We start from the raw sequence: 288,358 nt of genomic DNA, 5'->3' as shown, positions 1-288,358 counted from the left end.
TGAAAGTAAAGTTTGCCGGTTGACAGTTTTGATGTTGCCAGTACAGTGCAGGAGTCCCCCGACGTCCTCCCTCTTGTCCCCATGACTGAGGCCCAGGAACAGTGAGACCTGCAGAGCCACACGGGAACAGAAGTCATCAGCTGCATCTTTTCTTCTTTACTAAATTGCTGTAAAACAAGTCTAAGGGAACTTACCTCTTACTGTAGAAGTGCTTGTAACTTCCACAACTCACAAGTCTAATCAGCTTGTGGCCCTACATTTGATTCTTCTTTTTGTCAAAGACTCCAAAGAACTTGTGCAAAGACTTTTCCACTACTTACCAGAAATGCTTTCTCCTATCCAAGACTTTTGCCCATTGACTTTGGCTTAGCCTATTGAATTGAATGACTCTTCTAGTGAACTCTAAAAGTATCTGCACTGCTTAAGAATGTTTGTGATCGCTTGTGTTCTAATAACCTTTGCCATTTACCAACTTTTAAAGAGTATTCTGAATGCTAAAAGTAAGGTGTTAATGTCCCCAGCAGCTTTGTTACTGAAGTCACCTGTGGGTGCAGGCTGCGTCTGTGGGCCATCCTAAAAGGGCCTTGTCTGATTCAGAAACTCAAAATGTGCAGTATTGAAGTATATTTGTGTGTTACTATTCTATTGCTCCCTTCTGAAGAAGGCTTTATAAATTGATGATGAATACATTATTAATTGTTTATGCAAGAAACCTTGAGTTTAAGAGTTTATTTGGATACCTGTGACTGTGAATATTTGTGTAACTCCACTGCAGCTCACCTTTCCCCCTCTTGAGATACGCCTGGCTGTTTAACATGCTACCAAACCAGTGTAATACAAGCTTATTCCAAAGGTTGGGTTGCCTATACCTATAGTCTTAGTTGTTTGTACTGTTCCCAGAGGTTACTGCATTCAAACTTTGCCTAACATCCATTAAAGACATAATTAGGTACAGTGGCTCAACTGGTGGATTTGGTGACAGATATGTGGACTTGAAAATCTCAACACAGTAGTCCATCCCAATAAACAGCATAGTATCTAGTCATCTTTTGCAAGGATAATCAGATTTACGATCATAAGCCTTTTGAAACCTGAGACAATCACAGAGGCAATGCTATGTCATACGGGTCTGCAGTGGAGGCTTTAATGGTGGCCTAGTGATAGAGGATGTTCTCAGGAGCTCCAAGGTAACACATTGCATCTTTGCATCATTATATCACACCAAATAATGTTAACAAGCTCTAAATAATAGCCTCTAATTTAGTTAAGAAAATGTGCTGCTGTTAAGTGCATACAGTGTTGACCAGCAGAGGCAGATACTGGCAGCATCATGGTGTTACCTTCCACTCCCATGTGGTGGGATGTTCCAGTATCTACAAAGAGTTTTATTTATTTTCCTTAAATTGTGTTTGGTATGTTCTGTGCTCTGGTGGGCAATGCTAGGAGCAATGCAATGATCAGAATGTTTGGGTTCACAAGTTGTCTTTGTGGCATTATGCAGGAACTGAAGAGACCCCTGTCTTGAGGACAGTTGGAGAGATACCTGAGGGTGCTTTATAGTGTTGGCAGGACTTACAAGTGGCATGGTGCGGGGCTGGGATTTGGTGACTATAAAACTCTGCAGCTGAGAAGTCATAAATAGAGGCTGAGATGCCACTGGTTGAGTGTTCATAGAGGCAGGGCTAGGACTGATGCTTTGATATTGAGGGTGTTTGGGTAATTCTGCTTTTCAATGGTCGGCCTGTCAGCAGTAGCTGCTATTTTGGGGGGTGGTCTTGGAGGGATTGAGAAATGGATTAGTGTTTATTTTGACTTGGCTTGTACTCGCTATCACCATTAAGTCAATTGGACTGTTGAGGGCTTTGTTCATGATAGTAAAGTCCTGTAATCTGCAGGGCATCTTGTGATGTAGTGGTGGTATCTTCCATTTTCTGATGCTGAATGGCCATGAGTGATATGATTCTTTTGGAAGGAGACTCTCTAAAAAACACCTGCTTAGGAGTCATAGAGACTCTGATACTGGAATGACTAATACATGCCTCTTCGACATGGTCCAAGAAAGTCTGCATGGGCTCATACCTTCCTTCAGTAAATGCCCTAATGTATCTCAGTCAGTAGGTTGGGGTACAAGCGCTTTCACCACTTGTGAAATGTTGCTTTTATTAATTACTAGCAGAAGTACCCGATCTCCGAACAGGTTCTGTCGACAAACATGATAACACTGGTCCTCCAGGTCAATGTTCCGATTCACTTATCACTTGATGTGCTTTGCACCCTGAAGTAAACTGCACTGAGAATGGGCACATGTGGCTGGCTGACATACACTGCAGCAGACATTGGGGGGGATGTGAGAGTTGGTGTGCTGCTGCATACTGGGACCTTCTGTACTCTCTCCCCACCTGTCGCCTCACCCTGGCATGGTGCAGTTCATTGAGGTGAATTGCATCGCAAATATTTTGGAAACTGTGCATCCTAGGACCTGGACCTCGAGTTGTGTTCCTCGTGTCGGGACTGGTCCCTTCTACAACCAAATTGATGTTTCGCCGATTTCAGGCAACCATCTCATTTGGGAAGGTGCTGAAATCCAGGGGAAGTGGGTGGGGTGTCCGAATGTCATTTAGCTCATATTTCTAGTAGGATCCTAACAGGTAACTTTGCTAAATGTGGAACAGATTGGTTTAACAGAGTAGAATTCTATAAGGAACAATGCTTTGCCAAGACACAAACCCACAAACAAATTTTGACTTGTGCTGAAATCCAGGAAACGGGGTGGGCTATCATAACGTCATGTAGCCAATAATGTCTGGAGCGTACTTAACTATGGAAAATGTGTGGCAGATTGATGAAACAGTGTGGAACTGTACAAGGTACAACCCTTTGCCAACCCACAAACAAATGTTTACTTGTGCTGAAATATGGGAAACAGGGTGGGGTGTGATAATGTCATGTAGTCAGTAATGTCTGGAGAGTCCTAACAGGTAACTATTTAAAATGTTGGGCAGATTGGTGAAACGGTGTGGAATTGTATAAGGAACAACGCTTTGCCACAAACCGACATACAAATATTGACTTGTGCTGAAATCCAGTGAACAGGGTGGGGTGTCCAAATGCCATGTGGCTTGTAAATCCGGGGGTTCCTAAGAGGTCTCTATGCAAAATGTGGTGCATATTGGTGAAACAGTGTGGAATTGTATAAGGCACAACCATTTGCCAAGCCACAAACACAAACAAATGTTGACTTGTGCTGAAATCCAGGGAATGGTGTGGGATGACCAAATGGCATGGAGACAGTAATGTTTGGTGGACCCTAACAGGTAAATATGCACATTTTGGTGCAGATTGGTGAAACGGTGTGGCATTATTTAAGAAACAACGCTTCACCACAAACTCACAAACAAATTCTTACATTTGCTGAAATCCAGGGAAAGGAGTTTTTGGTGTCCAAATGTCATGTAGCCAGTAATGTGCAGAGGGTTCTAACAGGCAAATATCCAACATTTGGTGCAGATTGGTGAAATGGTGTGGAATTGTATAAGGAACAATGCTTCGCCAAGACACAAACCCACAGACAAATTTTGACCTGTGCTGAAATCCATGGAAAGGGGTGGGGTATCCAAATGTCATGTATCCAGTAATATCCGGAGGGTCCTAACAGGTTACTATGCGAAATGTGGTTCCGATTGGTGAAACAGTATGGAATTCAAAAGGAACAATGCTTTGCCACAAACCCAAAAACAAATTCTGACTTTTGCTAAAATCCAGGGAAAGGGGTGCAGTATCCAAATGTCATGTAGCCAGTAATGTCTGGAGGGTCCTAACAGGAAACTCCTCTGCAACATTTGGTGCAGATTGGTGAAATGGTGTAGAATTGTACAAGGAACAACGCTTATCCACACATACTGCAACAAACAAACAACCAACAAACAGTATTTTTTTTTAAATTTATATAGATGGTCACAATGTCGACAGGGCAGCTGCCACCTGGCAGGCCTTTTGCATGGGTGCAGAGAGTGTGGGTTCAGCAAATAATGTCAGGGCGCAGGACATAGCGCAAGCTTTAATACAGGTGGTGTGAACATTACTATGCTTAAAATTGCCTGGGGCAGGAAGCTGCCTCGAAGGGGCAATGATATTCAGGTGCAGAGAAGGGTGCGCAGGGTCACCCTTCCTCATTGCCAATGGCACAGTAGCCTGAATCAGTTAGCCTGACTACCTCTGGGGGAGGCTGTACTTGGCGTGAGCCATGCGAGGACTTCACCTTCCTTCACATACCTGGATTTCGGGTAAAATCTCCACCCTGAATGGAGACAGGCCAATGCGAGAGACTCCAGTTGCAAAGTTGGTGAGGTGAGTGGCCTGGGAACACAAGTGACAAGCTACCTGGACCTGACCTTCCACTTGATTGGTTGGCAGGGCTTCAGGACAGGCAGGTGAAGCACATGGCGGCGGACCACATGACAAGAATATCCTTGAACTGCGGTGCTGTTGCAGCAGCGGTGCTAATAATAGGACACAGTCTAGTTTCATTGCCATGCTGTTTCATGTCGTGCAATCTATTCTTGCTATTCCCTCATTGCTGACACACGTTATTCTCGCTGCACACTTCACAACTCCACTCTGCAATGGAGGCTTTATCATGTTCACTTGATAACGACTGTCATGATGCCTGCACACATTCTGAACCATGTGACCTCTGTGTGTGTGTGTGCGCATGTGCCACCTCAACACATGCATCACTGCAATCATACCAATACCCCAGCATTACACTCCTGTCCCACTTGTCTACGTAATGTACTCTTGATGTACATACGAAGTCACAAGCTTCTGTTTAAGACAGAACATACAAATAGCCAAAGAAGGGTTTGGAGCACACTTATTTCATCCAGTTATATGAAATGGGTGGTGGGGGGCAGTAACACACATGAACCACAGGTCCCATGACTTAATATATATAAGTTTACACACCCCACCCTCTGTTACTTCTATTCTTCATTATAAACTAATATCCAGAGCAGAACCGAAGCAGAACCAAATGTCCATTGACATGCATCCAGACCAGTAAACAAAAGAAATACATACAGCAATCCAGAGACCTAAGGCAATGCACGTTAGTTGTAACCTGAATCAGAAGCTTCACTACCTCACACTCAAATGAAAATGGCCCTCCTTTAAAACGGTGCACTCCTTTCACAAAGCCAGTCTTTCCTGATACCACAGACCCATGCCCTGAGCCGGACGGTACTAAAGAGAACACTTCATAATTCCCTCGTTCAATCACTCAGGCAAACAAAAGACCGAATGAGTCAGTGGCTTACCTGAGCGATGGCAGAGGTCCCAGGATGCCTGCTAAATAAATCCATGGTAGGTCTCGGGCGCCATCTATCGGAGACAAACCTCTTCCATGACCCAGGATCACATCTAGGCCGTCCAGTTCTGTGGGTCAGAAATAAACAGGAGAGGGGCACACACATAGGGGCCTACTGTACACGTGAGAATGCACTGCTCTGTGCTGCTGAACTTTCTTCCAGTACCTCTCCATGTATTCTGAATTCGTAACAATCTCAGAACAAGTGCAAGCAGCGACCTCCAGTCAAGGCCAAGTGTGTCTATCAGGTGAGCGCAGGATGCTTTTCCATAGAGAGGGGTGGGCCATGACTATGCGATGAAACCTTCGGGATAACAAATACAAGGTCCCTTCTGATCAGACAGAGGGAGGCTCACAAGGGAGGAGGGGAACAATATGCAAGGCAAAGGGAAAACACGCTGGTAAGCAGAAAGACAGATGGAACGGCAAAAGATGGAAAACCTTGAATAGAAGATATCAGCTGAACGTTACTTTAAAAGTATGCACTACTACACGAATGGCGCATTGTAAACAAACCCTTCCCACCCCCTACAAAAGGCTGAAGTCCTGCGGTTACCCCAGCATGCATTTCGAACACTGCTGTGCCAGGCCAGATTCTTGTAAATCAATTGGGATGAGAAGATAGCCTGAGAGCAGGCGCAGAAGCTTGTGCAGTTTTACTGTCCTGTGGGGTCTGAATCAGGCATTTGGACTGTTGGGACTGAAACAGACCGTAGGTTGCAGGGTGAAGCGTGCATCCAGCTATTAAAGGGACACAAACAGGAGCCACTCACATGTTCTGCAAGGAGATGTCATATACACCAGACTTGCAATTTGGGGGAGAGGGCATATTTCTTACAAACATGGACTTCATTGTTTAAGCAAAGATGGACGTTTGCATGTGCATAGACTGCTGGAATCATTACCAAATGGATAATCGTCTATCAAGCCACTTCCTAGGTGTTACCTTTGCCCACCAAGTTGCTATTTCTCAGTGATGGAGGTCTAACTTTGTGGCTAGCACAAGTTGACTGATCAACACCACACCTACCCCATTTCATGTTTGTTTTTTGTTAGTGTTTCCTTTTTTACATTTTTAAATATAACCTATACTTTGACACTTGGCAGACAACCAGGCAACACATTTTACAAAACATGCAAGTGTGGTGACAAAATACAACATAGTGGGCATGCACAGCAATAGTACAATATCCCTATCCGCCATCATGCCATCGTTCACGTCCCCACATATCCTTCCCCTTCTAGGGTCTAGGTAACAAATGCCCAACCGGCTACTCCGGCTGTGCCAGATACTTTGGCAGTAGTTCCAAAAAGTCCCTAGCCCTGCTTGCCGCACTTACAATGACAACGTACGCCTGTTCCCTATCATTGATGTAGGTTAAATCTTTCAGCCACTCAAAGCACGTTGGAGTATATTGTGACTTCCAGTGTCCAAGAATGAACTTTTTGGCAACCATGCAGGGCACATTAAACAGTCTGCGGGTGACTATTAAGACCTTCCCTATGTCTCCCAGAAGGTATTTAAGAGGAGCCTTGATAGGAGGGATTCCAGTGATATCCTGCAGAGTAATTGCAGCTTACTGCCCGAACTGTGCCACTGGATGGCATACGCAAGACATATGCATTTATTTTAATTTTATTTTATTTAGCATTTGTTAGGCGCCTATGCAACTGAATTGTGTTTCAAAGTGCCACACGGCTAAATGGGAAGGGAACAGGGGAAAAATAACAATGGCAAAAACAGCAAAATACATTCATGGTTCTACTAGTCCTTGTGGCATTCGGACGTGCAAGTGCAGCGAGGAGAAGTGCAGGAGACAGGGAGGGAGGGGAGAAGCAGAGGCGTGGGCAAATGCTGGAGGAGGGTCCAAGAGAGAAGTGCTAAGGGGAGTTTAGGAGGAGAACCTCAGACAAATGCTAGTGCAGACGACTCCCAAGGGTGGGATACAGCGCCGCACAGCAGGACCCGCAAAAGAGCACTGCAGTGGGGGGGGGGGGGTGTCAACTGGGAAGATGGGCTTGGAATCCTGTGAGTTACATGAGGATCAGGCCACCAGTTACAGCAGCAGTGGGATGATTAGCAGGGAAGGGAAAGAGGGAAAGAGGTACAGAAGAGCAGAGTATTGAGCAGTTTCCAGAACTTGAGGAGATCCGGCAAATGTCTGAGAGGGGTATGGAGTTGCATAAAGCTGGCAGGTGCACACCCACATTTTAGACAAACATTGCTAGTTCCTGGAGAAAATATGGAGATCTTAGCGTGTGTTTAATGTAAGCAATTCAGTGTCTTGACTTGGATCAACCTATAACAAACATTTATAGACACTTCTTTCATTACAAGACAACATCTCTTCCATTGTACATCCGACATGTTGAACCCAACTCTCGCTCCCACTTCGAGCATGCCCCAATTTGAAGTCCTTGATTGGTTTGGATGAGACTTTACAGCCTGGAGACCATATGCCTTGGTTCCCCCTTCTAATATTGCCTCTATGCATGGATGAGTTTCTGGTTCTTGCAGGAAAGATGGCCATAGGCGCCTGACTGCAGCCCTCATGCAGTAATATCTTTGTAGGGTTGCTCCCCAGTTTATTTGTGAAATCCTCTAGGAAAACGAACCGCCCATCCGGGAATTAGTCCCCCCCAACACTAGTTGCTCCCTTGTGCCCTAGGATATCTGCAAATTTCCATCACAAGACAGGAAATACCCAGGAAGTTCCACAATGAGACGCCCCTGTTGCTAAGACTGCTAAGCATAATCTATGAAAAATGTTGGACCAGGCATTCACTGTGGTCTGCACAGGGTCGAAGTTGCAGGATTGTTCATTATTATTGCTGAATATGACTTCTTGCAGACTGGTAGGTGCCGCCCCATAACGCTATAGTGGCAAATGCCCAAAGTGGATGAAGCAGAATACCAATATCCAGCATATTGTGCTTGGGCTGTAACATAATCTAATTCTAAATCTGGTGCAGCTAGCAACGCACAATCATATGGTTCCACCATTTTATCCCAGCCCATCCTGGCCACTCCTGTCCCCCAGATCAAATTAATTGCTAAGGATCACAATGTTGTAAAGAAATGCGCCCTACCTGGCCAGAGCGGCATGTTGCAGAAGAGATACAACAACTTGGGAATTACTATCATTTTTAATAGAGAGAGGCAGCCATACATTGAAAGAGGGAGGCCTGCCCATACTTTCAATTTCACAATGAGGTGCAGAAAATATTCAGCATAATTATCCATCTACGGGGATTGCAGCATTCTAGACACCCTGAAACCCAGATATTTAAACTGCAAGGCAAACCACCCGAACCCCATCAAATCAGGGGGAGGATTTGTAGCATCTGTCACAGGAAATAGTTCTGATGTAGATCTATTAACTCTGTATTCCGAGAATCTTTTGAGCTCACGCACCTCCTCCGTAATGGGTCTAAAGGATGTCTCAGGATCACTGACATATAGCAAGGTTGTCATCATCATATAACGAGATCACCCGTGGTGGCCCTGCTATGCCAATCCCCCTTTACCCAAGCTTCGACCTTACCACTGCAGCCAATGGTTCGATTGTGAGTGTGAAGCGCTAGGGTGACAGACAGCACACATGCCACGTTCCACTCCCTAATTGCATCGCCTGAGACAGCATGTTTTTGTTCAAACACTTGTCATGAGACAGGTATACAGGAGCAGAACACATCCAATAAAGTATTGCCCAAAACTAAATCTCCTGAGGACTCTGTATAGATACTGCCATGACACAGAGTCAAACGCCTTTTCAGCATCTAATGAGGCCACCACTGCCCTAGTTTATGGGTTAATTTGTGACATTGTACAACAAAGGCGCCGCAAGTTAAGTGCTGTGGACCAAGTCGGGATGAAGGCCAACTGATCAGGATGTATTACTAGTGTCATGTAAGGCAAGAGCCGGGTAACCAGTATCTTGGGGACATTTTTGAATCAACATTAATCAATGACAGCAGCTGATAGGAGGCTACCTCGTTAGTCAGCTTATTTGGCTTTCATAATACTGTAATTATGGCTTCCCCCATCTCCATTGATTCTTCCCAAGTGTGGCGCCAATGTGAACTTACATCTTTTAATAGAACTCTACCCCCAATCCGTCAGACCCTGGCACCTTGCCAGACTCTAAGGCTGTGATAGCTGCTACAACTTTGTCTACACTTACAGGTAGGTTGAGATCCAGTTGTTTATCCTCAGGGAGTTCTGGAAGGTCAATGCCTCAGATATGTCCCCACACCTACTTCTGAGACCATGTGAGAACTTGCAGAGTGTCTTATAATAATGACTGAATTCCAAATGAATATCCCCTTCTGCATTGATAATATGCCCTGCTGACTCTGTGACCACACTCTTGCATGTGAGGAACTCTCCGTCTTAACAGTTCTAGCCAGGTACCTCCCAGGTCTATCTGCTTCACCACATTTACATGCGAGAACCGGTCACAAAATGTAATAGTCCTCCTTCTCTGCCAGTTCCTGAAACTTCAACAAGTCATCTTTAATCATACCCAACAAGGCCTTATTCCTAGTCACCCCATATTTCTTCTCAAGTCGCTGTATCTTATTTTCCGTATCCTCCAACTCCACTCTTAAAGTTGTAAGTATCCCCACCGACCATGCCACAAGTATCCCACCCACACATATAGAATTTTATTGCTCCCAAAGTGTGGACTGAAGCTCCACTGTACATATATTTTTTCTCAAAAAATTAGTCTATCTTGTCATGTAGTGAGGCCACCACCTCAGTGTCTATTAGCATAGAGGGAGACATCCTCCACATAGGGTGTGGTTTGGCTGGAAGCCAAATGCAATAGACAACCATACCGCTAAGTGGTCGAAAAGTGTACGTAGGAAGATTTTGCATTGTGGCACATCTGACATTAAACTGGAGTAGAGGAGCCAATAGTCTATCCTGGACATGGCATTGTGGACTGGAGTAATAAGAATACTCCCTCTCTAATGGCTGAGGTCTCTCAAGACATTGCTCAGTTGTAAATGGGCTACTATTTGCAGTAGCGTTTGAGCAGCTGTAGAAAGGGAGCGGGAGTATTAGTTGATCAGTCCTTGCACATATCTAGGATAGTGTTAAAGACCCCAGATGATGGGAATGTCTGTCGACCTTGCCAGAATGCCCGATAAATGACCATATAAGCTCGGGTAATACATGTTGTGTCCATATGTATTCACCAGACCAATCAGTTTGCCCTTTAGAATTCCCAACACAATAATGTAACACCCCAGAGGATCAACACATGTCTCTGTAGTCTGGAATGAGACTGAAGGATTAATAAGGGTCATTGCCCCCCTGAACTATGAACGTGTAACCCTTATCTGATTTAAACTGGAAGAAGTGAAGCTGACACAAGTTCTGTGCAAGATCGGTAAAGAGAAGAACTGAAAAAGTTGATCATATCTGAATGAAGGGAATAGGCTTTGGAGACTCCAGGGAGAAAAGGCCTACACTACGAAGACAATGCAAACAGCAGAAACGAGGGCCTGATTGTGAGCTCCTGCTAAATATAGCGAGGAAAGCCAACATTCTCCCCTCCAGTTTCAAGCACCACCATTCTGTGAAAGGTAGAAATATTGGAGCAGAAATGTCATGCTTTGCAGCAGGAAAAGCTGCTAAAATCACATATTGTGGGGGAAACCTGCTCCAGTGCCATTTTCCAAAAGACTGCAACTTTTCTAATTAAAGAAAGTTTTCTTAAACTTTCATTAAACTAGAAAAGTGGTTCTGCAGTCTGAGTGAGAAATGCCATGTTCACAATGGGGGAGTTTAACGGCACCTCCCAGGGTTCTGTTAATGAACGCCTCATTCGGCTGGTGCAGGAAGGGTGCTCTGGCCTCTGAATACAGTCCTTGCCAGCCCCCTTGCATGTGCAGTGGTTGGGAGGGAGGTTGCCATGCCGTAAATCACATCTTTGCAGTAGTGGCAGACTTTGCCGCCACTCCCATATTACATCAGAATACATGTCTTCATGGAAAAGTGTCTTTGAAGCCAGACACGCCACTTTTCCATTATAACAAGCACCTCAGAATCAGGCCCGAGTGGTCTGTCTCCATCGGAAAAAAATCTACATAAAGCTGATGGTGGAGATGGCTAGCCCACCAGCTGATAGATTCACCTGCAAATAGATTCAGAAAATCAGGGTGTAGGCACAGTAGATCCCAGCAACAGGGCACAAAGAAAGGCACCTCTTTTTTGTCATACATTTTTTTTTTACACACATTTCGTATCAATACAGCAAACACTCAAAGGGCCTCGTTACAGGTTTGCCGGTAAGGGAACTACGGTACCAGTAAGCTTGCTGGTACCATAGTTCCTGGACAGGCAAACTACGAGTTGTGCTTGCAAGTGTCTTTTTGCCCGCTAGGTCTAACCTGGAAGGCAGAGAGGCACCCGCGAGCACAGCATGTCGGATGCACCGGCTCAGTTTATAACGGTGCCGGTTCATCCGCTTGCCCATTCTCATTGAGCCCTATGGAGCTCAAATGGGAATGGGGAATAATATATTCCGGCGCCCAGGAATGGGCAAATACCGGGTCCGGCAAGGCTGTAAAGACCCAGTAATTACCCATTCTTGAGCGACAGAAAAAAAAATACCGGCGGCAGCCGTGCCTGCATTACAGGCACAGCTACTGCCTGCCTCATAATGAAGCCCAAAATGTAGGAAATACCCACAATATTAAGGAAACAAACTGTCAGCAACCAGAACATGAAAGCTGCTACACAGCCACAAAGACTGACGGCACGGTGTAACTAACTAGGAAGATAGGTACTCTAGGGGTAAGGCAAGATTTCTTGTCAGGTGATAGGGATGGGTACCAATAAGGGCACTTCAACACTGAAATTCAAAGCAATTGTCTTATGCATATTTTTCATTTCTATTTACCATCAGAAGGACCATCTTTTAATATTAATTGATGAATGTAAAGTTATGGCAACATATAGCCCATGCGAAGTGGCCTTGGAAGTGGCCTGTTGAGTCTGTTGCTCCTGCTCCTGTTGCTCCCGCTGATGGAGTTGTGTAAAGCCTTAAAAAGCCCAAAGAAACTTGCAGTGTTATTACGTACGGACCCTTTGGCCACGTCCCCAACATCGTGTTTTTTCATAAAAACGGAAGCGCCGCGAAGTGGCCTTGGAAGTGGCCTGTTGAGTCTGTTGCTCCTGCTCCTGTTGCTCCTGCTGGTCGAGTTGTGTAAAGCCTTACGAAGCCCAAAGAAACTTCCAGTGTTTATTTGATACGATACGGACCCTTTGGTGACTACACTATGCAAGGACTTTAAATAACATTGAACAATATTATCTAAAGACACTAAATCAATGTTATATCCTTTATTTACTCAGGCCACGCCCCCAACATCGTGATTTTTCATAAAAACAGCTGCGCACGTGCCCATGCGCGCGCGCCCATGCAAAGTGGCCTTGGAAGTGGCCTGTTGAGTCTGTTGAATCTGTTGAGTCTGTTGAGTCTGTTTGGTCTGTTGGGGCTAAGGGGTGATACTAGACCCTATCTGCATTTTGGCAAGTATTTTACTCGCGTCGTTTGTAAATGATCCATCACTTCTGTATTTCCTGACAAGCACTATTTAGAACCCAAGACTGTTTGTACAGAAGCGTTTGTGCAAGCCATGAGCACTAAAAAAAGTGACAAGGGTAAACATCATTGCGGGGCTGCATACGTGACACATATGGCAACAAGAATGAGTGTTACGCGTGCAGCTGCAGTGTCTCTTTCGGATGTTCCCAGTCTAGAGGACGAGATGTTGGATTGTGCTCTGCAGTGCTCACTGGAGCAGAAAATGATTAACGACTTTGAGGTCGAGGCTAATTATGTCCAGCTGTCTGAAAGCTCCCAATCACTGTTTGCCAAAGGAGGTAACAGGATGTTGAGTTGGTTTGTAATTACAAACAGGTGAATGGGAGGTTCCTTTATGCAGCTACTCCCCCGATATTTTGCACAGGAGAGATTTCTTTGCTGGCTCTGTCACAGCACTTGGAACAAAGCGAAATCTGCAATGCCGCCAAAGTTCCAAAGAATGCTAGTGTAAACCCGTTTTGTGCCGATGTGCCATGTTGTCAAGAGTTTCATTCCCTGATGCTGTCTGAATTGAAAACACCCACAAGGTTGCTCAACGAATTGGTGCTGGCCTTTACAGCCTTACCTGAGCTGCTAATAGAAACAAATGTCAAAAGCTGGGCCGAGGCAAAACATGCGCAGAAACAATTGAAAGTCAGTGGCGAAGTAACTATAAATGAGCTTGCCTCGGACGCCAGTTTGGCGAAGGTTTCTAATTGTGTAACGCCTGCTACTGTTGTGATAAACACATCAGAAAAAGTCTCGAGTGGCCCTAGTGCAAGTGTTGTCAAATCTGATGGTGTAACCCTAATCAGTTGCAATTTTGTTGAAAAAATATCCAAAAAAAACCAAAACAAATAAAAACAAGCTAAACAAGCAAAGGATAGTCTGACATCGTCACGTCAATTCATGAGAACCCTTGATATACGTGATGCCTGCTCAGATAGACAGGATAATGTCAGTGGATTTAAAGACGGTGTATTTGGTAGTAAAAAAATGCTTAGTTCCTACTGTTTCACCTAATAAAACAGAAGTATGTACCACAGCTGAAACATGTAGCGTTTTACATCCTGAATACACTGAAGTTACATCTATGTTGTCAGAAGTGCTGAAAAATAAAGAAACTTCTGATAGGATAGACAGTAACCTGTGTGCCTTGGAAAGAGGGGTCCAGGATATTTTCGATATTTTCAAGAATCCGGATGCTCCATCCAGACCCAATACGCCTCTTGCCCCGCATGGTGTTCTTTCCATGTGTCCTGTGGTCATGAATGAGCACATTCTAGATCACAGCTCGCATCATACAAATGGAAATAAATGTGGTAAGGTAACGTTGTGTGGGCCCGTCTTTGCGGATACTCAGCAGTCTGCGAAGTCTGGAATAAAGCCTATGGACTCACGGACTGCGCAATCTGGAAAAAAGCATGATGAAGTTATACTCCCAACTAGGGATACTATTGAGGCGCAGGTTAAAGATGGGGTCAAGGATACACAGCTGACAAGGGAAGTAGTCATCTCACTCATTGAGGATATTCTGAATCAAAAACTGAATGATGCTAAGCAACTTTTACCTAGCTTACCTGGTTTTTCTCAAGGCAAAACAGTTAGTGTGAATAACACAAGTGGTCAGAGTTCTAACAGTAGTTTGCTTGATGTAGTTACCAGCAATATGTCCCAAAACAAGGGTTTAACAGGTGAACCAGCAAAGCAAATTGGAGGGCAGGACTATAATATACCATCTGATTATAATATCTGGCAAAATGGTGATAAGAGGACTGCTGTACACAATCTTAGACATCCAGTATATCCAAAAGAACCAAGCCTCATTATTTATTATGTTTTTGATGATGAAGGTCCGAAAGTCTTTAAGTAGGCAATATAAATTAAACCTATTTAGTGACATTGCGGAATTGAGTTTGATAACCTCTGCAGACATTCAACTTGTTGATTTCATTCACAATGAAAGATACGACTATGTTAGGCTAATAAAAGCTTCCCCATTGGTGAGGGCACTGATATTGAAAGAGGCTGGAGCTCTGCAGAAAAGAGGTTATGATGTAATGGAATTTCAAGAAGTCATCAATAACACAGCTGCTCCCAGTAAGAACGAAGGTAATTCTAAGTATACTGTAAACCAGATTATGAAAACAAGAGGGTCACAGGCCTCTGATGGTATAGAGAGTGGCATGGTGTCAATGGTTAAAGTTAGGGCACAAATGTCTGATATGCAGGAATGGAGATGGCTGGCTCTGTCCCTGAGAGAATATATAGAGAAATTAAAATTGGTGAAGGACTCACTTTACCAAGAAAACTTCATACAGCTTTTTATCTTGGAATACGTGGGGTTGCTCACATCTGATCGCTAATACCAAAATTGTAAAACTGTTGGAAGAGCATGATTTTGTGTTATTACAAGAGACCTGGGCGACCGGCAATCTATTGTGGGACGATTATGGAGTAATAAATCTGAAGGCGAACAAGGGATCACTTGGTTGTCCTAGTGGCAGACTCACAATGGCTCACCGATCAGAAACCAACATTATAATGATCACTGAGCAGTTGATTCCGGATTGTGCAATAATTGGTACTTTTAAATTATCAACAGAAAGGGGGAAAATTGATATAATGTTGAAGAATATCTACTGGAACGCTTCCAGACACGCAAATGTTCAGCTTATAAACTTGTTAGGCTTGCTTAACGAAAAGATAAGTGATTGGCTTGACATATTTCCGAGTGGTGCACTGTTGCTTTCAGGAGATTTGAATGCGGATTGCAATCTGGGTGATAGCGACAGATCATTGATTCTGGCATCAACAGGACTCGACAGTTCGGGAGCATCCAATAAAGCATGCAGAGGGAGCTTATGGGTGGAATTCATGCTTAGCTGGGGGATGCAGCCAATGCATAATATTACTCCTACCTGGCAAGCAAGAGGTCTAAATTGAATTCTGGATTATATTTCTGTGAGTAATCACTTCTAAGTAGCTGTGTGCAATATGCAAAATAATAGTCTTGATGTAAGTGATCACGCAATGATTTCTACAAAATTCCTGTGGTTAAAAGAAAAGATTGGTGAGGTCTTTTGTGTGGAGAGTGTTGAAGTGAATGTTGCCGGCACAAGGGTAAAATGGACTCCACGCAACCTAGATAAGATTAATACTTGGTTGTTTCACAATTACTCATCACATTCATTAGAGTGGAAAATGGAAGCATATTCGGGGGAAGTTTTCAAGACTTATGTCTCTCAACTGTTAAAAAAGGCTAATGTTATGAAATCAACTCAGCAAATTTCTACAAAAATATGTTCCCATGTCTTTGACATAGAAATAAAAAAGAGGAAGGCACAATTAAGTAAAGAAGTGCGTAACTTAAAGAAGCTAAATCACAACCCAGTTGATACACGATGCAAAATTAAGCACTGTAAACAAATCTTTAAAAATTGGCTTCTGGTGTGTCGTTCTATTATGGCTCAAAAAGTAGGAGAAGCAATGCTTTCCGCTATGGAGAGTGGTAACACCCGGGATATATGATCTATTATTAACGGCACCGAAGTAACTCAGCTGCAGATGACTATGAATCCAATAGCTGAAAACGTATTGATTGAGTGTTTTGAGAATCTATATAAGTCTCCTGATGTTCACATACCAGACCTATATAACAGCAATCAGGAGTGGTCATTGAACATTTCAGTTATGAATATCTCTAGACATTTAAGGAAGGTCAAGGCTTCAATCACCCTAGGTCCTAACAATCTATCATACGGCACAATGAAATATAATGTATTAATGTTGGCCGGCTTACTGAATTGTTTGTTGAGTGTAATCATGAGAGAGAAGAAGATCCCAAAATCCTGGAAAATGTCACAAGTATACTAATATTTAAAAAAGGCAATCGTCTAAGCCCATTGAACTATCAACCTATTATGTTGACGGATGTAGAATCTAAAATATTTGCAGCGTTTGTCCTAGAGGAATTGAATAAATGGATAGAAGCCAACAATATTTTGGACATTAGACAAATTGGTTTTAGACAAACTATGGGTACAGATGTGGGTGCACTAACTGTAGCTAACTTATAGAGCATGGCTAGAGTGAAAGGCAAGCAATCCCTATACTTAGCCTCAGTGGACTTGACCATGGCATTTGACATGGTGGCCAGGAATACCTTATGGAAGATGTTATATGAATTCGGCATTGAAAAAGGCTTACTAGAGTTGATAATATTGCTATACTCAAACACAGTAATGAGGGTGCGTCTTAACACCAGAGGTTTACTATCCGAACAAATTCAGACTCATAATGGTTTAAGGCAGGGTTTCAGATTGGCTGCCACTCTTTTTAACCTTTATGTATCTCAATCAGGGACGTTCCTGGATTCAAGTAGTTTAGCCTCCCCAAAGCTAGGTAGGATTAAAATAAAATGGATCACGTACGCGGATGATTTTCGCTTGTTTGACGGAACAAAGGTTGGCTTGCAAAGAATGATAGTTGCCTTTGAAGACTTCATTAAAGAAAGAAAATTGTTGATAAATCCAAAAAAACCAGTGATATTACATACGGGCACAAAATCATTAAAACAAGGATCCTTCTCGTTGTCTTGTGGTGGCGTAAAGATAAAAAATCAATCTGTGATGAAATATTTGGGTCACACTTACAAAAGTGCTCATACACTTGGTTTTATGAGAAATAATCTCAAGTTAAAGGCTTCCGTTATAGCAAATCAAATGAAAATAGTGGAGGGACGATACGGGAGATTTACCTTAACCCCATGTATATTATTCTATCGAACAAAAGCTATTCCACATCTGTTTTACGGTCTTGACTTTTGTCCAGAGGAATTGGTACCATTTCTGAAAATAATTGAAGCACAAGTGTGGCGTAAGATTTTAAGCCATATCCCCAAATGCATTCCAATCGAAATGTTACGTTATGAGTTGGGTTTGCCATCTTTAAAGAGTATCATGTATTGGAAGAAGTTATCACTACTACGGAAATGCCTTGTGTCCGATACAAACACGTTGTATTACTTTCTGGGGAAAGATCTGGAAGGTGTACTTATGTCTAACCTGAAAAGAGTGTGTCTCAAAATTCTATGTGACACAGGGTTATCAATGGAGATTCTGATAAAGAATCCAGGTAAGGTCAAAGAGTTGTTAAAAGCATCGGACTGGCTCGAAAATAATGTGGTGGTCTTAAATTCTCACCTGTATTCTCAAGTAATTTTTCTGGAAGTGGAAACCGGCTCCAGAGAAATACATAGAAAAATATCCATCCAGAGTTTTTCAGAATTTGACTATGAGATTTCGTTTTAATGTTTTAAACACTTTAGAAATTCAGAATATAAGATATAAAAATGTTGTGGAAACCAAATTCTGTAGGCTTTGTAAGGAAAATGGGGTTACTCAATCACTAATGCATTTGCTATTGATTTGTCAGAAACTTTTAAATCATAGAATTGAATACTTTTCAGCGTTTGTAAATAACATCTCTCGAGTGAATAGAGCTAATCTTTGGTATGAGATGCTTCATGGTAACTCCACAGTTTTAAAAATACATATCAATGAATATTTGAGAGTCATAATTGATTTAGTTTGAATATGTCTATGTTTTGTTTAAGTGTTGTTATGTAATGTCCAGAAAACCTTTACATATTTTGGTATGTGTTGCTCTGTCTCGATAATATTTTTAAAAATGTACCTTTAATGTGTCTTATTTGCCATTGGTAATTTAAGCCTTATTTGTTTTTGGTAACTCAAGTATTTTTATGTGAAATGTGTGTACGAATGTCTGTTATTGCTTTTATATAATGGAATTTGTATTCTTGTAACTTTTAATGTATTCTGGAGTAAAGTTTTGTAAAGGTTTAAACAAACCAAAAACAATAAAGATAATAATAATAGCAACATATAGTGACAGAGCAAATACCCCTTTGTCAAAGTCCTTCCTGCTTTTTGTTGCAGATGATCTGTTTTCTTTTTTTTCAGCCTTGCTACAGAAGTCTGCATCTGAGTTTCACATTCTCTGCAAAGGAAGCAAGCAAGTACAAGTTCCACAATAGAAGTATTATTAGTGTTCATTGTGGGTGCAATTAATAAAAAGATGCGCATGCCGCAACGGCACTTTGTGCCCAAAAAAAGTGCACTTTGCAGCATGCAAAACCCATGTAGCTGATTCATGGGATCAAACTTTGCGTGGGTCTGCACTCACTTTGCGTGGGTCATTACCTACTTTACACAGTGCTGAGTGCTTTGCGCAACACACAGCACAAAGGGTGGGAAGGCACTGTGCAAAGAAACAACTAGAGGGCTGGATATGCATATTCCCCATTCTTTTAGCAAAATGAGGAAGAACAAGGAATAACGTGGGTGTGTTGAGGGACGCGCCACTTAGAAAACTAACATGCCCAGTCACACGCAAACATAACCCAATTTATGTATTCCTAACTACAACTTGCCATAGTGAAAAGGCACACGCAAACCTCCTGATCCCACTGCCACATGATATGCGAAACAAGTACAAAGTGCAAAGGTCATTAACAAAAGTGTGCAATGCACACCATTACAAAATTGTGCATCCAGGATGAATCCTGCTGTAGTGGCAGCAATTGTGCATGTTCATGAAAGAAGGAGGAGGAGGAGGTTGGTGAAAGACAGGATTTTCCATCCTCGCACAGCACTTTTTGGCATGCCAGGCGAGGAGGTGTATGCAAGGTGCAGATTCCCTCCCTGTGTTATTCTAGACCTGGTCAGGGAGTGGGAGGAAGACCTTGCATCACCCACCGTCTGCTCCCATGCACTCACACCCCTGGAGAAGGTGCTACTGGCTCATTCCGGCATACCTCTGCCATTGTTGGGAGCCTAGCGCAGGCCACACAATCCCGGGGCCTACACCAGTATTCCATGATTTTACCGGAAATGTTTTTCGATGGATTTATTAACCAAAACAAATCCATCGAAAAAACACTGTTTTATATATTGGGGGTAAGGGATTAAAGCAGGTGGGGATGGTATTGGGTGGGGTTAAAAAAATATAGGGAAATGGCAGGGGTTGGGGGCACATATGCATAACATTTACCCCGTAGGCAAGGCAGAGAGTGTGCCAGCAGTTTTATGCCATAGCACACTTCCCACAGGTACTGGGAGCCATTGATTGCACACATGTTGTGCTATAGCGCCACCACCTGAGCGAGCAAGCATATGTACTGCAGCCAGAAGCATTGGCATCAATCAATTCCCACTTCATCTGTGATGCAAATGAGGTTATCATGCATGTGAATGTAAATTTCCCCGGAAGCACACATGGTAGCTTCATCTATCGCCGTTCACCACTAGATCAGGCCCTGGCATCAGGAACCTTTGGCAACACCTGGCTCATCAGTATCAACTATCACGCACATGCAAGCAATCACATGACACAACATATAACAGATCAATGCTAACAAGCGCCATTCCCACATTTGCAGGGGACAGTGCCTACCCGCTCTCACCATTCCTGCTCACGCCATTCAAGAATCCCTCCACCCCAGCTGAGGTAAGGTAACATGCAGCGCACATAGCCACTAGGGGTATAGTGGAGCGCACATTTGGGGTGTTCAAGTCACGCTTCTGCTTCCTTGACCACTATTTCTGCCTGCACCACCAGTAGTATGCAAGATCATTGTGGCATCTGCACAATGTTGCCACATGGTGTGGCATACCAGTAGAGTTGCAGGGGGATGTCGCCCTAAGACACAGCCACTGCCCATCCCCTTGGCAGGCCAAAGTACACAGTTACAGGATGCATGCAATCAGGTCATGCAAACCCATTTCACCTGAATAGCAGCCCCTGTGGAGCACACACACTGAATCCACACCTCTGTTGTCCTTCAATCCACCTTGCCCATAACAGCACCCTGAGAATGTGTGCCTGGGAGAGTCAAACTGTGTGTCCATAGCCATAAAGTGCACAAACCTCTGACACAGTCATAGCAAGTAGAAACAACAGTATCCGTGTAACTCACACAAAAGCATACAACATAATCAATGACATCTATAACCACTTTCACATGATCAGCAACAAAATGTATGCACTCAGACTCCCAACAACGCCCATGAGAACAGAAGTAGAAACACACAGCATATAATGAAAGCAGGAACAAACACTTATGAGGACTGCTCTGGCACCCGAGGTGTGTCTCAGCCTATTATACAGTTGGACTGGCTACTCCATTCCCTTCCAACAATACAGCTCATAAAATACATATATATGGAAGCCCACCAAAACAGCGAACAAAGGATCCCCGACCTGGGTTAAGAATATGGAGTAAGACTAGAGAAAGAAGTTATATCAAAGTTCTGGCAAATAAAATCTACCGGAGTAAAGTTAATAATAAAATAAACCGGCGGTATGTTAGAGGCTGTCAGTAAAAGCCTCGAACAATGGGAAAATCACATAGGGAAATATTTGCGGTCAAATATAAAAAGGTAGCAACCACTGACACAGCCAGAAACTTTGTAGAGAGGGACTTTAAGGTACCCTCTCGAAAATGAACATAGGGGAAAAACTATTAACCCCTTCCAGTACTTCCATATTAAGATGAGTTGTAATGGTTTAGTTCACAGAGATTGACTAGTAAAGTCAATGGGGACTTTACATGCCCTGAGAGACAGTAGTCAGCCCCATGGTATGGAGTCTATGTTTGGGGGTCGCTACGACACCCCTGTGTCACTGCACGGAGGGTGCTGTGTAACACATGTGCATAAAGATGGTTCCTATGGGTGAGAGAAAAGATCCCATAGGCATTAAACACAAAAATAGCCTAGAACACACATAGCAAAGATGCCTAAGAGTGGGAAAAAGAGTCTCACTCTTAGCAGGTAAAAATAAATAAACCCTTCAGATCCAGCAAAGCTGCTGGGGGACTCTATATGTAAGGGAAATTAGCCATAATTGAGAATTCTCCCTAATACATCCACACTTGGGAGCCCAACAAGACCATTGTGGAACACAACAAATGTGATCCCGGTGCATGCCCGCTAAGTCTGCTTGCTGTCCTCTGTGGCAGCATGATGACCCTTCACATGGTGGGGCCAAGGCTGGGACAAGTAGGGCCAATTAATTGTGCAGCAACTGTAACATACGCATGTGGATCTAGACTCACCATCGCTGCTGCCACCAGACTTGCTCCCCAATGAATCCCCATTAAAGGATGAGAACTGAACACATACATTCACTGAAGTGGACATGATATGCCATATTGTTCTAATTCTGTTTGATGCATGCATCCCAGGAGGTCAGGATCTGCAAACATGTATTAGCGGTACATCCACCACTGAAATCAATGTAAGAGAGCCAACCATCAAAGGGGACATCACTGACTCAATTAGTCATTTGCACTATCACCGTACTAGCCATGTGTACAAACACATGTATGACTCATAAATTGAGAGAAGCATATGCCACTGACTTGATCCTCACAGTAGCTGCACCTGCCTGAACATTACAATGGGGTTGCTTTTCACCCACCTCGGGCTGATCTTCATGACCTCAGGGACTTCTGTGGGACAGAAGCAACAGAGCATGCAAAGCCCCAGCACTTGGGGGGATGGACAGGTCAACCACATGTGCACTGGCAGCACTGGCGTAACAGGGGCCCCCGCAACCCGTGCGCTGCGGGGGCCCGCTAGCACATGTCCTGGGAGGGGGCCCCACTTGAAAAAAATGACATTTTTTTTTTTTCAAAATCTTTTTTTTTTATTTCTTTTTTAAATCACTTTGCCTTCATAAAGAAATTATTTCTGTAACAGAAATAATGTCTTTATGAAGTCAGAGTGACTTGAAAAAGAAACAATCAGCCTCATTACAAGTTTGGCTGTAGCCTTGTCGGTAAAACCGCCAGGCTGCCGCCAAACTTGCGCTTTTTTCCAGCATCCGCGAATGGGCAATTACCGGGTCATTACGGCCCGCCGGACCTGGTAATTGCCCATTTGTGGGTGGCAGAAAAAAATGCTCCCCATTCCCATTTGATCCCCATAGGGTTCAATGGGAATGAGGAGATCGGATGCACCGGCACCATTTATAATGGTGCTGGTGCACCCAACATGCTCTGCTCACTGGTGCCGTAATGCCCGCCAGGTCAGACCTGGCGGGCGGGAAGGCACCCTCGAGCAGAACTCATAGTTTGCCAGTCTGGTAACAACAGTACCGGCAAGCTTACCGGTACCGTTGTTACCGGACCGGCAAACTTATACTGAGGCCCAATTTCTTTTTGAAGTAATAGGGCTCCCCTCAACCCCATGACGTGTGTCTGTGAGTGTATGGTGAAAGGGTGCACACAAATGTATGGGTGACTGGGTGTGCGTGTGTGCGTGTACGGTGAAAGGGTGCACACTTAAATGTATGGGTGGCTGCCTGGGTGTGCGTGCATGGTGAAAGAGTGCACACTTAAATTTAAGGATGGCTGGTGTGCATGCGTGTATATGGTGAATGGTGTTTGTGCTTGTGCTAAGGGGCGCAACAAAACCTACATTTCAGGGGGCTGATGCTTCAAATGTTCGGGGAGGCGCTAACTTCACGGGTGGTGAGGGAGGCAAACTTTTTTGTGTGGGGGCATATAACTTCTTTACGCATTTTAATGAGACTATTCTAGTGCAGCTTCAATGTTACAAGCAGTTAACTCTCTTCTTTAAGTGTGAAAGCACCCACTTATGAACTGTTGTGAGAATGAAAGGTCTCCTGTTCCTTTCTACACTTCCAATCACTTCCCTGCTATGAAAGTGCCAAACACACATCACAATTTCAATTGCCTAAATAATTTGGCATTTGAATGCAGGTACTAACAGTGAAATGCTTTACGTTAGTAACTGCTTGGCCCTTGTTAACCCAGGTGCCGTTTAACATCAGTGTCCTGTTCTGTCCGGCAACTGCTCTGAAGGTCAGCCAGGTTGAGTCAACATAGGCCAAAATTAATGGGGGCGAGTGCTGCAGCCCAGTCAACTGAATATTGTTAAGACCCTACTTGTGTTTAATGCCTTAATTACTTATTGGTAATCATCATTACTCCTAGTCCTATTCTTCCTTGTCCCTGTAATTGTGTATGAGGCAGTACTTGCCTCATACACAAGCACTGGGATGAGGTAGAGGTACATGGAGGCAATGCCTGACTTAGCTACCTGTATCTTCATTACTCCTAATCCCACTCTTTCTCATCCCAGTACTTACCTATGAGGCCAGGAGCCTCAAAGGTAAGCTCTAGGACAAGGAGGAGGGACGTTAAGGTAATTCTGGGCCAAGGAGCTGATTTTGGAGGTTGGGGTAGGGCATGGGGGGCAGAGGGCATGTGTGGGAGGTGGGATTGTGCGATAAATCATAATGGTTGTCCATGTCCAGGCTAAGCAGGCATGATATGTCGTATTAGTGGCCAGAGGGGCATTTTGGTGCAGCCAGTCTAGTTATTCCTCAAATTGGTATGACTTTTTTTTAACTGCGCATTTCTGATAAAGCTGTCCTGCTAAGTGTAATTACCTGGCTAGATTGGCATTTGGGTGCTGCCAGTCTAGCCATTTCTTACTGCAGCATTGTATATTTTTTTGAGCATCTGTGATAAAATGATATGATAGAAGTCTATTATAACACGCCTGTACACAGGTGATTCTTGGCGCAACAAGCAATGGAGTGAAGATAGAGGGAGTGACAAGACAAATGATCTTACTAGGCCTTGTGTCATTCAAATCGTGCAAGTGCGAGAATGAGAAATGCAAGGGGAAAGGGAGGAGGGAGTGCAAGGAAGAAGGGCGGGGAAAACAGGGCTGTAATGCTCTGAGTAAGTGTAGCCAGGACAGTGCAGCTCTGAGTAGTGCAAGGAGAACAAGGGACTGTAGGGTTACAGTTACAGTCCCTATGTGCATGGTAGGCCATCGGCAGTGCAAGGGTGACTGATCAAGAAAGAGCCTGGACTCAGTGAGACTCTGAGGGTAGCCAAGCAACCAGTCAGTACAGCAGACAGATAGGTCAGGTAGGTCAGCAGGGGAGGGATATAGCAAAAGCAGAGGAGAAGAGGAAAGTTTTGAGCTTCTTCCGGACATCAGGTGGTCCGCTAAAGTTTGAGAGGGGCAGGGAGGCCATTCTAGAGGGAGGCCTCTGCATAGGAGAGAGATCTACCACCCCCACTCTCTGCCTGAAGAAGCATCTAGCCCTTAGAGAGTTGGAGGTAGCCGGTGGAAGGGCTAGAGAAAAAAGGTATTTTGGAAGAGAGCGTTGGTTGTAGTGTGGGCCCGACCCGAGAAAGCCTTGTGGACAATGCAAAGGGCCTTCAACTTTATTCTTGCAACCACCGAGAGCCAGTGGAGAGATTTCAGGGGTGTAGAGCTATTATCCCTGGGCTTGTGGCCAAGGACAAGTCTCGCTGTCCTGTTCTGGATAAGTTGCAGAGGGCGGAGAGTAGAGGAAGGCAGCTTGAGAAAGAGGCTGTTGCAGTAGTCCAGCCTAGAGGGAAACAGGGCTCTGGAGACAGTGATCTTCTGGGGGAAAGTGAGAAAGGGAGAGTCCCTTTGAGGAGAAGCAGCTTGTAGGTAGTGGGACCTCTTGGCGACGTCCGAGATGCGAGGAGAGAAAGAGAGAGTGGAGTCGCAGATGACACAAATTTTTTTTGCCTCGCAGGAAGGCGAAGGAAGAGGGCCCAAGGTGGGTGGCCAGAGTGAGAGAGGGAAAGCAGGGGCAGGGGTACCAATGAGAAGGATCTCCATCTTAATGGCACTAATGTCGATATCTTTGGAGGTCCACCATTCCTGAATCACGGATAGACAGTCATGAGCAAGAGATGAGAGGAGCCTGAAGGAAAGCTGAGTGCCATTCGCATAACACTGAAAGTTAGAGGAGAAGGTAGAGATCAGGTGGGCCAAAGGGGCCAACTAGAGGCTGAAAAACCAGGGTGAGAGGAAAGAGCCCTGGGGAATGCCACAGGAAGAGAGAGAGAGGTGATGGAAAAAAAAGGGACCAAGTTGGACCTGGGAGGGGCAGTCCAAGAGGAAGGAGGTCAGCCACTCCAGACCCTGATCCGTGATGCCAAGGTTCTCACGTAGTCGATTGATCAGCATGGCGTGGTTGACTGTGTCAAAAATCGAGGAAAGATCATGGAGGATTAGGACAGAAGGAATGCTGGAATCAAGGTTAGAGAGCAGATCATCACAGGTATTCAGGAGGGATGTTTCCGTGCCTCTGGCATCTCTGGAGCTAGACTTATGGTCATGGAGACAACCAACAGATTCAACGTGGAGAGTAAGCTGGGAGATGGCCAGCTTTTTTCCAAGAGTTTTCCCAGGAAAGGTGTGATGGAGATTGGGCGATAGTTTGCCGGACAGGTAGGATCGGCAGACTGCTTCTTGAGGAGTGGGTGCACAAGGGAGTGCTTAAGGGGAGAGGGGAACGTTACAGTGGTGAAAGAGTGATTACAGAAATTGGCCAAGGTGCAGCGTGGGTGTCAATATGGCCCTTGATGGTTCTGGAGGAGCGGGGGAGCACCTGTTTGGATGACACTTTCATGGATCGGACTTGTCTAGAAACCTTGTCAGGTGTTGTCAAAATGAAAGAGGAGAAAGGAGGAGGAGATGTAGAGATGGCCAAAGGGGTGCCGAGAGAGGAAGAGGGAGAGGAAGAGGAGATAGTGGACAGGATGTCCTGAGTTTTAGCTGAGAAGTGAGAGGCCAGAGCCATACAGAGGGCCTGGGAGGGAACTGGAGAGGTGGAGACCACAACAGGATTGACCAGTTCCATGAAGATTTTAAAGAGTTTGGCCATGTTGTTCGAGGCAGCAGAGACCCGGGCTTCAATGTGTGCTCTCTTCTTGATGAGTGTTATTGCTTTGACTGGAATTTTTGTGCATCCAGTCTAGGTCTGTATAAATGTGGTCTGGCATGCTTTACTGTAATTTCGCGTCTACACTGGTCTACATTGTGCAGCCAGTGGGACATGTTTTCAATGTGGCATGGCATTTTTAATAGCAAAGCATTAATGTTCCTGTGCACCGTTGGTGACTTGCATATATTGGATTGGTGTTACCCTACAAAACAATTGCAAACACTCTGGCTTTTTGGCCAATTATTCTCAGAAAGTGTGCTGTATATTGCATTAAAACACATATTTATATCTTTCTCCTAGTACAGTGTGCGGCATACCCTTCAGCAGCAGGTTCATGCGTATTGTGCAAGCGTGATAATCTAGGCCGGCCCAGAGTGTGGCACGACCGTGATTTGTTGCCGAGATGGGGGGGCCCCCTCAGCATGGCTCGCAGGGGGGCCCCCACATTTTGTGTAACGCCACTGACTGGCAGGCCAGCCTGCACCTGGTTAGGTGGTGGAACTGTTGTTCTGAACTGTTGCACATATGTGCTCAGTGGCTAATGCTGAACAGCATGACTGAGAGGGTGTGCACTGGTACTGAGAGGGCGTGCACTGAGGCAAACAACACCCAACCCCATCCACTCTAAACTGTTCACCAGTGAGCTTCTAGGATGCTCACCATCTGCTCTGCCTGTGGGGGGAAGACACCCATATAAGTGGGCCCAGCCATGGGGGCAAACTCTTGACACAGTCCCAAGATGGGTAGAATCCATTTCCTAAAACTGCAGCCATGAATGTGGGAGGCACACCAGAATGGGGAAAGCTGTGTGGGTGCCCTCAGGCAGAACCACAGGGCAGGACCAGGAATCAACCAACACAATGTGGGTACGTTGCATGCACAGATAAACTGGACCCCCCCTCTGGCAACAACAGGAAGGTCACATCAAAGGTGTGAGCACCAATAAATACACAGAAATCAGAACTCAGGAACAGAATAATTACTGGTAGTGAAGTAAACACATTGGCACCACAGTACGCTTGGCACTCTGGACATTGGAGTTGGTCTGCCCTGGGCTGCAGGCACAAGACGAGTGTGAGGAATTTGACCATCTGCATGTTGGACGCATGCTGGCCTGGGCTTTTTTGACCTTTTTTATTAAATGGAATGATGGTAGACCAACCTCAAGAACATGTGTGGGGCTAATCCAAACACATGTTCCTATTCTCACAACCCAACAAAGCATAGACCCATGTACTCCAGGATGGACCATGTCTACATGCATAGTCTGCCCTGTCATATTTAGGTGGAACATGACAGCCGAGGACCGCAAAATATGAATCACAGGAAGGCGGAGGACCAACCTTTCCCCACCATCGTCAGTCTGATTAAATGGTAAAGGCTCCATGGAACTGCCCTGATCTTTTTTTAGGTCCTGCAGCTGGTGGCAGTGATTATCATACCAACAGGGGGTATTTCAAACAGGCTCACAAGGGGCCTGGCTGCAGAGGATGACAAAGGAGACAGGAGACCCAACAACCTTTCATGTGTAACTGTGTCAACTCAAAGCCAGCTCCCCCCTCTCAGGATCGATGGCAGTTAACCGTCATGTCTGGGTCTTTTGTTCCAGTATGCCATTCCAGCCAGGGAGACCCCATTCATAAGGTACGAAAATGTGGATTGCAGGAGCCAGAGAGTCTGATCTCTGAGCAGCTTCAAGGGAGATCTGCTGCTTTAACAGGAAACACACAGGGAAGTCCATTAACCAGAGAGACTGTTTGAACACAACAGACAGGAAGATGGTGAGACTTAGTGGCACAAGGTAGTGAGCCCAGAGCTCTTTCTGGTGAGAGAAGGGTTCCACCATATTAGTTCTGGGGCATACTGTCATGATCTCTGCTTCCAAAAGGTCAGGGTTTTCCCAACTCCCTTGGAAGCAGATCCATAACCCAGGTTCCGAGTGCCAACCAGTCCCAATTGGGACCTTTTGGACCCAGTCCTGGCGCCAGTGGCACCAGGCTCATAAATATGCCCAGTCCCAGCGCTGGAAGCGCCGGGCTCATAATGCTTGGGTGGACTTACCTGCAGCAGACCATGCTGCTTACTTGCCTGCCAGTTGAGCCTCTGATCCTCTTCTGTTTGGAACTACTTTTCCTGTTGGGTGGGGCAGGAGCCACTCCCTAGATTCAGAACACTGGAACTCTTCTGGAAAGCAGGAACTCTTTTCTTACCTAGGTGTGGCTGTGGAAGGAGACACCTAAGCACTACAGGAGGCTATTTAAACCACACCCGATGGATGAATCTTGCTTTGCGTTATTCTGCATCCTCTGCAGCAGAACGCTCATCGTGTCTTCTGCATCTGATCCTGGGCCTAAGGAAAAAGGCTTACCATCCTGAATCCAGTCTTCAGCAACACCTATAAAGACAAGAAAGAACAGGTTAGCATTACGGTCTTCAGTGACAGCTCTTCACTTACCTGGTCCATCGGCTGTCACCAACGCCTCGCGCTGCATTCCGGCATCTGAAAGACAAAGGCTTACCTACTCTTCGTGCGCTCCGGAGGTCTTCACACTGCATTCCGGCATTTGAAAGACAAAAGCTTACCAACTCTTCGCACGCTCCGGAGGCCTGCGGCGCTGCATCCCGCATCTGATAGACAAAACAAGGTGCGTTTAAAGACATTGGGGAACTTTAATACTCATGTGCCATTACTCCTTTCCACATCTAACCCAGTGGGTATTCCGGCACCCTGCAGCCGCTCCGAACTTGTACCTGCAAAATAAAAAGACAGTTAGAGCGCATCGTGAAGCAGGCAACAAGCGCTTACTTACGTGCTTCCAGGCGCTTCTATTCATCACACGGGCTCCATCTTCAACTCACTTCAGCCCGTCATCCGCCATCGCCGGAACCCTGCAAAACAAGAAACATCATTACTAAAGACTTTAAAGACATTAGAATTACTCGAAACTTACCGTTCGTGCAGTAAACGACGGACAGCAGTCCTCTGAAGTCAAGAGGCCTGCTCCCCTTATCCAGTGAAGAAACTGGTTACAGCACCCTGCCCCGAGGCAGATGGAGAGCACGGCGTTCACTTACCTAAGGTGAGAGCGTTAACCTTTGGGGTTCTACAGGAGAAGAGAAAGGGAAGAAGAGAGAGACATTCAATAACCCAGTTCCTTAATCCCATATTTTCTATCTGCAGACATCTTACCCTTCGAGTCAGACATACAGTGCACAGAGGTCCAGCCCAAAGAGCCAGCCGTGTGTTACACATCACCTTTGAAGATACGGTATACGCCCAGTCAAGACCGGCGCCTCTACGGGAATCAGGTGAGCGTTACACATACCTTGTTCCTGTTTTCACCCCTTGACCTTTCCTGTTGCAAAGCACTGTGGTATAACCTCACGCTTACATAATATTGTTGACAGGGACCCCAGAATTGGTTCACTAAGGTACACCAATCACTGTGGCCCACTTAGCTTTAATAGAGGTCAGAGCCTCTTTTTTGGAATAAGATCTGAAGGGTTCAGAAGAAGTAAGAAAAGAATAACTCAACCTTGAACCTTGGCTGAAGGTACAGTCTGCCTTTCATCTTCCAAGGCCAGGATATCTAAATAGGGAAGCAATATCCCTCCCCTAAAGTTTTCCCATGGAACAGAGCAAGAAACAGAACTCAGAGGACCCTCCAGCCGGTCCGGAACCAGTACCCAGCCAGCACACAGAGTGCCCTGCTAGGCTCTGCAGCAAGCCTCCTTGATAGGGAGTGCCAGCAGATCTCTGAACCTACAACCAAGGACAAGGCATCTGCCTGCAACACACTCCATAGCTGAGGGCCGTCTATCTTAAAGGACGAGACATAACCATTGAAGAAGCTTGGAGAAGTGCCTTGACGAGCATCTGCCACAGTCCACCTTAAGGGACACCATAAAGGAGGAAGTTTCCAAGATGTTGGCCCTGGGAATGATAGATCCCTCCACCGCTCCTTGGCTAGCCCAGTGGTACTGGTCCCTAAGAATACCAGTGGTGGGAAGACTGAAGTCCACTTTTATGTGGACTTCATGGGGCTACATTCTCTCACAAAGACAGATGCTCAGCCCATCCCTCAAGCAGATGATCTCATTGACAAGCTCAGCTATGCCCAGTACATGAGTACCTTTGATCTGACGTTAGGGTACTTGCACGTCGGCTTCACAATGGTAGCTGGCCACCATGTCATGTGTAGAGTGAGCTGAGTCATTATATCCCCAGGTGTGCTGTGTGAGCTCCCACACTACCAGGGAACTGGATCCCTGGAAGCCAAAGTGATATATGAGAAATGAGCTGGGGTGAAAATCTCTGATGCCACTGTGAGAGTAGTAAAGCAAGAGTGCACTTAGCCGTGGCTTGCATAGCGATCTGGACACTATATCCCTGGAAACACAGTCTGAGGGACTGTGTGAGAATCTACATAGAGAGCTGGGGACTATGTCTCTGAAAGCATGGTGAGGCGTGCTGGCAGGCTAGCTGCTTATTTGCCAGGTCATTTGTTTTACATTGGAGGAGGGGGGCAGGAGGGTTCAAAAAGTGAAGTACACTAATATTTAAAAATCATTAGTAAGTGTAAAACAATGATTGCAAAACTGAAGGTTAATAGTTGGAAGGCTATGTATTAATCTTAACCACTGCCCATCACTCTGTACTAACATCCAAACTGTTGGATTTTCAGCCTACCATGCCATTGCGGAAAGGGAAAGACCATACGTATGCAAATCAGGCTTGGTCCAACACCAAAATTGACAGTCCAGCTCAAACTGATACATCATCCCTCTTCTGCAAGAGACTGCGAGCAGTCCCATGTGTGTCTTTTGGACCATCATCGAGGTGTAGCTATAGCCCTAGGCACAGCAGACACAGGATTTACCCATCCCACGGACGGTTATGAGTTGATCTTAACCACTGGGAATTGCTCTGGTTAACCCTTCCAAATAGCACCCTTCCGTCTTTCTCTAGTCACTCTAAATTGAGATGGGATGCCCAGATGTAGTTCCTGAGCTTGCCCTGACTGGAGACTCATGCTACACCTTACTGACAGGGTGCAAATGAGCCTGACAAATGGTTGGGCTTGCTCATGGCCTCATGCAGAAAGCACATGGCCTAGCAGTTTGAGCTTGACTGCTCTTTTTTGGGTGTGATCAAACCTGATTTTCATTTGATCTTGCTCTTTCTGCAAAGGCATGGCAAGCTGAAATGATACTAGTTTTAATTAAGCACGTTACTAAATGTGTATAAAATGCATGTAACGTTTTACAAAATGGAATGCTTATTTTGTAATTTGATTGTCAATTAAATTAAAAAATACCAATATTGTGGTCTTCATTTACTATTATTTATTTTGCATTGGTTTACTTTTTCAAATAATTGTGCATATTGTTGCTTTTATTTTGAATTACCAATATTACATTTTTTGTTTATCAGAATGTTTTGAATATGATTATTATTATCTCTGAACAATATCTTTTTGTCAGAGAGGTATTTTTCATGCATTGCTAAAATTTCATCACTCACCTTGATTATTGTTTTTCTGATCAATATACTCTTTTTTTTGTCTATGCAATATTTTGCATGAATTACTACTTTATTTAATCCACTCGGATTATCATTATTTTTAATCAATATATTGTTTTGTCACTGGTATTTTTCATTATTACTTTTTACATTCAATTAGTGCATTTGTGGAATGAAAGGCACAGTAAAAAATCACGAGTCATTATAATGCGGGCATGGTAAAATGGCAAACAATGAAATTATGAGACCTACATCAAAACTGAGAAAAATTAAAAATAAATCAGAGCACTCTACCCATTTATGTAAAATTGAATATAGTGGACGGTGAACACACTTTCACGAAAATGATGCAATCAGTAGTTGTTATGTTTTAAAAAAAAAATAGCTTTCACACAACCATTCCTCCAGTCAGGTTCAGCAACTCAGTCCGATTTGTAGAAGCGAATACAACACGCTATTTAATTACAGTATGAATTGCATATGTTCCATAGTGTTTGATATCCTTCTACCAAATCTTGAATACTGCAAATTTGATCAAGTTCATTTGTTGCATGCATGCATGATGTGCTTAAACATGCACACATTATTTAGTCTTCCATGCAGGTAGAATATTCAATCAATGAAGATATTCCATTTCCTTAGAGACCACACCATATGGAAAATGTCTCTAATGAAGTAAGATTGAACAGGCAAGAAAGTGCCCAGCTTCCTCAGGAAAACCAGCACCGTGGCTTAGTCTGGGTTCAAACCATCCCAATTCTTCAGAAACATCCAGTGTCTACTGCATGGTAGCTGGTGCCTAGCTCAACTAGTACCAGAATTAGCAGGGAACAAAGAGATGCTGCTGACTTAGAGTCCAATGCATCATCCAATTAGAATAGTGGAAAAATAATGGGACTGGTGCTGTGGTGCTGGAGACTGTCTTTGCTGGGGAGGTACAGTTACAGGAGGAGGGCATGCATTGGAAAATAAGCAAGAGCTTCAGAAGAAGGTGGGAATGGTGGTGAAAGTGAACAGTAGGCCAATGGAAGCCATCCCTTACCATCACCTATTCAGGCAATGAGATGATTAGGACAGTGGGCCTTATTACGCAGTAGGAGGTAGCCATGGCGCTATTAGCGCCATGGCTACCCCTTACCGCATTCCGGGTCCGTGTTCCCGGAATAGGGACTTACCGGGTCATTCCGACCTTGGAGAACCCGGTAAATCCCCATTCCGGGAACCATTCCCCATTCCCATTCGAGCCCCCATAGGGCTCAATGGGAATGGGGATGGAGCTAATAACGCTCTGAAGTCCCTCAACAGGTCCCTTCCTTAATGCCTAGTAAACCCAGGCGTTGAGGAAGGAACCCGCTAAGGGACCTCGGAATAGGGTGGTAAGGGATTACCGGCACCGGTGCCCTTACCAGTGCCGGTAATCCCTTACCACCTACCGCGTAATGAGGCCCAGTGACTTGCTCTAGACCCCTGCAGGCCCTGATGAAAGGAAGCCTGATAAAAGTAAGATGAAAGTATCGCTGACATCTCTAGTGATAATGATAAAGGTACTGCTCTTAACCAGGTCTCATGAAAGGGCACTTCCAGTCTCTAGCACAATTTGAAGATGCTGCGCAGCCTGTCAGAAATTAAACCACCTCCATCACTGACATGGTCCTTTTGTTCATCTGCTTAAAAACCAGATTAAGAGCATGTGGCAGGAAATATGGGAATAAAAGGATGTAGGAGCCCTGAGTCTGACCAGCGGCATATACCAGTAGTCAGAAAGTAATCCCAGAATCAATATAGACATAGTTGAGTCGCAGGAGTTCATCTGTGCCACAAATGTAAACCCAAGCTACATATTTCAATTGTCCGCTTTGTTTTCTGAGGATGATATGGCAAAATACAAGGCATGGATCTTGGACCAAATTGTAGCACATGTGAGGGAGAAGTGCAACTTTCCAGGACAGGAACTGGATACATGCCGTGTTCTTCCTCAACCACCGGAAAGAGCTGTCCCAGTGGTTAATCGACCACCCACACCACTTCCAGCACAGTGGAAATCCCCAGCATCTATAGTCAGCGCAGCGTCACAAAGTCAAGTCTGTCTTCTTGTGTTTCTACAGCAGCTTTCTAAGTTCAGATCAAAGAGAACCTTGTTTAGGAAGACTTAGCCAACAATGGATTCAATCCACAGCCACCGGTTTGTATCAAAGAAAACACAGGACATGCTTGAGCAGTTTTTCACACATAATGAGCTCTTGACCATACATGTCTGGCCTCTGCTTTATTGGCTAGCATTTGTATTTGCTAAACCTATACATAATGACAAACACATAGCTAGTGTGCCTCTCAGCCAGCATAAACTCTGAACGTGTTGTAGTGCTGCAGGCACCATCATCAGAGACATAAGGACCAGGCTGCCAACCAACCATTTGGAATCGCATCGATGCAGAAGATTAACCAGCACTTCCTCCTTTGAACGTATACTGTTACAGCAGATGAGGATGTTGAGCAAGCACATGATGGAGCCTGTAGACGTGGCCCTGCTGCTGCTGTCTTAGATGATGGCGATGCATAGGACAGCTGCATTACCCAGTGCCACTGCTGGCTACTCCTCCAGCAATCTGCACCATGGAGATTGGGAGATTGGACTATGGCAACCAGTCAATGCCTTTGACATCTTTTTTTTATTTCACGAGTTAGTCCTTCCTCAAAAAGTAGAGTTGTTACATGTAGATCATTTACATTGTGAGTAATGCTTGATACATTCACAGGCATACAGGGCTTACCTCTGACTACACGCATCACACAGCACAGAAACAACAGACGCCCACCTTCCTGAAGTTGAGTGTATGTCATTCTTCAGCAGGAGGCTTGCCTATCACGAGGACTCACGCACGTCTTGTACTTTTACAGGGATTTTTTATTTTATTTTTAAACATTTGTCTCTGTACTCTTTTGCATAATGTATTTTTGGAAATAACGCACAGTGCACTTTACTCCAAGGAAAGTATTTCACCTAATGTATTCAGTGGCACTGTGCAGAAATCCAAATATAATGTAAGTACTCACCTCACATTTAGGACACATCAGCCTACTAAAGCCCATTGGTCCTTGTGGGTTAGGTCCCCCATCACGCATATATCTAGCCACTGTTTACCCTGGTCAAGGGGCTCAAGTGATCCAACCAACATAACATGGCAAATGGCTCAAGGGAGTTTATTAAAAAAAATCACAAAAAAAACAGTTAATACAAAAAGTGAAAGGGTGTTACACTGTCTAGTTACAAATAAACGTAAGCACCAAAAATACATTTGGCACCAGTTACTCGAAGCCCATTATGCAGGCCCCAAACCTAACTAGAATCACCCACCCACCTCAGACCCTTTTGACCCATTTCCCTCAGGCTCTGCCTTTTAAATATGTTGAAAGTCCTCCTCTACTTGTGAGGTTAAAGGAGAGCATAATATCAAGGATGCACTTTCGATTAGTGTTAATGGAAAAGTATTAGTATTTAGTATGAGCAATGCACACTCAAGAATGCTGGAGCAGGAACATGTCGCACTGCACATTTCCCAGCCCTCTCCTCACAATCATTTACACTGTGTAGTGTTGGAAAATATAAAGAAGAGCCTTGGAACACTTCAGAATCACTGCCATTGCCCACTCCTATTGCACGGGTTGGCAAACAGACTCAAGACGGCGCCTTTGCTTTAATTAGGCTCAAACTGCTGATCTACAGGATGGGGAGTCCGGCAGAAAAAGCTTCAGAAAGGCTGCAAAATGACACTGGACACCCAATCTCTGTTTCAATACAATTATTAACCACACCTAAATATGCCTGGCCAAGTAGCTAACTAAGCCCAGACTGGGGAAGGAAACGTGTGGGCTATAAGAGAAGATGCCTGAACATTGAGATGAGTTGTTGGAGGGTGCAGACACAGAAGGAAGTAGGGGAGCGAGGTACAGGCTTGAGAGAGGTGGATGAGACAAGGGGAGAAGGAGGTAGATGGAGAATAATTAGGAGGTGGAAATAAGAACAGCATAAGAATGGAGGTGGACGATAAGGGGCAGGTGGTTCATATGAACCACAGAAAGAGGGTGGTGGCAAGAGCAAGAATCTCATGAGAAGATCGGGAAGAGTGCATTCTGGGGGGAAAAGGAGACGGTTTGAGGTCTCATCTGGTGGAAGGACAAAAAAAGCACTAAGGAGGAAGATGTTCTGAAGGGATGTGTTAAGGATTCGAGTAAGTAAGGGGGAAGCTGGATGAGGAAAGAAGCAGAGCCAATGGTAATTTATAATGAAGAGAAGAGTGGCTGCATGAAGGTTCCCCTTTAGTATGAGAAGATTGGAACCCAGAGTGAAGGAAGATATGTACAGGGTGCTGCGGTCTATAGCCAGGAGCCTAGATCGGGGAATGAGAGAGAGCAACCAGACTCCAGAGGTGTTTATCTGGCCATCCAATCGCTGGAAGATGTGTGACCGGGCACAGTACACCCTGATCCTGATCTTGCTGACTGGGAAGCAGCACAGTTGGCAGACTGCTGGAGGAAGTTCTGTGGTGCAGTCTGGTAGAATCCAGTCAGCACCATTTCTGTGATCGTGGAAAGAAGATTGGTTTCCCTTACAAGGTAATCTTCTTGTTGGTGATCCTTCTTGTTTCGTGCCAGCTCCCAACCACTAAAAATCTCTTTAGTGTTTTGCAGTCTGACACTAACAATCAAATCCATGGGGAAGCTAACACTGCAGGGTTTTATGACCATCACCAATGAAATAAAGCACAGGGCAAGGTGCAATGCTCATTTGAGTGTTTTGGGGATTGCTCTGATATACGTTACATTTAAGATGGAAGGATGCATTCCAAACACACTGTGGATATTCTAATTTGGATTGGTTTAGTGCAATCAGTATGCAAGCTGGAATTAGAATCGGATGTGATCTGGGACAGAGCAGGAGGCTCTTGTTGAAGGATAGGTAACTGCACTTCCTGTTCCTCTTCTGAGCTGAATTTGTTTTTGCATCCGCAATCCTGTCTAGAGTTATGGGGACCTCCTTCATTCCTACAAGATTGGTTGCAGTCTTTAATATTTCACTATACACACGTACCGTTATTTGACTCTAACAGTGTTTGGATCATTTCACTGTGTCTGGCATTAAATGTACCTTGATGTTGTGGGGTATGTTGTTGTGAACGCGCCAATAGGAAAACCATGTCAGTGATAAAATGTCTATTGATCAAATTTTCACTGTATCTACTTTTGCAAAATATTACTTACCTGTGCATGATCTGCTTCTTCTGGTCTCGACGCCGGGCAGGTCCATTTCTTGCAAGGTTCTGTAATTCTCTGACCACGTCCTTCCATTTAGTCCACAACTGTTTGTCTTTCTAGAAAGACCATAAGCGATTCCTCCACCATGAATCAATCCCAAAATGCTCTTTTATCACTAGGTAGGATTGGGACACCTGCCTGATTGCATGTATAGAATCAGGCAATCCCATAGGGTGACAGGGTGCTCTACCAAACAAAAATCAGAACTTCTCATGGTAATCTTGGCCAATGTGTACATTGTGGTGATACAATACTCTGCGGTTTGGTGAGCCACACCCCACTCATGATTTATTTTCTGATTGTCAATATCCCTAAATGAAAACAAAATGTACATCTCTGCTATCTCCATGGTATGGTGCTACATACAAAATGCACTACATGCAAGGGTTAAAAATACCTGCACTGTTGCATTACCTACTGTTCTGCATTTCTGCCTCTGAATGCCCATCCCTGGTGCATAGCATAGTGAAATAGCATGCTTTGTTTAGGCATCTATAGACATTGGGCCTCATTATGCAGTACGAGGTAGCCATGGTGCTGTTAGCACCATGGCTACCCCCTTACCGCATTCCCGGTCCGGGTTCCCGAAATAGGGACTTACCGTGTCATTCCAACCTTGGAGGACCTGGTAAGTCCCCATTCCGGGAACATTCCCCATTACCATTCGAGCACCCATAGGGCTCAATGGGAATGGGGATGTAGCTAATATTAGCTCTGTAATCCCTTAACGGGTCCCTAGTAAAACCAGGCGTTAAGGAAGGGACCCGCTTAGAGACCTCAGAATAGGATGGTAAGTGATTACCGGCACCAGTGACTTTACCGGTAATCCCTTACCACCTACGTCGTAATGAGGCCCATTGACATGTCTTCTCACCAGCACGTTGGTTGTCTAGAGAATCAGACACTAGGCTTAGAGAACAGGGATTTCAACTTTACCATCCTTTCTTTTTTTCTGTTTTTGGACTTCACTCTATAGGCTGGTTTGTGCATTTGAAAACATGTAAACATGCATTGCCATCCCTATTTGAGGGAGAAGATCACACATTGGTAAGCAGAGGTTGACACTGCTGGTTACTCATTGAATTGAGAATGCACAGCCATCTGTGCATTGTGCATCAAGGCGTGGAGAATGTGAGTATCTAATCTGCCCACGTTCTCACTTTTTTGGGGGTTCCCCTGCATCTAAACTTATTTTACTGGACACTGGGTTTTAATAATTATAATTGCTTAATACCAGCGAGTGGTTTCTAAGCGTGGGATCCGGATTCTAACCTGTGTTGCGCTGCGTTGTCTTGCTTCCAAGACAAGCGCGTTGGGGCGTCAGCTATCCTACCTCACCGAATAAGGGACAAGTGTAGGCCTAGGATGACACAAACATATTTGTACTGAACACTTAGGGGGACATTTTGAGGTATATTTAGTTGGTTTTCTTCCTCTTATTTACTGCACATGTTGCACCACATTAGACATCTACTTCATCACTTGAAAGGAGTGTGGTAGGTAAACGCAGGAGGAATTTGATAATGCTTCCTCTTTTTTACTGTAACTAGTATGACCCCCTTAAGAGAGTTTTTAGGCTGTTATTGAACCACTTCTGATGGGAGGTTGTTGGGTGCAAAGTGAAGCACACCATCACTTTTAAATGGTACTCGCTCTGTATCAACCAGCCAGTATGATGATTTTCTGGCTTTGGAAATATTGGCCATTGTACGCAAGGTGCTGACCATGCATACAAATAGATTCTAGGCCCATGGTAGCATGTGGAACAGACAATCCATAAGATCTGCATACAAGGAATTCACGTAGTCCACCCTTGTGATAATGTGGAGAACACTATGTTCTGATCTGGCACTTGTAAAGCATGTGGCATCACAGATCTGTAGATCTATCTACTGTATGGAAGAGTGTATGGATAGAATGTGTTCTGGTAGATGGGAAAATATTTGCAGAAATGTATCTTTAACCTCATTAAATCTGTGAGAAAGGTGGAGACAAATTAAAATCCTGAAGAGGGTGTTTTGGATCCCTCAGAAATTATATATGAGAGGACTGTTAATGTCTGAGGAATGTTGGAGATGCAAGCTAGAGAGAGGAACATTTGAACATATGATATGGGAGTGTGGATCTGTGAGAAACGTTTGGAGGGAGCTAACAATGACAATGAATAGAATCTTAATGTTGGATAAAGATTATGCTATGCGAGTATCATTCTAGGTGAAGACAACCTGGTAGAGGATTTATCATATCCACAAAGGTTTTTAGAGCATCATTATCAGCTAAGAAAATTATTCTAAGGTACTGGAAGAGTGAACAAAGTCCCTCTGATCTGATTGGCTGAAGGATCTAGAACAAATGTCAAAAATGGAGAGACGAATCTTATGTAAACACAGAAAAAGAAACATATCTGAAGATATATAGGGGAAATTCCTGGAAATGTAATTGTTTAGCTTCATTTGTCCTTTGAAATTGTACTACTGTTCAGAGTTAATTTGACCACACATGTGATTTGATGTATCTGTAAATTATAAATATGTTGTAATAATTGACACTGTTAATGTTCTGTGCAAAATTCTAATATATATATATTTTTTAAATGTGTTCTGTGTGGGTTTTGTAGGATGTTATGTGCTATGAGTAAGGCTGTGCTCCATGCAAGGCGCTGCATACTTGTTAGTGCTGCATATGTGACAGTGTGTTTGTATGTGATGGAAACAAGTGCAAGGTTGTCAATGACAAGGGAGCAGTGCCTCCCATCCACATGATGCTGCGATCCAGACTTTCCTTTGATTGAGTTTAGGTTGACGTGTCCTGGTTGAGTACTTGCGAATTCTCAGCCAAAGGTTGTGACTAAGATAGTGATCCATGCGAGCAACAAAGGGGGGCAATTTAGAACGTTCTGGAAAATACATGGCCTTGATGTATTGCAAATTCCAGATATTGGCAGTTAGATAATAGAAGGAGGCACTTTAGAGGCAGAGTTTGTAGATTTTGGGAATTTGGATTCAGACCTGTGATTCAGAGTGAGGATTCCAGCTAGGTTGATATTGTTGCTGTCGTGAATGCCCTGCATCAGCATGACATTTCAATTCTCCTGGTTCACAATGTTATTTCTCATAATCATATTCTAAATGTTAGTACTCCGTTTATACACGAAAAGAGAATATTCTAATCTACATCCTTCTTTACCATACTCTTAATTTTGAAAGAGAAATTTGTGAAAGTTTCCATGCAGACTAATCTATTATTAACTTTACCTTCATATTTATTTTCCAATAAAGCTTCTCTGTTAGTATTGAAAGCTCCTTGTTCTGCTTGTTTCATCAATTTGTCAGACTAAGCCCTTCCTTGTAATTTGGATATGAGGTTACAAACTCTTTCACCATATTCTTAGTTGGTGCTACCATGTTTCTGCAAATGACAGAATTGGACAAGAGCTGCATTATTGATATATTTAGCATGCTTGCTTTGACAATTCAATAAAGCATTTTTGTCCGTTTCCTCCTCGTAAGGTTTAAATTTTATCATCCATCTATAATGACAAATTGTGATAGCTAGGAAACTTCTGGATAGGTCAAGGTGTTAGTGCATTTTAAGTATCTGTTTTTAGTATTTATCCTATTAATAAAAATGTAGCTTCTGTGTCATTTCCATCCCAATCAGCTATGATGTAATTTATATAATGTAAACACATTGTATGTGTTTTTTTACTAGTTGTCTCTAACACATATCACTGTGTTCTCATACATCTCTACATACACATTTTCCAGGCTAAGTGCCATGAATGCACCCAGGAAGGGCCTTCTGTTTTCCGGAAAAGGTCATATGAACTGAATGTAATACCTCTTCAATGCCAATTATTTGCACAACAGTGGGATGGAAATAGGCAAATGCTACTGTTCCTTCCTTTACCATAAGTGTTCCTCCACTTCTACTCATGTAGTATTCTGTGATATACGAGTATAGATGGACTCTATATCCCGGCAAATGACAATATTAGGTTGAGAATCAAAATACTGTACTTCTGATTTTATTAACACACCAGTAGTATCCCAAAGACATCATTTCATTTTGTTAACCAGAGGCCTTAAGTAATAATGTATTTTATATGTATGTATTTATATTTATATGTAAAGCGCATAAGCACAGGCCTGCAGGCATACCAGTGCTGACATGACAGACAAAACGCCAAATAAAATTCGTAAGCAACTAAATAGACGAGGGTCAAGAGGAGTCAGAAGTCAAATCATACAAATAAAAGTGTTTTCAGAGTTATTTCGAACTTGCGGAGCGAATGGCATAGGCTCAGATCTGGTGGGGGGCATTCCAGTTTTTTGGACCCATATAACAATAAGACCCCTGCGCCACCATTTCTAGCTTAGCTCTAGGAATCTGCAGGAGACCCACATTGTTGGATCTTCGTGGTCTGCGTGCTGGTAGTCAAGTCAGACGATTACATAGGTATCCTGGACCGGTGCCATATAGGCATTTATCCGTGATACATAGCATGCGGATGGAGATCCTGCTTGCTATTGAGAGCCAATGTAATGCTCACCTAGCCACTGACATATGATCTCCCTTTGGCAGGCCTTCCACCACTCTAATGGCATTGTTTTGAACAATCTGCAGTTGTCATATTTCTCCCTTGTTAGCTCCCTGCAGCAAGCTAGCCCCACTGCCCTGGCGATTGTTGCACAGTTCTCTCGTAACAGCAATTGTCTCAGCTGCACCAGGAGCTTCAAATAGTAAGAAGTGGTTTTCATCAGACTGCTCACATGTCCCCTCATGCTTAGCGCATGGTCAAACACTACTCCCAGTGTCTTAACTTTCTGAAGGGGAGCGATAACGCAACCTGCTATCTGGAATTCCTGGTAGTCCGGGCTGAGTTTCTTCAAGCGTGCTGCTGTGCCAATGATCAATAGCTCTGTTTTAGCATCATTAAGTGCCAAATCATTCCCCACCATACACATTTGTAAGATGGAGTAAACGGAGTTGATCGCCTCAGTGTCCCTGATGTAATCTCCTATAAGTGGGATGAGTATCATCAGCATAGTTTGTGCATAGACTCCCTTATTCTCCAATAATTCAAAAAGTGACATGAAGAAAATGTTGAACAAGATCGGGGACAGACAGGAGCCTTGTGGCAATCCGCACAGACCCTGGCTGTCTGGTCTGTCAGAAGCAATTTCACCCAGGAGGCAGCTGAAGTTGAAAAATGAGTGGATTGAATGAGCCTTGTGATCAATTTGGCATGATCCACCAGGTCGAAGGACGATGAGAGGTCCATAAGCATCAGGAGGGCTGTGCCTCTCCAATACGTCTCTAATACGTCTATTTTATTCATTTTAAGGTCCAATAGGACTGACTGCGTACTATGATCTTTACAGAAGCTAGATTGCTTCTGCCCCAATATTTGATGACTGTACAAAAAACGTTGTACCTGTAAATATGCTGCTAGATCCAGCATTTCAAACAAATAAGGTGCATTAGAAATGGGTCTATAATTGGATGGTAAATTGGGGTCCAGTGAAGGCTTCTTTATTAGTGGAGAAATACACATTTTCTGGATGCTGGTTGGTAACACACATTCCTGAAATGATGCGTTTATTAGTTTTGTGATCATTGGGGCTACTTGCCAAGCACACTTTTGAGGGGCACACATCAGCTTTCCAAAAAGTTGGTTTGAGCCTGTCTATTAAGCTGAATACTTCACATTCTGTAACTGGTGAGAACTCAAAAGGCAAGAAGCCAGCTATGGGGTGCTCTTCTTGACATTGGACAGAGCTTTGGAATTTATAGTCCTTCCTAGCATTACCCTTTTTCTTTAAATATCTTCCTGTATCTTTTTCACTTTATTATTCATGGGGTCCTGAGTGGCGGTACACCACTTTTTGTCTTTAAGGATATCAGGCTTGGAGGGACCTGAGCCCTCCAATTCTCTTAGGACTTTAAAAAAGTCCAAAGTGTCAGATTCAGCACTTTTGATTTGTTGATCATGTGCAGATTTTTTTTCCTTTAGGATAGCTTCTTTATGTTCTTTGGCTGCCAGTGTATACTTTGATTTATTTATTTCAGAGCTATCCCTCTTTCAGCACTCAAATGTTTTTCACTTAACCATTTAAACATTTAGAATTTTGGCAGAGGACCAGCTTTTAGATTCCGTCTTCACTGTGTGCCATGTTTTTTCAGGTGCTATCGAGTCTACTGCATTCTTAAACATAGTGTGGTATTCATCAGCTAACATATTTGCAGTGAGCAAGTTTGGCAACTCAGTCAGAGAGGCTTCCAAATAAGGGGCTAACACCACTGGTGTAAGTAATCGAATGTTCCTAAAAGTACTAGTTATTCTATCTGGTTTTAGTTTCTTATATTGTGAATCATAGCCCATATTAAAATTAATCAGCATATGGTCTGACCATGGGCAGGGAGTTACGCTTGTGTTCTCTACAAGGACATTGAGACCAGCCAGCCAGTCTACTGTTCTACCTTTAGCATGATTTGCAGTCAGAATGTGTTTCTGAAACACAAGCTAGTGAGAGTTGTTTCCGCACTGGTTGCCATTATGTCAGATTCATCATGATTCACCATAATCAAAACATTTAGAAACAGGCTACAATACCGATGAAATCATAAATATTATGGCATCCCAGGAGGATTGTTCACCTTTGTAGGTATTTTGGCGACTGTAAAGAATGCAGGTACTCCAGGTTCTTCATTTATAAGATATCTTTGAGGATTAATCCTAGTCCCAGTTCATTTTCGCACACTAAACCTTCTCCCTCAGCAAATCAATTTCCTCATTTGGCTTTAACTATAAACTCTTTGCCTTCCTATCCTTTAGCCCTTCAATCTCTGAATGCATAACAAACACCCTGACCACCACCCACCAGAGGCTGATTACACAGTGCCCCATGCTCAAACTCTGAAAGACAAAAGTAATATTTCTCTTCAAAGCAAACCCCAGTCTCCCCTTCTTCATCTCTTCCCTCCTGATCTCCTTACATCCTCATTCATGGTTCACAACCTTCGGGTTCTCTTTGACAGCAACCTGAATCTCTTCCAGTTTATTACAGTGACTGCCACCAAAGACAGATTCAACCTCATAAACATTAGAAATATCTGCCAGGATCTGATGAATCACTCAACTAAAACAATTATCAATAACCTTGTGTTCTACAAACTGGACTACTTGACTACTGCACAAGCCAACCTCTTGTTCTACCCCTCTACTCTTGTGCTCCCCTCAACAATGTTCTCAACTTTGCAACATGCACAATTTTTAACATAGATATCAACTACTGCTGCCTACTATCATCATGCTGGATTATGCACCACGATCCTCCATACAAAATTGCTCTCGCTTTAAATTCCTGCTACTCATCTGTAAATCCATGCATATTCTAATCCCCCACTATCTTGCTGACTCCATATCTCAAACCTCTCCAAGAAAAACTCTCTGCTCCTGGTCTCTTCACAACCAATCTCTCACCCTGGGTCTTCCCCCAGCTTCTTGTATCTACATCCCTTAAATCTTGAATCTCTGCAGTAGCTCACTCTGGATCTCCTTGAAAATTCTGTGCATCATCCATCGAATATTCATGGATGCAGGGCCTGGTTACATGCAACGTAATCTCACCAATCTCCTCCCTCACAGTATTAGAATTCGTAGAAAGAAGAAATTCTGAGGCAGAGTATTGAATAATGCAGCCACGTCCTCACCTGACAAATTCACAACCCCCACAAGATTGCTGGGCAATCATTTACAGTTGAGAAACATGCTGAAGCAGTGTCTTTTCAAGCTCACATTCAACAGTTCATTGGCCCCCTTGATGTTGATTTGAGAATGGAAGTGAAGTGCTCATAAGAACTTGCTGGTACGTGCAGACTTTTTCAGTTGGCTACCTTTGCACTGCATGAGATTGGTTTGTTGCACACTACTTGCACCTTGCTTGTTGGTTACTCCAGATGTTTTGCACTTCTACCTGTGTCCCCTCATTTGCATTGAACTGGCCCAGAATTTCTAAGGAAGCAGAGGTTTGGACCCCCTACTTGCTTCCCTCTTGTTCTATCTTTCGGCCCTCCTTCCTTCAGTAGAGCTGTCAAGGGACTATGTTTGTGGTTGATGCATTACAAAACAACAATATATATGTAAATACACAAAAACAGAAATGAATAAATACATAGATTACTTGTCCTCGTCATCTCTGTGCAGGACACTCAAATCCAGCAAAACAGATGCAGGTTAACACCCACTCATAAATCATGTTTTGATGATCACACTGAACCTCCAACTGAAGTACCAGCATCAATGAAAATATAACTTACAAATCACAGGTGATTCACCAGCTGCCTTCTACCTCAGGAACATCACCTTTTATTCGGTTTTACAACTCATTCATCTGCAAACTCTCTCAGCATTTTACTCTCAGGATAGGACTTTTCATTCTACCCTGTACTACATTGGATCGCTCCTGTCTGTAACTATGGATTTTTTTGCTTTTACCTGACTTGTCCTCATTACCCTGCCTGCCCGTTCCTCACTTCGCCTAGCCCCGTCCCCTCCTTTTTCATGTTAGAGCACTTAAACGATCTGAATTGCTGCAAGGCCTAGTACGATCAATCTGTCTTTTTTTATTGATATAGTTGAACGATATCAACATTTCAATAGTTAAGATGAACAGAAAAGATTCATGCAAAAAAAAGAACTTTCTAAATATGGAAAAGTATGGCTTAGTATCTTAAAATAAATGAGAAAAGGGAGAAATAATTATAAAATTCGTAGTGCAAATAAAATAGGACAAACTTAAGAGATTTAAAAAAAATCACAACAGCAATTCTTACAGACATTTGTCTGTTGACAAATGAATAATCTGTTCCACAAGGAATCATATGTTAGAATAAAATGATCACAGAAAAAATGCTGAAAGCACATCTTACATTTTGAAAGTAAAACAGGACAGGTAGTTAATAAATGCTTGAGAGTCTCAGGTTCTGCACTTATTACTATCCTTGGGTATGGTCTTGCATTTTGCTAAAATGTCCTTTATTTTCCACAAGTGAAATCTCAAGAATAGATTTCTATATTGTGAAGATGAGAATTTGAGCAAGTAGGTTTCCACCATATGGAGTTGCTCGATATAGAATTGGTTTTCTTGGAAATACTGATATGTCAGACATCGCTCTCTCGAACAAATCCAGTTGTATCTCCACAATTTTCTTTTGCGTTGACCGGATTTGTTTTGAGGAGATCACCAGATATGTCTGCAGACGTCATAGACATTAGGAGTTTTTGTTTCCAAGAAGTCGTCATTACATGGTTAGAGGTTTGAACATATGTGGATAAGAAATGCATCAGGGAACTTATATTAGAACATTTTCCATATATAGAGACTATTCAAGAATGAAAGGCCCAATTTGTGTCTTACAATGCACATTGGTTGACTTTGCGGCAAAGATAAGACTTGCTTCCAGAAATACCCTTCAATTCGTAACCAAATGTTTTATAGACGCCAAGTTCTAGACTGCACCATATATGATAGTTGGAACAATCTTTTGGTTATAAAATGTCAGAAGAGGCAGAATTGAGAATTTACCATATTTTGCATGCAAAATGCAAGTTTGAGCTGCAGCTGTGCGAATCTTTCTACTTATTTCCAATAAATAAGTGCAATCTGATACGTGATTATTAGCATTAAGCCCTATTCATTGTCGGGAGGATAGATCAGGGGCAACATGCTCTCCTTGGAAGCAAGACAACATGGAGCACAACAGGTTCGATCCCCGGGTCCGTGCTTAGAAATCTCTGGGTATTAAGCATCTTATAAATAACATATCATATCATAAATTGTGACACTCATCAACTATTTGCAGGGGTTTTCCCTGTAAATACCAGATGAAAGAGGACTTGGTGACGTGGTGTCTAGATGCACATATCATTCTCTTGGATTTATCGAGATTCACCAAGAGTAGGTTTAATTCAGCATAGTGGTCCAAGTGAGTCAATAGGAGCTATAAGCTCCTGGGAGTTTTAGCTAACAAGACCAAATTATTGCCAGCATACAACAACCAGGGGATTGCTTTGGAACCAACTTGGGCAGGTCTGGGACAATCTTAGCAAAAATTGAATCTCATTTCTGAAATGAAAAAACAGAATATAGCAGAGGCTAAAATGCAGCCTTGTTTTAGGCCTTGAAATGTGGGAATAGGGTTTGACATCTTCCCATCATCATATTTGTAGTGTAGTATTGGAGTGAAATTGTAGAATCCAGAAATGGATATGAGCCGGACACATGGCATTTCTCAATATGCTCATTAATAGCTCTCGGGAGATCGAGTCAAATGCTTTTTGAAAAAAATCTATAAATGCCATGTAGAGTGGTTGGTTCATCTGAAAGCCATGCAATATAATTGTATGCAGAGTTTGCTAATTAATTGCCATGCCTAGACCATGGAAAAAGCCAGTCTGGAAGGGATCATGGAGTTTCATAGTTTGCATCCAGGAGTTAAGGAAATGTTTGATTCCAGCTCTCTCTTGTTCCAGCAGGCAAGATTGCACATGGAAGATATCTTATTCTTGAGTTGTTAATTCTGTTAACAAGTTTTAGGTTGCATAAGCACCAATTCTACTTTGTGCAGGGTCTGAAATGCACCTTGTCTATAGGTTATTTTCAAAGGAGTTGGAAAGTGTTCATATACACCTTCTCGTCAGCATTTTTGTAAAATAACAAATGTCGTTATTTTACAAAAATGATGCTGAGATTTCAAGATTGCGCCCTTTATAACTAAAACAGGTGCAATCCTGAAGGTGCACTGTCGTGCATTATGAGGACGCCCAGGCCCTCTTGAGAATACTGTTGTAGTTTGGGCGTCCTCATTTGGCACATTGAATTGAGCTCTTTAGCACTTTCACTGTGCCAAGTTATGAATCGGGCCCTAAGTATCTCTACCAGCTGGTTGAACTCCAGTGTGAAGGTTTCAGACAATTTTGATGCCCAGCAGCTCCAAATTTCTTGAATCTTTTTAGCAGAGTCGAACCCCCTGTGTGTCGATAGGCTTGTATCTTGTTTGATCAGTTTGCCAATCCCTAATTTGAATATAGTTCTATATGTCTTTTCTTGTTTTACAGAAGCGGACCATAATCGTTATTGTTTTCCTGAAGTGCAATTAGATTGTAAACTATTTGATAGAAATAATTAAACGTGAAATCATTGCAAATGCATTTATTGCTGGAGTAAGTCGGCTTCTCTACTAAGAATTTGCAAGTTTAGGAATAGAAATTCGGAGAAAATACTGACAGTAGGGATATTGATTATAGCATTTGCACAATAGATGGTTACATACGTTGATATACATTGGCTTTACAGAAACTTTAGGTTTTGAGAATATTAGCAAGCATTTAGGTTTTACAATTTGCTTATTGCATTTGTAAGCTTTTGGTCACTAATCAATGCATTTCTTCTCATTTGATTGGTAAATTAGCAGCTATGAGTTGGTTATTGTCTATGATTTTGATCAATAACATCATGGTTATACGTAGGTTTTGCAGATACAGGAATAGAAAATATGCAGCAACTTCTAAGCAGAAGCCCGCAGCTTTTTTCATTTACACATTGATATTACTGGATTGCCTTTGCAAAAAGCAAATGATAGCAAGCAGATGCAGCGTTTAACCAGCTCAGGCAGATGCGACTAAGCCTGTGCTACAACAACATCCTGGAAGCCCTTCATGTTGGTAAAGCGGTCGCACACCAGGTTGGCCAACAGCTCCCGCGCACCCAATGTGTACGGGGTGATGTCTACCTCAATCTTCCTCTTCTCCTGGGGCTTCAGGTCTTCCACACTGAAATGAAGAAACATGCCATAAGTTAAGTATTGGATTGGTTCCATGTTGGGATGTCAATGCCGCAAGTGGAAAGGCGACTATACCATTAGTGTAGCATTCACAACCTCATCACGTCCGTCCAGAAAAACTCTCTAACCAAGTTACCCACAGTCAAGGTAAAATGCAGCTTTCTGTACCCTGACCACTCCCTTCTCCCTTTCAGGAATCCCAAGTTATCCAGCTTGATGCAGTCTGCCTGGCAATGTGTATAGCCGTAAGAAACATGTCCCACACTCCCTCTGTGTGCAGTCTGTCCATTACAAAAAGAACAAGGCATACGGATAGATGGCACCACATCTGGATGCAAAGGCCATTGTCTAGGGTTTGAAGACAATAAACACCAACCTTTTTAATTTTCTGTGTGTGTATTTTCAATGTAAACGTACAGTGACCTCCAAAAGATACAGGCTCACTTCAAATGCTGTGTGGTGTAGACAGTCTGCTCTGAAGGGAGAGGAATCGGGCCCAATATAACTCAGCAGCCATCTTCGGAGGTATCCTGTGGCTGCCGTTTAACACTGGCAAATCGAAATGTGTTTGGGGTTGCTTCAGTTCCCATCAGAGGCGTTGCTGGGGGGGGCAGAGGGACACTAGCCCCTGTTCTTTTGGTTGTAGCCCCAGATAGAAGCTCAGGGGCTACAACCAAAAGGCTAGCTACCCCTGAGTCCCGGAAGTCCTGACATTAGCATAGCTCCAGATCATTTCCATACCTAGCAACACCCCTGGTTCCCGTGAAGGGGGTATGGGCTAGACGTTCTATATTGACTGATTCCATTAGTGGTTGATCTAAGATTAATTTGCATATGGATTGCCTGCTTTGCAATGGCACAGAAGGATTATAAAATGATGGAATCGAACGTTGCCCATGGGGAGGCTTCTGAATATGATTAATTGAAACCTTCCATTCATTGTGTTTTTGGTTTCAATATGCCTCTATAAGTGAGATAGTAGACTGCTCGACTACCTGAGGGGTAGAAACTGTACCTCACCGATGTGGGCAAAACAGCCATTACATGGTTGCTCGTGTTCCATTGAAGATGGGGCATTGCCTAGTAGTTTGAGCTGGACTATTCCCATTGGTAGCAGGTCCAAGGCTAATTTGCAGATGGCAACTTCTGTAAATGGGATACAAATCAATGTTTTCAAAGATGTTCAGAGAGATGCTGGTTGTTGTGATTAACTCAGACCTTCCATCCAGCACGTTTCGTTGTAAGAGGCTTGCACAACGATTCGCCCCAAGGTGAATGTCTGTAGTTGTGCTGCCTGGGAGAATTGTACATTGACGTAGACGAGACAGACACAGAACATTTCTCCAATGTTATAGACTCCCACGCTGGAGATGGAATTGTACACTGAACTTCTAGTTCATTAAATCACTGAGAGCAGGTGTGAAAATGCACTTCTATGAGAATGAGAAGGCTTTGTCTTGGGATCAGATAGGTGTGTGGGTTTTACACTCCTTAGAAAGGCTTCACCATCATATCCTTTACTCCTCATTTCTGATTCTGTACCCCATAATTTGGTTTAAGCGTCTGAAAGGACCTATATGCATGTGTTTGGTGTACAATCGACTATTTAGACGGATAGGCCACTTATCTTTGTAATCCTTAGCAAGTCCACCTCAATTCATTCTTTACAGCTTGCCCAAGTGGGAACCCCTACAGCTATTTTCTATGCATAAAGACACTTATAAGGCCCTCATTTTGCCCATCCTCAAGCATCAAGGGCTTTGCCAACTTGCTCAATTTTTTTGAAAGTTTGTCCGGTTCTGTCTCAGCAATATGTGCAACAATGTCATGTGTACATGTAGCTTGTATTGTAGGAAATGTAATTGGAGGAAGTGGGCTTTTATCATTTAGCCCCTGTGCTGTTCTTGTTATTGTGTTAACTGATGATGTGTTTGCTGCATACATATTATTTTAATTGTTATACACGTTAATGGGATTTTATTTTGAAGTAAAGACTTTAAAGCAAGAATGAATGATAAACTGGCGTGCCAAAAAATAAATATTATCTCTTAATTCACCAGAATCATATGACCTGATGGTTTACTCAGCTTTACTCAGTATGCATACAGAATGGCGAGCTGTAGACAACTTGGGAATGACAAGCTTTGATCACCTTTGATAACTTCTTGTGCTCAAGAGAACACAGCTGGCGGCTATTCCTTCTTACCTGATTTTAAGCTGCTGTTTCAAGAGGCCGCTGCCTTCCAGCAGCAGCGTACAGTTCCTCACCACCTCTGAGAGCGGGTTGTGAATGAGGACCTCCGCCTTGAAGGTTTGCTTCATCACAACCTTCTCAGGAACCTGGCAGGAGACAGTGAGAGCAACATGACACAATGGCACACAACCATGGAAAACACAGATGAAATGGTGAACAGAAGGATTATTGTGACTCTCCAGAATGTATTCCATCTCGCTTGCTACAAGTCCTGGAAGACTACCCCTTTCGGCATGACAGGTTCCTTATGTTACACTACACCACAACTACTCAGCAGAACTTTGCTCGCCAGCGTCTCCACATCCTCTCACAGCACTTGCACAGCCCAGTAAACTGCCTTTAGGTGGAGTGGTTATCCAGAGACAACTGCTCCCAATTCAAACATCTTCTTCTGTGCTTAAAGCATTCCTCGGCTATCACCACCTCCAAACTGGCTTCATCTACCTCTCAGGACTTTCCCTTCTTATGGCACCCTATCACTGGAAGAACTCACTATACTCTCAAATTCAGGGCTTAACAATCACTCTTAAGATCTACCTCCTCTCTCAGAACTGTGCTCCAGAACCTTGGAGCGTTATCACCCCCCCTGAGCACAGTGATGTCCAACCACCGCCATCCCTGAATTGAACATGAGCATACAACAGTAAATGCTGGGATTACTGGAGGTGTATTGACTTGTGCCTTCCCTGTTGTTTTTTCCAGCTCCTTACCCACCGCCAGCCAGTGTCATGCATTAACTGCAATGTAAAGGTTTGTAAAGTGCCTAGAAATTGACTCTTCCAGCCATCAGTATGTCCTTTGCCCAGTTCTATTTGGAGAAGCACTTTTCATTTTCAATGAACAGAAAACAAATAAACTGTGTGCGAGCATATAGATCCACATCTTATTTGATTTAAACATGAAGATACTCACTGCTGTATGCATATTGGTATATAGTATAGCGTGGAAAGGTAGCTCAGTGGCCTAATGCGTCTAATGCACATTCTTGGGTGTAACTAGAGGGTTGTAATAGCACCTTTTATCAGTAGTTTAAGATGCTTCATTTCATGGAGCATACTATGAATGTGGGGTCATAGCTATTTAAACAATATGCCCTGAGCAGTGGGGGCATTACCGAGTCAGGTAATGCCCTGGGGGCCATTTTACCTGACTTGGGAATGCCCCCGCCGGGAAGTGCATATTGCTATTAGTACCCCCGCCCGCAAGATCTGCGTGACCGGGTACTAAAAGCAGTTCTTTTTGTACTGAAAAGAAAAAATAAATAAATAATAAGACCAAGAAAATGGCCGCCGGGATAGGGAAAACAGAGTATGTTTTCCCTTTCCATGGTGGCCATAGGGAGCGGACACACTGGGAACAGAAGTGTTTGTTGCGAGCGCAATCGCTCCCGAAAGACGACAGAGAAGACGGTAGTGGGGTTGGGAGGGTGAGGAGGTGGCGGAGAGGGAGAAAAAAACAAATAGACGTACCTGAATCCCGGGCAGGCGACGAAGGCAGCCTCCACCCTTGTCTGGGGGACTAAAAGCATTTTTTAGAAACAAAAGAAAATGGCCAGAAGTGTTCCCAGCGCGTCTGCTCCGGAAAGACGACAGAAAAGAAGGTAAGTGGGGTTGGGAGGGGGAGGTGGATGTGGGGCTGGGGGAGGGGAGGGAAGGGAAAAGAAAAAAAGCACCAGAATCCCTGGCGGGGGACGATGGTGGCCTCCAGTCGTGTGTAGGCGTGGAGCAGGGATGGCCCCGCTTCGAGCCTCCAAGCGGCTGGAGGCTGCCACGCCGCCCGCCGTGTACCTAGGAGGCAGAAGGTAAGTGGGGTGGGGAGGGCAGGGAGGTGGGAGGAAAGGGGAAGGAATAAAAAAAAACGTACCTGAGTCCCCGGTGGGGGACGAAGGCAGCTTCTCAGCCGTGGGGAAGCTTGGATCGGGGATGGCCCCGCTTCGAGCCTCTTCATTGGCTGAGGGGCTACCACGCCCCCCGCGAGGGACTAGGTGGATGGAATGTTGCATTCTGCTTGACTCTCGCCGGGTACTAATTTGAATTATCAGAAAACTTTATTGCATGGCATCTCTAGCTTTGAAAGTGTTGCTGTAGTTTAAACTGCTTTCCTAATGCCCTGCTGCTCTGTTCTGTGTGTCAATTGTTGACAGGCAAGTCCAAGTGTACTGATCATGTCCCAGGCATGCACTATGTAACTTACTGCACTCACAGATGCATACTTCTGCACTCAGGAAAGACCCCATGGAGGTCTTTGGGGTATTGAGGAAGGCCAACATTTCTGAAAGGCCTCACTCTGATTAGCAGTACACAGGCCTGGAACGCTTACTGTGCATTGTGGTTTTTATGACAGCACCTCATGCAAACATGATCAGATCTTACACAAGAATATTCATAACAGTAAAGCTTGATCACATCATGTTAAGAAGTTACAACTCCCTCGTTTTGCTTAAAGGGAAAGCTTGAATGCAGTCAGCTCTGCCACATATAGAATTTCATAGATATGTGAGGTTTGGGAACTTTACACCCCTTGTTGCTAAATGAAGTTATTATTACTGCCCATGAAATAAGCACAGTCTGCACAATATTAAGGAATTACTGCATATGGATTAGGCACCTGTAGCGCTGCTTGAAATTACAGCTAAAACAGCACCTGGTAAACGGTGATGGAAGGAACGGGTGCAGTTGTAATAGTTTGTGAGAAGTTAATTTGGGAAATAACTAGTAATCTACTTTTGTACGACCTTAAAATGCCAGTGTTGCAGCGTGTGTTACCTTGTGTTATAGTGAACATGCTATGTCCGTTTTGTTAGTAGGCTATTGTGTAAAGTGTGGAGAAGCAGAGACATGGCAACTGCAGCAATCCGTCGAAATGCAGTACGTGTGATATATTTACCGAAACATCATAAACGATGTTGACACTACGTGGATTAACTAGGGTCCAGTGAGGGTGAGATTACAAAACATCACTTTGTGTTTTTGTGTTGCATAGATGAGAAGGAGAGACATTGAACACTTGTTGTGAAAGGGCTTAATCGCAAAGAACGTCATTGGATCCCAAAAATAGTTATGAGAACATACGCACAGGTGTGTCTGTGTATTCCAATAGAAAGAGTAGAACGTGCTACGGCCTCTAGTTCAATAATAAGCCAATCTGTATGCACACATGGCAATGTGAACATATCACTAAGTCTCAGCAACTGCCCTGAATAAGGCTTGGCCACATACATCAAGGTTCTGGTGGCCGAAACCTAAGTTTCCATTGGAGATTACATATGTTGTTTCAAAATGTTTTTTTTAAACATTTTAAATGGGTGAAATCGCCATGCCACACGTTTTACAACCTATCCAATAGGATTGAATCTGCCCTATTGACTTGGGGCTGGACTCAACCCTTCCCTTAGATCAAATATATGTGTTGTGAGGTTTTTAGTGTTTAGGTGTAGGGGTTCTGAGTATGTGGTTTAGTGTTTGTCATTATGGGTATGTGATATGTTTGGGCATGGATCTGTTTCTACAATTTGCACTTTTAATTGCACATGTTAAAATGATTTATTGTATTTAATATATATGCAAACTATTTCCATTCATTCCTGACCAAATTTAGATTCTAATACACTTTTTCTATTCTGTCCCTATGGTGGTGTTCTTAGAAGGAGAACAAATTTACCTACACTAAGTTATATGTTGCCGTGCTATTGCATATTTATAGCAAGTGAGCTGTTCTAGCTCGACATGGATTTTTTAAACATATTTGAAAGTTGCTTTTGTTCTCAAGATGAGCAGGAATTAGCTTTGATTGGCATTGTGCACTGAATTTAGGTGTTCTCTAAATATCTCTTAATTTCGTTTAAGCTTGTTAAACGTTCTATACACTATTGGGCAAATTCTCCCCTAAAAGATGTTTGGGTACAAGTGAGGAGATGCGCCAGTGCATCTCCATCTCCACACTTTCATCACAAAAAGGCACTCCCCAATCCACAAAGGGCATCTGAATAAGCACATCTCAGATGCCCTCATGCCGATGCCCCTTTTTACCCCTTGGGCAAGATAGGGGACATTTCTGAGCATTTAAAAGCATATTGCGAATTAACAAATGAGATGTGCTTTTAAATGTGGAAACCTAGTTCACATTATCCTGTGGCTCTGCTCCCAACACAAATGTATGCAGGATTGCTGGACAGTGCATCTTTATTTATTTATTTATTTATTGGGAATTTATAATCCACATATGCAGCAAAAGGTGTTTCAAGGTGCTACTGACCAGCCCCTCCTAAAATGTACAGGTTGCCTTTGAGAATAAGCTGTTCTGTGCATTTCAGCAGTGATAAAATCACATCTGCTGTGTTTTTTCCTTTGCGCTTATTTTGGAGAATCTGCCCCTATGTATTTATCAACTTATTAACATGTTGGTTGTTTTGCATTTATCTGCTTTTATAAGAATGTATCCCGAAAAAAAGACATTTTGTTTGATTGATACAAAGGGATGCCACCTTAATTACAAATAAACCATGTAAGAGGGATTTAAGGCAACACGTGCTGCAATAGTGTAGGGACCCTTTCAGTATAGAGGCGACAGAGCCTCGACGGCCAATCTAAATGCATGGATGTTGGTGATGGTTTGAATTTCAGAGTACAACCCTCTGTTCTCTCAATGGCACCTTCCACCATTTCTGCCATATTAAGCAAGTAGTATGCACATGGCTTGAGACTAGGGTCCTAAAGAACTAGCAATTAAAAATATCCCTGATTTTTGTGCTGTTCATTCAACCAGAAAAGTATTCCTGCTAAAAAACACCTGGGAAAACCCTGAGGCTGAGATTTCCTTTGATGTTTAAAATAGTATGTAATATGTTCAGAAAAAAGTTTGATGACAGTTTTCACACATTCCAGAAACACACTATGGGCCTCATTACGGCTTTGGCGGTATCCATGCCCCTAATAAGGGCATGGTTGCCACCAAAACCGGGTCCGGGTTACCCGAATGGGGAATTAGCGGGCCATTCCGAGTCTGGAGGGCCCGGTAATTCCCCCTACAGGGAACCCAGGCCCAGACCTTCCCCATTCCCATTTGAGCCCCCATAGGGCTCAATGGGAATGGGTGCAGAGAGCTAACAACGGTCCGATTACGACCGGCCCGTTGTTAGCTCCCTGGTCCCCTTGCGGGACCCGGTAAGGACGTCTGGTAAAACCAGACATCCACAACGGGTCCCGCAAGGGGACCTCGTAATGAGGCGGAATGGGTTTAACGGGTCCGCATCCATTAGCGGTACCCAGTTAACCTATTCCGCCAAAGCCGTAATGAGGCCCTATATATCTTTGAAAGCATCACTAAGAATATGGAGGCAAATAAACATTGTTGTCATTCCATCCTGAAATATTCTGGTGCTGTACATGGTTATTCATTTAAGTCAAAATAATGAGTGCCCCGCCAGGGCCTGATCCATTGCATTGCCAAATATAGGTCGTGCTTCTCTGTCGTAGTCCACAGATGGCTTTCATTGAACTATCTTATTACAGTGTTGTCTGGGCCCCTTATGGACAGTGACTGGGCGAAACCCCGCCCTGATCAAAGTACCAGGTACAGACCCTCCTTATTATGATGCAATTGAGACCTTTCTTTCCATAATAAAAAAAAAAAACAGACTGGCTGTGCCCCTCCTGTTTCACTTAGAATGGCGAAGTTCATTACCTTAAAAGAAATCTTTGGCGCCTTGACAATGATGCACCGCTCCAACAGTAGCTTCTGACCCCGATCATCTTCGCATAGAGCGGACACCTCGATCATATTGTCCTCGGTCAATGAGTTGCCGTACTGTGAATAAGTGATCGTCACAGGGATCTTTTTCTCTGAGAAGAGAGAAGGAAGCTCGTGGTGAACGATGTGTGGTAGGTACATTCCGTGCCCCAATTCCTTCTTTCTGCAGCGTTTTGTACTGGATAGCCAAGGGGCATAGATAGAATCAGAATGACTTGGCTTGCCAGCATGGAGCCCTCAAACATATATTCAAGCCTCATTGATTGAGGGAGGGGGCCATTACGGCAAATAATACCAGCCCTCACAGTGTTACCCAGGGATAAGCTATACATTGGAGAAGAGCATTTTCCAGAGTGATAATGAACCCACCATGGGGTAGGAAGATTGTTAGTGTGTGGTGGCACCCTAAAATAATGTGTCAATGCTTGCCCATAATGCTGACATGCATCTTTGAAGTGCTCTCTTTGCCCTGCCCAAGGAAAAGAGGGATGGGAAGCAGTGGTCTCCTCCCGGTAGACCCTGGGCTGGGGAGGGCATCATGGGTATGTCCCCCTTCTCGTCCTGTCCTCCGAGAATCAGGGAGGCTGTCGTGGACCCCCAGCATTTCCCATGCTTGGCAGCCTTGGCACTAAAAACTATACATACACACTGTCCACAAATATGCCCAGGGATTTGCACCCTCCTCGTCCCTATCCTGTCACCCTGCCACCTCCAGGGTCGTGGGTGCTTAGCATCTTCCCTGCTGCTGCCGCGCTGCTCTAGTTTGGGGCCGTGTGATGACAGTTTCCACCTGCCATAATGTGTTATGCATTTAGATTGCACACGGTGCATCCTATATCGCAAGTTTGGGATCACATTCTGGCCATTCCGATTGATGGAAATAGTTCCATACTGACCTCCATCAGCCTATTAAAGAAAAAGCGTGGCACATTCAACATTTCAATTCTTACAAGTTGAACCTCTTGTCTTCTCATGCACCATCGTTCATCCAGTTTTTATTTTATTTCACTACTGCCTACCCCTTGACCCCCATTCCCTAAATAAGCATAGCATAGGCATCGCATAAGAATTTATTTTAATTTTAATTGCTGTTTTATAACACACTTAATACCGGAGCTTGGCTTCTAAGCACTGATACGGGATTCGAATCTCTGCTGGTCTGTGCCATTTAATTCCAAGACCAGCAGGTTGCCCTTGTGCTATCCTCCGTTCACACGTTGCTCCTGTGCTATCCTCCGTTCACATAGAACGGAATGTGACAAGCTCCACCATTCACCAGCTAGTACCTTCAGATAGCTCAAGGTTACCATGCGCTCCTTGTGCACAGGACAATACCAGGCGCCAAGTGAGAACACAGATTGTCACAGCATTTGAAAGATGTCAGAATCGGACGTGAAGCAATATATATACATCATCCTATTATCATTATGTTTATGCTCGGCATTGGCCAGGCTTTCAGAAAATAGGATGAGATATCAACAACAACAAAATGGCCACACGCATATGGCTGGAGAGATTAAGAGGCAGGGCTTAGCTACATCTTAAAACTGTAACGTTATTTATTTATCGTTGATGTTTTGTACAGCTCCACGTGCATCATGGAAATGCTTCAGTGCGCTAGACTATTTGGTCAGTAAGGAGGGTGCGAGTACATTTTAAGCCACGTCAGCCAGCATTGGCTCTCTGGATCCTGAGTTGACTGCAATTGCTGTATATAAAATGTTTACAAGAACACAAGCATGAGAGCCTTGCATGAATAAACTGCATATTTAGATAATTGCAGCAGGTAACACTGATTCAGCACAGGAAAGAATAGTATTTTGATTACTTGAGAACTCGGTTATAGGAATATGGCGAATGGTCAGCCCAGATAGACACAACTAAAATTAACCTGTGAAAATACAGTAGTGCAACTCAATTGTTGTTTGTAAGGCATGGTAGCGGGTCTTTGAGCCCCAAAATGTAGTTATATAAGAGGCAGTCCCATCCCAGCATCCACATATGGAGCTGGAATCTGGGGTTATGACAAGGTCAAACGTCTACTAACTAGAACATTAATTTCTCAAGCAACTATTATTCCTTCCGCAGAGTGTACCATCAGCTCTAGTACATATATATCTCAGGGTTCAAGAGCTGGGGGGCTTGCTGGCTTTTAAACCCTTCTTTTACTGGCTAAGACTGTGGTCCTGCAAGGGACTCAAAAAACACTGGGAAGCTTTAAAGCATAACCTGTCCCTCGAGGGTGGCAAAAGTCTGCCATGGGCTGGACACGTGAGGAAACTGGTGTTAGAACTTAATGAACCCAGAGCTTGGGAACATCCTGACACTATTGTGAAAGCTGACACCCGCAGGCTAAAAAAAATGAGTATGCAACAGGTGTATGGAATCAATACTAGATCAGGCTATCCACTTAAAGTTAGGCCCAGTGTATTTAGCACCTAAGATTCTCCAAGGCTTTGAAGAATACCTTGAAGTATGGCACAACATCGTTTCATCGACAGCCGTTTTTTCAGCAGTTGTATTTACGAAAACACTTTGCTGAAATAAATCATCTCAATTTGGGGGGAGGGCAGATAAGGGCTAGGGTGGGTCAGAAACAGTTAAAAATAGTGGGGGTGTTGATGGGGGAACCCCCCAAAAGAAAAATGTGATTACTTTTTTTGGTAAAATGTATTCTTGAAAACACGTCGTAAAATGCCTGTCGATAATATGACATAGAACCGATGAAATCACCCCACCTTTTGAATGTTCTTCAGGTTGGGTCTTTACCACTGGCTGCTTTCACGAAATTATGGAGTCCGGAGGGCACATGAGTTTGTCCGGTATGCGGGTTCTTATAATGAGGATGTACCTCACTTCTTGTTTATATGCAAAGTTGCACCTCTTAAAATGCGTCTACTACAGACCAGTATTAAGGGCTGCAGAGATTTTTACTATGAGAATGGCCATGGCTATGGTAGAAGCACTAAAAGTGTTCCCGTGGTTTATGCAACATCCCCCTTCATCCATAGGGCATGGCCTTGTAGAATGAAGCTTTTGAAGCAGGTAAATAACAACTAAATCTGTGTTAGATTATCATGCGACCAGCTGCTATGAAAACAGTATTTTATGTGTTTAGCAAAGAGTCTGTGAATTTATTAATACGTGATCGCCTGTGATGCCCCTTTGTCTATGGCCATTTTTCCAAGCTTGATTGTATCTCTTTTAAAGTTCTTATCAACTTATTTTAATGTAACCTATTCACTCTCTTTGACTTTAGTGTAGTCTTTTTTACATCACAGAAGTCATTTAGACTAGCCTAATCCATGTTAACAGCAACAGAATGTTCCGGTAACAGTATATAGGAGAACAAAAGAACAAACCTACCCAAATGGTTACGACATCGGCTCAGTGAGCTACCTCCCAAACACAGATTGTAACTAGCCCAAACCAGCCCAACGTACCAGCGCTAACATGTCGACAACGCAAATAAGTGGGCGGCAGCTAGGCCTGCTGGTCAAGGTGGTTCTCCTGACTGAGATCACTGAGCAAGTATATTTAAGTCTACTCCACAATTAAAGCAACAAGATTTAAGGAAGTATATACTTTAAAGATCCCAGTGCTAACTAGACCATAGCGAAATGATGTACTTTTAAAATCACAATCCTAACTCACACAAAATTACTTGCCCAATTCTCACCACACAATATTCCACTTTCAAAGTGGACATATTTAACTTTCAATTCTTAGAAGATAAAGTCCAAGCTTTTCTCCAAAGTGGAAGCTTCTCTTCGCAAACTCTACACCCTTTCAGTCCTTTCCAGTCCACTATGTTCTTCTGTATTCCAACATGTTTCTATGCAAAATAGAATAGCATAAAAGTCGTTCTATTGCCTGCATGTTCTCCCATTTAGCAACCATTAAGTTGTGGTAACAGCAAAACTCAAAAGTTATGAGAAGTTGGGATACCTGAGATATCCAACTTATTTTCAAATCAAAGCTTATCTGACACCTGTGTGCTTGGACAGGTATGGGGCATGCTAGGATGTCCTATGAAGTCCAAGTTTTCAACAGAAAGCTTGGAAAATATTCCATATCTGTAGACATACCGAAATTACCACCCATTATTTTTCATATGCTCACATTATAAGATAGTGAGGAATACACTGTTGGGACTCAGTTTAAAAATTAGGCACCTGACATTGATGTATCATTTCTGCAGACGAACAAATAATTTGCATGCAATGCATGGTGTCGCACAATACTTGTGGAGGGCATGGTTACGTAGGCAGATAATAGTTAAGAATGCTGTTTTGTAATTCAATATCTAAACACTCTTTTTCTGCCTTATGATAATGTACAAGGGCTCAATTGAAACAGCAAGGTTTGAACATTTTACAAAGAACAGACATTAAATGCAAAATGTTTTCTGTACAAGTTGACATCTAATGCACAGTGGGAAACCAGGCGTACCAGTTTTAAACTAACCTTTCAACAATACATGATTTATGTATTTGGTTAACATTCTGTACACTAACCATTTTATTTGTCTATCCAGCTCACATGAACAAACCCTGGCAGAGCCTCTCTTGTTGATGCCATTAGTGTTTGGCTGTCAAGCTAATATGAGATATAGGGTCTCATTACACGGATGGCGGTAAGGATTTACCGGTACCGGTAAAATACCAGTACCGGTAAATCCTTACCGCCTTACTACGAGGTCCGTTTGCGGGTTGGGGGATTTAACGCCTGCTTTTGGCAGGCATTAAAAACCAACCCGCAAAGGGACCCAGGGAGCTAATTACGGTACTGCAATTTGCGCTACCGTAATTAGCGCCTTCCCCATTCCCATTGAGCCCTATGGGACAAAAATGGGAAAGGGGAAGGGCAATGGTGGAAGGGGGAATTACCGCCCCGCCAACCTTGGAATGGGGCGGTAATTCTCCTTTCCGCCAAGGCGGTGCCGGTATTTTACCAGCATGAACCATGGTGCTAATAGCGCCATGGTTCTCCGCCATCCGTGTAATGAGGCCCATAATCTATTCGATTTGTGATTCGCATATGTCAACTATGAAGAACCAACTTTAGCCTTCACAGTGCAGTTTGAGACTGTACCTTCATTAGGAGAAAGTTGAGCTGTTACTGAATTCTTCAGGACCGTCTGCCCGGGTGTGCGGGTGTACGTTAGGGAGTATGCCCTGATCTTTATTTGCATACGCCTGTTCTCTGAGGTCTGGTTCTTGATGATCATGTTGACTACGACATCTTGGCCAATCTTTGCAGAACCGTCAAGCTGGAGCTGGCCGGTGAGCAGAGGCCCAGCTTCTTCTTCATCAGACTCATCACTAAATTCAATTATGGCTGCATCGTTCAGCCAATCCAGTGTGCCGCTGTCCTCCTGAGCAAATCCATGCCGCTTAAACAGCTTATTGTGTGCCTTTCGAAACACTTCTCGTTCCTTGGCAGACCCTGGCAAGAAGATTCAAGAGAAAAGAGGTAAGGTTTGTTTTCTGTTAAGTCATAAGTACATTGTTAGATTTGTAATCCCGAGTCAAGACTCCAAACCAATTCACTGTGTAGTATAGAGGACTTGCCTCGGGCTACCTTTGGTGCTTCATTTTAGAGACTTAATACAAGAAATGTAAATGATTAGATAATTGCATAAAATTCTGTTAAAAGTGATGAAAAAGGGTATAAAGTCAGTGTTTGAGAAATGTACTGTCCTAGTCACAATATGAGGAGCCATAGTAAAAATGGCAAACACAACTGAAATTGATCGGAAGACCAGCCATTATTGCAGGGCAGTCCATATTCAAAATTGAGGGCCAAACATTGAACAGGGAATCTTTCCTAAGCACCAATGAATGCTTCTAAGTTTTAGTCCATTATTAGCAAATGATCAAGACGTTTATAGCCAGAGGATAAAAGGACGAGAAGCATGTGTCCCTGTGCCCAGATTAACAATGCTTACAATTGTGACCCCGTAGACTTTCAACATCAATTGGAAGTTTCCAACCTCCAAACGTGAAATAGACAGCAACGTTTCCTAGTAACTGCTCCACCCTTGCAGAAGTTGCAATATTTCAATACATATTGTTAAGCACATACTCAATCAAGCATATGTTATATGCTGGTTACTAGAGCTATTTCTAAAATACTGTCCTTCACACTTGAACCATTAGTTAAAAGATTACGCACTCATGCCACTTGAGCACATGTGCTCTGTTAACTGCAACACAGATTTTGCAAAACATTCCAGCTGAAGAGCAATAGGTCAAGAAGTAATTTGTGAAGTGACACATGCAGCAACACTACTAATCCAATGGCTATTGGATGTAGCAAATATGTTTGTGTACAACCCTTACTGTCCCTTTCAAAGAAAAGAAACTTTGAACTGCTGTATCTTCAAGACACCTCATGCTTCCTACTGTATTCTGAAACATTACTAAATATCACAGCAAAACTAATAGTAACTTGGTTATCATATTTTGCTCTGTGTGTTTTAAATGTTGCTCAATAAACCATCTGTCTTGGCCACTTGTTCATACATCTCAAAGACAGATTTGACATTTCATGAATCACTCTCAGGCCCAATGACACAACTGATCTGCTTATTGCACATAAGAAGACAATCAGTCATTATTCCTTACTGTCAATGTAACCGTCAGAGAGCCTTTCAAGACACCAAAAAAAGTAATTCAGTCCAATCTTAAGTTTTTTAAATGGCGCTCTTTAAAACCTTAAGAACAGAGCAAACCCTCATTTTAGCGAATGCTTGATGTCAGAATTACATTGACTACCCAAACTCATGAAATAATTACCTGAATGACCATCTGATCAAAAAAACTATAAATTGTCAACTGCCAATAAATAGAATGTTAAAATTGTTTAGTTACTTTGAAAAAGAACAGTGATTAACCACGGTTGTTGCCTCCAAATAGCTCTATGATCTGCTCTCCTCCTCTGATGGTTTAAAATAAGTACAATTAATCTTACAGAAACTCTAAAATAGAAAAACAATTTCCAATGTGTAAAATGACATCTGTTTCCTCATCAGTAGGTCCCCTCACTATAAATCTGTTTAACCCCACACCCTTTATTGGCCGACCAGGCACTGACATTATTTGAATCAGTAGGAAGATATGGCTAAGCATAAGATCACTTACCAAGTAAATTATGCAGAAGATAATACTGAATCTAAAAATGAATGAACATGCTAACGTTTGTTTATAAATCACTCAATGCTTTTGGAGTAATTTCTAAATGAATAATAATGTCTAAATTAATTTCAAAGTGACATAGTTATTTGCCATTGAACATAGCTACTGTCTAATTTCACGTTTCTGTTAACATGTTGCACTCTTAAAAAGGGTGAGTGTAAGAAAGCTAGTCAAAGGTGCACTGCATAAAAAAAAATATCCTGGATCCCGTGAAACTAGGACTTCACCCAGTGCATGGTCTGCAGTCTGTGTTGATGACTCCTGTAGGCATTTTGTGACATGTGTGCATCACAACATTGTGCAAGCTTTCCTCATACTCTTAATTACCTTCAACACGGTGAACCTCAAATTTCTCCAAAACAGATTTTAAAATAGTTTTTCGATGATACGTTTTAAATTGTATTAATGGTATTCTCTCTGTACTAAGACATATGACAGAGATAACAGAGATGTCTCTTAGGGCGTCACCATTTCACCAGCTCTTAAGCCTCTTTAGGCTTTGGTCACCTTTTTATAATTTGACTTTTCCTTTTTAGTCTATATCGCGATAAAAATATACTGTTGTCATGAACGTAAAATCATCACTATTGCAAACCCTTAATATGTCACAGACTCATTGATTAGCAACAAATGGATATGACAACTTTTAAAGAAAATAAATCCAAAAAGAACATTCATCCTCATAACTGGACATTGATAATTCAGCCTATAACGTCTAAGGCCCCATTCACAGGTCCCTGTCCTACACCTAGTAATATGTTGAAAAAGGAGGATTCTGTGAACACACCAGGCTTTCCTTGGCACGTTGGTTGGCTAAAATATTTTTTTACATTAAATTAATAAAACACACTTTCCAGATTTTGTTTATCAGAGAAAGAAAGATGGTGGAGATTGCCATGTAATGTGAAAGCCAAAAATAACATTTGTTTCACAACACTTGTGTTATAGCTAACTGATATAGGTTGAAAAATGCAATTTTAATATAATAGCGTTACCAATACCTTTAGTATCTAAAAGGAACACGTTTGGATTGTTCCCAAATTCGAAGTGGCAGTTTTACTGGCTAATAGGTTTCAAGTCATTTATGACAATACAGCCCACGACTAGGGTGTGTCAAAAAGCATTGCAGTCCATCCTGTAAACTCAGTATCTCCAGGCAAACCTTTTCACTTTGTTACCTGACTTTGGTACCTGACTAATGTATGTCTCTGATCACAACAAACAAAAGCAAAGGCTCTGGCTCCACTCCTGCCACTTCCCTGTCTGACTTCTTTAAAACTCTTAGCAGTAAACTTGACTAACACCACCCTGTTCTATGCCTTAGCACCTTTATTAAGGTGTGGTACCCATAATCCTAAAAATACCTTAGACACTTTTCTCCTGAAGCAGCTAGTGGTCCATTTTCCAAACATTTGCTGAATTTTTCTAGAAATGGTAGTTGTCTCAGTTCTATAAATGAGTGAAGTTAAAACACATTCTTCGGCACCAGGAAATACGATTTAATCTGTCATGTGGAACTGAGATGGTGTTCCTTCCAGTTCTGCACAATCCTATATACCAGATACACAATGGTACACCATGCACCTCTTTTTGAAAATCTAAAAGACATCAGAATAACTGGCGTGGCAGTGAATATGAAAGTTGATCTCTTCAGCCATTTCTTTATCACCACACCTCCACACACTCTTTGCAAAGCCCACAGACATATATTCAACAAAAACCATAACTTTTCCTGTGTTTGTCCCAATGCTACAACCACAACACTGTTAGACTATACGTATTGAAGATCCCTAATAAGGGTGAACCAAGGTATACCATTGTCTGCAGATTTGAGACGTGTCTATCTTGGGTAGATTAAGCTAAACTGTGTATGAAATAGCAATTTGCTTGTTAGACAAAGGCAATTGTCTGGAGCAAAAGGCTTGCATTTTGGCTAATGTGCATACCCACAATGCTTTGCTCATGTGGCTCTGAATTGAAGGTGAACTTCCAGCGATGGCTAATGGGTGTTGACGTGGCATGTGTGACCTGACTCAAACTACTTAATCTTCTTTCAAAATTCAGGTGGAAGGGTTTTTTCCAAGCCTTTTTAATCCCTCCATAACATTGATGGGGTTTTGCCCCAATACTCCAAACAACAAAGCAGTCAGACAATACTGTACTGATGATTCCTAAAGAGGGTGAAACCAGGTATACAGTTGTCTACAGCTTTGATAACTGTCTGTCTTGTCTGGTTGTTTAAACTATATATAGATTAGCACCTGCCTCTAAAACAAATGCAGTTTTCTGGAACAAATGGCTTGTGTTTGCAAGCCTAATGGAAAAATGATTAAGCCAATAGAAAACAGCATTATTCCAGATTAATTAGACTAACAACGCCATTTATTTGATATATGTCATGATCTTGTGATCACTTCCTCAGGCAGAGATGAAGGGAAGCATTCACAAATATAATAACTTAATACCTTCTGGAATGCCTTATTTATATCTGCCTTTCTGTGTAGGTTCTTCAAAGAGGCATGTATTTTAATTGTTAAATTCCCCATTCATTGCCACCTACAAGATTTTAATGGCACAATGTGCTGAGTTTGGCATAGGTGAGTGTTTACAACTATTCTAAGGAAACCAAGCTCATGATTATTACATCCATGTCTAAACTAGCAGATCCTTAGACTGCAGCCACCACTCCTGCAGCTGCCTTCAAGCAATTAACAATATATGTATCTAGACTTGCACAATGAAAGCTTTTAATGTCCCATGAAACCATTATCTGTCCCTTAAAGCTTGGTGATTGCACTATAGCTATTCAGGAAGGATGCCATGTGTGGGTCCTGTTTGATAGAAAACTCCATCTTGGTCCCCACATTGTGTCAGTAATTCATACAATATGTTTTACAATCTACCCTGAAACCAAGCCTTACCATTTTTCTTCATTAACACAACATTCATACTGTATTTTGTTCCAGTTAAATCAAGAACTACTACCCAAACAGTGTCTTTCTGAGGCTTTGAGCATGTCACTGGGCAGACTTCAATGACTGAAGAATGTACTAAGAATACAAATATGAAACAGAAATGCTGCCACCACATGACAATGTTACTGTGCTCTGCACTTGCTCCTGTGTCATCCAGAGTTCATGTGTAGGTTGTGTATAGGTCATTGAGCCTTGTTTGTTAAAAAAAAAACTTCCTTTATACTAGATACAGTCAATTATCATGCCCCATTTAGGTCTCTTAGAAGAGATGAATGACTCCCATCTCAAATTCCATGATGCAGGATTTGTGGCAAGTCGGTTGGCCGTATTGTCCCAATGCTCAAAACTCAACCATTTGTGGGTTTGTTGCATCTTGTTCTTCTGTCTAACCGTTAAATCAGGTCAACAACCTATATCTTCTGCACAATTGATCGGTGCATCGTTGACAAAAGGCCTCAGAACAGAGTATGTGGACTTATACAGTCCAAACAGAAGGGTTTCTCCCCCTTTTAAAGACTATTGAAATACTTGGGGTTGCACACTAACTCAGTAACTGTAACAATTTATAAACATCGACATTTGTTACTATGTATGAAAAGTAAAACAATGTTGTCTTTGGATTCCCTTTTAACTGAACTTTGCGTTAGAGGCTTTGTCTGGATCAGTTTTTTGCAATACTTTGTACAGGGTGTCTTACATCATAGTCTCATGGCTTCAGTCAGATGTCACCCATTCACCAATATCCTTTATTATTGGTACTTAGCCAGCCATAGAGCTCCCTGAGTCCAGGGGCATACTGGCTTATATGAATAATGTGCCTGGACTGCAACCGATAGTATACAGTCTAAATAAACATTCTTTAATTGTGCACCTTGAGTTAAATGGTAAAGATATAGTTTCTCAACGTTCAATCAATATCAATCAATAACGTATATTTGAAAGCTTACACTGTCATAAAACAAATGTACTATAATCAAAACAATGAATGTGTATGATTATCAAATATCAAATAATAAAACCAATATGTGTAATCAGTAAATAATTAGTGCACACATCCTCCACCTGAGAACATCTACCTACAAGTGTGGGCACAGAAAAACCTTTCTTATAGAGAGTGCCTCCTTAATAAATTAGTCTACGGCTCAAGCAATGGATTAAGGGTGGATTAATTTGGTAAAACCCTCTACTTATTAAAAGTGACTTTAATGTTCTATATTGAACTAAAGTGTAGACTTGTCAAAAAATCAAAACATGACCAGTTGTTTCAAAAGCACACCGCCAAAATAGGTAGATGCGTGAGTCAGGCTCCATTTCAGATCAAGTACCCTTCAATGGAAGAAAATTGCACCTGAGGTGCATAAGATAAAAGCACTGGCCAACAGTGGAAGACCATTGCAATTAAGGCTGCAATGAGGCTGAAAAACAAATTGACAAGTTCACGTTCCTGAAGCCCACACAGATTATGATCTTGCCTTTATTCTTCATGGGAAAAACTATTGGGCTGACTCACTCGGGTGATTCAACTTGCTCAATTATTTCTCCTCCCACAAGCCTTTCCAATTGTTTTCCTACCTCCCCTCTTATCAATTCAGAATTTTCTGCAGCATGTTATGTGCAGGTTCAGCTTTGACTCTCAGTACACTCTTGTGGGCATACCCTGCCCCACATCCAATTGTACCATTGAACACTTCCGGAAAGATCTCCTCCCCTCATTTCCCGTTCCTCCTCAGTAGTGTTCCCTTTAAAAAACAAAACTCGTTGCTTCGCTCTTGGGATCCAACTAAATACCTAAGGCTGCCTGGTCACGCCATCAAAAAATGTCCACCCCCTTACTTGCAACATACAAGCTCACCACTGCCATCCTACCACTGCTTATAACATCCCTATAATGTCGTTCTTTGAACCTTACAACCCTACTGGGTTCTTAACGTTTGATTTACTGGGCTACCCCACCAGACCAGCTTCTCATAGCTTTCTCCTCCTATTCACTACCAAAATAGGGTAGGGTGTACAACTACCATCCCTTTGACTTGAATCCCATCTACCCTTAACTTGAAACTAGGGCACTTCATCTTGGAAAATTCCTCCACAGCTCTTCGTACCACCAGCACTCTTCCTCCTCTTCTTGCACACATGATACTTCTTTTTACTGTGACAAGTCTCAGCAAAATGCCCTTTAATCCACAATTTGAGCACTTCTGGTAAATTGAAGGGCAAAATATTGTACTTTCAAAATGTCTTTCTTTGCCACATATATAACAGCTGACCTTTTCATAGTCCGGCTGAAAGAGTCTTTTTTTTTCACCTTAGCCACTCCTACTTTCTTGTATTCAGCTACCTTTTTCATTGCACCCACTTTCTTGCTCTTCTTGATCACAGTGACTTGCTCCACTTCTACTCCTTCAACTCCCTCAGACTTTTTCTTCTCCTTGATAGATTTGGAGTGCAACTGAGTATTGCTCCAATTTTTTGCCAATAGTTATTGCCTCCTTCAGGGTAGCATTCCCACACACCCACAACTGTTCCTGTGTCACTTGTCATTGTTAATGCGGATAATAATCTGATCTTTGTGGAGTTCATCTGTGCCCATCCTGGCAGTGAAATCACAAAAAACAGCTAATGTCCTTGATGTGCTCACATACTCTTACATACTCACATTGCTCTCCTGCTTGCAAATATAGAAATTATACTGATTAATGGCTGTGTTAGTCTTGGGAGTATAGTAGTTATATAATTGTGTAGCTTTAGCCGTTGGTACACTCCCAACAGTAGCAAAGAACTGGCACAACCATGATTCGATCTTGGTGCTAAAAGTAGGCACTTCCTCTACCTCATCTTCTTGGTCCGCTTCATTGTCTTTGAAAGTACAGTGCTTTTTTTGTTGTGAAGGTCCTCCAGCTGGTGGTGGTGGTGGCTCTTGTTGAGGAGGGATGGCAATAACTAATCCCATTTTAAAGATAAATTGCAGTTTTGATAAAATTCTTCCAAGTATGTACTGTGTACTAGATTGGTAATGGATAATGGGCCTCATTACGAGGTGGGCGGTAAGGGTTAACGGGCATCGGAAAGGAGACTGGTGCCGGTAAACCCTTACCGCCCTACTACGAGTTCCCTTTGCGAGTCCCGCTATGGGCGCCTGGTTTTAGCAGGTTTTAACGGGTCCCGCTAAGAACGGCTGGTCAGACCAGCCATTCCTGGTGGGACCCGCTAAGGGACCTCGGAATAGGGCAGTAAGGGTTTAACAGAACCGGTCTCCTTACCCGTGACCGTTAACCCTTACTGCTCACCTCGTAATGAGGCCCTTTGACTCCTCTTTCAAAATGTAAAACTAAACAGATGGTTATTAAAAAGACTATAGCTACTGTAAAACCATATTTCGCATAATACCGCCTGATAATGAACACTGGCCTAAGCACATTCGCATTGCACTGAAAATCACATTCAAATGAACCTGAAACTAACTGATTACTCTGCCATTTTAGAATCATCTGCCATTTTGATTAACTTGTGCTTCCTGTCTCATGTTAAACTCTGTTTTCGACTCCAGACGGGAAAAAAGAACTGTGTAAACATATTGAGGCTGCCAAAAGAAGAATGTTTGTCTTGCACTAAGAAACCGTAAAGCTGAAAAGAACCTCAATTTAGATGTTGTCTGTACCAACAGATTCATCCTCGTTCAAACAGTGGAACAGAATGCCGAATAGCTGAAATCTTTTGTGTTTGTTTCTTGAAACTGGACTTACTTTAAGCTTGAAAAGAAATGTTACCATTGTATTTTGTTTGCAGGAAAACATGTCTAGTGTTTAAGGAAAACATTGAACAATGTATACATTATTTGATTCTGTATTAGCAATGTGAACTGTGCATGAACCCTAGTGAATTGTTAACTTGAAGAGGGGCTGGACTATGTAACCAGGGTTGGGGAAAAGAGTATATACGTTGATGTCTTTTTAATGTTCAACACTCTCTCCCCTCACAGTGTCTTCTGGTACACACTGCAAGGTGTTGGGAGCCAGATAGCTATCTACCTATTGAAATCGTACATGTACCTCTGAACTCATGAATGATGTATTTCATTGTTGGTGGCACTAAGCCTCAATATTTCGTTTTGTCTTTCACTACCACTAGTGCTAACACTGCACCTATAAATCTTGATGTAGCCAGAAGTAAGCATACCAAAAAATGTTCCGCCACAGTCCTTCAGAACCTCATAAAAACAGGAGAGAAATCATGCTCAACCCTTAAAACCTACCACAGAAAATTAATTAATCCTGGAAGTTCTCATAGACAGTGGAATCCTTTCACATATTTATGCCAGTTCCTCAATCAGTATGTAAAAGGTAAAGACAAATTGAAAATTAAACTATCACAAACTGTGGACTCCTGTCCAGTGCAAAAATACACAGGACTACAAGGACATTCATTAGCCTGCATTTTTGGACCTATTTGCAAAAGCACCTTCCACCATATCAAAATAGATAGATACATAGAAACACACCATTCAACGGATAGAAATCTTGTTCATAAACTATACTATGCCAAAAGTCCTGCTTTAGCACTAGCCAATTTCAATAACAATCTTCTACATGGTACACCCAAAGAACTACTCAAAGAAATAGAGCACATCCTGTGAAAATATTTTGTAAGTGAAAGCCATTTACAAAATTCAACATCTTTAGTATATAGTAGTAACAACCTTACAGATGGCAACCTTCTACTACACACATATAAAAAAGAAATACTAAAGTTTAAAAGCACATCTGCTGAAGTACCAAACCATGTGTGTGTGTGTTTTCGCAGGACTTTTTTTTTTAAAATAGCACAAAAACTGTAAATATAATGTACAAAATAGAAGACAATGAAGATTCCAAGTGGTTCCAATTAGCTTTCTATCTTATAGCAGAAAACAAATACGAAATTACTAACCCCTCACTACTTTGCAGATACTGAACTGCAAAACTTGACAATAACCAAATACCTTCACGTGCTATCACTAATAACTTGGAATTATTCCCACTACCAAAACCACTGCAACAACTTAACTTGTATGAGCAAACAGTGCACCCATTTCAAGCAATAAAACGCCTTCAACCAAAAACAGCAAAACTACCCCCCTCTGAATTTCTGAAAGGTATTTGTGGCAAAGTAATTTATTTGCCATTAGATCTCAAAGAAATTGTACACACTCTGGGAGTGCAACAACCAATACATCAATCTTTGATTATCCTTTTGAATGGCGTACCTACAAAAGACAAAGCAACTAGTGGACTTACATAAAGTAAGAGAAGCCCTGTAATATCTAAAAGACAACAATGAATACTAGAAAGAAATAGACATTGAAGAAAACCTCAGGCAAACCACCAAAATAATTCAAGACTCATCAGGAACTGGCCAATTTCAACTTCTAGATCCTACGACAGAATCCAATATTTTAGTAATTATACAATTCACCCATTAACTCTAAAGACACCATAGATGATGCACTGGAAACCTACCAAATGTGGCAAGAAAAAAAGAATCTCCAATAAGCACATGGGAAAGAAGTGTAGAAGCACAAGCCTTTCCTCTACTCTTTCCTACTGGAAAAGGAGGAAGGTACGCTGAACGACCCACACAAATAACAGCATCAGAATACTGCTCTTTACGAATGTATACTGAAGACCCCAGATTTAGACAAAAGGTGGAATACATATTCGACCTTCTCTTTGAAAGTGAACTAGCAACTCTATGCTACGGAGTTGCACACACATTGAAATCAGGTACTGATTTTCAAAATATGTTTGCTTACTACAAAAAGTGCAAGAAAAAGATTTACAGTCAAGCATAACATATCTTTTAACAAACATGTGCGGTAAAAAAGAATACTGGTTCCGACGACACGCAGAAATGTGCTGTATGATAAGAACCCTTTGCCCACCTACATGGTTTGGGACAATACGTTGTGCAGAATATGCATGGAAAGATTTGCACAATTTCCTACGCATAGCAAACAACACCAAAACAAATATAGATATAATAACACCAGGAGAACTCTGCTCTCTAGATCCTGTAAATGTATCAAGATATTTCCATCATAACTTTATTGCCATGCTACACTTCATTTGTAATAAAACTATTCCTCCCCTCGGAGAAGTGCAACACTTCTTTTGGAGAAAAGAATATCAAGCCAGAGGAGCACCACACATCCACATGCTTTTGTGGATTGAAGATGCTCCAAAATCTGGTTAGGACAGTGATGCCACTGTTTTGCATTTTTTTCAGAAATATGTCACTTGTGAAATCCCTTCACAAATTACACATAGTGATCTACATGCACACATTTTACAATTTCAAATACACAAGTGTTGGAAGTATTGCTGGTGCAAATATCAAAACAAAGACAAATATTACACCAAATGCCACTTTAGTTTCCTTAGACCAGTTTCAACAACAGGTCAAGTGAACAAATTCACATCTTCAGTTAGACATAGGGCCTCATTAAGAGTTTGGAGGCAGCCATGGCAGCCATGGTGCTATTAGCACCATCGCTGCCTCCAAACCGGGCTCCATTACCAGGTTCCTGCAGTGGGGATATACCGGGTCATTCCGACATAGGAGGACCCGGTAATTCCTCCTTGCAGGAACCATTCCCCATTCCCATTTGAGCCCCCAGAGGGCTCTAAGGGAATGGGAGGGAGGTGATAATGGGCAGATTTCAACTGGCCCATTATTACCTCCCTCTTCCCCTCGCGGGACCCGGAAAGGACGTCTGGTTTTACGAGGCATCTGATCTGGGTCCCGCAAAGGGAAGCTCGCAATCAGCTCTCCCTTAATGAAGGGGGCCAGTCCTGTACCAGCCCCCTTCATTACCGGCGCGCCAGGGTCGTAATGAGGCCCATAGTGTCAAAGGTAAATCACCTAAGAAAACATACTGCATAAGAAGAACAGAAGGATCAAAGTACATCAATGATTGTAATTCAACCATTGCCCTCCTATGGAATGCAAATATAGATGTGCAATATATTGCAGACAATTCCACTGCAGTTGCACGATATGTCACAGCCTACTTAACCAAAGCAAAAAAGCAAAGCTCAAAGAGCTATGGGATGACATATCATCTGACAAAACACTATCACAGAAATTGTACAGTTTAGGCATAAAAATGCTCTCCCATAGAGAATGTGGCGTTTAACCGGTACTGCCTGGTATGGAAAATCTGAAAACACAGTATGGCTAAGCTTTGGTCCTGCTAAATCCAGAAAAAGAGTTCTCAAATCATATGAAGACATAGAAACAATAGCCAAAAATGATCCCAACAGCCAAGACATTTTGAAAAACAACTTACTAGACACATATTACCCAAACAGTACCGCTTTGGAAACCATGTGTCTACATCACGTAGCCCAAAACTTCACATACAAAAAACATATTAAACCAGTTGAAGAAAAAGGTAGATACAGAGTCAAAAATTGTGAAGACAGCCTAGTGAAACTTACCAAATGCAGATTAATTAATCATATGAAATTGACATTAAAAACAACTCAACATAAAGAACTGTATAACATGTCATTACTATAACTTTTTAAACCATGGAGAAAAGAAGATTTATTAGATACCCATGTCTCCTATGAAGATTCTTTCAAAGCAAATGAAAGCACTAAAACAGACATAAACTGCACGCAGTACAACACAATGTTAGACAATGAACAGCAACAAGAAGAAGAACTCCAGGCACAACTAAATAGAGACACTCCTGAAGCAGTCAACCTTCTCTAACAGGAAGCCAAGAACCACTTGGACAGCCACTCATAGCAAATGAGGCTGAATTAGCCATGACTGAAGTAGAAAACACCATGTGCCAGTAGGAAGGTTCTACAGAAGACTTTGCTTTACTCGAATCACAATTAAACAATGAACAGCATAGCATTTTCCTAGAAATAACAAAACAAATCGAACATGGTATGCAGCACGAAACTAAAACTTGTACCTGTCAAGACTACACACCTATACTGCTATATGTGATTGGTCAAGCTGGTTCAGGGAAAACATTCTTAATAAAAATCATCAGCAAGTTCCTCCAACAATTAACTGTAACTGCCCCCACATGTTTAGCCACCTACAACATAGACAGTGTCACTTTACACTGATTACTACTCCTTCCAGTAGAACACCAAAACAAATGAGACTACTACAAACGTTCTCCAGATGCTGCAAAGGAACTATGCAGAGTTTTGAAACAAATGAAAATGCTGCTAATAGATGAGGTGAGCATGGCCTCCAACCTTATATTGGCTTTGATTCACCTCAGATTACAAGAGGTCCACAAAACAGACTATAAAGAACTCTTTAGGGGAAAAAACATTATTGTTTTCAGAGATCTTCTACAATGAACACCAGTTAAAGGTGAACATGTTTTTAAAAACTTAGGGCACAAACTATGCCGTAAAACTCTTTGCAGCATAGGAAATGTCAACCTTTAGCAACATTTCCAATACAAATATTTAACTGAAAACATGTGTCAGTCTGCAGACCTCACCTATGCCAACATTTTAAAAAGTATTAGAGTTGGTGTACTATCTAAAGAAGCACAATCTATATTAAATACCAGGCACATCATGCACTCTACGGCCATAACTCATGTCTTACTGATTTCATTGAAATATTAGCACACAAAATGTCCTTGATACCAACTCTTGCAAGCTGTGCACAAATTGAAACAATGTTGAAAAAAGAAATGCAACCAACAGTTAAAATTTTCTCCAGAGACAAACTGGATGTGCACAGTATGGCACTACCCAAATACCTTAGAAAACTCTATCTCTAACACAGATGGTTTAGAGATAATATTAAAATTATCTTTAATCTGTAGAGTAATGCTCAAACATAACCTTGACGTGGAGCAAGGACTAGTTAATGGAGCACTTTGTATAGTTGTTGGCTTTCAAACATACCCATGTGAAAACCACATTCAGTTTGTCAATGTTCACTTTGACAAACTATCAAAAGTTAAAAGGATAGGACGCTCAATAGACCAATTCCTTCTGTTCAAAGACATGTATGTACGCAGAGAATAATTTTCTTCATCTCTAGCATACACAGTCACCATTCACAAATCATAAGGTCTTACCCTAGATCAAGCATTGATGGAAATTGGCAGCACGGTGATTAAAGAAGGCATGAACTATGTAGCACTATTACGCCTACGTACAGTTGAAGGACTATTTCTAGTCAACTTTGATGCAAATAAAGTAAACACTGATATTCCAACAAATTGTAGAATACAATAGACTATGTGCATTCTACACACCCCATCTCAAAACCTATCCTGTTTCTCAAAAAGCAAAAGTGTGTAAAACAAAATTAGCTCAGACTCAAATTATACAAGATCCCACAACAATACATCCAAAGAATTTAAAAGAAGCTAATACTTCATCAATGACCACAACCAAAGAAGGATTGCGCACTTCCAACAAATGACTACTGTCTGGTCCATTCACATTTTCAAATATAACTGGTATAAATTGCTATGCAAATGTAGCAATCAATATTCTATTCCAATTGCCACCAATTGTTGAAAAAATGTACTTAAACAGGACAGACCAATTATGTTTTCAAATGTTAGTCCTTCAAAGAAATGCAACCAACAATCCTTACAGTGTTTCTGGAATAAGGCAGGAATTGGACTACTGTGCTGGAATGGTCAGATTCACTATAAACACACAAGAAGATCCGCAATAATTTCTAATGTACTTACTACAAGTACTGGAAAACAAAAACATCCCAAAAATGAAATCTTCCAAATTTCATACATGTGGAAACATACATGCACTCTCTGCAGCCACGTGGAACAGGAATAAATCCCTAATGAACGCTTTGTGTATATATCCATACCTAACTGTGAATCCTTTCCATTTCAGTAACTTGTACAAAATTCAAACCATGGCAGATTATGTACTACTTGCAATTCTGATAATCATTCCACCTTACAAATACAGTCCCATAGTGAATACGTAATAGTAATGCTTTTGTGTTACAATGCAGATGGTACCAAAAACAGCTGCAAGCTGACTGGATTCACACATGGACATGTATTACTTGTTAAGAAAACCTTCACAACTGTAGGCATAATCTACCATGTATGAGCCACAACCAATGCAGGTCACTGCACTGCATACATAAAAAAGAAATGTGGATGGTTCGAATGTAATGATAATTCCATTGCTCAAAAACAGTGATTACCAGCGAATCTTGTACATCTCAGAATAAACATCTCAAAAGTGTCCTCAATAACCTTTAAATCCATGAACTAAAAGAATAAGACAACATTTGTCTAACAGTGAAAAACTATAAACAGTTAGATTAAGCCAACTGGTATCTACCTACAATCAGAAAACTGCAATAAACATTTTTCTAAGGAAACTCTGCAACACTTACTACATATAAAGATATCCTCAACAAATTCCAAACTATTAACAGTTAGAATACGCCAACAGGTATCTAACTGCCCTAAAATTCTGCAACAACCAAACACATAAGTGAAAACTGTTAAAATGCAACAAGAAATAAACTGTTAAAATACGGTAGCAGGTATCTAACTGCCCCAGAATTCTGCAACAACCAAACAGATAAATGAATACAGCTAAAATGCAACAAGAAATAAACAATTAGAATATGACAACTGGTATCGAATTGAAACAATAGTGCCACCACTTCCAAACCAAAAACCATACACCTATTCAATTCCTCCACCTAAAATCAACAAATGAAAAATATTGTACCATAGCATAGAAAGTTTTTTTTTTTTTTAATACTGCATGGATTCTTTTTCCCAAAGACCCAATGATTTTACGAACAAACACAGGAATTGAGCAAATTGCACAGTACACTGGTTTGAAGCATAGTGCTTGTAAAGTACTAACTATTAGGGACAACACAGTACAGACATGTCTACTATGCAATGCAATAACTCTTTACAAACTGCCTACACCAACATGCGATCTTTTATTTTATCACAGAGAATGGAAAAACAATGTCTGCTCCAATTTCCCACACCATAAAAAACTGCATACAGCCTCAACAAAGCAAACAGTAAATGTATAATCATTGGAGTCACAAACACCACAACATAACGTACCCATGCAAGCAAACACCTGACCACTGACTATAACCCAAAATGTTTGTTTGCATGGGTGTCTTATGCTGCAGTGGTTGTGGCCAGGGCCTCCGGTCTTGGGTGCATGGCCTGGCCAAAACACTGCATACAGCCTCAACAAAGCAAACAGTAAGTATGCAATGATTAGAGTCACAACCACTGCAACATAACACCACCCATACATGCAAACACCTGACCACTAACCACAACCCAAAATGCCTAGAGTCTTAGGTACCAATATTGTGAACACAATCCAACAAATCAACTACCACACACCATGTCCACTGTTCTATAAATACTATTACACTGCTGGCAACCAGAACATAAACCTTTGAAAAAATACCCCCTATGCAACCCACATATGAAAGTCAAAATGTTTGCTTCCATGGGTGTGTTATGCTGCTGTGGTTATGGCCAGGGCCACCGCAGCATAACACACCCATGCAAGCAAACACCTGCAAACTGACCACAAACCAAAAACATAACACAACCACCTCAAGCCCTATCCACATCACTTGACATACTAAGACAGTATTTAAAGCCAATGCACAAATTCTTCAATGCATGCCCTCTCCACTCAATACTCAACTAACTACCCAAAACCAATACATCAGAGCATAATAAAATACCCAGTAGTGCCACCAATGTTTGCTATGTCCGCAGACAACCGTGGTGATGGCAGACACCAGGATCACATCACAGCTTTCTTCCACCTAAACAAATACAGCATATGACCCATCTCTCACTCCCCCACCCCCTCCAGTAACTCTTCCACACCAACATACTCCCCAAAATTAGATTTCCGCTCTGTTCCACGCTGCGGTGTCTGTGGAAATCCATGGATCCAACATGACGGGTGCATCGGAAAATTTGACGCACCCCACGCTTCACTCCAACCAATCAGCGGACACGTTGCTTGTCCGCGGACATGACGCAAGCTCATTGGCCAATCGGCATCCTGTCCGTGGAGCGAACAGGGAAGTGTGTCCATGGAGCGGACCCATATATCACACATTTTTTGGACCTACTTTTTTGTCATTTAAAAAAATATACTTTTCGGATTTCCATCATATTTACAAAAGCACGCTTTTGAGACCAAGCCACTGATCCTGCCGCAAATTTGGTGAAAATCTGTCCAGCTGTTTCGGCTGTAGGCGTGAACAAAGTTTTTCTACATTCAATCAATGGGGATTTAAATTTTTTGGGACCCCCCTATAACTTTGCCTCCCCTTGACCAAACCTCACCAACGTTTGCCATATAATTCAGAGCGGGCCATATACTCTCTTTGCAAAGTTTGGCGAGGATTCGTCCAGCGGGATCAAAGTTATAAGCCGCCCAAAAAGTGCTCTTCCTATGGATTTAGCAACTTAACAATAATTAACATCCGCTACCGCAGGCCGTGTGATATATATTCTATCTTCATTTATCTCATTCTCTTCACGCCAGTCTGCTAGTCATCTTTCCAGATTTCATTCATGCTGGTGGCCGAAGTCTACATCTGTTACATACTCCTCAGGTTCACAGTGTGCAGTAAGTTTCAGTGGAAACTCTAGTGACTTCAATGTTAGATTAGCCACTTTTGAAGAAACATAACACTAAGGGAGGGAATGCCATCTGTGAAGATATAATCTATTGAGATTTTTATTTTTTATTTTGTGAGAAAGAAGTGAAGGTGGGTTCAGCAGAAAGAAAAAAAAAAAAGGTTTTACCAAACAAACACACATGCCTTGTAGATACACTTGACATGATTCGTTTCACATACGTAGGGTCTCTTTTTCAGGTTTTATGTTTTAGAGGTGTTTTACCAAGGTTTTTTTAATTTCCTTTAAACATTTTTATCAGAATGACGCCCTTTTCCCCAAAAGAAATCATGCACAACTATGTTTTTTCTCCAGTATTGACAAAAATGTATATTTTATTGCTGAATCTATATTATGTAATTCTTTTGAAGCAAAAACAAATCACAAATTCTGCTGATAGAGAAGCTGTTATATCTTTCTATTGTGGACTTGCCTTGCAACAGGAACTCTACACATTCAAAATACAGGAATCAAATAATAACCTGATGGGATGAGGCGAGCAAAATCTAAAATAATTTTTCAGTGAATCCTAAAACATGGTCTATTGAAAGTTAGAATATATTAATGTGTACGGATGAGGAAGTTCAAGTTACATGTAGGACAGAGGCCGATTTACTTGTATCTTCATGTTCAAAGCTGAATGCAGGACTAAAAACTTTCATTTAAAAAAAACACCTGTGGGGAACTAAGCTTCTCATCACAACTATTACAATTGATCCCTTTTTAAAAATGTAAATTGTGCAGGGATCAAAGGCGCAGGAGTTTCAACCTACAGGGAGTGCCTGCTGGCCTGCTGTGAGCCACTGTAGCTAAGCACTGCCACCTCCTCAAAAAAACCTCTGGTTGTCCCTGTGAGGGATGAAGCTCGCGGGGATGAAGGGCACAGGAGTTTGAGCCCGCAGGGAGTGCCTGCTGCCCTGCTGTGAGCCGCTGTACCTAAGCTCCTCCCACGTCCTCAACAAAATATCTGGTTCTCCTCATGAGGGCTGAAGCCCGTTGGGATTAAGGGTGTGGGAGTTTGAGCCTGCCTGAGAACACCTGGCAGCCTATCTCCAAAGCCGCTGCTGTATCTCACGGGCCACAAGGAAAACACCATCTATCTTCTATGTTCAATGCACGGAAGGTTGGACCTGCACTACAGTTGGTCGATCACAAGCAAAGGTGCCTTCGCACCAGTCAAGGAGAGAAGGTGAACCGATCGCTTTGGGCTTAGGGAGGGGGAGCCTTGGACTAGGCGTGCTCCTCAAGCTGTCAGGCCAAGGCAACTGGGCCAAGGTAACTGGCCTACCCAACTGCCCAAATCTAATTTGTCTTTGGAAAAATATGGGGTGGACATATTGAGATTTTTTCTATTCGCATGGCCAAGGAACTGCTACTAAAATGTACTCAGCCAAGGCCAAGTCAGCAGCTATGTACGGGGCCACTTGGACAATAATAAATTCAGCCATGGTGATCTACCCAAAGCAAAAAAATATCTCACGGAGACTGATCGAGGCTGAGTTGGCCAATGACTGTATGAGACTAGCATCAGGTTCTACTAATTTAGTTTAGTTTAGTTTATTATTTGTAGGGTGCGCCAGGCCCTGGAGCATTAGGGCGCACAAGACAAGAATATGCTCAGCTTTGTTACAGGTACAATTACATAAACATAATACATTCTGCCATAAATAAAATATATACAGGTACATGTGCATGGTCATAATGCAGTATACAATAAGCAAGAATGAGGAGGGCTGGAGCAAGGTCGAGACAGGAGGTGATCAAAGTACAGGAATATTCACAATATGGAGGTGATATACAGTGGAATAGGTGCAGTAATATACAATGGAGTAAAATACAGAAAGTGGTATCAGAACTGGGGCATGCAGGTGGAAAGCTAGTAGGGACAGTCAGGTCAAGCAGGTCGGATTAGTTAGATGTCATTCGCTCTCAGCCACTTGGTCAAATTCTGCCTAAATTTCGCAAAGGGCTGGGGTTCTCTTATGTCATGTGGTAGGGAGTTCCAAAGCTGTGCTGCTTTGACTGTGAAGCTATGTCCTCCAATAGTGGCACGTTTAAAGCGAGGGACATAGAGGCAATTTGCATTGACCATTCTTGTTGGTCTAAGTGAAGTTCTTAAGTGTAGCCTGTCCATGAGGTAGGGTGGTGCCATGTTATTGAGGCACTTGTGAGTAAGGGAGGCAATTTTAAGTTGGATTTTGTCCTGAGTGGATAGCCATTTATATTCTCTTCTTATAGAGGAGATATGCTCTTTCCTGTTGATCTTAAGCGCGGCTCACAAGGCATTATTCTGTAGGACCTGGATTTTTTGGATAGTCTGTTTGTTAGCCCCAATGTAAAGACCATTACAGTAGTCCAGTTTGGACAGAATAAGGGCTCTGGCAAGCATGATGTAGCTGTCTGTAGAGAGGAATTGCTTGCTGGCTTTAATGAGTTTGCAAGTATATGCTGTGGAAGAGGCTTGGGAGTTGACTTGTTTGCCAAAGTTTAAGGTGGCGTCAAGGTAAAAGCCTAGGGTCTTGACTTCCTTTGCTACTTTGATATTGTTCCCATCGATAATGAAGCTGGCGTAGTCAGTGTTGAGTTTAGTTATGTATGTCGGGGTGCCTAGGATTATGAGCTCAGTTTTGTCGTCGTTCAGGCATAAGCCGTGTGTGGCCATCCATGCCTGAACGATGCTGTAAATTTTATTCACTAAAGCCAGATCCACGACGTAATCTCCTGAAAGCGGAAGGAGGATCTGGGTATCGTCTGCATAGTTGGTGTAGGCGATACCCAGATGATCCATTTCGTCAAAGAGCGGCTTTGTGAAAATGTTATAGAGGGTAGGTGATACACAAGATCCCTGGGGTACACCGCACGTTATAGGGATCGGGTCAGCTGAGGCTGATGGAGAGAAGACTCTCATGGTACGGTTATTCAGGAAGGATTTGATCCATAATATGGCCTCTTTAGAGAAGTGAGCAGCAGAGTCTAGGTGGCTGCATAAGACTGTATGGTCGACTAAATCGAACGCTGCTGAGAGGTCTAGCAAGAGGAGTAAGGCTGCTTGGCCATTGTCCCTACATTGATCTATTTGGGCCTTGAGATCGATAAGGGCAGTCTCTGTACCATGCTGGGGACGGAATCCAGATTGGCGGGTTCCGAGCAGGTGGTTGGATTCAAGGAAATTTTGTATTTGCATGTATGCCACTTTGTCTAAGATTTTTAGAAGAAAGGGCACAGTCGTGATAGGCCTAAAATTGGTAGGAATGGCAGGGTCGAGGGTTTGCTTCTTTAGGAGTGGCAAGACCCACGACTCTTTAAAATTTTTCGGTACAATGCCGGTAGTGAAGGATGAGTTGATGAGTTTAGCTATGAATGGCGATCATTCTCTTGCAGCATCCTTAATTAATTGGGCAGGGCATTGGTCACCTTTACAGTTGGACGGTTTAAGTCCCAGGATCACTTTTTCGACTTCAATGGTAGAAACCTTGGAGAAGCAGAAACGTGTTATTTGTTTAGCTTTAAGTAGGGGTGCTGGGGTTAGGGCGTCCTGAGGTGTGAGAGATGCTTTTTTTAGGGCGATTTTGGTTTGTAAGTTGACTACTTTGTTGATAAGGGCTGATTGAATGTCTGAGCACCATTTTTTGTCCTTGGTGCAGTTTTCTTGGGGAATGATGGGTGTTTCCAGCTCTTTCAAGATACTGAACAGTTCTCTGACACTTGATTTAGATTGGGATATTCTGGTATTGTATGTTTCCTGTTTGTCTAGTAGGATATTTTCTTTTTGTGTTGGGATGATATCTTTGCAAGGTTTAGTTTGTTTTCAACTGTAGGAGTAAGTCTCCATTTGGATTCTAGTTTTCTTTTGGTTAACCTGAGATTTTTTAGGTGGGGGGTGAACCATGAGTTGAGATGTTTTTTCGGTTTACTAGTCCGTAATTTGAGCGGTGCTATGTGATCAAGGGCTGAGTTCATAGTTTCATTGAATTTATCAACTAGCATATCAGGCTCCGTGTTAGCTGGGAGCGAGTTTAGTTGGGGTAGTATGATTGGCAACAATTTTTCCGTGGTTATTAGCTTTTTGTTCCTCGTGGGTATAGGAGGGGCAGGTGTGGGCTTGGCTGTGGCTAAGTTAGTATCTACTGTAAATAGAAGAAGAAAGTGGTCCGTCCAGATCTGGGGAACAGTGTCTGTAATGGTTACTCCACAGTTGTGATCAGCTATCCAGTCAAGGATGCGACCTTTATTATGAGTGGGACAGGTGACTCTTTGGGCAAAGCCCAGCTCTTTTAGGATCAGAGCAGTGGCTGTGGACTGGGTGTCTTTAATATCGTTGTAGCCTAGGTTGAGGTCTCCTAGCACTATGGTTTGGGAGGTGTTTTTCAAATTGTTGGACATGGTGGTGGAGAGGTCCTCAACAAAGGTTCCAATAGGACCAGGAGGTCTGTAGAGCAGGACAATGTTTAGTGTTTGGGAGCTGGCGGTGGCCATTTTGACCGAGAGGCATTCACAAGATTTTGTGATGGGGGATGTGGAGACTCTTATGTCGAGACTGATCTTGGCAATAATGGCTAGACCCCCGCCTCGGGAGGTGTGTCTGTCAGCTCGTATGATGGTATAATTGTCGGGAACTGCTAAGGAGAGGGCGGGACCCGCTGCATCATGAAGCCATGATTCTGATATGGCTAGGAAGTCTAGGTGGTGACCGAGAATAATATCTGAGATTTCTGTAGCATGAGCGACTAGGGACCTAGCATTTATGAGTGCACCATTGAGGTGATGTTTAGTGAGCGTGGTGCTTGCTATAATGGTAGGTTTGTAACATTTTTGTGTGGGTCTTTTAGGGATATGAGCTTTCCTAGTGTGTTCTGCAGTGGTTTTCGGCAGTATGTTCATTTTTAGGAAGTTGATTTGTTCAATTTGCTTTGCTGGAAGTTCGTACAATTTTGGTAAGCGAGCACGAAGTTTGAGGTTTCTGTCTATGGTACTACAGGCCCTGTATGTGGTAGTGTCATCTTGATATTGGTTTACTATAGGTCCAATGGTTTGTTGAGGAATAGGCATGGTCAGGGAGGAGAGTGATAATACCACTAATATGATGAGGGAGGCAGCGTAGCGAGGTAACTTAGCTGTCCTATCTAGTGCAGAGATACTTAGTATGTTTGGTTTTGGAGAGTACATGCTAGCTGACTAAGTCAGGTGCGCAGATAGCAGCACAGTTAGATATAGCTTTCGCTATTAACCTGAAGATAGGGAGTTGCGGCATGCGAATCGAGGCACAGCTAGATTCAGCTTTACACTAAAGGTATGCAGTTATAGAATGCAACTAAAAACATAGCAAGGTTCTAAATTCCATTTTAGCGACTAAAAACATATCCCTAAATGCAATTTTAACCTGCAATTGAATGGTCTGTAGGCGACCTTAAGGCACAACACAATTGAATGGTCTGTAAGCAACCTTAATGCACAACACAATTGAAATGGTCTGTAAGCAACCTTAATGCACAACACAATTGAAATGGTCTGTAAGCAACCTTAATGCACAACACAATTGAAGTGGTCTGTAGGCGACCTTAATGCACAACACAATTGAAATGGTCTGTAAGCAACCTTAATGCACAACACAATTGAAATGGTCTGTAAGCAACCTTAATGCACAACACAATTGAAATGGTCTGTAAGCAACCTTAATGCACAACAAAATTAGGTTGCTGCGGCAAGGCCAATTAAAGAAATAACCCCAGAGAGGGCTGACCTAGTGCGGCTTGGAGAGTATGCATAGCAGGCCAGTAGCATCGTAGCAGGATCCTATAAGTGGCTGCAGATGGTTCAGGTCTATAGACTATAATCTTGGGCAGCACACAAGACATTGATCATGGGGGACCATAGCAAGGTGAGGTAACAATAGGTACAGCCACCTAGGTTCAAGAGTTAGCGAGTGTCATAGTGTAAGGCTAGTGGTAAAGGCAATACAGAAGTTCAATGGAGAGCATGTAGAACAGGTTGGGTAGAGAGGTAGGTGCGGCCAAGCATGCAGAGCATAAAAATGATGGTAGAGTGGTGTTTAGAGTAGAGAGTGATGCACCGTTGCAAAACTAAACCTACGGGTGGCGTTGTCGACAGAATGGCTGCGAAGGGGGGGAGGACAGAGGTATGTGTGGAGTTGTGCTTGATGCTGTGCATGGATTAGGAGCATGGGGAGCAATATATGCAGTGGGAAGTATCTTTGGGCACAGAGACATCATACAATCAGGCATGAGTGCACGAAAATGGCATTATGAAAGTTTGTGGTAACAAAGCCTTTTCAAGAATCAAAGCAGTTCAATTTATCCACAGACTGCGTAAGGGAAGTGGCGTTTACCGTTGTGGTTGGTCTGGAATCCAGCAGGGGGTCCGGGCGAATGGCGAGGAAGGCTGAGGACAGGTGAAGACAGGTATTGGCCTTGTTATCCTGGGCCTGGCTGGGAGTGGGCCGGCTGGTGATAGGCTGCTTTAGGTGGCTCAATGGCCAATCGGATGCGAGGACAGTCGGCTGTGCTCTGTTAGGCACTGGGGTTCCTTGAGACATGGCGGGCGGCCATCTTGGAAGTGTAAAAACCTCGTGGTGGCTGATGGTGGCAGGGGCAAACACAGCATCTGTTGGCATCAATTTTAAAACATGCAGGCTGTGTAAATATTCTTGCAGGTCGGCGGATCAGTGGTGCAATTAGCAGCGAGAAAAAACGAATCTCGCACGGAATAATGATGCTTACCCGAATTCGAGGGCAATTCAGGATGGATCCAGGAAAGCGAGACCACTGCTCCTGCGGGGTCCGGGGGAGCTCCTGCTCCTCTGGTGAAGGAGGGGGTCTGCTGATCTAATCTATCCAATAAACAAGCCATAGGGCTTCAGAAATATCTACATTATGTTAGCCCGCCCACTTGTGCGTAGCCTTTATTTAAGGTTCAGATTCCCCCAACAGAATTTGACATGCCTCACTTAAAAATGGACGCTTGATGGAAATGAGATATGCCCAGTTTGTGGATCTGCCAAGGAATCCTTGTTCCATTTCTTCTTCTTTTGCCAGGGCTATCGTGTGGCACGATGCACGTTTTTAAAATCAATATGCAACACGTATGGTATATGTCAAATAAGTCACACGCTACGGGTTTTTAAAGTTGCAACGATACAAAAATTGGTGTATAATGTAGCAAGTTTTCTCGACCAGGCGGGGCGAGTAAGTGCAAAAACTATAAAAGCTGGAAGCCGGGCACCATGAAACTTAAGCACTTTTCTACACGTTTTTGAGCTTGTTAAATTGCATGTCAAATGATGCCATAATAATGTGGATTGCACCGAGCTGCATTATTTTAGAAATACATAAGGTTTTAATAATGATGTTTACATTTTATACTTCTTGTATTGGTTTATCGAACTGTGTTCCTTGATTTACTGTATATTTGTTATGTTTTGTTGAAATGTGTGTTCACGGCAAATGACAGTATTGTCGATTAAAAGACATCTGAGCATTAACTTATAGCACAGTTAAATAGATTCTAGAACCATACAAAATAATTGGATATTTAATTTGAAGGGAATTAGGGATTCCAAACCACAGATATAACTCTGTTATTCTTTACCTGTACTGTGCAATCAAATTCTGCTAAAATCTTTACATTATTGAAATAGAAATGACCTTTCCTTGGTCCGTTTCTCAAAAAGAACTTAAATGGACTAGTGTTTATTTGAAGATCATTGCAATACAAGGCACCATTTGATCAATTAGTCTATTTAGATCTTCTGTGACAAGTGTGTAGCTCAGCTTTTTCAGTCATGCAGGGCTTTGGGAATCCATTAATGAACTCCATAAAGCTACTTTCTAAAATAATAGGCCCAGACAATTATTAAATGGAACATATCATATGACCTATTTCAGCTTTGATCACCTTCAGGTATGAACATGCTTGAAAATGTCCACTAGATGGCAATGCAGACTTTGCTTTTAATTCTCAATGTAATACAGGAATCTATGTGTAGCAAGGTAGCACTGCCATCTAGTGGATATTTTCAGATATTTTCCAATAAACCCCTAGAAAGCTACATTATATCCAGGGGTCTCAAATCATATAAAACCTACATATTGGCGAACTTCTCGCCCAAGGAAGGAGTAACGTTATCACTGACATACACATAAATGATGCGTGTGTACTTCTGACGACTAATGTCTGAATGCATCTGGAAGGGGAAATGACAACTTTCCTTGCTTACAGTCTTAACTGTTCTCATAGGAACCTGTGTAGCATTTTCCTCATATTATCTTCCTGTCGGAGCCCACTGGCAGCAGGAAGATGGTTCCACTATGTACAGTTGTTAGTAGACACCTATGTATTTATGATTACCAAAAGATACCTGTCCCAGCGACAGAAAAGTATTAATTAAGAAAGTATGCTAGGGATGAAAGAACCTGTCAGAAGTGAGTATTACTGAAGTTAATAAGGCCCCATGTGACTACTCATTTCTATCTCCACTGGTTTATAATACCTTGCAACATCCTGACACGTGGATGCTAAGTACACATAAGCTTGAAGGAAAATAATACCAAAGTGATATGTTGTGGATTGATTAAAAAGGAAATTATGCCCATATTAGTTTCAAGATAAAAAGGTACTAAACTTGCCCTTCATTGATTCACACTGAGTTGAAAGAGCAGAATGTTCATTAAGCAGTCCCCCTTTCAGAGTCCATAGCAGATGATACCATCCTTACCTAGGAAGGCCTCTGACCTCCAAGCTGACAGTTTCACATTTCACCTCTATGTCTAGGGGGCTTTCAAAAGCTAAGCTGCAACCAACATTGATCAGTGGAATCAAAAACGCAGAAAGCATTTAAGAAAAAGGATGATAATGACAGAGCGTGGGGATTGGGAGCTCAGGGATGGGGTGGAGGACCTCCACAATTCTGGAACTTCTGGAAACCTCAGGGTCTGTCACCCTGCATCTAAATTAGGAGCAGGGGGCTGCAAAAGAGACAAGGCACCTTAAAAGGCATTTGATCCTAAAGGGGCAATGGGAGCCACTGATCCCTTACCAGGATTAATGCATGCATGGAGTAGGTTAGTTCCACTATTAAATTACTATTTTATTTTATTCGTTGACGGAAAGAGAAAAAGGAGGTGGTGTGACACTTCCCTAAACCTCCCTGCTGAATAATAGGGGTATTTCCTTGCAGAACTGGCGGCTTTCAGTTTAGGACCAATGACCAGGACACCCAGAGACCCAGAGAGTAAGAGTGTGATGACACCCAGAGACCCAGAGAGTAAGGGCCTCATTACACGGTAGGCGGTGAGCCATGGCGCTATTAGCGTCATGGCTCATGGCGGTAAAATACCGGCACCGCCTTGGCGGAAAGGGGATTTACCGCCCCATTCCAAGGTTGGAGGGGCGGTAAATCCCCCTTTCGCCATTGCCCTTCCCCATTCCCATTTCTGCCCCATAGGACTCTATGGGAATGGGGAAGGCGCTACTTACGGCACCGCAATTTTGCGGTGCTGTAATTAGCTCTGAGGTCCCTTAGCGGGTTGGATTTTAACGCCTGCAAAAAGCAGGCGTTAAATCCCCCAACCCGCAAAGGGACCTCGTAGTAAGGCGGTAGGGATTTACCGGTAACGGTATTTTACCGGTACCGGTAAATCCCTACCGCCATCCGTGTAATGAGGCCCTAAGAGTGTGCCCGGACCTCAGAAAACTCAACCTTCATGGAAAGAAGCAGAGGAAGGCTCCAGTTTGGTTCATTCTTTGGAAAATTACCCCAGGATCTAAGAAGCACATGAATGCCACTGAGGTTCTTCCTAAAACTACAGATCCCTGATTCCTTAAGGCTTCTTTGGTTCCTCACACTGCCTGATCGAGCCAGCTGAGGCATAGCCGTTTCGGCGCTATCATGACACTGACATAGCCTCTGCAGGGTCACGCCCCACCTCTAGCCAACTGGCCTAAATTCTAGCTTCATATGATGGAGTCACCAATTGAGAGTGCCAAGCCGCCCTATTTGAAGGTAACGATGCAGAAACAGAACACTGTAGAACTCATTAAAAACAGCTTCCTCAAAAAGAAGGCAATCAACTGAGTGCACCTCAAGACTGTTGAACTCTCACTCAAACCCGTGCAAAGCACCCTGGAGGCTGGCATGATGCCATACTCAAAAGACTAATGTTGAGAGCCAGTGTAAATGTTCCAGTTGCAGGCCCCTAATTACAAGTACTTTCCTTGAGCCTGTAAGGCTGTTTAGGCCACATTTACCTTCCTAGGTCCTGGAAGAAGATTTAAAATAATGTTTTTTTTTCTCCTGAAACAAATGAGCATTTTGATATCTTTACCGTAGTACAATAGTCACTCCCTAGTGCCTTCATAATACATATTCTTCCTTTAATTAGTGTGTCTTCCCTTGCTGCTGAGGGTCCTTGGTGTGTTAGCATACACTCTGTTTTTGGAAATACTGACACTTTTGTGGAGATTTAATTAGACATTTCTTATACTTTAGTACATACGGAATTGTGACTGTTTTAACACTCTTGCTGCTGACCAAAGACAAAAGAGACTATTCTGCCCTTGGGCCTAGTCACCAGAAGAGATGGAGGTGTAGTAGTATCTCCTCTTGTCTGTTTAAATTTAGGATTGAAACAATTCATAACAACGTTGAGGTACAAGTTTGGCCAAAGTACAATAGCACTCTTTGCTCCCTCTTATATGTCTTATGTTCGGAAAAGGATTCCAAAACCGAGTATGTGTGTCAACAATGAGTACAATATGAGATGAGGTGGCATGACATGGTGACTTTTGTCTTACCTTCAGGATACTTATAGTGGTCTGTGATGTCCTGCCGGCTGCCACTGAGGACAGCTTTAGTGCTAATGAACTTGCCAACTGCACTGGTGACATTTCTGACCTTGTACCGCCTTCCATCTGCATAGGTAACCCATGTGTTGCGGTCTGCATTCACCTCCGCAAATACAAAAGGGGCTTCATAGCTGAGGTCCACATCCCCTTCTTTAATGGCTTTCACTGAGGCAGGCCCACAGATGTAACGACCTAGAGAAGATACAAATCATACTAAATGTTGCTAATACGCCCACCTTTCAAAGAATATTGAGTATTTCAGAAGTCCAGCATATATAGACACCGTGTGGCAGCCTGTATTATCATCATTGCAGCATTCATTTGGACTAAATGAAATGCAGGCCTTTGAGTGCACCTCTGAGCATGAGTAATATTTCTCACTCACTCACCTTCATTCTAAACATCTCTCTCTGGAACCCTCAGTGGCATCCTTACTGTCTCACTTCTTCACTCGCTCCTTTACTGTCTTTTTTCATCCTTTTGCTCACCATTGCATCCCCTGTCACATCCACGCTTGCACTATCCCCACTTACTGGCCCTCATTACGACCCTGGCGTTGGACTATGGTGCTAAAAGCACCATGGTCCATTCCAGTAACTTACAGACTCCGCCATGGCGGAATGGGGAATTACCGCCCCATTCCGAGGTTGGCGGGGCGGTAATTCCCCATGCCGCCACGGCCCTTCCCCATTCCCATTTTGTGCCCCATAGGGTTCAATGGAAATCGGGAAGGCGCTAAGTACGCACCGTACTTAGCACCAAGGTCCCTTTGCGGGTTGGTTTTTAACGCCTGCAAAAAGCAGGCGTTAAAGTCTCCAACCCACAAAGGGACCTCGTAATCAGGCGTTAAGGGTTTAACGGCGCCGCCACCTTTTACGGCGCCGTTAACCCCTTAACGCCTGGGTTGTAATGAGGGCCACTGTCTGATGTTTGTAAATGCAAAATGCAATAAACAACAAACGCCAGAACTATTGGCTTTGGCAATGCTTGTTTTTAGGAGGTGTGATAGCTTTTAAGCAGTGTGTATTTTTTTGGACATCCAAATCCATTACCACCAAAATGTCTCAAAACGTACTCCATTTCCTAAATATACACCCGAAGCACACACATGTGTTCATATTTTTGCATTTGCACCATGAGCATGTGCACCTCAAGGAAGGGCTTTAGCGGAATAATAATTCTGACTGCACACAGCACATGTTCTGAAAACGATGGAACTTTAATTGCTTTTTGCTGCTATAAGTAGATGTGGTCCCACAGAGGAGAGCAGAAAAAAGGTACAGTCTGCATTTGAAAATCCAGGCCTACTGGTGTTTTATATGGTTCCATTTCATTTCATCGTCTGCCTTTTCATCCCCAGGCTTTTTAACGTGTACATTCCATCGAATGTGCCCGTTTTTTTTTTGTTTTTTTTTGGGGGTCCTCCCCAAACCCCCCACCCACACTTATTTTTTGCTATTGCCCACCCGCCCAAACCCTTATTTGCCCTTTCCCACCTCCCTTAAAAAAATTCGATGTGCACATTCGATGGAATGTGCACGTTTAAAAGCCTGGGGATGAAAAAGCAGGCGATGAAAGGACGTCGTACCATTTTATATATCACGGTTGTTACAGCCTTTTTGTTTAGTAACCGTCCCGTCAGAAATCTCCCCTTTTACCTTCACTAATCTCTTGAGGTGTAGCATCCACAGCCTGCCACCCATCGTAGGCTCTTCCGAGGTCCCTCCGAGTGAACCAGCACTCATTCCAGACGTGGAAATTCCTAAAAGATAGGAAGCTGTGCTCAGTGATGGACGACAACATCTAGAGTAAGGAAGAAAAGCAACCCCTGCAGGTCTACTCATCCTACAACCACTTTGATCATTTAGGAGAGCTATTGATATGATTGTGACATTTCCAAATATAAGCTGGACTAATACATTGACATGCAAGCACATGGGAAAGGTGGACATTCTAGCTTCTTACTCAAACATTTAGAAGAATGTATTCGACAAAATAGTAAAATTAACAAAAATAAATCATGACTGGCTGAAATATCTGTGGGGAATTCGACCATCCGCACAGAGGGTGTGAGCTTGCCTGGACGTTTTTGAAAATTACATATATGAGATAGAATGATGGTAGATGTGTGGGGCTAATCCGCACACATTTGCCTATGCTCACTGCACGACATACACATAGACCTGTGTACTGTGGGTGGCCGCAGCTTGCAGGCACAGCCTTCCCTTTCATATTTAGTTGGGATCTAACAGGTGGAGTACATGATGCATCTTAGAAAGGGGAGGGCCAAAACCTTCCACCTGCGATAGCGAGCTGAATGAACTATTAAAGGCTCCATGGATTCGCCCTGTTCTTTGGTGTAAGCACTGCAGAATGGTGGGATCAATTAACATAACTAGCATACTCTTAGAGTACACTTCAAACAGGCCCACATGGGGCCTAGCTGCAATGGTGAACAAAGGAGAGAGAAAACACCAACAACCTTTGATATGCACTCTGTCAAACTGAAGCCAGCTCCTGCCTCACAGTATCAAGGGCAGCGACCAGCATTGTCTGGAACCATGTATTCACAGTAGTCATCCCCGCAGGGGGACCCCATTCAGAAGGTACCACTATGTGGTTTTGTGGAGACCAAACGTCTGGTCCTTTCCACAGCTTCAAGGGAGACCTCCTGCTTTAAACAGGAACCACAGGGAGCTCAATTAACCAGAGAGACCCTTTAATTCACAACACACAGGAAGATGGGAGGTACTTACTATTACATGTATTCACCCTTTTTACCTTTTCTATTGCAAAGCACTCTGGTTATGACCTCACACATACAGGAGATTGTTGGTGGGGACCTAGGATTGGTTCCCTAAGGTAGGCTTAGCCTACACCAATCACAGGGGCCCATTTGGCTTTAAAAGACGTTGAAGCCCCTCATTTTGCAGATCATCTGAAGTCTTTGCAAGGAGTAACAAGGAGTAACAAGAAGAACTCATTAGGACCCTGGCTAAAGGTACAGTCTGCATTACAGCTTCCGCCAGTGAAGGGAGGCTGGGATTTCCATAGAAGGAAGCAAGACCCCTCCCCTAAACATCTCCCGGGGAACAGAGGGAGATACTGAATCCAGAGGACCATCCAGCAGCTCCAGAACCGGTTCCAAACCAGCACACAGTGTGCCTTGCTAGGCTCTGCAGCAAGCTTCCTAGTTGGGAAGTGCCAGAGAGTCTCTGAACCAAACCAAGGACAAGGCAGTTGCCTGAAACGCTCTCCTCAGTTTTGGGCCATCTGCCTTAAAGGACGACACAAGCCCAGTGAAGAAGCAAGGAGGAGTGCATTGACAAGCATCAACCACCTTAAAGTACATTTTTGAGCCAGTCGAGCCCCTCGAGCTGCAATCAACTGCCCTGCTGACTGTTTTCACATTGCAGTCTCTAACATCATCCGAGATGCTTCGACCAGTGCTTCAGACCCGCCTGCCAGCACTGAGAAAACGATTCCTGACCCCAAGCCACAGTGTAGGCCTGGCTGCAGCCATCTGTCCAGTCTCACTCGCCAAATTGCCTGCTGCCTGAAACCCGCAGCTGTCTCCCGTCTTGAACGCAGTTGCGTGTAAGTTGACAGGAGTTTATACAGAGTACCGGCGTGAGAGACTGCTCATGTGTTGTGTTCTGCTATTGTGCTGACACCCGTATACTGAAGCGTATAATGAAGCAGCTCCTTTAATAAGGGAGAAAAAGATCACTGTCTCATAAGGAGACGTTGGGCACGTAGCGTCAGCACGTGAGTTGGCAGGAGTTGAGACAGAGTTTGACTGAGGTAGGGTGAGGTCACCAATGTGGTCCTAATGGAGTCAAATGGCCCCCGCACGATGCACCAAGTGAAGCTGCTGGATGACACAACCCTAGCATCTGCTTCCGTCCCAATGAGCAAACCTGAGGTGAGTGATCGGACCCACCCTATTGGCGATACAGCCACAGACACAGGTGGGGAATCCCTCAAGAGACTGGTGAAAGGGGTGGAAGGGGCTGTTTTTCCTGACTGGGGGATGGGCATTGGCAGGACCTTCCAAATAGTTGCAAATATCCAAACACGTCAGTTGGAAAGGGCAACAGTGCTGTCTATGGAGGTTTTGACAGCACTAAACATTGAACATGCAGATAAATGAATGAAAATGCCCTCGACTGACATAAGCAACAGGCAATGGTGCTGTATATGGAGGCTTTGGCAGCACTAAACACTGAATGTGCAGATAAAGGGATGAAAATACTCTTGGCTGATATATGAACTCCTCGGGGGCGAAACCTGACAAGTAAGACTATGCCAATGCTGATTTGTGCTGTGAAAATCACTGATAAGACACCCCGGTCATCAAGAATCAGTCATCTAATCACCCAGAGGTTATACAAGAAATGACAACTGTATCCTCAAAGCAGAACCTAAACTTGGATCATGATTGTACTTTCTTGGATCTCAATTTGGACGTGGTTCAGTTCCATGTTAGTGAGCGTGTATATATGCTTCCACAACCTGGAAAGCAGACAAGTAGCTTGATTTATCTAGAAAGACAGAATTAAATCTTGGCAGATCGACTGTCACATGACATAGCAGAAATAAAGACCACAATTGAATGAGAAAGGAGATGGAGTGATTTCAGAAATGGTAATCGTTCAACACCATTGCATTCCGATAAAGCGGATTCACCCCTCAACAAGATGAACACTATGCTTTTACTAGTGTATATGTCAAAGGGGGTGACCCTAACAAATGAGGAGGATCGCAATGAAGGGTTTACACAGGACCTTTTGTACAATACTCTACAAGTGGAAACGTCCTTGTGATTGGAAGGGGACCCCCAAGAAACGCAAACTTCCTTCTCTGGACTTTCACAAAGTGGGAAGGATGCACGACGCAACAGAATAAACAGAATTCCCCATGAATATGGCCTCTCACCTACCGTCATCGCCCAGCTTCAGAATAATACAATGTCTGCTTTAGACGTCGTTTTAGCTCCCTTTACAAAACTCTATGAAACCATGAATGAGACTATAAAAGATCACGCAACCATATTGGCTATGATTCATTCAAAGCAGATATTCATTTATTCCTTTACAACATCGGTACAATCTAGATTGGATGCAGAAGCGGAATTGTCGGCTCAATGGAAAGCACGACTTTATGACTTGGCAAGAGGTGAAGAGGCAGATGAATACATCTTGATGGCTTCTATTTTCAAAGCAATAAAGTGGTTGTGATCTCTAAACGATATTGAGAATTACCCTGAAGTTTCCTCTAAGGGAAGCATTGACTTGACAAAGCAGACTCGAGTGATCCCACTTCAAATTATGAAGACAACAATCCTCAAAACAATAAACTTCACAAAAACCAAAAAGACACTACGGATGCAACAAAGAACAACAACATTGTAGCGCATGAGCTACAAGAATTTTTATCTGTCGAGAATTTGATGGACAATCAGCTTGACACACTCAAAAAAACTATCAGTGCTGTGCATGTGCAAAAGCCACCAAACAAGTGTGTTGTATTAAGTGGTAACTTGCTCTCATCCTTCGAGAATTAGAAGGGGGAATAGGCTTGTTGGTGGATACTCAAGCAGTCTCGACAAACAGCAATCCAATGGGGAAGATGTTTCCTATGTTTGTTAAATCAAGCAAGTTGAACCAGCGCCTTGCGAAGAGGAGTGGGAATCAGCATAAAGAGACAAAGAATAGTCATCACAATCAAACCAAAATCAAATGGATCAAGAGCTTTTCTTCTAAATCTGAAAATACTCACCCCCATTCAAGCAATTAACGTTTGCTTGTTTCAAACGGGTGAGCAAGTGAAGTCAAGTTATCCTAATTGAAATAAAGAACACTGAATGCCTGAGTTTAAGCCCCAACCAACTAAGGGTCTGAGTGATTACTATCACGGTCAGGTTGGCGATCTTGAGCTTGTGGCACTATTAGACCTGTCGACATATTCAGCTGAGACTGATAATGACCAAGGTGAGATTACAATGTGTTCGGACAAAGGTGCACACAATAGTGATATTAATGACTTTGTAGGCCTTGATACCATTGACTCTCCAGCCTTTAAGCCTTGCAGATAAGCATTGACTAGAAAGTCCGAGGAAAAAATTAATGACTTTTTTTAACATTGGAAGAGAAACGTCTGGTTGCATTGTGGAAAGTAAACCCTGTGGCCGCAAATACTGCAAGAGTGGACATACAGCGGCAGGTCGGAGCTGTAACAGATGCACCACCCAAGATCTATGAAATAAATTCCAGTAGAAAAATAGTAGGGGTAGAACGGCTACTAGTTTCAAAAGATGGATTGATCTTGAATCAAGCTAATGTCCTAAAATCTCTGCATTACAACCCTAAATTAAGATATAATGATTTGGTTGACATACAAATAGTTCAATTTGTGGAGGAGAACCGACCTGATTGGGTTAGCTTACACTTAAAGTCAACATTGGTGAGAGCAGCCCTATTGGAGGCAGCACCTGAGATGCTTCCCCTTGGCTTTTAATTAAGTGAGGAGACTGCAACAATATCAGTTCAATCTGCCCTTGTTCAAAAACAACTCCTGGTAAAAAGAGGTCCTATGCAGATCCCACAAGCAGATAAAAGAAAGAGAAATGAGAACCAGACCTCAAATATTACTAGGCCTAGCCGTGATAAGCAATGGTCACCTCCTTTAGAAGGTGCACAGCCTTTGATAAAAGTGATGGTCGACCCTTCAAAAAGCCACGAGAGGAAAGATCATCAGCTCCTAGCATTAAGGGAACACATGAATGCCCAAAGTTGCACATGTCAAATAACATGCAAGTCTCCCAAGGAAAGAACAGGTTAAGAATAAGCTTTGATGATGTGCCAGGTATAACAGCTAAATATAGAGTTCAGTTGATGAAGAGGAATTTGGCTTTGGACCACTCCTGGGTATTACTGGATTTCCAGGAAAAATGCTCAAGACGTCGAGACCCTAATTCAAAAGAATACACTCCTATAATAAAGAATTGGTAGACATAAGGAAAATCTACTGAGCTGATTTAAGAAAATTATCCCAACTCCCAATAGGAGTGTGAGACACCTTAAGAAAAAAAGAATAATCAAGGGACGATGCAGCCAGCTCTATTCTCAGCCACCATCTCAGTGGATGGATGGGTTGCCTACTTTACAGCATCTTTGCACGGCTGAAATCAAGGGGTAATGTAGATGAGACTAAAACCATGGAGAAATGGTTGATTCGTTTTGACAGGGATGACACTGTGGTGTTAATAAAGAAGCCAAATACCTCACAAGCCCCGGGACCAGACTGCCAATCCAGGAGCATGGGCTGACTTCTGTGAGCTATTATTTAATCAGATCTTGGTGGCAAGGGAAGTTCCTATCTCTTGGAAGACGGCCTTGATAATCCCTATATTCAAGAAGGGTGATAGAGAAGACCCTAGAAACTATCGTTCAATCGCCCTCTTGGGCATATTGGGAAAGATTTCAGCTGCCATTTTGTTCAGTCATCTGATGACTTGGGCCACGAAAACTGAACCTCTGGATCCAAGGCAGTCCGGTTTTGTAAATGGAGTGGGCACAAGCCTTAATCTCTTCCTTCTTAATCTGTTAACGCTAAGAGCTCTTAAGACCAAAACTAAAACCTATTTGACATTTATCTATCTGGTGAAAGGTTTTGACAGTCTCGGCTGGGAGAGACTCTGGCATAAGCTGTTAACTTCGAAATTAACTCCCGATTTGGTTGAGTCAATAAAAGTGTTATATATGGTGACTTTGATCAAGGTCAGATTGTCAAGGGACAGCATCTTCTCTAAAAAGATTGACACCTTGCAGGGACTTAAGCAGAGCTGCCCATTGGCACTGGCCCTAATCAATTTATACCTGTCGGTAATAGGTGAAACCAGAAGGGGATCATGATTTACCCAGCATAAATGCACGATCATGCATTTCCCTGGATCCCATATGCAGATGACTTGGTCATTATTGACCAAACACTAAAGAGAATGATCTCAGAATTAATGTAAAAAAACTAAAACAAGTATCCTAAGTTCCATGCAGGGTAATCATAAAGTGACTTTTAAATGGTTTAAATGGTGCATTGGTGATCCAAGACTAGATCAGGTGCACTTGTTTACCTACCTGGGAGTTGCCATTAACTGCAGGATAAATGAACATGAATGGGAGTCGGTATTAAGATCCAAAGCTAAAAATCTGGCGACTCTGGGTTGGTGCTTCATAAGAAATATGGCAAATTTGCAATATGTCCAATCGTCACATTTTACAAACAAAAGGTGACATCAATCCTAACTTACGGAACCAAAGTGGCTTTGACTATGTCCTGCCAAATGTGGGATGTCCTGAAGGGTGTCTTCTGGAAAAGGGTCCTCCAGTAGCCTTGTAGCCTGCCGATGGTAATGGTTAGGTATGAAATAGGTTTGCAATCTTATATATATATATATATTTGGCTTTGTTTCGCAAGTGTGTAATGAATGATAACCTACCTCTATTTGTGATTTTAAGAAAAAGGGATGGAGGGAAAAATGAATGGCTTTTGGACTCTTGGAAACTAAATTGTAAACAGTGGTTAGCTTACAACCTGGATGGATTAAAAAGACAGAGAAACACCTATAGATTATCCATAAACCTGGTTCATTAATGTCAAGCTATTAGCCAACTACCGGCATATTTAATGAAGTTTGCTTGTCCCCGCCTTCGAGACTTATTCATGCGGCTACGCCTAAATCTCTTTCCCACTAGTGACAAATATAGAAGACTGATTCTTACTGTAGATTTTACAAAAAAGAAGACCTGATTGAGTCATTAAAACATCTGGTGGTAGAATGCATCACCTGAAGTTCCATTAGAAGTCAACACTCTGGTGATATTGGTCAATATTTCTGAACCTTAACTGTTGAAGACTGGTGGAACATGCTTTTCGTTGGAGAAAAGCAAAGCATCATTTTTATAGTGTTGAAATTCCTGGAAGAAATCTTGTTGTGATCATGGGGCCTTGAGCTGGAAATCATTACTTGCTCCTCTTCTCTTTTCTTATTTTGATCGATTTTAGTTTATGTTTTATGATGATCAGAGAGTTCTTAGGTGGAAATGAATTATTTTGTTCTCTTTCTCTTCTCCTTTGATCAGTTTTGGAGTATGTTCAACAAACTGGATGAAATGTTTTAAGATGATTTTTTCTTTTACTTTTAGCTGGGTTTTGGTAGAGTTCTATTGAAGTGTAATGTGAATAATGGGAAAGGTTTGTAAGAAAGCAAACATTTAATAAAAAAAGAAAAAGAAGCTGCAAAGCTCCCTGAAACCGACTACACTGCCGTGCACCAAGAACTTCTACAACCACACGGTCCATTGTAGATCTGTCACCCTGGTCCTTCTCCGAAGGTCCCTAGTGACATTTTACGACTCATTGCTCGCTGTGTGCTGAAACCAAGCATCCATGAAATATTGCGATAAATTGCTTTATCGACTATGCTCCTGTCAGTATCGAGAGTTCATCCCTTTTTCTTCTTGAAACTGTCTGTCCGTTGCATTCCTTTACAGGGTGGGTTATATTTTGTAGTGTGCTAGAGCTGTCTGTTGAATAATAATAAAGTAGATATTTGTACACAACCTTGACTGGACAGTCCCTTTTATCTTTGGGTAATAATTGTCTTTTCACTGTGTTTCAACTAACCAATTATCCACAATCTTGTGGAGTGTAGCCTGCCATTCTGTCCATGTTAAGAAAATTGGACAAGGATGTTTATAATTTGCTTGTGTTTCCAATCTGCTTGGATCCAATCTGCTGGGATCCCTTCTGGTGTACTAGATGTGAAACAAAATGTTTAATTTAAAAAGATGTCTGCCTAGTGATTTATAGAAAATCCAATACTAAGGACTGGAGACTCTTTGGTGCCCTGGTGCCTGTAGTAACACACATGTGTGTGAATAGGGAGAACATATCAGTACCTCTGAGAATGGACCATCTAATTAATTGTTGTCAGTGGGCTGCTATGGGATGTTAGATCATACTCTTTCAGGGCATGTCAACTATGGGAGGAAGAGAGCAACTATGCGTGTAAGCATAGCAAGACATTTTCTGCAAATTGGAGACAATTGGACCAATTGATGCAATTTAATGCAACATTGTCTTAATATATTGAATAAGCATCTATATAATTCAGAAAGAAGGTGGAGCTCATGCAACAGCAGGATACTTTACAATGTTGCACAGTAGACTGAAACAGGTTTTTTCCACTCCAGGAAAATAAATGAATTGATGTACCAATCACAAGCTTTCTGGTTTGCAAGGGTCAGGCTGAGGCAGAGGCAGAACTGAGTGCAGCAGAACAAGTGAGGCAAACAATTCTGCCAAAGTGCTGACGTTCATTCTTTGTTTCATAATAGGTCCTGGTATTGATCACCTGACAGCCGTGGAACCAATTAAGGAATAACCCACTGGTCTTCCCAGTGGAAATATATGTCCATATCTAAGGTGTCCTTGAAAAGTGTCTGCTGCTACGGAGGAAGCCACTTTAGCACCATGCCTGAGGTTTGGATGCCCCCCTCTCAGACCACGACATTGCACTGATACTCATTGTTTGACCCCAGAAGTTCAATTACTTAACACCAGCTTATTCTTATTTCTTTTCAATGATGTCCAAAGGGATTATGGCCTAAGTGTTATGCATAGAGATATTTATATCAGGTGTTAGTTAGGCACTTATGCACGGATGAGGTCAGAGATGCAGTGTCCTACTTTTGTGAGACTTGCTTCTTCTCATTTGGTAGATTTAGGGCGATATGGGAGATTACATTTCAGTATCTGCATCCCTTATTGACATGATCCTCTTCAAAGAAGGCAAAGCAAAAATGTCAACAGTGATGGATTTTTGAAAAACTATTTTGAATACTTAACTTATACTCATGACTTGAGTGAGTCATTTAAGATTTGAAGGCACAACTGTGGATTGCCTAGGCTGTTTGGAATCAGAATACATGGAGTTAAGCTCCAGATGTATGGTTATTTCCTAATACTCAACAATTGAGCATCATAAATAGTTGTTAGCGCGAACAGCAGGGAACAAGTTCAGCGATAGATGTCTGAAGGAAATGGCCAGAATGAATTGATAGTCTTTTGCATGCGTAGATATTAAGAGAATTGTTGGCTAAGTCTGTGGAGGAAACCAGGTGGCAGGACCTGACTGAATTTTCCAGTGCCCATGCCGATGCAATATTGCGCTGTTGCCTTACTGAGAATGCTTACTCGATGATGACTCATTGGAGAAGGCCTGCTGAAAACCTTTGGCTCACAAAGAGAATACTAAATTCACCCAGGTATTCATTCATCCGTAAAGTGCCCCTGTGTAATCCTTCTTTACATTATTTATGTATGTATTTAAATATTGATAAGCAAAGGATTAACAATCAATTTCTCTAGAACCAGATGGCACAGTGTTTATTTTGGATTACACATTTAAATTCCATCACTCATATCTACAATTTGAGTCACAGTGAGATAACTTAATTATAGAAGACCTCAACACATTAAGTCAATTGAGGACCAACGATGCCCAACACAGCAACTCACTGCTCTCATGCTGATTTGCCACTTAGAAATACACCCACTAAGAAATCCTACATCCACCTGGTATTCTTAACACAGAGGACTCGAGTGAATGTGTGATGGTTCCACCAATACACTGACATCTCCCTAAATTGCATCAATTCTATTCTGAACACTTCAGGACATCCAGTTGTCTGAAAGACCTCTGTGTGCCTTCTGCTCTCCACTTTACCAGACCTGCATCATGTCAGACTAGGCACAGGGGAGGCTACGAAAGGGGGAGCAAATTGTGATGAATATGATCAGGCCCACCTTTCCGTCACCTCTCCATTCTTTCCTTATTTCTGGAGGACTACCTAGTGAATACATAAGTCCACATATTCCTCAGCTTATCCCTCTAACAATAAGCCATACACTCAGCAATGCATAAATCACAGGGCATGCAATAAGATGCAGATTCGGCATTACTTTCAAAGTGCCTGTGCAAACATGGTTAGTGAATGCACCACACCGCTCTGGTGATTCACACCAAATGAAATATCCCCTTTTCTTCGATGTTTCTGAGAAATTGGCTTGTGGTACTATGAAAACAACTTTTGAAATCATCCCATTGTGCACAAACCTTGCTAACTTCAATACCAACACTCTCCAAGCAGGTCACATTCCTTACCACTCACATTGTGCCTCACACCATCCTACTCGTGTTAAAGGTCTTTACATTGTCTTACAGAAGCAAAGGGACTGTGACATTGTTTTAATTCTATTCTCTTTTTAGCCTTCCATTGCTTCCCAACGTTTCCCCCATTCTGGTAGACTCCCTCAATTAAAGAGACATAATTGTACATCGGTTTGCCGCTACCTCATGAAAGCAAGGATGGGCTGAATAATTTAAGGTATTGACATTTCTAAACACATTTTGAATGATTTGATAATGAGTTGAGATTTCTTACATTAGTATTTGATTGTCTTTAGTAAAGGTTTAATAAACACGTTTATTATTTTGCCAATTTGAGAGGAAGCACAAATGATGGAATACACTCCTTAATGGATGCAACCCATTAACTAATACATATTATGACATATTGCTGGCACTATTAAATTGTAAAGCAAATGTATTGGTTTAAACCAAATGTGAATGGAATGGAAAAGGTTTACCGAACAATTAGAAATATGCATTATTTTGAAGTAACATTATTAATATATTAGATCTATCAAGATTTCTTTGCAGCAACCAAAATGCAAATATACTTTTAGAATGTTTAAATAACCTTTGTATATTTGTAAGAGATTACAAATGCTTGGCCCCAAGGCTGGGATTACAAATCAAAACTCCAATCGACTTTTTCAGTACATTTGCGAAAAAGGCTTTAGAGGGAGCAATTAGGTTGCCCCCATTGATACAACATTTAAAACATTGCAAATCACTTCACAAGGGCAGATCATTACAATCACAGAAAAAAAAACACCTTGGATAAAGCAGATAAAACATGTCCTTATTTTTTTAATACATGTGTGCTAGCTTAACTAAATAGACTAGTTTTCTCCTATAAATTCAGAATTACTAATATTGAAATACATTCTAATGTTATGTTAAGTGATATTCGTGTAGCACCCACTGCTATTGGCATGGCCTCGAAGCACCTTGTTGCATGAAAGCCTTTGGAAGTACGTAGTCTGAGCAGAATGGCTAGGTTTCAAGCAGCAGCACATATTGCAACGGCATAAGGAAGAGTTCTGTGTCAGGGGCTGTGTGACAGCTGGACTACATTTTACGTGGGGCTCAGCTGTATTCTATGGGTCGCAGCACACAAGAGTGGGATTGTGATGTAGGTCTGAAGCAGTTGTTTTAGTCATGCAGAGCATATTTCAAAGGCCTGGTGAGGAGTGCTATGCTGGAGGCTATGTGACCACATTTTATATGGGAATCAGCTGTTTTCTATGGGTTACAGCGTGAGCGAGGGGGCATGGGCTAAGTAAGAAACCTGTTAATCCCTAAAAGCCACTGATTACAGTTGAGGGTTGTAGGGAAATACTTTCACCGATTCTGAATTTCAACAAGGTAGCTTCACATTTCATCATGCACATTTTATCAAAGGTCTGAATTTTAATTAGGGCCAACGGTGTGAGACTCATGGGTGCCTAATAGATGTCAGTATTATAATGCAAAAAGCACATGCCAGCCAATTTGAATTTGACCCTACACAACAAGTTTTATCATTTGCACCACACCACAGCAATGGACTAAATGCAATAAAAGTAAACATTAACATACTAAGGGCCTCATTACACGGTAGGCGGTAACCATTGCGCTATTAGCGCCATGGTTGCCACCGGTATTTTACTGTGTCCGCCTTGGTGGATGGCGGAATTACCGCCCTACTCCAAGGTGAGTGGGGGCGGTAATTCCCCATTCTCCAAGGCACTTCCCCATTCCCATTTTTGCCCCCATAGGGCTCAATGGGAATGGGGAAGGCGCTAGTAACGGTACCACAAATTGCGGTACCGTAATTAGCACTAAGGTCCCTTTGCGGGCCCGTTCCTTAATGCCTGGTAAAACCAGCCGTTAAGGTTGGGTCCCGCAAAGGGACCTCGTAGTAAGGCGGTAAGGGTTTACCGGTACCAGTGCCCTTACCGGTACCGGTAAACCCTTACCGCCTACCGTGTAATGAGGCCCTAATTCTACTAACATTCCAGGACCCAATAAACGACTCTCCTACTAAAACAGAGGGGGCTCTGGGAAACTCTACCAGCACAAACACAGCCCATTGACTTGTTCTTGGGTGGATGGCCCCTGGGAGAGTCTCAACCAAGTCATTAGCTCACTGTTCTTTTCAAAGAGAAGAAATGTACCCGCATATCAGTGTTTGTCCTGCCCAGATGCAGTCCAGCACTCACTCACTGGCAGAGGGAAGAGAAGAACTAGCAGAGAGAGCTGGCTCCAGGCAGACTGACTCCTCTGTTTCTGCCAGCTGTACTGCAGGCTGCCTTGTTGGCTGTCTATCTATTTCCTGGGTTGGGGCGTGGCTTGGAAGCCATGTGAGAGGACGCGCTCTTGGAAGAGCTCCTGAAGATCCTGCATTTATCCTGTGTAAAAGTGCATTGAGACTAACTTTCGCGAGTCAGGAACGAAGGAACCCGTCCATGAATGTATGCTGCATAAATATTGAGGAGCTGAATCCTTCGTAAGCCCGGCAACAACAGAAAAATTGCGATCGAAGATCCGGGAGTCACGGCCCGGACGGAGGGAAGATGGCGGCCATGCCGGACAACGGAGGAGATACATGCGGGGCGATGAAGAGGCATTCTCGTAGTGATCGGTGGCAAAGTAAGCTGTGAAGTGTGAGAATGGCCTCTGGGAGAGAACCGGCGAGTCTCGGTGGGCACCGATTACTTATCACGGGCTTTGGACAGTGACGGTCAGTGGTCGGCACTAGGACCCACCCGAGCTGACCACCCGCCTTGGGTGCCGGAGCATCGCGTGCTGGTCAAGCGGCAGCCTTGGGACGGAGGGCCCACATTGTGTAGGAACTCGCTGGTAGGGACCCAGTCGAGTGGCGGAAGGAGTGACTGCGGAGGTACACTTGGTGCGGGAGAAGCGACTCGCTCCATTGCGAGCGGAAGGTGGGCTCCTCTCTCCCGGGGTGGGGGTGAGGCGGGAGTGTACGGGCCCGCGACATACAGTGGTGGTGGAATGGCGAATAAATCCGTCAGACAGAAAGTGAAACAACCCACATTGGATGAGTTTACCAAGACACCACCAGGCCCAGAAAGTGCTCGGAGCAAGGAGAAGCCATCTGCAGGCGGCATGGCCGCCGCTAGCCCAAATCAGGACGTGTTAGTTGCGCTCGCAGAATTGAAAGCGGATTTGAAAACCGCTTGGGAAGCCAAGCTCGAAATGGTGGTGGCGGACCTGAAAACAGTGCTTGACCTCAAAGTGGGAGAAGTTCGGGAGGAGGTGAACCTACTTCGACAAGATGTGAGGACTCTGTCGGAGCGCACGGAGAGCCTGGAAAAGGAGGGGAGCGCCAACACGGCAGATTGCGCCTCACACAAGGCCGACCTGCATGTCTTGGAACAGAAAGTGCGCAACCTGGAGAACAGGGCCGAAGAAGCAGAAGGGCGCGCCCGGAGGAATAATATCCGTGTAGTGGGCATCCCGGAAGGATTGGAGGGTCACAACCCCACGGACTTCATTGAGAATATGTTGCTCCAAGAGATCACTGGGGGAGTGCTGTCGCAGGGTTTTGCGGTGGAGCGAGCGCATAGAGCATTGGCCAGGAGGCCTCCGCCGGGCGGTCCGCCCAGGCCAATGATAGCCAAAATCCTTAACTACCGAGACAGAGAGAGGATTTTGGAGCATTTTCGCAAAGGAGGAACCATCAAGAGGGGGGAGGCCACCATAACGGCCTACCCAGACTACACCATGATGGTGCAGAGGAGTCGGATGAACTTTGCAGCGGTCAAAAGGAGACTTAGAGAGGCGGGGAAGAAGTATATGCTCCTCTACCCGGCCAAATTGAAGGTGATCCACAACAACAGATCCTTGTTTTTCGAGTCGCCTGAGGAAGCCATGGGTTGGTTGGACATGCAGGGCAGCCCCCAGGAGCCGGAGGTCCAGGCTGATGAAGGTGGCAATAAGAGTTAAGTGCGCTACGACGATAAAGAGTGCAGCCAGAAGACTATGGGACTTGAATATAGTTACTGTTATGGCCGGGGGAGGTCGGGCCTGGAACTGAATGATCAATGCACTGTTTGCACCGTACCTGTGGTTATACGAAGGAGCCTTTCGGGGCTAGTCCATTCACCCCCATTTAGTGTTTTTTAGTTAAGTGGCCGTTAGGGCGACTTTACCCTACTGGGCTCTGTGTGTAACAGCCAGAACTAGATGTGGGGGGGCCTGAGTTCCCGAGGTGGAGCTGGGCAACAGTTGGGGAGGGTGTTGGGGGGACGGGTGGGGGGAATGGGGGGTGCGGGGAAAGTTGGGGTGTACATAGCGTTGGGGAGTTTAAGTTTGACCGCGAGCCCTGGGAGTACATTTTGGATGAGATATCTGGACGGCACGGATGAGCGGGGTGGGTTGGGGGGGAGTGGGCAGGATACCAGTGAATTATGGGGGAGCTAAAATTGCTAACATGGAACGTCAGGGGTCTCAATAGCTATCTAAAACGGAATAAAGTCATGCTATACTTGAGAAGGCAAAAGATAGACATCGCATTGTTGCAAGAAACGCATTTGACCCGAGATAAACTGGAGCTGGTAAAGAAAAAGTGGGGTGGAACGGTGGTGGGATCCACGTACTCGGCTTATGCCAGAGGTGTACTGATCTGGGTGGCGCCACATGTCCCGTTTCAACTGAGGCAGGAAATCTTGGATACTGAGGGGCGCCTGGCTATGGTAAGAGGGGCAATCGAGAATAAAGAGATGTGTGTAGTGAACACGTATGCCCCGAACCAGGGCACGGCAGAGTACTATCGGACTATGAGTGCCAGCCTGAGCTGGTGTGTTGGGAGTGCGGTGTTCTGGGGAGGGGATTTTAACTGTGTGTTGGAGCCGGGGATGGATAGATCCGACGATAAAGTGACTAGGCCCGCCCCGGCAGCCCGGGCGCTGCGGACGCTGCTGCGAGACTTCGAGCTCGAGGATGTGTGGAGGACTAGGCACCCCAATGTGAGACAGTACTCACACTACTCGGCCCCGCAGCAGTTGCACACCAGGCTTGATTATATCTTTGCCACATCGGATGTCTTGACAGAGGTGTCCAGGGCGGAATATAAAGCGAGGGTCCTATCGGACCACTCGCCATTGGTGGTGGGTTGGCAATATGGCCGCCCCAGAGCGCGGATCCCGACGTGGCGTCTGCGCGCAGAGGCGCTTAAAGACCAGGTTTTCAGGGAAGATATGCGGGAGGAAATAGCTAGTTATTTCGATACCAATACTGGCAGCGTTGATTCGGCGGGAACTCTGTGGGAGGCTTTTAAGGTTGTGATGCGAGGGGTGGCGATTGCCAAATCGAAAGGCTTGCAGAATGGGGTCCTGGTTGATTTACAGAGGGCAGAAAGCCAGTTGGAACGGGCGTTGAAGAGCGAGCCCATAGACAACGAGCTGGTGCTTAAACTGCAACAGCAGTGTACGGAACATTGGGGGAGGCTCTGTAACCTAAACTATAAAAAATATATTGAGAGACAACACGCGGGAGGAGACAAAACGGGCCGTCTCCTGGCATGGCTATATAAGAAAGAAACCCCGAGACCCCCGATTAGGACGATTACTAGAGAGGATGGGAAGCAGATAGATACCCAAGAGGGCATAAACGAACAATTTGTGAATTACTATAGGGAATTGTACGGGGATCCGGGTGGCGGTGACCGGGAGGATATGCTGGAGACCCTGCAAGATATTGGGCTGCCCAGGATAAGCACGGAAGAAAGAGAGGAATTAGATGCCCCGATAACATTGGAGGAGTTGGAGGCGGTTGTCCGGCAACTACCCACTAGTAAGACCCCAGGGACGGACGGCCTGCCCAGCGAATTTTACAAAACCTTTGGAGCGGAAGTGCTCCCCCCGATGCTTGATATGCTCAATGAGGCGTTCGAGACGGGGAGGTTGCCGGAATCGCTCAGAGAGGCGGTCATTGTACCGCTCCCTAAGCCCAATAAACCCAGGCATAGTTGTGGGTCGTACAGGCCAGTATCTATGCTGAATCAGGACAGCAAGATACTAACGGCTGTCCTGGCAAACAGACTGCGGAGGGTGATAGGCAAACTGGTACACCCGGACCAAACAGGGTATGTCCCGGGGAGGAATATTACCCAAAACCACAGACGCCTCCACCGGGTGATAGAGATGGGATCCATTAGCGACGGGGAAATGGCGATAGTGTCGTTGGATGCTGTAAAGGCCTTCGATTCGGTTAATTGGGGGTGGCTGCTGACGGCCTTGAGAGAATACGGACTGGGTCCAAGATACGTTAGATGGGCGGAGCTGCTGTATAGTGCTCCACTGGCCAGGGTCCGGACGGGGGCAATCATATCCGAGAGATGGCAACTCAGCAGAGGCACTAGACAGGGGTGTCCTTGGTCCCCGATGCTGTATATCCTGGCCCTGGAACCCCTGGCACTGTACCTGCGGCAGCAGTACGACATTGTGGGTATTGAGATTGGGAGGGAAAAGCATCTGATATCCCTGTATGCGGACGACTTGTTATTGTACCTGAGTCATCCGGAGGAGAATTTACAGTATATCCTGGACGTGATGGGGAGATATGCGAGGTTGTCAGGCATAGCGGTCAACCCCCAGAAGTCGAACATTTTCCCATTGGGCTGCTATACGGGTGTCCCCATAGAGAGGCTGCCGGTGCTACAGGTGCCCTGGGCAGTTAACACGTTTCGTTACCTGGGAATAGATGTCTACCACACGGTAGAGAAAGAACATAAGTGTAACACTGAGATGGCTGTTGAGAAGATACGCGCATGCATGAGTTTCTGGCAGAAGTTGCCCCTGGCGATGATGGGGCGTGGAGCAATGATTAAAATGGTGGTTCTGCCTAGGCTGCTACACTACTTTAGTAACATCCCATATATGATCCCTAAGGGTTTTTTTGCTAAAATAAATGGGGTTTGCAGAGAGTTCCTGTGGCATGGCACTCGAAACAGGGTAGCACTCTGGAAGTTGCAGAACTCTCATGAAAAAGGGGGAGTTAGACTCCCAAACTTTGAGGCTTATTACATAGCGAGCCAACTACAGTTTGTATCCAAATGGCTTTCCGACGAAGAGACCCCAGAACTTAGATTATTCGGGCATGATTGTGCCCCATTTTTCCTGAAGGAAGTCATTTGGTTGCCAGAAACTGTTACGAGAAAGTACCCGGCGATGGTGAGGCTGGGATGGAAGATGTGGAGACGAGCATGCAAACTGATGGGAGACCCACTCCCGTGTTCTCCGCAGATTCCACTAGTTGCCCTGGCGGGGGTAGACGGACAGCTGAGGGGGATTATTAGGACCTATTGGGAATCTGTGGGGTTGGTGACATTGGGTGATGTGTGGCAGGAGGGTGCCATCAGAGCGTTTGAGGAACTTAGCGGGGAGGTTGGATTACATGGAGGCCAATATGTAACATACCACAGATTGGGGAGGAAAATTCGGGAACTATGGCCTGAATTTACCTTGGCAGACGAATCGGAGGTTACGCTGGAAGGGATATACGACACGACGGAAGGAGGACATGAGATCTCTAGGTTGTATGAGATGGTGATGTTGAAGGTTGGGAAGGAATTGACAGGCCTACGATCGGAATGGGAGTGCGAGGTGGGGACCCAGATGGGAGATGGGATGTGGGAACGGGCTCTAAGATACCACAGGAAAGTATCTCGAAATGCCAGACTGCAGCAGGTACAGCTATATGTCACGCACAGAGCGTATATGACCCCACTGCGGATATCCAAATTCCGGAATGCGGGCAGACAGGCGTGCCCTAAATGCGACGAAGAAAATGCGGACATGACGCATATGTTCTGGGCATGCCCAGTGATCGAGGGGTTCTGGAGGGAGGTGGCGCGCAAGCTAGGAGAGAAAGGGGTCACGCTTGCCATAGACACCGCCTGGGCATGCCTGCTGGGTGGGTTTTCCAGACCTAGGAAGCAGAAACATGTGTGTAAACTGAAAGACTTGGCGTATGTGCTGGCCAAACGGAGAATAGCCATGGGCTGGAAAAAATGTAGCAAGCCACGGGTTGAGGTGTGGTGGAATGACCTACAGAAATGGGCGGAGGCCGAGACAGCAGTGTGGCAGGAGGCGAGTTGTATGTCTTGGGAGGAGGAACTGGCCTCTTTGATGGCATGGAGGACTTTGATATCTTGCATATTTGGGACAGGGATGGCTTCGGGAGGGTCGGATGACAACGAGGCCCGCTCATGTGCGGCAGATACGGAATGTGACATGGAAACTGGCTCGCGAGGGGGGAGGGATCAGGGAGGTAGTGCGCACTAATGATTAAATGCTTTATTGTAATATTGTTAATTGCACTATGGTTTGGTTTGTATTGTTGTTTGTGTTGAAAAATCAATAAACTTTTTTAAAAAAAAAAATCTATTTCCTGGGTTGGAAGTCGTCAGAAGTGCTCCAGTCTTGGGCACTCTTATCTGTGGTTGACCCTGGGCGTGGCAAGCAGAAGGGCTGAATCCCGGAGTATCGCTAGCTGAATCTAGGTAATTATGCTGTAATTGAGGAGCGTGTTGAAGTGGATGTTTGGTACTAGGTAGCATAGGTCATTTCATTTTTAGGCACTTCGTAATAACATTTGAAATGTGTATGTAAAACTGTCTTCATATTTCTCCAAGTTTGCTATGATAAAGCTCGGAGCGTTAGAACTGTGTCCTGCCAATTTGTTGCATAGGTCAAGGCCAATGACAGGCAGAACTCTGGGCATTATCGCAAATAGAGTTTTGAAACCCATTGCAGGAAAGACTTTGCTTATGTTTGAATTACATGGGTGCACGTGCCATTTTGTGTAAGTTGCATATTTGTATTTTCTGATAAAGAATACTAATTCGAAAAGGTGATTTAGTCTCAGTGTATTTATTCTGCACTCAGTCTCATTGGGTTAGCATGCATAGAGATGCAGAACATGGAGTAAGAAAAATATCAAAGTAAAGTTAGTCACTATAATCTGTTTTACTCTGAGAGGCTGAATTAATGTTTTGTATTTCATTTGCATGGTTAATGTATTTTGGGATGCAAGCCAAAAGGGTATAAAGTGATACTGTACATAAGATATAGTGAGAAGATAGGAGTGTACTAATCCAATAATTGTTTGCCGTTAGTGACCCTGGTAAAATATTTATTAGGCAGTGTTCTGAAATGAGTCTCAGCACTATAAAAATACCTCAACAAGCTTACTATAATATATTGCCAATATACCAAAATACCAGCATACCCCTATACCACAAAAGAAAATATCATGAGATACTAAAAAATATAGTCCAAAAAGATGTCTAACATCTTGTTGCATTGCTATATTATCAGTCATTCACTTCACACACTCCTAAATTACAGCATAATCATCTAGATTCAGATGGCGATACTCCCTGATACAGCCCTTCTGCTTGCCGTGTCTTGGCTCAACCACAGATAAGGGTGCTTGAGAATGCAGTTCTTCTGACGAGTGCCAACCCAGGAAAGAGACAGACAGCCCACAAGACAGTCAGCCTGCAACTGATGGCAGTAACAGGAGAGTCAGTCTGCCCAGGAGCCAGCCCTCCCTGCTAGTCCTTCTCCTCCCTCAGCCAGTGAGTGAGTGAGTGACCCAGCCCTCTCTGCTTCAAGCATCTTTCTCAAACTTATTTATCATTCAAAGAGAACATCCCCTTAACAAATCAGCGCATGAAAAACCACATGATTTACTTTGTGCTTCTGACTGAGATTCAAGCTGCAGCACCATATAAAAATGTGACATTCACCTGGCGCTGTTTCCTCCTTTGTCATAAATGAACAACACAGTCAGTTTAAATAAATCGACTTGCATCGCAACACTGTCACATATTCACTGCAAAACAAATCTAATTCCACATTTCCTACACTTTCAGTTGGCTTTTCACAGCTCAAATATTTTTTTACATTTTATGAAATGGGCCACTTTATCCCAATGCATCAATGTTTTGCACTCATAAGCATTGGTCTAAATTGCATTGTATATTTGTAGGGGAGTAGGTTATTGGGTCCTGGAATGTCAGTAGAATGAGTATGTTAATTTAACTGTCATTTTATTTAGTCCATTGCTGTGGTGTGGTGCAAATGATAAAACATGTTGTTCTGGGACAAATTCAAATTGGCTGGCATGTGCTTTTTGCGTTATAATAGTGACATCTATTAGGCAGAACTTGAGGTTCTTCCATGAGTCTCGCACCTTGGCCCTAATTAAAATTCAGACCTTTGCTAAAATGTGGATGATGAAATGTGCTGCTACCGTGTTGAAATTGAGAATAGGGGACAGTATTTTCCTGCAGGGTGCAGGACAGGCTGCCTTCATGGCACACATGAAGTCGACATGCAGTTACATGAAAAACTATAGGGTGTGACACAGATACACTAGCATATTCCATTTCTCTTTATCGTCTTTTTACTGAGTGATCACTACTATATTGGCTTGAAGCGTGGAGGTGATATTGCATAGTCACCTATGGAAGATTGAGCTCATTTTCTCTGTTATTGTAACAGGTAATCCTGAATATGGATCTGTAGGAATATGTTGGCAAAGAAAATGCATAGGTTTCATCAGGGCAGTAATGGTTTCATGGGGGCAGTAAATTGGATTTTCAATGGAGGCAGTGAAATGAATGCAAAGACAGCAAATGGGGGTGTTGCACGTGTAAAGAAATGTCAATGTTACAGTGTATTCACCATCTGTATAGTTTGCATTGAATAAGCTAACGCAGAGTAATCAACTAACAATTTTCCATTAAATAACATTCACCAGTAATTAATGAATGTACCCTTTAACATTGTAGTGCAAGGTGATTCAGATGGTATATCCTGTTTGTTTTTTAGTGGAAGTTTAAACATTGAAGAAAATGCATGAGCTGTCTTGGTCATTTTTGCAAAGCGCTATTGTGCCTTGTAGGAAGCAGGTTGATACAAATGTGTTCGAGGGCCGAGGCTTGGAGAAAAATATGCCATGATTCTAGAAGGGAGCTGGTGTGACAGGGGGCATCAGGAAAAGAGGCAGGGTCAATGTGATTGACAGGCTTATGGTACAAATCTAGCTAGAAGACGAAGTGGAGATTTGGTCCTCGTTTTGAGGAGAGAAGAGAATCGAAGTGTAGGCATCAGCTGGGCTGTACATGGAGAGCCAAGCCAAGCTGTGCAGAGAGGGCAGATAAGATACCAGGCAGCAGTCTGAATGAGGTTGAAGTGAGGTAGCTGGCTTCTCAATGGGCTGCCAACAGCTGAAAAATGTGTAACTTTCTACTTGCAGATAAGACAATTCAGAGAGGGACGTTTTCGTGAAAAGCAATGCAGAAGACCTACACATTAGAAGTGAGTATGGTGAAACTTTGAGGAGTGCAGATGATGGTGTGCATTTGCCGTCTGTCAGTCAGAGTTAAATGTTTATTTTGAACACAGTTTTTATCTCCTTTCTTTCGAATGTGTAATGAGGAATCACTGAAGTGTGACAGAGAGAAAAGTTAACACATTTTGTGTTATGTACCTTATGTTTGCTCTATTAGACAAGTACACTCTGTAACCGTATCAGGTTTCAAGGTCTTGGTAAGAAAAAAAATAATGTTTTCATTATGAACAAAGGTGACTCATGCATCTATTATTGAAGTGTTCACTTGTTTAACATGCTGTAACGCTCACCTGATTCCCGTAGAGGCGCCGGTCTTGACTGGGCGTATACCGTATCTTCAAAGGTGATGTGTAACACACGGCTGGCTATTTGGGCTGGACCTCTGTGCACCGTATGTCTGGCTCGAATGGTAAGATGTCTGCAGATAGAAAATGTGGGATTAATGAACTGGGTTATTGAATGTCTCTCTCTTCGTCCCTTTCTCTTCTCCTGTAGAACCCCAAAGGTTAACGCTCTCACCTTAGGTAAGTGAACGCCGTGCTCTCCATCTGCCTCGAGGCAGGGTGCTGTAACCAGTTTCTTCACTGGATAAGGGGAGCAGGCCTCTTGACTTCAGAGGACTGCTGTCCGTCGTTTACTGCACGAACGGTAAGTTTCGAGTAATTCTAATGTCTTTAAAGTCTTTAGTAATGATGTCTCTTGTTTTGCAGGGTTCCGGCGATGGCGGATGGCGGGCTGAAGTGAGTTGAAGATGGAGCCCGTGTGATGAATAGAAGCGCCTGGAAGCACGTAAGTAAGCGCTTGTTGCCTGCTTCACGGTGCGCTCTAACTGTCTTTTTATTTTGCAGGTACAAGTTCGGGGCGGCTGCAGGGTGCCGGAATACCCACTGGGTTAGATGTGGAAAGGAGTAATGGCACGTGAGTATTAAAGTTCCCCAATGTCTTTAAACGCACCTTGTTTTGTCTTTCAGATGCGGGATGCAGCGCCAAAGGCCTCCGGAGCGTGCAAAGAGTTGGTAAGCTTTTGTCTTTCAGATGCCGGAATGCAGTGTGAAGACCTCCGGAGCGCACGAAGAGTAGGTAAGCCTTTGTCTTTCAGATGCTGGAATGCAGCGCGAGGCGTTGGTGACAGCCGATGGACCAGGTAAGTGAAGAGCTGTCACTGAAGACCGTAATGCTAACCTGTTCTTTCTTGTCTTTATAGGTGTTGCTGAAGACTGGATTCAGAATGGTAAGCCTTTTTCCTTAGGCCCAGGATCAGATGCAGAAGACACGATGAGCGTTCTGCTGCTGAGGATGCAGAATAATGCAAAGCAAGATTCATACATCGGGTGTGGTTTAAATAGCCTCCTGTAGTGCTTAGGTGTCTCCTTCCACAGCCACGCCTAGGTAAGAAAAGAGTTCCTGCTTTCCATAAGAGTTCCAGTGTTCTGAATCTAGGGAGTGGCTCCTGCCCCACCCAACAGGAAAAGTAGTTCCAAACAGAAGAGGATCAGAGACTCAACTGGCAGGCAAGTAAGCAGCATGGTCTGCTGCAGGTAAATCCACCCAAGCATTATGAGCCCGGCGCTTCCAGCGCTGGGACTGGGCATATTTATGAGCCTGGTGCCACTGGCGCTAGGACTGGGTCCAAAAGGTCCCAATTGGGACTGGTTGGCACTCGGAACCTGGGTTATGGATCTGCTTCCAAGTGAGTTGGGAAAACCCTGACCTTTTGGAAGCAGAGATCATGACAGTACCCCCCCTCAAGGCCCCTCCCAAACCGGGCTTCTCCGGGGGTTTTGGCTTGTCAGGAAATGTTCGGTGAAATCTTTTGATTAGGCGAGGAGCGTGGACATATTCAGCAGGTTCCCAGGATCTCTCTTGGGGGCCGTAGCCTTTCCAGTCAATTAGGTAGAATAGTTTAGATTTGGAGATCTTGGAGTCCAGAATGCTTTTGACTTCAAACTCGAGTTCTCCATCAACTAGGATAGGTTTTGGAGATTTGGTTAGTCGGGTTTGAGGTTGCACGGGTTTTAATAGAGAGACGTGGAAGACCGGATGTATCTTCATGTGCGGGGGCAAGTCCAACTTGACCGCTACTGGGTTTACTATGGTAGTGATGGAATAGGGACCAAGGTATCTTGGGTTGAATGTGCGTGGCCCTTTTAGAGGTAGATATTTGGTGAATAACCAGACTTGATCCCCTACTTGATATTGAGGGGCTTCCTTACGATGTTGATCTGCTCTTTTCTTGTATTGTTCTTTAGCCCTTTGAAGGTGAGAAACAGCTTCCTTAAAGGCTTGGGTGATTGTAGAATGCAGGTAGTCTACTGCTGGTGTTTCAAGATCTTGGAGGGGATCCAACTCCGAGGTTCGAGGGTGACTGCCGTACAAAAGAAAAAACGGGGTTTTCCCAGTTCCCGAATGGACAGAGTTATTGTAGGCATATTCGGCTATCCAAAGGATGTCTTTCCAAGTTTTTTCAGTTTGTTGCAGCATGCAGCGTAAATACTGTTCCAGAGTTTGATTGGTCCTCTCGGTTTGTCCGTCGGTCTGAGGGTGGTGACTGGTCGACAGTCTCACATCAATTTGAGCCGACCGACAGCAACTTCGCCAAAAATGAGAAATAAATTGACTACCTCGATCCGAAATTAGAACCGAAGGAAAACCGTGCAGTCGGACGATGTTTTCGAGAAATTCTCGGGCCAGAGTTGCTGCTGTTGGCAAGCCTTTGAGCGGAATGAAATGCGCCATCTTGGAGAATAAGTCCACGATTACTAGAATCGTATTGTATCCGGAGCATGGAGGTAGATCGGTGATGAAGTCCATAGAAAGCGTATGCCAAGGGCGAGGTGGGATGTCAATAGGGCGTAAGAGGCCTGCTGGTCTTTCCTTTTGACTCTTGTTTTGGGCGCATACTCCACAGGACATTATAAAGTCTCTGATATCTTTTTTCCAAGACGGCCACCAGAAGTAGCGCTTGATCTTTTCTGAGGTCTTGGCCATACCGGGATGTCCTTCCATTAAAGAATCGTGATAACAAGAGATTACTTTTTTCTGTAAATCTGTGCTGGGTAGGTATAATCGTTCTTGGAAATACAATAAGTTGTCCTTTACTGCAAAGTCCTTTCCCTGCAGATGCCAATTCTGTATGTCTGCTGGAGTTACAAGTTGCCTGGCTTTATCCTTAACATCCTGTATGGATTCTGTGGTGATTACACCCATAATTCTTTGTTCGGGAATGATTGGTACGGGTTTAGGGTTGATCAAGTGTTCTTCCACTCCCATCCGAGAAAGGGCATCAGCTTTACCATTTTTTGTACCAGGTCGATAGGTAATTATGAAGTCAAACTCGGCAAAGAATAATGCCCAACGGAGTTGTCTAGAGGATTGGGCTTTTGCGGTTTTCAAATATTGCAGGTTTCGGTGATCCGTAATCACAGTAACGGTGTGTTGGGCCCCCAGCAGATAATGCCGCCAAGCCTTAAAGGCAGACTTGATAGCCAGAAGTTCCTTGTCAGTAATCGTGTAATTGATTTCAGGAGGCGAGAATTTGCAGGACCAAAATGCCACGGGATGCAACTGATTGGTTACCGGGTCCTTTTGTGATAGAACTGCCCCCATGGCAAGGCTTGAAGCATCAGTTTCCACGATGTAGGGGAGTTCTGGGCGAGGGTGTTTTAAGATTGGTGCAGAGATAAATTTAGTCTTCAAATCCTGGAAAGCTTGTTCCGCCTCGGTAGACCATTCAAAACGTTTGTTTTTCTTTAACAAGGCAGTGATGGGCTGGACTATTCGAGAGAATTCGGGGATAAACCTGCGGTAAAAGTTAGCGAAGCCTAACATGCTTTGCACACCTTTTACGGAGGATGGTGATGGCCATTTGAGAACTGCATCGACCTTCTTTGAATCCATACGCACTCCGCCAGGTGATAATATGAATCCCAAGAATTCAACTTCAGTCACGTTGAAAACACATTTTTCCAATTTAGCGAAGAGTTTGTGTTGACGCAATCTTTCGAGGACCATTTTCACGTGTTTCCGATGTTCAGATTCCGATGAAGAATAAACGAGGATGTCGTCAATGTAAACAACAACACACACATCTATGAGCTCTCTGAGGACATCGTTCATAAAATATTGGAAGGCGGCCGGGGCATTACAAAGTCCGAAGGGCATGACCTGATATTCAAATAGCCCATACTTGGTGCGGAAGGCCGTCTTCCATTCATCGCCCTCTTTTACTCGTACCAAGTGGTAAGCTCCTCTAAGATCCAGCTTTGTATATATGCATGTTTTTCTGACTTGGTCCAGGAGTTCAGGGATCAAAGGTAACGGATATCTATTCTTAACGGTGATCTGGTTCAGGGAGCGATAATCTATACAAGTTCTAAGGTCTCCTTCCTTTTTTGGAACGAAGAACAAAGCTGAAGAAGCAGGGGACTTGGAAGGACGAATAAACCCATTTGCCAGGTATTGATCCAGGTATTGTCGAAGGTGAAGGTTCTCAGGCTCAGTGAGGGCATAAATTCTACTACAAGGAGGAGTAGATCCAGGTATCAGGTCGATCTGGCAGTCATAAGATCTATGAGGAGGTAGAGAGTTAGCCTGATCCTTCCGGAAAACATCTTGGTATTCTAGGTATTCGGGAGGTAACTGGGGTGTCTCTGAAGAAATTGCTGCCAGTGCAACACCAGGTGGAGGGTGACAAGTAGAGACACATTCTGGAACTGGACCGTTCTTGCTCGCCAATCGATCAGAGGATTGTGTTTCTCTAACCAAGGTATTCCTAGAATAATCTGAAACTGAGGGGCCTTGATCACATCGAACACGATCTTCTCATGGTGTCCATCTTGACTTACTAGCGTCACTTCTTGAGTGGTATGCGTTACTGGCCCGGAGGCTATATCCGTACCATCCACCGTAGTAATGACGTCCTTTACAGCCTTGGGACAAAGAGTTAGATTCCTCAAAACCATTTCATGATCCACATAATTGCCGATGGCACCGCTGTCGACGTAAGCTTCAATTGCATGTAATCGATCCGGATTATCAGGGCTAATGAGGACCATAGGTATCACGAAATGCGAGGTCACGGAACTGGTTTTCACGCTCGGCAAGAGGACCTCTATTCTTGTCGGGCGAGGTCGTTTCCCTGCTCAGAGTTTGTAACTTTGGTAACTGCAGCTCCTACTGCCTTCTTGGCAGGTTTCACCGGACAGTCTCGAAGAAAGTGCCCTGAGTTTCCGCAATAGAGGCATAATTGCAACTGTTTTCTCCTTTCCCGCTCCTTTTGTGTTAGAGGACCTTTCAGACCCCCTATTTGCATGGGTTCCCCGGAGTCTACTCCTTTGGAAGGAGTTGGCGGTTTGGAAAATACTCGAGCATCAAACTTGGAACGATCGGCCTTCCTGTTCTGCAGTCTGTGATCTATTTGAACGACTAAGTCTATATAGTCCGAACAATCTTGTGGGGGATTCACTACTTGGGCTAACACATCTTTGAGCTCTCCGCGTACACCTCTATAAAACAGCGTAATGCTTTTGTCCTCAGGCCAGTGAGTTTCCACTATCAGTCTGTTGAAAGACGCAATATAAGCCAAAAGGTCTTGATTACCTTGTCGCAACGAAAGAAGCTCATTGTCCAAGGCCTGCCCCTGTGAATGTCTTGCGAACAGTTTTTCCATACTGAGCTGAAAAGCTTGAAAATCATGGAGGACCGGATCATCTTGATTTACTAGAGGGATCGACCGCAGTGCCGCATTGCCACTAAGGTACGAAAGCACGAAAGCTACTTTAGCTTGATCAGTTGGAAAGGCTGCTGGCCGGTATAAGAAATGCAACCGGCACTGATTGATAAATACTGCAAACCTCTTTGGGTCACCAGAAAATCGTTCGGGCGGAGCCAGAGGTACATTCCCAGGTAGGTTGATCTGCACTGGATTCATAGAGCATGTAGAAGGAAGATTTCCCCCAGATGCGGGTAACGGGGTCTGTCCGGCTTGTGACTGTAGCAATTGTCTAGCGAGATCATCTGTTCGCTCCTTGGAAATAATCAGTTCCCTTCTTAGAGCGTTTGTTTCCTGACGGGCTGCATGCACTTCTGCCCTTAGTTCCCCAAGTAACTGGGCTAGCTGGTCGGTATCCGAGGTTTCCATAGCGCCTGGACGGGTGTTTTGTGGTAGGCTTTGCGTTCTGTAATGCTCACCTGATTCCCGTAGAGGCGCCGGTCTTGACTGGGCGTATACCGTATCTTCAAAGGTGATGTGTAACACACGGCTGGCTCTTTGGGCTGGACCTCTGTGCACTGTATGTCTGGCTCGAAGGGTAAGATGTCTGCAGATAGAAAATGTGGGATTAATGAACTGGGTTACTGAATGTCTCTCTCTTCTTCCCTTTCTCTTCTCCTGTAGAACCCCAAAGGTTAACGCTCTCACCTTAGGTAAGTGAACGCCGTGCTCTCCATCTGCCTCGAGGCAGGGTGCTGTAACCAGTTTCTTCACTGGATAAGGGGAGCAGGCCTCTTGACTTCAGAGGACTGCTGTCCGTCGTTTACTGCACGAACGGTAAGTTTCGAGTAATTCTAATGTCTTTAAAGTCTTTAGTAATGATGTCTCTTGTTTTGCAGGGTTCCGGCGATGGCGGATGGCGGGCTGAAGTGAGTTGAAGATGGAGCCCGTGTGATGAATAGAAGCGCCTGGAAGCACGTAAGTAAGCGCTTGTTGCCTGCTTCACGGTGCGCTCTAACTGTCTTTTTATTTTGCAGGTACAAGTTCGGAGCGGCTGCAGGGTGCCGGAATACCCACTGGGTTAGATGTGGAAAGGAGTAATGGCACGTGAGTATTAAAGTTCCCCAATGTCTTTAAACGCACCTTGTTTTGTCTTTCAGATGCGGGATGCAGCGCCGAAGGCCTCCGGAGCGTGCGAAGAGTTGGTAAGCTTTTGTCTTTCAGATGACGGAATGCAGTGTGAAGACCTCCGGAGCGCACGAAGAGTAGGTAAGCCTTTGTCTTTCAGATGCCGGAATGCAGCGCGAGGCGTTGGTGACAGCCGATGGACCAGGTAAGTGAAGAGCTGTCACTGAAGACCGTAATGCTAACCTGTTCTTTCTTGTCTTTATAGGTGTTGCTGAAGACTGGATTCAGAATGGTAAGCCTTTTTCCTTAGGCCCAGGATCAGATGCAGAAGACACGATGAGCGTTCTGCTGCTGAGGATGCAGAATAATGCAAAGCAAGATTCATCCATCGGGTGTGGTTTAAATAGCCTCCTGTAGTGCTTAGGTGTCTCCTTCCACAGCCACGCCTAGGTAAGAAAAGAGTTCCTGCTTTCCAGAAGAGTTCCAGTGTTCTGAATCTAGGGAGTGGCTCCTGCCCCACCCAACAGGAAAAGTAGTTCCAAACAGAAGAGGATCAGAGACTCAACTGGCAGGCAAGTAAGCAGCATGGTCTGCTGCAGGTAAGTCCACCCAAGCATTATGAGCCCGGCGCTTCCAGCGCTGGGACTGGGCATATTTATGAGCCTGGTGCCACTGGCGCCAGGACTGGGTCCAAAAGGTCCCAATTGGGACTGGTTGGCACTCGGAACCTGGGTTATGGATCTGCTTCCAAGGGAGTTGGGAAAACCCTGACCTTTTGGAAGCAGAGATCATGACACATGCATATTGCAAAACCTATTTTTACATTATGAAATATATAAAGAAAAATACTTGTCAAAACCATATCAGTGGGATTGTATTTTTTGTCTATATTGAGCATTTTGAAATAAGGGAAATAACAAGTAACCATCTTGGTGTACCCAAAAGTGGTAACATATGTGCCACATGTGGTAAAGTGGGTAATAAAGGATTGGGAACCAGTTAGAAAGCTAGAAAGCTTATGATGCATGTGTGTGTGCCTCAGCTGTACATGCTGACAGCTGAGCAGATCCGTCAAAGACGGTAGGCCGGTTTTGTAAATAAGTTACTGGCAAAACAGCTGGTGCTGTTCTGTCCCTATAAGTGTGAAGTCTAATAGTCTGTACTTACGGTCAACCCTAAACAGAATACAAATAAAAAGTAGGGGGAGGTTGTCTCATTATATAGGGCATTACCATATATACATTGTGCTACCACTATTTTACTGCCATTTTACCATGAGTCTAAATACCACCTACATTATGTAATAGCCCTCAGCCAAAAACAACTAACATATTCTTTCTAGCTGTTTTGTTAACTTCTAATTTTAAAGATGTTGCTGATGGGGAGAAGGTGAAACCAGGCAATAACATTAATGTATAGGCCACAATCCTGCCAAATCAAGTCTGCCTGTCTCCATTTACAAAACATATGCTTACAGTCAGCATTTGGAGAGCAACACGTGAGATTGTTGCTATAATACCCCTATTCATCCTATTCAACTGTTTCCAGGGATCACAAAAGGATCCTCTTTGATCATTTTAGACAAGAAGCATCTTCTGAATCTTCAAATTGAGTTCTTCCCACTGTTTTGGCTCAAAGTCCACATACAAACCTTCCATAAAAAAGATATCCTATAATATAATAGAAGATCATGTCCAGCAGTTCGATACATATTCTAGTTACTAAACATGGGCTTTTTTTCTCAGGATACAACAAAATACAAATATTCAACATTTTTGCTATTTTATGGATCTTTCCATAGCTCGTAACCTGTAGCTAGTAAAACAAACTGTGGTTAGGAAGATGAAATTCCTGTTACAGATGCTGAAATGACCTAACCACTTGCAATTCTTTCATCCGCCCACTTTTTTTAACAACATCTGACTCCCGTCTTAATGCATAATTACAATTTCTAATATTGTGTGTCAAATCTCTTCTTCAAATAGATGCCTATCGCATTGTTTTGGGAATATTTTCATTTGTATCAATATCATAAATACAAGTTTCACTATACCATACTCAATGAGCCTACTTCCTTATGTTTGTGAAGTTTAATTAAAAAGCCTTCCCTTTTCTATTTTGGCCTCAGTGTTGTAGTCTCATAAATTTCTGTGCTCCCAGATTTCATTAACATAATTAAATGTTTAAGTGAAACTTTCCATTAGTATCTCTGAATATCTGGGTATGCATATCCCACTCACATATCTGGTCTGGCTATCTTCTTCCAACTGATTCACAAACATTCCCTTACCCATGCAAATTGATTGAAAAACTGCATACGTGTTTGCAAAAAACACCAAAAATAGGAACACCAGGATATTTTCAAACAAGAAAATAATAATTGGAGGAAATCATAATTTTCACCAGGCCAGCAGCTCAGTCCTTCGTAAATTATGTAGTGCTAAATGTTTAAATTCCTCGAATGTGCCTTTATTTTTCTAGGTATACAGACATAAATCAATGAATATGCATGTTCAAGATTGTTGGTTTATCTCTTGACCAAATAAAGCTTTGGACTAGAGCTGTGCTCTACTAGCAGCTCATCTGGTCATAATTTTACATCTTCACACCTTTGGAAAGTTTTCTATATTTGCCATGGATTTCATAATTTTTGTTTTCTTTAGCAACAGGAATAAATCCACATGATCAGCATGTAGCATTATTTTGATGATTGCTAGTTGGTTGAATATCATTAGCTGCATCTACAGTTCAAGCTCGAGAGGGAAATTGGACAACCCTATCTATTACTGATTTAAATATCAATATCCCTTGCTTTTCTGTCATTCATTTGCAATTTGGCACATTCTCTTTCATAAATGTTCTTCAAGGCAACAATATGACATTCGTTCTGCTCCTCCTTTTCCAGGGGAATCCCCAATGTACTAAATGGAATGCATTTTCATTATCCAACACAGTAGTTGCCATTGGCATCTTTTATCAAGGGCCTCCAATAGAAACTGAGCGTTGGCAGAAATATTTTGACTTTGAATGCAGCACATTTGATGCAGCCGAGGTACATCCTAGATGTGACAGGTCATTAAAAACTGATGAAGGATTTAAATTCCAGTGGTACAATGAATGGAATCAGGAAATGGCTTGATACAATTGGACACTCAAGAATCTGATGCAAAAATTAAAAAAATGAAATACTGGGTAATTCGAAGCAGTTATCCTAGTCAAAGATTATTTGGCCAGATATTCTTCTTATTTTTTCTGACTCCAAGGTAGCCAGGAACCTTTCTATAGGAATGACCTCCAATTGGGGGAAAAAGGCAAGGATAGATTAGCAAGGAGACTAGATTAAAGATTCAAACACAATTTCCGCGTGAGGTATAGACTGTAGTACATAAGGCACACAACAAAGCTAGCAAAAACCTTTTCCTTGTAATCCGGGCACCCTTTTCCTTCATCTTCTCACTGTTCTATGAAATGAGGGGATTTAGGAAAGAAAAGAAAGGGGAAAAACCCAGGTGGGGAGCAAAAAGAGGTGATGGTGATGTGACACTGATGCAGGAGGCGATGTTATGCCGACACAAGAATGTACCTGGGGAAATATGTCTATTGAACATAAATCTGCAACATGTTGCAATGAGGTGTTCAGTCAATTTCAGCATCTTCAAGTGGAGTTGTGATGATTTTGAGATTTAGAAGTGAGGGTATTGGTGTAGAGTGTTTGGGGTAGGGGATGTATGAAAGGTTGGTCGGATTATATAATGATTAGAGCACACTGTTATAATATGGGCCACATTAAGCTGGTATGTATTTGGAGAATTATACTAATGGTGACACACCATATATGTTTATGTGATATTCATGTAAATGTGCTAATTATAAAATGAAACATGTGTGTTCTTTACACAGGAGACACACATCAACATAACAATTTGAACGCTTGGCTGAAATATAGTTGGGTACAGGAGGAGAAAATGTCTTCAATTAGAATGACATATTATTAAAAAGAACAGAAAAAACTGAAGGCCTTAATAACACTAGGTTATGAGCATGGGCAAAGAGCAATAGCAACAATACAGTTTCACGTAACCGTATTATCTTCACCTTGCTTTTGTGGACCTATAAAGTACAACACCAAGACAGTAAAATGTAGTGGGAGATTTAGTAATGTGTATACCATCATGCATGTTGAGAGGAGCTTTTGATATAGTCCTGGAACACGAGTAAAGTAGGACTTCACACTGAATCATTTTAGAGTCTAAAGTATACATCCGATGAGATAAATGCTGGAAACATTAACAATTATTGATATATGCCAAGACATTCTTTCAAGTTGAAATAAAGTATACCTAGTGGAAGAAAGCAATACAGTACAACATCCAGGATAGAATCATGTCTGTGGTTTCCGAATTGCAATATCTATCAGCCAATATTAAATCTGATTTGTTTTAATCCCTCTCCAATTTCAATACAATTGGAGAAATGGTAGATTATAGTACACATTTATGAAGGCTGGATAATAAAATGTTCTTCCAAGAAACATATTTTACTGAATTGCTGATAATATGTATAGAACAATTTAAGGGGAAAGAGAAGGGACATTATGTGAGGCACAGAAAGCAGTTAAAACTGTAATACAGTTTACATTATATTGTAAACAAGAGATGCACTTCCTGGCGATTTGTTAGGTGAGATTGAGAATAAATAAGAAGAGGAGAGGCTCTGTTTCATGAATGTACTGGACAACATAAAACTGTGGCAACTGAAAGTAGAGAGTGTGGATAGGTGAAAGAGTGTCACAAAAATAAAATGACGAGGGTAAGGAAACTAGCAGTGTATTTGTATGTCAGTCAAGAAATAAACATACAATTAGTATATGAGGACAACATGGGAAGTAGAATGGTGAATGTAATGTAGGAAACTGGCAAAAATGTTCTGGTATTTTTAGGTAAATGCTATAGAGGAAATGCAATATGTGCTGAAGAAACATGAAGACTTGAGCAGGCAGATAGATGGAAAAGATGTCTAAAGCCCAGGAAGAAGGAGGGATGGAGTGGATGACAGCAGGTAGGCATACAGAATATATGAGACATGAAACAGCTGATGGGGTGGGTAAGTGACCTTACCAAGACACAAAGGAGATTAGAGAAGTTGGGTTCATCCCTCCAAAGGAGGCAAGCAGTTTCATAGGTTAGAAAGAATGTGAATTAAATTGTGGTTGTGAAACAAAGTGCGCTTTGTTAATATAATGGCAATTATGAGTCATAAGGGTTTGAGGTGATACTCAAACCTGTAGTATAGTTCTTTGTTGAGCGTGTTTAGAACATATATGTTTTATAGTTGTGAAAATAAATATTTTAACAAAAACATGAAAAATGTATTCTTCATAAAAACACAGAAACGTTCTTATATGTTTTGTGTGAAAGTGCATATTAGGAGAAATTATTGTATTGACCTGTTTTTTACCTGTACAAACTAACAAAACAAATTTGTTAGACGAGAAACAATCCATTTCGTTTCTTGTTATGAAAACTAGCTCAAAGCATTCATAATAAATAACTTCAGAAATCCATGGTTGGAACACAAGCTAAATCTCACTTGCACACTGGGCCGAGTGTTAAAATCCTAGGAGCCTATCGGGATCCAGGGTTTATAGGTAAAATGCACTTGTGTAGCCATGGATCTTGACCATGCTCAGGATTCCATGAGCTACTGATGTGCTACGCAGGTATGTTGTCCAGCTCCCTCACTGGGCCTCATTACACGGTAGGTGGTAGGGATTTACCGGTAACGGTAAAATACCGGTGCCGGTAAATCCCTGCCGCCTTACTACGAGGTCCCTTAGCGGGTTGGAGTTTTAACACCTGCTTTTTGCAGGCGTTAAATACCAACCCGCTAAGGGACCTCGGAGCTAATTACGGCACCGCTAAATTGCGGTGCCGTAATTAGCGCCTTCCCCATTCCCATTGAGCCCTATGGGGCAGGAATGGGAATGGGGAAGGGCAATGGCGGAAGGGGGATTTACCGCCCCTCCAACCTTGGGATGGGGCGGTAAATCCCCTTACCGCCAAGGCGGTGCCGGTATTTTACCGGCATGAGCCATGGCGCTATTAGCGCCATGGCTCACCGCCTACCGTGTAACGAGGCCCACTGTCTTTGCCGCAATCTCTCCCCATCCACCCCCCCTCTCCTTTCCAACCTTCCTCTGGCACAATTTATCTGCCACTTCTCTCCACGGCCCTCCACATGACCTGGCACTGCTCGCTTGCCTCTAGCCCCTTGTGGTCCTGCCCTCTCCGCCTGTCCTCTGGTGCAAACACAAACAATGGACTCACGGTAAAAAATGTCCCTGCATGTCTTTTTCTTTTTAACAGTGCACACCTCTGCCTGCCAGTAGCACCTAGCCCCAGGTCCGGATGCTAATCATGCATTATTGCCAGCAATTGTAGGCAACAATGTTAAAACGACCTCCAGGTCCTCATTAAGAGCTTAGCTTGTCTTCCTCTGGAAATACTGACAAGCTTAAATAACATGACCATGACAAACATCAAGCAGTGGAAACCCATGCAGTGTAGCATCCTGGAGAGGACACAATTAATGGATCCAGGAATCTCCAACGACCAATGGGATGCGAGAAGGTGTGTGCATGCACACTGGAAAGCCTGATTAGTGGGCAGTTTGCTGCAGCGGGGTATAAAGAAGGTTATCTCCTCATAATGGCTCCTGGGTTTTTTGCCACAGAGTGGCATACATGTATATACGCTATCTACTCTGTTCACCAGTGTTCCCTGATGTGAAGCCCCTGAAAAGCTGACAATGGCAACAAGGTTGGGATCTTTCTCCCGATAAGGACTACCATTCCCACAAGCAGTGCCCTGTCAAGCTGAGGGAGTGACAGGAGCCCAGCAGTACACCACTTGCCCCTGAATGTGATGAAATTCACCTTCAACCGAGATGTCAGAAGATGAGCTAGCAGAGGAAGATTTGCGCAGCGCAGTGGCATTTTGCCGGCAAGGGCCATTTGACGTAGGCGATCATCAAGCTCTAGGGCCACACTGGGAAAGGTGGATAAGAAGGTTTGAGAACTACCTGCACGCCCACAATGAAAATAAAAATGCACCTGACAAATTAGCCAGGAGGCTGCTAGTGAACCTGGTGGGGGACAAGGTGGAAGATCTCATTCCCACATTCCCGCCAGATGATGGTAAAACATATGCAGACCTCAGAGAAGCGCTAACCACATATTTTGACCCCTAACGCAACATCGACCATTAGAGTCACACCTTCAACATTGCATGAAAGATGGCTGGTGATTCCATAGATGCCTTTGCGACTCGCCTTCGCAAGTCGGTGACGCACTGAGAATTCCACACATTTGAGAATGAAGAGGCAATTAGGTTAAGAATAATAGGAGGATGCCTCTCCTCAGTATTCAGAATGAAGCTGCTCTGGGAGCCGCTTCTGCTCACCACTATACTGCAAATGACTAGGACGGAGTCCAGAGCGGACACTCAAGCCTCTGAAATTGAAACTGCCAAGAACCCTGGAAGAGAACAAATATGCCAAGTGGCGGCAGCAACTCCAGGACATCAGATGAGTGGACAGCTAACCAAGGGGCCTACATCATTCGGGAGATGTTACCAATGTGGCCTCCACTTTCCTCCCATGGAAGGCGTTAGATGTCCTGCATTTAGACAAACATGCACCAAGTGCAGCAGAGAAAACCACCTAGCAGTCGTGTGCAACTCCCTCCAGGACGTTCACCAGGATATGCTCTCCCATTCTCCAAACCATAATCGGGCCCACGTGGGTTGGCCCAAGAAGAGATGCAGGTGCAAGGCGGGACCTTGTCAGACATGTCTGGCAAGTTACCGGAAGGTCCACATCGCCGTCAACCCCTCAGGAGGCTAACCAGCATGACTATGTGTACATGATGAAAGGGACCACGACTCCGCCTGAGGGTGATATCAGTCTGGTAGTGGAAAATCTCCCAGCCAAGTTTTTCATTACTAGAGGTGCCACCCTAAGCATCATGTGTGTGTTAGAGTACTGCAAGATGACGTCTCCCCCACAACTACAGCCATCCGATCTGAAGGTCTTCCAGTGGGCTGCAAGAGGATCCGTGCGAAATCACATAAAATTCTTCACAGCCCTACAATAAAAAGAAGAGCGTGCACAGACCAAGTTTCACGTACTACATAGGGAAGTCCCCAGAAAAAACATACTGAGCTGACACACTGCCCTTGAAATGAGAATTACTACAGTAACCTACACCATGCAACATGGGCTCTCAGTCATGCAAATGTTCCTGACTCTAGTTGAGGGAATGGGATGCCTCAAAAGAGACCCTGTGATGCTGCCCATCAACAAATCTATACCACCGATAGCTCACCACCCAAGAAGGATACCAATTCATCTGCAGCCGCTTGTAGAGAAGGAGATACAAGCCCTACTGGTCAAAGACATAATAAAAACTGCAGATGGCCCCACTCCATGGGTATCCCCCATTGTGGCGGTGCTGAATAAAGGGTCACTGGAAAAGATACGCATATGCGTGGATATGCACCAAGCCAACAAGGCCATTGGACGTGAAAGACACTCTGGGATGCATCTGGTTGATATGATCAGCCTACTCAATGGAGCAAGAGTTTTTTCAAAACTTGATCTGAATAAAGGATAACACCATAATAGACAAACAGTCTCGATATATCATTACTTTCGCCACACCAATTGGACTTGTTCCATATAAGATACTTAGCATTAGCATCTGCTCAGCAGCAGAAATATTCCAGGAGAGCGTGAGAAGGGTAATTCACCATGTGAATAACTGTTTCTACTACAATGACAGCATTCTGGGTCTTCGGGGCAACCGTATCACAACATGATCAAGCTCTCAAACAGGTATGCACAGCACTTGTAGAGACTGGTCTCACTTTTTAATAGCGAGAAATGCGTATTTCACAAGTCTTGCCTCAAGTTTTATGGTCACATCTTTTCACATGAGGGCATGAGCCCTGACAAGAGGAAAGGATGCTGCCATCTCAGAAATCTAAGCTCCCAAAGACGTCAGCAAAGTTAGATCATTCTTAGGAATGGCTAGTTACTGTGGCCGGTATCTCTGTGATTTTGCTACCACCAGCACTCCCCTCCAAGAACTCACCAAGCAAGGTAAAGTGTGTCAATGGTCGCAATATTGTGAAGAAGCATTCACGCAGATAACATCAAACATTGCCTCAGCAGAATGCCTGACGTATTTTGATCCGAACATGTGCATAGAAGTAACGGTGGATGCCAGCACAGTCGGCCTTTGGCCAATTCTAGCGCAGCATCAACCAGAATGAGAATCCCGCCGGACCATGATAGCGTAGGCCAGCAAGAGCCTGTCCGAGCTGGAGTCAGGATATTCACAGGGCTCGCCATTGTATGGGCCTGCAAACACTTTCAGATGTTCCTTTTAGGGAAACCATTTACAATTACAACAGACCATCAGGCTCTGGTGACCATTTATGCGAAATCCTGCTGCAAGATGCCCCCTTCAATAAAGCGATGGAGTCTGCGCCTACAGGACTTCAACTTTACCTTTTTTCACAAGTCCGGATAGGAGTATAACTCTGCATATTTCATGTCTAAACACCACTTATCAGATCCATCCTCCAAAGAATTGCATAACGGAGGAGTAAATCAATGTTCTCACCCATTAGGGCCCCCCAAAAGCAATCATGCCACAGATCATCTTGAAGCACACAAGGCATGACAACATGCTAACGAGAGTGCAAGTACTTAGCAGATCCGGAAGATGGAGAGACACCAATCTTTCAAGCATCTGAGGGGAAGGCTGCTATAGAGGTGAACTGAAAGCATTTAGGAACATACAACAGGAACTGGCAGTATCCGCAAAATGACTCCTCATGCTGTGACACTGAATAATAATCCCACAGGCCAGCAACAACAAGTTGTGGATCTAGCCCTCGTAAGTCATCGCAGGGTTGATATGCACGAAGATACAAGAAAGGGACACCATGTGGTTCCCAGGATTAGACCAGATGGTAGAGCCGCACAGTCAATGCATTCCACCTGTGCTAGAGCACATCGAGAACCAACAATCCGGAACCCTTACTGATGTCTGAAATGCCAGAGCGCCCGTGGACCCACCTCACAATCGAATTCTTTGGCCATTTCGGTGACAACAAATACTGGCTCATCATCATTCTCATTTCCCATTGGTGCACATGCTCTCGTCAACCACAACCAGCACTGTGATACCAGTGCTGGACAGCATAATCTTAGCATGTCCAGAGATCCTAAAGTCAGACAACGGTACACCCTTCAGCAGTCTGGGCTTCACAAGTTTCATGCAGTACATGGGCATCCAGCACAGACAAGTTACTCCACTATGGCCCCAGGTCAGATGCATGGTGAAGAAATTCATAAGCAGCTTCAAAAAGGTTCTCCAACAAAATGAGCTGCAGCCAATGTCTCTCAACCATGCGGTGTGCAACATGCTGAGGGACTGCAGAAACTCTCTGCTTGGCACGACCAGAAAATGTCTCTCAGATCTACTATTTGACTGATGGGTAAGGACCAGACTCTCTCACCTAGAGAGTGGCTTGAGTGAGGACATGGAACAGATAAGAGACTTTGAAGCCCACAGGAAGCAATGTATGAAGGATTACGCCGATAACAGTAGGCGAGCCAAGAATTCCGACTTGCAAGTGGGGGTCAAGGTACTTGTGTGCAGAAGACAAGACAATAAAGCAGAATAACAGTTTGATCCTTAACACTTCACTATCTCCCATGTGAATGGTACAATGGTGACTGCTTGCACTCATAGAAGAGTGGTCACAGAAAATGTCTCTCACTTTAAGCTGTACGGAGAAGAAGACCAGGACGAAAGAGAAGAGAACGATGCTGCTCTGATGATTGGTGAGCCGCAAAAGAAGAGATAGAGGGAGAGCATGAGCAGGGAGTGGCCTAGCTGACGCCATGGATCAGGAGACCAGTACGCTTAATCGATGAGATGTAAAGGGACAGAACCATGAGTGACTTTGATCTTTAGTCCGCAGGGGGAGATGTAGTGTCCCATAGAGGACACAGTTAATGGAGCCAGGAAGCTCTGACCACCACTTGAAAGCTCGCACAGGGGGCAGTTTGCTGGCAGTTCACAGTGGTGGGGGGAATAGACATGGCTATCTCCGCATAACGAGTCCCGTGTTTCTTGCAGCATGGCATACATGTATATACGCTGTCTACCCTGCAAAACGGTGTTCCCAAATGTGACGCACCTGAAAATCTGAAATGCAGGACCTTCAGTTATTCACAATTTGGATCCCATTTGGACTCCAATGAGGATGCAAAAGGTTCAGCGAGTATGCTGCTCTGTGTTGGACTTTATAGAGACTAGCTACTGCCAGCCAGTCTTTCTTCAGCCTCCTTGGGAAAGGAGGAGTTTTAAACATCAAATCTCCATGCAGCAGCAAAGCACAGTGGAGTGCAGTAAGTGTGTTGCTGTGTGCTGGACCTTCCAGAGAATAGCTACTGCCAGCCAGTCTTTTTCACCCTCCTTTGGTAAAGCAGGAGTTTTGAACATTAAAACCCCCTGCAGCATCAAAGCGCAGCACATGCGCAAGTGTGTTGCCGTGTGTTGGACCTTCCAGAGACTCGACACTGCCAGCCAGTCTTTCTTCACCCTCTTTTTGCAAAGGAGGAATTTTAAACATCAAAACTCCCTGCATCAGCGAAGCGCAGCGGAGTGCGCCGAGTGTGTTGCCGTGTTTCTGTGCTTTACTGTGTTGCTGCCGATGCTGGTGGAGTAGTACAAGTATCCATTAATTTACAGACCCTTGTGCCAGTGGTTCTATTCAAGGAGGAGTTTGGATGGTGTCAGGAGGACACAAAGATAAGAACGCTAAACCGGTAAGCAGTGGAAAGCAGTGCATACTGTTCATCTGTGGCATAAAAGGGTCAATGCATTGAAGGCGAGGATTCCTTACACTCACTGAATACTATTGACTACCATCGCTCCCTGCCTTGCTCCCAGTGGGAGAAAGTTCGGAGTAATCTCAGAGCCAAGGGAAAGGCACTCAGGGGGTTTGGAACAGGACTGGTTAGATTGAATTACCTCCCGCTAGTGGGCTTCTTTAACACATTGTTAGCAGAAAGCCCTGGGTGGGAAGAAGCAGGAATTGTGGAGCAGAGGGTGGCAGTGAGCAGAAAGAGGGGGTGAACTCAGTGAGCAGACCACGGGAGGGCGCTTACTGTTGGAAGCAGCTGAACTGAATAAAGAAGTCTCACTAGAGTGTTGTAATGCTGACGCCAGAAGAATACATTTAAAAACATGCAACTCGGCGCTGAATCCTTTAACTGATATTCTCATTCTGTAAATACACCATTAAGAGCGAGATGGTTCCCCTCATTTTTCTGAATACATTTTTGTGGTAACTACGAGAAGATCACTTGCTATAATGAAGTCTTTGTGAGGACTCAACATAAGGGTATTTTGAAGCAGCATGACTACAGAGGGGATTCTGGGAATATCTGTAAACATAAAGTACAGTATTTCCAGCAACGTGACAGAAGCAAGCTGAGCAGTTCTAAGCCTGTATGGAGTCAGTTAGACCTTTCTTTGACTGGAGACTCTTAAATCAGCGTGTCTGTAGTTAAATTGGTGGTGAGCTTGTTTGAGGACCATCAAATCATCTCCATCCCAGTGACTGTGGGCCCAGTGCCTTTGAGCCGGGTGAAAGATACTCCTAAAAGCCAATTAGGTGACTGCAGGCCTGGTGTCTTTGAGCCTGTTGGAAGATCTAGTTATAACTCAACTGGGTGACTGTGTGCTTTGTGCCTTTGAGTAGGTTGGGAGATCAAACTACTACCCAACTAGGTCACTGCAGGGGAGAAGCCTTTGAGCCTTTTGGAAATTCACTTTTCAATCTAAATCAGTGACTGTGGGCCTTTGAGACGATCAGAGAAAGTCTACGATCTGTAAGCCAGAAAGGCGCTGACCCTAGGGGGTCTAGTTTACCTTGGATAAAGTAACTGAGTGTGCACATTTTTAGGGACTCTTTATAGTCATCCTAGTAATGTCCTGAATGTATTTCCTCAGGAGTGGGCTCCATGGGGCATAGTGTTTGTTTGGGGGCATAGGGCATAGTGTTTGGTTGGGGAGTGGGGGCCATGGGGCATAGTGTTTGGTTGGGCGGTGGGCACCATGGGGCATAGTGTTTGGTTGGTGAGTGGGGGCCATGGGGCATAGTGTTTGGTTGGTGAGTGGTTTCCATGGGGGATAGTGTTTGGTTGATGGGTGGGAACAACAGTTAGAAAAACAGAGTGGAGACCACCCCTTAGTACCCAGTGCTCACTATTGCTTCCTGCCAGGAAGCTAAATTCATTCCTTTAAATTTGTTATTGATTGGTTTGTTTAGCTTAATTATCCGTTCAGAAAAGCCGCTTCAAAAAGCAGCTCAAAAAAGCAATTGTAGTCACTTCTTTTTCAAATCTTTACTGTTGTGGTTGTGTTTAGATCACACAATTAATCAGTGGATTCACAATTCCTCTACAAATCAATACGGCTCTTGCCAATGCATTTCGGTGCCTAGCACCATCTTCAGGGCTATATTTTAACACAATTCATATCACAAAATTAGAATGTAAGTGTACATACCTACAGGTAAGTCAGTCCCATTGTGTAGTTGGGTGAAAAGAAAAAGACAAATTCTAATGTATACATTAGTGACCATGGTGCTTCATTGCAATGTACATAATGTGCTTGTAATCATGCATCTTTACCTTAGCCGCTCTTTCACAATCCTAAACGCCTCATGTATAAGTACACTTAAGTAGAGTGTCCCTGTCGGGAGAGAGGGATAGTCAGCCTTCTACAATTCCCTTCTAATCTTCCTCTGTTCAAACAAAATGCCCTGTCTTTGCAGCGTGTCTTACCTCCACTCTGCTTCTTTACGATCTGCTCGCAAAATGAGTCGCGTGCGCGCGTCCCCATGCGAGGCTTCCTAATGGCGTTACCATGGAGTTTGTGCACCGCCCGTCGTCCAGGATTGGACGAAGTGGACGTGCCTCCCATCCCATCCCTACGCGTGAGCGGAGGGGTGGGACAAGGGACCTCCATGGCAACCGCCTGTGTTGGCGTGATTGTGAGAATCCATAAATATGCATCACGGTATATTTTTCATTAATGTCTTCAATCATCATGGGTATAAAGTTATATAGGGCAGCCTCCATGGTCACAGCGACTAATCCGCCGTCCTAAACTGGACGAACAAAGCGTGTCTCAAGTCTCACCCTTTTACATGAGAGGGGCGGAGACCTACTGTGTGCTTACTAGACGTCATAGCTTGCTATGAGAGAATGTCACACGGCATGCAAGCCTGCCTGTGTTTGCCGTACATCGCACAAGGGTCACATTGCAACACATATTAATCACAGATTGTATTTAACCCTTACTGTTAGGGCCTTACATTCATCATTATTACATTATATTGGAATCTCTAGGTAACCGTACACGTAAATGCTCGCTAATATGCAGCCTCTAAGTTCACAAAGCATATCATCCCTGGGTGATAAAGTAACCACAATTCCCAGAAAAGCATTCTTATTTTCAAAACATTAATTAACACTGCATATTCATTAAAGGAAACAGGCAAAGTTGATCTTTTCGTTCAGCCCTTTTTTGGTCAGAGTTCCCAATTTATCAATCCAAAACAAATCTCTCTGATCAAGTCTTTGTTGGATGTTCATGTGTGGCTCTCTTTTTTGCACCACTTCCAAGATTTGGAATTTTATCTGGGACAAATTGTGTTTCTTGGAGTCCCAGTGTTGTGCCACTGCCGAGGTTTTGTTGTGTGTTCGTATACACGAACGGTGCTCATTCCATCTTGTTTTAGCTGCTTGTGTCGACTGTCCCACATAATAAAGCCCAAATGGGCATTTTATGGAGTAAATTATATTCACTGAGTCACATGTCCCAAACTGTCTTAGTTTTATTTTTTCTCCAGTATGTGGATGATTCACTATGTTCCCTTTCAGAATATATCCACAATTAGAACAGTTCAAACACGGGAATGTTCCGGTTTTGTTTGTGTCCTTTTTCTTCCTCAAATTCCTAGTTTTAACCGACTTGTCTTTCAGATTCTGACTCCTCTTGTAGGCAAAGGTAGGAAGTTCTTTAAACAAAGGTTCTACTCGTTCATCCAATGCAAGTATGTTCCAGTTTTTTTAAGTTATATTTTTAATCCGTTGACTCTGTTTTGAATATTTAGACACAAACACAATTGAGAGTGCTTCGTCGGACTTCTGTTTGGGTTTCAGCAGTTCTTCCCTTCCTTTGTCCTTGAGTCTCCTTTCTGCTTCTGCAATTTCTGATATGCCATAACCTCCATTGAGGAATTTGGTTCCCATCTTGTTAATTGCTTCTTCATAGTTCTCTGGATCGCTGACTATTCTTTTAACTCTCAGCATTTGACTATATGGGAGATTCTTTATTAAGCTTGGCTGGTGGAAACTCAGCTTGTGTAAGATGTTATTCCTGTCAGTTGGTTTGTGGTATATGTTGGTTTTGTAGCCTGTGATTTCTTTAATAATCTTGACATCCAGGAAATGTATGGTTTCAGCGGAGCATTCGAATGTAAACTGTATGCGTTGATCAATATTGTTGAGATATTCCAAGAATGTTCTCAGTTCGTCTTCAGTAGGGGGTGGGAGCCATGGGGCATAGTGTTTGCTTGAGGGGTGGGGGCCATGGGGCATAGTGTTTGGTTGGGGTGGGAGCCATGGGGCATAGTGTTTGCTTGAGGGGTGGGGGCCATGGGACATAGTGTTTGCTTGAGGGGTGGGGGCCATGGGGCATAGTGTTTGGTTGAGGGGTGGGGGCCATGAGGCATAGTGTTTGGTTGAGGAGTGGGGGCCATGGGGCATAGTGTCTGACCCCAAGAGAGAACCCAATAATAAAGCCAAAACAGGCAGAGTCAGGAGATGTACACCTCAAAAACCAATTCTTTTTCCATGTGTTTAATAAAACTTGTGGGGTGAAAAAGCCTCCTGTCATGCCACGCCCCGCCGCGCCTACTGCCCCAAGAAAAGAAGTGCAGAGGGGGTTCTAAATGAACCTCCATGCGTAGCCCAGAGGCAAAAAACTATAATCAGAAAGCTCCTAAAACCAATAAAACATATGTAGTGCCGTTCGTAAAATCAATCTCTATTCCAAATAATATGGCAAGGTCAAAGAGGCCAATTTCTCAAGGAACAACATCTAAAAGTAGTTGTCCTTTTGACAATGGGGCTTTATGCTTAGAGGAAAAAGAGGATTTGCTAAGTGGGAGAATGGGCTTGCAACTGAAAATAGACCCCCAGAAATTATGGAGTGCCCCCAATAAAACAACTATTGGGGTACAAACAATGTCTCCATCAACACCTCTGAGGATAGCCCCTATATTCCTAAACAGAAAGAGTAACAAGATAGGAATGAATGCCCATGCTTCAACAGATCCTCGGGGGGCCTAGGTTCCCGAAGATGATACAGGCATTATCAGCACAGATATTAACCCAAAGGTGCCAGACATAAAAAAGGATGATAATCAGATCACAAATACCACAAGCAGTGGATCAGCCAAGTTTATGGGAAATAGTGAGGGTCAAGATATTGAGTCAAGCGCATCTAAGGAAAGCAATCTCGGAGACAAACTTGATAGGGCCTTAAATCCATTTGCTATATCTAAAATCTGGGTCAAACGAATCGATGTGAGGAAAAAATGCAAAATCTTTTAATAGAAGTGAAATTCTGTCAATCTTTCATCGAGCAGACAAATTATTCCTTTCCTTCTCTCAACTCATGACATCGAATTTGTAAAATATCCTTATCTAAGAAACAATGGTATTGCACAACTGGGGATGAAGTCCCGATTGGGAGCCAAAGAAATTTTAGCAGATGCACCTATAGTAAGGAAACTGAGCATTGAAGCCTCAGCGGAACCTTTTAGAGAACAGGGAGGTTTAGAGATTTCCAGAGTGGATGGCCAGGACCAAAGGGGAGTCAAGGGAGGTCTAGTACACACTAACAAAATAAGTGAGGGTACAAAAGAGACTAAAATAACGGTCAATTTGTCCACATTGCAAGTAAAGACCCTGAACCGATGGTCCCTTGTACCAGAGATAATTTCAAGAGTCTTCCAGAAACTAGGACTGGCTGAGATGTCCATTTAGTTTCAAGAGAGTTAAAATGGCGAGGCTAGAATTCGAGGTGTTCCATTTCCTTTAAAAATAAGGAAATAAGAAATTGAATTTTAGATAATTAGGACCTAATAGCACTTCAGGAAACCTGGTTAAGGAAACCTTTAAAGACAGATGGGTTTACAACAATTGAACAGCTGGCCAAACATCAAGGCAAAGGCAACTATGTTTAGGGACTCTAAAATTGAAATGGTGCTATGGGTGATTAACATCTATTGGAACCCCGTCATCTCACCAATCATTCCCTTCCTGAGTCATCTGGCTCATGTCTTAATACAGTTAAAAATCCACCATGGAGCAGGGGACATCATCCTCATCAGAGATCTAAATGCCCAGTGCATTAGAACCTGAATAAAGTCAGACACGCCTTCTGGTCATCAATGGCTGGCATTCCTGACTGAATGGAACCATCAAATGGCCAATGGTAACATCAAGGGAGACATCCCAGCGGCCATCACTTGGTTGAGGGGCGAGCAGGACTCTACCATTGATTATACATTTTTCATAAAATATCTTTTTGATAAATGTAAATTAAAGGGGTGGGGCAGTTGGGGTAGTGGAAGGGGCAGTAGGGCAAGTAACTGTCCCTGTTAGGGCCCATTGGGGGAATGGGTGATGTTTTGAGACACCCAACCAGCTTTTCCAGGCGCGTTCTCCACCCCTTCTGCAGGACCAGGGCCCAGGGATGGAGAACCACACTGAGACTACACTTCCCAGAAGGCTGTGTGCTACACAACCCTGCTGGAAGAGAGAACCCCACGCCTGCACGAAAGCACATGCGCGAGCCACGCCCGGGGAGCGCCGCTCGCAATCCATGCTACCGGAAGGAGAAGACGTGCATTATGTGAGCTCCAGGAGGCACACCTATATGGGGCACTAGCCCGCATGCATTCTAACCCCAGGCCCACGTACAAACTACAGATAAGTACCAGCCCTATTCTAATCCTGAACACCTGATTTCCTGGCCGCACTGAGAGAGACGTGCCTTGGGGGAACCCTAATTACTAACGCCCAGACCCGCGAACTACGCCGGGAAATACGATCCAACAACGCATGTTCCCCCTGCATGATATGCATGCCTAACTGCTTTTTGGATTCTATTTGTAAACGGCGGTGAAAGCAACCGCACCAGTATAACTCTGACTATTGGAGCGTTCATAGGAACGGAGCCTACGCGCACATGTACTAACTCTGATTTGCTCATTTCAGCATGTAATGAAACCGAGTGACTGCGCATCGGCCCACCAACATGAAAAGGCCAGAAGGACCTTGACCTACACAAGAAACAAAGCTAAGTGTATTTTGCTTTCTGAGTGCATATTGTTCAACCTAGCATGGGGTAATGTGGGGGATCTGTTACCTCTGCACCAGCGGGAACTTGCCTACATGATGTAATGTGGGGAGGGAGCTGTTAACTCTGCAAGTGCCGGGCTAGCCTGCATGATGTAATGTGGGTTTCTGGTGCAAACAGCACACAACTGTCATAGTGTTTCCTGGCAAGGGACTCCAGTACAAAGGTCCCCAATTGTGAAGGGTACACAGAATGATTATGGAGTGAGTGTGCAAGGGCGGGGTCATATCCACTGGATACGGAGCAGGAGCCTAGGAGCATGTTTCCCTAAGAACCCCTACCCATCCAATTCATCTCCCTGAACCTCTTTGTGGTTATCCTGAACCACTCCTACCTATCCACCCAACGGAACCTAACCCTCTTTCCCCCGAGGGTTGCGGTGGCCTGTGGTAGCAACTTCCCAGGTGCCAAGACCCGACGCGGAGGTAGGCGTTTGTGCTGCCTCTGCGCCAGTCAAGAGGACCAAGGACCTGACAGTAAAGAAGTTAATATAGTGAACACATCCTGGAGTGACAATCATATGTGGATAGGATCAATAGAGCTGGTCATAGAAAATATTGATGGTCAGTATTTATTGGCACTTGACGTGAATAACACTGGTAATGGTTCTGTAAGAGGATTCAATTCAACACTACAGCTAAGTCAACGCCTAGTCTAGAATACTGAATGAAAACCCTTATTGATATATCTTTATGTCCAGTTCATGCGTTCTGGATGACTACCCCTATATAACACCCCTCTCTTGGAATCCCCCTGACCCCACTGAGCCAAGAAGTAGTTCTGTTTTGCAAGTTAAAAGGTTTATTTGATAATTTAAACAATCGATATATATATCACATTTTATAATAATTAATAATTGAATATCACACTTAATCTGAGCAGTAATCAATAATGGATAGTCTGGCACTAACACACTTGTGAATAGGAACAGAAGAATAAGGTGGTAGAGAATACTTTATATAAGTTCAGATGGATGCAATGTTGAATGAAAAATGCAATACAGAAAATACTCAATATGATTTCAACAAAACAATGTAATCACTTTTCTCTGGCAATTCACCCCCCGTTTTATGCAATGCAAGGAAATGGAAGGAAAGCACACAGTTCTCAGAAATGCAATCAAATGTAATTCAGTTCACCCCAGCAAGCTTAGACTATAGAAGTTTGAAACACAGGCCCAAAATGCTTTTATATGTGCTGGCAATGAAGTGAAAAATATGCTAAAATGCTTTTAATTCCCTCTAGAGGTTCAGGGTGATTGGTATCAAGTTAATATTAGTCCAGGCTCACTCTAGCAATGATTCAGGGATGGTTCTTAAGTGGCAAACGAATTTTTAGCAAGGAAAGCAAGGAAGCTGCTGTTTTCACACGTGGAGAAATTTGCAAATCGCGGTAAAATTTGCGAGTGCGTTTTTCGCGATTGCGGCAGAATTATAGGGAATATGAATGTGGTTCTAGGTTCGTTGAAAAGCCAAGATTCCCAGCTTTTAGAGGGAAGTTACTGCAAGTCTCTAAGACAAACGGTCACGGAGATATGAGCGATATGGTAAAGGTCGTTTTTCAGATTTGAAATTTTAAAAGTTCAAAGTGACAAGTGACAGCTAGCAACTAGAAATGACAGGTGACAGTTTTGCAAATGACAGGTGACAGTTAGGAGGCAGTTCTACTTAGATTAAAATAGCTTGGATTAGATTATTTTAACTAAGAGATTGGTTCTGCACAGTTCTGCTAGGTACTCACAATATATTTAGAAATAAATGGGCCTCGCCACGGATCTGGTCAGGTTTTCTTCACTCGCCACGGACGGTCTCTGCGCAAAGCGTCTGGGTCAGCTCTACTCTGCTGGTCTGGTCTGGGTCTCTGGTTCTGATCAGGTCTGTGGGTCCGGATACAGCAGTCTCCGGTTCAGCTTGTCTCTCTCTGGATACAACACTGCTCTCTGGCAAATGGCAAGAGTTCTTGCAAAGAATTCAAACAACTCGCCTGGCTGTGAATAGTGGCAATGATTTGAGGCCTGCTAAAGAGGGATTTAGCTTGTAGTTGACCTCTCTGCTACATATTCTGAAGTAAAGTCTTGGTCTCTGAAGGTGGATAGATTGAAGTCTCTATGTTGGCTCTCTGGAGGTTGATGGAGGTAAAGTATGGATTTTGCCGGCAGAGCGTCCCGCAGCAGATGGAATTGAATGTCCCTATCTGTCCTGACTGTCTGCTTTTATGTGTTTTGAAAATGGGTGGAGAGGCTAGCTTCCTAGGCCCTATCCCTCTCCACTTGTCATTGGCCACTTCATCCTTTCCCCTTGATTGGGGGAATGAAATGAAGTGTCATCATGATGAGGTCTGTTTATGGTACAGAGAACCCACCCCTGTCAAATTACACACAATCTATATTTTGACCCAAAAGACATATTTGCACAGGTACACATTTGTTTAAAATTACATGCACCCATCACATATCACAGGAGGTATACCCTGTCCAAATCTGCTCTTCCTGGGAGCTTGCATTCAGAAATGGCAACATTTGCACTTTTTAACTGGTTTCGTAATATCGGACATTACCCCAAATTTATTCACATGTGCGCAAGGAGTATGGACATTAATTGATGAAGTGTCAGATTTTTAACATGCATACATTTTAAGTAATACCCTCTTAACTGCTAGCTTGCCCCCAGATCATACCACCGGTTCTAAAAACGGGGCAGAAAAATCACAAGAATTATGGTATCATTTAAATAATTTTCACAAGTCCGCTCTATGAATGATCCATCTTTTTAGAGTTATGTTCTGGCCCCAAAGGGGTGTGGTTTCCCCCCAGCACAAGGTTGAATTTCTGGTTTTTCCAGTTCTGCCAAGCCAGCTTGCTCTCACAGGCAGTGCTCCTCCCCTTTCCTTCCAGGAGGAAGCCACTTTTACGGCAACCATAATAAAACATTTGCCTGAGTCAGGACAGGGCTTTGTTCAATTTCCTGCAGAGCCCAGGTAATTCAATCAGAGAAGTGTCATATCCCTTTTGGTGGGAACAGCAAAAGGCAGCTAGGCCTGGGAACTGCTGTGGATCCAGTTTCACTCCAATTGGGGGGAAGTTGTCAAGCAGAATCCAGTTCCTTAAGCCAGGCCCCAGCTAATGTCACTTTTAGTTACCCAGTTTTCTGCATTCAAATAAAACTAACAATTGTTTTACATATGCAGCTAGAATGCTGATTCTAAGTTTAAAACTATGACATTTAAACAATTGCAACCTATGTGACACTCAAAAGTAGGTCATTCATTTCTTTTAAACATTTAGATTTTTAGTGTCTTTCAGTCCAAATGTACTTAAACTGCTGAAATCCACAGCTTAGCCAGTCTTGTTATAAACCTTCAAGTCACTTCAGAATATAACTTTACATTGTATCCACCTCTCAGTAAGTCTTTCTTTGGCCTGCTTTGGGTTCATTTATTCAGTTTTACACAAATGTCTGGTGTTGTTTTAAAACGCCGGCTTTCTGATAGTGGTGAGTACTGGTAATGCAACCATTTTGGGGATTTTTCTTGGATTAATGCATTCCAAACAGGAATGGTTCTTACATGGTAGTAAATCCTTGCTTAACATTGTTTTGATGGGGTTCCTTACAGTAAAATGGTTATGTGGAACCCCACAAAAGGGTTAAATCTTTAAAGTGGTCTGGTGAGCCACGATTTCAGCAACTTTTTGACATCAGTAACAGTGGATTTTGTTAACAAAGATCTTTCTTTACTCTGGTGGGTGGCAAGTTAGGTAACCATTTTGGTATGCGCACAAACTGCGTGGTTCTCCTGGATTCTGGCGCACTTGTGGGCTTTTTGGCCATCTTGGATTTTCTAAGCCCACAGCACCAAATGTTGCAGCATGATAGCTCAAACGTGGGTTAGGACACCCAACAGATCCCCCCACGTGACTGCCCTTTGAATTTGAGTCGATGGGGAGTCGGGTGCACAAGGGTTTTGACCCACGCACTGGTCTGTCCGCATAATCTTCTTAGAATTCTGGAAATGGCACAGTTCAGCATCTTTTCCTCCATCCGGTACTGATCGATCGGTTCTCCTCGCCGGTCCTGATGGGAATATTGGGCGATACACTGGGCCCCTTGCGTCTCTGCTCCCGGTCTCCGGATTGTCCTCCTTGGCCAGCCTGCAGGTTTTCCTTCTCCTAGGACGACAAAGGAAGAGCGGCAATACCTATTCATAGACATTTTTCCCCCACCATTGATATAGTGGGGTGGCATATAAATTTATAGTCAAAACATATGAACATGCACATTTCTTTTTGCATTCAAAAATGAAAACACCCACATTGAGAAACTCAGAATTTGATAGGTGATATGTAGGATATTTTAAGTTAGAACTGAATTAATCTGAGACAGTACCCTCTAGGATTCCAGAGGAATCCATCTTGCGCCCAGTCATCAACTCAAATGGTGACATTTTGGTTGCAGATGAAGGGGTAGATCTGATGGCCATTAGGACCAGTGTTAATCGGATATCCCAACTTGGCCCAGAATCTGCCACAAACTTTTTTAGTATGCTCACAATGGTTCGGTTATATCTCTCTACTGCCCCAGAAGAAGCTGGCCGGTAAGCAATATGCAACTTCCTTTTGACCCCCAGTATCTCCCACATCTTTGTCATTACTTCACTGGTGAAGTGGCTACCCCTGTCTGACTCAATCCTTTGAGGTAGACCGAAACGGGAAAAGATGTGGTTAATCATCAAGGCAGCTGCCGTTTCTGCCTTGCAGTTTGGGGCTGGGAGACATTCCACCTACTTGGTAAACAAGCATGTCACAGTCAACATGTACTTATTCCCCCTAGCAGAGCGAATCACGGGGCCTACAAAGTCGATTTGTAAATCTGACCATGGCAGTGTCATCCCCCTCTTTTGGAGAGGCGCACGGTGCGTGAGGGATGATGGCTGAAATTGTGCACACACAAGACACCCCTTCAAGTATTGGTCGAGGTCCTGCCCCATGTGTGGCCAGTATGCAACCTCCCTTAAGATTTCCAATGTTGTGTGAAACCCCCTATGACCGGCGGTGGCCGCATCATGGGCGTGACTTAACATCAGGCTTCGGAATGAGGTAGGAACCACCCACTGATCGTGGCCAGCTTTGGATTTCCTTACCAGCAAACCGTCTTGGATTCAGAACATTTTTGGACATTTCATCAACACTCTTAGGTCCTCTTTCCCAATGTAATCGGTATACGTCAGGGGAAAGTTCTCAGGGTCCTCAATGTGCTGGTAAAATTTACCAATTATTGGATCCCCTTTCTGAGCTGTAATTAAATCAGCATCAGGGGTCTCCTTACTCCATTGTGCAATTGAAAGGTCGTTGTGAGCATTTGTCTGGGACCTAGTGATAGCAGTGACCTGGATTTCCCCCAACAGGGACTCAATCTCAATTAGATCCCCTTGGATGGCCCCGGTTTTGGCCAGCTGATCAGCTAAGTCATTTCCAGTTTTGTCTGGTCCCTCTACTTTGGAATGACCCTTGTTCTTCTTCCAATAGATGGTCATACCCTTCGAGGTGACCAGATCATCAATGTTTTGGATCAACTTCCCATGTTTCAAGGGTTTGTTGTTAGCACATAACTTGCCTCTGGTTTTCCAATTAACCAGGTGTGTCATGACCACTGCTTTCAAGGAGTCAGGACCTACCCAATATCCTTGGAAGCAGGCTCATAACATGTTTTATCGGCACCAGCAAGTCCCAATAGGGACCTTTTGGACTTTGTCCTGGCACCGGTGGTGCCAGGCTCATAGTAAGGATCCGTCCCGGCACAGGAAGCGCCGGGCTCATATCAAGTGTAAAAGTGCTTGGGTGAACCTACCTGGAGCAGACCATGCTGCTTACTTACCAGCAAGATGATGCTTTACTCTCTTCTGGCAGGGACTACTTTTCCTTCTGGGTGGGGCAGGCACCACTCCCTGGATCATTGCTGCTGGAACCCTTCTGGAAGCAGGAACTCTTTTACCTGGGCGAGGCTGCTGTGGAAGAAGACACCTAAGCACTCCTATGGGCTATTTAAACCACACCCGATTGGTACCACATGCTTCGCGTTATTCTGCATCTGCAGCAGGACGCTCACCGTGTCAGCTCCAGCGAATCTTCAGCTCCGGATCCTGTAATTACGAAAATTACCTGCTGGGAACCAATCTTCAATCTTCAGCGGCTCCTGCAAAACAAAAGGCACAGGTTAGACAAAGGCAAAGTTAGCGCTTCAACTCACCCGATCCATCGGCAGCATCCAAGACGTTTTTTCTGCATTTCTCGTCCGGCATCGGGCCTGCAAAGACAAAGAACATTGGTTAGTAACGCTTGGTTACAATACTGCTTACCTGTGTTGCGCTTGCTCCAACCTTGCTCGCACTGCATTCCGGCACCTGTAGAGACAAAAGGGGACATTAAGGTGCATTCTACGGCCCCAAAGCAGCCTTCCTACTTACGTGCCTTCGAATTCATCATCTTCTTGTTACGCTCTCTGCCACGAATCGGGGAGAGCATCTTCTTTGGCATCGACAGCATCTGAAAAGTAAAAGACATAGACATTAGGGAAAAAGACATTTGAAGAGAGCAATCTAAAGAGAACTTTAATACTTACAAGTCACGCTCGTGCAGCAAACGGCGGCTTCTCTCTCAACTACCCTCTGCAATCAAGAGGCGGAACTCACATCCAGTGAAGTAACTGGACCCAGCGCCCCTGCACAAGACGCAGGATGGAGAGCTCAGCATTCACTTACTTAAGGTGAGCACAACAATCACCCGAGTACCACGGGAAGAGAGGGAGAGAGGGGCTAAGAACTTCTCCCAACCTTCCAGCCACTAATACCTTGATTTTCCACTTGCAGACACCTCACTCTGCAGGTCAAGCTTTCGGTGAGGAAGGGGTCAAATCCGGGAGCCAAACGAATCCTACGCCTAACGTTGAAGACGTTTTCACCGCCCAGTCAAGACCAGCGCCTCCGAGGGAACCAGGTGAGCGTTACAGAACGCGAAGCACCACCATACATTTCCCGCCCAGGCGCAATGGAGACTTCGGACACAGACCAATTGGCCCAGTTGCTCGGGGAGTTGAGAGCAGAAGTACACGCAGCTCGCCAGGAAACAAATGCCCTAAGGAGAGAGCTAGTGGTTTCTAAGGAGCGAACAGACGACTTGGCTAGACAATTGTTACAAGCCCAAGCGGGACAGACTCCTCTGCCTACCCCTGGTGGAAGCCATGCCCCAACAGCTTCCTCTAATCCGGTGCAAATTAATCTACCAGGAAATGTACCTTTGGCTCCGCCCGAACGCTTTTAAGGTGATCCGAAAAGATTTGCTGTGTTCATCAATCAGTGTCGTTTGCACTTTCTGTGTAGACCTGCCGCTTTTCCAACGGACCAGGCTAAGGTGGCCTTCGTGCTCTCCTATCTTAGTGGCAGTGCCGCAGATTGGTCTATTCCTTTAGTGACTCAAGATAACCCTATTCTGTTTAATTTCCAGGACTTCCAAGCTAGTATGGAAAGATTGTTCGCAAGACATTCTCAGGGACAGGCCCTGGACAATGAAATTCTTTCACTACGACAGGGCAATCAAGATCTTCTGGCCTACATTGCATCATTTAACAGACTAGTGGTTGAAACCGGGTGGCCTGAGGATAAGAGAATCACCCTTTTCTATAGAGGCCTTCGTGGAGAACTTAAAGACGTTCTGGCCCAGGTGGTGAATCCTCCACAAGACTGTTCTGAATACATTGCTCTGGTGGTGCAACTGGATCATAGAATACAAAATCGAAAAGCCGATCGTTCCAGGTTTGAGAATCGAGTTTTTTCAAGACCACAGAGCTCCGTTAAAGGAAATGATACTGTGGAAACCATGCAGATTGGGGTGGTGAAAGGACCTCTAACCCAAAAGGAAAGAGAAAGGCGAAGACAACTGCAATTGTGCCTCTATTGCGGGAACTCAGGGCACTTCCTCCAAGATTGCCCAGTGAAACCAAAGAAGAAGACAGTAGGAGCTTCCGATAAGGGTGCCAAAAGTTCAGAGTCGGAAAACGACCTCGCCCGACAAGTGTAGAGGTCCGCTTGCCGAGCGTTAAAACCAGTTCTTTGACCTCGCATTTTACCATGCCCATGGTCCTCGTGAGTCCGGAACAACCCAATCGTATGCATGCCATTAAAGCATACATAGAGAGTGGCGCAATCGGCAATTACGTGGACTGTGAATTGGCCGCCAGGATGAATCTATCTCTTTGTCCTAAGTCGGTGAAAGACGTTATCACCACCGTGGATGGTACGGAAATAGCTTCCGGACCAGTTACTCACACCACCATGGAAGTGACGTTGGTAAGCCAAGATGGACATCAAGAGAAAATCGTGTTTGACGTGATCAAGGCTCCACAGTTTCAAGTTATCCTGGGAATCCCTTGGCTGGAGAAACACAATCCTCAAATTGATTGGCGAGCAAAGACAATCCGGTTTCCAGAATGCGCACCTACCTGTTATCCGCAGCCCCCCACGAAGCTAGCTGCAACTGCTTCTGAGAGTCCTCACCTGCCTCCTGAATACCGGGAATTTCAGGATGTCTTTCGGAAAGATCAAGCTAATTCGCTGCCTCCTCACAGATCATACGACTGCCAAATAGACTTGGTTCCAGGATCCACTCCTCCATGCAGTCGAATTTATGCCCTCACAGAACCTGAAAATCTTCACCTAAGGCAGTATTTGGACCAGTACTTGACTAATGGATTTATCCGTCCCTCGAAGTCCCCAGCCTCTTCAGCTTTGTTCTTCGTGCCAAAAAAAGAGGGAGACCTAAGAACATGCATAGATTACCGTGCCCTGAACCAGATTACGATTAAGAACAGATATCCGTTACCATTGATCCCTGAACTTCTTGACCAGGTTAAAAGTGCCTGTATCTACACAAAACTGGACCTCAGAGGAGCTTACCATTTAGTACGAATAAAAGAGGGCGATGAATGGAAGACGGCCTTTCGTACTAAATATGGACTGTTCGAGTATCAAGTAATGCCCTTTGGGCTTTGCAACGCTCCGGCAGCCTTTCAGTATTTTATGAATGACGTCCTCAGAGAGCTCATTGACGTATGTGTAGTTGTCTATATTGATGACATTCTGGTCTACTCGTCCTCTGAGGCGGAACATCGAAAACATGTCACCGCAGTACTGGAGCGGCTCCGCAAACACAGACTCTTTGCAAAATTGGAAAAATGCATTTTTCACGTCACGGAGGTCGAATTTTTGGGATTTATTTTGTCACCTAATGGAGTCCACATGGACTCAAGAAAAGTGGACGCTATCGTTAAGTGGCCCTCACCAACGTCAGTGAAAGGAGTTCAAAGCATGTTGGGCTTCACCAACTTTTATCGAAGATTTATCCCAGAGTTTTCTCGAGTAGTCCAACCCATTACAGCCCTCCTCAGAAAGAATAAACGTTTCGAATGGTCTACAGAGGCTGAACAAGCTTTTCAGGAACTAAAAACAAAATTCACCTCGGCTCCAGTTCTAAAACATCCTCGCCCGGAACTTCCCTATATAATAGAGACTGATGCTTCCAGTCTCGCAATGGGAGCAGTACTTTCGCAAAGAGACCCGGAAACAAATCAGTTACACCCAGTGGCATTTTGGTCCCGCAAATTTTCAGCTCCTGAAATCAACTATACCATTACAGTTAAGGAACTTTTGGCTATCAAGTCCGCCTTTAAAGCTTGGCGGCATTATCTCTTGGGAGCCCGACACACAGTCACCGTCATCACGGATCATCGTAATTTACAGTACCTTAAATCAGCCAAAGCTCAATCCTCTAGACAGCTTTGCTGGGCATTGTTTTTCGCCGAATTCGACTTTGTGATAACTTACCGACCAGGCAACAAGAATGGAAAAGCAGATGCTCTCTCCCGAATTGGAGTAGATGAACTCACGACCAATCCTGAACCCGTACCCATAATTCCGGAACAGAGAATCCTGGGTTTGATAGATGCACAATCCATTGAAGACATTGAAGCTAAAGTTAAAGATCTTCTGACTCCAGCAGAAGTGCAAGACTGGCAACTCAAGGGAAATGATTTCACAATGGATAAGAACCTACTATACTTTCGAGGAAGATTATATCTACCATGTACCGATTTACAAAGACAGGTGATCTCTTGTTACCATGACTCCTTAATGGAAGGACATCCCGGCATTACCAAAACGTTGGAAAAGATAAAAAGACATTTCTGGTGGCCGTCTTGGAGAAAGGACATTAAGGATTTCATTAATTCCTGTGGTGTGTGCGCTCAAAGCAAAAGCCAGAAGGAGAAACCAGCAGGCCTCCTACATCCAATAGACATTCCTCCACACCCATGGCATACTCTCTCCATGGACTTCATCACGGATTTACCACCATGCTCCGGATTTAATACAATCTTAGTGATTGTGGACCTATTCTCGAAAATGGCTCATTTCATCCCATTGAAAGGGTTACCTACAGCTCCAATTTTGGCCCGAGAATTCCTCGAAAACATCGTTCGGTTGCACGGCTTTCCTTCAGTTTTAATCTCAGATGGTGGGAGTCAATTTATTTCCCACTTCTGGCGGAGTTGTTGTCGCCTAGCCCAAATTGACAGAAGGCTTTCGACCAGCCACCATCCCCAGACCGACGGGCAGACCGAGAGGACCAACCAAACCTTGGAACAGTATCTACGCTGCATGTTACAACAATCAGAGGGCACTTGGAAAGACATTCTCTGGATTGCGGAGTACGCTTATAATAATTCAGTCCACGCCGGAACTGGAAAAACTCAGTTTTTTCTTTCATATGGAATCCACCCTCGCACCTCAAGTCTTGACCCACCTCAGACTCTTGGAACACCCGCTGTAGATCATCTGCATTCGACAATCACTCAAGCCTTTAAAGAGGCCACATCTCACCTCAAGCAGGCCAAGGAGCAATACAAGAAGTGTGCGGATCTACATCGAAAGGAAGCTCCTCAATATCTTGTGGGAGATCAGGTCTGGCTATCCACCAAACATTTACCCCTAAAAGGACCGCGTACTTTCAATCCACGATACCTGGGGCCTTACCCAATCACTGCCATAATCAATCCAGTGGCGGTTAAATTGGGCCTACCTGCCCATATGAAGATACATCCAGTTTTCCACGTCTCACTACTGAAACCCATGCAACCTGGAACCCGTTTGACAAAATCTCCAGACCCTATTCTTGTGGACGGAGAACTAGAATTCGAAATACAAGACATATTAGACTCCAAGATTTCCAAATCTAAATTATACTATCTGATTGACTGGAAAGGTTATGGCCCCCAGGAACGATCTTGGGAACCGTTGGAACATGTTCATGCACCCCGTCTGGTTAAGAAGTTTCATCGAACTTTTCCTGATAAACCAAAACCCCCGGAGAAGACGAATTTGGGAGGGGCCTTGAGAGGGGGTGCTGTCATGACCACTGCTTTCAAGGAGTCAGGACCTACCCAATATCCTTGGAAGCAGGCTCATAACATGTCTTATCGGCACCAGCAAGTCCCAATAGGGACCTTTTGGACCTTGTCCTGGCACCGGTGGTGCCAGGCTCATAGTAAGGATCCGTCCCGGCACAGGAAGCGCCGGGCTCATATCAAGTGTAAAAGTGCTTGGGTGAACCTACCTGGAGCAGACCATGCTGCTTACTTACCAGCAAGACGATGCTTTACTCTCTTCTGGCAGGACTACTTTTCCTTCTGGTGGGGCAGGCACCACTCCCTGGATCATTGCTGCTGGAACCCTTCTGGAAGCAGGAACTCTTTTACCTGGGCGAGGCTGCTGTGGAAGAAGACACCTAAGCACTCCTATGGGCTATTTAAACCACACCCGATTGGTACCACATGCTTCGCGTTATTCTGCATCTGCAGCAGGATGCTCACCGTGTCAGCTCCAGCGAATCTTCAGCTCCGGATCCTGTAATTACGAAAATTACCTGCTGGGAACCAATCTTCAATCTTCAGCGGCTCCTGCAAAACAAAAGGCACAGGTTAGACAAAGGCAAAGTTAGCGCTTCAACTCACCCGATCCATCGGCAGCATCCAAGACATTTTTTCTGCATTTCTCGTCCGGCATCGGGCCTGCAAAGACAAAGAACATTGGTTAGTAACGCTTGGTTACAATACTGCTTACCTGTGTTGCGCTTGCTCCAACCTTGCTCGCACTGCATTCCGGCACCTGTAGAGACAAAAGGGGACATTAAGGTGCATTCTACGGCCCCAAAGCAGCCTTCCTACTTACGTGCCTTCGAATTCATCATCTTCTTGTTACGCTCTCTGCCACGAATCGGGGAGAGCATCTTCTTTGGCATCGACAGCATCTGAAAAGTAAAAGACATAGACATTAGGGAAAAAGACATTTGAAGAGAGCAATCTAAAGAGAACTTTAATACTTACAAGTCATGCTCGTGCAGCAAACGGCGGCTTCGCTCTCAACTACCCTCTGCAATCAAGAGGCGGAACTCACATCCAGTGAAGTAACTGGACCCAGCGCCCCTGCACAAGACGCAGGATGGAGAGCTCAGCATTCACTTACTTAAGGTGAGCACAACAATCACCCGAGTACCACGGGAAGAGAGGGAGAGAGGGGCTAAGAACTTCTCCCAACCTTCCAGCCACTAATACCTTGATTTTCCACTTGCAGACACCTCACTCTGCAGGTCAAGCTTTCGGTGAGGAAGGGGTCAAATCCGGGAGCCAAACGAATCCTACGCCTAACGTTGAAGACGTTTTCACCGCCCAGTCAAGACCAGCGCCTCCGAGGGAACCAGGTGAGCGTTACAAGGTGCTCCACGAACCCGTTCCGTACATAATCATAATCTGTGATTATGACCAGTTCGTGGAGTTGATGCTGGACAGCAGTGAGGATGGCCTGATGCACAGCCATCAATTCTGCCACCTGACTACTTCGGGGACCAATTTTGTATCCAGCGGAGGGTTCTGGGAACTCCTTCACCCATGCATTCCCTACGCCAGCCACCAGTTCTTTCTCCCCGTCGTCAACATGGTAAGAGCATCCATCCACATAGACAGTGGGCATTCCCTCACACTTGTCCTCTTCAAAGACTTTGTGTGGGGAATTAAGGTATGCCTCCGTGTTGTCCTTGATTTTTAGACTTTCGTCCTCGAGACAGTTTTCTCTGGCACAATCATGCAAGTCAGCCAGACCTTGCGCGAGGGGACTCTTCTTGTTTTGGCCATATCTGACCTCCACAGGAAAGCCTTGCATTGATAGAATCCAGGAAGTAATTCGGGAATTACTCACATTTCCGGCCCGGATTCTGTCACTTCGGAGATATTGCAGAGGCTGGTGTGGAGTCTCCACTATGATGTGTTCCCCATGGATAAACGGGCGGTAATTCTTCAATGCCCACACCGTCGCCAGGAGTGCCTTCTCACAATCGTTGAATTTTTCCTCCACAGAGGATAAAGTTTTGCTCGCATAGGAGATTACTTTATTGACCTTGTCATGCTTTTGGTATAATACTGCCGTCAAGCACGTATTAGAGAACCCCGTCTCCAGGAAGAACTCCTTGTTTCTGACAGGGTAAGCTAGGCAAGGCGCTTGTGAGAGGCTTCTTTTGAGTTGTTTTACTGCCTCGGCTTGTTCTGGACCCCATTCCCACTTGACCCCCCCTTCAGGAGATGAATCAGGGGTCTGGTGATCTCTGCGTAGCCCTCAATGAACTTTCTGCTGTAATTCGTCAGTCCAAGGAGGCTCCTTAGTTCCCGCAGAGTTGTGGGGTCTTTCAGTTTCTGAAGTGCTTCCACTTTCTTTTCCTGGGGACAGAGACCCTGAGGAGTAATCTCATGCCCCAAGAAATTAACACGGGTTCTACACCACTGTGCTTTCTGAAAGGAAAGTTTTGCTCCGGCGGCCCTCAACTGGGTCAGAACATAACGGATCTCCGCTATGTGTTCCTCCACAGATGAACTTTTGATGAGGACATCATCTACATAAGCCAGGTTACCCCTCGCACCCAGGTCGGGCATGGCCTTATGTAGGAAAATATTGAACTCATTACCGGAGTTAAGGTATCCGAAGGGAGTCCGGGTCCATGTGTACTGCTGGCCCCCAAAGGTAAAAGCCAGTTTGTATTGGTCCTCCCTGCTGACAGGCACGGTCCAGTATCCATTGGTCAGGTCTATTGCAGTGAATACCTGTGACCCCTGAATCTGGGCCAGCCCTTGGTCAATGTAGGGCAGAGGCCATCGGGAAGTATGGACCCGTTTGTTGATCTCCCTAAGGTCAGCGCAGAGTCTCCACTGGCCGTTTGGCTTCAAAATTCCCAGCACCGGATTATTGAAGGTGCTGTGGACTGGACGGATTATTCCCCGGGACTCAAGGTTCTTAATTATTTCAGTAAGGGACTCCATTGATGCAAGAGGCAAGCGATATTGCTTCACAAACACTGGAGTCATGCCAGGGTCTGTGGGGATTGTTGTTGTGTGGATGTCGGTGCGGCCACAGTCATATGAGTCTACCGCAAAGAGATCTTGGAAATCCAAGAAAACTTGTTTCAACTTTTGCTTTTGTTCCAGAGCCACACAGGCATCAGCTAGGTTGACTCTCTCTTCCACCATCTGCCTGAAGCATGGAAAGACTTCTGGTTTGGCTATCTCCGCGGCCTCCTCCAGCTGGGTGGAGAAGTCCCTGGTCAGAGTGCTGATTTGGACCGGAGGCTTCAGGTGGGAAAGGCAGCCCTCATGGACCTGGAAAATCACCTCATCCCTCCTGAAGTCACAAGTCACATCTTCCTTACCATAAGGGCAAGAAGTGTACACCAGGAAGTTCCCCCCATGCCGGGTAAAAATCCTGTCTGGTGTTGTATTGTCATCACTGTCACTGTCAAAGCAGTCCTTGGGGATTGGCCCTAACAGTTCATTACCTAAATCTATGGAAAAATGTCGGTCATCAACCACCATTCCAATAATGGTGCCTGGGCTAGAGTAATACTCTTTAAGTCGCTGTTATCCACCTCTATTGGAATGGTGTCATGTTCTATGTTGACTAATGGAGTTGGGTTTACCCCCAACCCTTGCTGTTGGAGAGAAGCGTTTAGATGTATGTAAGCATCAGGGTTTTTCAAATGTTGTCCTCTTTTAACTTTCACTTCCAGGGAGAATTGTCGGGTCCTTTCTGGGATGGTGACTTCCTCTTTGATCTGAATTTCAACTGCATAAGGTAGCAATTGAGCTGACCTAAATGCTTTTTCTGGATCATCAAAGCCCATGGGATTATCCGCTATTCGGGACCAAGCTTTGAAGTTTATTAGGTCCAAACTAATGGCAAAGCGATTGAGAATGTCACTGCCTAAGTAAAAGGCGGCAGTGACATCTCGCACGACCCAACAATTATGGACTATGCTCTTGTTGCCAATGGAGATTTTGAGAATACACCTGCTTGGCAGGAGCTGTTTGGAATTAGGTGCTTCCAGGTCCATTTCCCATTTGTCTATCAGTTTGAAGGTGGGAATGGCTGGATCTTTTGGGAGTTGGCGGAACATGGCTTCGCTGATGAAGCTCTTACCGTTGTTCACACACACTCGAGCGAGAACAGAGTCCTTCCCATCATTTAACTGGACAGGGATGAACAACTGCTCTCCAATTTGCTGAATATCAGCCAGGCTCTGAGCTGATTTCACATCTTTCTGGACTATAGGAGTGGGAGTTTCTGATTGTGGATTAGTATAGAATCTCAGAGTGTTTCCTTCCAGCGTGGAATACCACTTTAGACTGGAAGGAAGGTTGATTTTCAGAAATAGAGAGGACCCCCCATCACCAGTCTGTTGTCCTACTGCTATTACTGTCACGTCTGGAATTTGGCTATTCTGGAAGTGAAATTCTACTTGGTCAGATTTTTGTTCAACCATGTGGCAGGTGCCATTTAAACTAACATGGTTGACACTCTGTTTTAATTTTATTGGTCGGCTAGTCTGGGTCCAGAGGACCTTGTTTACGCAATCTATTAAGGGTGACAACCTCCTCAGGAGGTCATTCCCCAGTAAACAAGGGGTGCCCTCTGGAGTCACTACTATGACCGGGTGTTTAACCTTGTGTCGCCCGATCTTAATGTCCAAGTCTGCCGTCCCCTCGACGGGAATTTCCTTCCCGTCAAAGTTCTGGAGTTGACCAGGAAGTGAGGTGAGAGGAATTTGGTAATTCTCTCCCCTTCCTGCATTCAGTTCGTCAAAGGCCCTTCTGGACAGAAGGGTAGCTTGAGATCCAGTGTCCACCAGTGCCAAAATTGTACCCTGCCCCTGTACTTGTACCGGGGCATAGTATCTTCCCTCCTTCTCCTCAAGGGGGCACAGATAATGCACATTTTTGGACAACTGGTGGGCTAACTTTCTGGTTTTGGACATCGCTAGCGAAGAGATTTGGGCAGAATTCTGTGGAGAGCCTTGGGAATCTGAAAGAAAAAGTTGGCAACTGGAGATCAGAGCCATTGTGGGTTCCCCTGGTTCCGGTTCTGGGACGCCCCGCCCTTTTTGGAGGCAGTCATCAGGATGGGTTTGAACCAGGGGATTTTCTTGCGGTTGGTTCTGGGATGAGATGGTGGGCGGCGGTAGCTCAGTCTCCACATCTCCCCAGTCTGGATTTGCATCCCTAGGGACCCATTTTTCTTTGGGAGGTGTTCCCCCCTCTCTGAAGGAGAAGATCCTTTTCCCAGGATCCTCTGAGGATCCCTCTCCCTCAAATTGGAAGATCTGTACCTCCTCCTCAAACTGTGTCTGTTTGGGTCTTTTGTTTCTCCTACCCCCCTCTGCTCCTTAGGAGGCAGACTTTCAGGGGCAAGAGATTTTGTTTCCGGTTCCTGGGTTTCCAGGGGCTGTTTACAAGTGAGGAAGGAAGCTTCCTCCAAGGCTTTACACCCCCCTTCCCCTTGTGCCTCCTCCCTGGGAACCGGTGAGTTATCGGGGTGCTGCCCCCGTCATTGTTCTGGAGCACCAGGTCCAGAGTTGGGTGCGTTCTGCGCCGGCATGCCGATCTGAGGGTTCTGCTGAGCCCTCAGTATGTGACCCAGATCCCGCGCCATGTTTTGAACCTGGCGCTCTAACTGGGAAACCCGCTCAGGCTGATACGGGGCCCTGTTTTCTCCCCTGGGCTGATCCCGGGAAGGGTAGCTATCCCTTCTTTGGTAGTACCCCTGGTTGGGAAGATTTGGATACCCCTCCACCCTTGGCCTCCCCTCTCCCGGATTCGGTTGTCTGGGCTCAGGGAATTGGGGAAAGAATGGTGGAGGTTTTTGGGGCTGGAAGTTGGGTGGATACCTGGGGAAGAAGTTCTGCCCAGGGTTTGGTGAGTTTCTGCCCTCTTGTGAGAAGTTGGGAGGGAAGTTCTCTGGGTTAGGTGCTTGGCTGGATCCCCCCCCTTGGGCTGGAGGAGTCCACACATAACCCAGGATGGGTCTGTTTCCCTTGTACCGGGGGCTTACATAATCAGGAGAGCGAGGGACCCCATTTGTGGGGCTGCCTCCCTGACTCCCTGTCTGTGACTGGCCCGAGGACCTTCTGGGCCTAGCATTATTAGGTGCAGGTAGGTTTTTAGGCCCCCCCATCTCCAACTCTAAAACGGGGGTGACCTTTACCTCTGCCACCTTGGCAGCAGCAGGGGTGTTGTTGGCTTTGGGGTTTTTTGGCGCATTATTTTTATTTTCTATTGGCTTCTGCACCTCATAGATCCGGGTCGCCTGTTCAATGACCCAGTCTAAAGATCTTTTCTCGTGAAAATCCCTCACGAGCTGGGTCATTATGTTTTTGGGCAAGGCATGGAAAAACATATTAATAAATTCTCTGCTATAAGTGCGCACCCTTCTTGTGGTCTGTGCAAAAACACGCTTTAACTCCTGCACAAATTCTTGTGGGGCCTGATCCTCCCCACATTGTAAATTGTAGGCTGCCTTGCGAGCCTCTTGAGGATTTCTATGAGTAGAAAAATGTTTCAAGATGGCCGCCTTATAGGTGGACCATCTTGAATGATTTTGGTCCTCCAGCCCCGCAAAGAAACTGGAGTATTCCGGGGAGAAGGTCCACTTTACATATTGAATACAGCTTTGGCTGTCCTTCAAATGGAAAGTCTCCATCATTTGCTCAAACAACTCTAAGTGCTCCCAAACAGAATACTTGGCGTTCTTATGATAAGGCGTGATGACGCTCCTGATTGCCTTAATCTGCTTTAAGGGGTCCTTAAGCAAGGCCCTTTTTGTCTTATTGGCCCTTTTGGTCCGGGTAACCCTGGTCCATTCATCTTCTGACTCAGAGGCACTGCTCCCAGAGGTTCCCGTCTGTTCTTCCAGGTTTTCCCGGATTCTGCAAGCCTGGGAATGGCTGGCAGAATGTGGGGACCTGGTCTCCTGTGTCCTGTACCGCTCAGAGGAGTCTTCAGATCCCTCCTTGCTGCCAGGATTTGATGGGTACCCCCCCCCCCCACTGACCTAACTGGGCAGAGGTTTTCAGGATGCCCTTAATGGGCCTACTCTCCTGGGGTTCCCCATCAAATTGCACTGTGCTTGGGTGCCCATACCCGGATGCCCGCCCCTCCATTCCTGGGTGGTACTGGCCTATGAGCCCCATGCTTCTGGCTGGATAGCAATCTGCCATCCCTGTGGCCCGGTGCTCATGTGCGCCAGGGGACAGGGGGGTGGCAGAGTCCAGGGACTGAGAGATATAAAGGCCTCTGGTACTAGGGCTCCTGAGGTTAGGCTCAGGAGTTTCCCTTTCCCAGCAAACCTGGTCTCCATCCGCCCCTGCTCCCTGTTGCAATGCAAGAGCCTGAGCCTTCAGTTCCTCAGTTAAGGCCTTACTAGACTCTATCAGTCTCTCCTGCATCGCTACCTGTTGTTGGAGCCTATCATTGTGCTGGCAGAGAGCCTCATTCTCTCTCTGTGCCTCCTGATTGGTCCTGGAGCACTGGGCCAGTCTTTGCTGCAGGAGGGTTACCTCCTGAGCTGTGTCCCTATTGGCCTGCTCCTTTCTTGCCAGAGCATCCTCCACCCTCCTGGTGTGTTCTAACAAGTTCTGGTGTTCTTTTTGGAGGTCACCCAGCCCCTGGAGGGCCAAGTGATTTTCTTCTGTTTTTCTTTTTAAATGGCAGACTTCCTGGCCTAAGGCGTCTCTTTCCTGATTAAGAGCCTGCATTTGTGCCGCCAGGTCGTCCCTCTGCCTTTGAAAGGCACCAGCTTTCTGGCGTTCTTCATCAAACTCTGCCTGGGTATCCAGGTCTTTCAAAATCAGCTTGTTGCTCTCTGCCTTCACTCTATCTAGATGACTTTGCAGGGTGGCTACCTGCTCCGTGCATGCCCTGTTAAAGTCTAATTGTTGCTCCAGCTTTTTCTGGCTCTGCAGTAAGGAGTCCAAACTGTCTTGGTGCTCCTTCTGCAGGGCCAGAAATCTAGTATCCTGGTAAGCCTTTTCCTGTTGCAGTATATCCATGTCCTCCTTTATTTTAATGATATACTGCCTACTATCATTTTCTGACTCCTGGCTCCTCTGCAGCCTCTGCTCAGAAGAGTCCAGATCAGATTGGGCCTTCTGTAATGCCAGCAGTTGCCTACTCGCCAGATCTTGGCCTTCAGCACATTTGTCCTGCATGGCTCCCATATGTAAATATAAATATGCCGCTACCCTGGCAATCTTGTTGTGCTCATCCTTGGCCTTAGAGGACATATATAGTTCACTCAGGGCCACATGTAAGGGACCCTGGTCTCTCCATGTATCTGACCCTGTTTCCGTGATCTGCGGTGTGATTGCTTGCAACCAGACCGTCTGGTCCTGATGAGTCCACTCACCTCTCACAAATAGCTTATGTAAGAAGTGCTCTCTGGCTATTTTCATATCTACCAAGGTCGTCATTCTGGAATTTTAGTTCCTTCCTGACTTACAGAAGTTTGTATTTTATTTTTGCAAAACAGACCTTTTCCTTAGAGCGTTCCTTTGAGGAGTGCTTTACAGCGTAACACAGCGTGGTGATCCGACCGGATATGTGTATCTGGTCAGCTGGCACGCAGTATTAATCTGCACAAATGGTAGATCTAACCCAAACGTCCCGCTCGAGCCCCCAATTTGTAAGAGGATTCAATTCAACACTACAGCTAAGTCAATGCCTAGTCTGGGATACTGAATGGAAACCCTTATTGATATATCTTTATGTCCAGTTCATGCGTTCTGGATGACTACCCCTATATAACACCCCTCTCTTGGAATCCCCCTGACCCCACTGAGCCAAGAAGTAGTTCTGTTTTGCAAGTTTAAAGGTTTATTTGATAATTTAAACAATATATATATATATATATATATATCACGCTTTATAATGAATTAATAATTGAATATCACACTGAATCTGAGCAGTAATCAATAATGGATAGTCTGGCACCAGCACACTTGTGAATAGGAACAGAAGAATAAGGTGGTAGAGAATACTTTATATAAGTTCAGATGGATGTAATGTTGAATGAAAATGCAATACAGAAAATACTCAATATGATTTCAACAAAACAATGTAATCACTTTTCTCTGGCAATCCCCTCCCCCCTTTTATGCAATGCAAGGAAATGGAAGGAAAGCACACAGTTCTCAGAAATGCAATCAAATGTAATTCAGTTCACCCCAGCAAGCTTAGACTACAGAAGTTTGAAACACAGGCCCAAAATGCTTTTACATGTGCTGGCAATGAAGTGAAAAATATGCTAAAATGCTTTTAATTCCCTCTAGAGGTTCAGGGTGAGTGGTATCTAGTTAATATTAGTCCAGGCTCACTCTAGCAATGATTCAGGGATGGTTCTTACGAGGCAAACGAATTTTTAGCAAGGAAAGTAAAGAATCTGCTGTTTTCACACGTGGAGAAATTTGCAAATCGCTGTAAAATTCGCGAGTGCGTTTTTCGCGATTGCGGCAAAAGTATAGGGGATCGGAATGCGGTTCTAGGTTCGTTGAAAAGCCAAGATTCCCAGCTTTCAGGGGAAAGTTACTGCAAGTCGCTAAGACAAACGGTCACGGAGATATGAGCGATATGGTAAAGGTCGTTTTTTAGATTTGAAATTTTAAAGTTCAAAAAGACAAGTGACAGCTAGCAACTAGAAAATGTGACAGCTTTGCAAATGACAGGTGACAGTTAGGAGGCAGTTTTGGTTAGATTAAAATAGATTGAATTATATTATTTTAACTAATAGATTGTTTCTGCACCGTTCTGCTAGGTACTCACAATATATTTAGAAATAGGCCTCGCCACGGATCTGGTCAGGTTTTCGGACTGTACTCCGGTCTGGTCTCGGCACTTCACAGTGATCTGGGTCAGCTCTCTGGTTCTGCTAACAGCGGTCTGGGTCAGCTCTGCTCTGCCTCTGGTTCTGGATATTGATAGATTTGAAGTCTGGATCTCTGGATTTGGTATGGTCCGGCAGAGCGTGTTGCAGCAAATGGAATTGAATGTCCCTATCTGTCCTGACTGTCTGCTTTTATGTGTTTTGAAAATGGGTGCGTGTGCAGCATCACTAGGCTCTACCCCTCTCCACTTGTCATTGGCCACTTCATCCTCTTCCCCTTGATTGGGGGAATGAAATGAAGTGTCATCATGATGAGGTCTGTTTATGGTACAGAGAACCCACCCCTGTCAAATTACACACAATCTATATTTTGACCCAAAAGACATATTTGCACAGGTACACATTTGTTTAAAATTACATGCACCCATCACATATCACAGGAGGTATACCCTGTCCAAATCTGCTCTTCCTGGGAGCTTGCATTCAGAAATGGCAACATTTGCACTTTTTAACTGGTTTTGTAATATCGGACATTACCCCAAATTTATACACATGTGCGCAAGGAGTATGGACATTACTTGATGAAGTGGCAGATTTTTAACATGCATACATTTTAAGTAATACCCTCTTAACTGCTAGCTTGCCCCCAGATCATGCCACCGGTTCTAAAAACCTCTTAAAATGTGGGCAGAAAAATCACAAGAATTATGGTATCATTTAAATAATGTTCACAAGTCCGCTCTATGAATGATCCATATTTTTAGAGTTATGTTCTGGCCCCAAAGGGGTGTGGTTTCCCCCCAGCACAAGGTTGAATTTCTGGTTTTTCCAGTTCTGCCAAGCCAGCTTGCTCTCACAGGCAGTGCTCCTCCCCTTTCCTTCCAGGAGGAAACCACTTTTACGGCCCCCATAATAAAACATTTGCCTGAGTCAGGACAGGGCTTTGTTCAATTTCCTGCAGAGCCCAGGTAATTCAATCAGAGAAGTGTCATATCCCTTTTGGTGGGAGCATCAAAAAGCAGCTAGGCCTGGGAACACAGCTGTTGTGCAAGTCTCATCTCCTGTCGGGGGTAGCTGGTGGGCAGAATTCAGTTCCTTAAGCCAGGCCCCAGCTAATGTCACTTTTAGTTACCCAGTTTTCTGCATTCAAATAAAATTAACCATTTTTACATATGCAGCTAGAATGCTGATTCTAAGTTTAAAACGATGACATTTAAACAATTGCAACCTACGTGACACTCAAAAGTAGGTCACTCATTTATTTTAAACATTTAGATTTTTAGTGTCTTTCAGTCCAAATTTACTTAAACTGCTGAAATCCACAGCTCAGCCAGTCTTGTTATAAACCTTCAAGTCACTTCAGAAATAACTTTACATTGTATCCACCTCTCAGTAAGTCTTTCTTTGGCCTGCTTTGGGTTCATCTATTCAGTTTTACACAAAAAAAAGTCTGGTGTTGTTTTAAAACGCCGGCTTTCTGATAGTGGTGAGTACTGGTACTGCAACCATTTTTGGGATTTAAGAAAATGAATTCCCCACAATTCTAGGTTGCTTTTGGCAATCAGCATTGCCATTCCCAATGGTTTCAGACTACTGTGTGGGTAGTCCAATGGTGGTTTTAGGCAGTGCCCTTCTGTGCCCATAACATCGGCAAAAATGAGCGGCAGCCTATTCTTCATGCATTTCCCTGTGCATTTTCTGGGAAGCTCTGGCCATCATGATGTTTTCCATGTCAGTACTGCACAGTTTTGAGGTAGGGCTCGGATGCATGGGTAAAAACATCCCACAGTTCAGTAAAATTCAGAGAGGGTGGAATCCATCTCAACCGGGAACTAACAAAAAGATGTCAGAGAATGTCAGAGAAAGAACTTTAAGTCCTCTATGATCCGGTAATGTTCGTGGATTCCTTATGGGATGCCCAAACACCTGCATTTGTAGGAGAACGGCCATGGCATATCCATCATCATGCTTTTAGTCAAGAAATGCTATTAAATAAGAGGGAAGTAAGGAAGGAATTCCGTAGGCTCAATAATAAAGATCTTAGTAAGGAGGTTGTGAGTGCAGAGAGTAGAAGACTATGCCATAAATATAACCTATGGTCTAAATCTCAAAGAAACATTAGACTACAAAATGATGGCGAACAAATGTTGAGAGCTTTGGGGAATCACAATTCCAGAAATATTTGGGCTTTCATAAGTAGGAAAGAACAGAGACAGGTAATCACCCAAAGTAATGTTATACAAGAATCGGAATGGGTGAAGCATTTCTCGGCTCTATATGGTCCTCTAAGTGACACTCCTGAGCCAGGTTGGGGCAAGAGTATATGGGGGTTAAGTCTCAGAAGGAACTTGGTAAAGGAGGCCATTAAGAAATCATCAGGTTCAAGGGCTTTGGGACACAACGGTCTAACCAACCAGATCCTTAAATAAGATGGCATCTTGTGGTCGAACATTCTCTTTAATCTTTTTGGGGAGATTGTTAATTCTAGAACATTTCCGGACTCATGGAGGGACTGTTTACCACACCGAATGGCCTGATCTTCAGAAAAACATCAAGTAAGAGCTTTCTGAATGGCGGTCCGACTCCATTTGGGGCCTTGGTCGATTTGTCCCAGGATTTTGATACTGTAGACAGAGAATGGCTATGGAGGAAAATGAGACAATGGGGAATCCCAGACTCACTTCTGTCCATTATTATATAACTCCACAACGAGTAATTTCTGAGGATAAGGCTGGACGCTAAAGGAAATTTGTCAGCTAGAATCCAGACTCATAAGGGGGTGAGACAAGGGTGCATGGTGGCCCTGTGCCCTTTTAATCTATACGGAGCAGATTTGGCCATAAGCATGCGAAGGGTAGGTCTCTCTAGTTCGATGGTTGGTAAAGAGAGGTTAAATTGGGTTGCGTACGTGGATGATATTGTGCTAGTAGACTATACCCCATTGGACTACAAAGACTACTAGATGCTTTGGGAGAATTCGGACAGGTTAACAATCTAAGGATAAACCCAGCCAAATCACAAATAGTAGCATTCAAACGCCTGCTGAATAGGGATCCTACCTTCATATGGAAAATGACAGGTCAAGTAATCTTTAAAGGTAGGGAGGTTCTGTATTTGGGGTTCAATATCTGTTAATTTCCATGTAGGGGCTACATAGAGGGCATTCTGGTAGAGAAGCTGATCAATCTGGGGAGCCAGATGACAAAATTGAGTGCTAATTACTGCACATTCTCAATAACACCCTTGTTAAAATTCTATGTCAGTAAAGTCATTCAAATATTGACTTATGGCGTAGACCTACACCCGGCAATATCATCATTACATTTCGAAAAGTTAGAAGGCGTAGCATGGAAAAAGGTCCTCTCACTCCCTCAGTCCCTCCTGATAGCTTCACTGAGATATGAATTGGGTCTTCTTTCTTTTCATTATCACATAGATTGGAGAATAGTGTCGACATATAGAATGATTATCTGAACTCAAGCTAAAACTCGGTATGAAGATCTTTACATGGAATAGATGAAGATGGGCAATCCGTTCCAGGCAGACCTAACTATCAATGCCCAGACCATTTTGAGCTCCAGTGACTGTGAAGGGAGTGACCTTTGTAACAACCCTATGCTTGTCAAAAACGACTAAAAAGAAAGGATTGAATAGCATCAAACGAAGAAATAAGATCAAGAAAATGGTCACTTTCACACTCACTTCATGACAAACCAAAGGGCTTTCTGACGAGTTACCTAAGGCGGTTTCCAAATGCAAGAGCTCGGAATGACTTCCTAGGATTCCATCTTAACATCTTAACAACGAAGGACATTTTATTCACAAGACACAAGGACCTGTATAGCGATAACATATGCCGTTGCTGCGATAACACAAGACTAGAGACATTGAGACATGTCCTGATTGAATGCCCCAGTACTCGCATTCAAAGGGTCATAAAGCTAGCAAGACACGGTGATTAAGTATGGTGGCTGGAGGCCCAATCTTTTTGGGACTGGCTATGTTCTGGACATGAATGCCCTTTAACTTGGCCAGTGACAATTCTTCTATGAAAACTCATCCTTTAAAGTGAGAATATGTATGAAGGGATGAATTTTGGAAATCTATATATGTCCTTGTTTATTGTGCGTCTATCGCTTTTATTTTCTCTTCTTCTTTTCTTCCATCTGTAAGGATTAAGGGTACATTTTATGAATTGTTATCTGTTTGTTTGAACTTTTTCTATCATTATAACTTTGTGAAAAGTTACATTTTTTATACTTATTTTGACTGAAACAAAATAAATAAAAAGAAATTTAAAAAAGGATATAAAATTACCACATGCAGTAATATTGCATGCAGGGACAATATTTCCTCTTCACAAAGCCAGCTGGTTTTGGCTAATTTCAATTTAAACTCAGAATTTGGCTGTGTGGTAAAAGAGGTGGTAGGCGCATTACCACCATGTGCTTACCACACCACAAAAGTCTAAATGAATCCCTTAAGATTGTATTGCTAATCATGGAAAATTAGGAGGAGCCGCCTGCTGTCCCAGAATACATTTATCGTCTTGGCGTTGCGCGCGTGAACGGTCAAAAAGTAGAATCTGCTAAACAAATGTTTCACAAGAAATGGATCTCAGATCCCCTTCGGCACCTCCCACTTTGGAAAACACAAAAATATGTCTGCATCAATTTACCAAACACTGTCTTTGCTGCCGAGACGTTTTGCGTTGCTGCTGACGAATTCATCAATGCACAGATTGACATCAGTGTCGTGGCCAGACTCGAAGTTTGTAACCGTGCGCGTAGGAATGCCCAAGCACCTAAGTACTGGAGAGAGAAGACGGGGTACACTTTACACAGAACATGTGTCTCTGAGGCATACGCAGGCACTGCTACTAATCTGGAATATGTCATCTGGACAGCATCCACACATGTCGCTGTTTGAATGTAGGATAGCTCAGTGGCAACGTGCACGCCTTGTGGAAGCAAGACGACACGAAGCCACAACAGCGCTTAAAAACCGCTGGGTATTTAAGCGCGTTGCAACTAACACAACAACAAAACAAACACAAACTAAAAAATCTGTATTAGCGCCACGATGCCCCCGGCGATGCCCCCCGGCTGTGTGAGCGCTTTTAAAAAAAATGTACCTGTGCACAGCACTCCTGCGAAGACCCAGCACTGCCCGTATTTGACTGCTGTGAATTTCTCATTGTACCACTTTCGTATTATGGCAGCGCTCCCATTCCAGCTATTTGGCAAAACTCCGCCTTTATAAGGTTCTTTCCACTTTCCCTCAAGCACGCCGTTTTCATCGTTGCTGTTGACCTGCGGGTGAATGCAAATGAAGCTGATATGATGAATGGGCCTGTTGCAGGCGTGCAGTACACGCTATTTTTGCTTATTTGAGATGAGAACTCCATGTGAGGATTCAGCCCTCTCCCCCACCCCCAAATGAAAAAGGACACAAGGAAAGTTCAGAGGAGATAGAAGAGGCAGGAGGCATGTCAGTCAGATCCAGTGTGTGTACGCACCCGCACACAAAACAGCACATCAGCTAGACACAACGAAGGTGCAAACGGCATGCCCTGGTCCCCTCTTTATTCTTTCACTTGACATTTTAGTTGTGCCAACAACCGGATCACCACATCTCTCTCTGTTGAGCACCAGAGATCAGTGCTGGTCATTGGGCCGCCTCTCGGCGGATCCGAGATCCCGCACCAGATATGGAGCCGGATCTCGGGATCCTGCCAGAGTCAGCTGCCCAAGACCGTGAACCACGCTGGAAAAGTAAAAAAAAAAAGCGCACGCGACGACAGCGTTGCCTTTTACTGAGGCTTTTTGTACATGTAGAGAGCATTGTGCATTACTCACCAGTGCCAAAGCCTCAGTATAAGGCAATGCTGTCTTCGCGTGCGCTTTTTGTTTTCACGCATTCCGACATTGCTGGGTGTACACTACGAGCCCCGCCCCCTCTAGACCACGCCCCCAAATTTCTCCCTCACCCGATCCTTGTGTTGTAGGACCCCCCCACCACAGTTTTACCATTTCCACCAGATGACGTACGCTTTTTGCTTTGGGAGTTATACCCATTTACTTGTACTTTCCTTGAGTGTTGGTATACTCGCCCACTTATTGATTATGCTCTTATCGCTGCTTGTTATAGATGAAAAGTCACCATCCCGCTGACAGCTCACCTCAAAAGCTGAACGAAAAATGCTGCCTGACAGCAGGGGTGGACTTTGAACCAGGAAATAATTTCAAAGTGGCCCCATATTACACATTTTTAGCAAGCCCACCCTTTTCGTATGAGAAAACTTAGACACAAAATAGGTTACCCCAAAAAAGAGGCCCAGGGTGCAGAGGCCTACTGGGAAATCTGTCGGCAAGTCTACCCCTGCTGGAAAGAGATGCCACCACACGTTCAGGCTGCATGCACAGCGACAGAAAAGACTGTGCACATGAGGACATAAAGGGGTACAGATGTCGGTCGAGCAAGAAGGCATCACTTTGCCGCATAGTTGGATGCAGGTGGATGTCTGCTAAGCCAGAGGATGCTATGAGCGCCTCTATGGGAGTTTGAAGGAAGTTGACAGGGGAGATTCAACGCCTGACTCCCTCGAAAAAGGATAGGGAGAGCCACACTTGGGTGAAGGGGGAAACAAGGAGTCTTGATGTTTCTGGGCAGGGCTGTGAAATTCAGAAAGATGGCAGAGTATGGAGGCAGAGGATTCTGAAATGCAAATGAACACCTTTCAGCAGCCAAAAAAAAGAATCAGGTGGCATTAAGGGTAAAAGTCTGCGTAAATAGCAAAGTGCAACCTCGTGCAAGCATAGTCAGGGGCACAATATGTGTGACATGTAGTTCCTAACTAGTGAGATACAGATCTAGAAACCTTCTTTCAATTCTAAGCGTTTGAATATTTTGTACCATTGTATTTACGTCCATTGGGCTACCTGCAGACCCACCACGCTTTATTAATATTCCACGAGGACGTCACAGGGCTGTATGGCTCTGACAGAGGAGTTAATTGTCCCCATCAGCTGTCTCCAAACCTGATCCTCACAACATGCCTTGGGGGCACACAGCTTATTAATCCAGTCACAAAACAACCATTTTCGGGCTAACCTCCAGACCTATGGATATATTATGGCCCCAATCTCTTACAAATCACCTCCATTCAGATGCTAAGGATGAGATCTGGGGAACATTGCCCCCCCCCTCCTCTAATAGCACTTCCTATCCTCCCAGTTGAGAACCTGTAGCCTGTGATAGCCCTTAGCATCATCTGTTTAAGACATAGTGCCTGATTCCTTTTACCCTCCTAGTTCCCACGGTTGGAGAACAGATCACCCATGGCCCAGAACTTGATGTCTGTTCCATCTCCAAAAAGGTCAGCCTCCTTGGGCTAGGACTTTAGCACGCAAAAGCTCCCCAAGGAGGTATGTCTTCCTTCTGCTTGTGTCAATCTGCGATCAGCTCCTCTACCGCCAAGTGTCTTTGGCTCTGAGGGGCCTCACTCTCCTTGCCATTGATTGCCTCATCCCAGGCAGCAGTGCAGTGCTGTAAAGGACTACAGGGGCCGGCTGAGCCCCGTAGACTCACAAGGCCTTTTTAATAAGGACTTTGTAATATTTCATATTGAAATGAAGATCTCCAGGACAATTCTGCCTAAGCGCCTATCTACGTTGGGCACCGAAGTGGAACCAAGATTCCAACACAGCAAAATACTCCCCCAAGTAGTTGTACTCCACAATTTGAACAGCCAGAATCCATTGATCAAACTCATTTTCATCACTCTTGGAGCCTTGCTCAACACAATTAAGTTGAATTTAGGAATTAAACCCCAGGACTTTCATCCATTTTCCTTGTAAAAGTGGTTGAAATAATACAGAGTGGAGCCTGGTCTGGAGCGGGCCGTTCGTGCTGTTACTGGCACTGGGACCATGAAGAAGCTTGGAAGGAGCACGCTTGGGGTGCTGTGTCTATGTAATCGTCTACGATCCCACTGGGCGGGCAGTTCCTGCGGTTCCCATTGACTCTGGCAGGTCCCTTTCTTACTTCCTTTGTTATTGGCACATCGGCCCCACTGCCATGCGTTTGATCTTGGGTCATCTTGAAAACTGGCTGCATTAATGGGGCATTGAACCTATTGATTTATTTCGGCATTAAGCCCTAAAAGCATAAACATTGACTTTGCGCTTGGTGCCTTAGTAATCAGGTACCTGATTTGATACTTGCTTGGCACTTTATTTTGTGAATTATATCTCCCATTTGTCTACTAAATCATGTGCCAGTCGAGTAGTGCGCTGGCCTCAGTACCGGCTCTATGCTTGATATGACCCAGTGATTGGATAAAATTGCCCACTGGGTTGTTAATCAATTTAACAGATGTACACCTAGGAAAATCGGTGGTTCTTTTATGGTGACTTTGCTTACATTGTACTGCTGTTCATGGCTATTCAATTTTTATTGCCGTATGGATATTGATATAAAAAAAGCTGCTAGCCATATTGGGAGAACCTTTATGACTTGCCTTTTTTCCCTTTTCATTTTGCCCATCGCAGATCCTGGCCCTTTTTCCACTTTACAAAGTTGAGATTGTGTGTCCCTGCGTTTACTGTGGCTTGCTTGCACCGCACATGCACGTGTATGTAGACTTGCCACTTGCCACTTCATTGTTAGAGACACCTTCCAAGCTGCTCGGGTGATTTCTGGTCAGCTTGCATTGACCTCCCATTGAGCCTGAAGGATAGAGACTCTGGGCTCCTGCCTTTGATCTATCTTTTATTTTAAGTAAACAATGGGATAACGCAAATCTTCAGCTTCCCTTCAGCTTCCCTTCAGTTCTCCTTCAGCTCCCCTTTTTGGCTGGCAAAAAACCTAGGAAGGGCGGCCATACGTCAGCTGCTAGTGGTACCAAGAGCCACTTGAATTATGACTTTCAAGAAGTCTGGAAGAACACACACTAGAGGTTAAAAGTGCTCTAATTGAAGCTAATAAAAAGGGTTGACCTCCATGTGACCCTAAATCAGTGGAGATACTGGACTATTTGGGATTCCACTACCTTGAGTGCTCCCTTTCTAATTCCTTGACCCACTTGTTGCCTGATCACACTACCAGCATGCTGGCAAGAAATGGAGTGACTGTGATGAATGGTCCATTAACTAGGCAGCCTGCATAGGCTAGGGAGTAGGCTCTCACGTAGGAGAGCGCACTACATGATCACGTGTTTTGAAAGCTGCAAGCATGCCATGGGAGCAAAATGGTCATGGCAGCCTACTTACTATCTGGGCTAGTTGTGAAGATGTTTTCTGATAGATGTGATGAAATGAGTATCTAAAGAACTGCGGCCTGCATCCTCTGAGTTAAAATGGCAAAATGCAATCAATCTGTGATTGTGTTCATGTAATTTAAAAAAAGGCTATCTTTAATTCTCTTTCTGTAATGGATGATATTTTAAGTGGTCTGAAGCAGACTTTGGCTTACAAGCAGCATGCATGTCACCAAATCACTTTACAGGGATGTAATGGCCTTGAGGGCATGTGCAAATTAGACACAACGTGACCTCATCAGCCAACCGGTGATTAAACCCGCGCCCACTCCTGCGCCACAAGGGGCGGGCAATGTTTGTGATCCTAAAATTGGTTGCTCGTGCCTGTTGTAGTGCTTTTGGTCAAAGAAATCCACAGTCCGAGCTTTGGGGGCGTGGCAGGAATGCTGGGAATCAGGCTCATGGTTTAATCATAATACACGTACACATTTTCTTATGAACAACGATTTGCATCAACACTTTTTTTGAGAAAAAAATATATATACACGCACGTCTACGTATATCAGTGAGGCGTGTTACATGTTAATAAGGTTCCTTACCATGGCGCTGCATACTCGACTTATATATACTGGATCACTCCTGCGGGAGTAGTCATTTTTCTTATCCCTAATGTACTTGAAGTTCTCGTCCAGCATGGCAAGGCAGGCAGTCAGGATGCTTTCTTCAAACTGCAGACAAAAAAAGTAACAGGAAAATCAAGAGTGAGGCAATTTACCCTCAAAATTTAAGAGGGTTGGTTCTGTGATGGTGCTCTGTTCACATATGGCATCCAAATTCAGGGAGCCCACTCCTTTCATGGACTTTGGCATTTTGGAAAGGGTAAAGACCGTCAATTTACATATTGGGGGCAGATTCAATGGGCTCTTCAGTGTGATTTTCTTATTAATGTCTGGGGGCATGAATCAATGGCCTCTGGGTGTACTTTGAGATCACAGATTCTACAATCCTGTTGATGGAACCAGGAGATAGCCAACAGAGGTGACAATGAATAATGCACTTTTACCTGTGGATTGCCAAATGAGACTGCGATCTTTCTGTGTGAATTAGAACGTGAGCTCTGTGTGTAATTGGGTATACACGCATTTCGTCGCCTGTATTTACATTGTGGGACTTTTCATCGCCGACCCTTTCATCGCCATTTTTTTTAAAACATTATTTTTGGGGGGTGTGTTTGTGCGGGTTGGGGTATGTTTATTTAAGTAAAGGGGGGTAGGGGGAGCACACCCCCCATAAATAAATAAATAAATAATTGTGGCGATGAAAGGGTGGCGATGAAAAGTCCCACGATGTAAAATCAGGCGGTGAAATCACGTAGAACCGTGTAATTGTAAGCAAGGTTTAGGAGAACCTAACGCACACTGGGGCTGATTTACAGAGGATGTTACCAGCATACATTAGACTTAATCCTAAAAAGGCAATATATGCATTAGTAAAGTCCAAATTATTCCCAGAAGATTTACTTTCACAAAAGTGCACTCAATCTACGACTGGATGTGGACAATTGACTTTACACAGTGAAAAGGACACGAACAAGCAATGCAAATTATGGTTGATATCCGGAAACTGCCTCATTCTTCTGATGTCTGACAATCTACCATTTTGGGATCCGTGTGTCTGGATTTTGTTGTGGAGATTTTCCCTCTGGTCTGAACTCAATGGATATGAATCAGTGATTGTCTGAAAGGCATGTGGAAACCCACAGGAAGCTACAATTGTAAGGGTTCTTTACTGAGGGCTTCCGCATGCATGAGGACAATCCTCGCTGTGTTTCCTCTGAGCAAAGGGGATGCCTGTCCAAGTAAAAATGAAGGCGAGTGCCTTCCCACACCCTGGTAGATGTGCACGTCACACATGACAATCTGTGGCCTTGAAAAGCATTTGTGACACTAAACATTATCTAAGGTGCAGGATGGCTCAGAACACCTGAAGAAGGGCTGCACAATCAGTACAGCTCTGCTGCGTGAAGAAGGGTCGTAACAGTGTGCTCTGGAGGCCTGGCGGGGAAATGGTAAATCTGCGGGCATAGGGAAACACTCCTTATCTGCAAATGAGGCCCAAAGCAACATGTTGCAGAGCAAGTTGGTTTGCTTACAAAACAGATGCACAAAAGTAGCTCTTGTTTTCTCTGGGAGAAAGACTCATGCGCAGCACTAGAGTTGCCATTGGCAACGATACACGGGTCTTCCTTCAAAGCAAACGCATACGTGCCACAGTGCTGTTTGGAACAACACAGTGACGCGGTCCTCTGCGAGAAAGCGCTGGTCCAAAACGGACAAAAGTAAGTTCCATTGTGCTACCGGCAGGGGGCATTTACCAATTGTCTTAGGAACACAGTTCCCATTAGGAAAAGCAACTAACTCCCCTACCGTTTGTATCTCTTTGTTATTTTTTTCCCTATATTAACCTCTCAAACACAACAGTGTGAGCGTTCCATTTCGAGAGGGGACCAGCTAGGAATTAGGAAGGAATGTTCTCTGATGTATTGCGGCCGATGCAAATTATGCTTACGGCATTTAATTTCTTCGTATGTCATGTAAAAGCAGACGCATATCGTGTGCTTGAGAGACAAATACAGTCAATCCTTGTGGGAAAAACGATGTTTGTTGAAAATTGGAAAAACACAATTTAAATGGACATATTATTTTGTAGATTGACGCCTAACAGCCAAAACGGTGGCCCTTGCCTCCCGCCGCAAGAGATAGAGTGATACACTCCTACATGGCTCAGCCGACCCATGCAATACCCACACCAACACTCTGCAGGGAGCCCATTATTGGGTAAAAATTTGGTTTCAGGAGCATAGTCACTTATGAAACAATTGTACAATTGGATACTGGATGTATCTAGCACTTCTGATGAACATTTCCAATAAGTCCCAGACAAGAGGCAGGGAACACCAAACCAGCACATATTAAGAACAGGAGGATATCCAACATATAGAGTCAGGTCAGTATTAGAGTGATTGGATCACAGAATAATTATAGCTCTGACTCTATGATCATTTTAGCTGTTCTAGATATTAAAAAAAGGTTTTATGAACACAGTAGTATTACACACATGTTGTTGCTTTCCAGGGTCCCCATATACAAAATCGTCCTGAGGACGGTGGGAATACCACATGTCCCACGAAACGTCAATCTATTGACAAAGGTACACAATTAATTGGACAATTGTTTACATACGCGACTTTGACCTGTTTGCAATTAAATAATGTGTTCTATGGGTTTCCTGTGGGTTTTAGATCACGAGGTGATGGTCGCTGCACAAACAGCACCTAGTGCTCATGATACAATTGTTATAAAATCTGTAAATGTGAAATCGAGCCCCACTGGTTTGAAAAGATGACAAAGACCAAGGGGTACAGTGATAATGAACACAGAATGTGCATATGACTATGAAATATATATATATATATATATATTTTTATTGTAAAACTTCAACTTGATATGTTATATCATGTTTTTGTTACAGTTCAGAGAAAAATAAGTGCATTTTCATTTTCATTTCCATCTCCTCCTTAGAATTGCCAAAGTCAGATTTAACAATACAAGTTGGACTGTTAGGAGACGGTTACATAAAACTACATCGACTGTGATGGTGTGACATTCAATTACTCACGACATTCAGTTAGGAACTAACTTTAGAAAAAATTGATTAAGTTACAGGAGAGCTTGATGTTATGACCTGCTACAGCATAGTCCCACCACTCATCTGACACATAGGATTGTGCTTTGAATTCCTTTAAATGCACTTCGCGGAGGCCTGTCAACATAGGGCATATGGCTGCTAGATGTTTTAGAGACTCGACTTCTGTTGTTTTACAGAATCGGCAGTTATTGTTGACTGTTTCTTTGTTCTTGCGCATTCAAAGTATCTCGTTGGTGTTTAGAGCGTTCAATCGTAGCCTTAGGAATTGTGCCCTATGATGACGCGATAGACAATTCGTGAGATATTTTGGTTGACAGTGTAATTTGACCATACTTCTGGATGAAGGCAAGGTAGATTTGAGGGTTAAGCGGCTGTTGTAAATTGTGATCCAGTCCCATGTTGCTAGCTTCTTTTTAGCTTGTTGTGGGCGCTGGATTAGCTCTTCTTCAGATAGGCCTGCTTCAACCATAATTAGATTTAGTTTGAGCTTCCATGCATGAATAAGGACATTGACAGTGGATTCTTTACCCGGCTCGAAGATGTTGTATGCTGGTATAGAGGAACCAAGTAGTATCTTACACAAGGTAGATAAAGATTTCCAGATGATTGTCATATAAGTTGAATTCAAAGCTAGCTCCTATCTCAGGGCTGACAATGAGATGTAATTCGGAAGGTTCAAAACACGTCTCCAAAACTTTCCTTCCAATCGGCTCCAAATGTTGTAGTTAATATTCAAGGCAGCTCCGCCGCCAAAGGTGATTGTTGGGATTACTTTTTGGAGATAAAACATTATAACGGCTGTGATGGAGAATTTCCCGTAGTCAATGTTGTTTTAACAGCTTGAAGACTCAAAATCTTTATTTTAGCCATCAAATCACCAATCCAGGCAGCTTCACAAACCGAGTCGTTAACCATTGCACCTAGATAACGGATTGACTTGATGACATCTAGTGCTTTTTTTCTATGCGCCATTGGAAAGACTTGTCTTTCCTTGACATGGATCGTCCGATGCACATGATTTTTGTTTTCTCTGCATTTAAACACAGCTCATTTGCAGATAAAAACTCCTGCAGGCGAGAAAGAAGATGTCGTCAGCGTAGACCAGGTGATTTACAAAGTAACCGTTAAGCTTGGGAGGAAAGCAATGGACAGACATTAGCCACTCCGGTAAATCAGCTATGAACAGTTTAAAAAGTTCTGCTGCAAGTGGATAACCTTGTTTGACGCCTTTAAATGCTCTTATTGGATCTGTAAGGTCACCTTGTGAATTGAGTCTGATTTGAATCGAAGTATTAGAATGCAGGGCGATGATGGGATCTGACAGATGATCTGGACAATGCCACAAGCGTAGTTTTGCCCATAGTTTAGTCCGGTTGATGGCGTCAAAAGCTTGTCGAAGGTCGACAAATGCAAAGAAGATTCTTTTTTTCGCCTCCAATGCTGACAGTTTTAAGAGTGACAAGATTGTAAGATTCACATCGGTTCCCACGTTTTTTGTAAAACCTGTTTGGCGACAGTCAAGTTTTCCAGTTGAGAGAGCCCAATTTACCAACTGTTGGCGCAAGAAAGATCCAAAAATCTTGCCAATAGTGTCGAGAAGGGCGATCGGGCGATAGTTCGCAGGATCGGCCCGACAGCCCTTCTTGTATATAGGAACTACAATTGCCTTGGAGCAAGAAGAGGGAAGCCTCCTGCTAATTGTGATCTGAAAAAACAGCTTATGGATAAATTTGGCCCAGTGTACACTATGCTTTTTGAGCATAAGATTTGATATTTGGTCAGGGCCAGCAGCTCTTGAATTTTTCAGCTTAGAGATTGCAAATTCAATCTCTTTGCAGGAAGGTGTAATGTCCCAAGTGGAAATTATCATATCGGACGGCGGGAGAACTTCGAATACAGGTTTTTCATATATTAGAGTGAAATATTCTCGCCATTTGTTGCTTGAAATTTCATTTGAAATTGCTGGAGTAGATTTCTAGCGGCCTTTATTTAAAGTGGCCCAGATTTCACGTGTATTTTTCTGTACCAGAAGTTTTAGCATTGTTTCTGCTCGTCCTTGATCGATGATGATTAGATGTGATATTAGCCAATTTCGGTATGATTGCCGCCGCTTCTTGACTTCCATTTCCTTGCAATGCGGGTCACTCAGCTCTCTTTTGATTTGCCTAAGATCTTTCCTTAATAGTTTTTTTGCCGCTGCTATTTCAGAGCTATATAGGTGTTTTGGCAATGACCCGAAGATTCTTGCGTTGAAAATTGTCTGGGTTTGGTCCATCAGCAGCGGCGTGTACTCTACTGTCTGGACTATGTTTAGACTGTGGCTTAGATGGGCAATAGCAGATCCATTAGTTCTTAATCGATTGCGTGCGGCATTTGATTGTAGTTGGTGCAAGTATTTTTCTGGAATGTTACAATACTCTTCACACCAAACAAGTCGCAGCATATCATGATCGCTAGATGTCATTGGCCGCACATTAAGAGAAATGGCTTTTTCAAGAAAATCTGTCGAGGCCCAAATATAATCAAGAGCATTTGTTCGAGCCATGCCATGCCACGTCAGATTAGCAGGAGAGTCGCCTTGAATTGTTCCATTTAACATCTGACAGTTGCATTCCAGGAGATCCTTAGCCCAAGTTTGGCCTCTCGGAATGACTTTGAGATCAGGCAACCGAACATTTGACTTGGTAAGTAGATCGAATTTAAACCAACTACAGTTGAGGTCTCCACAGATGAGTACGGAAACGTTATCATGTTCTAGAAAAGTGTGGTCGATTTCATTCAATACTGACTGGATGAAAGATGATGATGAGATCATAGCGGGATTCCAATATCCATTTATTATTAAGAGATTAGAAACAGTGGCTCTCAGCGAAAGTTTGATCAAAGTGCTTTGCACAAATGGATTTGGGTTCGCGGAGGCTACCCACGTCCACCAGTTCCGTATTTTCAAAAGAGTTATTAGACCTGCAAATGGCCGGCCTTTTGGGTTCTTGCCAGCTGGGTTTATCAGCATGGTGAAACCATCGCGTGTAGGGGGATCTCGTAGCCACGTTACTTGTAAACATATGACGAATACATTCTCCAAATGTTCGTGGAATGTATTAAATAAATGCGTGAATCCTCTCGTATTCCATGACAGTAGAATTAGCTCTTGTTGTTTGGCATTAGGTCATTGCTATTTACGTGGTCTGTATGGAAATCTTTTCACGTTGTTAGCTCTTCTTTCAAATGACTGATGCGTGGCAGCGTCTAGAAAATCGGGAGATGAAGCTAGAGACTGCCGCAGGGCCGCTCGCTTGGTGGCCCCATGGCTTACTTCTTGGTCAAGATTTGTCTCAGAGGATGAAATAAATCTCGGGGCAGGTGGCTCGAGAGTAAGATCAAAACCATATACCAAAAGATCTTCATTTGCTTGAAGTAGCATGTTTTTTACAGCTGCTGAAGAAACGTGAAGAAGGACTTGGTCGGAAGACGTTTCCGTAATATATTCCACAATTTTAATATCATCTGATGAGATCGCTCGCATTGGTGGAATACAAGCAAGTAATTTTAGGATATTTCCTCTGTTTAAATTGACTTCGTTGCCATCTGAGTGGATGTTTTGGAGACAGAGTTTCCACTTGCATATTTGAGTCTCAAGGTTTCCGGGTCCGGAGACTCGCTGAGCTAGAGGCAAACGAGATTTTGGCTGATTCGACATTTGTTTAGGATTTAACCTCGAGCTTAGCACCTGCTGAGGAGGTCTTTTCGTCATGGGAGAAAATTGTCGATCGTTGGGTCTTGCCTGCGGTATCCTTAAAATTTTGTTTGCCTCTAGATTCCTCATCGTTGAAGACCTAGTTGATTTTGCAGCTTGGGCTTCAAAAGAGACAGTGGTGGAATTCTCAGGATCAGCTGAGTAAGTCGATAAATTGCATAAGTCCACAGAGGGATCAGAAATGCCATTATCAGAGGAAGAGTCATTGGATGCTATACGCCAGCATTTTGCCGAGATCTTTGAAGGACTCAGTGTGGCACCTGTCAATCTTAATGGAGCGAACAAGCTTGTCTTCTTCGGAGTTGTTATGTTTCTTATGAATTTTTTTTACCTTTTGTTGTATTTGTTTTGGTGGAGTACTTTTTTTTTTGGATTGCTGTGCTTGTTTTCCAGGTAACTTTTTCAGTTTACTTTGAAGGGTTGTATTGATTGTTTTTGCCGGACCTTTGAATATGTTGAATGAATTCACTGACATAGAGGTTTGGGCTGGTGCGCTTCCTGTAAGCGGAATTGCATTTAATGCAAGACTGCTCGCTTGAGAGACTGGACCTTGCATGTTCTGGTTTGGATCTCGAGCATCATGAGAGGGAGCCAACAGGCTCGGTGGTGGATAAGGCTGTGAAGGTTCATTAGAAGCTGTCACAGATGTAGTTATAGGTTGAGAATGAGGAGATCCAGGTGAAATGTCTCGAGTCTTTGGGGCGCCCCATGCAGGGATGGTTGTATTTTTTCGCATCCATTTCACAGAGTCCAGGAGGCCCTCCATTAAGGCGTTGTTTTGGCAGTGATGCCGTGCAGCTAGATCGCTCAGCCTGTCTTGCCATCTCACAGCATTTTCAGCATTAGTTGTCATTTGAGCTTGAAGAAAACTCGAAAAGTGTTCTAATTTGTCAATTTTAGACATTAAATTGGAAATGGCGGCACCTTGATCACTTATAGTTCCAATCAGTGATTCAAAAATGTTTGTGATTGGTGCTAGGGCAACAGCAGAGGCGGCTAGCACATTGTTATGTATCTGAGAAAGCGCTTCAGATGAAATGCCAAACGATTGAGGTGCAAAATCATGGAGTGACGAAGATCACGCCGAATTGTCCAGATTGTAATGCGGATTGAAGGTGGAACTTTTTTTGCAAAATTCATTGGATGAGCTTCTTCGCCGAACTGAGGTTGCATAGGGTGTGCAGTACTCGCATTCAGCATTGGATTTTCGTGCAAGGGAGGTCTGATGGAAGTGCATTTTGCCTTGAGCTCAGCAACTCTTTGCAGGAGGCTAGCACGTGCAATCGCGCTACGATCAAGGTGAGTGGGGAGTGGATTGGATTTTGGTGCTAAGAGTTGAGGAGTACTTGAAGGATTGGCATCAGTGAACTGTTTGTTTATACTCGACATAGAGGGTCGCCCAACATCAGGTGCTTGGCAGACCAAAGCACTGTCGTTCCCAGGTTCAGTACATTCAAGTGCTGCTCCTAAAGAAGCTCGACCTGCTGGTTTTAATATGGTGAAATCAATTACAGAGCAAGTTGAATTGGTTGAAAGTAGGGAACATGGATTATTAACAGGGGGCCTCAATACATTTTTGGCGTTGACCAAGCCAATCTGTAGACAACGTGTCTGAGCCGGGAAACAACTAGAAGTTTTCTCCTGTGGCAGAGTGTCTTTGGCAGTAAGAGGACAGGTCGACGCCATAGTAGGCATAGATAGTCGTTTGTTATTCAGAGCTTGTTTGGAACTCAAGTTATTCGCCGGGAGGTTTTTCACTCCTAGATTTAAGATTTTTAGCAGTTCTTCATCAGTCACTAAGTGTGATGGGAGACCTTTTTGTGTCCAAAAATCAACAACATTTGTAGAATTACTGTTCTGAAAGGGCGCATGGGCCGTAGAGACCGATTTCATCGGTCGTGTTGTGACAGACGCTTTAGCGTCAGACCGAAGCGCCGGAATGGCGGCTGAAACGCTGGGTGAATTCAGCATATCCATGTTGGCCGCTCGGTGTGCTAACAAGTCAGTTTCGCTGGCAGGCGTGCTTACAGAAAGTTCTCGGTTAGAAGCTGGATTGCATTCGAGATTGATAGCAGGGATGCCTAGTGAGCGAGAGTTGTCCAACTGGGCTGCTGGGGCTTCCGATGAAACAATAGGCAGCACAGATGGATTTGAGTCATCAGCTGGCACACATCGCTCGTCGAGGGACGACGATGCTGGGGACATTAGAGAACTGGTGTTACCTGTTGTTATTGGGCCTGTTGGTGTTAATGAGCTATTTGCAGCCATAAGCGCGCGACCAGTTGTTTTGCTTACCTCAGCCCCGGCGACAGCTTTCATCCTGGACCAAGGGTTTGTCGAGCGCCGTTGCAGTGAAGATTTTTTCTGGGTTAGTGGGCCGTCTGCCAGTAGGGTCATTGTTTACGTCGCCGTGTCGAAAAGGAGCACAATCAAACGGGGAGAGCAAGGGAGCGGACTGGGACTCTGCTCCTTGACCCGCTAGCTCTTTGTGCAATTGAGGTGACACAACTCCTCAGAAGAGCCCTACAGTCGGCAGACGGCAGAAAAGCAGCAAACAGCCAAACAGCAGGAGTCACAGCAGTCACCCTTTACGCGGCCGGGCTTTACGCCGCAAGGGTTGCTGGGCTCCTGTTTTGAATCCTCACTTCCTGGAATGGGCGGAGCTTAAAAGTGGACGGGGCTTCAACCCGCGTTGCAGTGTTGCAGCGGTTCTCTCTCTCGCGAACAGCCGGCCTTACACAGAGCAAGGGGTACCAGGGGAGCACGCTGTGATGAAATTTAATTGGATTCAGGAGGGAATAATCCAACAGCAGCACAGCCAAACAGCAGGAGTCACATCAGTCGCCCTTTACGCGGCCGGGCAAATATGTCACATGTATATCAGCACAAAATAAGTGTTGCAGAAACTCTATTGATAAAGAAATAACCAATAAATTGAACTTGATCAACTAATAATAATGAGTGAGTTAAGAGGTTGATGATTTATGCAATGAGTTATTGTTTAGGTACAAAAACTAGAAGAAAATATGATGAAATGTTGAGGTAAAACAGTGTAATTGTAGACAATCTAAACACAGCTATCGAATATTGTTAATAGCTCATCGTAGTCTTAGAATAGTACACCAATGGAAATCATTCCTCTTGGTTATTAGGCAAAATGATAATGTCAGGTTTTTGAGCTTAGTCAATGACACACCCCCAGAAATAGGTTTATTGGGTGGACTCTCTAAAACAGATTGGGAGGCACACATTAGGAACACCATAGGGCGGCTGCCCACCATGCAGACTGTCACAATTGAAATATCAGATAAGTGGGAGTCTACTGGAGGGAAGCCACTATAATTAGTATCATTAAGACACTTTAAAATGTGCATGCTCCGGGACCAGGTGGACTGTGCATGCTTTAATGAAACTCAACCCTCATTGGTGGGGTAGGCTACTGCACTTTCTCTTTACGGTTATTAGCATTAGTGGTAAACTCCCATCATCTTAGGTGTGTAGCATCATTATTCCGGTGAACAAGAAGGACCCAAGAGTGAATACTAAAAATGATTGCCTTCTAGTAATGCTTGACCCTCCATCTAAAATGGGAGCACGCATATTACTTAGTAAAATTAATAACTGGATTCATGATCATAGCATTATTCATTTGAATCAATCTGGCTTCCACAAGGGCTCTGGTACCTCTTCCAATCTCCTGGCTCTCAGGTCTTGAAGCAATGCGTCTATGTGGCTTTCTTTGACTTCAGTGCTGCTTTTGACACTGTGCAGCAAGACACCCTTTGGCTCAAGCTCTTCAACTGGGGAATACTGCAGGTCCTACTCAGAATGATTATGCTACTGCGTAGTCAAACTAGGGTTAAAGTCAGAATATCAGCTGCTGGTGTGGTCAGTGACACTACCCCTGCATTTGTCAGCCTAAAGGAGGGGTGCATCCTTGCACCCGGGCTGTTTTATTTATATCTGGCCAACTTACCTCTCGCTATTAATAATCCTCAAATTACTCTGCTGAGGTTGGGCATGAATTGGCTTCAGTAGCTCAACTATGCTGTGCTGATGATTGCGTTTTACTCAATTGTACGCCAACAGGTCTTCAAATCCAACTAGATAGACTTGCTGCATGTACGCATAATAATGGCTGTCCATGAATACTAGCAAATCTAAAATCATGATTTTTTTATATCCACATATAAACGGCCCCTTAAAAGTCTAAGGTGGCATTTAGAGAGTAACTTGCTGACATCGTCTCAATCTATGACTACTTTAGGATTACAATTGACTGACGTGGGTTCCCTCATCTGGAGAATCTTGAGACTAAGGCTGGGCAAAACCTGGGTTCTGTTGTACAGTTTGCTCGGGAACATAGTGGATGTTCATGTGGCTCTAGTCTCCAGGTATACAAAGCAAACACCAGATTGTTGCTATTGTATGGTCTGAGCTTTGGGGGAGAAAATACCTACTCAGGTAAAAGGCGTTCAAAGGAATGTGCCTTAATGTCTCGGGAGGATAGCTCAGGGGCAACGTGCTCACCTTGGAAGCAAGACAACACGGAGCAACACAGGTTCGATCCCCGGGTCTGAGCTTAGAAACCTGTGGGTATTAATCGTGTTATAAATAACCTATCAAAAAAACAATTACAAAAAGTGCAAGACACACATCGTCAGAATACATAGTAGCTGAATGTTGACTCCTTTGTATTGTTGGTTCTCTCTCAGTGAGGAGAGTCTCACTTTATTGGAAATTAATAAACAGTGCTGAGAATGTCTTGCTTAATGTCTTGCAGCACATTGATTGTATTAATGTTGATGGATTGAATGGTATGTGCTTGAAATCAATGATAGATGAAGGCCATCAGTGGAGTTCCCACCTCCATATTAACTCTTCTTGCACCTCCTATTCTCACACAAGAGCTTGCTATGCTATCAACCAGGACAGACCAGAGTATATTTGGCCACTACATCAGATAGTGGTGAGTTTAGCTCAATAACTGTGATAGAGGGTCATAACAACTCTGGCGATAGGGGGTTAGCGGGACCGGTAGAGCTGCCGGCCCCGTTAACCCCCTACCGCCTCATTACAAGGTCCGCTCGCGGGACCCGCTAAGGACGTCTGGTAAAAAAAGGCGTCATTAATTGGTCCCGCGACCGGTCCAGCATGCTAACAATGGGTCCGTCATTAACAGGCCCGTTGTTAGCATGCTCCCCATTCCCATTGAGCCCTATAGGGGCTCAATGGGAATGGGGATGCGCAGGGTCTGGGTTCCCCGAATGGGGAAATACCGAGCCCTCCAAGGTCAGAATGGCCCGGGATTTCCCCATTCAGGGAACCCGGACCCGGTACCCGGTATGGCGGCTACCTCTATACTCGGAATGACCCCCACACTCTTCCATGAAATTGACAGGTTTACACTCTTGAAGTGATTCATTTGGGACACAATTGGGATTGAGAAAAGATCATAGATCAATAGGTTGTGTAGAAACAGTTTGTTGGAAAAACCAAACATCTGCTGCTCCACTGCAAAGGTCTAGCTAACTTAAGAAAGGACATGCTCAGGTCCATGGAAATATGGGGCACTAACCCCTGAAATTCTTGAATGCACATGGGCATTATTCTTTGTGGAAAATCAAGTGTCATATGATTAAAATGTGAATTATGATCAAAGAGATCTTAGATATTTTAACATTTTAATCATATTGATCAATTCACTATTGTTATTACGTGTTTTTTATTCTCAACTGCACTGCTATTTAAGTATTGGCTGATTGGATTAACTGATTTTAATACTGTCACGATTTATTGATGTGTTGCACTGAATGTTTTACACATGTATTGAAATCCTTATTGGCTTATGAATGCTAAATAAATAAAATAAAATAAAACTAGTGGGCATATGTGTTTTTGGGCGATATTGGGCAATGCTGCAGAGCCCCTTACAAGCCCACAAGCCACCATTGGTAAACATTCTGCCTGGGGCACCCCCACCACAGGAGGCTTCTATTTATCTGTCAGGGTGATTGTGGGTCTTTAGGTCAGTGGAGCTATCTCGCTTGGGCTCACAAACACCTCCCCAGGACCCGCAAGCAGCAATCAAATGTTACTTGTCATATGTACAAAATTGTACATACATATTCAGTGGAAAAACTTTACATAAAACACATTTAAGGTGAATAGGTTAAGTGCAACAAAACCCTTGAAATTCAGTGAGAACACCTTCATTGAAGTGCCAAAGGTGCCAAAGTAATGCAACAAAACCACGGAAATGTGTGAGTCATTGGGAGCTACACTACTTTACTGTGATACCCCCATTGTGTACCTCCTAAATACACTAATGACATACAAAATGGCATCACTGATGACATCAAATAAGACATCACTTTCAACATCAACAATGACATCACTGGTTGATCTCGGGAGCAGTCGATCTCACCTGAAAGTAAGAGAGATGCAACATTTAATTGCTGCAGCTAAAATAGAGCACGTATTGCAGTAGGCTTCAGCCTGCATTTTGGTTGATGTTTTAGACTATGACTCCCACGGCTCAATACCCCATTGATTATGCTTTCTGGGACTGGCAGAAGTTGTAATTGTAAACATCTGGAGATCCAAAGGTTGTGGAGTTCTGCAGTATTTCATCTGAAATGTATGAGTATCAATTTATTTTACCACTGTCGACAGCACTCTGAAATATTTTGGGATAGTGAAAAATTATGGTATTAGCCAAATTGGTTGTTCCCAATTGACCGTATGGTAAATCTGACTGAAATCGGCCAGTACCATGTGATCATTTGGAAACAACCAATTTGGGTAATCACTTTGTTTGGTAGTGATGGCCTTTGAGGGTAGCAGGGGTGTCCCCTGTTTTGTGGGCCAAAAAGAAAAGAAGAAATAGAAAAGTGGAGCCTGCAGCCTCAGATCTGACCCACGTAGGAGGGACGGATCCAATGCTGCTGGGTCTGAAAAAAAGCAGATGGTGAAAAGGTAAGTAGGGGTGAGTGGGGGGGTTTGAGTTTTGGCATTTTAGACAGCGGCAAATCGGCTTTGTGGCCAAACTGACTACGATCAGTTCAGCCACGAGCAATTGTGCCAGAGCCAAACCGTATACAACCAAAATTATTGCATGTATATTACATCTGAGCTTGAATGCCCTTTAATACAGTTAGAAATGTTTCACCAACATTAGTAGTTACCAGTGGCATTATTAAGGTGATCATAAGTGATGTTTTAAGAGTTTTCGTATGTAATGTCATCACTGACTAATTGTCATATGTTTTATCATAAGTAAGGTCTTATGTGATGTTATTAGTGAGGTCATTTGCTACGTTAATGGTATGACTAGTGACTGTGCAGTGTGGGGCTCATAGATAAAGTGGCATAGCAACCAACACCTGAAGAATTACAAGAGGTTTGTTGCATTAAATCGGCATATTAAAGTCACCTAAACTAAACTTAACTAAAGTGTTTTTATCAAATTCCAAGGGTTTTGTTGCACTGAACTCAACTGCATTAAAAAAAAATAACGATTTAACTAAATTTCAAAGGTTTGTTATAATATAACTCACACCACCTCCAATTCTACCCATTTTCTTCTGATAAGACATCATACCCTTTGTTATCATTGTGTGTTTTTAAACTATGCAACATGTGCTTCATCAAATCTTTTTTCTTTCCTTTGTCCACTCAATACAATAGGAATCTAGATCTTCAGTGCAGGCTGCCCAAAAAAATCCAGTATTTCATTGATTATTCAAATACAACTAAATGTCTAGTGTACCAAGTATAGCATATATCGTGTCTGCAACATCATATTATTTTAGATGTGTTAACTGTATACTTTTTTCTTTTTAGATTTGTGATTTCTATCTCAAACATTTTATTTTTTATCGGTCTGCTTCCCAATTTGAAAGGAGAACTCAAATATTTGAAAAAAGTGTGTATTTTTCTCCCTGACAGTTCTATCAATTTCAAAAGTGACTAGACCCCCAGCCCTCTTTAATGCTCCTTACATGTTCCCTTGAGATGTTAGATCACACATTGCTGTTTATAAATACATGAGTCTTATCAGGGGATTGAGATCTTCACCACTAACGAGCTGTGAAAATAGAGTTTTTCTTTGTTAAATCACTTGAAACACATGTCCAAATCACATAAAACGCTTGTACAATCAAAACAAAGGATAATTGAACCATGCATCTACACCACTCATGCTTCTATGGCATATTTTTTTTTAAAGTAAGATCCCCAAATCAGAGCTTTCCAAGATAATCTGACAATCCCAAATCAAAACATTCCACGAATACACCCTCCAACAAATATGTTTTGTTTTGTTTTTTTATTGTTAATTTATAACGCGCTTAATACCAGCGAGTAGTTTCTAAGCATGGGATCAGGATTCAACCTGTGTTGCGCCACATTGTCTTGCTTCCTAGACAAATTTGTTGCCCCTGAGCTACCCTTCCTCCCCTAGGATGGAAACCCTTCATATTTTATAATAGTAAAGCAGGGGTTGCTTCTTAATTCACCTAAAATACTTATCCTCCCCCATCTAGAATATGCTTTGCTTTCAAAATTGTATTGTTTTATGTTCGTCTACACCCTGTAAGACTTTCAAATGTGGCAACCTGCTCCACGTTGCTACTCTCAATGCTCGCTCTGCTGTCAAACACTCCTACGACATCTCCTTGAAGAATTTGATCTGGTTGTCATCACGCTCACTGAGACTTGGTTCAGGGCCAGCTCTGTCATGAGTTTTGACACTCTCCTCCCTGATGGCTACAAGATCCTTTCCGAACCCAGAACCAACCGACCCAGAGGTGGAGTAGCTCTAATATTTGCGGAGTGGGTCCCTGCTCCTGTCATTCCTATACAGTCCTACTCCTCCTTTAAATGCCTGGTGTGCCGGCTATCTATATCTCCTGGCCTCACTAAGACTGTGGCCATTATTTACAGGCCACATAGATAGGTCACCCTCTTCCTCTCAGAGTGGACTGACCTCTCATCTTCTCTCCTTGCCTCTTCCTCTCAACTTCTCCTCCTCGGAGACCTCAATATCCACTTGGATGCCTCTAACCCCTCCTCTCAACTCTTCCGCAACCTATGCGATACTCTCTCTCTTTCAATTCTATCCTCTGGGCCGACACACTCTGTCGGATATACCCTGGATGTTCTCACTTCCTCAGACATCCCCCTCTCTAACCCTTTCACCACTCCTCTCTGTTGGACTGACCACTTTCTGTTCTCCTCTAACCTGAAACTCTCTGTCCCTGAGGCTAAGCCGAACCCAGCATTGCTACCCACCTTCTCAGTCATTAGGCCCATGAAGCGTGTGTCAGTGGATGCCTTTGCTACTACCTTACCTGCTCCTCCTATGCCTGTGGCTGACTCACACCATGACAGTGTCCTCTCTAACCTGAATCTTTCTATCTACATAGCTTTTGACATCCATGTCCCTGTCATGAGAATGCACCTGAAACCTACCTCCAAGTGCAACTCTTGATATGACTCCGATGTCACCGCCCTGAAACGCACGTGCAGGGTGGCTAAGAGGAAGTGGAGGCCTTTGGGAGCATCCTCTCACAAACTGGCTGGCCACCTGCTTCAAAGGCAATGCAGACTCTCTGTCCTGTCCAAGAAGAGAATCCACAACCAAGCCGACATCTCTTGCAGTCTTGAACATCACAGCCGAACTCTTTACAATCTGCCAGGGGCTGGCCAGTCCTGTCTCCACCTCTTCTGTTCCCTCCCAGGCGCTCTGTACAGCTCTTGATTCTCACTTCACCACTAAAACTGAGGACATCCTGTCCTCTCTCTCATCCTCCTCTCCCTCTACCTCTCGCGGCCCCCTCTGGCTGCCTCTGCCTCTCCTCCTCCTTTCTCTTTCTTCTCTCTGACAACACCTGACAATGTCCAAGTTATGAATGCGTCATCCAAACAGCTGCTCCCCTGCTCCTCCAGAACAATCAAGGACCACATTGACACCCACGTTCCAGCCTTGGCCAATTTCTGCAATCACTCTGTTGCCACTGGATCTTTCCCCTCTCGCCTCAAGCACTCCCTTGTGTACCCCCTCCTCAAATAGCCTTTGGAAAATCCTAAATGTCCAGCACACTATCACCCGATCTCTATCACGCTTTTCCTGGGAAAACTCGTGGAAAAGTTGGCCAGCTCACAGCTCACTCTGAATCTGTTGATTGTCTCCAGGATCATCAGTCTGAATTCAGAACAGCCAGAGGCACAGAATCTGCTCTCCTGAACAACCATAAAGATCTGTTTTCTAATCTTGATTCCAGATTTCCTTCTGTCCTGAGCCTCCTTGAACCTTTATCTGCTTTTGACACAGTCAATCATGCCATCCTGATCAATCAACTGCGTGAGAACCTGGGCCTCACAGATCTGGCCCTGAAATGGTTGACCACCGTCCACTCGGACCGACCCTCCCAGGTCCAACGTGGGTCCTTTCTCTCCAGCACCTGTTTCTCCACATGTTGTGTCCCCCAGGGGTCCACCCTCTCAGCCTGGCTCTTCAATGTCTACCTGGCTCCATTGGCCCACCTGATCTCTACCTTCTCCACTAACTTTCAGTGTTATGCGGATGACACCCAGCTCTTTGTCAAGCTCCCCTCAACCTCCTCTCCTCTCTCGCTCATTCCTGACTGTCTATCTGTGATTCAGGAATGATGCGCCTTTAACGATCTCTGCCATAATGTCAGTAAAATGCATATCTTGCTCAATGGCCCTCCTTGGGCCCTTCTCCTTCGCTGTCCAGTAAGGCAAAAAACCTTGGTTTCATCTCCATTCTCTCCTTCTCTCCTCACATCATGCCCCTCACCAAGAAGGCCCACTGTTGAGGAGCAGATAGAAACATTTTCCCTGGACTCCGCCCCCTCACCACTGTCATATTGGACTAGCAGAAAAAGAACTACAATTGGAAATCCATGTATGAATCCATGCAATATTCCTGCACCGCACTGAATGTATGTGAGACGATACGCACTAAGCCAACCATTCAGAATGTACCTTAAAGATGACGCAGTGGAAGAATGCTACCAGGAAGGATGTTCACTTCCAAGATGCCAGAATGTGGCTATGGGTAATGTGGATGTACTCCAAGTAAAGTCTGCTGACAACAGAATGATGTCATAAAGAAGATGTATGAACCTATGCCAAAAAATATGAAAATACTTAAGACTGTTGATGTAATTGAAGCACTAAGAGAAACATGTACCTAAATATGAAGTAATCGTGAAAATACGAAAATGAAAAAACCTGCTCACAGATAACTGATAATATGCTGTAACACAAGGTAGAAAAGGCATATAGAAGTCAAATAGAAGCTTGCTACAAAGAGGTATATATGTAACATTTAGGACAGCCATTGGAAGAAAATGGACGACCGCTCATGTTAAGAATCAACCCTGCTACTTCAAAATACGAGTCTAGGATTGCAATTTGAAGAACTGTTGAAGAAGCTGTTTTTGTGTACAGAATAATGGAGTACCTAGGCCTGGAATCAAGGAGGATATTTCAAGAGATGGATGCAAGGCACGAAGGGAGTCGACTGAAAAGACCATATTTCTGCTAAGATTGGGAGAGGCAAGTGCTTTTGTAGGTGCCAAGTGTTAAACAACCACAAAGGCAAAAGCTTATGTGAGATGGAGCGAGCAAGTCTCTAAAGTCCAGATAGAGTAATGGCACCCTGTTTAATAGAATCAAATAGCAGTAAATAGAAGGTTGAACTGGTTAAAATTGTGGTCTCCTAGCATGTGATAGAGAATGCAAGACAAGGGATATTCTTTAAAGCCAGATGGAGGTAATGGTTTGCTCATACTCCCAGACATCTTCCAGAACAGTGAGGAAACTACAAGGTCAACTACAAAAGGTGTCCCTTGGCTAAGGATCAGGTCGATGAAATGTGATGGACTATTTGGGAAAACAAGGAAGGAACCGACACAGCTGAAACACCTAGGTTTCGTTTTCATTCATGTGCTGTTAAAAAAATCAGAAAGTTCAAGGTTGGATGGGGTTGCTAATGAATCATACAGCCTGACACACACTTTTACATACAATCTTACATTTATTAGCCTACTGCTATAATCAGTATATGCTGTGTGTAGAAATGGCCCAGGGTATGCTCTACAGACAATGGGCTGTCAGTGAGATATTAACATGTACATAATTCTATAAGTAGATATGTTCCCCTAATCCAACACCCCCCCTTGAATAGGTTTTGCAAAATGCCACATTGGATTACATCATAAATGACATATGTAAAAATATATAAACTCTGAACAAGCAGGGTAAAGTTTGAATATTCATGCATCTATTCTGATAGCTGTAATATCTCCTTGCTTTCTTTCATTGAGATTTAAGCAGTATGTTACCATCTTCCTTGGCACTGTCCGGTTGTTTGGTCTAAGATCTTTACTGGTAATTCCATCTAGTGCTTAAAAATGCTAGAGCACACCACTACCAGCAGCACCTCCTCAGAGGTATTGTTCATTTTCTCACTTTCCCCCAGAGGCTCACTGTCTCCAGAGCCCTGGTACTCTCTAGGGTGGACTACTGCAGCAGCCAGTTTCTCTATCTGCCTTCCTCTACTCTTCGCCCACTTCATCTAATGCAAAACAGCACTGCAAGACTTTTCCTTGGCCTCAAGCCCAGAAACCATCATCCTCATTACGAGTCCGGCGGTGACCGAGCCGGAAAAACTGGCAGGTTACCGTCAGACTCGCATTACCATTCCGCCTCTGTGATTCCTGGAATTACTGGGGAATTACGACACTGGGTGACCCAGGAATTCGGGAGGTGGAATTCTGTAAGTCCCCATTCCCATTGGAACTCCGTGGGAATGAGGACGTGGAAACACCGGCACCGTGCTGTGATGGTGCTGGTATTTCCACGTCTGTCTGCAGGCGGGTGGCGTTACTCCCGCCAGGTCACACCTGGGGGGTGTAACACCTCCGGCCTTCAGAACTTGAGATCAGCCGGTCCAGAAACAACGGTGGCGGCTGGTTTACCGACACCGTTATTTCCGGACTGGCTGACTCGTAATGAGGCCACATATCTCTCCAACCCTGAAATCTCTTCACTGTCTCCCAGTGGCTGCAAGGATCAAGTTGAAGACCCTGTGCATCGCCCAGACCGCTCTCTGGGGTCGGGGCCCGCACTACATACAACTCTTCCATCCAAATTACCTTCCTTCTCTAGCCCTGCACTCAGCTACCTCAAACTCTCTGAGGGTAAGACGTTTCGCTAAGCAGAGAGTGGGAGGTAGATCTCTGTCCTCTACAGTAGCCTGACCACATGAAGTTCCAGAAACAGCTCAAGACCTTCCTTTTCTCCTCTCCTTTTTCTCTCCCTCTCCCCTGCTGACATGATCTGCTGTGCTGACTGGGTGATCGGCTACCCTAGATTCTCACTGGGTACCAGGCTCCTACTTGATTAGTCTCCCCTGCACTACCTCCAGGCCTACTGCGCACTTAGGGGTTGTAAATGTAACATTACAATCCCCTGCCACCTTTCACTTTCTCAGAGCAATACTTCCCTAATTTCAATTCTTCCTCTCCCTTTCCCTTGCACTTGGCGCTGTCCCACTTGCCAGATCTGAATGACACAAGGCCTAGTAGGATTGTTTGTCTTGTCTTGCCTCCCTTGTCTTGTTGCGCCTTGAAACACTTGCATACAGGGCATTATAAATGACATATCATAGTTTATATCATATCACATATGACTGCTTTACTCTTTTCTTTTGCTACTCACGAGAATCGAGATCCAATATTTAGATCTTAGGGAATCTCTTTAAAAAACAAATGTACACTATCCGCAAACCGTGAACCTTTACAGATTCCCATCTGCGGCCCTAGCCAAATGCCCTAGCCAAAAATTCAAAATTCCTCTCATGTCATGTTAGGGTAGCTTTTTAAAAATATTATTGATTACTGTGCTCTCTCAAATCAAGATGTTCAATGTGCTGTATTTTTTAAAATGAAATGCCTTGAGGCCAGCAATGCATCATGGGAGATCGAACTAACGTTAGAAGTGGGCTGCATGAATATATGAATGAATATATTCGTTTTTAAATGACAAAGAACTGAAGGGAAACATATAATCAAAATGAGTCAAATTAAGAGTGGAAGAAAGTGAAAATAACAGAACTAAAAGAAGTATACCACCATCATTGCAAGGTAGGGATGTGTGTTATCCCCCAGATGTTTTCTTTATTTTCAGGTGTAGTAAACACAAAATGGAGACAAGGCCTTTCCCCATTTCTCATTGCAGATTTCACAACACACGGGTGCTATTATTTCACCAGTAGGAACTTGTATTAATTAGTTCTGAAGGAGTGGTTTTACAACTGGGGCCCTGACCAGTGGGTGCCCGCTTGTTACTTATCATGTGCTGTAGTCAAATGCTCTCCTATAGATCCACTAGGCCAGATGCAATGGAGTATTTGCAAATAATGCCTGGCGATATTCGTATTCTGAATGGATTGTCTTTTTAGATGGATGGTGGCTCTCGTGTATCTGGGACCCTCGATTAAGTAGACTCCATCTACCTACCGAGTTGTAGCGCGAGTGATGTGCAGTGCCTAAAGATAGCTCACTCATGTATGCACACTCTTCGGTTATGGAGCCAGTCTGCAGTTCACAAGTTTGAGTCACCTCCACCCATCACCCCATCATACTTCAGGTCGATAAAGTGAGCACAATTAAAGTAGGTAACAGTAGCACTTTAAGTCCCTGATTCATGGATAATTAGCGCTGAAAAAAACGGGATTTGTGCGCCATTCTGCCCGCAAATCCTCATTTATTAAACAGGGATTTGCGGGCAGAATGGCGCACAAATCCCGTTTTTTTCATCACAAATAATCCATCATATTACAACCAACATTAGCAGCAAGAATACGAAGTGAAGTGCAATATCAAATGTAATTTTTTGATTGTGTGCTTACTTGGCCATAGTCCCACGGGAACCCTGAAATATAGGTTAAACTTCCACTGTAAATGAGTCCCCTGTCATTCAATACGTATTCATCCCTCTCGTTGCTGTTCTCCAAGTAGACGCTGTCACCTTCATTCCAAAAGATAAAACAAATGTTACAAATTCTACTCAGTCAATTATGAAATAGACTACAGTATGGAAGATACCAGTAAATACTGAAAACAAACTGGAGGTTATGCATGTAGCGCACTATTTGTGAATATGATGCAAAATTAAATAATCTTAAGGCTTGTGGCATATGTTATTAATGAATTCGTTTTTATGACTTGCAACTTTTTAGTTTTGGTTTTTGTGGTGTCTTTGCAAATGCTATATGTTAGGCAGAATCATATGCTGTACACTTTGGGAACACCACACACAATTAAGACTACAAGTGACAGTACAAATTCACCTTTGGTACGAGCCTGTACTACACAGTAAAGTGGTAGCGATGTCTGAGCAGCCAGACTTATCTCAAGAGAAAAGTGAGCAGTATCAGAAGTTACACAAAGGACAGCAATTTACTATGGTTCAAGCAAACACAGACTCAAGGTTTCTGAGTAAAAGAATATATATTTACTTACACATCATTTGTAAAACAATCCACTAAAGTAAAGCAGCAGAAAATCACACACACTCTTAATATTCTACACCACACCCAATAGATTCTGGACAAATTAAGCTCAAAATGAAGTGTGAGCAAAATGGCAGTCCAGCAATTTAAAAAGGAGGGAAAGACAAGGATATTCACAATTAAGCAGCACTAACAAGTAAGTAAGCAGGGCAATCTAGAAAAGGCTACTACGGTAAGGAAATCAAATCAAGAGGCTTGAGCCAAAGTCAATGGACCCGAGTCTTTGCAGAGGATCAAACAGTTCAGAGTAGTTTGTAGTTAAGTCTTTGTCAAGAGTTTGAAACGAAGTTGGTCGGGAGAAAAGTTACTTTAAAGAATAGAGGAGGACAAGCCCTCAGATTGGCAAAAGATTTCTAACAATTTCACCGCGGTCGGACGGAACGTACAGCTGGGTTAGCACAGTACCTTTAGATCAGAAGAATGCTGTAGCTGAGGCAGACGTTCCTGGTAGGTCCTGCAGGCTCACGGCTCCTGAAGAGACGGTCGGACTGACAAGAAGGAGGAAGACTGGAGGGTCCTGCACTGCCCAGGGAAGAAACCAGCAGTGGAGCAAAGCAACATATAAAAGGTGCGCTCCTTAAAACCCAAGCAGGGTCCGATCCTCCTGGATATCCGGTTCACTATAGCTGTGCATAGCAAATTCGACTAGAGAAGGGAGGCTGGCTTGCAGTTTGGTGAACTGGTTGGTCCCACCAGCTCAGGGGGAGAAGATTCCTTGCAGATCTTCCCTGTCGTTGAAGTTTGGAGATTTGGACCCACAGCAGGACTTAACCGGGAGGTTCAGTCATGGTAGAGGTCCTCTTCTGTCAGCTTCTCTTCGGTTCTCTAGATCCAGTGGAGACTCTCCCTTCTCAGTCCCAGAGACCTGCTTTTTACACAGTTTTCTCCCATTCACAGAGCCTGGCTGTCAATCACACAGCAGGGTGGCTGTCTTGGCGGGACAGTCACCACAGCCAATCATACCGAGTGCAACATGGGTCTCCAAAGAGACCCTCTGCAGGGAGTCTCAAACCTCTCCATCACATCCTGTCCCCCTCACACATTCAGGCGCCTAAGGAGGACTTCTGTGCAGACGGCGAACAAAGGAACCGAACTTGGTTTGGCACACAGAGTAAAACACGAGAAAGACCTTTACAAAAAGAAATGGCGAATAAACACAGCCGGAACCGAAATAAAATAAAAGGGGTCTAGCGGGTTTAAAGTTCGAGGCTACTAACTTAGCCTAAAACAGTTCCAGGGCTATTTAAATAAACCGCGGCAGGAAAAATATGCTAGATACCACTGATACCAGCCAAAGCTTAAAGAATGGGTAACAAAATAATGTTCCATGAGAGACAGACAAAAAGGGATAACTATTAATCCTTTCCAGTACTTTATGGAAGATAGGTTGTACTGGGTCTGTGAATTTAAGAAAGACTAATAAAGTCAATGGCAACTTTACATGCTCTGGGAGACGGTAATCAGTCGTACAAAATGTAGTTCAGAGTGGGAAGTCTGAAAAAGACAACCCTGTGTCACTGCACTAAAGGTTCTGTGTAACACACATTAAAAAGGTAATGCCTATGGAGTAGGTGAAGCTCCACAGTCTATGAACACAAACATGTTAAACACACACAGCAAAACACATGTAAGAGTGGGAAAAAAGCTCACACTCTTACCAGGTGAAAAAAATAAATCCTAGAAATCCAGCAAAGCTGCTGAGGGACTCAGTAGGTAAGGGAAATTGGCCATTCTGGAGCATTCTCCCTAACACTCACCCCCGCCCCATACTAAGGGACAGGAGGATTTCATCCACTCCTGGATGAATCTCTTCACTCTAGTCGGTTATGAACATCCTAGAGAGACCATCAGGATTTTGGTGGTGACATCCTGACCTGTGCTCAATGGTGAAATCAAACCCTTGCAGGCAGATTGTCCATCTTAGTAGTTTTGGGTTATCCCCTTTCATTTGCATTAACCATCTCGAGGATTGGTGGTCTGTCTGAATCACAAAAGTAGATGCATACAAGTATGGTCTAAACTTCTTTAAAGACCACACAATGGCAAAACACTCACACCCTATGTTTCCCCAACTTGTTTCTGGTTCCTTCAGTTTCCTACTGATGAAGCAAATGGGGTGCTCCCTACCTTTCTCATCCAGTTGACTAAGGACTGCACCTACACCTGTTTTGGATGCATCTGTCTGCACAATGAAGGGTTGGTGATAATCAGGAGCTCTTAGGACTGGAGAGTGCAAAGGGATTTCTTCAGGTTTTCAAAGGCTTGAGTGCACTCCTCATTCTATCTTACCTTTTTAGGAATTTTGGAGAGGAGACTACATTCAAAGGAGATGCTATGGTCCCATAGTTCTCAAAGAAAGTCCTGTAATCCCCAGTGAGACCTAGGAAGGCTCTCACTTGTGTTTGAGTAGTAGGGGTAGCCCAGTTTTGTACAGCTTGTACCTTGCTAGGCAATGGCCTTATTTCACCTCCTCCTACCTCATGACCAAGTTAGACCACTATGCTCTGACCAATTTGACATGTGCTTGCCTTTATGGTCAGATGGGTCTTGTGAAGAGCCTGCAAAACATACCCTAAGTGATCAATATGTTCTTTCCAAGAAGGTCTGAACAATGTAATGTCATCCAAGTATGCCATGCAGAGGTCCTCCATACCATTCAGAACTTGATTGACCTTCCTTTGGAATGTAGCAGGTGCATTCTTTAATCCAAAAGGCATAACCTTAAACTGGTAGAGGCCTGCTGGGGTTGAGAATGCAGTTTGCTCCTTGGCATGGTCTGTCAGGGCTATTTGCCAATAGCCTGACATCAGATCAAATGCACTGAGGTACTTGGCTGCACCAAGTTTATCCACCAGTTCATCTGTCCTTGGCAAAGCATGGGCATCAGTCTTAGTGACTGCATCTAAAGCTCTATAGTCCACACATAATCTCAACTCCTTGGATCTGCCTTTGGTACTAGAACAACTGGACTAGACCATGGACTTGTAGAGGGCTCTATAACCCCGAGATCAAGCATCTTGTTGACCTCTCCTTTGATGTGGGATCTCACATGTTCTGTCTTTTTGTGACCTCTGCTTTTCACAGGTACACAGTGACCAGTGAGAATATCATGCTGGCCCCAAGGGGTCAAGCCTGTTGAAAGTGAAAACAGGGAGGCAAACTGATTTAACAGAACCTTGCACTCCTCCTGTTGTTCAGATGTCAGATTAGAAGAGAATTGACTCCTTCTATGTTTTCATCCAAAGGTTGGCCTCTGAGTAGGTCAGGTAGAGGTTCACTCTCCTCCTCCTCTTGAGCTGAAGCTAGAAGCAAAGCTCCCACTTCTGGTCTCGAGACATATGCCTTCAAACGGTTGGTGTGAAAGACTCTGGGAGCCTCCTTAGGTCTGCCTAAATCCACCAGATAGTTCACCTCTCCAAGTTTATCCACAACCTTGAAGGGTCCTATCCATTTGTCCTGCAAGGCCCTCTGCCTTGTTGGCACCACAACTAGTACAAGCTGGTCCTGAGTAAACTCAACCATGCTGGCCTTCTGGTCATGCCAATGTTTGACCAGAGCCTGACCTGCTTTAATGTTATCACTAGCGTCTGCCATCATGTGTGACATTCTCCTCCGGAGACCTATCACATAGTCAGTCACTCTGACTGGCTTGGGGGAAGGAGCACTCTTCAACCCCTCCTTGATCAGGGTCAATGGACCTCTGACTGGATGACCATAGAGAATTTAAAGGGACTGTAACCAACTCCCTCCTGAGGGACTTCTCGATAAGCAAAGAGAAGGCATGGCAGAAGGTCCCACTTTCTTTTAAGGCGTTCCTCTAAAGCACCTATCATGCTCTTCATAGTATGATTAAACCTCTCTACCAGTCCGTTTCTCTGTGGATGGTAGGCTGTAGAGAACTTGTAAGTGACACCACAGTTTTTCCACATGGCTTGCATGTAATGGGACATAAAATTGAATCCCCTGCCGGATATCACTTCCTTAGGAAACCCTATTCTGGTAAAAATACCAAGTAGAGACTTAGCCACAGCCTAAGCCGTAACAGTCCTCATAGGTATTGCTTCAGGATACCTAGTAGCATGGTCTACTACAACCAGGATAAACCTGTTTCCTGAAGATGTCGGAGGGTCAAGGGGACCAACAATGTTGATGCCCACCCTTTCAAAAGGAACTCCCACCACTGGGAGAGGCACCAGGTGTGCCACATTCTTGGCTCCACTCTTGCCAGAGGTTTGGCAAGTGTGACAGTGCCTACAGAAGTTGTCAACTTCTGAACCCATTTTAGGCCAGTAGAAGTATAAGGAGAGCCTTTCCTTGGTCTTTTTGAAACTCAAATGACCAGCCAAAGGTGTCTCATGGGCCAACTGTAGGAACTGGAGTCTGTTTACTAGGGGCACTATCATTCTTTTGCGATCCCCATGGATAGACTTGGTTGTTTCACAATAGAAGAGGCCCCCCTCCCAGTGCAAACTATGCTTCCCAGGCTCTTGCACATCGAGTAGAGAAGCTGCTTGTAGGTGAAGACCTTCGAGAGTAGGACACTCTCTTTGTCCCCTGCTGAAGTCTGCCCTGTTGGGTCCATCTTCTGCCAGTAAAGACTGCAGCTCAGGATGGTCAACAGGGTCCAGATCTCCAACTAAAACAATGTCTACTTCCAGATCTGCCTCTTCAGAAACTGGATCAACCACAAAGGGTTGTACCTCACACTCAGCCTCAGCAGGTGGAGGAGTCACAGGTGTGACTTTGGACAATCTTGGGGATGTCCTTGTGGGTAGCACAGGTGTGCTATCTGTCTTTTTCTTGGAGGTCTCCGGTTTCCCCTTTGCCTCTTTCTTTCCAGAAATAGCAGCGATCAACTCCTGTGGACTAGGAGTGATAGGTTCCTCTACCAACTCCTCTGGAGAGCCTCTCAAGGTCCTCTCCCTTGCAGGCCTAGTGAGCTCCTGTTTCCTTTTACAGGGAGGCCTGGAGGTGCTAGACACAACTCCAAGGTTTTCAGCTCATTACCCAACAGGACTCTCCCGGGCACTTCACTCTGCACACTAACAGGTATTTTGACAGTCATATCACTATACTGGATGAGAACTGGTAACTGGGGAAGCATTTGCACAGGGCCTCCAGCTAACTTGGTTAGGCATTTGGGTGCCTTAGCAACATCCTCCACCTTGTAAAATGTGTCATTAACCACAGTTATGCTGGCTCTAGTGACTCTGATGGCAGGGTTCTCCTGGCCACTCACAAGAACACTATCTTTATAATACTCTTTAGTATTATCTTGGATGGAATTATAGACATCAAAATTCTGTTGTTCCCATAAACTCAGGGAAACTAAGGAAACACTAGCTGAGACTCTCATGGGTTCATCAGCTAGTAGGTGAAAGTTTCCACTTGCCATAGGTACTTCTTCCTCTGGGGAGGAGGCTAAGGAGACAGTGTGGACCCCTGAAGGTTTACCCTTACATCTGGGATCCCCTTTCACATGGCCAGTTTCCCCACAAACATAACATTTTCCAAATGTTTTGATGAATGGGGGCTTGTTCTGACCTCCACCTGGTTTGGGTCCAGATGGTACACTAGCCTGATTTGGTTTCCCTTGTGCTTTACCCTTATGTTGCTGTTTGGGGCCCTATTTTGGATTGGAGGTATTAGAATTCTCCTTGTTATCTTTCTTTAGCTGCTTTCCCTCATCCTTCTTGGGATCTATCTCCTTAGAATCAGCAAAGTGCTGTCTGAGCTAAGGAGAGAAGGCATCATAAATTGACTCCAACATAACAAGATTTCTCATACCTTCATGAGGGTTTACTCTGTAACCCTTAACCCAACCATCTAAATTCTTCAAACATTCACATACCCAGGTAGCCCAAGGGGTGCCATCATGCTTTTTGAGGTTCCTAAACCTCTTAAGGCACTGGGAAGGGGTCTTCCCAAATCTTGCAATCAAAGCTAGCTTCACACACTCATAATCCATCCTATCCACCTCCCAAAACTGCATCACAACATCAGATGCAACAGTGAGTAACCTAGAGAAGAGTCAAGGAAGCAACTGATTCCCTATAATGTCTTGAATCCCATGGCTATATTTAAACATTGCCAACCAATCCAAAATAGCAAGCTTATCGTCCTACATACCAACAATTTCTTTAGGCATATGGGGTCTCTTAGGACTGGAAGACCTAGAAGACTCTGGGAGAGAAGCATTTTCAATAGACAACTTTTTTTATTCCTAAGGCATGATTCAACTCAATTTCTCTGAGTTTCAGTTCTTGATGCTTTTGTTCAGTTTGAGCATTAATACGTTTAAATTCCAATTCAAGCCTCATCTTTTATAGAGCAATTAATTCAGGACTGAGTGTAGGACCTGATGAGGTCCCAGTGGACAAAGGTTGAGGTTGCTGAGCAGGCAGAGGAGCTGTGAGGCCTACATTGTGAGACACATCTGCCTCATCTAACTTATCAATAACAGACACATTATCATCCTCATCATATTCCACATTTGCTGGAGAGGCAGGCATTTCAGACCCACTCCCCAGACTTTGTTTCTCTAACAACCTTTCAATTAATTCTGATGTGTTGCCTTTCACAGAGAGATTCCTTTCTCTACACAGATTTTTCAGATAATACACAGTGTAACTAAGGAGGGTCTCCTGACTGTAGCTTTCTCTATCAGACATGATTAAAAATGTTTTTTTAGTGATGTTTAGCCTTGCGGTTAGTTGATCCAAGGTAATAGCAGCAATCTAAGTGTAATCGCTATACTTGATCCTCACCGCTGTACACCAGTGTTAGGCAGAATCATATGCAGTACCCTTTGGGAACACCAGACACAAGTAAGACTACAAGTGACAGTACAAATTCACCTTTGGTACAAGCCTGTACTACACAGTAACGTGGTAGTGATTGCTGAGTAGCCAGACTTATCTCAAGAGTAAAGTGAGCAGTATCAGAAGTTACACAAAGGACAACAATTTACTATGGTTCAAGCAAACACTGACCCATGGTTTTTGAGTTAAAGAATATGCATTTATTTATGTATCATTTGCAAAACAATTCACTAAAGTAAAGCAGCAGAAAATCACACTCTTAATACACTACACCACACCCAAAAGATTCTGGACAAGTTAATCTCAAAATGAAGTGTGAGCAAAATGGTACTCCAGCAATTTAAAAGGGAGGGAAAGACAAGGTCATTCACAATTAAGCAGCACCAACAAGTAAGTAAGCAGAGCAATCTAGAAATGGCTACTATATTGAGGAAATCAAATCAAGAGGCCTGAGCCAAAGTCAATGGACCAGAGTCTTTGCAGAGGATCACACAGTTCAGAATAGTTTGCGGTTAAGTCTTTGCCAAGAGTTTGAAACGAAGTTGGGCAGGAGAAAAGTTACTTTAAAGAATAGAGAAGGTCTAGCCCTTGGATTGGTGAAAGATTTCATAGACTTTCACCGCGGTCGGAACGGAACAAACAACCGGGTTAGCACAGTAGCTTTAGAGCAGATGAATGCTGTAGCTGAGGCAGATGTTCCTGGCAAGTCCTGCAGGCTCACGGTTTCTGAAGTGACTGTCGGACTAACAAGAAGGAGGAAGACGGGAGGGTCCTGCACTGCGCAGGGAAAAAACTAGCAGCGGAGCAAAGCGACGAATAAAAGGTGCGCTCCTTAAAACCCAAGCAGGGTCCGATCCTCCTGGCTATCCGGTTCACTGTAGCTGTGCACACAAAATTCGACCAGAGGAGGGAGGCCTGGCCTGCAGTTTGACGAACTGGTTGGTCCCACCAGCTCAAGGGGAGAACATTCCTTGCAGGTCATCCCTGTCGTCGAAGTTTGGAGATTCGGACCCACAGCAGGACTTCACCGGGAGGTTCAGTCATGGTAGAGGTCCTCTTCTGTCAGCTTCTCTTTGGTTTTCTCGATCCAGTGGCGACTCTGCCTTCCTAGTCCCAGAGACCTGCTTTTTATGCAGTTTTCCCCCATTCACACAGCCTGGCTGTCAATTACACAGCAGGCTGTCTGTCCTGGCAGGACAGTCACCACAGCCAATCATGCAGAGTGTGACATTGGTCTCCAGGGAGACCCTGTGCAGGGAATCTCAAACCCCTCCATCACTTCCTGTCCCCCTCAGACATTCAGGCGCCTAAGGAGGGCTTCTGTGCAGAAGCCCGCCAAAGGACGGCGAACAAAGGAACCAAACCTGGTTTGGCGCGCAGAGTAAAAAACAAGAAAGACCTTTACAAAAAGAAATGGCGAATAAACACAGCCAGAACCAAAATAAAATAAAAGGGGTCCAGCAGGTTTAAAGTTAGAGGCTACTAACTTATCCTAAAACAGTACTAGGGCTATTTAAATAAACCGCAGTAGGAAAAATATGCTAGATACCACTGCCACCAGCCAAATCTTAAAGAAAGGGAAACAAAATAATGTTCCATGAGAGGCAGACAAAAAGGGATAACTATTAACCCTTTCCAGTACTCTATGGAAGATAGGTTGTACTGGGTCTGTGAATTTAAAAAGACTAATAAAGTCCATGGCAACTTTACATGTTCTCAGAGACAGTAGTCAGTCCCAGAAAATGAAGTTCAGAGTGGGAAGTCTGAAAAAGACAACCCTGTGTCGCTGCACTAAAGGTGCTGTGTAACACACAGTAAAAAGATGATGCCTATGGAGTAGGTGAAGCTCCACAGTCTATGAAAACAAACATGTTAAACACACACAGCAAAACACATGTAAGAGTGGGAAAAAAGGCTCACACTCTTACCAGGTGAAACAAATAAATCCTAGAAATTCATCAAAGCTGCTGAGGGACTCAGTAGGTAAGGGACATTAGCCATTCTGGAGAATTCTCCCTAAGATATATAATCATGAGGATGTCGAAGTGACACTATGATTGTGACTCTACTTTCTGCTTTGATTAAGAATCATAGTCCCCTTTAGGGGGAGCTGAGGACTCTGGTGTTGCACTCCCATAGAGAAGGCCCCAGAGTGCCCACAGCATCATGTGAGCATGTGCATGCACATCACTTTGAGGGTATCAGACATTCAGAGCTCCCCCAGCCCCAGGGGCCCTTCATCTTGACTGCAATGTTTGGTAATACCACCCAGCACACACCTAAGTAGGATTCCTTTATGACTATGACACAGACTACATTTGGCCGCCTTACTATGCACGTCCACTGCATCAGCTATCGCGACCCTGTAATGACTCTCCCTGCAACCAGTACACCACTCTGTGTAAGTGCATTGCTATTATGCAAGCCTATGCAAAAAATGACGAGCATACTCATCCTTGGCACTTAAGGGGTTAAAAATAGGCAGGTGCTGCCATTTCCACCTACTGTATCAACTGCTGCCTTTGCAATCTACCCATCCGCTGACTCCATAAAGGATCTTTACCTCCTGCAAATACGTGCAGGCATTTTAAATCACGCTTGGCATTTAAGATATGGCTGTCCACCTGCCCACCAAGATTCTAAGCAAAAATGAACTGTAAATTGGCTGGCATGTTCAGAGGACATGTACTATTGGGAACTCAAATCTAGTCCATCTTCTGTACTAGGATTTAATTAATCTCTTAATGTATTCACTACCTCTAGGAGCCGAGACCTGAGCATTGCTGTCAAAACTGCATCCATTTCCAGATGTGCTTCCTAACATCTATGGCTTGTGTGCTTCAAAGTGTTACACTGCAGCATTGTGGCAATGTTCCTGTGTTTTAAGGCCTCCAAACTTACGAACTTTGGTCGGACAGTTTGGAAGTGCACTCAAAACTGGGTCATGCCGCCATCTTCTGCAGGGCCCAATAACATGCCAATATGTTCTGCGGGAGGGGCCCTCTGAAAAGCAGTGCCATTAGTTGCAGGCTTTCCTTTTCAAGAGCAAGAGTGCTAGAAACAAAAATGGAAGGAATAGAAACCACACTACTTTGCTTTGTTGGCTCCAGCTGTCCGACTGTTTTTCAGAATAGAAGACAATGGGCCTCATTTCAAGTGTGGCAGTCCAGAAACAAGCCTAAGCCTACCAGCACCCGTGTTTCTGGCCAGCCACACAACGGGTCTGCCTGCCGGGGCCGCTACGCCTGACAGGTCTCACCCTGCCGGACGCATCGGCCCCAGTAGGCAGAGTCGTCACGGAAGCACCGGCACCGTTAGCAACTTTATGGGAATTACGAGTTACAACATCCAGCGTGTTACAGGGTTGGCGGCAACCCACCGGTCGCAAAGGTGGATTACCGTCAACCTCGTAATGAGGTCCAATATCTCCCTTTCTTACAAAAAATAGACTTTTCTTGAAATCTGGGTCTTTACTGTACCAACAAATCTGCACTGTACCCTAGAATAGATCAGAATTGCACGGGCCACTCCACTGCTCTACAGCACCCTTGAGCCCTGATAACATGCATTTCAACAGTGGCGGTTGGCAAGCAATTTTACCCAGCCAATTGCCAAATGTGAACTAACATTTGCATTGAATTAACAGTATAAACATTAATAACAATAATATAGCATTTATATAGTGCTAGAACCCTCAGGTATCTGAGCGCTACTTATTATTACCCACGGTGTGCGGTGCTCATTTATTGACCTCGGAAGGATGAAAGGCTGAGTTTGGCACTGCCAGGATTCAAAGCTGCGTCAGCAGGCTCTGCACAGATGTCAAAGCAAGCGCTCTACTCGCTGTGCTATCGGACCGACATTGCCATTGAAGTGAGTGATCAGCACTGACCGATGAGTGCAAGAAGCACATTTTGTACTTTTTGGTCAGTACAGATATTGGTGCTAAATTTCCCATCATAGGTGCAATTTATATGCACCTGCCCCACACTCCTCAGGCGACTCCACACCACCATTAACAAATAAGTACCCTGAACATACAAATCCCACGGTATGAGAGCTTTAATGAACCGCAGCTGAAGAAACTGGCAAATGAAGCAGCAATCGAACAATTTGACAGCTGAGAACAAGCAACCACCTATTGATATGGCTGCTGAAGGCCATTTATGTGTGCTGCATTTGATCTCAGCTCCACTTGTTTTCACCCGGTCAATTAACCTGCCTGTAGTTGGTTTCTGCTCTCAAATCTAGGTTTCACAAAGTGTATAGGCTTCAGGGGTAACCCTACTATCATCTAAGGGTCTTTTTTGAGTCATGATCTAGTAAGGCACTGATGTGGCCACAACTGATCCAAATTCTAAACGTTAGGCATTCTTAAATGGTGTATTTCCATATTAATGAAATATGTGAATTAAATTAGTTCAAGGTACTATACATATATGTCTACGTGGACAGCTGTTGTATTAAATTCATAATGTTTTATGTGTCATGATAATTTGTGCTCCATTTGTGAGAACTTAATTTGTGTTACTTTGCAATGTCCACAACTTGGTTATTATAGTAGCAGTTTGCAAAGTCCTGTTTGCCCTATTCTATTTTAGTTCCTTGAGCATTGTTTTCCTCAAGAAACATTACACCTTACCCATAGCTGTTAGCTGCTTTCCCTAAATCGCTACCATAAACCTCTTAACCCTGATCCTTCCCTGCTGGTCCTTAACTCCTGGCCTTTACTGTAACCCTTTCACCCCAAAGAGCTATTCGTCACCAATATCCCTTCACCACTAAGTTCTCCTTCTTAACCCCTCCATGTTATCTCTTCACTACAAGCCATTTACCTAAAAAATAACACACTAAACCCTCTTTCGTGAACACTTCTGCTTCACGCTGATTCCTTTATGGCTCAGCCCAAGCCTTTAAGCAGCCATACGAAACCTTCCCTTAGCGCTTCAGCAGTAGCCCCTTCACCTTTAAACCTAACCTCCTTACCCAATCCTTATTTGCTTATCCATGGCAACTGACAATTAAACTGTAACCCTTCATCCCCAACTGTGGCTTTTCATCCATAAAGAATGACAGGGTGGGGACCTACCACAAATTATGGAGGAGCCATATGACATGTCCACTGAAACCTGGTTCCTCCATCAGCTGCAGAGAGCAGCTGAATGAGTACTCTCTCAAACTCTGGGGAATCCCTACCTCCCCCCTTACCTTGATCTTCAATGTAACTTTCCTGAGCATCCGTCTTCTTCCTTCTGCGGGTTTCCTTCTTTTCTCCTGTCTTCTTCTTTGTCTTCCTTTCGTGTAAGTAAGGGCGAGCTCCGCTGGAGGCCACGTTGTCTGGATGTCAATGCACCCGGCATCGGGGTACCCTGGGAGCAGGTCCCTCAACAGGTAAAAATCCTCCTGGCTGTAAAAACCCTGGTGGAATTCTGACTTGTGATCGTCTGATAATCCGGACTGAAGTGGTGAGGTGTTCTTGCCAAAGAAGGACTGCGCAGCGTTCTGTAGACAGAACGTGATGGAAGAGTCTCAAAAGATGTCCAAACTGGTGGATGATAGCAAGCCTGAGTGGGAATGCCCGTACAGTAAGAGAAAACCAGACTGACAGGTAGCAACAAGAAGTGACTCACGTACACGCAGTGATAGAATGAAGCGCAGCACACAGAGAAATAGAAAAGAAAACTCCCTCTGGTATCCGACAGGAGCCAAAGAGTGAGAGAAAGAGCAACCCGGGACAAGACCCAGAAAACGGGAAAGGCAAACCGAGAACCGGACGAGAGCCGGGGAAAACAAGAATGTATAAACTGGACACCCGGGACGGGACCCGGAAGCAGGATGAGCAGGTTAGCAAAGGCGAGGAAAGTAGTGACACGAAAGGACGGTATACTCGCAAGGACGCGAGAGAGAGGGGATGCCACGGGCGAAGGGACGCCTGACAAGTATGAAGCCACCGAGAGTGGCAAGCAACGGAGCATTAGCTCAAAGGGAGAAACAAACTAGCGTTAGCCTGTGTGTGGAAAACAAAGGTGCAACGCGTTGGACCGTCGCAATGGTTAGCAGTATAAATGGTAGTGGCCATCTTTGTTTAAACAACTAGACAGGTCAAAACGAACGGCCACAAACGTAATGGAACAATTACTGGAGTCTCCAGGATTTCCATAGCTTCCATGAGGGGCGCATGACATACTCCCAGGTTGCCCACTGATCCGAGCTACCTGGGATATTGATTGCATGGATCATGCAGACTAGTCATGCTCTATAGTCCATACAAGACTAGGGGACATTTTGTATCAACAGTTTCGAATGACCTATTTAACATGCTGGTTGTGGTACGTAAGCAAGATTTTGAAAAGTAGTGCTCCTGTGCACCCCCATTGTTGAGGGTTTAAAAGGGCACCAGGTGCCTGTACCTGCTGCATGTGCAAGAAGCAGTACTCATGCAAAGATGTCGATTGACATTTCTCCTTTCTCCCTACATGACTGCATGTGGAGGGCTGCCATCTTGCACTTTGGTCCAAAGAAATGATGGCAGAGAGATGGGTCAGCGTTGCAAGTAATTAAAACAAAATATGTTTATGTATGTTTTTTTAAATAAGCATGTGATTGTGAGCGTGTGTGTGCACGCGCATGTATTTTTGGGTAGTTGTATGTGTATGGCTGAAGGTATACATGTGTTTGATTCTCAGTATTTGTGTGTTTGAATACAATATCTTTGCATGAGTAAGTGGGATGGTGTTATTTGTGAGCAAAGTTCAGCTTGCTGCTGGCAATACGATTGCAGAGGCACTGCTGACATAGTTCTTCCACTAGCTGTCAAACAATGTGATCCATGTCCATTCTGGCATATATTTGAACATTCACATGGAAATGTCTTCTTACAGTGGCAATATTGGAATTATTAAACAGTCACAAAATCAATGTGTTCTTGAGCCATACTAGCATATTTTAGCATGCTAGTATTTTAGCACACAGAGCACCTATGTCTTGTACAGTGTCAATATGTCCACTATTAGGTATTTCCAAGAACAGTGTGTACCAACAATGGCAATATATATATATATATATATATATATATATATATATATATATATATATATATATATATATATATATATATGAAATTCAGTGAAATAAACCTTGGTTAAGAGAGTTAAGGTGATGAGATTTGACGAAACAAACCCTGTGAAATTCAGCAATCGCATTTTGATTAAGTCACCCTTAAATCCTGGGCTATGTGCAAGTCTATGCAACTAGGACGAACATACTCATCCTCAGCACTTAAGTGGTTATCTATGCACCCCCTGTTGGAAGCATATGCCCACAATAATGACATCACAGATGACATCCCTGTTAACATCACTGATGGCATCACTAATTACATCATACATGACATCACCAATGAGATCATTAATTACATAAAATGGGACATTACTGAGTAAATAAGTTAGAATATTTTTGTTGACCTCTTTTGATACATATTTTATTTTATTACACTTATCAATAATATCAACATGACATAGAACAATACACGGATACAGAAGTATGATATGACTATATGTGGATCACTCATGTGTAGTCCTTATCAACTCACACAGTTAAAAAGAAAAATATGTAATGTTATAAAAATTGTTGAATTTCATGTATTCATAATATGTTTTTGTAGTAGAAAAAAAAACAAATTGATAGAAGTATAAACATGTTTAATAGCAAGTGTCATGAAAATAGTCAATGTTCTCATTTAAATATATAATTTGCCTTATTGCAAGAACATTACATGTACGCATTCTTTTCTTAATGCAAAGTTATATTTTTTTAAAAAAATTGAAGTTTGGGTAGTGTGCAAAAAAACCATTACTATATAATTATATCTATAGAAAGAAATGAAGATTTGAAAGTAAATGTTTAATTACAGAAATAACAACGGTAGTACTCATATTTTTAGTAATTTCTTTTTTTTTAAATTATGATTTTGTATTACAATATACCAGATTACCTTCTAACGTACATACATGCTCACATTTAAAGAAACAAGGACAGAATACATTGTACTGTGCAATTAAGAAATATGTACATATTTGTTATGTTAAAAATAGAGTTGTCATATTTCAAAATGAAATTAATCAAATCAGTGACTTTATTGATGGCAGGCATCATGTAACTAGTGATGTTGTCAGTGATGTCATTAGTGATTTGTGACGAACCAAATGTATTCATCCCTTCTCTCCAGGGGGGAGCCACGCCCTTTGAGGCTAGGAAGGTGAGCCGGCTCGGCAAGACACTCCCTTTGGGTCTGCACAAGTTGGACCTTATTGGGAGTAACTCTTATTCCCACAAGGAACTCTCTAGGCTACCCACCATGTCTGTATATTTGGGACTGCCTTACATAAAGAATAAAGTATCCTCCTTCTATTTGGATTGACACTGGGCCTCATTACGAGGTTGGAGGTAAGTACCAGACCTTACCGGCATGGAGCTAATACTGTGTCCGTGTAGCTTCGAGGCCACTATTAGAGGGCTATTATGACTACGCGGGCACAAGCTTTGCGCCATGCCGGTAACGACCATACCGCCATGCCGCTAAAGACCCAAAAATCGCCCTTACCGGCTTCGCGCGAAGCGCAGATAGCTCCACCACCATCCATTGCTCCGGCATTAGCGGTTACCGCTATCAGTGACACCATAGCATGCATTTATTTCCTGTTTGCACCCACATATCCATGCATGAATAGAGCCACATGATGTGACTGCAATGTGTGAATTAATCTGATCGACAGGTGTGCGTGGCATCGTCTAGTGGGCGCAGGGGCGTCCTATTCCTTGTGAGTGGTCATGCACTGTGGTGGTCCACGCCGGTTGTTCCCATGATCTGGGTGTATAGTCAATTGTATGCTTTCATCCTGTCACCGTTGATGGCAGACTCATGATTATCTCACTCTGCACGACAGATGTTGACATGCTGTTTTGGTGAACCTCTGTGTTGGTTGGTGTAAGGGTGTGTTGATGTATTTTGCCCTCATGTGACTCCTTGGAATGCAGTAATGGACACCTGTCCTTTTTGATGATGGTATTTGGTGCTGTGCATTGGCCATACTAATTGCTTGTCGCTTCATTGTGTTTCGGGGGCTACGGTCGATTATGTGCAGTGTACATGTTGATGGCTATGGAATGGTTGTAGCACTGCATCATTTTCATGGTAGGGCAGCTTACGTCTTGCTTTTTGGGGTCAGGTGTCAGGTCCGGTCTGGCCTGCTTTGGGGTATGAGCATGGTCCATCCTCTCAGGTACTCTCAGCTAGGTGACACATGCATCTCTCCCCCCCATCTCAGCCAGGTGAAGTATGCATCTCACTCCCCCCCAATCTCAGCCAGGTGCAGTATGCATATCTCCCCCCCACATCTCAGCCAGGTGCAGCATGCATCTCCCCCCCATCTCAGCCAGGTGAAGTATGCATCTCACCCCCCCAATCTCAGCCAGGTGCAGTATGCATCTCTCCCCTCCATCTCAGCCAGGTGAAGTATGCATCTCACTCCCCAAACACCTACCCACATTGCGCTGCCATGAGCCTGACATGCAACTTACCGAGTAGCGAGGATCTGTGCCCTGCGTGTCGCTGCATGTAGCTTGGTAGTATGGAGTTCCGCATGACCATTAAATCATAGGTTGATCCGGGAAATCGGGCACAACAATGTGTGATGATCTTGTTTGAGTCACATACCATTTGCACGTTAATGGAGTGATATAATTTACGGTTGCGTTACACTGCCTCCATGGCATGTGGGATCACCAATTTAACACGGGTGCAGTCGATGGCGCCAATGCAACCAGGGATGCTGGCCAGTGAATGGAAGCCAACTTCGGTGTTGGAGATCTCCTGGGCTGTCCATGGTAGTAAAATGTGGTCGCCTGTGTGCTTCAGGAGGGCATCGAGCACTTGTTTCAGCGTACGTGAGAATAATGGTTGTGATATGCCATGCATCCGCCCTACGGTGTGCTGGTAGGTGCCTGTGTGGAGCACAGATACCACCTTCAGTAGAGGGGGGGGTGGTGGTACGGATGTCTATGAGGCTGGCAATGTCATTATGTATAATGTCCACAGTGGTGGTGATGGTGTCCCGGTCCAGACGGTACAGAGTGTGCTCAGGGGTTAGGCTGAATGGATTGGCTCTGATTCGAGGGATTGGGGGCTGCCTGTGTGGGACAAATGCCTGCAATGGTGGTGCAGGCTGTGCCTGCCTCACCCTCCGTCTCCTCCTGCATCTCCTCTGTGCTGCCTGTTGTTGTTGTTGTTGCTGGAGTTCCACTGCAATCATGTCCTCCAGCCCCAGCATTGCTACTAGTATTGGAATCATTTTTGTGTGACTGGGTGTGGGAAGGGGTGGGTTGTGCTCCTTTTGTGCTGGCCCAGTCTATATTGCCTCCACTTGTGATGATTGTGTGCAACTGTGGCAGTTGGGAACTCTGCACATGGCCGTTTACGGGTGGTCCGCGATGCCGGACTTTGCTCCATGCCGGTAAGGTACTTTTCTGTCTTCTGTAGGCCGTTATTAGCATGTCCGCATTACTTGTGTTCAGCTCCTGTTTACGCCATGCCGCTATTGCCGGCATGTGAGGTTGCGTACCCGCGCCCATGGCGCTATTAGAGGCACCATTATTTACGGTACCGCTAATGGCGGGTTGGTGGGTTGTAATGGACCGGAGCGGTAAGCGATACCGGTAATTCTTTACCGGCATCGTTTTTCCCTTAGCTCCTAACTCGTAATGAGGCCCACAGTGTTGAAGTAAAATAGGCATCTAAAGAAAAAGGGACTATCTCTTTAAGAAGAGCTGTGTATATAAATGGGACCAATGGATTACAGGAGGTGAGAGAGTTTGGTGCACAGGTAAAGCACCCTGACATAATCATGCCTTGGATCGGCGGACCAGGAGGAAGATGCGGAACCCAAGACGATTTGAAAAGTGAAGAATGCTAGCTCAAGATGCTGGAGAAATCCTGTTCCCAACACCGGAATGAAAGTCAAAACTCTTTTGTTTATGTAGTCACTCCTAGGGGAACACTGTTTTGAACAACAGTGCTTAGATGGCCTAGCCGTAAGAGCTATAACAAATACCAATACCAATTTCAATAGCAATAGCAATCACATCAAGCGAGAGGTTTGGAGTGCAAAAGAAGACTTCATGTGAAGTTGGGGATTTAGGGATGGGTTATGGGTAAAAATTCTTCAGTTTATCTGGGCTAGACTGCATGAATCTCACAAGAATACAACAGTAACGCCGAAAGATGCGCTCAGAAGAAATGTGCATCACATGAAGTGATGAGTGGTAGCGGATAATATTAGAGGGTTAGCAAGGGAAAAAGCAATTGAGTCGAGGGAGGGGACATGGAAAAAGATGGGGACACATGTTGAGTGCCTATGAAGATGTGAAAGATGTTTTACTTCTGAGAAATTGTTCCTGTTATTGCGGGAGTCAGCCAACCGCCACTCTACAGCAGGAATTTCTGTTACTGGAAATGCTTTCTGGGAAAAGATCACGGGGGCAAGGAGTTTGAAAAAACTGTTCAACATCTTGCTCATGCAGTGCCTACATCTACTGGGCAGGGGTCAATGGGTGTGTGGTAACAAACTAACCGTGTGGCATGGTCAGTCGCCATGGCTAGTGGGTGTAAAAGAAAGATATGGGTGCAACAAGCACAAAGGTCATGGGCAAAGGCCATAGCTAGTGAGACCTCTACACACTATGCAACATATTCAGCAATGGCGAGTGGCCATGCCTGAAGGCCAATGCTAGTGGATCCAAAAGAAAACTATTGATACAGCATGTACAGTGGCCACGGCAGAAGGCCATGGCTAGTGGGCCGAGAGGAAACTAAGGTAAAGCAAAACCCTTCAAGTTGAGTGAAAAACCATTTGTTAAAAGAGAGTTAAGGTGAACAGATTTAACGCAACAAAACCCCTAAAATTCAGAACTCGCATTTCAATCAAGTCCACCTCGGGGAAGAAACTGCATCACATGAACCAAACAGTGATGGGGCAATGGCCAGTAGAGGGACAGGGAGGAAGAAAACAATTGAGGGAGATGGCGCGGCCATGGAAAGAGGAGAGGGCACTTGGTAAGTGCTTGTGAGGACCGGGAAGAGTTTGGGATTTTTAAGCTTTATCGGGGGAATGCAGGAGGATTCTCACAGGCATGGGTAGTTCAATGCTGCTGTATGATTAGTGTGTTGCCATTATCAGGGTAACAACGGGGATCCCACAGGAATGGGGACAGAGAGAAAAAAAGTAATTTTCACCAGCAGTGATCACATGTCCTAGGCAGGGGTTAATGGGTCTCTGTGTGTCATGGATAGTGGTCCCAAAGCAGCCTATTGGTGCAAAATGTACAGAGGCCACGGCCAAAGACTTTTGCTAGTGGGCCCCAATGAAATCTGTCAGTGCAACATGTACAGTGGCCATGGCCAAAGGCCATGGCTGCAGGACTCCAAAGAAACCCATTGGTGCAAAATGACCAGTGTGGCTGTAGCCACTGGCCAAGACCAAGGCCATTGGATAGTGAGCCACAAAAAAAAAACCTATCGGTGCGTAATGTAGAGTGTCCACCGCTGAAGGCCATGGCTAGTGGGCCCCAAAGACACCTATTGGTGCAACATGAAGAGTGGCCATGGCTAGTGGGCTCGAAGAAACCTATTTGTGCAACATGTACAGTGGTTACGACTGAATGCTGTGGAAACTGGTCAAGGGAAAAGTCCATTGCTACTGGGCCCCAGCGAAACATTTTGGTGCAACAGGTACAGTGGCCACAGAGAAAGGCCATGGCTACTGGCCATGGCCTTTGACCATGGCTAGTGGGCCCTGAAGAAAATATAGTATAGCAAAAACCAACAGTCCCGACATTTGAGCAGCCCCAGACCTTTTCCAGACCTAGCAACACCCCTGACTGGAAGTGATCTTTAGAAATGAACATTCAGAAATGTTAAAAACAGACAGTTTACAATGTTTTTGGCCAAGAAAACACACAATTTATTTTTCTGAATAGAGCCAATGAACTGTGTCTTCTGTGAACACCAAGGCAACTTTTGATTTTGCGCGCTGCCCTCTGATAGGTTTTTAGTGGTACTGAACCTTCTCATTTATTAAAATATGTGTAAACACTAATAACTTTTCCAGTCTGATCAATGAAAGTCTCATCAAAGCAGGTGCTCCCCTGCTCCTCCAGAAGATTAAGGACCACATTGACACCCTTGCTCCAGCCTTGGCTGATTTCTGTAATTACTCATTTGCCTCTAGAACCTTCCTCTCCCCTTAAGCACTCCACTGTGCACCCCCTTCTTAAAAAGCCTTCTGCTGATCCTTCCTCTCTGGCAAACTATCGCCTGATATGAATGACTCCTTTCCTGGGCAAACTCCTGGAAAAGCCTGCTGTCTCCGAGCTTACTCTTCATATTGAATCTGTTGGTTGTCTCCATGTCCACGAGTCTGGCTCCACAGCAGCCAGGAGCACGGAAACTGCTCACCTGAACACCCGCAAAGATTTGTTCTCAAATCTTGACTCCAACCTTCCTTCTGTTCTCATTCTCCTTGATCTATCCTCTGCTTTCGACACGGTCAACCACACCATCCTGCTCAATCATCTCCAAGACAACCTGGGTATCTCTGGTGAGGCCCTTGCCTGGTTGACCTCCTTTCCCACGAATCGACCCTGCCAGGTCCAACTCGGGTTTTTCCTCTCTACTATATCTCTCTATACTTGTGGTGTTCCCCAGGGGTCACACCTCTCTCCCTGGATATTTAATCACTACCTGACACCTCTAGCCCACTGCATCTCTACCTTCTGCTGTAACTTTCAGTGTTATGTGGATGACACCCAGCTCTTCTTCAGGCTCCCCTCAGTCTCTATTACTACTTCTCTCATACCAGACTGTCTGTCCACAATATAGGAACAGTGTGCCTCCAATGATTTCTGCCTTAATGCCAGTAAGACTGAGATCCACCTCATTGAGACACCTGCTCCTGCCTTCCCTCTCTAACTCTGGCCACCCCCCAGGGCCCTCTCCCTGCTCCTTCGTGTGAGGCTAGGAACGTTGGGGTCATCTTCAACTACACCCTCTTCTTCTCTCCTCCCATCTCCAAGAAGGCACACTATAAGCTGCACCTCCTCAGAGGTATTCCTACGTTTCTCACTTTCCCCCAGAAGCTCACTGTCTCCAGAGCCCTGTTCCTCTCTAGGCTGGACTCCTGCAACAGCCTCTTTCTATATCTGTCTGCCTTTACTCTTCGCCCTTTACAACTCATCCAGAATAGGACTGCAAGACTTGTCCTTGGCCCCAATCCCAGGGATCGTATCCACTGGCTCCCTGTGGCTGTGAGGATCAAGTTCAAGACCCTCTGAATCGTCCACAAGGCTTCTGGAGCTGGGGACCACACTACATCCAACTTTCTCTTCCCAAGCATCTTCCTTCTCAAGCCCTCTGCTCATCCACCTACAACTCTCTGAGGGTCAGACGCTTCTCCAAGCAGAGAGTGGAGGGTATATATCTGACCTCAGCTGGGGCCTCCCTCTGGAACAGCCTCCCTGCATCTCTCAAACTTGAGCAGGACCACCTAAGATTCCTGAAGCAACTCAAGACCTTACTTTTTTCTTCCGCTTTCTCTCACCCTCTACCTAGAAGAGGTCCCTGTCTGCTGCACATACTGGTTAACTGGCCACCCACTGAACTTAGGAGACCAGGCTCCTGCGTGACCGGTTGCCCTTGCACTGCCTCCGGGCCTCCTAACCACTTAAGGGACGGTATCTGCAACCTTACAGTTCCGTGATTCTTTGCACTTATGAGCCACTTCCTGGATGCACTTACTAGATACTTGCACTCTCCCCTCCCCCTACAACCCACTTCCACTTCTACCCTTGCACTTGTATGATTTGAATGACACAAGGCCTAGTAGGATTGTTTTTTTTTTCTCCTTCTGTCCTCCCTCCCTTGTCGTGTCACGGCTAGAAACACTTGTGTACAGGCGCATTATAAATGACTTATCATATCATATCAATGATTAACATCATGGTCTTATCTAGAAAAACACACTTGGTAAACATACTGCTTAAATGTTGCTTACGGCAAACGTACGAGTTGAACGTTTGAATTCCGAAAAGGGTCAACTCTGACCTTCAACCTTTTGTGGTTAAAAATGTACACTTAATGAACTGGATTATATTAACAGCTATTACTGCAGTCATTAGATGCACAAGGAATCCTCATCTGTGTATATGTAAATCTCTATCAGGCTCGGGCTGCAGATTTTGTGGAGTTGCCAGACTTACAGTTCTATTTTAATACAGAATACCAGGGACAATGAAGGGAGAATGGGGATGCACTGGTTATTACAAAAACGTGTACACTTTCAGCCAATAACATGATAAGTGCATGTTTTGGTAAGGTGCAGAGGCTTTTGGAAAAATAAAGTGTGATGGTTGGAAGGTTTTTAATGAATCATAAACACTACCACTGCTCTGGACAACACCCAGGCTGCCATGCCATTATAGAAGTGAAAAGACCAAATGCAAATCAGCCTTGGTCCCACCTCAAAAGGGGCCGTCCTCCAGGGACGGACTAAGGGCATTAAAATGTCTTCAGCACCAATGAAAAATTGAATGACAGTGAGCAATGGCAATTCATTTTATTTTGTGACAGGCTGTTTGAATTGCCACACCTGACTTCTTTGTGAAAATATGTTTCACATTCTGCATTTCAAAGAATATTTTTTCTGTAACACTGGGCAAATTCACTAGTTACAGGATGAAGTAGCTCATCAGACTCGACTACTTTGGCCAAAACTCTGCCCCATTTTGACCAGTAAACTGGCCCATACTTGCATGGTGGCCCTGTACTTCAGGCATTGCCCTATAAGCCAGCCCAAGCCCGAGTCCAGCCCAAGCTGGTAGGTTACGCCCCTTCTGTAAGGGACCTCAAGCAAACACACATATGTTTTAGGATAATGGGATCAGCAGTGAGGTGGAGCTTGGGTATTGATGATCAGCAAGCTTGGGAGCGACATCTGGGTCACTTGAAATGCATTTTTTACGGAGGTGCAGAGGTTTTTAGAAAACTAAAGCGTGATGTCTGAATGGTTTTGAATGAGTCATAAACACTGACATTGCTCCGGGCAGCCCTCCATACCAGCCTGCAAATGCATTGTTATTATTATTCAGTTCCTATTACCTGCAGCACGGCCATGGGCCTCAGGACACACATGTAATAACAGACAATACAAAGGAAATACAATTCAGGGGGTTGCTAAGATCCAGAGGTAAAGAGCCACCATTTTATCAGCTATCTAGTCCTTAGACTTAAAGAAGTAGGTCTTTATGGCCTTCTTGAAGTTGGTAAAACATGGAATGTTTCTTATGATAGGCAGGAGAGAATTCCACAGACGAGCATCAACACAGGTTCCACAGACGTTTTTAAACTTAAATAGGGGAGGGGATTCATTTGTTGGGTCCCTTAGAATGAAGGCGATGCGTGACCGTGGCCTTATGGAGCCGCTGCATCAGGTAGTCAGGTGCTTTCCCTGTAAGACATTTATAGGTGAGAGAAAGGATTTTGTGGGAGATGCCATTATGGACTGGCAGCCAGTGCAATAATCTCCTTGCCTGGGTAAAGTGACCTGTAATGGTCAAATTGGGAAGGACTACTAAATTATTGATCATATAAGACTTGGTCAACTTTAGCGACCATTTCGAGGAGGTGTAGCAATTTCAGGCAGGATAGAGAGTAGTGACAAAACCATGAAGAAAGTATAAAAGAAAAATCTGAGAAGAATACAACTACTTACAAGGAAACAGGATCACCATGGCCCCAGATAACCCAGATATCCAGACCATTGTCTCACTGTGCCACTTACAGCTGCACCAACATATTCACACACAAACATACAGACCCACGCACACACACACGCGCGCGCACGCACACACAAGCCACACACATTTCCCCACTCTGAATAACTAGCAATGCTGTTTGCAGAAATTGTTATTGGGGTTTTTCTAGTCTGGGTCTAGTCGAGGTCCAGCAAGGCCCATGCAGAAAAAATGTATGGTTGCAGTTTGCCACCTGCTGTGTTCTAATGCATGCAAACTCTAGGCCACAGGGCACTGGGCAATAAGAATCTGATTTTTCCAACAGGTGTCTTTCCACATGTTGCTGGAAAGATGAAATAGAAATTAATTGAAGAACATGTCCTAGGTACTCACAAAGAGTAAAGGCATCATCACATGTTGGGCGGTGCAATCAACATGAGGCAGTAATAGAGTTACTGCTGCATTACCGCACTGCCCAATTTTGCAATGGTAGGCTCCGAAAGTGCCCGCCTTTGTGAAATGTTGTAAAAGGAATTTCTATCTCTGTTTGAGGGGTAAAAATGTAACTTTGATGGTAGCAATTTGTGCTGCTGCTGTTTCATTTAAACATAAATGCAATTACCCTGTCATTCATTGTGCATGCCATTGTGCCTTTTCATAATAGGCACAAGGGCAATGTGACTTTTTCTGTGCATTTCAAAGATCTTTCTGTATTTGGAGTCATGATGTGCTTTTAGTGCACAAAAGTGCCCCCTGTTTGAACAAATGTGCACATTGGAATACATGTTAAAAATAATACAAATATGTCTATCCCTGTTTGAGGTATATAAATCGAAATGCAAAAGCAATGGTTCACATTGCCAGTCCATTTAAAATGAAATACATTATAGGGTTGCAAAGACCCAGTAATCCATCCTCTTGCATCTGTCCTAAATAGGGACAAAAGATTGTGACTATTTTCTGTGCTTTTTAAAAAGCATTCAATTGGTGGATTTGGGATTCTCTTTAAAACAGACACAAGCACCGCTTACTGGCACAAATGTACAAAAGGGGTGAAAAAGGATGTTTGATATGGACATCTGTGATCTTCACATCCACACGTTCTTTGAGAATAGGGAGTACTTCTTTCGGTGCAACTGCTAAAATTCCCATGGACATCGCATCACTTGCGCAAAAAGAAGTTTTGAGAATCTGCCCTATCCTTTTCAATCCAATTTGATCCATAGTGACATATGGCTCGAACAGGGTTGAATTGGACATTTAGAAACTCAGCTTGGTTGAACTTGCATGCTGTCTCTATGAAAGCTCGAATGACGGATGCTGATTTAGACCTTTTCTTCAAAGGTTCAAACCATAATTAACCCCGGCGGTAATACCGCTGGGGTTGTTAGCGTTACCGCCAAACTGCCCGGTGCTATTAACGCCGGATCACGGGTTTTGGCGGAACATAAGTCCCCATTGGGCCCATTCGGGAATTCCTCATTCCCCATTCGGCGCAATAGCACCAAAAATCAGCAGAATTACTGTGGATTTGCCCCCATCTCAGAGCTGGGGTTAAATTCACCAAGCGGGTGATTTGGCGTACCCTTAAATGCTGCAGTAATAGTGTTACCACCGCATTTAAGGCTTACCGCCAAACTCCTGATGAGGCTGAAACACTTAAAGTCTTGCCCATCCCTAGTTAGTACTGTCATACTACTTTACTGTTACTACTTAATAGTCTGGCAGTGTTAATCTCTGGCCATGGAGCCCTATAGTACACCATTGGGAATTTAGAGTATTTCCTCGCACAGTAAATCCACCATTTTTAGATGTAATGTGGAACACGTGGCTGAAGGATTTTCCACCATATTATCTGAAAAGTTGGAATTTGTGGTTGCGATAAATGTACCAGCAATTTCACTACAGCCTTTATTTCCCTGCACTGCTCTACTCATAACTAGGCCCAATGTGTGAGATAGCGATACCTGACTATTGTACCAGAAGAACTAATGTCTGCATATAGTTGATGAAATCAGCCTCTCCTAACGACAACAATTATATTCATTTCAGTTTCTTCAAGTGGGACCAGATGTCACTTTCACAAGTGTCTGTCATGTTGTGAATATCTTACCTGAAGCCCAAGGGTTGAAAATCAATATCAGGTCCCCGAGTTTATGTGAGGTAATGTAGCATCGTCTAGATAACTTGAAGCTCAGCCTGTAACGACCAATCACAGCATTGCTTGGACTTGAAATATTGATTTCCAACAATTTCGATGAATTAGCCCTCCTAACGGCTCTCCAGGAGCTTCTGGTGTCACTTGTTGAAAGCGGGAAATCAGCTTTTGTATTGGTTGACTCTTGAGGGTTTGGCCCTTTGAAACAAAACAAGAAGAAGTTACAGTTAAAACACTGCTATATTTATGAGCTTAGAGTTCATGGGTACTGCAGTGGTAATGTTTATGATGTCTGTATTATATGATACGCAATTATTCATAGAACTTCAATGAGGAAATAACTGTGTTTCAATAGATCACATGTTGTCTGAGTTATGTGAAGTCCTCAGGGACATCATTTCACCAAAATGCCAGCAGTAGCGGAGTTGGCATTACATGGCCTTTGACCTTCAATGACATCTCAGGAAGAGATGTCATTTGACACCACCCCAAGTGACAAACCAGGAAGTGATAGCACACAACCTTCAGATGCGTCTAACACCCATGTTTCCAAGCACAGTCATTTCAGCCATTTATAAGAACTAAGGCACAGAGAGAGGTGACATTTGTCCACAATCACACATTTGGGGAATGTCATTTTCCAGATTCGACATGGAGCATATATGTAAAACATACATAATATAGTACTATCAACAGGGTTACCAAAATCGCTAACGCAAGCTATAGCTAGTGTATGAGACATCTATAGATCAATGGACACAGTAATAAAGTTGCTCGAGTAGATGTTGATCCAGCTGGGGATGTTTCTCCTATGTGCATGCAGCCATTAAATAAGGCAGTACCCTCTCATGTTGCTGACGTGAGTTCTATTGGGGACTCGTCAGGGGGTAAGGGAACTGGCAGTCCTGAAGGTTGTGTGCCTGCACAGGTTCCAGTAACACCATCACCTTTGCGGAGACATTCCTGAGAAGTAATTCAGAAGCTGGTTGCTTTTTAAGAAGCGTATCATTTGGGACCTTGATGTGTGTATAAATGTAGGAGATGTGTGTGCATGGATTGATACCCTGGATTTTAAAACTCCTATGGTACACTTGCCGAGCGAGGATAAATCTTGTCAATTTGACCCTACCAGTGAGAACAAGTCTTGTCAAACACTTTAAATCCAGATTGGGCTCATCAAGGCTGCCAAACAGGCTCAGAAGCGTCTTGTATCAAAGGAATGAATTTTCAGGAAATTGTACCCAAGCCGCCCCTAGATCAGCGGATGAAGTCTCTCATGGTGGTACTTTTACACTTGCTAAGTCAGCTATTATATTCGATCTTTCATCTTCGAAGGATTTCCGTTCAAAAAAGTCTGTATGGCAAGAATAGCTGACCCCACTTTAAGGAGTTTTACGATGGCCTTCAGAAACATTATACTCACCAATGTTGAAAAGCACAGGGAACATGAGTCCAGGGAGGTGATCAAAAACACAATTTTAGCCTGGTTACATCAAAGAGTGGGACGTAATTGCATCAAAACCCAAGATTTGAGAGTCCTTCGGTGGATGCAGATTAGTAACTGGTATTCCATAGACAATACAGATTGTATCGTCATTGGATGCAGAATAAGCAGTTTACCCCTGATTTTGAACAAAAATATAAACTTACAGAACATGTCCCCTCATGATACTAAGTTAAGAATTATTTTGAATTGATATTTTGTATGACTCTGCAAGATCTGTATTTTTTTCATGCTTCTCCTTAAATTGACTGCTCATGTTGTCACATATTTTTATGTTATGTTTGTATCATTGCTTTTTGTTCTGTCAGCGCACTGAGGCCTAAGGGCGTGCTGCGCAATATAAAAACTAAACTAAACTAAACAAGCCAAAAAATAACTGGCCTGGGGAGTCGTGCGCTGTCTGTTTACCCAGGAGAAAAATGCTGCATGAGCAAGGCCTGAAAATTATATAATTGACCAGGATTTCGTATCAACAAAATTCCCTGGTTAAAAATGTCTCTATGAGTCAGCTACAAATACGATAAAAGAAACCTATTGTGCAGGTGTAATCTGAGGCCATCTTTCTCTGTGTGCACTTATCTTTAAGTTATGTGACAAGCAACCACATGTTGTCCGCCACATCCCAGAGCTCAACATAGCACCTTAATGTCCTAGGCTTGATGCATGAATCTTCTTCAATCTTTTTTAATGGGGTGAAGTGCGGGGTGTGGGGTGCCGCACTTACCTCAAGAGTGGGGCTCAATGCATCTATGATTTTTAGAGCTCTATGTGCAAGGTACGTTATTCAATGACCCCCCCAGGAACGGCCCATGAATGAAGCTTCTACAAAGCCCTTTCCAAGAAGGTGATTGAGTTGGGGGTGGGGGGGTCAATCCATGGTTCTCTCACTTCTGAGACTCTGTGTCCAATGCTTATTTTCCTAAACAGTGTTGCACCGGAATAGAGTTCTGGTCGAGTTTGCATCCCCTCTAAACCATTCACATCACACTTAAATGCGTTCAAGGTGAGCAGAGCCCAATCAGTGGCATAGCACAAAATGTGGGGGCCCCCCTGCGAACCATGCTGAGGGATGCCCCCCAAGCTCCTTAACAAAGCACAGGGCACGCCACATCCCGGGCCGGCCTGGACAACCACGTGTGCACAATATCCATGATGATTATGCCACTGCGGGGACATGCACTACTCCAAGTGAAAGAAGTAAATATGTTTTTTAATCAAAGCTCAAATCTTTCACCTAGCATAGAAAGAAGGGGCGGTGCCTGGTCCCAAAATATACCAGCCACCAGTGGTGGATGGCGAGTTGTTTGATTGGATGGTGTAAATGTTTGCCATGAATATGCGATTGCGACCGAGCAAAGCGAGGGGCCCGAACTAATGAAAACGTGTTTGAGCAGGGGCAAGGGGGATTGTTCCCCCTACCATGAGAACATGTTTTGAATTATGGGTTAAAATGGTGCATTACACAGCACATTTTCTGTGAACATTTCGGTAAAAGGCCAGACAGTTAGCAATTTTGTAGGGTGTAGGGTAACACATGGAAAAAGTAAAATAGACGCAAGTCACCAAACGTGCACAAGTGCATTTCCCAATGCATTATCAAGCCAGCCCCTTCAATATATGCCAGTATTAAAAAAATGTCATGCTGGCTCTGCCCATACATTTCCATGCTGGGCCCACCAACATATGCTAGCATTCCCATATAAGAACATACTCATGTCACTTTGAGATGTTTTTTATAGTATCATTACGGGCACTAGGCACAGAACTGGCTCCGCCAATATATGCCAGCACTTCTATGTAAGAAAATACTCCTCTTGGTTTGGCCATTTAAAGTGATGTGTCACAATAAGAAAACATTTCCAAACTGGTTCCAATGTAAGTCAGTCTAGACCCATACGATAAAGCATTTGTCAAAAATGCTCTAGTGATCCCCAGTCTCGGAGTGCCTTACAAACACACACACATGCAAATGCACTTACACAGGCACCCACCCACCCATAACATTTCTACACACACCCATTCCTACTCATTCACCCACTATTCACTCAACCAAAAACCTCTCACGTCCATTTGCACTCCATTCTCCACACGGGAACGCACCCACCCAGAACAATCAAACACACACTATCCCATTCCTACTCATACACCCATCACTCACTGACCCATACACCTTCTCTCGCATCCACTCACACTGCATTCTCCAACCATACACCCACCCAGAACATAGAAACACACTATCACATTCATACTCATCCATCCACACGTAACTCACTCATAAACCTTCTCTTTCATCCACTCTCACTGCATTATCTACACAGACACACGCCCACGCACCCAGAACATTCAAACACACACACTATCACATTTCAACTAATTCACCCACCACTCAATGACCCATAACACATACATACATCTGACATGCAATTCTCATATGGAAAATACACATCACAAAACTTCTTACCTGTTTTTCCAGCTTCAGTCCGTCAATCCACGCCACCCTCAGCTCCTCCATGCTGCTCAAAAACAGGAACCAAGAAGCTAGGAGAGCGTCCTGGTTCCAGTGCATGAGCCACAAGGAAACCAGAGGAGAAGAAGTTGGAGCTGAACGTGGCATGTGACACATGCCACATGTCACGGTCAGCTGCTGCCCCTACTCAGTGCTTCCTTCTGGTGCTGCAAGCCCCGGCCCAGCCTTCACCCTGATGGGTGAAGATTGCGTCGGGGCATCCCAAGACCTGGTTTGGTAGGGCCAAGCACTGCCGGGACTGTGGGGTCCTCTGCTACTCCAGGATCTTCAGGTATTTTACAGGGGTAACAAGGGGGATTGCAAGGGTAGCAAGGGAGAACACAGGGGTCGAGCATGCGACACCTGGCGATCACCAAATGACATCCCTGGTAGTCAGGCCATATTTTGAAAGTAAAAACGTAAAGAAGTTACTGAGGTTGAAAAAGGACAAAACGTTGATAGGGTCATAGGCAAATGAAGATAACAACTATACCCGGAAGCGAGGAGCTGCTCAAGTGGTCGAGTGTTCCCCCATACAGTAAATGAAGGATTCACAGGCGTAGTTATGATGAGATGTTTTGTAGGTCATAATTATAAGGCTCAAATGTATTTACACCCTGGGTTTATAGCCTGTTTCCGGAACGTTTTCTGAGTGTTCAATTGGTAGCATAGCTAAGCAGTCATTCCAAACTCATAGGAACACATGGAAGTGTTTAAATGGTGTGCAGTGAGCACTTTGAATATGCACTCAATTAGGGAAGATTAACACAATATATTTATGCAAAAACATGTGCAGCGAATGTGTGCAGCAGTATATAAATATAATACAGACAAGTAAGTAATTTATCAATAAAAGGTCTTTCAGAAAGGAATAACCAAAAGCTTTGCACATGTTTTAATAAAAAGAAACTTGCCAAGTCCAGTTGTATTTTTGAACCGAACAACAGGCCTTATTAGAACGAAATTCCCTCAACTCGGTTACACAAAGGCATTCCTTTTAGAACAAAGACTCACTTGGATTGGCTGGTTTGCAATGTTTTTCGATGGACCCAATGTCTCTGGGCAAAGCTACAAGATGTGAAAATGAACGGCAGACCTAGAGGAGACCATGGAGAGAACAATAGTTCCCCAAGATGGGTCACTGCAGCACTGAATTGAAGATTGAAGTAGGAAGCATTGATTTCAGCAGCCTAAAGATTCACAGGTCATGGTCTTTTCTGGAAGCAAGACCTCATGAGGGAATAGCATCACAGTTGCGTCATTGTGGAGAATGCAGAGCGGTGCTCCTGAAATTACAGCCAAAGGATTTGCTGCTCTACACCCGATGGCAGAACATGCAAATGAATGTCCAAGTTTAACCTCAGAGGACTGCACAACGATTTTCTGGGGATGGGATATGTTTCAGCAGTGTTGTGAAAATGAGAACCCAATGGTGACTCTAGCCAGGGCCACACTTCATGGTTCTGGACAAAACATAAATGGCAAGCCACTGGATGTCTCCAATCCAGAGGAACAGTCCTGGGTCCTGAATGACTGTCCACGCAACATAGACTGTTCAGCAGTAGCAACAGCCACGCCAAAACTCAGGCGAATCCTGTGGGTCGTCCTCTTGAACAGTGGCAAAGGAACCAGCAGTAGATCCAGGGGCACACATATGAGGGGCAGGGATAATGGATCTGACTGCTCCCATCTCAATGGAATAAGGAGACATGGCTCCTTTTGGTCACCAAGTGGCACAGCTTTGACTGTGGGAATGTGACAGCAGAGCTTCTTGCACCTTGTAGAGCAGGCCATCCTTGCAGGTGCTTAGGGATGAACTCCCAGTGATATACGTGGTGCTGGTCTAGTGCATTGCCTTTTATCCCTAAGCTGGGGATAGCATGACTCTATCCACCAACTGCATACATTTACAAACATTCGATCGTTTGGTAGCCATCTATCGATTGCTTGTGGCCACATTCACACTTTCTTGAGCTCATTTCAGTCAAACACAGGGATGGGGATTTGAAAGGCCTTCCAAACATCCCATCCCAATGGACACACAAGCACACAAGCACCAAACGCTTATTTTATGGCTCTCTCAAGGAGCCAGAAGAGACACCTGCAGTAAACTAGCCATTAATGGTGCAACCAGGACATAAGGTATTGTTACCACAAGTCAGAGGTTGAACACACTGATACTCACCCAGGGAGTCTAAGAAGCATCTTTGTGATAATGACCACCTTGAGGCCACTAGAGCTTCAAAGAAGGCAGAGACATTACAGTGTTGTTAGCCTAGTGAGAGATGTATGGGACCCACTGTGGAAAATAGGTCAGAGCATCGTAAACACATGCAAAAGGTTCAAGGAGCTCAAGAAATGTCCAAAAAGAAAAAACTTCCTGCATAACAGTGGGAGGTGACGGGTGCCCATCACAGGAGGTCTGGCATGAATGTCACAGACAAGCTGCCTTCACTGACTCAGAGACATTAGGGCAAACAATGTGAGCCTGAGCCAAGGCTGCTAATGCGCTTTGGGCAAACTGAGCTGCAATAAACCATCTCAGAGTGAAGTTGAGGCAGAGCAACAGATCTTGTAAAAGAACATCAAGAGGATGGGAATAGTACCCATCTGAGAATTCAAGCCAGTTGTACATATTCACCAAAATCAAGTAGGATATATATATTTTTTTTTTATATCAGAAATGCATTTTGATGTCAAGTAAGATATCCAATCCAAAAAACATAACAGTCATGGCAAATCTGGGGCATCTGGTAATTCCATATAGCAGCAGCATATGGTGTGAACTAAAGCCCTATTTCCGATGCTCTTTTATGGGGGAAATGCTAATACTGGCCTTCAGTGCTGCTTGGATCCAGAATCACTCTGCGCCCATTTGGGAGCTTTGCACGTGTGCCCTCATTCACCATGCAAGTTGACATTCCAGTTATGATGACCATGGAATGAGGTGATTTCCATGGACTGTGCCTGCATATCCTGGGACTGCAAAAACATGCACAGTCTGTGGAAATCTGTTGGCAGTGGGAGCCACCAGTAGTGCACTGGCAGCCAACTTCCATGAACTCTGCTGTGTGAAGGGTGCAGGAATCTAGGTGCATACCTGGGGCCAGATTACAGAAACTTTGCACTGGTGCAAGTACAAAGTTTGCACGTTATTAGCACTAGTGCAAAGTTTGCTCTATTTTTAAAAACTATGGGACACATTAGATAACTATTGCACCATGACAAGTGCAGTTTGGCATAGTGTAAGCACCCGGGCAAAAATTGCCCTTGGGCAATAAAGAGTTCACTAACTTCCATTGCATATATACAAATGGCCAGTCACAGATCCATCTCCATAATTTGCGGAGGCAGACAGGGGCAGACTCACCATCATCTTTACTGGGAATATACCCAGTGAACCAGCTACATAAATACCTTAAGGTTACCCCGGGGGATTAATGACAGGATCTTTGTTATAACAGTAACACCTACCTTCCCCCACCCCTTCAACTCTCCATGAGACAAGTCGCTGTCTCAGCAGGCAGGTACTTTCCTGGACAGCGTGTGTCATGAGGTGTGGCTGTGTGTGAGGTGAACGACAAAGAACTATAATACCTGTCTGAGCAGTAAATGAAATGTTCTCTCCACTCTGCAAACACCTGTTGAATGTAAGGGTGATTTTGAAGGGCTGGCCTCGTCTCAGGATCAGCTCGTTACTGATGTATTTATCAGTGTGATGATGCCGCTTGTTGGTTGCAATCTGGAGATTGATTTCTTTCAGTTTCAGATCTACCAAGCAAGAAGATAGTTATGAAAAAACTGCAGAGAAATATGACAATAATATAAAATAGGACTTTTTTAAGGAACCAAGTTAAACACGCATGACCAATTGCAAACTGTATGTTCATGTACATATCCACGTTTGTGGATAAAAAGGGTATCTGTAAACGATAGCAAAGCAATATTCTATGAACCCAGTCTTTATTATCTCTTCTTCCATTCATCACATTTATCAATAACATTTTAAAATTGAAACATTGAATATTCAGGACGCGTTCAAATGCTTTGTATTATCCATCAATTTCTTGTGGATGTTTTCAGAAGATTGCAAACCTGTGGGATTATTACACACATTCACCCTAAAATAGACACATGTTCCTCCAGGTGTTCTTCATCTCAATTAGAGTGCAATGCTAACATGCCTTGGAACATTTTTCAAATATAGTGAAGACTCTATCTACCACTGCAATGGTTAAGACCACTCTACTAACTACCCATTGAAAAGGTGTTTTCCGTGGCTGTAATCTTCTTTGTTGACCTAAATAATGGTGTTTCTTTTTTGTCAAAGAAGGTTTCAACATTGATGGGAATCCTGATAGTTAATAATCATGATTCCTTCTAATGTGTGCCTTCTATTCAAAGCAGTGTACTGTCCATTGATCTTTCAAATATGAAACTTTAATTTTGACTGATTTATTAATTACTACTTCTTCAAAATAATCATCTCACACAAGAACCTACTTATTGAATATGTTCTTGGAAACAGTGTTCATCCTCTTTCATGGATTGAACTCACCGATATCCAGCTAAATATGTTCTGTCTCTGTAACCTAACCCACAACAGTGTACATAGGTATGGATTTTTACAGATCAGTACTAGGGGTTTAGCGAACTTCGGCTGAGAGTAAGTATTTGGACAAATTCGGCTGAAAAAAAGCTATTCGGTTCCGGACAAATAGGTTCTTACTAATCGGCTCTTGCCGAATACTTTGACATTCTCATTTGAATACAATGCAACATGAACTCAGAAAGGCAAATATAGAATTCAGTTTGAAAACTGAATAGAATTAGACCAGAAAAATTGCAATCACACAGCTACAAAATATATTATATTGTAATCTGCTCTTTAAGGCATGTTTTGTTACAGACTCTTAGACATAAAAGGTGCTCATTTTTTATACTTCGCCTACAACAATATAGAAAATTCTTTTCTTTTGGCGAATGTTTATATTCAAAGTGCACTTTTTTCGTTGGAAAAGGCTAACTGAAAGAAATGTGCATATATACTTTCAGTTCCTGTCATGCCACTTCCCATTGCGTACGTCATAGCCCCCCTTTTCCTTTTTTAAGGACTTGAATCCTGAGTTTAACATTATCTGATATTTTATCAGGAATGATAAATTGCATATATTTGTGTATTGGCGAGAAGGAGTGGCTAGGATAAGTGAAAAGTGAGCAGCATTTGTTTGGGTGGGGTGAATAGTTGTGAGATGGAGTTCATGCATTTCAGATTTCCTCTTGACTTGTGTCCTGTATGAGCTGACATGAACCATTTTATACATTTCTATGTGAGCTGCAAAGAAGTTTCTAAACTCGACTGCATTGACTTTGCAACTGAATAGAGAATGCCATGCATCTGATTCACAAAGGCAGTCCCTTTACATTTGTGAAGCCTCCTACTTTAAGTGGCACTGAATATGCAACAATCTTCTGTACAGTTGGTCCCTTCATTTTGGTTAAATCTTCTTTATTTCTGGCTTTTATACTTGAAATAAAGATGCTACATTAATTACAAACGAAGAGAAATAAAAGTATAGAATGCATTTAATATTGTGCTTTATTTGTTTTTTTAATAAGTCTGTTTTTTGAAGTTTGGAACATGATTTATTAAATAAAGTAACTATTTGGCTTCATATTCGGCTTCGGCCGAATAGTTGACAAACTATTAGGTATTTGGCCGAATATTAAATATGCTATTCAGTACAGCCCTAATCAGTGCAAAATCTATCTGATCACGCATTGTTTTGAGAGTGCCAATTCCCCGGGTTTACAACATGTGTATGAACAGCTCAAACATGTTGTGAGTTGAAATATTGCTTGTGAAAGGAGAAAATAAATACTGCTGAATGGATGTGACTATTGAGGAGGAAGCAATGTAAATGGCAATCCCTGGTACAGGTTTTCTCTTGCCTATGGTCTGCATACTTTAATGTCATTTGCGCTTAAAAGCATTTCAGAACATTGCTGGCTGAGAAAATATTTAAGAGAGGTTATATTCCTCTGTATAGCTCAACGAGAAGTTCTCAAAATTATGTTTTGTGGAAATTATTTTTCGCCAATTAGAAGTTTATTCAAAATGCCTTTGAAGTGTAACTGACTTGTATTGATCAGTCTCTAGGTTTCACATAATTAGGCTTCTAGGGGACACCGGCAAAGAACACTGCATCTTTTTAACTCTGGATATGCGAGAATGGTGTATCAGAAGAGTGCTTTGCCAACAGTAAAAAGTAAGGCAAAAACAGCAATGTCCCACAATTGAATTTCCAAGCACCGGCAATTGCTACCAAAAGGTATACATCTCCATTTATGTATCAGCTATTCAAGATGCTAGGGGCAATACCAAAGAAGCTTGCTGAACAACCATCTATAGATGACTCCTGGTTTGTGTTGCGGTACATTACTTCATCGCCTGGGTTAGCAGAGATTGGGTGAGCAATGAAATTGCAGCCATTACTTACTAAATGCTGTGTTTTGACACCTTCCACAGACAGACCTTTCACAAATTGCTGCTGTGAATAAGTGGCAAATTCACAGTGTACACATCGCACACAGTGCCCAATTTGCCTGTAAGAAAGACTGACTGGACTAGCCCTGGATTACTCCCAAACTCCTGAGAGCAACTAATTGGAAAGTACCACGTCGCAACGAAACAGGTTATTCAATATTGCATCTCCCAAGATCTTTCAGGTTTGGTGATCCAAAACCCGGAGTGGATTCTCAAGTGTATTTCAGAGATTCAGGGAAAGGCATGCTATGCAGAAACACTAGCACATCCAGAGAGATGCCCCAACCCACTCAGCAGCAGTGATTTTGCAAAACGGTTTTCTCCCTCCCTTGCACCTGCAGCATTTGAGGTGATAAATACTTCCTTCTCCCGCCCCAAAGAAAAAACGATTTTTGCGCAGATGGGAACTTACTATTGATGTTTATCTTTGAAAATTCACCACGTTATGTACTACCAGGACTACTCTATATAGCTTAGACCATTTGATGTAACTAAGTGTTATTTTTGCACACTTTAACATAACTGCTATATACTTTTTTACATAGAACATTTTTTACAGACCATTCCACTCTATCTTCAGAGTGTTCACATTCAGTCTGTTTCCTCTATAGTCTTCACGTACGCGTCTTCACGCTAACGTGACTTTGCCATGTGATCATGTGCATTTGTAAATATATTTGAAGCATTCGGCTCGATTAGATTCAGGGTCAGGTCGGAGCATTAGTCCTGTCACTGCACGTTTCCCTTTATTGCAACATGTGGAAGTAAGAATCATTTATGACCGAAGCGCATTAGGCACGTTAGTCGCAGCAGCTTTTGTAATCAGACTATATTCATTAAAAAATAGGGTTATCCATTACTTGTTTTGCAGGATTGAGACAAAGTAATTTGTATTTGCAGTTTACACTATTGTGTATGGTACTTCATTGCATGTATACACATTATCCTTCAGTTAGTATGCTTTTATTTTGTTGTTTCTTTGTTTTCCTCTCAATCAGGTCTCATATTCTTTTTGATGGTGTCACGTTGTAACATTGGTGCAGGCCAGGTTAGGAGTTTTGTGTTACTTTATGTTCATTGTTTTTTATTGCATCATTTTATTTGTATTGCATAATTTTATTTAATGTTGGCAGGCATTGTTTACTGTATGACTTATTTATTTTTCCTTTCTTTTTTGCATTCTCGTTTGTTTTGAATTCCTTTGAATTCGTCTTTCACGAGTTTTACTCTTGTAGGTTGTTGACAAAGATATCACCCTGAAGAAGAACCTGTTAGGACCGAAATGCATTGGACACTGACATCTGCCTGCATTTTCTAATACATTCAGACGTCAATTTAACCACCTGAAAGATTGTTGAAGTTGAAGTTTAATGCTAAAATATTTTTGGAAATGAGATTGTATTGCAAATAATTATACTGCAATTACCACTTACCACTGGTGCGCTATACAGATTGCAAAAATAAATAAATACACAGGTATAGCATGTTTAAAGTATTCTTGCAGTTTTGCCATAGGGTGTGCAACCCTCAGTGGGTGCAGGATGCCCAGTTCTTTCCCAACTTACTTGAAGCTGGCAATGTCCATTGTAATGGCCTTGTTAACATCAGAAACGCACACAACTAACTTCTGTGACTGGAGATAGCCAGGTGGCAAGGCAGGAGCACAGCCACGGACAAAAAACAGGTCCTACCCTTAGAAGCCAACTGGAAAAAAACAAAGATGCTGAAAATCCTCTTAAAGACCCCCTTCCCTTGCCTTGGAATAGGAGCCAATTGACCAAGAATTTAAAGGTTTCCCTCAGCCAACAACAGGAAAACAGAGGCTAAGAAACACACATAGTGTCTGTCTTTTGGGTTAGGAGCTGAGGAGCAGAGTGTGTTGAGGAAGCAGGAGAGCACCAGAGTAGGGGACCCTCTTGACTCTAAAAGAGGAATGTGCTCCAGTGAGGGAGAGAAGTGCCCCTGAATCCTAGAAGAGGGGCGTGCTCTAGTGAGGGTAATAAGAGCCCCTGAACCCAAGAAGAGGATTCTGCCCCAGTGAGGGAGCGAGTAGCCCTCTGAACCCCAGTAAAGGGGTGTGCTCCAGTGAGTGGGAATAGAGCCCCTCTTAACCCAAGAAGAGGAGTCGGCTCCAGTGAGGGAGCAAGTACTCCCCTGAACCCCAGAAGAGGGGCGTGCTCAAGTGGTAAGGAGAAAGAACCCACAAGAAGGGTGCACTGCAGTAAGGGGGGAAATGTCTCTCCTGAAACCCAAAACAGGAGTCTGCTCCAGTTAGAGGGAGGGGAGCCCCCTGGACCTTAGAAAGTTCTGTACTGCAGTGAGTCAGAGTAGAGCCGCCTGAACCCCAGAATGTAGTGCTCCAGAAGAAGGGTGGGTTCAAGTGAGGCAGAGGAGAGCCCTCTGAGATCAAAGGAAAGAGCCTCCTGATGTCAGGAAAGGGAGGGGTGAGTAGTAGAGAGAGTAACCTTTGACCCAAAGGAGGGGATATTTAGCAGGTGAGGAAAGCTCTGAAAGCCCAGAAGAAGGGTGTGCTACAGTGAAGAGAGAGAGAGAGGGGAGGCGAGGGCGAGGGAGCAGGACACTCCAGTCCTGGGAGAAGGGGCAGGGCAGTATATCCCTGCGTAAGGATCAGTGAGCAAGGCACCATATCCCTGAGTAAAAGGATAAAGGGTGGGATCCCCTTGGCCATGTAAGAGGGGCCTAATTAAGAGGGAGAAGGAGAGCCACAGTGAAGTGGATAACGTTTGAGTTAATTGGCAAAGGGAGGAAGCCCTAAATCCTGAGATAGGCAGAAAATACCTTTTGGTGCCCAGACAAAGTGATAAAGACTGAATGCTAGAGTGACCAAAACGGGAGACCTTCCTGTCTGGAACTTTCTGAATGCCTTCTTGTTTGCTATCCTTTTTTCATATCATGAGATCATGGACTATGGGACTATGTCTCCCAAGAACCTTCGTTTTACAGCCAACTTCCATGCAACAGTCACATATTTGAATTGTGCTTAATAAACCCTTTAAACATATTCTCGTGTCAGTAGTTGTGTGGTCCCTTAGCCATGTCACAAAGTGCAAAAATATTTTGAGATCTATTTTTTAATCCTTATGTTATCTTAGGTCAGACCACATTTGCTAAGTGCAACGTTCATTATTTGTAAAGCCTCCTTGCACTGACAACGGTCTGGGTCAGAAAAATATCAATCTCCCCAAAGCAGGTTTTCCTCAGTATGCAGTGATATTATCGAATAGAAAACAACAAATGGATTTTTTAACAAACCTAAAACACCTTCAAAAAAGTACACATTTTTTAAAAATATACATATGTGGTTGGGAACGGGAATAGTCGTTTTTGGGGCTGGTGGAGTAGTAATTTTAAAAAGTGGCCTTGGGGCGGAACCCCCAAAAAACAACAAAAAAATATATTTTTTTGAAGATGATTTTGGTTTGTTCAAAATTCATTCTCTGTTTTCTAATTTGATATAATCACATGTAACCATTTTTCTCCTAATGCTTTAAATAGAGGAGACGGGAGGTGGTAAGCATGGCTTGCTGTTCTCGCTGGGTGGTTGAACTTTGCATCTTTAGGGTGCATGTGAATTTCGATGTAAGTCTGACTTATTTCTACAAAGTCCATTTCTAGCTATATTTATTTATTGAAAATAAAAAAGGTTGTTTGGTCTGCTTTTCATAATGGGCACTCCATGTTTAGCCATCCAAAAATGCTCTCAGTTTCCTGCTATGTTCTGGTCCGGAAGCCAGCCACTATTTCAGGGAAAGGAGCATCACTCAAGTTGTTATACGGAGAAAATCTAATATCTGTTTTTAATAGGTTGAATGTCTGATTTTTAGATTAAACGTTAATTAGTTGTTCTCGTTCTCTTAACTTCTTCTTCTGTTTGTTTCATACTACATGTACTCAGTGAGCCTCGACATTGTATTACTAGATTGCTCGATTAAAAACTTTTTTTTAAAGTGCATTGCCTAGAAGTACTGTACAGAGGGAACATTGCTGGGTGCTTTACAAAATGTGTACACAGTCGTTATATATTAATGAATACACTTAACCAGCTTGTTATGGGGAATGAGTCAGGAACAGCCAATGGTTGAGTGTTTATATTTATGACAGATATATAGCGATGCGATCCAGTAATGATTGTGGTTGGGGATCATGTGGGAATGAGAAAGCAGTCTAAGGGGCTCCAAGGGGCTCATTTTGTAATGGTAATGACATGCAGGTGACCACCAACGTTAGCATGCATGCATGCAAATCTGTGCATTTACCAGACAAAGAGGATAATGGAAGAGTACACACAGGCAAAATAACCTTTACTCGTCCCTTTAATTTCTGTTCTGTAAAAAAGTAAAACAACATCTTCAAATGATGCTTTGCAGAAGGCATTTACGATGAATCCCAATGGAATCTGCCTGCTTTTCGAAGATGCTAAATGCAGGTGAATTTCAAATTAATCCACTAGTTTAATGCTGGTATAACAATGCCATACTGGCACAAAATTGTGACTATTTCTGGTGTAGCGGAAAGTACAACACATAAATATATTGGGAGGCATAAACAGCTTATTCTTTATTTGTATGCCTTACTATGATGTTCTGCCTAGGTTAAAATGAACCTTAAGACTCTGAGACTTCTTCATCGAGAGAGAAGGTCGTTCTTAAGTATGATCTTGAAGCTTGCTACTGTTGCAATGTCCCTATTATCAGAGAGTGATGAATTTAGTGATTTTGTGTGGGAAGGATAAAGGAGTGAAAGTAGCAGACAGAATAGTGTCAACAGGGGGCAGGTTCGTTCAGACGGATTTAGGGTGCTAGTGAGTGAGTACATTTCAATAATCTGTTGGGAGGAGCAAAAGGGTAGTGGGGGAGACCCTAAAGACCACCAAAGTAACGGCATATCCTGAAAGCTGGGTGTGTGACATTCTCCAGGATAGATGGATGTGAACTCTGTCAAATGCGACAGTGATATTAAGAAGAATGAGGTAAGATGGCAGATGGCAGTAATGAAATTAGACAAAAGAGATCAAGGAACGGGTGTTTTCTGTGTGGTGAGCTCTAAAGAAGTGCACACATCTATACAACCGTTGTCTCTCTTAAGCAAACCTCGTAGTTAAACACTATCCAGGTATCACAACAAGTCAAGTAAAAAGATTCAATTTACTTCACTGGACATATTGAAATATTAACATTTTTTTTATTAATTAATGGAAACAAACATATCACAGTGGTTTAATCAAATACATCTAAAATTCATCCAGGGTGTCAATCAATAAGGCACTTCTAAAAAATCAAAGACACAATCTGCTTTGTTCAACACACTATTCACATCCTCTATCAGAAAACATTCTCCAGACATACCTCATTCATACTCCATCGAACCAACATCACTATTTTTTCATCCAATTATGGCATTTAATACTCAAATCTAAAACAGCTTTCTAAAATACAATCTCCGTTACCTACAAAAAACAGGAGATCCTCACAGCAGGGTGAAAGATCATTTCAAATTACCGCACAATACTGTGATTTAAACTGCTGCCTACTACAGTAATAAATTCCCCAACCCAACATGTTTCTTTCTGTGCTATTGTTGTTCAGCAGAAACTCTTCAGGGGTAAGTAGGTCCGGTGTTTTCAAGGAGGTAGATATAAAGGTACACACGTGTGGACAACATAAAGAGCTCCCCTACAAATAAAAACACAGAAAAACACTCAATCCGGCTCAATGCATAATTATACCGATTGACATATGCTAACCCCGTCAAATCAATAAGCGAAGTGCAAAAAATGGGTCAATAACTACCCCACTACATCCCCATCCTCCAAGGAGATCACATGTATCCAAAAGGTGCAGCGACAGGGAGACCAACTTAATTGTATCAATCCCAAAGGATGCCACCACCAAAGACACCGTGTGACACAGCCGAACAGCCATTATTACACCTCATCCGCCTCAATCAAGTATCAATACCACAAAGGCACCAGGAAAAGATGAGAGCTGCATACCATTAAGTTGTCATCTGGACTGAATCCTGACTAGATGTAAAGTGAAGTACCACACAAGTACACCCACCGGTCGTGAAATGTGGGGTTACATAACAAGGCATCTCCACCACAGATTAAATTGTACTACTAAAAAGAAAAGCCAAAGTTGACACCTAAAGGGGTCCAACAACCATTAATCAACCCTCGTGCTACCACTTGAGAAAACCAAAGGGCATGGAACTCACAGCCCTTTGATGCACCAGGCTTGCAGAGACACGTCACTTTTCAGCGGGGAGCAATGATGTTTAACCCAATCAAACAGGCGATCAACAACGTCAAAGCAATGCCTGTTGTTCCCACAATAATATCCCGCCCTCTCAGTCGGGCTGCAGATGGCGGGTGAGTCAAAAACAAAAACAAAACAACACACATGAAAAAGAGAAGAAAACAAAAAACTATGTCAGAGTCATCAGTGTAATCAATAGCAGCTGTATATAGGCTCAGTCAAAAACCACCCCCACAATGAAAAGGGGGGAGGGCAAATATGAAGAAACAGAGAGGGAAAAAGACACAGTATGGACCGGGATCTTCCTGACCTAATATTCAGCGTTTGCGGTATTCAGGCACAAAATGTGGATGTAGCTTCCTAATTTTCATTCATAGTACGGTGAATGGCCCAGGTGTGACAGTGAGGGCTAGTCGGTTATTCTGATTCCTAATCAGTGGTCTGTATTGAAAGCAAAAACAATGACACGCTACAATTAAGGGCACTTCGTAATTTTATACAACATGAGCGATACTCGCACCGCCTTTATTTCTAATGTAACCATCAGTGTCATAGGGCCGTGTTGCAACTTACAAACTAACCCGAACCCCACGGCCAGTGTGCCAATTACTAACAACTATTTGGAGCCTCAAAGGCACCACTCTGACTAGCACACTTACCGCCGACCATGTACAAAATGATCACAAACGACTGCAATGGTTTCACCAGCAGTCGTGGAATTGTTCGTCCGGCGTTATAAATGATTCATGTGAACCCACGTACTGTCACATGATGGTCACACGGGCTAGCATACAAACATCTGTGCGATTTAGAATAAATGAATCCGACACCCAAAATGTCTACACGCTGCCTCCCTGCCAGTGTGTTGTCTATTAGCCACTATCCGGATCTCATTATGAACTCAACCACTCAGACAGGTAAGCAATATCACATGTATTGATTATCAGTTGGGTCTGTACACCCAGTGTCCAACCAGGACAGGCACAGTCACCACATATTACTGATACACCAATGACATAGAACAAATCCTACAAAATAGATATTCCAGTCGATTTGCTCATTCAAACCCATCAGATGGCTTCTACTAAACAAAATGAGTTTCATCTCTTCCCTTGCTACGGTCTGTTTATCTGCCGACATGTTGTTGGTTAATGGAATCTTTCTAAGCACAGTCCAACTTAAATCATTACAACTATGATCACACATAATGAAGTGGCCGACCATTGGGGCCGTTAGGTTCCTAGTTCTAATACAGCTCTAGTGTTCATTAATACGGACCTTGATTTTACGTTCCGTTTTCCCAATATATAAATTAGGACCACCAAATAGCAGTAATGAACCATTGAGAAGGAGTATGAGACATGGGTAAGTGCTGTCTACATGGAGTGTTAGTGGCACCATTTGGCCTCCATGTAGTCAGTGATGTGGTTCTAGACTATATTATTGGGAATTTTGAACAGTGAGAATGGAGAGGGACAGATTGATAATTTGATTGTTGATGGGGTCAGAGATGGGTTTCTTAAAAATGGGCATGACGAGGTCCACCTTAAAAAAGGTAGGGAAGTGAAAGGTTTAGGAGTGCAGAGAAGTATGAGTATTTAAGGATGCCATTCCATTGTCTCTTTGTGGTGTGAAGGCGTCAGCCGTAGCACAGGAGCGTTTTGCATCTGAGAAGACTTGAGCCAGTCAGCCAGAGTGATTGGTTGTTGAGATGGTGAAGGTAAGGGTTGGTGGAGAAAAGCATGAAGGGAGAAAGAGAGTAGAGCAGACAGGTTGTCCTGTATCATTACAAGTTCGGAGGAATAGCTTGCAAACTTATCATGGAGATTGAGGCGCAGAAAAATCTGAAGGGTTTGGAGCATGGACAGGAGGACCATGGATTGCTGGCAAGGATGCCAGTGAAGAGAGGAGATAACGGTGGCATAATAGTTGGACTTGGCTGCATACAGAGCAGCAATTAAATAAATAATTCCTTCTAGTAAGAAAGGAGAGACCATCATTCTTTGCTGCTTTTGATCATTGACCGGTCACCAACTGTGAACATCACAGGTGGCATGTTCTGGGTAACTGAAAAAGGAGGGAAATAATGTCACATGACCTTGAGGATCCAGAGACACACCCAAGAAAGCTTGTTCCAAGAAGCTCTTGCAGTCCCCATGGTTATGAAGTGAAGGCGAGGTCCCGGATTAATCCAGGACCCAGAGGTGGTGGTCAAGGCCCACTGGAATGTCGCACTGTAGCAAAAGGAAATACCTTAAAAAATATAATTTCCGTGTCCGATCATGTTGTCATCGTATGACCCTCTGGAAGAAAGTCCCAATACACAAAAGCAAGGAACCTTGTGAAGGTCACTTGGTCATCCAGGGAGAAACACACATTTTTTTTTCTGCATAATCATCAGGTGGTGGTCTGCAACATAGGTATGTGTAGGATGCAGCAAATAATATCTTAACACATTGCGTTTCCCATTGCTGCCAAGATTTAGCCATTTAACTCCCTTTGATACCATCATATTGACAAAGGTGGTTTCCAGTAGGTAAAGGAAGACCAATGTAGTGTACTCAATCGCACTGTTTACTAACTACACTGACATTTGTTGTACTTATGACATTTCTTTTTTTAAAATAACACCCATGATGTGGGTTATGTTATTAGATTAACTATTATGTGTTTTTAAGATATGCCAATATTTGTGGTATTAATTGTGAATACATTTCGTTTAATAATTCAAGACCGTTTTCTGATCAAACTGACAGAGAAATTAATATCCCAGTCTCGCTGATGGTTGTTACCTGTAGCATATTGTGTGCAAGGGCGGGGTAGCCTGCGCTCAACTGTGCTTATATAAGAATGTACTGGTCCCTCATGAGCTAGGCCCCCCTGCAACAAAAAAAGAGGGCTATACCCAATATTTGTGTTTGGTGTTCAGGATGTGCCCAGGAAAAATAGCTTTACACATGTTTTCCTGTGTGGTTACAAAGCATTGTCAATGCCAATTTGACTATTTGACTAATTTGTCCAAGATACAGAGTGTGCAGTGTGTGTAACGACAGTGTGGCAGGTCCGTATTGCCTCTGGAGTTCTTTGTGGAGTCTTTCCACAGAGCATTTTTCTTCCTGGAGTAGGAGCAAAGTGACTGCACATAACCACACACAAAGAGCACAGCACACGCGGAGTGTGCATTGTGAGCAACAACAGTGCAGCTGGTCCTTATTGCCTCTGCAGCTCTTTGTGGAGTCTTTCTATGGTGCCTTTTGCTTCCTGTAGGAGGGGCAAAGTGACTGCATATAACCACACGCACAGTGCACCCCACATGAACAGTATGCAGTGTGTGTAACGAAAGTGTGTCAGGTCCTTATTGCCTCTGGAGATCTCTGTGGAGTCTTTCTGCAGTACCTTTTGCTTCCTGGAAGAGGAGCAAAGTGACTGCATATAACCACACACACAGTGCCGAACGTGCGAGGAGTGTGCAGTGTGTGTAACAACAGTGCAGCAGTTCATCAGGTTGGGTTGGGCCCACTTGTCCCAGGTCGGGGAAGATTCTTTATGCAGATAATAAGGTACATTATGGCATAATGTGGTAACTGAGAGTGTGTTAACCTTTTTTTTCCTCTGTTGGATTCACCCTCTCATTAGTGATATCCCGGGCTCTGTTTTCATTTTGTAGGGGGAGAGGTAGAGTGAGGGTTGGTGCTCTCCATCTAGTATGTGGCCATTGGCCACTAAGCAATGACAAAGTCTCCCATCTGCTTCTCCGGACCTTACTGAAAATAGCCTCCTCGTTTCAAGCCTCTTTTCTTCCATTGCCACTTCTGGAGCCTGTGTTGCTCAAGTTCAACAATGTTGGATTACGAAATAAGTAGACAAAATTGTTGGCAACTCATCTGAAGACAAATGGCTCTTATTTGACGTCTCACCCTTTGGCCCCACAAAGGTCTTCTTGGGCATTCAGGCTTCATTATTCCAGAAGTGTTTTGACTGACAGAGGGGTTCAGAGAGGACTCTATTGTTCTGGCACCAGTGACAGAGTTCTGCCCATTGACTGAGCGCATTCAACATGCAAATGGAGAGGGCTCAAAGCAGCCCTCTTCTTTGTACTCTGATCACTCTGTCTCTATGGTGATTGATGAACCCTCCCAAAATCAGCCTACATCTTCCCTTTTGGGGGTTAAAACAACAAAGAAATGAACATCTAAGAAAAAACATTGTATTCAAATGACCGTGCTAAAGGGAAAAAAATCCTCCCAAACAATCATCCAGAACGTTTTTGTGAACACTATTCAGACAACCTTCGGTCGCCATGATTTTCAGATCTCAGAAAATGTAAAAACTTTGAAAACTTTCTAGAATGGGCTCTGTGCTTTTGTCAAATTCTCATAATATCAGTCTGATCTCTGATAAAGAAAATGACTTGGACATTGCATGTAGTCCTCATAGAAATCCTGTTGAGGCTTCTTTAGATGCAGGACATTTTAGCAGAGAAGTTCAATGTAATCTAATTAGGCTTTGATTCATGTTTCTGCTTTGAATAATGAACAAATTGATGGCTTACAGCCTGGCTTGTGTTCCCCTCCCATTTCATACGTAATGTCCTTAGGGTTGAGTCTTTTAGAAGGGACCCCCTCAGAGGTAGTAAGGTCTTCAAAACAACTTAATCGGTCTGCCCCCACAATTGGATATTCAGGCCCCAATGTTATAAGTCCTTTCTCCCCTAAGGCTTCTCTCTTTCTCCTTTGGGGCGGATCTCGAACAGCTTTAAATAATGTTCCCTGTATTTTGAGAGGTGCTTTGGGTCCCAACTCTTGTTCTAAGCCACGTGATAAACTTAAAGTTTTGAGGGGGGCGGGGCGGGCGCCAGGTCATTAATTCCCCCACACATAATATTCAACCAGTTCAAAGAACTGAGTATCCTTAATCATTGGTTGAATGTTTAATTCTGGAGTATCAGGAGATTCCCCTTAACCGTTCTAATATCCAGAAACGTTTTGATGCTATCCCTTCGCTACGTTCCATAGCCTCAAAGGATATTACAAGGGTATACTTTGTTAATACTTACAACACCAACTGTGCTGTTCTTTACATCAATGTTAAAGCAGTTTTTGACCTGATTGCTTGTGAAGCCCCGTCTCTGAAGCAGAAAGGCTTTGATATAGCCCCATCCTTTGAGCCATCATATGGGATGAGGCTTCATCATTTTGACCTTAACCCAGTTCCTCAGCCAAATGGACTTGTATTCTCCACCAATGAGCATAATGAGAGCGTACGGTTGTTTAATTCTGTTGGCCCATTGTGTAATGTGGGCCAAGATGAGCATGATTGGTCATGGGTGGGCGGTGCACTAAATGGTGCTGGAAAGTCACAATATGGTTCTCAGAGTCATTAGTAAAAGATGTTATTTTTCATTACTATCATGGAATACTAGGGGTCACAAGAAGCTATAAACTGACCATTATTTGGGGGAATAATTAAAGCAACACAATGTTAGATGTTTAGAGGGGACTTGGCTTACCAAGGTTGTTCATACAGATGGATATGTTTCGCTATCACAATTTGTTATCTCTTCAAATATGGGTCGCCTCAAAGTCAGTCTTCTGATTTAATGAAGATGGAGTCAGGAATATAAGTTGTCTCCTCTTATGTCTCAATCATGGCCTGTTATGTGTAAACATCCAGGTTGAATTGAGCGAGAAGGTGGTGAATCTGCTTCTGATTAATGTTTATTGGCATCAGGGAATACGTCCTGTGAACGAAATGTTAAAAGCTGGTGCCATTGGAATGAACGCTTGGCAGAAGTTATTCCCCAAGGGTTTTGTTGTATTAGTGGGTGAATTAAACTCCCCATGTGTGAGGGCTAGTTCTGACCAAACAAAGAAGAGATGTCCCCCAGTTAAAAATGAGAGGTGTGCAGAGGGTTGGAAGTGGTTTGTTATTCTGGAAGGTTTAGGACTAAACATGTCGAACTGGGGTGATCCTATATCTCCAGGAAATCACCATAAGTGGCACAATGGGACCGTGGACTCTACCATAGATTATATATTCATGGATGCAGGTTTATTGGAACGCTGCTCCCCTTTGCTAATTTCCAAAACTACTTTAAGTCACCATTATCTTCTAAGTGTAGATATTGACCTGAAATGGGGTGATTCGATGAGTGGCGGCCCACAGGGAATATCTTTTAAGGGGTGTTGTAATCGAGTATTTTGGAACCCAACCAAAGTCTGACAGGCCAGTACTGCTCTTGAGGAATGGTGTGGTTCAGCAGCTGGAAATTGGATTGCAAGTACTCTAACTGTTGAATCTTTGCAGCTGTATATAAATATTAGTTTGTCTAAAGTTTTCAAACTTGGTTGTGATATATTCACATGGCTTAGAACCTCCAATCTGCATAAATTTGACTTGAAATTAAAGCAATTAAAGATAAGTTGAGAGGTGAGCCTGCTATGATGGTCCTTAAAATTAAGAAAGTGTGCTTAAAATATCATAATTGAACTAGAGGTAGAAGGGCACACCTCTTCCAGTAAGATAGTGATAACATGCTGGAGGTGTTAAGGTGTAAAAACTCCTTGATGTTCTGGTGCATTATTAATGGGAACTCATATCTGCAAGCACATAAGCAATTAAACGCAGTGGCGTAACCAGAGTTGGTCTCGCATTTCGAAAGGGTATTTTTATGTAATATCCCAAATGACAGTCTTTTGTCCCTTGAGGATTCTGGGGATTAGCAACTGGAAGCGGATGAAGAGACCATTTTAAATATTCTTTCCAATGTAAGTTCATTGCGCGCTCTAGGACTGAACAAACTTTCCAATCTGTTATTCTGTGGTGACCCGGTAATTTGGGCAAACATCCTAATTTATTTATTTAAAAAAAATATAGACGCAAATTGTTTTCCAAATACTTGGCAGATTGCTCACGTAATCCCAATCTATAAATGTGTCCCTAAATCTGATCCAAAAAACGATCGCCCAATCTCGATTCTTGATGCTGACAGCAAGGTGTTTGCTGCCTTGCTGCTGTGTCACGTTGATCAGTGGGCAAAGGAGACAGGCAGGCTTCAGAGGTGGCAAATTGGTTTCAGAAAGTTTATGGGCTTGTCATTTAATGGTTTCTTGTTGAAACTCCTTCAATCAACTACATTGGCTAAAACCTATACCTCTATATTTATTGCGTCCATTGATCTTACTGCCGCTTTTGACAGTGGAAATTGTGAACTTCTATGGAAGAAACTATATGGTTGGTAAAGCCCGAGCCAGTCAAGGGCGAGTAGCAGTCCACGAGGACTGTTTCGCTGTGCTGTGTTGGAAGATTTGCAGTTCTTTCTATTTATTCAAGCACCGAAAACTACGCGCTTGCACTGAGGAGGCAGTGTGTGCAAAGCTGCGTTCGTGAGGGCGCTGCACCTTTAATCATCCCGACTTGCAAGGCCCCGCCCACAGGAAACGAGGCACAAAAGGAGAAGGTCGGCGCCCTTGCGGCGTAAAGCCCGAGCCAGTCAAGGGCGAGCAGCAGTCTACGACGACTGTTTCACTGTGCTGCATTGCAGGATTTGCAGTTCTTTCTATTTATTCAAGCCCCGAAAACTATGCGCTCGCACTGAGGAGGCAATGTGTGCAGAGCCGCGTTTGTGAGGGAACTGCGCCTTTAATCATCCAGACCTGCAAGGCCCCGCCACAGGAAGCGGGGCACAAAAGGAGAAGATCGGCGCCCTTGCGGTATAAAGCCCAAGCCAGTCAAGGGAGTGCAGCTTCTACAAGGACTGTTTCACTGTTTGCTGGGCGCTGGCGGTGTAACCAAGGGTAAAAGCAAACCTGATTATATAGCGGCGGAGTATCTTTGTGTATCCCAAGGACTACAGAAACAAAACCAGGAAGGACTAAGGGGCAGAAGTGATACCTGCCGCTGGTCCACTGGAACGCAGGGACGCAGCGTGTGAACATCCAACAGGAAAATACTGAGCTAAACAAAGAGACGGTAAGCACTTATAAACAAAAATCTGTAGGTGCATTAAAAGGGTGGTCGAGTAGCCGGAAACTGTCATTCTTATTGTGTTGGGGATTTGGTCTATAAAGGAACTAAACCCTGAAGCATTTTGGTAACCACATGGGCCACTAAATAGGAAATGGGGAAGAATACACCACAGGAAACGTGGCACACTGTATGCTGGTATTGCTAAAACTACTGCAAGTAACCAGTGTGAGCGGGAGACTGCGGGAGTTAACTCCTTTGATCCCATTCACCCCATAGAACAAAGCAGACACAATACAAATAGTTCAGGTCTTTACTCGACAAACAGCCCTCTTGAACAGAAACTCAGTGCGTTCAAGGATTGAAAGACCCAAAACTGCATGAGGGTGGAACAGTGCGGGGTACATTGGCAACCTGTTTTTCAACCTTAAACATTTTTTTTTTACTTCGACGCACCTAAGGGGAAACCAATAAGCGGCCTTCTCAAAATAATTTTTACAACTACAATCAGAGTGTGGACCTCGAGATTTAAAATGAAACTATGCAGCACAGAAGACATGGAGAGAGAAGGGGATGGGTCATACCTAAGTGGAAGCCATGAAACAGACTTTTCTGCCAACCCACAACATCAGGAAAACATACACCTCAATACCCCACAGCAAATACAGGCTCAAATACATGCAGAAGAGTTACCTGGCCATTCGGTAGGCAGCCACAAAGAGAGGAACCTAAGTACTGGAATAATAAACAAATGGAACCAGGGATTAGAGTACACAACAACAACGAAAAGAATCCAACAAAAAATAGAAAACCACTTCGCGAAAAAACGCCACAAAAGCCACAGTGATGTCGAAGGAGAATCACTTATTTTATGGGAAAATCCTAGGCAACCCCAAACTCCATCCTCTAGTACGGAAATCCCCTCATCACCATAAAAACTGGGGAATGAAACCGATTTACCAAATGAGGGGGAAAATGTGGTAACATCGGTCCATCAAGATATACAGTCACCTGAAAACATAGGACAAACTACAGAAGAAAAAAGTGACACAGTCCATCAGGAAGAACACAAGACAAAATCAGACTCTAACCCAGACTTTGTTCTTAGCTCATTGGTTTCAGTTTTTCGAAATGCTAAAAATGGAGGTACAAGCACAAAATGGGACACTTTTGGAGATGACAAAAGAAATAGCATTGCGTGATTCATCCCTAGTCGGTCTGGTAACTGCAACCAACACCAATATGACCCTGCTGCTCCGGGATCTAAACCTGGAAATGGTAAAACAGGGACTAGATATCTCTACCATACAGCAAAGTTTGAAAGAAAAAAAACAAATGGAGAAAAAAAACAACAACTACTGGGAGAGGTTCCCTCCTTATTGAAAGGAAACCGGAAAACAAACCCAGCAGAGAGAAACATAGAAAACATTTGAGAATATTCACTAGATGATACACCGCTCTAGGACTCGGTGCTGGAAGAATTCCGAAGACTTGCCAATGCAGTTGAAGGAGAAATGGAGACTGTAGAAGGGGTGCAAAAAATGCAGCCAGAAAAGGTAAATGGGAAGCAAACAGAGACAGTCCATGACTGGCAGCATCAAGAGGCAGGAGAAAAATGAGGAAGCGCCTTGCACGAAGAAAGAGGTCAATGATAGCACACCCTAAAACAAAGAAAAGTCAAAAGAAAAAGTTGAAAGACAACAAAAACAATGGAAAGAAAACAGAAAAAATAATCTCACAGGCAAATCCTAAAACCTCTGGTAACATCGATGAACAGGACAACTCAACATGTGATGTTGTAGGTCCACAAACTTCCTTGGGGAAAAACAGGACGAGCCAAGAGAAGAGAAATGAGAAGCAAATCAAAAAGAACTCTGAAAAGATCAAAATAGGAAACCGCAACATACCTGAAGAAATTGTAGCAATTACAAAGGCAAGTATCGGTCTGCAAACCGAGAATAAGGTACAGGCAAGTAATAATCCAGGGACAAAAATTGAGAAGAGCATCCTGAAAGATCAAACTAAATCAGAAAAACCGCAAGCAAGGAAAGAACCAATTGGAGCCCCTCAAAAAATGTTGTCACAAAAGCAATAAAATGGGCTCCGATCTTTCTGAAAAAAGATCTTCAATCTGGTAAAAAGAGTAAATGTCAGGTTAACAACGCAATTGTGCAAGGCGATCAAAATATAAAAATTGCTCCTAACCAGAAGATCGGTAAGGAACTGAGTGCTTCTCTGATAAATCCGACTACCCCCATACTCTCCAACAAAACAAAAACAAATGTTATCATCAAAGACAATATTCGAAATGGGGAAGGAAAGTCGGTTAAACTAAACAGCCCAGGAATGCAAGATGACACCTGTTTGATAACACAGACACCATCAAAACAAGTGAATATATGAACCAAAATAACTTGAAAAACCAGACCATCCAAAGAGTTTGGTTGAGACTGCGTTCTAATGCAGGACATCATAAATCACTGAGAAGGGCAGTAATTTTGGGCATGATGAAGAAAGTGAAAAACCTTCATTGTTTATCATCAGAAGATATAGAAAGCGTCAAATTTCCAATGTCACAAGATCGCTTCTTGGTGGAACTGGTACTTACCTCAGAGAATGCAAAAAATATCATGTCGCAAGAGTCCCTGGAGCTAGAATCCTACGGGTTGGAAGTCTCATGTAACGACTCAGGAAAAAATATTACTATTAAACACCAGAATGCTCCAATACTAATAAACAAGGGAGGGGAAACTTCGAATGAATGGAACCTGACGAAAGGGGGAAACAGAGAGATGGAATCAAACATAAAAGAAAACACCCTTACACTCCTTTCAGAAATCCTTACGCAAGTACTGCAGAAGCTAGGACTGGGCACGCAGCAACTTTAGAAAAGACGACTTAAATGTGTTCAGTTGGCACTCGCAGGGCTCCAGTTCCATAAGAGCGAAAGAAACGAGGGCACATCTATTCAATTTGGGTGATGCCGTTTCACTACAAGAAACCTGGTTGGTGAACCCATTGAATATCGAAGGATATACAGTTTTCTGCCTACCAGCATCACAAAAACCATTAGGGTGACCATCAGGGGGTTTCCTCATCGCACTCAAGAACCAGAGTTTCAAAAATATAATAGTAATTGGGAAAAATACCTTAGGTTTTCATGCATGCAGCGCAAACACATACCTACAAGGGAAGCCCTCGACTTGGGTCATAATAAACATATACTGGAACCCCGCCAGCTCAAAACTGGACATTTTCCTGGAAAGTTTGGGCCTATTACTGGAAGCAGTGAAGGTGAACCCAGCCTCCAGCAACATCATCTTGGCAGGAGATTTCAATACAAACTGCCTATATCCACAAAAAGGTGTGGCAAAACATTTGAATGCTGGGAAGACAAGTATGGGTAGATCGTGGCAGGAATTTATGGAATGTTGGGACCTTAGAATGGTTAATTGCCCATAAGAGAGTGATCAAGGAATATACACAACATGACATAGAGGGAAATCATCCTCTGCTTTAGATTTCATCTTTGTCTCCAAAAATCTGCATGCCTTACCTTCCCTTCTCGTTCTCAAACGGGATGGGGGTAGTGATCATACCAGACTCAAGCTAACATTCCAAAACATTCTAGGAATAAGAACAGAAAAAGAAATGGAGAACCTAGAAGGAAAAAAAGGAAAAATTAGAGTCAGGAAATACAAGAATGGGGGAGTTAAGCTCAATCAGCGGCTAAAAGAGATCCCTGAGTTTATCTGGAAATTGGAATGCGACCCGCAGAGGTTTAATACATTTATCTGGGCAACACTAGCACCCGAAGACTTAGCGGGGAGAGACAAACAAAATCATCTCCACGCCTTTGATGAATCAACACAAAGGAGAAAAAGAGAGCATAGGAAAGCACTGTGAGAAATCAAGAGAATAGGATATCCGGTAGAACAACTGAAAATAGAAATAAAAAGAGAAAATAAATCATGGTCAATCTCACAAAGGGAAATCCGGATGCAAACAGACGGGGAATATGTACTTAAAATACTAAGAGAGAACAACAGCAAAAACGTTTGGGAAGCGCTAAACCAATTTAAGGGGGAAACAGGTAACTCTCTTTGTAACCTGGTCTCTGAAGAAGACTGGGTTGATTATCTTACAGAGACTTATAAGAGCCAGAGTACCTGCCTCTTTTCGATCATACCAGACATACCCTGGCAACTCAACATTAATGAAGAAGAAATTTATGCAATCATAATTAACTCCTCAACATCTAAAGATTCAGGACTAAATGGCCTGACCTATCAGACACTTAAAACCGAACCGGAACTTTGGTCGAAATTACTATCCTGTCTCTTTAGGGAAATCCTTAAAAAACGGGCATTCCCAATTTCTTGGAAAACTTCACTGGTAATACCCTTCTTTAAAAAAGGTGATTGTCGGGCAGCTGCAAACTATAGGCCAATAGCGCTGCTCGACATTGAAAGCCAAATATTTATGATACTCCTATTAAACCACATTTCAAAATGGGTAGAAGATTTTGACATCCTATCACGCTTCCAAACAGGATTTCGGAAGTGACATTCGACATCAGTTAATGGTCTGATCCTAAACCTCTTGAATGAACAAACAGAGAGTAAAAACTCACCCCCATTGTATGGAGCTTGGATCGACTTATAGAGAGCTTTCTATCAGGTAGAACAAGCATTACTTTGGAAAAAACTGCGAAAGTGGGGAATGCCAGAAATGCCACTATCAATCTTGGTGGAACTGCATAGAGTTACAAATCTAATAGTTCGCCTAGATGCAATGGGTCATTTATCAAAACTAATAGAGGTAAACAGGAAGGTCAGACAAGGGTGCCTAGGAGCGCCTCTTTTCTTTAATCTGTTTTTGGCAGACATGGGAGTTTTTCTAGAATCGGCTGCGTTGGCCAGTCCTACCTTAAATGGGAGAAAGATCTGTTGGCTGGCTTATGCAGAAGATATAGTACTGTCACGACCCTCGCCCAAAACCCCCTCTGGCAAACCCATTGGCCAGGTGGCGTTAGGACTCGGGCCTCTAGAAGCTGGCATCCTCTTCAAAAGCCCTCATGGGGCTCATATACCATGAACAACAATGTGCTTGGGAACTACTTTATTGTATTGTCAGCCAACATGGAGGCATCTACATATCTTGGTTCCCTAAGAACCAAGCTATGCGGTCTAGTGTTTTGGGTGTGGCAGGCCTGGAACTACTTTCCCTGGTACTACTTTACCTGGGCTATATAAACCACACCCTGACTGCAGAACATGCTTCGTGTTACTTTGCAGTTTACAACTTGACGCTCACCGTGTCCAGCTATTCCCTCGATCCTCGGAGAAGCAGAACCTGCAAGGAGACAAAAGGAACATCATTAGCAGCAGCACTTTACCTGCAGTCTTCATTTTAAACACTCGCAGCTACTGAGAACAGCTTCCTCGAATCTGCACGCCTCCCGGACAGAACGACCTGAAAGAGGAAGATAGAGGCAACATTAAAGAAAGCTGTAGAGACTTTTACAAATGCTCAAAAGGCTTACCTGGCTGGTCGCCACTCGGCTGGCACCACTCCGGACATTCCACTCGCGCTGAAGAACACCGCGACCTACAAGGAAGGAAAAAACAGATTAGCAAAGGCAAGACTTTGCAGTGCTGTGCATAGTGCTTACTTACCGCATCATAGCGCTCTTAATGCGCCATCATTTACCAGCGGGGCTCAACCAAGCCAGTTCGCTGCGCTGAAGCTCTGCATACCTAAGGGAGAAAAAAGAGACATTTTAAACAAAGAAAGGCATGCAGGATAGCAACAAAACTAAAGAACAGCAATAAGACCTACCTGAACAATATCAAACGGGCCGGTGTCAGTGAAGTAACTGGACAGCACTCGCCCATGAAAGACAACGCGCCCCTGCAAAGAAGGCAGGACGGAGAGCATGCCTAATTCTACCACAAGGTGAGGAGAGGGTGCCAGTGGGACTGAGAGCATACGGGGTTGGAGGGAGGATACTTACCCCATTCGGTCAATCTTGAACAGAGTCCTCCTGTATTTTTTTAGGCAGAACCTTCCCCGCAGATCACATCAGGGCAAAGCTGAGAAGCATACCAGCGAGTAACCCGGCTGGGTGGTGTCCCTGTGGATACCAGGTGAGCGTAGCAAGTACTTCTCGATAGAACACCAATAGGTCTGCAACGTCTGCTAGCGAAACTGAATGAGTACGTTGAAATAAACAAACAGTTAACCCTGCCAAATCAAACATTCTCATCTTCAAACATCCATTGACAAAAACCAAATATAAAAACTAGAAACTGGGGGGCGAATGCATTAGAGTTGTAGAAGCCATAAAATATCTGGGCTATAATATACATGCCCTTACAGCCCAATATAATACAGATTCTGAGGTCATGGATAAGGTAACACAAGCCGGATCCCAAATTGTCAAATTGAACTATACATTTTGTAAATTTTCCATCCTTCCATTAGTAAAGTACTATTTAGCAAAAGTGGTGCCAGTGATACTTTATGGATTGGAAGCTAAATCGGATCTCTGGGCAGTACATTGGGAAATTTGTGAGGGTCGACTTTGGAAAAGAGCGCTGGGCCTTCCAAGCTGTACATCCATAAAAAGCCTGAGATACGAGCTGGGTTTAAAGTCATTGAAGTGTATGGCAGATTGGAAACTGATTTCCCTGTTTTGAGGAATAATTATGGGTAAAGAAACATCCCTATATGGAGACCTCAGGTCTCAAAAACTACAGGGTAAGTCACCATTCTTGATCATACTTGGGGAAAAAGTAACAAAAGCACTGACAAAAATAGATCTTGATGTGGAATCGTTGATCTTAAACCCGCTCAATATAAAAAAAATGGGAACTTTTAGACTGGATCGAAACAACAGAGAATGCTAGATCAGATTGAGTCCAAAGCGCGTTCTTGAGTGGGGAAAAGAAACTTGGGTGTCTGTCAGGCTATTTAATGAAATCCCCTAATAAAAAGCTCTGCTAATACTTCCTCAGAATGAGATTAAACTTGGTCCATTGTGGGGCAATTTTAGAAAAGCGAACCAAGGGGTCAAAGCAAAAAAACTGTGCTCCATTTGCATAAACCCTGCCAAGAAAATACTAAAGCATCTACTAATGGACTGCGTAGGTTCATGGATATATCGCTGAAGACTGTTTAAGAACTTTGTGCGCAGAGAAGAAGATATCATATCAGACTTTTTGTGGGACAGACTTATTTCTGGTACAAACGCTGCGTTGTCATCGGCTGTCATAGAGGTGCTAATCAATTGTGAAATAGTCATTTAAACCTGCAGATTCCAGGAAAACAGATCACCACATCATTGTGCACCCAGACAACATTTGAAAAGTGGCAGGGTTTGCCAAATAAAAGGATAGTTTTATTTTTGAAAAAATGTGTTTATTTGCAAAGTAATTTTGTCATCTGCTTGCTTATTTGTCTTTTTGAAAAGGCTCATTGAGCCAAAACAAATAAATTAAAAAAATATATATATGGTTGGGGAATGCCACTGGGTTTGTTGAGGCTATTGATCGGCTTGCATGAGAATTCCGAGATGCAGGTCCGACTAAATCAGGAGGGGGCTTTATCACGTCAAATTAAAGTAAATCGAGGAGTACGACAAGGCTGCATTCTTGCTGCGTGTCTTTTAAATTTATATTCATCAGACACTGGTGAATATCTGCAGAATGTAGCGTTTGCCTCCCTCAAGCTGGCTAACCCTAAGGTTTTATGTCTTAGCTTTGCCAATTATTTTTTTTTAATTATTTGATAGTAATGAGAGGGGATTACAATACCTGCTTACTGCTTTTCATAGCTATGCCAATCAGAATTCCCTGATGATTAATTCTCAGAAAACCAAGATAATGCAGTGCACTTTAAAATTGTGTGCCTCCTCCTACACATGGTGCATGGGAGGAATGTTTTGTCTATCTGGGACTCCCAATTCACGCCAAGCCTAGTGTGCGGGAAATCAAGGACTGGGCCAAAGCCCAAGCCCTAGCTATGCTAAATGAGATGAAATGTATTGATTCCAAATTTAGAATTATGTGTGAAACCCCTCATTAAGTTTTACGTGAAAAAGCTGATATCCAGGCTTTTGTGTGGCATTGAGATTGTTTTTTTATGGATTTTGATAACTTTGAAAATCCTGGAAGCTTTTATCTGGAAAAAAGTACTGTGATTCCTAAAATCTGTTCCAATTTTTGCAATCAGATATGACATCGGTCTGATCTCTTTGAAAGGTAAGGTGCAGTGGAGACTTTTATCTAATTGTCGGAAGATTCTTGATCCTCCAACTGACTCCCTCTTTTGTGACCTGAATCAAATTAAGACCTCTCGGAAAATCCGGTATCTGAAGGACTTGATGAACATCTGTATGGAAATTCTGCATAAAATTGGCCTTGCGGACGGTGACTTGATACAAAATCCAGGTTATGTCAAAAAAACCTTGTAAATATATGATTGTCCTGTACTATTGATGAATTTCATCTGTATCACTCTCTTCTGAATCTGATTGAGGATCACAAAAAAACTAGTAAAAATTACTCTGTATCTTCTGCAACATGCAAATTGGCATTATAGGAGATCCTGCTTGAAGTTTTGACTTAATTTGTTTTTGACAAAGAGGTGCTATATCGATATCATAAAGTCTTGAGTGGTAACCTTTCTTTCTGTGTTTGCTGCCAAGTGGTCCTTTAGAAATCTTAAGACATTTGATTCTTTGCCCATCATTGGTAAGGGAAGGTCACGTTTTTTTCAGATTTTTTTTTGTGGGCCTAAATGTTTATGAAGATTGGGGATTGGGATCTGACTTCTGGAATACATTTTGTAGAGTAGCTCCCAAATAAAGCCTGCACTCCCATCGCCCATTTTGAAGTACCAGGAACATTCACACCAAAAAATGTGACGTATGATGAGCAAATACACCAGCCGAGAGCCCATCAGAAGAGCAACACCCAGTGAAGTACCAATAACCAGACAACCATGGACAGTTAGGTATCCATTGAGAAAAGCCTACCAACAAATGAGGCGCAAGGAAGATTGCCTAAGTACCGTCCCGGAAGAAACTAAAAAGGTCTTCATGAAAGACGAATGGTAACATCACAAGAGCCTGGATGGACTCACAGATAGAATAAATGACAAACCAAGTATGACACAAGGAGACGAAATGCCATGAGAAAAGAGATTGTGAGTTTATAGTGATAGGAAGCTATTAAAACATAAGAGTTAAGCTGTTAGCAAAATTACTACAGTCGATCAGTTTACACCTGTACATATGCTTGAAACACAAGAAAGCTAAGAAAACAGTATGGCTTGTTATGCTTAGTAGAAGAATAGCGCGGAAGAACAGTATAATAAATTTGATTCCAATATAGACGAAAAGCAGAATCAACTCAGGTTACTAGAGGCCAAACAAGACAAGATTCATATTCTAGCAAAATGAGAAGAGACAGCTGAATCGAAACTCAGCAGATGCAACTCATGCCAAAGGAGCCAAGGTCATACCAATAGAAGGAACACACAGTAGCTATGTCTAATTGAAACTTAAGAACAGAATATCCTGCCTCTGAAAGGTCAAGATAAGGAAGCGTAGGCAGGTGGCAAGCCGAATAAGAATTAAATGCACAAATCGAGAGAAACTAGGCAAATTCACAGTGTCTGCATCACGTGACCAGCCGAGCAAAGAGAAGCACGAGTTCACATCTACGCGTGGCATCTGCCCAAGCAAGAGATAGCAGAACTTTTCCAGACAGAAGATGCAGTTTCGAGGCCAACCACAGTAACATAATTGACATATTGTTGCTGAAGTGATGATTGATTGTAACCTTAATTGAAGGATGGCCGGGTAGCCGAGGGGGCACCCTGCACCTGGCTGTCCATTCTGCATGCTGCTAAGCAAAGCAAAGAGGAAATGTATGCATGTGGATGGTGCCAACCCAATCACAATGGACCAAATAATCTAGGGTCCTATAGTTAGTAGAGCCAATGGGACGTCGTACTTTTGGTGACATCCACAATAGTAATTTTGAAGGAAGGGCTTAGACGCCCACCTGACAGTGTTTTACCCAATCCCTCACTCCATTACCATATACAGATATAGCACCTATATTAAAGTTACCTTTTCCTAACCAATAGAAATGCTTATTAACTTTGAGTGTTAGACGTCACTTATGACGAATTTTCAGTATAAATGATGTGTTTTGTATGAAGTTCAGTGGAGTTAAAGCGAGACAGACTATCACATCACTGCTGATTGCCATGACTCCCTGTTGTTTGTACTTGTCATTAAAAGGACTCCCTTTGCCAAACCATTGAGTTGTCCTTATTGATTGGTGTTGGAGTAATAAATCTGCACCCCCACCGATCTCAAGGTGCAGCTATCTCGTCTTAAAGTACCTTTGGAGCAAACCCTGACTCTATGGGCCGGCCGGGGGTCTCCTCAGTACAATTGTCTGGCTGGCGGCACAACTTCCATCGTCATATCAGTCATTGGTTTTATGGACAGCTGGGCCTTGGAGCCTCACCTCTGTAAGAACATTTATCTGTCTAATAATCTGTGAATGCTCTTTAACTTTACTGCACTTTAACTTCATTCCTTTTTCTGTATTGCCTATTCATGGTGATCTAATGATGGATTTGTTTTTAATCCTGATGAATTCTGCTATGGTTGAAAGTTTTCTAAAGAACTTTTTTTTACATATTTTAGAACCTTTTAAGTGTAGTGGTTTGTTTTGTTGTTTTTATTGGTCAAAAGTTATTTTTATTTTTTATATGACCAAATCAATAAATACATATATAAGATGTTCTCAGCCACAGTGTTTGCTCCTTTCAAAAAAGGTTTTAAAAAATAAAATAAAGAATTCAATGAAAATGTGGAAAATATTGTCAATTTATTCCATCCAATAGCGATTGAAATCTTGTTTTCACTCCAAGTCAGATTCCAAATGGGCAACTAGAAGAATATGCATTCTCGATCCATTGTCCGGAACAAATCGTTTTGGTCCAAATAACTCTACAATTGACGAACCTTCAATGGAGTGCAATGTACAGCTGTGAGGATCATCTCAGTGTCTTGAATGAGTCATTGATTGTCTTCAAACAGTGCCTGTGAGGTTCTGTATGGTACAACTATGGTGTATAGAAATCTTCTTGCTACTTTTTTGCTCTAATGAAACTTTATTTAGCAGTATTCAGTAACTGAGTTTGAGGTAATTTGAATATCAAATATGATTTCCATCAGGTTGAAAAAGTTGTTGAAGGCCTCTTTGTCATTCAGGAAAAAGTTTTGTTATTGCTTCAGGACTCTTACATGGTGGTCCAAGGTTTATGTATCAGCAAGGTATGGCAATAGGTTTCGGCCAAAATGACCGAATAAAAAATACTGAATGCATGATTTGGCCGAATATCGGCCGTTTGAAAAATCTGACGGCTGAAAAGGTTGGACCAAATCACGCACCCTTGCTCACTATATTGTGAGTGAGGGTTGAGGGGGTGTCCCCCGCAGCTGTCCCGCAGTCCTTCAAACAAAACAAAAAACAACAACAACAACAAAAAGGCTGCAGGGTTGTTCCCCGCAACCCTCGCTCACCTCGCTCACTATACTATACAGTATAGTGAGCAGGAGTTGCGGAGGAATCCCCTGCAGCTGACCCAAAAAAAAAAAAATGGAAAAAAAAGGGAATGGACCCTGCAGCACCAGTTCTTTATCAAAGAGGTGAAAGGAAACAGGTGTTGCAGGGACCAGCGCAAGACGGAATGCAAGGTAAGTAGGGGTGTGGGGTTGTGGGTAGGGGTGTGTTAGGGGTTTGGGTAACTCAGTAATGTTCAGGGGAAAAATGACCGAAGATTATTTTCGAAGAAATGATCTTCTGTCTTTTCTCCCATAAACATTTCCACCTCGGTAAATCAACCCCAAATCATGGCAATACAATACTTAAATATTGTCTTTACATTGTGGTGTGGTCACGTGACCCACTTGGTGCCAATAGGAATATACTAGATGTTTCTAGCAGAGACGGACATCTGTTTCAAGTCCCTTGGTCTTCCAAGAAGAGAGGAGCTTTTACTTCTGGTTGCATGCAGTACCAACTAGTGCAGTTCAGGATCCACTAGTATGGAAGGGTATCTTGGCTGTGGTGAAGCTTAATATATCAGGGTGGTTAAGCTTTACAGTCATACATGACACCTCAATGTGGGTGCTAGTGTATGTCAGTTCTAAAGGGTGTTTGGTTTTGTAACCTTCTGCAAGACTTGAATGTGGATTCTGTTTGGGAAACCTCTCATAGGGTGTTCATGGTGTTAGCTTTTTCTCTCAGACTTGTTACTTTCCACAATATTCACATGTTAGAGTTAATTCAAGGTTTTCAGTAGAGTGGTTGGTGTTTTCAATCAATGATGTTAGGCATTGCATGATTTCTTCTCACTTGAATGCGTATGCACATTGTTCTCTAGGGTAGTGTTTCTATCTGGTTATCTCAGGCTGTTCAGGGTCTGTAATCTTCCACAACTTGTAAGTGTGGATTTCCAAGTGAATCTGTTATCTTGGTTGGCTGAAATGTTTGCTTTGTTCTCTTTGTGTAGTGTGACTTTACACAACATTAGAATGCACATGTTTTGTGAGCTGTCCACAAATGTGGATGAAAAGTGTTGCTTCTTCTATTAGGGACATCAGGATATTCAACCATCTGCGACATCTGAGTGTTAATTTTACTGTGGGCTTGTTCTCAGCTGCAGGTGATCACTCTTTGTGAATGTCCATGCCATATGAGTACACATATTAATATTTATGTTTTTGGTGATGTGATTGGAAATTGTGATGTGAAAGCAGATGAGATGTGGCCATTCACTTTGGTTTTGATGGTGATATTGGTGAGAACGTAATGGGAATATAAATGGGAATGGTGGCCATGGTGAGTGGTGATGTTATTGTGGATGTGCATGATGATGGTGACTTGTGTGAGCTTGTTAATGAGGTATAGAGGAACATTGTGAGATGGATGTGTACAAGGATTATGATGTTGATGTTAAAGTGGATGATGCAGTGTGTGTTGAAGTGGATGGTAAGATGTTTATGGGAATGGTTAGTGATGTGGATTTGGAAGCAGATATTGTATTTGGTATGGATCATAGTGTAGATGTTAATCATACTGATGATATGGGTGGTAATGGGGGTAGTGATGGTGGGGTGGATACACCTGTAGATGATGGTGATGATGGTGGTCATGAGGGTGATGATTATAGTGATTATATGGATAATGGTCTAGATGGCATTGAAAAGGTGTAGGTGATGGGTATGTTCACAATCAGGGTGGTAATTAGGGTAGTAATGAATGTTGTGAATAAGGTGGAGATGCAGGAGTTATTTCGATTTGGAAGTGGGTGATATGGGTGGTGATGAGTATGGAGATAGTAATGAGTGTGTCATGAGGGTGATGATGTGGGTCGTAAAGTAAATAGATGATAAGTGTGACATGTGGTATGATTGAAATTTAGTGTGTACTTGGGATAAGGCAAATCATGCAGCTGGTGATGAAGAATTTGTCTTAGATTAGTATTTTGGGGGTCAATTTGATGTGGATATTGAGGTTGACAATGACCTGAAGGAGTATGGCTATGCGAATGATGATATGATAATGTGAATGATGATGGTGGTGTGGATGAAGATTTTAAAAGTTGATAATGATGTTGATTGCTTTGTTTTTCGCATCTTGCAACTGTAATGAATGTTTCTTATATTTCGGGGGAGGTTGCGTGCGCCTCAATGAGTTGGAGTTACTTGCTCAAAAGAGAGTTTGATTGTTAGGAGAAGAGCCTGGTCTTTAATGCATTCCAGAGCTGGATGTAGTTTTGTGTGGCTTGTTTGTCTAATGGAAGGCAGTACATGCACATAGATTGAGAAACATGCTTGCCTGCTAATTCTTTCCTTCAAGTGCATTCTGTCCAGCAGATAGGTTGTCCCTGAGCTGAGGGGTTCTTTAGAAAGGCATTTGGTTACCTTTACTTTTAGGCACTTGATCCTTACAAATTCATTAATTAATTCATCTTTTATTAGATGCTTAATACCAGAAACCAGTGCATACGTGCACAAATGGGATTCAAACCTGTGTTGCTCTGTGCTGTCTTCCTTCGAAAACAATGCATTATCCCTGAGCTATGCTCCCTAGCACCAGAAAGTTGTGGTGCATGGTCCAGTGAGATTGTAATTTTGCTTTTTCTTTTACTTGCAGCCAATCTACTGCGGGTTACTAAAGGTGGATGAGATATCATCCCTTGGGAGAAGATGCTGTCGTAGTTTTCTAGATGCCTGGGTATCAACCATTAGCAATATCCTGAGGTGATGTGTTGCAAAGACACGGGAAAACCACGACTGGACAATGGATAGTAGTTTGCAAATATTGGCTTTTTTTGGCTTGAATAAAATAAAGGTATCATATTATCAATAGCCATAGAGTTGTATATTCAATCAATCCTCTTCTGTTTCGCTTGAAAAAGTCTATGGTCATGATGCTTTGAAAATACATTCATATCTTGACTCCAGGTATTACGTGCTTGCAAGGCTGTTCCCCATGATACTTTGTAGAGTGCCCTCCTGGCAATCATTTCCCCGGGATGCTGTCAGTGTCTCTCTGTCAGACAGCTTTTGGTAGCAACCTTTGTTACCTTTGCAGTTTGGTTCTGTCTCTGTACCACAAGGATAAAAGTCTTAGATACAAATACCAACTTTTCCAGGGTCTCTCAACTTGATGCCACTCACATTGTTTAGGTACAAGTCTCCTCCGTCAGGTGTCCTCTTGCTCTCAAGCACGGCTGTCCTTTTGCCAGCCTCAAGATGTGTAAAGCTATCATGTTTTCAAGAAACTTGTATTGCAACTCACGCTTTGTGTACAATAGAGCTGCAGTGCCCCCAAAAGGGAGGAGCAGCTCTAGGGTTCTATGTTTGCTTGGTGAAATCCAACTTAACTTCCCTGTCTCAAGGTCCTCATCCTGTGACCCAAGCCCATCTTGCTTTCCACCTTGCCGAGCCTTGACTCACTTGTCCCTGGGGCCTGGCCCTTGGTCTCTGACCCCTGAGCTGTCAGCTGACCTTTCTCACTGTTCCACCATGCGCTTATTCCTCCTCCCACTCCTTCATGATAATACGTGATTGGTTGATATTTTGCTGCCTGAAAGCACTGGTCCTGTGCTTCCAGGGAAGCATCCACCACCCATAAGTCTGGTGTCCTCTTTTTCTACTCCTTCAACTAGTGGTCTATCATCCTCACCATGTTCCTCCTTCCTTCCTTTAGATGTTTGCTCTCTCTCTCTGTTTCTTTCTACACTTCCCCACTGCTTGATGCACTGCGGAAGTGGTGTTATGTAAGTGCACCCTGTTATCGTAGGCCTCCCTCTCTTGCTGTACTGGTGACTGTCTGTTTTGTATATCTTGCATTGGCAACATCTGTGATATTATTTGTATGCATTTGACATCATTGCTCATGCCTTAAAGGGCCTGTGGACTCCTTTATGAATACTTGGAAAAGTGCTTTCACAGAGGTATTATGAGTAGTGTTGACAATGTGAAATCCCCTGTCAGCCCATCTTCCCGCAGTGGGGTTGACCATTGGATTCTCTTCATGCCACACCTATTCTTCCCCACACCATGTAGTTTGTGATGGGGCCCAGACTATTGAGTAACCCCAGACTGCGAACTATGGCACAACAGTGAACATCATTGCATAGGACTGTCAAGTTGTCTTAGGGGAAAACAAACGTAAAGCATGAGGCTCCGGGCCTTTTGAAGGTGATCAAAGCACGTTTGTCCCACCTTTTGATGTGTGTCTCTAACGAGAGGTTCTTGTCATTGCCTAAGCCTTGGTTTCTTACTGTCCTGGATTAGTGGGCCAGGAGACCATGCAAGATGTCATCAAAAAGTGAACATTGTGCCCGTGTGAGGTTGCTGCAAATCAGGATTTTAGTTTTCTTTGTGTTCAGTGTCAGGTAGTTCTAGACATCAAAAATTTGAGTTCTTGGAGGTAGCTTCTTAGTTCAAGGAGGGTGGAGGCAGGGAGGATGTTTAGTGAGAGGATTATCTGGATGTTGTCGGCTATGTTAAAGCAAGTATAAAATCGGCATAGCGTGATCAGAAAAGTAATGAATGCATTTGAAGAGTTAAGGTCTAATGAAGGCGTGTTGCACCCCCAACATTTTGTGTGAGTGGAGATAAAGAGAGCGTAGTGGAGTCATTGGCTTCAGTTGGTGAGTAAATGTGTGAGCAAAACTATTGTAATCTTTCCTTTACCCATCTCCTATGAAACGGTTATTTATGTTTAGTGCTTTTCTGTGTCAAAGACTGCAGACAGGTCAATAAGAATATCTATCCCAGTTCCATTGGTGTTCGGGCTGAGAACCACATAAATTGAAATTAATACAGATTCTGTGCACAGAATTGGTCAGAATCCTAATTGTGGATGGTTTAGCATGCAGTACATCTTGGTGTAGTTAGAAATTATTAGTGCACACATTGCTTTAGTGCTTTTTCTGGGAAATACATATTGACAATGAGCCTGCAGCATGTGAGGTCTACTAAGACAAGAGAAGATTGTTGAGCTGTGTTTTTGTTTTCCAGTTTGGAATTCTGAGGCCATCTTTCCTGAGTCCACTGACAGCCAAGGAATAGGAATACTAAAGAGGGGGTTGTTTTGAATTGATTTTCTGAGAAATAGTAGGCATAGCGAAGGTCTTTTTTTTTTAGAACTGCTGGTTTTATCAATAGTTGTAGCTTTATGTGTGAGAGAGGGTGAACATTCATAAGGAGAGTTTGATGGCATGAATTGCTGTGAGGGTGCAATTTGAAGGGAGATCTGTTACGTTATAATATCAGTGCAATATTGTGGGACTGTTGTCTGAAGGTTTTCTTAATTTCAGTTCTGTTGAACTTTATTTCCGAGATATCAGCCATTAAATCATTTCAATACAATATCATAAAATCTGATTATCAATATAAATTGAAATAATGAGTACAGAACATTAAAGGAAATAACTGAATGGGTTTACACTATCATTTGATATAAGCAATCCTAAAGAAATTCAAAACGTACATCTAAATAGATAGTAAATCATGAATCTTCATACACGATACACTAAAATCATCCTCCTTTAATAAAGTGACTTGTGGTTTTATAAAATGAGAATATTACATTGCAGAATTAAAATCTTGTTTCCTTTTGTGCTAGGACCTTTACAAACAGTTGGTAACAGCTGATATAATAGCGGGGCTGGTGCTACATTTCTGAGATATAATACATTACTTTTATGATCTGTCAGATGGAAATAAAGTTTTTACAAAGAACAAAGGAATAGAAAATACATATCATCGTCTTGCACTGTCAAACAGTAGTGGGAATGATTAATTACATTTTGTTTCCAGAAAGAATTGAAAGCAGCAACAGGTAATATACCCAACCGGAACTTAATAAACAAGGTCTTCGAATAAAAATGCTTTGTTTCCTTGAGGTAGTCCTCAAAATCTTAATTTCGGAAGAGTATTCATCTGCTAGTTGCTGACAGATGGATTGATTGGGTTGGATGAGTTGTTGGGTACTTTCGGTTTGCAGAACTGAGAAACTAGTTTGGACAGTGTGGGGTATTTTCATGGCAAGTCAAAAGGAAAGTGCATTTGGCTATGTTGGGCCTAAAATGCAGAGCATTGAAAACACAGAGATGACTGCCAAACTGAAAATGCAGCACTTCATCTTCAACTGCCGCATCAAAATGATGTTTTCAAAGAAAGATAAATACACATACTAAATTGGGCCTTGATTGCAATTGTCCGAGTTCAAAATCAGAGGCTTACTTTTCAACACAGGGACTGAAGCTAAAATGCAGCATGTATAAAAGGAACTGTTAACCATTAAAACTCATTCGCCTGAATCACTCAAATGACATGGCCTGCGGTAGCAGCCATGTAGTTATGGTTAAGTTGCTAAACCCATAGGAAGGGCACTTTTTGGGTGGCTTATAACTTTGCTCCCCCTGGACGAATCATCACCAAACTTTGCAAAAGGTATATGGCCCACACTGAATGTCTTTGCAAAGTTTGGTGAGGTTTGGTCAAGGGGGGGCAAAGCTATAGGGTGGGTCCCAAAATGTATTTCCTTCCCATAGACATAATGGGAAAAAATTTCTGTCGCGCCTACAGCTCAAACTGCTGGATGGATTTCTACCAAATTTTGGACAGGAGCGGCGGCTTGGTCCCGAAAGCGTGCTTTTGTTAATTTGGTGTAAATCTGTCTAGTCGTTTTTTTTTTAAATGACCAAAACATAAGGCAAAAAACAAAAAAAAGATATCTATGTCCGCTACGCAGACTCACTTCCCTGTTCGGTCCACGGACTGGCCTCTGATTGTCTGTTCGGTCTGCGGACTGGCTTCTGATTGGCCAGAAAAATGTGCTGACTTTTGCATAGTCCAAGGACATCATGACGCGCCCGCTGTTTGGGTGGTGAGAAACGTGAAATGCATCGGTTTTCCCCCTTTTTTGGGGTCCACGGACAGCGCGGTGAAACGGTGAAAACATTAAAAAACAAAGCAGCATTGCACTTGTCAAACTCAACAAAAAATCTCGGGTGGGGGGGTGAGGATTGGATTGGATATGGCCATAAGAAGCCAAAAAACAGGTTGTTTCACCCCCCGAAAGTCTGCAGACACTTCATATGTCCTAGGACATATGTACCTATTTCTGCATTACAGGGTTGGGGAAAGCAATTTTTGGATGGCTTATAACTTTTGCGCCACTCAATTAAACTGCATGTAATTTTGGAATTTTAGTCTAGAAATAATCTTAAATGGTTTTGCAAAGTTTTGTGGTATACTGTCAAGAGGGGGCAAAATCAGAGGGGGGTCCCAAAATATTGTAAAGGCATATAAATGTGGTGTCATTTGACGAATCTGCACAGCATTTGGCCAAACGATTTTGGATCTTGATATAAATGGTTTTGTAAAGTTTGGTGGGATTTTCTCAAGAGGGGGCAAAATTAGACGGGGGTCTCAACATTTTTAGATGGCTTATAACTTATAACTGTTGCTATTTGACGAATGAGGACAAAAGTTTTGAGAAAGATTATAGACCCAACCTTCAATGTTTGTGTAAAGACTGAATGGATGTTGTCAAGTGGGGGCTAAATTATATCACTATTGTATGTACATACATTTTGACACTTTTAAAAAAATAAAAGATGGGCGGATTTCAAGCAAACTTGTGAGGAGCATGGGCAAGAACATTGAAGCATGGTTTTGCAAATGTGCCCGTGTTTTATTTTTTGACAAGTGTAATAATGTAGGTACAAAAAATAGATATATAACTTTGGTGACTGAGGTATCGTGGGCAGTAGCCAGATTGTCTGGGTCTTGGCATAAGGTCATGACGTGGACAATCTGGCTCCTGGCCATGACCGCTAGGGACGAAAAATGGTGTTAAAGTGGCTATGTCTACCTGGGACCGGCTATGTGGTAAAGTTATTCGAAGGTAGGATAGGTTTGAAAGGGAACAAAAGTGCTTGTGGTAATATGTTCATAGGGTTTTGCAGGCTGCCATGGCAAGGGAAGATGGGCCGTGTATGGAGCCCCGCCTTCTCTTTCTATGTTGGCTGTCTTGGAAAAGGATTTTCCTTCGTACAGCAGGACGCCACAGGCGTCCCGCTGTATGAAGAATAATCCTTCCTTCTTACAGTGGGACGCCACAGGTGTCCCGCTATAGGAAGAAAAATCTATGTTTTAGCACCCTGGGTTTGGGACTCAGGGGTGCTAATGGCCTTTATCCCCCATTTCAGTGGCTCCAATGGATGATAATGGTCCGTAGCCCTCCTTATTTATTTATTTATTTATTTATTTATTTATTTATTTATTTTTAACACACCAATGCCCACAGACAGCAGGCTGTGTGGTTACAGTATTTGTTGAGGAAGATGAAGTGGAGGAAGACAGCTTACTACTTGCTGAGAAAGGAACAACCTTTCCAAGAGCATTGCAGTCATTGGATTTGGTGTGGCGGCGCATGGAGGGGGTCCCGTAGGAGTACTGTCCAGGTAGTCTGTGACTGAGTACAAAATTGCACTCAGTGCATTTCACTTTGGTAGCTTTAGTCTTTGGTACACTCCCAACAGCAGCAACGAACTGGCACACCCATGATTCGATATTGGTGCTAGTAGGCACGTCCTCTATATCATCTGCTTGGTCCTCTTCATTGTCTTTGAAAGTACTGTGCTTTTTTTTGTTGTGAAGGTCCTCCAGCTAGTGGTGGCGGTGGCTCTTGGGGAGGAGGGATGGCAATAAATGATGCAATTTTTAAGATAAATAGTAGTTTTGACTAGATTGGTAATGGATAATGAGTACGAAAAGGTATAGGAGGTGTGCAAGGGAAATTTTGAAGTTGAAAGTTCCTAGATCAGTAGAAATGCAGTTCCTGAACTGTCTTCGAAGCACGGATATGATCACGAAGTGCAGACGCCTTCGCAAACACGTCACCATGCGACGTGCAGGCGTATGGTCACGTGGCACTATCCAGAAGGTCTGCGATGAAGTCAGACGTTCCCGGACATCTATGGATGCAAAATTATTTCAAAAAGTTGCAAAAAGTGTATAGGCTTGTTAAAAATGATGGTACAAGGTGGGAAATCGCAGAGTTTTAAGTTGAAACTTTGCAAATTTGATGAAAATATTGCTTATTGGCTAAGTATGATATTAGTAAATTGTAGGAAATAGCATGCACTGGTAAAAACCCATGAAATTCACTGAAAACACTTTGTTAAAGGGACGTTATGGTTAAGTTGCACTACTAAAAACCTATGAAATTCAATGGAAAAACATTGTTACAGGGACGTTATGGTTACAGGCAAGTTATGGTAAGCTAAGCAACCATAACTCGCGCCACCACTGTACACTGCATGTGGATCAAGATGGCATTATTGACCATGTCGAAAGCAGAGGAAAGGTCAAGGAGGAAGAGGACAGAAGGAAGGCTATAGTTGAGATTAGTGAGCAGATCTTCACAGGTGTTTAAGAGAACAGTTTCCATGCCACTGGCTGCTGTGAAGCCAGACTGAAGGTCTTGGAGACAAACAGCAGATTCGGTGTGGAGAGTAAGCTGGGGAATGGCCAGCCTTTCCATATAATTGTAATATTCAAAGTGTGAGTTTTCTGTGTCAGAAGAGCTGTGCTCATCACAAAAAATACATTTTCAAAGGAGATTCAAAGATATTTGCACCTCCCTCCCACCCCCGACTAGATGCAAAGCTGCAACTCTGTCCAGGATTTTTGAAGCTTAAATAGCCAAGATTAGTGGGAGGAACTTGTGCCTGACTGCAGGCTTTATGGGTTAGCAGATGACCCTAAAAGATAGACACAAGACCCATTAGTGGAAGGAAAATCTTAAAAAATAAGGATTTAAATTTGATTCACTGTGTGGCCAAGGACTTGGACGACAAATGACATGTTGCAGAACTGCCTTGTGATGCTGAGAGGGAAATGGGTATACCATTTGGCCGGAAAGATAATGGCACTCTGGTGGACCTTTGACCTTACAAGAGTGATTAATGGTTTTACACCGGGCCAGAGTCAACAGAGGTAGAGAGGCCCAGATCTCTTGTTCAGTGGACAAATAAAACCTAATGTACTTGAAGCAAACATCTGCATATTACTTGCAATAATGAAGAGGTGGCTATAAGAGAGTATGCAGAATCAGAGTTTATTTATTTTCTCAGGAATCATAAGGTGCACAGAAATCATTTAAATATCACTGTGGATCTGAGGACATGGCCTTTCTGTTGCCACAACTCTCATCAAAATGTGACTTTTACAAAACCAAGTTAAAACCTAAAATGTAGCTCCCTAGAAAATGTTATGAAGCAGAAACCTGGGGAGGTATTATCTTAAGAAATAACTAAACTGTATGTAACATTGGGTGACACTGACTTTTATTATCTGTGTGTAAATCACAAAGAAACAATGTTTAAATCTGCAACCTCATGCCAAATTGGGAGTCATTTTATCAAGTGTGGCATGATGTGAGTAATGCAAATATGTACACATTGTAGGTTTATTTGTAAATTAAAGAAAGTTGTCATTTAGGACTATTCCAGTGCAGAATCTGACATGCGTAAACATGTAAATCCCAAAGGGTGGATTGATACTTCCCCTAATCTAAACTTCATAACTCCATGAGCCTATCCACAGAGAGAGGCTAGGACTTGGGGGGAGAAGAGGAACATAGGTATCCAATCAAAATCAAGAACCAATAAACTGGCACCTTCTTATTTTAATATTTTGCGGGGTGGTTAGGTCAATAAGTCAATATAATGGGTCACATAGTGGAAATCGGGGAGAGCTGCCTAAAATGATCTGGGTGGAAATACTGAAAGATTGTTGCAGAATTTAACTCTGTTTGGGAAACTGCATGAAATTAACTGGGTTCGAACTGCTGATGAGATTGCTGGAGAAAACAGACACTGATATTTATGACCAAAGAGGGGCAAAATAGAGGAATTGGAATATCCATGACTGATGGTGAATACTGATGGTCAATGTCCTGTAGATGATCTGAGCTTGATGTCCTTTTTCTTGAGTGTGAAATACCCAGAGATTTTATGTAAGTAACTTCTCCAACACAACCAAGTCTTGGGGTGATCTGCGGAGTGAGGTCTTTCTCCTCAGGTGGTGGCCCACCGCCAGTCACCAGAGTCATGATGTAATTAGAGGCACGCTTTGCCTTAGTGCTGCGTTTGAGGTCATTCCAACGCTTCTTGCACTCGGCAGCTGTGCGCACCTCATGGCCGAATGCACTCACATAATCCGTAACTTGCTTCTAGTGGTTATTATGATGGGCAGCCGTAGTTTGACAATTCAGCCCCACTAGCATGTCACGGTTGTGTTCCCGCACGTAGTCCATGAGGAAGTCCAGTTCCTGCTTGCAGAAAGGCTTCTTCCTCAACGTGCCGGAGGCCGTAACTGTGTCTGGGGTCCCAGCCTCTACTGCTGATGCAACCTTCCTCCTTTTGGACGCTGGTCCGGACCCTGGCTGGCAAATGCCGCCCTGATCAGTATGGGCAGTGGCGCTGGTGGAATGAGCCGAGGGAGTGGCAGGTGGAACATGGAGTGATGCCCTGACTTGTGTCAGTGGCTGCTGGGTGCCCTGGAATGGACCCTGCGCAGCAAGATCCGCTGTGCCAGGGTCATTGACCGAGACTGTCCTGGTTGGTAGACTCGCAACCGGGGTGGTGTCGGCTGCATCTGCCCCTGCACTTGACAACACCCGGCTGGTTGGGGCAGCAGATGACATTACTACCCCAGGGACACGTGCCTCGATCAGGGCAGCCCTGCGTGCACCTACGGTGTGCCTCCTGACCTCCTGGAAATCTTCCATGGACTCTTCAAGTGCCAACGCAGCCTGCACTGGCAGACCCTGAGCCTGGGTGGTGGTGTCCACAGCTGCACCTGCAGCTACCACTACACTTGGACCTGTGGCAGTCGATGAAACAGACTGCCGAGTCACATGGGGCCAGTGCCAGATGCAAGAACTGCATCTCCTGGAGCCGCAGGGGGTGGTGGCATTACTGCACCAACATGTGGCACAACATCGTGCCGAGCTGGCGCACCCCTGCCTCTTCCCCCTCTGCAGCCACCCTGGACACCCTGGAGTCCCCCTACTGCCTAGTCACCTTGGCCACGTCCCTGACCACGCCCGCCATGTGGAGTATGCCCAGCTGAGGCGCCCCTCACCTTACGTGGCCTCCCAGCCATGGCACAGATGGAGTAGTGCCGGCACAAATGGAGTAGTGCCAATGGGAGGTGTACACGACAATTGTCCTGAGCAATTGGGATGACAGGGGTGGGATACAAGATGTTCACAGCACCCCTGCGCCTGCAAGGCTATATGTGACCCCGGTGATGAAGTGATTGGTCACGCAACGCTCAGGCACCCCAAAACTGCTGGAAAACCATGCATGTAGCCCACATGTGTGGAATTAACCTCCCGCAGTACGCAGTGGCACCCAGGGACACCAAAAACACGTACGCGTGGGACACGCAGGCTACTATGACCTTGAAAATGGGTATGCGATACACAGGGACACCCGTAGTGGGAAAAATAGCGTGCACGACTCACCGTCAGACTAGCGTGATAATGAAAAACACGCATAGCCAATGCCCCGCCAAAAGAAGAGATACGTCCTTGATCCGCTGTGAAGTTGTGATGGCGCGCGAAACAACACGAAGTAGCAACACACACGTCGGTCTCCACGAAAGGCATGTACAGCGAACTGCTGGGACCCGCTCACCTTTAACCCATGCTGAGGGACACGCCCGCACGTGTCAGTTCTCTCACAGGCTTAGGCCCTTTCCTCGGATCATACGCATTCACATGCAGACGTGTATTTTTTTCACGTGCTGATTCACTACACACCCGTCAGGAGGGGAACGCCTGCGCGCAACGTCCAGACGTGCTTACGTGCTAAGGGCCTTTCCTTGAATTACACGCTGACGTGCAGTTCTTTCATGTGCCAAATCACTCCGTATCAAGCTGGTCACGCAACAAAACACGGAAGACCACGCTCCTGCCCAGAAGGCCTTTTCCTGCCCACCAGAGCCCCAAGCACGCTCCCACCTGCCATCTGCTGCTGCCTGCCTGCCTGCTGGCCACGTGCCCTGCTATTTGGTACCTGCACGTCAGCCATCTGCAGGGGTCCAGTTGCTGTGACCACCCTGACTGGTATTCCATTGCTCACAGCCCAGCCCCAGGACCCAGTTGCCCACCCACACCTGCCTCTGGGGTTGCCATGTTGGACACAACACCATCTGGCACCACTGGCAACCCCCAGCCAGAGAGGCAGAGGGCTACCAGCTTCAGTGCAAATGAAGTTGGTATCCTGGTGGAGCGAGTCCTGGGGCAGTATGATGCCCTCTTTGAAAGTTTGCGTGCCGACAATGAAGGACAGAAGAGGATCTGGATGGACATTGTGGCTGCCATCAACGTGGAGGGGGTGGCAGTCCGCGACATTCAACACGTCCGGAAGCGCTGGGAGGACTTCAGGTCCAGGAACCACAACAAGGCCCGGCGCCTCTTGAAGGCAGCGGATGCCTAGGGGTGCCGGGTCTGCCTAACCAACAACCAGATGAGGGTCCTGGAACATATAAGCCCAGCGCTCCACCTCCAGGTCCTTGAGAGGCAGACCCGTCCGGAGTCGAGCGGTAAGTGTACATGCATACTGATTGGATGCTGTGCATGTTAAGGTGTGGCAGGAGTGTGGAGGTTGCACATATGTCTTTGTAGGGCCATGTATGGATGTATATGCACAGGGACATGAGCCTGCCACATGTGAGTCCTGTCATGTGTGAGACACATCGATGGTGTATGTGTTGGAAAGCATGCTGCCCGAATGCATGTGTGGGTGCACACCTTTTTTAATTTATGTGTATGTACTGTGGCATGGTTGTGGTGTCACACATGGATGCTGGTTCCACCTGCATGTATCTGCACTATGTACATGTGCATGTGTGTGTATTTGACAAGTGTGCAACTGTGATACACCATGGATGCATGTGACACTGACCTATAGGAGGCTGATTGGCAGATGTGACATGGATGGCGATGTTATCACTGCGACAGGTGGTGGAGATGTACAGATGCATGTATGTCTGGTGGTGTGTGTGCATGTGTTCTGCACTCCCCGTGTTGCATGTGACGTCAGGATAACCTTCGGCTGCTCATGCTGTTGTTTGTGTATGGATGGTGCTGCCTGGTGCAACATTCCAGGTGATTTGCTCATGTGTGTGAGTTGAAATGATATGTGTGTTGGGGAGTGTGATGCCATGTCTGAAGTTTGACACTGCCACTCATATGCAACTGTCATGTGTGTATCAGACCATGGTACAGTGCTCTGATGCCTGTGTTCTATCTCTCCCTGTCTGCAGCACCAACTGATGAAGAGGGCGGAGACAGTGCTGTGGAGCAAAGCGGCAGGGATCGCCCCACCAGACGGAGACGCAAGGCCCGGCTCCCCTCCCATGTTGTCATCTCGTCGGGGAGTGAGGAGTCTGGTGCCACATCCGTGGCTGCAGCTGCCGAGGGTAGGTCCAAGAGGCGGAGGTCGGAGGTGGACTCCTCGGCAGCAGAAGGGGCATCTGAGAAACCCACAGGGTCCGATGGAGGAAGATGGCACAGAGTCATCCAGGTTGGTGTGGGGTTTGGTTGAGAGGAGGCTGTGGAAGGGACACACACGGGGTCTGGAGGGGGGGATTCCACTGGTGCTAGTGGTGCAGTCCAGGGGCAGGGACAGGAGGCATCACAGTCTGCCGCGGAGGTGCCTGTGTGTAATCCTGTCCCCGATACTGTGACTGCATCATCCCGCACCAGCAGGGATGCGTTCGTCCAGACCTGTTTTCAGGGAGGGGATGAGCGCACAACAACTGGCCTTCCTCACCCTGCGGACGTGGCAATCCGGGACCGGGTTGAGCCTGTCCTGGCTGGGATGGCGTTGCGTCAATGGGGCATGCGAGATGACCTGCAGAGTTTTCGTGAAGACTCTGCATGTTATCTTGGAAGCCTCTTTGACCGCGTCGACCTACTGGGGCGGGTCACCAGTGCTGGATTCCTCCGTGTGCTGGACCTTGATCCGACCCCCTTCTCAACTGAACCCCCTATGCTCCAGTCGTCCTCCGTGCCATCTTCCGGCCCAAGTATCACCTGGGCACCCTGTGGAGCTGCCTCTGACCCAGCGGCCAGGCTGGTGGAGGACACATCCCTGCCACAGTCGGGAGTCGGAAGTCCAGCAGGGGTGGCCACCCCAACAATAGGACCCCAGCAGGAGGAGCGCTTGTAGGCATTAAGAGCCAGGGCACAGGCACGGCAGCAGCAGGCTCAAGGTGGGAGCGATGATGGCTCGGGCCATCAACATCAGAGGGGCAGGCATCAGCCGGAGGGTAGAAGGACCCTGGATTGGGAGTGTCTTCCGTGTGGCAGCGGTTGGGCCAGCAGATAGATGTGGAGCGGCGGGGGGCGGAAGAGGCATGGCTCACTATGGTCAGGGCGGAGAACTCCATGCGCAGGGTGCTGAGGCGGGCTGAGTGCCTTGAGGCAATTCGCAGGGAGTTGGAGGTGGACATGGCTTTATCCCTGCGAAACCTCAGGGACATGGAGCAGGCCCGCCCACAGGACGTGGAACGGGAGTCGATGCCCTGGCCCGGGAAATCAACAAGTAAGCCGTAGGACTTGCCCGCCGCCATTGTATATAAATAATTAGTGTTAGGTTTCCATTCTGTTTTTATTTAATTTGGGGCGCTTGGACAATGCCCCACCTTTTTGTATATAGTTGTTCATTATATGTTTTTTTTGTAGGTTTCCTTTCAATGGTTGGGCTCATGGACCATGGATTTGTACTTTGTATATAGTTGGACAATGGATTTCACTTAATTTCTATTTTTTTTTACCATGGATCAATGGATTTGTCTTATTTGTTTCCTTTGGATTTGATTTGCGGGACAGACTCTTTGGACTCATCTTCATTTGGATTGATTTGGATTCTTCTTTCACACATTTTTTTTTAATTATTATTTTGGACAAGCAACATTTTCCTTATTATTTCCATTATTGTGTGATTTCATTTCATTACCTTGCTGTTGTGTTTAATACATTTTTGTTCATACTTCAATGTGTGCTATTCTCTCTTTGGTGTCATGCATGTCACGATGTGGGTTTTCTGATTCACTTGCACCCATTGTGTGGGTGTGATGGACATGTATTGATGTGCATACTTGCCATTTGGGATCTATCATGACATGGGGATTTCAATGTGGGGTGCATGTAATGCTTGATTGGGTGTATGGACTGGAGTGGCGTGGGGTGGGATTTGGGTGGACATAAGGGCCAGGAGTGTGTATCTTGATGACGTGTTGGGGTGGAGACACGAGTCGGGGCCTGCTGGTAGGTGCCCGTCACTGCTGGGTGGGTGGGGGTGCAGGGGAACATGAGTCAGGGCCTGCTGGCAGGTGCCTGTCACTCCTGGGTGAGTGGGATGCAGGAGGACATGAGTCGGGGCCTGCTGGCAGGTACCTGTCACTGCTGGGTGGGTGGGGGTGCAGGGGGACATGAGTCGGGGCTCGCAAGTGTGCTCACAAATTCATGTGGTCTGCCTGCAGGGCATGGTGAGGGTTGTAGGGTAGTCCCCTGTGGTGTAGGCTGCCTGCAGGGCATGGGGAGGGTTGTAGGGTAGTCCCATTTGGTGTGGGCTGCCTGCAGGGCATGGGAAGGGGGTAAACGGCACACCCTGGAGGGCCCACGATGCCGAATCACATGGGAAACTTCCAGCGCACCCCCCAAATACATGTACCCCGCTCGCACAGGTCCTATCGCGTGTGAAACTTCCTGTGCACCCCCCAATACACATAACCTGCTCGCACAGGGCCTATTGCGTGTGATACTTCCCGCACACCCCCCAAAACACGTACCCCGCTTGCACAGGGCCTATCACATGTGAATTTTCCCGCGCACCCCCCAATACACATACCCTGCTCGCACAGGGCCTATTGCGTGTGATACTTCCCGCACACCCCCCAATACACGTACCCCGCTTGCACAGGGCCTATCGCATGTGAATCTTCCCGCGCACCCCCCCAATACACGTACCCCGCTCTTACAGGGCCTATCGCATGTGAAACTTCCCGCGCACCCCACAAATACACGTACATGGCTCGCACAGGGCCTATCACGTGTGAAACTTCCCACACACCCCAATACACGTGCCCCGCTCGCACAGGGCCTGTCGTGTGTGAAACTTCCTGCGCACACCCCCAAATACACGCACGGGGAGTTTTACACGCGTTTTCGCTAGCGCGAGCAGGGTACATATATTCAGAGGGGTGCACGGGGAGTTTTACACACGTTTTCGTGGTTGGGGGGCAGTATGGTGGTCCACTGGCCTTTGCGCCATGTACTGGAAATCCAGTACAAATGTGTGCTGTTCATGCAGGGTCGCTGCTGCAGGGTCGCTGCTCCCCTCTGCGCCACGGCTGGTTATGGATGTTGAAATGATGAATACGCTGTGCGCTGAAATGGGTTTTGGCACATGCAGATGGCGCAGACTGCCGGACACGCACACTGTGCACCACTTGTGCGCTGATTTTTATGAATTACCCCCTAAATGTCGGGGGGGCAATTGAAAGCCAAGGGATTTGCTACTGATGTATCGTATCTTAACCCAAACCAAACTGCATTATTTCAATGTGCCTTCAAGGCCAAATATGTATTGTTATATTGTTTGGAAAAACAACAAACTATGTAATTTTTCTAACACAATTACTCTCCAAATTGCAGTTTACTCACATATTGTGCACTCTGCGCTGAGAATCTAAAATACATGTTTGTTCCCAGCTGTTTATGTTTGTTTATCTCGTGACAGGAAAGTCACCACTGTAGGCCATCATTAGACAAGGGGCATACCATCACCCCCATCCATGCAGAAAAGGAATAGCCTCTTCTTGAAGATAGCTAGATTTATTCACCTGCCCTGTCTAAATACAGAGACTTAACAGGAATTTGTGCGCAGGTTCATTTGCAAATTCCAAAGACACATCTTCTGTCCTTCTCACTGGTAATTGGATATGTGTTATTTTCGCAAGGCATACATATCTGCAGGAGGCAATTTCAACTTTTGAGGTTTGCCTGTGGCTTCGGAACAGCCTTGTACTAAAAAGAAAACAATACACCAAGCCCCTTTGCCTTGCCTATCTGCTCAGGAAAGTGAGAAGGTTAACCTACCCTCTCCTTCCCCTCCCATTTAGAAAGAGGTGTGTCATTCTTCCATAGTACCTATAATTCCTATTACTTCTGGTTCCTATACCAGGACCCCAGTATCATTTGAGAATGTCAGAAAAGAAAAATATGAACTTAAAATAGAGGGACCCTTGGTACAGACAAAATGCATGTGAACCTTCCCGCGCACCCCCCAATACACGTACACCACTCGCACAGGGCCTATCGCGTGTGAAACTTCCCGCGCACCCCCCCAATACACGTGCCCCGCTTGCACAGGGCCTATAGCATATGAAACATCCTGCGAACCCCCCAAATACACATACCTTGCTCGCGCAGGGCCTATCGCGTGTGAAACTTCCCACGCACCCGCCAAATACACGTACCCTGCTTGTACAGGGCCTATCGCATGTGAATCTTCCCGCGCACCCCCCCCCAATACACATACCCTGCTCGCACAGGGCCTATTGCGTGTGAAACTTCCTGCACACCCCCCAAATGCACGTACCCCGCTCGTACAGGGCCTATCGCGCATGAAACTTCCCGCACACCCCCCAAATACACTTGCCCCGCTTGCACAGGGCCTATAGCGTGTGAAACATCCCGCAAACCCCCCAAATACACATAACCTGCTCGCACAGGGCCTATTGCATGTGATATTTCCCGCACACCCCCCAATACACGTACCCCCCTTGCATAGGGCCTATCGCATGTGAAACTTCCCGCACCCCCCCAAATACACGTACCTGGCTCGCACAGGGACTATCACATGTGAAACTTCCCACACACCCCAATACACGTGCCCCGCTCGCACAGGGCCTATTGTGTGTGAAACTTCCTGCGCACACTCCCAAATACACGCACTGGGAGATTTACATGCGTTTTTGCTAGCGCGAGCGGGGTACATATATTCAGAGGGGTGCACGGGGAGTTTTACACACGTTTTCGTGGTTGGGGGGCAGTATGGTGGTCCACTGGCCTTTGCGCCATGTACTGGATTTGTGCGCTGTTCATGGCGCGCGGGGTTGGGGGCGTAACTGCCACTGCTGCAGGGTCGCTGCTGCAGGGTCGCTGCTCCACTCTGCGCCACGGCTGGTTATGGATGTTGAAATCCATGAATACGCTGTGCGCTGAAATGGGTTTTGGCGCATGCAGATGGCGCAGACTGCCGCACACGCACACTGTGCACCACTTGTGCGCTGATTTCTATGAATTACCCCCTAAATGTCAGGGGGGCAATTGAAAGCCAAGGGATTTGCTACTGATGTATCATATCTTAACACAAACCAAACTGCATTATTTCAATGTGCCTTCAAGGCCAAATATGTATTGTTATATTGTTTGGAAAAACAACAAACTATGTAATTTTTCTAACAAAATGACTCTCCAAATTGCAGTTTACTCACATATTGTGCACTCTGCGCTGAGAATTTAAAATACATGTTTGTTCCCAGCTGTTTATGTTTGTTTATCTCGTGACAGGAAAGTCACCACTGTAGGCCATTATTAGACAAGGGGCATTACCATCACCCCCATCCACGCAGAAAAAGAATAGCCTCTTCTTGAAGATAGCTAGATTTATTCACCTGCCCTGTCTAAATACAGAGACTTAACAGGAAATTGTGAGCAGGTCCATTTGCAAATTCCAAAGACACATCTTCTGTCCTTCTCACTGGTAATTGGATATGTGTTAATTTCGCAAGGCATACATATCTGCAGGAGGCAATTTCAACTTTTGGGGTTTGCCTGTGGCTTCGGAACAGCCTTGTACTAAAAAGAAAACAATACACCAAGCCCCTTTGCCTTACCTGTTCTGCTCAGGAAAGTGAGAAGGTTAACCCACCCTCTGCTCCCCCTCCCATTTAGAAAGAGGTGTGTCATTCTTCCATAGTACCTCTAATTCCTATTACTTCTGGTTCCTATACCAGTACCCCAGCATCATTTGAGAATGTCAGAAAAGAAAAATATGAACTTAAAATAGAGGGACCCTTGGTACAGACAAAATGCATGTGAACCTTCCCGCGCACCCCCCCAATACACGTACACCACTCGCACAGGGCCTATCGCGTGTGATACTTCCTGCGCACCCCCAAAATACACGTACCCCGCTCGTACAGGGCCTATCGCGTGTGAAACTTCCCGTGCACCCCCCAATACCCATGCCCCGCTTGCACAGGGCCTATAGCGTGTGAAACATCCCGCAAACCCCCCAAATACACATACCCCCCTCGCGCAGGGCCTATCGCGTGTAAATCTTCCCGCGCACCCCCCAAATACACGTACCCCTCCCGCACAGGGCCTATCGCATGTGAAACTTCCCGCGCACCCCCCAATACACTTACCCTGCTCGCACAGGGCCTATCGCGTGTGAAACTTCCAGCGCACCCCCCAATTACACGTACCCGGCTCGCACAGGGCCTATCACGTGTGAAACTTCCCACACACCACAATACACGTGCCCCGCTCGCACAGGGCCTATCTCGTGTGAAACTTCCCTTGCACCCCCCAAATACACATACCCCGCTCGCACAGGGCCTATCGCATGTGAAACTTCCCACGCACACCCCCAAATACACGCACAGGTAGTTTTACATGCGTTTTCGCTAGCACGTGCGGGGTACATATATTCAGAGGGGTGCATGGGGAGTTTTACACATGTTTTCGTGGTTGGGGGGCAGTATGGTGGTCCACTGGCCTTTGCGCCATGTACTGGATTTGTGCACTGTTCATGGCGCACGGGGCGGGTTGGGGGCGTAACTGGCACTGCTGCAGTGTCGCTGCGCCACTCTGCGCCACGGCTGGTTATGGATGTTGAAATCCATGAATACGCTGTGCGCTGAAATGGGTTTTGGCGCATGCAGATGGCGCAGACTGCCGCACGCGCACACTGTGCACCACTTGTGCGCTGATTTCTATGAATTACCCCCTAAATATCGGGGGGGGCAATTGAAAGCCAAGGGATTTGCTACTGGTGTATCATATCTTAACCCAAGCCAAACTGCATTATTTCAATGTGCCTTCAAGGCCAAATATGTATTGTTATATTGTTTGGAAAAACAACAAACTATGTAATTTTTCTAACAAGATTACTCTCCAAATTGCAGTTTACTCACATATTGTGCACTCTGCACTGAGAATTTAAAATACATGTTTGTTCCCAGCTGTTTATATTTGTTTATCTCGTGACAGGAAAGTCACCACTGTAGGCCATCATTAGACAAGGGGCATTACCATCACCCCCATCCACGCAGAAAAGGAATAGCCTCTTCTTGAAGATAGCTAGATTTATTCACCTGCCCTGTCTGAATACTGAGACTTAACAGGAAATTGTGCGCAGGTCCATTTGCAAATTCCAAAGGCACATCTTCTGTCCTTCTCACTGGTAATTGGATACGTGTTATTTTCGCAAGGCATACATATCTGCCGGAGACAATTTCAACTTTTGCGGTTTGCCTGTGGCTTCGGAACAGCCTTGTACTAAAAAGAAAACAATACACCAAGCCCCTTTACACCAGGCCCCTTTGCCTTGCGTGCTCTGCTCAGGAAAGTGAGAAGGTTAACCCACCCCCTCCTCCCCCTCCCATTTAGAAAGAGGTGTGTCATTCTTACATAGTACCTCTAATTCCTATTTCTTCTGGTTCCTATACCAGTACCCCAGTATCATTTGAGAATGTCAGAAAAGAAAAATATGAACTTAAAATAGAGGTACAGACAAAATAGGAACTGTGATCAAATCCGAATCTCATTAGTGGGATACTGTAATGGCTGCTGCATACACAAAAAACCTTTGGCTAAAGGAAGTCCTTGAAGTCATGGTTGGACAGAAATGCTCTGCCAATAATTTCTAAAACATTTTCAAAGCAGCCAATATATCTGCTTTTGACATATAGAAATGTAGGCATTGTTTCAAATCATCTACACAAAAAAGGATAATCCTTAACGTTTGCAAAGTAAGATCTATTGGATTTGCCAGTGCATGTTGAACAGGGCACCATGTACAAATGTTGCTTTGTTTTAAGCATGTGTATTATTAAAGACATGGAGATATTTATATTTTGAAAGCATACAATTATGCATATTAATAGGTTATGCACAATATCATCAAGAGACATGGGGCAATCAGGCATGGAAATATAATTTTAAATGTACCTGGTTGTATTAAGTTGTTTGTATAATTCAATCAGGTGAGAACTATTCATCCTGCATCCGGGCTCTCTCAAGCAGACAAATAGAGCAATGAGCAAATATTGTCCATGTGGTTGGTCTTTTATTCACTTAGCTTGAGGCCACACATATTAAGAACCATGGTTAGCCGTTCCCATCGCCACCAGGGCAGATAACCGTAATGCACCGATGCCCGTGGAGAAGATGAGCCAATTCACTTGTTACCAGGCCTCTGAACTTGTTTTACATAGTGATGTGTAAAATTTCTCAATTATGCATTTACCAGCCTTTATGAAATTGTGCAATCTATTTCAGGATTGTCATAAAACTTTCTAACTTAAAAATAAAATAGTGAATTTGTGACAAATTAATTGTGTAAACCCTACAACATTGTTGGAGAAAAGTCAACAAAGGAATTGTTGATGGAGATTTTGTTAGCAAACAAAGTGAAAGTTTTGCTAAAATGATCTGCAACAATAGTACATGTCCTGGTTTCGTTTTCCAGCAAAGTAGTGGAAACCTCAAGCAAATACATTTGAACTAGATTTCCACTTATTTAGTTGATGAGAACAAATCCTGTACATTTCTTTTTGCAGGGTGCATTTTCAGCAAACTAATTGCACATTCTTTACTAAAGGTTTCTATTTATTAGTTTCTGCTTTTGTTTTTTTTTTTTTAGTAAATTAAGTGAACATTCTTTAATAAAGATTTCAACACATTTTTGGGAAAATGAATCTTTCTTTCAAGACTGTTGACAGAGACCTAACTGGACAAAGAGTAATAATGTCTACAAAGTGAAAAAATAAAGAGGTTTTTGTAGAGCAGTAATGTCATTGAACGATTATCTCCTTGTAGTGCAGGTGGAGTCTGAGGCACTGTCCTTGCATCTTGCACGACTAAGAACACAAGCCGCTAGCCAATGGGTTGAACTAATTGTTGTGAAAGTCATGTCCGTGGTAGCCTTTCATTTTGCAAAGCTGGGCTATTATTTACTGCAAGGCTGTGACAGGTTTCTCCTGTCTATCTATTCTGGTTTGGCTTCCATGATCCTTTGGATAGCCCTCCCACTGAAAGAACGGATGACTCTCTTATTCCCTCTCCCTTACCTTATACCGTTAATCCCTAGGTCACATGGTCTCCTTCCCTTGACTAGCCTGCCTCTTCTTTGACCAGCAGAAGAGATTTTAAATTTGCATTTTCTCACCAACCCTCCTAAAAAGGATTCCTATTACCTTTCTTCTTCATTTAGACAGACTCATCTATGGACCCACATAGGCTTTGATTATTTGGCGGTCAGGGGGATCTGGCATGTTTTCGCACCAGATCTGCACTTTGCCAGTTACCATTCCAGCATAACCCTCACCCATTGATAAATTGAGTACCATGAAGTGGGGTGATATTATCACTTATTTTTACAGTACTAGAAGAGAGAGGGATCACAGCCCTGCTACAGAAAGTAGTCATGTATGAAGGATTGCATAGCAGCCCGATAGTCTAAGTCGCTCTACATGAAATCTGTCAGAAATTCTACTTTTCTGAAAAACGCCTCCTGCAACTAATTCACAGAAATATGTTAGTTTCCGTAACAATGTGCCCGATTCACAAACCTTTTTTCAATGGGCTACGCCCATTGAAAACTCTGTGTCAATCAGCCCAATGTTTTATGTTAGATGTCTCTGCAGCTCCTACAGAACTACAGAATATAACAGCTAAGGAATGAAAAGTGCAATTAGTAGAATTCAACGCATGCCCACCCAAACCTCCTGAGCTACATTAAGTGCACATGACAATGTCATCTTTACTTCTCCTTTACCTGAACCCGGTGCGCTGTCTTCTTCACTTGACATGATTCAGCTGTCTTTTATTGCTCTCTTCTTTTCTGGTTCACTTCAGGGTTTGCAGGGGGTGATGGCATGGCGGTAAATGAAAGCGGCATCTATATACCTTCAACAGACCACTCCCCTTAATCAAGCAAATGCACATTAACGGATCAGCGAACTGAAGGGTGGGTTGTGCAAATATGTTTCCTCACCTAAAAAGCAGTTTATCTTTGATCTATTTGTAAATGAATATGCACTGTGTACAATAGCGATAAGGAGATACAGATCCACACTAATGGGAAGTTGTCCATTGCTTGCTACAATGTTTAGGTTGCAAAATTTGCTTAGAGTTTCCAAAAAAGTTATACAAATGAGAGAGCCGTTCCTTCATGCAACAGTAGCTGGCATGCCGATTTGGCTATGTAATACGCTACTCAATTGCGGGGTGGGGGAGGGTTGCACTCTAAGTGTTAAAACATGTAATACCTAATTCATGGACATTTTCACGCAGTGCAAAGTGACTTTGAACGGCCAACAAACACGTTGAACAGGCCCTGATTCACAGACTGGTGAAAAGTGTAATTTTGCAGAGCAAGGTCACGGTGCAAAGAGTACTTTTGCAGTGCAAAGTCACTTTGCAATGCGATAAAAGTGCCATGATTTAGGGCCTTTGGGTTCATGATGAGATGGGCAATAATGGTAAACATGTTGAGATTTTATGAATACCGCCCTTTTTCCCGTACGCAATATTCAGAGTTGGGTTAGGAAACACCTTCATTGGTATTCTCATGGAACACCACCAGAGACATTATGAGTAGGATTTCTGAAAGGACAATCCATTCATGTTTTACTTCATCCAAAGGGGAGGTCAACATTTTGAATTGACCCTAAAAATGTACTTATTTTACTGCACTGAAGATAAGCACAGGCACTTCTCTTGATTATAGTAAAAAAAGGGTTTAGAATGCCTATGAGAAGAGAGTGAAAAGGAGGGCTTTGCTGATGACCACACTCATTTAATGAATAAAGGAGTTGCATAAAAACAATGTAGTATGGAAGTGGTATTCATTTCCACTATACATTATTGATTTCCACCATGAATGATTGTGATAATTGATCAAATTTAGTGGATCCACTCCCTCATTAGTTAGTACTGGGCCGGGTGCTAACCTGTTATGTGGGCGGGAATATGTGTGTGTGTGTGGCGTGTGTGTATGTGGGAGTGTGTGTGTGGGCGTGCATGACTGTGTGTGAGTGTATGTGTGTATGTTGGTATTGAAAGTTCACTATACATTTGAAGTCTAGTTGGAAGGATGGGGCTACTCCTGAGGTGAGTATTGGTGGTCTGAACATGCCTGCTCATCGGTGTCCCTGCAGGTTGCTCTGTCCAAACTGATAGAAAAACACATCTTTGCTATTATAGAAATGATCCATGAATGGCTGCGGGCTCCTTGTTCATAGTATTATTGTGACACTTGACACGCTCTGCAGCCCGGCACATATTTACAGGCTGATTCATGAAATTTTTGCGCCGAAAAACGGGGATTTGTGCGCCATTCTGGCCGCAAATCCCCATTTGTTAAACAGGGATTTGCGGGCAGAATGGCGCACAAATCTACGTTTTTTGGTGCAAATAATTCCATGAATCAGCCTGTAAATATGTGACGGATATGCTGCCAAGAAGTCGCACAGAAACAGTTTTTATATCATCCCTCTTCCACCAGAATAAAATATGTGCAATTTCTTTGAAACTTAATTACGTGGGTTTACTGTAGACATGTAAGATTGAAAAGCAGCACAAAATGAAGGTTTCAGAATCTGAAAAGATATAACGGTGCAAGCGCCCAATTGTGTGGGTGCTCAGTGCATTATTTATTCTTCATATAACTTATTTTGCTGGTTGCAGCATTAACCTTACAAATAGGTCACATCAATTTAATCTAATTTTCTTCTAAAGCATAACTTTATGTGATTACTTGTTTACAATCAAATGGGTGCATGTGTATAATGCATGTCTTTCTCCACCACTGATCTAGAGCTACAATTCTGTTTCAACACATCAGTATTATAACTTACTGGGTGACAGGGTGTCACATTTTAAGACACCCCTTATTGGAGAAGTACTTCACATATCACCACTTTACCTCATGGCACTGTGAATCCCCTTAAGGCATATAGTAACATTTGAAACTAAAAACTAGCTTGGTGGAACCACTGACCAAATGTTGCAACACATCACTACCACCGGGAAGTATCCTGACGTCACTAAAGACTGCCACCATAACACTCCTCCTAGAAAAGTTGAGTGCAGAACCAGAGATACACAAAAACTACAGACCCAAATCTAACATTTCTATCATTGCTAACATCATGGAAAAGATACCTATTACCCAACTGGGCCACCACAGAGAAGAGAACCTCCCGCTTCATGACAATCCATCTGCTATTCGGTCAAGCAAGATTTCGATAACAGATCTCATTTTCGTGAAAGATGAAATTCTGCAAGCACTTGATAACAGTTCACGGACAGCCATAGTGCTCATTTATCATTCCGCTGCCTACGATACTGTGACCATTAGAAACTAACACAGACATTAACTTTTAAGCTGGGAATAAACGCCAGTGCCTTGCAGTGGGTCACCAACTACCTTGCGATCACACCCTGAGCGTTTACATGGGATACATCAGTTGAAAAATACCCCTTTTGAAGTATGGTGTCTCCCAGGGCTCTATTTTATCCTCATGATTATATTATACTTACATTAGCTCCCTAGCAGAAATTATTGAACTGTTTTCTTAATCATCCCAATAGTATATGGGTGATTATGCACTACTCTTGGACTTAGACCTTAATAATAACAATCACAATTAAAATGAAGTCCTCCAAAGAATACAGGATTGGACCATATACAATAATCTCTGCTTTAACATCTCTAAAACAGAGATAACCTTCTTTGGGATCTCAACCCCAGCAGCATTACCTTGCAAATGGCCACCCCTAATGGGTATGGCACCCACCGTGTTGGATCAGGTAAAGAATCTAAATGTAATTTTCAACACTACGCTCTCGCTACATGCACAAGTAGGCACACAAGTTCATAAATCACACTTCCTGAGGAAGAATCATTCCCTACTTTTAAATAGCAAAGAAAATGGGGGTGACCAGAGCCCTTGTCCTCTATTGTATAGATTATTGTAATAGTCCCTGTGCTGCACTAAACAAAAACAACTAAACCAACTGCAAAGCATCCAAAATAAAGCAGCTAGTCTTAATTTGTGCCTCAAAAGCCTTCACATGACAAGGCTGCGATGATGAGCGAAGCAGGTGTGCAGGAGACGCTGACCGACTATACGTAGCACACTTTGCTACGTCCATGCTTCCGTGCCTATAAGAACAGAGTTTACGGACCCTCTGTGGCAAAGCCCTCGCAGGACAAGGCCACTGTGTTGCGTGACGCAGATGTGCAGGAGACGCTGCCCGACTATACGTAGCATGCTTTGCTACGTCCACTCTTCTGTGCCTATAAGATCCGAAGTACAGACCCTCTGTGGCAAAGCCCTCGCAAGAGAAGGCCGCAGTGTTGAGTAACGCAGATGGTTGGTGGCAATGAAGTTGCGGCATAGACAATGAGTGTGGACGACCTCACCCGCCTGTCTGTGGCCGCCAGGTAAGAAGGTGTGGGGAAAGTTAGCTTGTAACAATGCTCGCAAGCCCCCTGTCCTGGTGCCCCTTCTCACTCTTGCACATGTGTGGTTTCCCCGTAACAGGTCCTCGTACCCCTTTGCCCCCCCTGCTTACTTGTGCACCCTTGCATGCACTCCCTTGCAAATATAGGCCACATTTGCTCCCTTGCAACTTTAGCGGCGGGTCCCCCTTCGCATCTTAAGCCACGTGCACACCCTTGCAACATAGGCTACGGGTGCCCACTTGCAATTTAGGCTGCATGCGCTCCCTCGCAACTTAGGCCACGAGAGCCCACTCGCAACTTAGGCCGCATGCGTTCCCTCTCTACTTGGCCGCATGAACCCCTCCTTCTCTTAGTCACTTTGTTCCCTCACATCTTAGGTCCCCGCACTCCCTGTGATCCCTTTCCTCCCCTCTCATCTAAGCTTCCTCCCTCCCTTGATCTATTGTGTACTGTTCTTGAAGTTTTGTTGCTCCATGGTTTTTGGCTTACATTGTCATTGCCTGCATTCTTTTGCTGTACATTCATACTTCTAGGCTCCTTTTGTGATTGACCATGTGCATCCTCCTTTGCTCTGATTTGTGTTGTTCTCCTTTCTCCGATATTGCGCTGTTCCCCACGGTTCTTGCAACACACTACACTGCCTGTTTCTTCCAATCTAGGTCTCCTTCTGTGCTCACTGCTTTGTTGTTGGTGCTTATTCTTTCTACCCTTCTAGGTCCCCTGCTGTGTTCTGTGCTTTGCTGTTGATTCTTTACATCTGCATATTTTTTCTTCTAGGTTCCCTATTGTGTGCTGTACTTTTCTGTTGACTATGTATTGCATCTGATTTCTCTTGTCCGTTGCTTCTTGTCCATTGTTTCCCCCCTCTTTTTGTGTCCCCACTGGTGTCTCCCCCGCCTGCCTGTTCCACAGCGCTACCCCGGCCTCGGCTTGGGCTCCCCTCTCTCCGCCCCACTCTTCCTCTCTGCTCCCTCTTTGGTGCTATCTGTCTCACCTATCTTCTCTAACTGCTTTTCTATTCACTATCCTATCCCTCTCATTAAGTCTAGCAGGAAGAAGCTCAAAAAGGACATCCTGTTCTCCATACCAGGCCTCCCTTTCACTGATACCTACACCAGTGCTACCTCAAGACAGACCCTTAATGACATCCTATTTATCATTCCCTCTTGAAGCCTATGGGCCACTTATATGGTCTTTGTTCTCTCTCCTTTTTTATCTTCTCCCATTAATGGTGGCACCCAGTTGGAGGCCCTCCTGGCCCCCATCCACTCCTCCAAAACCACCATTAATGTCTACTTAGAAGGAATCATCTTGGTCCAGGGCCCTCAGGCCAACCTCCTCCTTTTTGATAGACGCTTCCCATGCCTTATCAACTTCCTTTCCTCTCCTGCTATCCCTTCTTTCCCCTATATGGCTCCTCTGCCACCTCCATCCTCTGCCACCTTTCTGGCCATGCTGTTGCCTCCTTCCTCTGCCACCCCTCAGGCACCCTCTTCCCCCTCCCTTGCTTCCTTGCTTTCTCCTTCTTCCTCCTCTGCCCATCCTCGGGCACCTCCAACACTTCCGCCAGGCGTACCTCTGACATGTACCCCTCCATGGAAGTCCTTCAAAGGGGGAAACCGGCTCCATCTTGCTACTCTCAACTCTTGTTCAGATATCAAATACTCCTCTGACATCTGCTGTCTCCTGGAAGAATTTGATTTGGATGAACTCGGTTTCACCGAGACTTGTTTCACAGCCAGCTCTGCCACGAGCTTTGACACTCTCCATCCTGATGGCTACAAGATCCTCTCTGAACCCAGAACCAACTGTCCCAGTGGAGGTGTACCCTGATCTTCCCTGAGTGGATCCTGCTTCTATCATTCCTATGCAGGACTTCTCCGCTTTCGAATGCCAGGCCTGCAGGCTCTCCATCTCTCCTGGCCTCTCTCTCACCGTGGCCACTATCTACAGGCCATCTGGCCAGGTGGCCCTATTCCTCTCTGAGTGGGCTGACCTCTCCTCCTCTGTCCTTGCCTCTACCTCTCACCTTCTCCTCCTCAGAGAGCTGAACATCCACCTGGAAGCCACTTGCCCTTCTTCAGGACTCTTTCACAACCTCTGCGACTCTCTCGCTCTATATATAATTTTTTACCTGGCCTGACTCACTCTGCAGGGCAAACCCTGGATGTTCTGATCTCCTCAGACCTCCCCTCCTCTAACTCTCTCACTGCTCCTCTCTCCTGAAGTGTTCACTTTCTCTTTTCCTCCCAACTCTCTATCTTTACCTCTCAGGCCAAGCCGACTCCAGCACTGCCACCTACCTTCTTGGTCATCTGACCCATGAAGCGTGTGTCAGTTGAGGCTTTCATTGCTGCTATCATCCCTCCTTCTGCACCTTTGGCTGACTCACAGCCTGACATAGCCCTATCTAACCTTCATCTCTCTATCTCTAACACTCTTGATGTCCTTGCCCCTGTCATGAGGATCTGTTTGTAGCCCAAATCCAAGTGCAACTCTTGGTACGACTCTGACCTCGTCACCCTTAAACTCAAGTGTAGGTGGCTGAAAGGAAGTGGAGGGCATCAGGTGCACCCCCTAACAAACTGGCCTGCCACCCACTCCAAAGGCAATATAGAGAGTCTCTGTCCTCGCTAAGAAGAGAGCCCACATCCAAGCCTGCATCTCAGCGGCATTTAAGAACTTAGTCAAACTCTTCAAAATCTGCAAGGAGTTGTCCAATCCTGCTGTAGCGTCTTCCTCTCTTTTTCCTTCCCAGGCCCTCTGCATGGTCTTGGCTTATCATTTCATCACTAAAACTCAGACATCCTGTCCACCCTCTCTTCCTCTACCTCCTCCTCCAATCCTGGCCCGACTATGGCCATCTCTCCTTTTTCCTCATTTCCCTTGTTCACCCCAATCAATGTTTCTAGACAAGTCCGATCTATGAAAGCCTTGTCAAAGCAGGTTCTCCCCTGCTCACCCAGAACCATCAAGGACCACATTGACACCCTTTCTCCAGCCTTGGCCGATTTCTGCAATCACTCTTTTGCCACTGGAACATTCCCCTCTCCCTTTATTAACTCCATTGTGCACTCCCTTCTAAAGAAGCCCTCTGCCGATCCTCCCTTTCTGGCTAACTATCGCCGATCTCCATCACTCCTCTCCTGGGCAAATTCTTGGAAAAGCTGGTCATCTCCCAGCTTCATCTGCATACCAAATTTGTTGGTTGTCTCCATGACCATCAGTCTGGCTTCAGAGCTGCTAGAAGCACTGAAACTGCTCTCCTGAACACCCGTGAAAGCCTGCTCCCTAACCTTGACTCTAACCTTCCTTCTGTTCTCATTCTCCTTGAACTTTCTTCCGCTTTTGATATGGTAAACCGTGCCTTCCAGCTCAATTACCTCTGTGAGTTCCTGGGTATAACTGATCAGGCCCTGGCCCGGCTGGCCTCCTTTCTCACTGACCGACCCTCTCAGGTCCAACTGAGGTCTTTCCTCTCTTCTTTCTCTCTCTCTCCTTGTGGTGTTCCACAGGTGCCTAACCTTTCTCACTGGCTTTTCAGCCACTACCTGGCAACTCTTGCCCAATGCATCGATAATGTCTGCTCCAATTTTTAGTGTTATGCGGATAACAGCCAGCTCTCTTTCAAGCTTCCCTCAGCTGCCTCTTCCCCTTCTCTCATACCAGACTGTCTGGCCGCAATTCAGGAATGGTGTGCAGCTAATGCCACTGTACAAGAGGGCGGAGCGACCTCTGATGGGCCCATGGGATCAGAGCTCACCCTCGAGTACCTTATGATGAGATAGCTGCACCTCGAGGTGGATGGAGTGCAGGATTCTCTTACTCCAACACAAATCAATAAGGACAACTCAATGGTTTGGCAAAGGGAAGTCAGTTTAATGACAAGTACAAAAAACGGGGAAACAACAGGAAATCTTCAGTGATGCGATCGCCCGTCTTGCTTCAACTTCCAAATTCTTCTTTCAGACAGCATAGTTACAGCAAATTTTCGTCATCAGTGACGTGTAACACTCAAAATGTTGTCATGCACTTCTATTGGGTTCAAAGATAACTTAAGTATAGGTACTATATTTGTATATGGTAACGGAGTGTGAGGATTGGATAACTCTTATCAGGTGGGCGTCTAAGCCCATCCCTCTACATCACTTGTGCTAAACGTCACAAAAAGTACAACGTCTCATTGGTTCTACTAGCTATAGGACCCTTGATTATTTGGTCCATTGTGATTGGGTCGGTTAGACCCCTAGGCATAAATCTCCACTTTAATTAGCAGCATGCAGAATGATCACCCAGATGCGGTATGCCCCAAGATTCACCCTGCCTCCCTTCCATCAATCAGTACTTTAGGGTTATGTGTCAATTAGTTGAC

At 43.9% G+C, this 288,358-nt stretch overlaps 1 protein-coding gene across 1 annotated transcript; it reads right to left on the bottom strand.

Moving 5' to 3' along the window:
• Positions 1-48,837: 48,837 nt before the first annotated feature.
• On the bottom strand, positions 48,838-280,445 carry LOC138580593 (protein-glutamine gamma-glutamyltransferase E-like). Its single transcript, XM_069651256.1, has 13 exons — positions 280,291-280,445; positions 227,326-227,499; positions 219,674-219,916; positions 193,235-193,353; positions 171,422-171,550; positions 166,698-166,875; positions 166,242-166,374; positions 92,890-92,993; positions 91,181-91,423; positions 62,580-62,933; positions 57,420-57,577; positions 51,690-51,823; positions 48,838-49,472 (listed from the first exon to the last, which is right to left on the bottom strand). The coding sequence occupies exons 1-13, from the start codon at positions 280,322-280,324 to the stop codon at positions 49,322-49,324; spliced, it is 2,154 nt and encodes a 717-aa protein (XP_069507357.1). The 5' UTR covers positions 280,325-280,445; the 3' UTR covers positions 48,838-49,321.
• Positions 280,446-288,358: the final 7,913 nt, after the last annotated feature.

Source organism: Ambystoma mexicanum, chromosome 3p, assembly GCF_040938575.1.
Source record: "Ambystoma mexicanum isolate Mex_15411 chromosome 3p, UKY_AmexF1_1, whole genome shotgun sequence".
In the NCBI taxonomy this organism is placed as follows: domain Eukaryota; kingdom Metazoa; phylum Chordata; class Amphibia; order Caudata; family Ambystomatidae; genus Ambystoma; species Ambystoma mexicanum.
Note: the sequence above shows the minus strand (reverse complement) of the source record. Positions and strands in the feature narration are given on the sequence as shown.

Excerpts from the sequence above, each read along its gene's own strand:
- LOC138580593 (XM_069651256.1), bottom strand. The coding sequence starts at position 280,324 with ATGTCAAGTGAAGAAGACAGCGCACCGGGTTCAG. Across the intron at positions 227,500-280,290 it reads AGACAGCGCACCGGGTTCAG|ATCTGAAACTGAAAGAAATC; the intron begins GTAAAGGAGAAG and ends CTTGCTTGGTAG. Across the intron at positions 166,375-166,697 it reads CGCAGGAGTGCTGTGCACAG|TACTTAGGTGCTTGGGCATT; the intron begins GTACATTTTTTT and ends TTCTCTCTCCAG.